General features: G+C 35.4%; 1 protein-coding gene across 1 annotated transcript; it reads left to right on the top strand.

The window, feature by feature from the left end:
• Positions 1-3,092: 3,092 nt before the first annotated feature.
• LOC150109732 (eukaryotic translation initiation factor 4B-like) lies at positions 3,093-224,923 on the top strand. The gene is made up of 14 exons (XM_090409900.1): positions 3,093-3,189; positions 33,438-33,575; positions 66,666-66,835; positions 75,858-75,974; positions 93,088-93,133; positions 96,598-96,705; positions 98,525-98,596; positions 99,272-99,442; positions 128,035-128,142; positions 152,613-152,784; positions 158,394-158,505; positions 189,887-190,001; positions 211,178-211,245; positions 222,338-224,923. The coding sequence occupies exons 1-14, from the start codon at positions 3,180-3,182 to the stop codon at positions 222,410-222,412; spliced, it is 1,482 nt and encodes a 493-aa protein (XP_090266026.1). The 5' UTR covers positions 3,093-3,179; the 3' UTR covers positions 222,413-224,923.
• Positions 224,924-288,358: the final 63,435 nt, after the last annotated feature.

A 288,358-nucleotide genomic window follows, 5' to 3' on the forward strand; every position in this document is an offset into this window, starting at 1 on the left:
GATTAAAGTAAGTGGATCTTCCTCAAAGTAGAAGAAGGAGAGGATAGATCCAGCTAGGGGTCCATGGGAGTGCCACTTCCCTTACAATCAAGATGATTGCCCATTATGGCTCTGTTGGTCCACGAGTCCTTATTCAGTATATTCGGACCACCCCACCATATACACATACACACACACGCACGCACGCGCATGCACACACACATATGGTGGGCTCCCCTATCCGCCACCTAGGGGACGCGCTCTCTAGGGGTTACAGGATCCCCCGAGAAAAAAAAACTCCCATGCCCGTTCCAAAGATCGACACTCGGGAACTGGTCGAAAAAAGGTTTAGAAAATATTCCTCTAGTCGGCGACTAGATTTGAACCCCCAAGCTGCTTATTTTGGACAGGAGGTACATCACTAGGGTTAACATATTCTAAAATGCCAAAATGCTGATATCCATACGGACAGATATTTTCATTATCAAAATGCGGACATGTTCGCATAAATGCTGACGTAAGGTAATCCAATACAGCACTCAAGGTTATTCCTCTGAGGTAAAAGAAGAAACATCAGCTAATGCCATTTTATTCCTGTATAGGGATTAGGCGAGGCAGTTTTAGCCTTGCCTACTTCTCTTTCGTTTCTTTCGTCTTTCTTCATGCGGTGAAGTCAGTGCAAACGCCACTTCTAATGAGCTACACAGGCTCTTCCCTGAGGTAATCGCTAATAAATGGTTACTTTAATATTTATTGGCACATGGTGTGTGTGTGTGTGTGTGTGTGTGTGTGTGTGTGTGTGTGTGTGTGTGTGTGTGTGTGTGTGTGTGTGTGTGTGTGTGTGCCAATAAATTCTGACCTCAGTAAAGATTGAAATCGGTCTGCATAAGATTATTCGGGCTCTAAAGGATGCGTGCTTTGCATTATGGAATACTAATTAGCCTCTATACACAAATAGCCTTGTTTAAAATACAATTTTATTAATACTGACCAATTTAAAACGAACTATATTAAAGCCTACCAGTTTCGCCAGCAGACTGTCTGGCTTTTTCAAGGAATGAAATGAAACCTAGTAAATGAAACTTAAAGAAATGAAACCTAGTAAATGCAAATTGAAAGGAACATAAAAAAAGTGTAAACCTACTAGTAGCTAAGGTTACACGTTCGCGTGACAGAGAGGATTGATTGTTCTTATTCATTATCATGCATGCGTATTTGTTGTAAACTTGTAATGTGGTTACTGGCTAGCTGTACTTCAAATTGATTAAGATAGAGGATCAGGCTTTTCCACGAACTGTTGAGAATTATTCCCTGATTTCTGTTGAGGTTTCCGCCGGGTATTGACACTATTGTGGCTTCTTTGAACAAACGATGTCTGTAGTCATCATCGAGATATGGCATAGAGTTGTTTTGCCAATCTATCGTGTCGTTAGACGTACAGAAATGATGTGCTAAGCTAGAAGAGATATTTCTATTGTGGTTTACATCACCAACATGTTCTTTTTGTCTAATTTGTAAACTTCGTGAAGTTTTTCCGATGCAGGCAAGACCATGGGAGCAGGGAATGTAATATACTCCTGGATATTTGTAGAGAGATACCTTATCTTTTGGGAATCCTAAAACGTGTTTGATGCTGGTGGTTGGTTTGAAGACCAACGTTTGTGGATAAAATAAACTCAATACATAACAAGATAAAATTCACTGTGGAAGTGGAAAACAACCAACTGCATTTTTTAGACATTTTGAGAAAGAAACTATCAAACAGTGTCAAATTATCTATTTACAGAAAGCCGACAGATACTGGAAGATATCTTCATTATACTTCAAACCATCACAAGACACACAAACTGAGCATTATTCTGTGTATCCTCCTCTTCTGATATAAACTTTGTTTATATCAGAAGGGGAGGATACACAGACCGAACTCTCACTAATAGCCAACATATTATCACAAAATGGATATCCTCAAAACTTCGTCAAAAAATATCTATACAATGACAACCCCAGACAAGAAGAATCACACTCTCAGCACATTTCTACTGTAGCGATCCCTTTCATCAAGTCAATTTCTTATCAAATAGCCAAAATACAAAGAGCCTACAACATCAGAGTGGTCTTCAAACCAACCACCAGCATCAGACAAGTTTTAGAATCCCCCAAAGATAAGGTACCTCTCTACAAATATCCAGGAGTACGTTACATTCCCTGCTACCGTGGTCTTGCCTGCATCGGACAAACTTCATGAAGTTTAGAAATTAGACAAAATGAACATGTTGGTGAAGTAAACCACAACAGAAGTATCTCTTCTGGCTTAGCACATCATTTCTGTACGTCTAACTACACGATAGATTGGCAAAACAGCTCCATGCCATATCTCGATGACGACTACAGACATCGTTTGTTCAAGGAAGCCACAATAGTGTCAATGACCTGCGTAAACCTCAGCAGAAATCAGAGTATAATTCTCAACAGTTCGTGGAAAAAGCTGATCCTCTCTTTAATCAATCTGAAATATAGCTAGCCAGTAACCACATTACACGTTTACAACAAACACGCATGCGTGATAATGAATAAGAACAATCAATCCTCTCTGTCAAGCGAACCTGTAACCTTAGCTACTAGTTGGTTTACAACGTTTTTTATGTTCTTTTCAATTTGCATTTACTAGGTTTCATGTCTTTAAGTAACGCCTTGAAAAAGTCAGACAATGTGCTGGCGAAACTGGTTGACTTTAATATAGTTCGTTTTAAATTGGTCAGTATTAATAAAATTGTATTTTAAATATAAACGACCAAATATGTTTAATTTGAATAGCCTTGTTATCCAGATACTGTATTTCAAGCGCAATTTGTTTGCTCTCACTTGGATACAGGATTCATTTAAAAATAGCTGTTTGGCTTTTTATCTAAGAATATAATTTATTGACAATATCAATAAACCTTTCTGTTTATTTATTTATTTGATTTCTTTATGTACGTGATCTATAAATAATGCGTGACATCACGTATTGTTATTACACGATCCGTATTTTGTCCAATCTCATTGCTTACACTAGTTATGACATGAAACTATTGTCCATCTTGCAGAATTTAGTTACTATGACAACTACCTCTAACGGATCTTAAGCGCATTGTAGGTCTTCGCATCCATCTCTTTTTAATTCGGGATTTAGCGGCTAACTGTATTTCCGTATTGTCAAGATGGCGTCTGGTAAGTGTAGCGTGGAATGGGTTATCCATACGGATAAAATTTGCCATTAATTTTAAGTTATCATGATCGGGTTGGTAAAAAACACAGATTAGACACTGTTGATATGATATATGTATTTCAATTTTGAATCCACAGTTTTTCATGTTATAGCATATTTTCAGTTGTTGCGTGTTTTACTGTTATTTTTGGATCGTGATTAGGCTTAGATGTTTAGTTGTTCTGTTTCCTTGTGACACATTTTTCGTGTGATTTATTTTTGCAACCATAATGAAGTATTTAAGAGTATGCTGCCATGCTGTAACTAGTTTTCATTAAAATGAGATGTTCGTTAATTAGAATCTGTTTAGAATGTGCGCGTGAACTGATGTTTTTTTTTTTTTTTTTTTTTTTTTTTTTTTTTTTTTTCTGATGAAAATTAATTTTCGTGCTGTATAGTTGTGATATTTTATCGTAGTATAGGAAGTTTGGGAAAATCGCCGATATTTGATTTATTCGCATATTATATCTCTGTTTCGCTTATATTTTAAGAAACATTGAAATTTCCTTTACTCTGTATATTATGAGTCATATACGAAAAATTTTGTTAATGGTTTTTTAAAATTTTATTTTTTTATTCGCCCGTCGTTATTTGAAATATAGCATTATTAACTGTTTTACATTTCTTGACAATTATAATTTTATAATTCTTAGTTTGTTGTCTTTTCATTATAGTGCATTACAAATATTATGGCAAAGAGACACTTTAAATGGTTATGTAAAAAAAAAAAAAATAGTGTGAATGGTTTTCCCTTTCTAAGGTCAAGTTGTTATGCTCGTTCTCTTCCCCCTTTCCCCATGTTCCTATGAAAATATCAATGCTACACTGTAACTATCAGAGATGTTTTGTGCAGTTTGTTTCTTTCAAAGATACCTTTATTTTATTTTAAATGGTCAAACCTAACCAAGTTCATTATAAAAATTACGGAAACAAACTACTGTGTTAAAGTAAAACTTCAGTTTAATATAAACCAAAATAACCACTCATTTGCGTTTTGAGCTTCACGTCATAATCTGGAGTATACACATGTATATATATATGTGTATACTCCAGATGATGACCTTAATGTGAAGCTCAAAATGCTGAGTGATAATTTTGGTTTATATTAAATTGAAGATTTAATGTAATTGTTAATTGAATGTATACAGCACTCGGAAAGTTGAGAGTTTATTTTTCACTTGGTTAGACTATAATAAGTTTAGTTTAATCCTTTATCCAAGTGTGAGCAAACAAAGTTTGCACCTGAAAGTATCTTAAGGACTGGGGTAAGGTAGTGCAACACCAAGCAACTCGTTGCAAAGGTGGGGAAAGATCTCATCACTCCGATCTCAGTATCTCCCATAATGCAAAGCACATCTCCTTGTGGATATGTGTAATGCTATGCATTAAGGCAAGGGCCACTACCCATACCGGTTTCGACCTTTATTGAGGTCTCGTCAGTGGGAGCCAGGCCCAGTAGTGGAGATACAAAGGCAGAAGCAATGAGAGGTCATCCTAACCATGACCTTCATATTAAATATGAAGGTTAAAATGTCGGGAAATTAAAATAATTATTTATAACAGTTCTAGAGTTTATAATTTGTGTAAAACGAATGCTGATCACCGTATAACACTAAAGGAAAGGAATGACACTGAATTGACCTATTTAATAATCTGAAAATAGTAAATGCTTTTTATTACTTGTAAGGATTACATCTTTATGAGTATAACAGATTTTTAAGGCTGCTTGCTTACCAGGATACTGGGAAGAAGCAAGAGGCCTTAAATCTGTTAGTTATATTTATTACATAATAAATAAACCCCAATGTCAGGATTTTAGACACAAATCATTGTAGATAAACTTATACATTGGTGATACATAACTGTCAATTTTTAGGGAAAGACGATGTATACTGTTATGTTAATTAAAAAACTAATTAATACTTCCTGTATTTCGGTAATGTTACATTACCATCTTCAGGGAACATAAAATTAACGATATGTGCATGCAGGCACTATCACTGAACAAATATGGCTGAAGACAACTGAAGTCGGTCCTAGAGTAAATTGGGTAGTAGTCTGGAGACTACTACCCAATTTAGCCACCTAATGGGCTAAATTGGGTAGTAGTCTTCACTGTTGGGCTGATGTTCTAAGAATGCAAGCTTTCCATATTTGGGGCAGTCTCATGCATCCATTTTTTGAGGTTTCTGGAGTCTGAGTCTGATATATAGCCGGAACACTGGCTATATATCAGACTAGATATAGCCAGTGTTCTTACCCAAGCTAAACCTCCAAAAAGCAACCTATCTAAAGAAGAATTCAAATCTCTAAGGAAATAAAAAAATAACAGTAAAATATTAATTACTAAAACAGATAAGAGAAATTCCACTGTACTTCTAAACAAAACTGACTACACAAGTAAGCTTTCCTCTTTACTATTAGATTGGTCTGCTTACCTCCCTATAGAATATGATCCCACCAGCTCCCAAATCAGAACACTCCATAGGCTCCTTAAGAAGGTTACTTCTCTTGGCCTGTGGAAGTGACTAACAAACTAAAACCTTTTAACTCTAGACACCCCAGAATATATGAACTTCCAAAAATCCATAAACAGAATATGCCATTATGTCCCATTGTGGATGGCATTAATTCCCCCACATACAAATTAGCCAAACATTTACACAGTATACTGGCAACACACCTTCACACACAAAAAATTCAGCCCACTTTAAAGCCAGTATAGAAAACCTCTCACTCCAACACACTGACATAATGGTCAGTTTTGATGTCTCCTCTTTATTCACCAATGTCCCATTCAAAGATACTTTGGACCTCATCCAAGCCAAATTTCCTCCCAATAAATATCTCAGTCCTATTTCAGTTTACCATGAACTCAGGCTATTTTGTTTGGCAGGGAAAATTCTATAAACAAATAGAGGGGACAGCCATGGGTTTTCCACTCTCTCCACCTCTGGCCAACTTCTTTACAGAGACCTTTGAAGAAAAAGCCTTAAACTCGGCTCCACTTAAACCTATTGTTTGGCTACACTGTGTAGATGATGTGTTCGCTATGCTTAGACTATGGTCACATGGCTTGGACATACTCCACAACTTCTTATCATACTTAGACAATCAACATCCCAGGGTTCAGACACTCTGATTACATGCCAGCCTGATGGATCCTTGGCTTTCTCTGTTTACTGAAAACCTACACATACAGGTAGATACATTCACCAGCAATCACTTCCCTTTCCAACAATATGGGATTATAAAAACCCTATATAACAGGACAAAATTAATCAGTTCAGATAACAATGCTTTTATCACTGAACTTAACCATGTTCTTAACACCTTTGTTGCCAATGGCTACAATCCCATTAAAATCCAAAAATATTAAAATCAATTAACCCCCCTCCTCCATAACAGGGACTACTGTAAATCTATCACTATTCCTTATATTTGGGGTACTTCTGAAAGCTAACAAAAATCCTAAAAAAATATGACTTGACAACTTGTTATAAACCATATAAAAAATTGGCATCTCCTATCTGCTCCCCCAAGGACCAGCCACTTCCACTAGACCTACCTGAAGTATATAAGTTCCCTTGTAGTTGCAAACTGTCTTACTACAGCCAAACAGGCAGGACAGCTAATATCAGGATATCTGAACATAAGGATTATATCTGTTTCCACCAATACAGCCACTTAGGACTTGCTCACCATGCTTTGGACACCCGCCACAAAATATGCTGGAAGAAAACTACCTTACTACACCACAGCAAGTATAAATATGAGAGATTATTCCTGGAATCAGCCTCAACTCTAAAAAAACTCCCCAATCAACAAATATGGATTCATGAGACCCCCAAATATGGGAAGCTTGCATTCGTAGAAAATCAGCTTAGAACATCAGCCAAGACCATTACCCAATTTAGCCCACTAGGTGGCACCTTTTAGGACTCTAGGACCAAATTCAATTGCTGTTTTCAGCCATATTTGTTCAGTATTAGTGCCTGTGTGTACATACCATTAATTTTATGTTCCCTGAAGATGGTAATGTAACATTACTGAAATATAGGAAGTATTAATTAAAGTTTTTTAAATAATGTAATAGTATACATTGTCTTTCCCTAAAAATTGACAGTTATGTTTGGTATCTCCAAAATGACTGAAAATAGACAAGCCATTAGAAAAAGTATTTAAAATCAAATTTCTAGTTAACTGAACAAAAAAATGTGAATGCAATTTATTAGAAATAGAATTGAAGAGTTTAGATAGCACAAGAAAGCAGCCAACAACTTGGTGGGGCAGGGGAATGGTAGAAAAATGGGGCATCAGAAATTGCAATGAATATATAGATAATAATAAAAAGTATAAATGAAGAAGCTTATAGCAAATAATTATCTTCTGAAAGAGTAAAAATAAATTATTCTAGAATACCAGCTAAAAGGGAAGTTATAACTATATGAGAAAGCTGGATTAATTGTGTAAATGAACTGGAAACAGACAGAACTCATATATCAGCATATAAAATTCTGAATATCTGAGTAAGAAATTAAACAACTATATGAGAAAATATCTAGAAGAAAAAAAATTTAGAAAGGATTGCCCATGTATTGATCTGTCTTTACTTTTAAGAAGTTAATTGAAACAAAGAATTGCTCTGAAATATTCATTATATTCTTAGATTATGAAAAAAAAGTGGGGTGCTTAAGGGTCAAAGCTGTATAACTGAGAGGAGAAATCCACATAGCCTTTGGAAAGGAATGCAGTGAACTTACCAGGGCTTCTGACCTATTGTTCAATCCTCACCCTCTCGTGGTGCACCCTGTTAGATATCTACCTGGATACTGAACAAATGAGGATGGGCTGGCAATTTGGGATTTAGCTGACCAAATTGTATTCTTATTGGCTTAAACCAAAATATAGAATGATGGTACAAGACAGAATTTAATGCGGGCTGGGGTTTTGCCTGGTTTAACAAGGGCCCCGTTGTTTCGCCAGGGAACCAGAGCAAACAGCAAAAAGTCAGCTACTGGAACAAATCCTGAAACACATCCCAACTCAACATCACCAGAGTTAAAGATCGGTGCTATCAACATAAGAAGCCCGAATGGCAAAGAAATGGAGCTAGCTGAGGAATTGGATAAGTACGAGATCAACATAATAGAGGTGACTGAAACAAAAAAGACAGAAACTAGTGAGATCTTTCTGAGCAATAAATATAAAATGTTATATTCAGGCAATGACAATCAAGGAAAAGGAGTAGTCATAGTATTCAACACTAAATATGAAGCTAATCTTGAATGACAGGCAGTCTGAAGTAGAGTGATGTGGGTAAATATCAGAATGGGGAACTGGACAAAGAGACTTATTTGTGCCTATGGTCCCACAGAAGGTTCTACTAGTGTAGAAGTGGAAGAATTTTTTGAGGCTTTAGAGAAAGCAACTGACACTATGTGAAAGGAAAAGTTGGTCCTTGTTGGGGATCTAAATAGCAGAGTAGGAAATGATTTCACCAAACTTTCCCAAAATATTTTTTGGGAAAGTTTGGAGAAAAGAGCAAAGCTAATAATAATGGCAAATACCTGTCAGATTTCTGTTCAGGACATGGACTGGTTATGACTAACACCATCTTCCAACATAAAAATGTGCACAAATTCACATGGAGAGAGGAGGCAAGGAATAAGAAAAGTCTCATTGACTAAGTTATTGTTGATAGTGGTGTTTTCTCCTTGGTGCAGGACACACGAGCGTGTACAGAGGATTTGAAATTGGAAGTGATCATTTAGTATTGAGCACAATTTCATATTGAAAAGAAGAACATGTAAGAAAGTTTTAAAGCAAATGAAAGTTGAGCAGCCTTCAGATGTGAACTGTAGACTAAAATACACAAATATTATTCATGAAAAAATGAGCTTAAAAACAGGAACCAAACTGTGGAAATTCAGTGCCAAACCTTGAAGAAAACATTGATTGATTCAGCCACAGAGGCTATGTGGAGGTTGTCTGCAAGGATAGAAAAGTCAGAACTCCATATTGCATTCAGGAAGTTTAAGATGCAGTGGAGGAAAAAAGAAAGCAAATGAAAGTTCTGGGCAAATGATTCAGTTTGTGGTCTTAGAGAATACAATGACAAGTGTAAGAAAGTGAAGCAATGTGTAAAACTTGCTAGACAAAAGTCATGGGAAGTCTTTTGTAAGAACAAAGAAAATAAATATCAGGAAGGTGGTAAAATATTTTGAAGGCTATTGAAATGGAGGAAAGAGTACTGTAAAAGGAATCAGAGATAGTAAAGGTGAAATGAAAACTGGAGATTAAAATATCCTTGATGTATGGAATAATAAAGTAATTATTTCAATAGATTGAACAAGCAGTGACCTCACAGTAGTAGAAAACTATTGAAATGGAGGAAAGAGTACTGAAAGTGTATTAAAGCATTTGAATTAAAAAATTCAGCTTACTGCATGTTCACATCAAGAACTCCAGCTTCATACTCTGCCTATAGCAAAGCACACAGCATATGAAATCAGTCATCAGCAGACTTTATAAAGGCCAACAACAGAAATCTAGCAACTTATTCAAATGGAATCATTGCCTTCTGTTTCCTTGCTAAGGCCATTGGATGTGACTTCTACTCACCTGTACTCCCACCTATATATCTCTCTCTCTTTCTTTCATCCTGATGGTATCACTATTTCTTCACCCAAAGATGTAGCTGACCTCCTGGGATCACTCTTTTCCTCTGCATAGATGGCAAAGGAAAATCACCTCATACCATACCAGAATCCAAACTCTGCATGCTTCCTGTAGTTTTTCAACAAAAATATATCAGAAAACTTCTAAATAACTTGAATGCCAAATAATCTTCTCTTACTGATGATAGATTTTCAATTGTTTTGAAACATTGTGCTCCAGAGCTAACATCTGTTCTGCATTGTCTCTACAATCTTTTATGCATAACTGGTCCATGGCAGTGGCCATGTGAAGCAGTGAATTGGCAATCATCATTACTCCAGCATTATTTCAAAGCTGAATGTAGAAACTATGAAAGTTTTCTAAGGTAAAGTTGACCAGAGAGCTTATAGGAATACACTCCACGGCATTCACGAGTTGCCTTAGTATTGACTGCTTAGATGACATACGCACTGCCCAAGCAATCTATATATTCGCCTTTAATTAGTCCATTTTGATAAGGACTTACTGATCTGACAACTGTTTTTAACTGGTTGGTTCTCTTCTGAGATCAGGTAGAAACTTTAAGAGAGCAAAAACTCTAATTCAGTACTAAGGAACTTGAAATGTCAGAGAAATGTACAAAAAATATGAATTATGAAAAATACATTTCTCTGACATTTCGAGTTCTTTAGTACTGAATGAGAGTTTTTGCTCTCTTAATGTTTCTACTTGATCTCTGAGGAGAACCAACCAGTTCGAAACAGCTGTCAGATCAGTAAGTCCTTATCAAAATGAAACTAATAAAAGACAAAAATATAGACGATTGGGCAGTGCTTATGTCTTCTAAGTAGTCCAACTCATGAATGCTGGCGAGTGTATTACTGTAAACTCTCTGGTCAACTTACTGTACAAAACTTTTATAGTTTCTACATTTGGCTTTGAAATAATGCTGAATCTAATATCCACTTCACTTATATAGTTTTGCATCGCCAAACATAAGCCTTTTGGCTTTTTATTTTAGTAATCATTCCCCCATATTCTGTTGCACTGTTAATACAAGAGCAGCATCTGCCCATCACCCCTTTGCTTTGTAACTACAAATACACCGAACCTGCTTTTCTCCTTTCTCATTTATTCCGTCCACCTCTCTCCTCCGAAACAGTCTTTCTCATGAAGTATTCCCCAAACAACTGCAACCTGCAGCTTAAAAAAAAAAAAAATCAGTAAAAGTCCGTCAGTCCCCATTTGTATTCCACACATGGCACACTGATGTGCCTATAGGTCTGTTGGCCTCTCGTATATGGGATCGTATAAAAAATATTATTAAGAGGGTGATGAAGAAATGTATAAACTTCGATTAGTGAACAAAGGAAGGATAATGATTATGGAAGATTGGAATGAAGAGTTAGCATTTGGGAATAAGGAAAGTGAATTTTTCAAGTTCTTGAGAGATAACTATCTCAGGTAGCACGTAAAGGAAGGCATGCGAGGATCAAGAGTTCTAGATCTGATCATTTCATCGGAGGATGTAATTGTTAGAGGGGTTTCACATTTTCCTCCAGTTGGTGAAAGTGATCATGAAGTAATCACTTGTGTTGTGGCTAGTCATATACAGGCTTTTGCAAGGAAAGGATATATGTGGAATTATAAGGCTGGTGATTATGACAAACATAGGAGACAACTTCGAGCTATAACATGGAACGAGGAGTTGAGCAGTAAAGAAGTAAATGCTGTATTGGAACTTACAAAGAAATACATAACAGCATCAATGTACGAATGTATCTCAAAGGCCAAAAGGCTGAATAAGATAGGTGTAAAATGGATGAATGTGGAGCTTAAGCATGAAATCTGGAAAAAGAAAGTACTTTGGAGGAAGTACAAGATGAATAATGGTAATCAGTCACATGAAGAATATAAAGAACAAGCCAGGAGAGCGACTCATTTAGTAATGAAAACAAAAATAGAGTATGAGCAGAAATTGGCAAATCAGGCTAAGAAAAAACCTTAGAGAGTTTTTTAGATATGTGGCAAGTAGGAGGAAGAATGATCATGGAAAGATGAAGTTAAGGGATGAAAGTAGTAGAATGGTAACTGCTGCAGAAGACATTGTTAAGGTATTCAGTGATCAATTTATAAGTGGGTTTCATCCTGATCAGGGTGGAATCATGAGGAACTTAAGTGTAGAGGACATAGGAGAGGATAGCTTAATTGTGAGTGAGCAGGAGGTATTTGAGGAAATAAATAACCTTGATGTTAATAAGGCGATAGGATTTGATGACATATCACAACGCCTCTTAAGGGATTGTTCCAGGAAACTAGGCAGTAGCATTGGCATGCCTGTTTAATAAGAGTTTTGCAACAACACAGGTTCCATGGGAGTGGAAGGAGGGTAAAATTGTTCCACTGCATAAAGGCAGTGATAAGGCTGTAGCTTCAAATTATAGGCCGGTCTGTATATCTGGGGTTGTGGTGAAGGGCCTGGAGAGATTGGTGAGAAGTAGGATACAGAAATGAGTTGATAACAGCAGTATTCTCTGTGGTTATCAGCATGGGTTTGTTAAGGGGAGATCATGTTTCACTAACTTACTTATGTACTATAACAAGGTGACAGATACCTTGGACAGAGGAGATGCATATACAGTGGTGTACTTGGATTTTGCAAAGGCTTTTGATAGACTGCCACATGACAAGCTCTTAAATAAATTGAAACAGATGGATTAGATAACAGACATCTGTGTTGGATCAGTGACTGGCTGTCAAATAGGTATCAGAAAGTTGTATATGGGGTTACAATATCTTGAAAGAGAAAGGTCACCAGTGGTGTGCTGCTGAGGTCAGTTTTGAGGCCATTGTTGTTCAATTTGTATGTTAATGATATTGGATTGGGTTTAACTAGTGATATCCAGCTGTTTGCAGATGATGCAAAACTGAGGAGAGCAATGCACAGTCAGGCTGATGTTAATGCCTTACAAGAGACTTGAATAGATTGCATGAATGGGCAGGTAAGTGGAACTTTCAGTTCAGTGTTGCCAAGCGTAAGGTTTTGAGATTTAGTAAGCAATGATAGTATGCAAAGTATACACTTGGTGGGGAAACTTTAACAGAAGTAGAGGAGATGAGAGGTCTAGGAGTGATGGTAGACAGGGACCTGAAATTCAGGGGCTACATTGTACAAGTTGTGAAGACATCACATCGAATAATGGCAATGATATGGAGGGCCTTGACATGCAGAAATAAAGAGGTTATGATGCTACTGTATAAGGCCTTGATTAGGCCTCATATGGATTATTGTGCACAGATTTGGTCACCAGGTTTTCATGGTGACAAGGATATGTTGGAAAGGGTACAGAGAAGATTCACAAAGATAGTCAGTGGTCTTTGGAATGTGGAGTATGAGGACAGATTGAGAGAATGTAAGTGCAGAGCCTCGTTAATAGGAGGAAGAGGGGAGATATGATTGAGACATATAAGCTGGTTAGAAGTTATCAGGTAGACATGGAAGATATTTTTCATAGAATGGAGAGGGGAGTAGAACAAGAGCAAGAACAATTGCTGGAAACTGTATAAGGAGGGTGTAAGCAAAGTAGTGAGAAGCAGGTTCTTTGCATGGAGGGTGGAATGCATTGCTTGAGTGTGTTGTGGATGTGGACACATTGAATCAGTTTAAGACGCGGTTGGATGAGCATTGTATGCAATAGTGAGTACCTCCCATGACGAGTCTCTAACTCCATGGAGGTCAAATGTTGATGATAATAATAATAATAAAGAGAGACCTCCAGGGGCTCTTGAATGAGGCCACACATTATACGCACAGCTATCATACTTATTCTCGAATTCATTCACACTGCTTGTACACAGAACATCCATTGGCAATCCAATATTCATCTGATAAGTGAACTTTGCAACAATAACCAAACTAGTAAGAATTGGCATCACATTATTGGATTGGTTCTGTTTACAAAAAGGAATAAGGAAAGGATGTATACTATCTCCTGGACTCTTCAGTCTCTATGGCGAGGAAATCTTCAAGAGATCTCTGGATGACTGGAATAGAGGCTTATCAATAGGCATCTAAAGAATCAGTAACTTAAGATTGCTAATGACATAGTACTGATAACAGAAAATGAAAAAGACATGAATGAACTCCTTGGAAGAATAGAATGGCATAGTTTGACATATGGATTCAAGATCAATGTCAGTAAAACATGACCCTAGATAGAATCATAATGGAAATACTTCAGGACTGCTTACAAGCATAGATAAAATTAATCAGCTTATCTATCTGGGCTCATTGCGCTCTGCAATGGGAGTCTTATGGACGGATTAAGAAGATGGATTACAGTGGGATGAACTGCAATGACTCAGCTTGCCAAAATGTGGAAGAATAGGCAAATATCTATCAACATAAAAATTAGACTGGTTCGATCCTTAGTCTTTGTGGTTCTTTATGTCTCAGAGTTTTGGACACTGAACAAAGCCGTTAAGAAAGATCAGTGGTTTTGAATTGTGGGCTTGGAAAAAGATGTTTCGAGTTCCTTGGACTGAGAAAAAACCAACCTAAGCATCAGAGATCAATTACGTCTTGAAATGAGTCTCTGCAGCATGGTGGAAAGAAGAATCCTCAGATAATTTCAACATATCTCAAGAAGAAAGTGAGAGAACATTAACAACTCATCATGCCGTTAGAATGCTAGGAACTGGAAGAAGAAGAAGAGGAGACCGGCTCAATGGGAGATGACTAGATCAAATTCCTGCTCTTACTAGATTAAGGTTGGAGGATGCACTTAGAATGACAGAAGATAGAGACAAATGGAGAAGACTAATACATTGGGTCATAAGTCCTCAGCCATTTGTAGATTGACTAAGCTATACTGTAGCAGCATTGAACTGTAACTGTTATGATGACACTTTTTACAATGTTTCTGTCATTTGTATCATTTCATTTACTGTTAATCAGAGTTTTTATGTCTTTATTATTATTAGCAGTGCGAGGTCATTGGCCATTCATGCCAATGGGAAATGTAAGGATGTGGTTTCCTATGTGGAAAGTATGAGGAAAAATGACACTAGTGATAAACAACTAAGTTATACCAACTAAGTCTGTTATGTACCCTGAAGATGCCAACAGACTTAGTTAATGACACTAGTGGTTGGTAACAGCAGTGTAGTAGCCACTGTGGACTTAGCGGAATTATTTAATGATCACTTTACATTTTATACCGTTGAGTGATATGCCAACCTGGGTGATACACAAACACTAAAGAGGACATAAAAGTGAATGAATCAAAATAATTGTTTGGATCAGATGATATATTGTAATATTTTATGTTTCGTTTTATCGTTTCCTTTCTGTTTATACTCTTTTTCTTACAATTCACTCGTGGTCCCTTTACATATACTACCTTCAGTGATTCAGTACTTCTTATACCTGAGAACCATGGATATTTATATTAATTTCTGACTGTGCCTCCATGTCCCAAGATTGGTACTAGAAATTATGAAAACTTCCGGCAGACTGATTTAACCAAATTTCAAAATCTCAAAAAGTCTTAACAGTCGTGGCATCTCTCTCTCTCTCTCTCTAGTATGATTCTAGTGATTACTCGCTTACAGGCTCGGTTTATTTCAGATCAATGCATTGTGATGAAATAAGATCAGTCAACAAATTATTGTAAAAATTCAAAGGACTTATTTAATGAATGCTAAGTAAGAAATATATAATACAAAAGGTGCAGGGGAACTATCCTCTGTTAAATCTCAAATCAATCAAATTCATGCAGTTTATCTAAATACCCCTTATAACAAACATCCTTTTGATTATTCCATTAATTGATAAAACTTTTCTAAGCTAATATCTCGCACGTCAAATCCTCTGGTATCACAACAATAACAAGATATTAATAGCAAATACCTGATTCATTAAAATACATGTCAATCCTTTCCAGTCACTCAGTTAACCTATGTTACTTAAATAATAAAGTAACACGTAAAAATCACAGTGAAATCTTTAATTTGTAAAAAGACAGATATTTCGTACTAAAAATAACAGTACGTCTTCAGTAGCAGTAATAGGAATGTAATACAGGCAAACGTTCGGTGGATCACCTATTAAAATACAATTGTTACCGCATGCTAGGAAATAATAGCAATAACAAATTTAATCTATTAAGATAAATGGTTTTTTACATAATTGTGGCTAAAATACGCACCTACTTTGGAAGAACTCTCGTCTTTATGGACTCCCAAAAATCCATAAAGAAGGCTGTCCTGTACGACCTATTGTAAATTGCATTGACTCTCCAACTTATCGGATTGCAAAAGTATTATCATGTTCCTTAAGTGCTCTCACTGGTCATTCCAGATCCTATATAAAAAACTCAACAGATTTTCTTGAAAAAAATCAAGGATATAAAAATTACAGATTCTGAAATATTAGTCCGTTTTGATATCATTTCTCTGTTCACCAATATCCCATTAACCGACACAGTCAATTCATTATATGAAGATTACCCTCCAGATATCGCAAGGATATTCGAATATGTCATCCACTGAGGTTATTTCAGTTGGAAAAACAAAATCTACAAATTGAAGGTACTGCCATGAGCCCTCTGTCTCCACCTTTGGCAAACTACTATTTGAAACAATTCGAAGATACTATGTTCTCATCCATTCATCCTCAACCATCTCAACCATCCTCAATTCATTATATGAAGATTACCCTCCAGATATCGCAAGGATATTCGAATATGTCATCCACTGAGGTTATTTCAGTTGGAAAAACAAAATCTACAAATTGAAGGTACTGCCATGAGCCCTCTGTCTCCACCTTTGGCAAACTACTATTTGAAACAATTCGAAGATACTATGTTCTCATCCATTCATCCTCAACCATCTCTTTGGTACCATTACGTCGATGATGTTTTTGCTGTTTGGCCACACACTGAAGATGAACTTTCCACTTTTCTACAATGGATAAATAGCCTTCACCACACAATGGATAAATAACCTTCACCCATGCATCCAATTCACTATGGAAAAAGAAAACTCTGGTACTTTACCATTTTTGGACATCCTCCTTACTAGAATGTCTTCTGGTACCTTATCTACAAGTGTCTTTCGAAAACCCGCTTTTACTGGCAGATACATTCACAAAACGTCTATGCACCACATCTCAAAAATTTGGCATTCTTAAATTTCTAATTCATAGAGCACATAAAGTTTGCTCTTCCCCAATAATCTTACAACAAGAACTTTTCCATCATTAAAAAGTTAATGGAATCAAATGATTACAACTCCAATCAAATCCAACAGACACTTGACTCTTATGTTCCAACACCTATAGTTTCTTCAACAGTCCACGGAGTTCCTATTCCGTACATTCCAGGAATCTCAGAACCTATAGGTAGAATCCTGAAAAAGTATCAACTGATTCCAACATATATTCCTATCAACAAAATTTCTTCTTTATTAGCCTTCTACAAAGGATAAACTGTTTTCTCTATCTTTGGCTGACGTTTACCAAATACTGTGCGAATGCGATGTCTCTTATTTTGGACAAACTGGCCGTTCTTTGGAAAAAAGAGTAAAAGAACATCGATATTATATTGATTATAACAAACCTCTGAAGTCTGGTCTGGCGCAGCACAGTATTGGCTCTACTCATAGTGTCCAGTGGGATAAAGCAGTTCTCCTCCATAGATGCAGATTCAAATATGAACGCTTATTCAAAGAAAGTTGTGAAACTATCTTACACCGACCGAATTTAAATAGAAGACTGTATGTCTCTCTCAAAGATCTGGGAGACTTTTATCTTATGTAAAATAACCATTTATCTTAATAGATTAAATTTATTTATATTATTTCCTAGCGCGCAGTAACAATTTTTACTGCGCGCCTTTTTCAGTGTCTGTTACAGACACTGAAGATGTACTATTATTTTTAGTATGAAATATCTGTCTTTTTACTAATTAAAGATTTCATTGTGGTTTTTGCATGTTATTTTATTATTTAATTACTATGCCACAGGTTCCACTAAAAATCAGAATTATGTTACTTAATTTATCACATGAACTTTAGTACCTTAGTTTAAACTGCATCTATATTATCAGAACATACATTTATTTATCAATTATATCAAAACACAGACTTAACTTTTTACAAGTTGCAGATCATTCTTAAAACCCATGTAACTCTTCAGGAATTAGCTATACTCTGCTCTACACATAACTATTAATTTCTGTGACAAAGAGTGCATTAGTTATTCTCTGGCTATCCTATTCTATAAATCTCAACAGTTAATTATTATATCTTTCTTACAGCACACGTAACTTATAACAAATGATATTACACTCACGTGAAATGTTCTTCTATTGATGCATCGGCTATTTCTATCAGTCACGGCATTTGATGTTCCTATTTTTTGCTCTGGGCTTTAGGATCCTTAACATCGAAGTTCACTGAGTACCAGCGGCTTCGTCGGGTCAGCAAGCGAGGTGAGAGGGACAACTTTCCGGTGTGGAAAAACTGGCGAGAGTACGATCCTCAGCTTTTCATAGACTCTGTAGGAGCAGAATAGCATCTGGACATTTCGTTCTCCCTTCTTGTTCGCCTCGGGACATCCATGCTTTTAGACTCAAACGGCTTTATGGCAGATCAACTTCTGGATTCCTTCCATCAGATTCTCTCCGCATCTGGGCAGCAACTCCTCCTGGTTCACTAACTAGGTGACTATCTCTCTGGGTGTCGATTCCTATCCGTCCCCAATTCCTCGCTTATATCTCCTTCATATTCCACGCCTTGGGTTCAGTTTTGGATCCCCCTTACAATATCACGTGATAGCTGGTTTCTTGAACTTTCGCCGCTATCCTCTCTTATGTTCTTAATCCCATTCTGTCGGCTTGCGGAATTCCTGTTTGATTTCACTCATTCCTTTCTGCTCTGACCTTGAAGGCCACCTGTGACTGACTATGCAAACAGGAATCAAACGCCTTCCCGACTGCTCCATGTTGCCATTGGCATTTTCAATTTTACATGCTTTGTTTTTGTAAGGATTAAACTAATCCCTGTTGGGTTGTACATATTCTATAAACAACACTAAGAAATAACACAATAAACAATTATTTACACGTTCTCTAGATTTGACCTTCAGTAAAAGGTCGATGTGCTAGGTGGACAAAAATTTCTGCTGCATCGAACTTTTACAATATTGCTACGTATATTTAAGAAACACACGAAAGACCGTGTCTTAACTGATTTATTTAACTTCACTGGCCATGATATGTTTAAACATCCACCAAAAGCTGGATATAAAGCATACAGATGTTGAAAGTTTATTTTTCACTTGGTCAGACTATAATAAATTTAGTTTAATCCTTTATCCAAGTGTGTGCAAACAAAGTTTGCACCTGAAAGTATCTTCAGGACTGGGGTAAAGTGGTACAACACCAGGTGACTCCTTGTAAAGGTGGAGCAAGCTACCAACACTTCTATCTCATTTGCATTATGGGAGATACTGAGATAGAAGTGTTGGTAGCGTGCTCCACCTTTACAAGGAGTCGCCTGGTGTTGTACCACTTTACCCTAGTCCTGAAGATACTTTCAGGTGCAAACTTTGTTTGCACACACTTGGATAAAGGATTAAACTAAATTTATTATAAAGCATACAGAGTTGAACATGGATAAGAAATGCTTGCTATCGATTATTTCTGTTAAGAGGTATGACAATTCTTCACACTCAGGAGAACGCTTAACTGGATTTGCTTGCATCTATAGCTGCACATTTCATGGGAAAAGAAGAATGGAATCAGTTCAGTTTGACCAAGTATAAGGTTATGCATTCTGGGCTGAATAGAACACCAGATTTGCACCATATTGATGGAACTGTACTCCAGGAAAATGAAGCCAGGGATTTGGGGGGTGTTAGCAGATAGGCAGTTGAAGTTCGGAGAGCATATTGCAAAAGTGGCTAAAACAGCTCATCAGGTTGCTTGGTTACTGAAGAATATCTTGACTTGCAGAGATAAGCAGATTATTATACCTATTTATTGGACTTTGATGAGACCCCATCTTGAACTGCGCACAGATTTGGTTACCTGGGTTTCTTTAGGATGAGGAGGCAAGTGACCAAGTCAGTAGTATGTCTATGGAATGCACCTTATGAGGATAGGTTGAAGATTTGTAACTTAGAGAAATTGTTTGACAACTGGAAAAGGGGCAATATGATTGAGATATACAGATTACTGAAGAGTTTTTATAAGATTAACACAGAGGAAATTTTTCCAAACATGAGTTACCCTTGGAAATTGATCAAGAGTGTAGTTAGTAAGAGTGTGAGGACTAGATTTTTTGTTTGAAGAGATGAATGATTAGAGGTTGCCAGAATCCATATTATGTGTGTGCGTGCCTTGACTGTAAACAAGTTCAAAGCGAAGTATGATAGATATTGTGCAAATGTTAGATAATGCTTGGGATAATGTTTTGGGTTTCCCTCGATAAGTCTAAGGATGAGATTCCATGGAATTATGTGTGTAATAAGAATAATAATTTGATGGGAATAGATGTGGAAAGGTATAATGTTTTTGCGAGGATAGAAAGGATATGTGGACAGTATTCCCCTGCTGCTCTCATCAGCTGCACTGCTGCTGATGAGGAGGAATTATGTCCTAAAGTAGAAGAGATTCCAGAGGGCATTAGTGGCAACAGTTTTGAGGCAGTATGGTGTGAGGTGGAGTTTGACTGGAAGAGATATTTAATTGGATTTTGCTATGGGCTAGGGAAATAAAGGGTGGTGATTAAGAAATGTATATGCAACAAGGTAAGAGTGATCATTATGGGTGATTTTAATTATAGTCGTGTTGCAATGAAGAGAGTATGAAAGAATAAGGAAAATGAATTTCTTGAAAGACATTATTTTAAGCAGTATCTAAAGGAAGGGTGCTGGAGGAATGAGAGTTTTATATCTGATCTTTTCATGAGATATAAAATTGAGTAGTAGGGTGTTGCATTTTCTTCTGATTGGTATGAGTGATCATGAAGTGATTACCTGGATGCTGGCTAGTCATATTAAGACTTATGTGAGGAAAGACTACATATGGTACTGCAGTGTCTGTGACTATGAAAAGCTTAGGAGACAACTTGGAGCTATGACATAATATGAATAGTTAAGTTGGAAGGAGATAAATGCCACTTGGGCACTGACAAAGAGATTTAACAATCTGTGAATGTATTCCAGAGGTCAAAAGGCTGAATATGGTAGGTGTCAAATGGATGAATGAAAGTATTAAGCATGAAATCTGGAAGAAGGTTGCACTGTGGAGGTAGCATAAGATGAATAAAGATAATAATCAGTTCACAAAGAGTATTTGAGCAGTCCACAAGGATGACTCAGTTGTTGTTGTTATGTGCCATCAAGTCGTTTTCAACTCTTGGTTGATCCTACGAACAAAGGCTCTTCATCCCGCTTGGCCTCTTGTCCTTTCTTTCATTTCAGTTGGTAAGTTCTTTTATGTTGTCCATCTAATTTTTTATGGTCTTCCTCTTCATCTCATTCCCTCAATCTTTCCCAACATAACTGCCTTTTCCAATGATTCGTCAGCTCACATAATACGACCAAAGTACATAAACTTCTGTTTAGCAATCACTGCCTCCTAGGAGCATTCTGTCTTTATATTCTCTAAAACTTTATTATTGGTCATTCTTGCAGTCCATGGGATTCTTAATAGTCTCCTCCACACCCATAATTCAAATGAATCAATTTGCTTTCTTATCTTTCTTCTTAATAATTCAGCTTTTACATCAATACATCACTACTAGAAATACTATTGCTTTGACAATTCTTACTTTGTGGCCTTACACCTCTTTCATAATTTTTTTCAGATTTAACATTGCTTTTTTTTTCCCATGACTACTTCTTTTAATTTCATCTTCACATTTACCATCATTTCTGATTCTGGACCTCAGTAAATCATAACTTTCAGCAATTTCTATTTTATCTCCCTCTGTTATAAATTCATTTAAATTGCCAGAAGCCATCACTTTTGTTTTGCTGATGTTTAAATTAAGCCTGGCTTTGTTACTTTCCATCTTAACTAATTGAATCAACTGCTCCAGATCTTCTTTAGTTTCTGCTTTGAGGGTTATATCATCTGCATATCTTTATTTTTCTGCCACAAATCTTAATTCCAGCTGGATCTTTGTCTAAATCAGCCCATTCTCATAATATATTTGCCATAAATATTAGAGAGGTAGGGTGACAGTATACAACTCTCTTCTACTTGGACACTGTCTGATTCTCCAGATACAGTTTTTACTGAAGCTTCATGGTTGTCATAATGCTCTCTTTGTTGAGAAAATTAGATGTTCAGGTATTCCCATTGATCTCATTACAATCTACAGTCTGTTGTGATCCATCAAAAGCTTTCCTATAAATTAAACAAATGAATAATAATATTTTCTGAAATTCTCTTGTTATTTCCATAATCCATCTCATGTTTGCTCTTTGGTCTCTAGTTCCACTACTTCTAAAGCTTGCAAGTTCTTGTGGCATTTTTTCTCTATTCACATATGGCTCCAACCTTTGTTAGATCACTTTTAGCATAACTTTACTTGCATGTAAAATTAAAGCAATAGTTATATAATTCACACAATCTCTGGGATTTGATTTTTTTTTTTTTTTGGAATTGGTATGAATACTGATGTTTTCCAATCTCTAGGCCAGTATATTTTTTTCTGATATACTTCACTTTTCATTATCATGGAGTTCTCCTTTCAAATTCTCCTTCAATATTATCTTTCTTATATAAATCCTCTATATACTCTTCCCATCTTTTTTTTTCACTGCTTCTTCTTTCATCAGACATTTACCCATATTACTTTTTACAACTCTTAATCTAGGGATAAACTTCTCTATGACGTCATTTATTTTTCTTAACAGATTTCTTGTTTTACCCATAATATTGTTTTTTTTTTTTCAATTTTCCTTGCAACTTTTGTTTAGATGTTTTTCCTTATCTTTCCTAGCCTGTCTTTAGAATCTCAGTTTAATCTTTTCTTTGTTTCTCAGAAATTTCATTTTTCTTCTTTCCTCTGCTATTTGAATAGCTCCTTCTGACAACCATTTACAATCTTTCTTGTTGCGTTATTTAGTCTTTTTTTGCTGCTTCTATTTTCCAATTATCTTCCTGTCTTCTCCAAACTTTTTAATTTCTTTCTGACTTCTACTTTGAATGCTTCATTTATAGGATCTAAATCAAATCTGATACTGTCCTTTTGTTTCTTCTTACCCCTTGATTTCAAATTAACTTCAGCTATCAATAATTCATGATCTTTCCCACAGTTTGCATCATGTAGTGTTTTGCTGCTTGGACAGTACTCCTCCACCTTCTGCTAGCAACAATATAATCTATCTGATTTCTGTATTCTCCATTAGGTGAAGTCCATGTGTACAATCTTTTATGTTGTTAGAAGCAAGTGTTTGCAATAAAGCAGCTATTCTCAACACAAATGCTTCAGTCCTAAACCAAATTTTCTAGTGATGCCTCATTCTTTTTCACCCATTTTTGCATTTCAGTCACCTAATATCAAGAGAAAATCTGTTTTTTTAAATACTATATACTACTGGTTGCAAGCTGCTGTAAAATTCTTCTACCTCATCTTCACCCGAATCTGTAGTGGGTGCATACACCTGCTTGAGTGTAACATTCACTGGTTATGCCTTTATTCTGATTAGAATTATTCTATCAGACACTGTGTTGTAACCCAAAATGTATTTTCTTTATTCTTTACTAACTATGAATGCAACTCCATTTCTTTGAAGGTTTTCATGTCCAGAATAATACATCATGAAATCATTGGTATAAAAGTAATCCATTCCTATCCATCTCAGTTTACTGATTCCTAACATCTTAACTCGAGTTCTTATTTCTTTCTTGCAACAGCACAAGTCCCAGAGGAGTGGAAGGAAGGTGTTCCATTTCACAAAAGTGGTGATAAAGCTAAGGCTGCAAATTATTGGCAAAGCTGTATATCTGGAGTTGTTGTTGAAGAGATTGGTGAGAGCTAGGATACACAAATGGATTGATAACCGCATTCTCTGTGATTGTCAGCATGGCTTAAAGAGTTGTGTTTTACCAACTTATGTGGTATAACAAGGTGATCATTTTTCATCACTTAGATTTTGCAAAGACTAATTGCCACACAACAGGTTGGTAATTCAATTGGAACAGGTGGGTTTGGATGCTAGATTAGTAAGTTGGATAGATGACATTGTCAGATAGATATCAGCAAGTTATATATGTAGGAGTGAAGTATCCTAATAGAGGAAATTCACTGGGAGTGTGTCACTGAAATCTGTCTTAGGACCATTGTTTAACTTTTTATATTAATGATATCGAGATATATAACTGTTTGCAGTACAAAATTGGAGAGAATGATGTGAAATCAAGCATATCTTCGCCTTACAGACTTGGTTGGATTGTATGAGTGGACAAGTGAGTGGAACTGTCAATTTCATGTTGCAAAATGTAAGTTTCTGAAAAGGAGGTTGAGAATATCAGGTTTGGGAGTAGTGGTGGCAAGAACCTGAAGTTCAGAGATCACATTCAGTGTTTCCTCTAAGCTGTGTGTGTGTGTGTGTGTGTGTGTACGTGCGTGTGCAATAGTCAGAAAGAGAGCATACACATCTAGTAACTGCATGCACAGAATTTTTCCTTTCGGAATTTCTAATTTGCAGTCAATTTTTGAATGTACTATAAAAATGAATTATATGATAAATCATACTTGTCACCAATGTGTCTGTGCCAATATTACCAGGGGTGGCTCGTGCATAGGTACTGCGGAACTGCAGCACCCCCAATTTTTCTCAATATATAAATATATTTATTAACATATTTCTATTTGCTTGTGATATTTAATTTTATCATCGACAATCCTATATAATTCTCTTATTTTGTATAAAAAATAATAAAAAATCCATCTTGTAGCACTTAGGAGGGCGAAGGATGCTAGCAGCATAGTGTTTCCCACCGTGTCATATTGCTGTGCATGCAAGCATATCCACATCATAGTGAGATGCGAGCTATTTGCGTAATATGGCACTGTCCGTCGTGCAGTTCCACTGTTGTTTATATGCAGTTTGCAGCAGTAGTAGAGTGTTCGTAGTGCTTATCATGTTTACTCCGTCTCTTTAAATATTTGGACATTACAATTAAAGACATAACATTTGTTATAGTTTTTATTTTAGAACATTATTGGGGTTATGATAATGGATTTTATTTTTAAGTAATTTTGAATTATACTGAACTGTATAATTTATTCAATAATAAACAATATTTTGTCATGAAACAAAAGAAGAAAATACGTTTACCCTCGTATAATGTGGTGCTTATATAATGGGGTTTCGATATAATGTGGTCTACAAATTGTAGTAACCCTTGTTGAACGCTGTACTTATACAACGCGGTTTCAATATAAGACGGTCTACAAACTGTAGTAACCCTTTATCTTTTCATATATTTTTCAACGCGCGACTTAAAAATCAAATTTTTTCTTCATTAAATTTGTGTCTGCCTGCATCATGCATGTAGTTATAAGTAGCGAATTTATATTAGGGTAAATACCCTTTAGCACACACACGTGTACATCAATTGTTTACCATATAAAGTATTTATTGTTGAAAATTGTCTTCGTTTTCTGCCAGGAAAGCACATTAAAAATCATAAGTGTATTAATCTCAAATAAGTGTATTAATCGAAAAAACAGAATCAGCAAAGCTGGTATGGTGGGAAGTCAATTGAATAAATTCATATGGAATAAGAGAGAAATTAGTCGGAACACTAAATTAGCAGTATACAAGACAGTGTTCAAACCAGTTTTAACTTATGGATCTGAGAGCTGGGTCAGAAGTAAAACACTTGACCAAAGACTAGAGACCGCAGATATGAGAGTCCTGAGAAAGATTAGACGCATGAACAGATGGCATCAATGGCAATATCATATTAAAAATGAGGATATTAGGAAAGAACTTGACATTGTCAGCATCCAGGAATGCGTTAGCAGAGCTAATCTCAGGTGGTATGGTCACTTAAATAGAATGGAAGAGGAAAGATTAGCAAAACAAGTGTTCTCTGCCAGGTTGGCAGGAAAACGACCCAGAGGAAGACCAAGATATAGGTGGATTGATACGGTACAAAGTGCCTTAGACCAGTGCTTCCCAAACTTCTGCATGTCAGGGCCCCCTTTGCAAAAATTAAAATATTTCATGCCCCCCCTCGAAACAAAATCGTAATAGAGATATATATTATTATAATATTTATTGTATTTATATTCAATACAAAACATACACAGCGAATATTGCAAAAATCAAATGCTTATATTACATTTTTTGCCTCTTACCGTTTGGTTCTGAAGATGATGCGGGCTGTTCTGGTAAAATATGAAATACTGTCCTTTTTTTGAGTCTGTTTCTGCTTCTTCTGATTGTTCGCGAGATTTTTTTTCATTTTTTATCAGCGGCTTATCCATCTCAGGGTTAAATTTTTTAAAGTAGAATAGATCAAATAATATCATCACTTACCGATACTGGCACACCACAGACTGATAACATGAAATTAGTGAATATTACCTGAATAAGGGAATCCCTGAACAAGGAACATTTTTCTCTTTTGTGACTTTCCTTCCTTTAAGGTAATTAAGCCTAACACGAAACAGACAGCAAAGGTAGGTTATTAAAACTTGTATATGATTGGTGCGGTATTAACAAAAGATCACGCAACCGAAAGATAAAAGCATAGCTGACAATTGAGTTGAAATGCTAACTCTCTCCAACCGAATTCCATATGTGAAACTGCCATAACATTCATTATATATATATATATATATATATATATATTACTTAGTTTTAACACTTTTACGAATTTTAACACCTTCGGTTGAATTTTATTGCTGCCTTGGGAAATCGAATTCACACACATCTAATTAATAACAATAGTTTTTAGTTAGATATTAGATACTGTGTTTGCCCATGCAACATATGGTTTTGTTTCAGTCTATACAGCATAGTTTCTGTATGAAGGGACATGTGATTCATTAATTAGTGCGTTTTTATCCCAGTTGTCTCTAATTGCACTGTTTGTTGAGAATATATTACACAGACTCCTCATACCTTATTCACTGGCATAATAAAAGTACTTGTTTTTATTGCCTCCGCAGTATAGTGGCTGTTAGGGAGGGCGTGTGGTTTACCACTGCAAGGGAGTTACTATCTCCCCACATGAACTTGTTTAAGCTTTTTTCATGTGTGAAGTATATGCGAAACTTTTATTGTAACAGAAAACTATCTCGGATGACAGTGATAATATAAAACGAGTTTTGATATGTATATAAAGTCAATATCAACAGTTCTTGATATTAAAATATGAAAAATAACAAAAAAGAAATAATAAATAATAAAAGTTAAATACGTTTCTTTTAAAATAAAAAATTTACTTAGTCTTAAAACATTTGAAATTTGTTTCCATTATTTCACGGCCCCCCCTCAACAAAACCTACGGCCCCCAAGGGGGCCGTGGCCCACAATTTGGGAAGCACTGCCTTAGACGATAGAAATATAAGATCTGATAATGTTGGAGTCTTGACAAGTAACAGACTTATTTGGAGGAAAATTGTAGATAGGAAGTTAGTAATGATGTAAATTTTTCATGTAGTACTGTCATATCCTGTACACCCCTTGAGGGTACATGGCAGGAATTTGATGATGATGAATTTCTTCAAATAGACAATTGTCATCGATTTTAATATCAGGCATTTCTTTCGATAAAAACTCAACACATTTTTCAATATCTGCCCAGTTTACTTGCGATGAAGTCAAAAAACACCATTGAAAACTGTTATTTCCTGTGATATTTGTTTCAGACCATTCTTCGACATATTGAAAACATGTTTGGTAAAAATTCTGCACTTATTTGGTAAACTTTTCCGTTATGCCCAGATTTGATTCCTCTGAGTTTGACAATTTTCTCTTTATTATTAAAGGAATAAATTTTTCTTCAAATCGTGATTTATATTGAAGGACAAAATCGTTCAAAATAAGACTAACTTCTGTAGCTGAAATATGTTCACCTTCAATCTCTTGAATCGTTTTGTCCTAACTGTATTATAAGCTGTTGCACTAACAGCTGATAATACAAACACAAATTTTGGTGGGCGAAGACGCGAAGGAGTGAATAATGTCTATGTAAAATTACAAGATTTACTCCAAAAGAAAATACTAGGAATAGGTTGTAATGCACATATTTTGTCAAATGCAATCAACACAGCGTCATGTGCCATGCCAATTTTTGGACATTTGTCTAAACTTAAAAAATATGAATGGAGAGGCTCAAATAATTGTAAAACGTGCTCTATAGCAGGTGTTAGAGCGAGCCATCTAACTTTTGAATATCCTAAAAGTTTTTTATATTCAACATTTGTGTCTTCACAAAATTGTTTTAAAGTAGCCACACGAACAGTAAAACGACTAAAATACAAATAAATTGTCGTTATTATTATTTCTACATCAATTGGCATGGCACATGATGCTGTGTTGATTGCATTTGACAAAATATGTGCATTACAACCTATTCCTAGTATTTTCTTTTGGAGTAAATCTTGTAATTTTACATAGACATTATTCACTCCTTCGCGTCTTCGCCCACCAAAATTTGTGTTTGTATTATCAGCTGTTAGTGCAACAGCTTTAGATTTCAAATTGTTTTCATTTATTACTCTGAATAGGTGGTTTGACAAAATTTCAGCAGTTTCACCCTCAATGGATTCTAAATTTAAAATTTTTACTTGAATGCCCTTGGTAACATTATAATACCTTACTAGTATTGGATACAATTTGGTTTCATTATGATTTGATGCATCAGATAAAACCGTTACAAATGCTGCATTTTTCAAGTCTTCTGCAAGTATTTTGTCACAGTAATTTTTAAATACTGATTTAATAATAGCCTCACATTTTGTCCTGGCACATGAAAATTTAGCATTGTGAAACTTTTTCAATAATTTAGTTGTACAATCCATACTACGAAAACTTTGATTGTGAATTATGGTATGAAATGCAAATGTTCCCTCCATTACAGCTAACTGTTTTTCATCTTCAGAATAATTAGAAGTTTTAAAAAAATAGGTTACTTTACTACTGGAAGCTGATGCATCTAATGATTGCTTATGTTTGTTGGTGTTCAAGTGTTTCGTTATAGCTGCTCTGCCTCCAACTGCAATACAAAATTCTCCTCTGCAAATATTGCAGAAAACAATGGTGTCTCTCTTTGATATGGGGAGTGGAAATTCCTTTTTCAATTGATCGTTGAAATGGCATTTCCTCTTTCTTGATTTTTCCATCCCTTAAATGAAATTAAAAATAAAATATAGAGCCACACGAACGATGCAAGCAAATTATGAATAAATAAAATTAATAATTAAAACTAAAACTTTAATAACAAAAGCGATAAAACTTTACTAAATCTATATTTAAATTATTTTACACTTGTGTTGAAAACAGGGTTGTATAAAATTGAATTAATGAATTAATGAAACGTGAATTGTGTACTTACCTGAGTATAATATTCACTGAGAAAGAAATAATTTCGTATTTCCGTTAGAAATAAACACGAAGTATAATATAGAGATAAAGTAAACAAAGTGAAGGACAAAATGGTATGTATCCCATAATGCAAAGCACATCCCTTTAACGTATAACAAACCCAAGGTAAAAAAAAAAAACTTTCAACATCTTAATACACTCTAATTAGGTACTTTTAGCTTGTGCCATGTGGGCAAACTGACATCAGCAAGTTGGAAAGGCACATTTGTTTAGACTGCAAACAGTGACGGATTTTTGTAGCTATGCAGATTTAAGTGAATTAATTTTATGCTCACAGTTTTCAGGCTATCTTCTTCTTCACCCAATGGTGCGAGACACGTGAAGTTCTCCTATGCCCTGTGCATGTGTTTCATAATCGCGTCTTTCTGAACTGTACCGTCATATGACGCGTAACAGTTCGGCGCGGCATCTCTGAATACAGAGATTAACAGATTAGTTTTAAAATATCGAAAAGGAGGACAGGTAGGAGGACACTTTTTGAGAAAGGACAGAACCTACAAAAGGACTGTCCTCCCTAAAGGAGGACGATTAGTCACCTTATTATTACTGACTTCTTGATAATAAACCAGCTGAAGTATGCAATGAGAATTATACAAATGATGTCCAAGAGATTTCACGTGATGACAACGTCTGGCCACTCGTAAATAAAGAACATCTTCTAACTGTTAGTTTTGAAGGCAGTGATGATGATCAAAATATGCATTTTATTTTATTTTGCCTAAAACATTTATGCATTATGTTCAATGAAGTTTACGTACAATTTATAATTTTTTATAATTTTATGCTATGTATTTGTTTCATAGTTTATATGTTTTCTTAACTTACATGAATTACCTGAATTAAATGCAAATATTTTTTTGTTGGGTATGTCATTGTTTATATAATCTTAAGAAGAAAAAAAAACAATTTCGAAACCTAACCCTATTTTTTCTATGCGATCTGAATCTCACATAATGTGATTTATATTTCGAACCCACTATTTCAAGCCGCCACACTGAATATTACTCTAATTGATTCCAACTTAATACACTCTAAAGATACCAAGAAATTTTATATTTGGTTTTTAATCCTTTTCCCAAGCAAGCAAAACCAAGTTTTGATTTTGAAATATATTCACATCTGAGCTACTTGTATACAGAGGCTAATGACTTCATATCACTTACCTTGGTATGTATCCCATAATGCAAAGCACATCCCTTTAACGTATAACAAACCCAAGGTAAAAAAAAAAACTTTCAACATCTTAATACACTCTAATTAGGTACTTTTAGCTTGTGCCATGTGGGCAAACTGACATCAGCAAGTTGGAAAGGCACATTTGTTTAGACTGCAAACAGTGACGGATTTTTGTAGCTATGCAGATTTAAGTGAATTAATTTTATGCTCACAGTTTTCAGGCTATCTTCTTCTTCACCCATTGTCTATGTAGACTGTTGGGGCACTATAAAGGTGGCAGTCCTAACATTCTCTCTCTCTCACCATGAAGGATCTCCTTAACAAGGTGGAGAACGAAGAATCCGTTTATTTTCTGATGTTATCTATGTGGGTGATTCTTGGTCGCACCCAGACAATGGTGCTGGAGCATCACTGGAATAAATGTATTAGTCTTAAGTTATATTATGTTGAAAAATAAAAATAATTTTGTAATTATAAATTTGTTTTTTTCATTGTTAGGCCGAGAACTTTTCAGACCATCCTCATATGTAGAATATTCAGGGCATGATCAGAAAAGCCAGATTTACAATAGTTATTAAATTTAATGTGCGGTTTATGTTCCTTTTTACAGATAGGAATTGTGCATCCTCTTTCACTTATATAGGGCAACTTACAGGTGCAGTGAATATGGTATACTCCATGGTGGGCCAGTGGAATAAGTGGATCCTTGAATGAGTTGAATAAGTTCTTTAATTTTGCCAGAGGTTAAAAGGTATCATTAAGGTTGTATTTCTGTAGTGTTCTGTTTATTTTATTTGATATCCCTTTAATGTATAGAATGGCTATAGTTTTATTGTAATCTAGTTTATTTTTATTTTTAAATGGAGTCCCATGAAGAATTTTGTTGATAGTGTTTTTGCTGTAGTCATATTTCAGGAAGATATTACTGATAACTATTAATTCATATTTAAGTGCTTGTTCACTGGAGAAAATCTTCAAAGCCCTGTTTTTTAGTGTATTAACGACACTTAGTTTTTGTGTTGGGTGGTGGTAAGAGTTTGCGTATTTATTGGCCAGTGGTAAACAGTGAAGGAAAGACTGCTGGAAGGAAGACATTTGGCAAGTGTATCTAGAAAAGGAAGTGTGTTTGGACTTTCAATTTCATTTGTGAATTGTATGCATTTGTGTTATTTGTTTAGGTGGCCGAGGAAAATGTCTGTCTGGCAGCCATGGGACCAGATAACGAAAACATCATCAACGTATCTAAGCCAAACTTTGGGTTTTAAAGTAAAGGAATCCAGAGCACATTGCTCAGAAGCTTTCATATAAAAGTTAGGAATTGTGGGTGATAACGGTAAACCCATGGCTGTGCTTTCTTTTTTGCAGGTAAAAAGTATTTTGCCACACAAAATAGCCGGAACATAGTACATAGGCAAAAAGTGCTGTGATATTCGTGTGGGAATTTGTCCTGTAAAAGAAGAGTTGTGTCATTGAATGGGATGACCTTAACACGAAGGTCGAAATGTTGGGAAATTAAAGTGATTATTCCTAACACGGTTGTGGTCTCCATAATTTTTCCTGAAATGAATGCTGATCATCCTGTAATGCTAAAGGAAAGGATGCAATTTCTATATTTTCTTCATTGAAAATTTAACTAATTCTTTGTGTTACACTGCTAATGTTCCATGTAGCATATTTCACCACATTTTTCTTTTTCCATTTTTCCATATCTTTCTTCCAGTTTAGATTTCTTTGAAACACGAAAGTAATATGTGTTTCCCTGTGTCAAGTTACTAGCATGACGTAGGTATCCTATTGGTCGGGCTGCCACCTTAGGGAAACTAGGCTTGCCTTTTTTTAGTAGATAGTGGAAACTGCAGTTTGAGAAGAAAGAGTCAACACCCTTGCCCTTGAATTGCTCTAAATAGCACCGGGATGAGAAGGAGTAAGAAGTAAGAGCGTAAAGCAAAGAAAAGTAGAAGACCCAGTCTACATATATAATATACCAAGTGTGTATTGTAGGAAGTAAGATTAGGTCTAGCTCGTGTATCTCGAGTTTGCCATTCTTGTTCTCACCAATGTGAGCCCCTGAGACATATTTATTTCTTTATTATTATTATTCTTTGTTATGGTGAATATGTGTGTAATAATTGATAGAAGTTATTTTTATTATTGCTTACTTATGATCCCAACAACAGTCGATTATTTTCCGCTATACATAGCTTTGGTTTCAACAGTAAGTACATGCTACAATTTGTGGTGTACCTGCATGACATACACACTGAAAGCATGGGATAATTTCTGATGTCCTATAACATCAGCAAGTATGACACAAACTGTTGTCTTAAGTAGCTTTGAATGTTAAATAATTATCTGATCAGGACTGTTATTCTAAATGATATATTATTATTACGTGACACCTCCATGGAGTCCAAAGACTCATCGAGGGAGGTCACCTACTCTACAACTCTCTGTCAACACCAACTACAATGAACTGCAACTATCATCATCATCTACACCAATGCCATCTACCATCCACCACCACCACTTGTATTTTCACAGACAATCACAAACATCCATGCCCATGGTGGGATTTAAACCTGCAGCTTTTTGGCTGGAGAGCTGATACTCTAACCACTCGGCCAGCCAGGCTGGCTAAGATTTGTTATGTTAAGATTTATATATGTTAAGGTTTTGAATATTTATGTAAATGTATCTGATATGTTACCACTGATCCTTTTTGATTTTCAGGTAAAGGAAAAGGTAAACGTACGAAGGGTAAAACAGTAGATTTAAGCACATTCCTTGCTGACCAGAATGCTCCATCTGGATATGCAGTTGTCAACACTAAACGAATCGAATGGGGAGATACACCAGATGATGAATATGGTAAAATACTTTAATTATTTTTAAAATTTTAATAATTATTTACATATGGCACATCTTTTCTCTGCCTTTTATGTTCTTTGAATTATTGATGTATGTGCCAGTTGAGAGTTCTATTATGTGAAAAATACATAATCTTCAAACATGAAGATTATGTATTAATTCTTCACTATGCATAGTGAAGAATTAATGGAGATACATCATACATGTTAGAATAATTACTTAACATTAAGCGAGTAACAATTGATGTTTTGAGCTCTTTATTGAGGTCATCAGGAAAACATGCATATGTACAATATACGAGCTGCATGCTGCTGCACTATATAAAACTAAAATGAATCTAAATGTTTGTTAATAATTTATCCTAGCCTGACCTCTTGTGAGCAAAAAAAGGGGGAAAAAAAATGCAACTACATTAAACAATTTCTACAGTTCTTTCATATTGATTTTCTTCTGTCTGGGGTTGTTCTGACTGCTATATGAGTTGAAGATGGGTCCTCCACATTCTTGGAATAATTAATCCTGTGAATGATGGATTAATTATTCCAAGAATGTGGAGGACCCATATAGCAACCAGCACAACCACACACAGAAGAAAATCTCAATACAAAAGAAATGTAGAAATTGTTTAATGTAGTTGCATTTTTTTCTTTTTTTTTCCCCTTACCAGAGGTTAGGCTAGGATAAATGATTAACAAACATTTAGATTTGCAGCAGCATGTAGCTAGTATATTGAGCATATGTATCTTTTCCTAATGATGATCTCAATACAGAGGTCGAAACATCGATTGTTATTGCTTAATGTTAAGTAAAGTAATTATTCTAATGTGTGTTGTGTCTATATGATGTCTCCACTATGAATGCTGACCACCGTGTAACCTTAAAAGAAAGAATGAGATATCATGCATCTGGAATGAATATTTAGGTGTTGATTACTCCTGTTTATTGTTTATAGGAAGAAAAAGATGACTAGGCATATCTTTTTCTTTTTTCAATTTTTTATAATTAGTTGGCCAACTTTATCATCATCATCATCAAATTCTTACCATGTTAAGTAAGGCACATCTTCTAAGGCACTTTTTACTGCATCAATCTACCTATATCTTGATTTTCCTCAGGATCTTTTTTCTACTAGCCTGACAGAGAACATTTGTTTTGCTAATCTTATCTCTCCCATTCTATTTTAGTGACCATACACCTGAGATTAGCTCTGCTAATGTATTTCTGGACTGACAATTTCAAGTTCTTTCCTAATATCCTTGTTTTTAATATGATTGCCATTGATGCCCCTAATCTTTCTCAGGACTCTTATATCTGCAGTCTCTAGTCTTTGGTCAAGTGTTTTACTTCTGACCCAGATTTCAGATCCATAAGTTAAAATTGGTTTGAACACTGTCTTGCATATAGCTAAGTGTTTTGACTAATTCCTCTCTTATTCCATATAAATTTATTCAGTTGACTTCTTACCATACCAGTTTTGTTGATTCTGTTGTCTATTTCCATATTTAATTTACCATCTTCACTAAAAATCATGCCTAAGTAGCTGAAATGTTTTACTTGTTCTATAGGTTCTCCATTCACAATGCAGTCGATATTTTCAATGCTTCTGAGTATTTTCATTCCCTACTGAGTGTTCTTGGTAAGGAATACTCAGTAGGGAAATGGCTCTGTAATTCTCACATTGATTTATTTCCCTTTTAATAGATATCCTCTGAGAATGAAGCTCTGCTCTAATCATCAGGAATTCAACCCTCTGACCAGGCCTTCTGAATTAAGCATTGCAGCCACTGTAAAACTTGTATACCTCTATTATTTGATCATTTTTGGTCAAATTTTATCTACTCCAGCTTTTCCACATTTCAGGTTTTTGATGAATTTTTGCTACCTCAGGTATGGATATTCTTTCCTATTGGGAGTTTTCTACTACTGTACTGACACAGCTTATTTCATTTTGCAGACTTTAAAAGTAATTTGCTCCAGACATCTAGAATATCTTTATCTTCAGTTTTCAAGATGTCTGATGCAATTACTTTCAAAGTCTGCTAAATGAAATAAGCATTGTCAGCAGTGTCTCTGATTCCTTTTATACTTTTTCCTCCATTTCTAAGCTCTTTCAATTGCCTTCAGAATATTTTACCAACTTCCTGATATTTATTTTCTATATTCTTACCAGAGTCTTCCCATGACTTTTATTTAGCTAGTTTTACACAGTGCTTCTCTTTATTGCATTTTTCTTTGTATTCTCTAAGAGAGCACAAGTTCACTTACTTCTCAGGAAAATGTTTGGTGTACTTTTCTTCATTTCTTTGACTGCCTCCTAACTTCCTGATTCCACCATGGAGTTCTGATTTTTCTGTCTTTACAGGTAACATCATCACCAAACTCGCCTCTCTGGCTGAATCAGTCGATGTTTTCTTCAGGATTTGCCATTTAATCTCCTAGGTTTGGTTCTTGGGGTGCTTAAGGGTCAAAGCTGTATAACTGAGAGGAGACCTCCACATAGCCTTTAAAGGAATGCGGAGAACCTACCAGAGCTTCTGACATAATGTCCAATCCTCACCTTCTCATGGTGCACCCTGTTAGGTACCTACCTGGATACTGAACGGATGAGGATGGGCTGGCAATTTGGGATTCAGCCGACCAAATTGTATTCTTATTGGCTTAAACCAAAATACAAATGATGGTACAACATGACAAAATTTCATGCTGGCTGGGACGTTGTCTGGTTAAACAAGACACTCGTTTTTTCACCAGGGAACCAGGGCGAACAGCGAAAAGACAGCTACTGGAACAAATCTGAAAACACACTCCAACTCAACATCACCAGAGTTAAAGAATGGTACTATCAACATAAGAAGCCTGAATGGCAAAGAAATGGAGCTAGCTGAGGAATTGGGTAAGTACGATCGACATAATAGCGGTGACTGAAACAAAAAAGACAAAAATTGATGAGATCTTTCTCAGCAATAAATACAAAATGTTATATTCAGGCAATGACAATCAAGGAAAAGAAAGAGTAGCCATAGTATTCAACACTCAATATGAGGCTAATCTTCTTGAATGGCAGGCAGTCTCAAGTAGGGTGATGTAGGCAAATATGAGAATGGGGAACTGGACAATGAGACTTATTTGTGCCTATAGTCCCACAGAAGGTTCTACTAAGGTAGAAGTGGAGAAATTTTTTCATGCTTTAGAGAAAGCAAATGATGAATATCATTTGCTTTCATTTGACAATGAAAGAGGAAAGTTGGTCCTTGTTGGGAATTTAAATAGCAGAGTAGGAAATGATTGTCAGAAATACAAAAATATTTTGGGAAAATTTGGAGAAAAGAGCAAAGATAATAATAATGGCAAATACCTTTTGGATTTCTGCTCAGGACATTGACTGGTTATTAATAACACCATGTTCCAACATAAAAATGTGCACAAATTCACATGGAGAGAAGAGGCAAGGAATAAGAAAAGTCTCATTGATTACGTTATTGTTGATAGTGATGCATTCTTCCTGGTGCAGGACGCCAGAGTGTACAGAGGATTTGTAATTGGAAGTGATCACTATTTAGTCTTGAGCAGGATAAAATTGAATTTCATATTGAAAAGAATAACATGTAAGAAAGTTTTAAAGCAAATAAAAGATGAGCAGCTCTCAGATGTGAACTGTAGACAAAAATACACAAAGATTATTGAAGAAAAAATGAAAGAGTTTGAGAACAGGAATCAAACTTGGAGATTCATTGACAAACTCTGAAGAAAACATTGACTGATTCTGCCAGAGAGGCATGTGGTGAGGTTGTCTGAAGGATAGAAAAATCAGAACTCCATGGTGGACATAGGAAGTTAAAGGGGCAATGAAGGAAAAGAAGAAAGCATATCAAAAGTTCCTGCCAAATAAGTTAGCTTGTGCTCTTAGAGAATACAGAGACAAATGTAATGAAGCTAAGCAATGTGTAAACCTGGCTAAGCAAAAGTCATGAGAGGACTTTGGCAAGAACATAGAAAATAAATATGAAGAATGTAGCAAGATATTCTGGAGGTTGTTGAAGAAGCTCAGAAATGGATGAAAGAGTGCTGTAAAAGGAATTAGAGATGATAAAGGTGACATGAAAACAGCAGAAAAAGATATCCTTGAGGTATAGGGTAATTACTTTGAAAAACTGCTAAATGAAACAAGCAGTGATAGCACAGTGGTAAAATACACTCAACAGACATGCAGTCAGGAATACATATCCATACCATACTAAGTAGAAAAAGCCATCAAAGGCTTAAAATGTGGAAAGGCAGCAGGAGTGGATGATATTCGACCAGAAATGCTGAAGTATGGTGGTATAAAAGTCTTAAGGTGGCTGCACTGCATAGTTCAGAAAGCCTGGACAGAGGGACGAATTCCTGTTGATTGGAGTAGAGCTCTAATAGTACCCATATATAAAAAGGAAAATAAAACTGAATGTGAGAATTATAGAAGTATTTTCCTACTGAGTGTTCCTGGTAAGATTTATGCAAATATACTTGAGAAACGGTTGAGAAGAATTGTGGAAGAAAAGCTTGGTGAAAAACAAGCTGGATTCAGGCCAAATAGAGGCTCTCAGGATCAGATTTTCACTTTACGACAAATGGTTGAGATGTCATGGGAATATAACATAGATCTGTATTTATATTTTGTTGATCTGGGAAAGGCATATGACAAGGTGCCAAGAGAAGCTATTCAATACGCTACAGTTATATGGTGTCAATGGGACATTATATCAAGCAATATTTAGTCTTTATTTGAGTTGTAAGTCAGCAGTTAGAATTGAAGGAAGTACAGGAAGATGGTTTAATTTTAAATCTGGTGTGAGACTAGGATATACATTATCCCCTCTGTTATTCATTATGTATATGGATCAAATTATGAAGGAAAGTGGTACTAAACGTAATATCAAAATTAGAGATGTTAATTTCATGTTTGATCCTTTCTCAATGTATGGAATTTAATCATATCTCAATGTATGGAATTCCTGGGTAGGGATGTATATCCCTACCCAGGAACCCTGAGTAGGGATATACATCTGTAATTCTCAAATTTCCTTCTTTCAGAGATAAGAAGGAAAGAAGAAACTCTCATGCAATTAAAAGATGGACATCTACTCTACCACTGTGAATGTGACAGAAACTCATCTGGTGGTGTAGGATTCCTAATAAATAAAACAATTAAGGACAATGTCCTGTTTGTTAATAAAATAACATCAGGAATAGCTGAACTAAGTCTCTTCATAAATAAAAGATACCAACTGAAAATTATACAAACATACACCCCAACGGCGGACCATCCAGATGAAGAGATAGAAGATTTTTATGACACATTAGAATCCATATTAAATAATTCTAAAGAATTCTACATAATTATAATGGGTGATTTTAATGCCAAGATTGGAAGCAGAGATGACCATCTGAACTCCATTAGTAAATTTGGATTTGGACAGAGGAATGAAAGAGGAGAAAGACTTATTGAATTCGCAGAAGAAAATAACCTCTTTATTATGAACAGATATTTCTTCTTGAAGAAAATCTTATTGATTTTCTTCAAGAAGAAAATCAACTGAAAATGAACTTGGAGAAGCCCAAATGGATAAAACTTACAATGAAATAGACTCATCCTCTCCAACAGAAGATATATTATAAATAATACGGAAGTGCTTAATAAATTTAATACAAGAAGTGACCACAGATTAGTAAGGGCAAAAGTATGGATCAACGAAAAATGGGAACGGAATAAGCTCATAAGAAAAAAAGTCCAATTTAGTGAGTCTACAAAACCTCTACCATAATAAAAGCTGTTATAGAGAATCACTCAAAAATGAACTAAAAAAGTTAAACACAGCTACTACCATCGATGATGCTAATGAAATCTTAACAAAATCTATCTTGAATTGTGCACTAGAAATAGGAGGTGTAAAAAGACACCTTAGATCTGATGAAGAAATGAAGAGATATAAAAACAGATTTGAATGATGCCGAAATTTGTAAAACTATTCATAAAAGGATGAAACATGAAATTAAATCGTATAATACTAGGAAAATTAAAGAAACAATATTAATATGAAGGTCCTAAGATGAACATTATCAGTTGGAAGAAAGGAAATAGCTGCTGTAAGAGGAAAAAATGGTGAATTTATAAAAAATAGATATGCAATAATCAAAAGAATTCAGGAATTTTATACTGAACTATATGAAGACAAAGACCGAGACATCCAAGAATCATCTATGGATAACTCGAGTGAAGAAGAACATGATGCCCTTGAGATCTTACAAGGTGAAGTGGAAATGGCACTGCGGGAAATGTAGAATGGAAAGGCCCCAGGAGAAGGTGGAATTATGGTAGACTTCTTAAAACTGGAAGGAAGCCCTGTCATCAAACAGCTGACTAAACTCTTTAATAAATGCCTAAAATGAGAAAAATTCCAAAAAATTGGAACGATTCACTTCTAATATTAATTTTTAAAAAGGGCAATAAGGAAGAAATTAAAAACTACAGACCCTATAAGCCTACTCCCCACCATATATAGACTTCACAAAAATTATAAATCATAGAATGAATTGTAAACTACAGGGAATGCAATCCTGTGAACAAGCTGGATTTAGAAAGAATTACAATACTTTAGACCATATTTACACGTTACAACAGCTCATTGAAAAATCAATTGAATACAATAAACCCTAGACTGCGAAAAAGCATTTGATTAAGTTAAAACATCTGCAACACTAAAAGCTCTTGAAACCTGGGGAACTGAGAAACCTCACTAAAACTTATTTAAGATAATGCAACTTCTTTTATTAAATTAGATAAAAACAGTGAAAAGTTCCTAATACAAAAAAGCATCCGGCAAGGCGACACCATATCTCCCAAATTATTTACAGTTGCACTAGAGGAAGTCTTTAGAAGCCTTGATGGAAAACAAAAGGAATAAACATAATTGGAGAAAGGCTGCATCATCTGAAATTTGCAGATAATATTGTCCTAATAGCAGATAATCTTGAAGATCTGGAAGAAAGGCTAAATCAGCTAAATGAAGCCTCCAAAGTAATTGGATTAAAAATAAATAGAGGAAAAAACATAATATTGATGAACAAATACATAAACCATAGAACTGTCAAAGTTGAAAACCATGAAATAGAATAAGTTACTTCATATGTATATTTAGGCCAATTGTTATCCTTTGAGGATTGCCAAAGAAAAGAGATTGAACGAAGAATTCACCTTGGATGGATGGCTTATGGGAAAATGAGAGACATATTCAGAAGTGACATTCCTATAAATCTAAAAAGGAAAGCTTTCGACCAGTGCATACTATCTGTATGGAGGATAAACATGGACTTTAACAGAAGCCCTGAACAAAAAGCTGAGAACAACACGACATCACATGGAGAGAAGTATGCTAAAAATAACATTAAGAGATAGGAAGACAATACTTTGATAAGATCTCAAACAGGTGTCATGGATATTGTAAAATACAATACACAAGCTAAGTGAAGATGGGCAGGCTGGCCATATTGCCAGATGCAGTGACAGGAGATGGACCAGAAAAACAACAGAGTGTAGACCAATGGATGGTGCAAGACAAAGAGAAAGACTGAGAAGAAGGTGGAGGGATGAACTGGAACAAATTCCAGGAGTGAGATGGTTGGGAGAGGTAGAAAACTGAGTTGTCTGGAAAATCATGGGGAAGATCTTCGTCCAGCAGTGGACAGAACCAAAAGGTTGAAGAAGAATGTCAGGTCTTTGCTTTATGTGAACGATGTTATACTTCTAAATAAATCTGCTACAAGTCTGCAAGATTCCCTGACTAAATTGAATAACTGTTGTAATAGATATGGTATGAAGGTCAGTAATAAAATGACAAAGACAATTAAAAATAGGCAGAATCATTGAAAATATCGACTGCGTTGTGAATGGAGAGCCTGTGGAACAAGTATTATGGTATTTTCATTTAAACAGAATGGACGAGGAAAGATCGGCAAAACAAGTGTTCTCTGCCAGGTTGGCAGGAAAACTTGTTTTGCCAATCCTTCCTCGTCCCAGAGGAAAACGACCCAGAGGAAGACCAAGATATAGGTGGATTGATACGGTACAAAGTGCCTTAGATGATAGAAATATAAGATCTAATAATGTTGGAGTCTTGACAAGTAACAGACTGATTTGGAGGAAAATTGTAGATAGGAAGTTAGTAATGATGTAAATTTTTCATGTAGTACTATCGTATCCTGTACTCCCCTTGAGGGTACATGTCAGGAATTTGAAGTTGATGATGATTATAAACATATATATTTTATATCAATTTTATATTACATCTTATGTATTTTCGTGACTTAAGGCTCTTGTAAAACCGAGCAAGTAACAAGTAATAAGTAACAAGCTTTTTCAAGATCGTGCAAGATTTTACAGACAGAAATATAAGATCAGATAATATTGGAGTCTACACAGGTAACAGATTGATTTGGAGGAAAATTGTAGATAGGAAGTTAGTAAGGTACATTTTTCATGTAGTATTGTACTATCATATCCTGTACACTCTTGAAGGTATATGTCAGAATTTGATGATGATACAGTAATGACATTAAGCAGGGTCTAACATCAGTTGTGCAATTGTTTGCATATGTCTTTTTTAACCTGAAGTACTGATATGTATTTCACTTTGCATTCCTCTCAAAAATTTTCTAATATGGTTCTGTCGCTGTTTCGTTCATTTAAGTCTTTCAAAGTAGGCAAGGCAATCAGGATGCTACTGATATTCAGCACTTACAAAATGATTTGAGTAGGCAAGAAATTGCTTCAAACGAAAATGTCTGCCAGTTTAATGTTAGTAAATATATAGTTATGCACTTTGGCATGATTAGATTATATTAGCAGGGTTATGCTACAAGAAACTGAGGAGGCAAGGGATCTTGGAGTTTCACGTTCAAAGATCACATAGCAAAAGTTGCAAATACAACTCAGAATATAATTGTGATGTTGAAGTGAACACTGACAGGTAAGGATAAAGAAGACATTTTGCCTTTTTACAAGGCTTTGAAAAGACAACATCTGGATTATTGTAAGCAGATTTGGTCTCCTGAGTCCAACGTGATAAAGAAGGTGTGAAACAGTTGGAAAGAAGAGTTACAAAGATTACATCTGAATTATGGGATTTAGATTATGAGGACATGCGAGTATGTGGATTACAAACTCCGGTTAACAGGAGAAAGAGGGATGATATGATATCATGTAATGAAATTTTTCGTTATATGGCAGGTGAAGAGAGAACACGGGGGCACCCATGCAAGTTAAGTTTCTTTACAGTCAAGAAAGGGGTAAGAGATAGGTTTTTCTCTCACAGAGCAATGAGTGAGTGGAATAGTTTTCATTCTTAAGTTAGTGTCCACTCTTAAGACCTCCTGGGTTTCAAGAACTCCCTCGAGGTCTCAAATAATAATAATATCATCTATTCCAGCTCTTTCCATATTTCAAGTTTTTCATGTCTTTTTCTCCCTGAAGTACTGATATGTATTCCTCTTGAAAATTTTCTAGTATGGTTCTGTCACGGTTTTGGTTCCTTTAAGTCTTTCAAAGTAAATATCCTTACCTTCAGTTTTCATGTCACCATTATCATCCTTGATTCCTTTTATAGTAATATTTTCCTCCATTTCTAAGCTTCTTCAATAGCCTCCAGAACATTTGCCACAAATTTTGAACAAACGTGACATTTGTTTAGCCACTTTTACACGCAGCTTAAGTCTCTTGCATTTTTTTTTCTGTATTCTTTTAGGGCATGTGCCGGCTTATTTGCTAGGAACTTTTGGTATGCTTTCTTCTTTTTCAGGACCACTTCTTTAATTTCTTGGGGCTACCATGGTATTACTATTTTTTTTTTATTCTTGCAGACAACTTGACCACATACCTCTCCAGCTGAATCAATTAATGTTTTCTTCAGATTTTGCCAATGAGATTCCAAGGTTTGGTTCTCGTTTTCAAACCATTTAATTTTTTTTATTCAAAAATGTTTATTTGGTTGAGTTTACAGTTTAATTACAAAAGTACTCAATTTTAATTCTTTCTAAAACTTTTTTACATGCTGTTCTTTTAAATGTGCTATTAAGTTTTATCTTACTAACAACTAAGTGATTGTCACTTCCAATTTCCCCTGTACACTTTTGTATCTGAAACAGTATGACAGTATCACTATCAATGAGGCTTTTTTTTTTTTTTATTTCTTGTATCTTCTCTCCACGTGAACTTGTACACATCCATATGTTAGAACACAGTATTAGTAATGACTAATCCATATGCTAAGCAGAAATCCAGCAGATACCATTATTATTAGTCTTGTCCTTTTATCCAAATTTTCACAAAACATTTCTATAATGCCTAGCATCACTTCCTAATCTCCAACAAGTACCACTTTTTTCATTTTCTTTATGTCAGCTCTCTGCTCTAGTGACAAAAATATTCCTCTACTTCTTGCTAAGGTGATCCTTCTGTGGGACCATAGACACAAATAAGTTCCATTTCTCCATTCTGAAGTTTGTCCACATAACTCTACTTGAAACTGCCTTCCAATAAATAATCTTCACGTTTGGTACTGAATGCTATCACTACTCTTTCCTTTCCTTGATCATTATTGCCTGAAAATAACATCCTATACTTATTATTTAGTAAGATCTGACCTGTTTTTGTCTTCTTTGTCTCAGTGATGCTAATTATGTCCATGTGGTACTTTCCAATTCTTCTGCAAATTCAATTTCCTTTCCATTAATATTCCTTATATTCATGATTCCTATCTTCAGTTCTTTTGATGTTTGGTTTATTCTTCTTCTTCTAGATGTTTAGTTGGAGCTTGTTCTAGTAGCTGACTTTTCACTGTTCACCCTGGTTCTTTGACAAAAACAGCAAAGGTCTTGTTTAACCAGGCAACACTCCAGCTGGTATGAAATTTTATGTTGTACAGTCATATGCATTTGTGGTTTAAGCCAATAGAGAGTATAATTTGGTTGGCTAGTTCCCAAATTTCCAGCCCATCCTCATTCGTTCAGTACCCAACAGATACTTGTAACAGGGCACAACAGTGACGATAAGGTTTGGACATTAGTTCAGAAGTCCCAGTTCAGTTCTTCGCATTCCTAAAAGACAATGTGAAGCTCTCCTCCCAGTTATTTGGCTTTGATCCTTAAAGGACCCATCCCCTCCAGAACACATCCCAATGTAAAATCGAAAGAATTCAAGATGGGTACTATCAGTGTATGAAGCATTAGTGGAAATGAAATGGAACTATCAGAAGAAATAGATAAGTACCATATCGATATAACAGATGTGACTAAAACAAAATAGACAAAAACGAGTGAGATCTTTCTAAGCATAAAATAGAAAATGTAATAACCAAGCAATAACAATCAGGGAAAAGAGGGAGTAGCTATAGTATTGAAAATTAAATATGAGGATAATTTTTTTTTGAATGGCAGGAAATATCAAGTAGAATGATGTGGGCAAATATCAGAATGGAGACTGGACAATGAAATTTATCTGTACTTATGGTCCACAGAAGGTTGTACTAAAGAAGAAATGGAGAAATTTTTTGAAGCATTAGAGAAGTCAGCTAGCACAAAGAAAATGGAAAAGTTGCTCATTGTTAGAGATCTAAACAGCAGAAAGCATGAAAAATGATTGCCAGACATAAAAATGTTTTGAGAAAATTTTATCTTGAATCACTACAGCCTTCCCTTTATCAGCTTTCGTAATAATTAAATTATTGTTATTCTTCAGTGATTTCAGTCATTTCGAAAGCTGATAAAGGGAAGGCTGTAGTGATTCAAGATAGGAAGGAATACGAGAGAAAAATGTCTCTTTTACTTCGCGACTATTCAACTTATAGGCCTCTTACATCGGATCCTACCCGGAGTCAATTGAAGAGACTTAATTCTCTTATAGATAATGTATCTACATGGAATGAAGATCAAAAGAAAAAACTTAAAACCTTCTTCGGTCGTCCACCTAGATTGTATGGTCTTCCAAAAGTTCATAAACCAGGCATTCCGTTAAGACCAGTTGTAGATTGTATAGGTTGCCCCACTTACAAAATCTCAAAATTTTTATCAAATTTACTCTCCTCTTCAACTAGAAGAACTGATATTTATATAAAAAATACTTTGGATTTGAAAAATAAAATTTCAGATCTTCATTTGGACGTTTCTGATATCATGATCAGTTTAGATGTTGTTTCTTTATTTACAAATGTGCCTCTTTCGGAAAGTATTGAATTACTACAACAGGAATTTCCTTCAGACATTGTAAACGTATTTGATTTTGTAATAAATTCTGGTTATTTTTCCTTTAAAAATAAGTTGTATCAACAAATTGAAGGAACAGCAATGGGTAATCCTCTTTCTCCTGCTATCTCCAATTTCTTTATGGAACATTTTGAACAACGTATCTTTGACAACATTTCTCCCAGACCTACTCATTGGTTCAGATATGTCGATGACATTTTTGCTGTATGGAATGGCTCCTTGGATGAACTTCAACAATTTCTCACTAAGTTAAACACATTTCATCCTAGGATCAAGTTTACCCTAGAAGTAGAATCAAATAAGCAGTTAGCCTTTTTAGATCTTCTAATTCTTCGCCAACCAGATGGTAACCTACATTTCTCAGTTTATAGAAAGAAGACTCATACAGGCCATTATATCCATGCGGAATCTCATCACCATCCCAGTCAAAAGGCAGGAACTATTAAAGCACTGGTTCATCGGGCCCACTCCTTTTGTTCTTCAGACGATCTTTTACAGAAAGAACTACAATATATAACTTCTTCCTTTCTATCTAATGGTTATAAGAATTGCTTCATTAAAAGAACTTTGAGTAGTTTTATTATGTCTTCCTCTTCAAACACAGAAGAAATAACGCGTATTACTATCCCTTATGTACAAGGTATCAGTGAACGTATAGCAAAAGTTTTAAAACCACTGAATATTTTTGTTGCCTTTTGACCGTTTAGAAAAATCTCCACCTTTCTCACTTCTCCTAAGGACAAGCTTCCACATCTTAATCATCCAGATGTCTACCAGATTCCGTGCTCTTGTGGATTATCTTATTTCGGACAAACGGGAAGATCTGCCTCTATTCGGCTAGAAGAACACCAATCTTATATTGAATACTTTAAACCTGAAAAGTCTGGACTTGCAGAACATGCCATCTTCACTAGACACAGAGTTCATTGGAGAAAGACAAGAGTTCTTCACAAAAGTCAGTTTCTCATGGAACGCCTTTATAAAGAAACATGTGAAACTCTACTTCATTCTCCGAACTTAAACAGATCCGACGGCTTACGTCTATCCCCTTTATCGGAGATAGTACTTTACAAATCAGCTAATCTTTCCTAACTTTTTATTGTAATTTTTTTTTTTTTTTTTTTTTTTTTTTTTTTTTTTTTTTTTTTGTTTTAGGAAAGTTATTGACCTTTTTAGTTATCTTACACCAGCTACTTAGGTGGCGCTTTTTGGAATTGTCATTTAGTGTTTAATTTGAGCTTAATGTGCTGAAGATGCCTGTGACACACAGGCGAAAATTATACTATTAAATAATCTTTGTACGTGATTTTTTTCCGTTATTAATTTTGGATAATGTCTACTCACAGTATACCTCTTTTAAAACTTATGAATTTCATATTGAAAAGAAGAGTGTTTAAGAAAGTTTTAAAATGAAAGTTGAGCAGCGCTCAGATGTGAACTGTACTCAAGTAGACAAACATCATTGAAGAAAGAACAAAGTTTGAAAAAAAAAAAAAAAACACCAAACCATCATGTACATGTAATGCCATGTACCCTCAAGGCATGTACAGGACATGATAGTACTACATGAAAAATTTACCTCATTACTAACTTCCTATCTACAATTTTCCTCCAAACTGTTACTTGTCAAGACTCCAACATTATCAGATCTTATATTTCTATCGTCTAATGCACTTTGTACCGTATCAATCCACCTATATCTTGGTCTTCCTCTGGGTCGTTTTCCTGCCAACCTGGCAGAGAACACTTGTTTTCTGCTAATCTTTCCTCGCCCATTCTGTTTAAGTGACCATACCACCTGAGATTAGCTCTGCTAACGCATTCCTGGATGCTGATAATATCAAATTCATTCCTAATATCCTCATTTTTAATATGATATTGCCATTGATGACATCTGTTCACAGCTCCAATCTTTCTCAGGACTCTCATATCTGCGGTTTCTAGTCTTTGGTCAAGTGTTTTACTTCTGACCCAGCACTCAGATCCATAAGTTAAAACTGGTTTGAACACTGTCTTATATACAGCTAATTTAGTGTTCCGACTAATTTCTCTCTTATTCCATATGAATTTATTCAATTGACATCCTACCATACCAGCTTTGATGATTCTGTTGTCTATTTCCATATTTAATTTACCATCTTCACTAAAAATCATGCCAAGTAGCTAAAATGTTTTACTTGTTCCACAGGCTCTCCATTCACAATGCAGTCGATATTTTCAACGATTCTGGTTATTTTTAATTGTCTTTGTCATTTTATTGCTGACCTTCATACCATATCTATTACAACAGTTATTCAATTTAGTCAGAGAATCTTGCAGACTTGTAGCAGATTTATTTAGAAGTATAACATTGTTCACATAAAGCAAAGACCTGACATTAGCATCTCCAATTTTGATATCAGGTTTAATATAACTTTCCTTCATAATGTGATCCATATAGATAATGAATAACAGAAGGGATAACGTACATCCTTGTCTCACACCAGATTTAACATTAAACCATCTTCCTGCACTTCTTTCAATTCTAACTGCTGACTTACAACTCAAGGAGTAAGTATTGTTATATAATGTCCCATTGACACCATATAACTGTAACGTATTGAACAGCTTCTCTCTTGGCACCTTGTCATATGCCTTTTCCAAATCGACTAAACTTAAATACAGATCTTTGTTATATTACCATTATTTCTCCACTATTTGTTGTAAAGTGAAGATCTGATCCTGACAGCCTCTATTTGACCCGAATCCAGCTTGTTCTTCACCAAGCTTTTCTTCCACAATTCTTCTCAACCGTTTCTCAAGTATACTTGCATATGTCTTACCAGGAACATTCAATAGGGATATACCTCCGAAATTCTCACATTCAGTTTTATTTCCCTTTTTACATATGGGTACTATGAGAGTCCTACTCCAATCATTGGGAATTCGTCCCTCTGTCCAGGCATTCTGAACTATACAGTGCAGTCACTGTAAGACTTATTCCACCATATCTCAGCATTTCCGAATATCATCTACTCCTGCTGCACATTTCAAGCCTTTGATGGCTTTTTGTACTTCAAGTATGGATATGTATTCCTGACTGCATGCCTGGTCAGTGTTTTTTATCACTGTGCTGTCATCACTGCTTGATTCATTTAGTAACTTTTCAAAGTAATTACTCCATACTTCAAGGATATCTTTTCCTCCCGTTTTCATGTCACCTTTATCATCTCTAACTCCTTTTACAGCGCTCTTTCCTCCATTCCTAAGCTTCTTCAACAACCTCCAGAATATTTTGCCACCTTCTTGATATTTATTTTCTATGTTCTTACCAAAGTCCTCCCATGACTTTTGTTTAGCTAGTTTTACACACTGTTTAGCTTTCTTACATTTGTCTCTGTATTCTCTAAGAGCACAAGCTGACTTATTTGCCAGGAACTTTTGATATGCTTTCTTCTTTTCCTTCACTGCCTCTTTAACTTCCTGTGTCCACCATGGAGTTCTAATTTTTCTCTCCTTGCAGACAACTTCACCACATGCCTATCTAGCTGAGTCAATCATGGCTTTCTTCATGGCTTGCCACTGAATGTCCAAGGTCTGATTCCTGTTCTCAAACTCTTTCATTTTTTCTTCAATAATCTTTGTGTATTTTAGTCTACAGTTCACATCTGAGAGCTGCTCAACTTTTATTCGCTTTAAAACTTTCTTACATGTCATTCTTTTCAATATGAAATTCAATTTTATCCTGCTCAAGACTAAATAGTGATCACTTCTAATTTCAAATCCTCTGTACACTCTGGTGTCCTGCACCAGGGAGAAAACATCACTATCAATAATAACATAGTCAATGAGACTTTTCTTATTCCTTGCCTCTTCTCTCCATGTGAATTTGTGCACATTTTTATGTTGGAACATGGTGTTAGTAATAACCATTCCATTTCCTGAGCAGAAATCCAACAGGTATTTGCCATTATTATTAGCTTTGCTTTTTTCTCCAAATTTTCCCAAAACATTTTTCTATGTATGACAATCACTTCCTACTCTGCTATTTAGATCCACAACAAGGACCAACTTTTCCTTTTTCATTGTGTCAGTAGCTTTCTCTAGAGCCTCAAAAAATTTCTCCACTTCTAACTTAGTAGAACATTCTGTGGGACCATAGGCACAAATAAGTCTCATTGTCCAGTTCCCCATTTTTATATTTGCCCAAATCACTCTACTTGACACGGCCTGCCATTGAAGAAGATGAGCCTCGTATTTTGTGCTGAATATAACATTTTGTATTTATTGCTCAGAAAGATCTTGCCAGTTTTTGTCTTTTTTGTTTCAGTCACCCCTATTATGTTGATTTGGTACTTATCTAATTCCTCAGCTAGCTCCATTTCTTTGCCATTCAGGCTTCTTACGTTGACAGTACCGATCTTTAAGTCTTGTGATGTTGAATTGGGGTGTGTTTTCAGATTTGTTCCAGTAGCTGACTTTTCGCTGTTCGCCCTGGTTCCTTTGCGAAAACAACGGGGAGCCTTGTTTAACCGGGCGACGCCCCAGCCGGCTTGAAATTTTGTCATATCGTACCATCATTTTGTATTTTGGTTTAACCAATAGGAATACAATTTGGTCAGCTATATACCAAATTGCCAGCCCATCCTGGTTCGTTCAGTATCCAGGTAGATACCCAGCAGGGTGCACACGAGAAGGTGAGGATTGGACATTAGGTCAGAAGCCCTGGTCAGTTCTCTGCATTCCTTTAAAGGCTATGTGGAGGTCTCCTCTCGGTTATACAGCTTTGACCCTTAAGTACCGCAGATAAAGAGTAAGCTTCGGTTAAGGTTATGAGTCCCTGCATTGTCGATAATCTACATTTCAGTCCCTTACTCTTGGAAGTGCAGTCTGGCTGGCACAGTCGAAAAAATTTTTTTTTCCAAAGTGTGAGAGACTGGATAGGTCATAAAAATTTAGCTCGCAGCAATCAGAATTAAAGCAAGATTAAGAGATTAAGGCAGAGCAGGAAGTAGAAAAGAGGAATGTTAATACAACATAAACAAGTAAAGATTTAAGGGTAAAACTTTAGTTCTATGTAACCTTACAATCACATAGTACATACACATATATATTACAAAAAAGGTAAAATTAAAAACTTTAAGTCTTCTGAGGGGTGCTTAAGGGTCAAAGCTGTATAACTGAGAGGAGATCTGAACATAGCCTTTAAAGGAATGCGGAGAACCGGCAAGCGCTTCTGACCTAATGTCCAATCCTCACCTTTTTGTGGTGCATCCTGTTGGGTATCTACTTGGATACTGAACGAACAAGGATATGCTAGCAATTTGGGATTTAGCCGACCAAATTGTATTCTTATTGCTTAAACCGAAATAAAAAATGATGGTACGATATGACAAAATTTCATGCCGCATGAGGCATCGCCCGGTTAAACAAGGCCTCCCGTTCTTTTCGCCAGGGAACCAGGGCGAACAGCGAAAAGTCAGCTACTGGAACAAATCTGAAACCAAACCCCAACTCAACATCACCAGAGTTAAAGATCGGTACTATCAACATAAGTAGCCTGAATGGCAAAGAAATGGAGCTAGCTGAGGAATTAGATAAGTACCAGGTCGAAATAATAGGGGTGACTGAAACAAAAAAGACAAAAACTGGTGAGATCTTTCTGAGCAATAAATACAAAATGTTATATTCAGGCAACGACAATCAAGGAAAAGGAGTAGCCATAGTATTCAACACAAAATATGTGGCTAATTTTCTTGAATGGCAGTCAGTCTCAAGAGTAATGTGGGCAAATATGAGAATGGAGAACTGGACAATGAGACTTATTTGTGCCTATGGTCCCACAGAAGGTTCTACTAAGGTAGAAGTGGAGGAATTTTTTGACTTTAGAAAAAGCAACTCACACAATGAAAAAGGAAAAGTTGGTCCTTGTTGGGGATCTAAATAGCAGAGTAGGAAATGATTGTGAGACATACAAAAATATGTTGGGAAAATTTGGAGAAAAAAGCAAAGCTAATAATAACGGCAAATACCTGTTGGATTTCTGTTGAGGACATGGACTGGTTATTACTAACACCATGTTCCAACATAAAAATGTGCATAAATTCACGTGGAGAGAAGAGGCAAGGAATAAGAAAAGTCTCATTGACTATGTTATTGTTGATAGTGATGTTTTCTCCCTGGTGCTGGATAGCAGATTGTACAGAGGAATTGAAATTGGAAGTGATCACTATTTAGTCTTGAGCAGGATAAAATTGAATTTCATATTGAAAATAATAACATGTAAGAAAGTTTTAAAGCGAATAAAAGTTGAGCAGCACTCAGATATGAACTGTAGACTAAAATACACGATTATTGAAGAAAAAATGAAAGAGTTTGAGAACAGGAATGAAACCTTGGAGATTCAGTGGCAAACTCTGAAGAGAACATTGATTGATTCTTCAGAGAGGCATGTGGTGAGGTTGTCTGCAAGGATAAAAAAATTAGAACTCCCTCGTGGACACAGGAAGTTAAAGAGGTAGTGAAGGAAAAGAAGAAAGCATATCAAAAGTTCTTATCAAATAAGTCAGCTTGTACTCTTAGAAAATACAGATACAAATGCAAGAATGCTAAACACTGTGTAAAACTAGCTAAACAAAAGTCATGGGAGGACTTTGGCAAGAATATAGAAAATAAATATCAAGAAGTTGGCAAAATATTCTGGAGGTTGTTGAAGAACATAGGAATAGAGGAAAGAGTGCTGTAAAAGGAGTTAGAGATGATAAAGGTGACATGAAAACTGCAGAAAAAGATATCCTTGAAGTATGGAGTAATTACTTTGAAATACTGCTAAATGAAACGAGCAGTGATGACAGCACAGTGGTAAAAAACACTGACCAGGCATGCATTCAGGAATACATATCCATACTTGAAGTACAAAAAGCTATCAAAGGCTTGAAATGTGGAAAGGCAGCAGGAGTAGATGATATTTGACCAGAAATGCTGAAGTATGGTGGTATAAAAGTCTTACAGTGGCTACACTACGCTATGCAGTGTAGCCACTGTAAAAGTCTTACAGTGGCTACACTGCATAGTTCAGAAAGCCTGGACAGAGGGACGAATTCCCGATGATTGGAGTAGAGCTCTCATAGTACCCATATATAAAAAGGGAAATAAAACCGAATCTGAGAATTACAGAGGCATTTTATTACTCAGCGTTCCTGGTAAGATATATACAAGTATATTTGAGAAACAGTTGAGAAGGATTGTAGAACAGAAGCTTGGTGAAGAACAAGCTGGATTCAGGTCAAATAGAGGCTGTCAGGATCAGATCTTCACTTTACGACAAATAGTCGAAAAAGCATGGGAATATAACAGAGATCTGTATTTAAGTTTTGTCGATTTGCGAAAGGCATATGACAAGGTGCCAAGAGAGATGCTATTCAATACGCTACAGTTATATGGTGTCAATGGGGCATTATATCAAGCAATACTTAGTCTTTATTTCAATTGTAAGTCAGCAGTTAGAATTGAAGGAAGTACAGGAAGATGTTTTAATGTTAAATCTGGTGTGAGACAAGGATGTACATTATCCCCCTATGTTATTCATTATCTATATGGATCACATTATGAAGGAAAGTGGTATTAAACATGATATCAAAATTGGAGATGTTAATGTCAGCTCTTTGCTTAATGCGGATGATGTTACTTCTAAATTAATCCGCTACAAGTCTGCAAGATTCTCTGACTAAATTGAATAGCTGTTGTAATAGATATGGTATGAAGGTCAGCAATAAAAAGACAAAGACAATGGAAATAGGCAGAATCATTGAAAATGTGAAATGTGTTGTGAATGGAGAACCTGTGGAACAAGCGAAACATTTCTGCTACTTAAGCATGATTTTTACTGAAGATGTAAATTAAATGTAGAAATAGACAACAGAATCAGCAAAGCTGGTATGGTAGGAAAGTCAATGGAATAAATTCATGTGGAATAAGAGAGAAATTAGTCAGCACACTAAATTAGCTGTATGCAAGACAGTGTTCAAACCAGTTTTAACATATTGATCTGAGAGCTGGGTCAGAAGTAAAACACTTGACCAAAGACTTGAGACCTCAGATATGAGAGTCCTGAGAAAGATTATAGGCCTGAACAGATGGCATCAATGGCAATATCATATTAAAAACAAGGATATTAGGAAAGAACTTGACATTGTCAGCATCCAGGAATGCGTTAGCAGAGCTAATGTCAGGTGGTATGGTCACTTAAACCGAATGGGCGAAGAAAGATTAGCAAAACAAGTGTTCTCTGCGAGGTTGGCAGCAAAACGACTTTGAGGAAGACCAAGATATAGGTGGATTGATACGGTACAAATTGCCTTAGACGATAGAAATATAAGATCTGATAATGTTGGAGTCTTGATAAGTAACAGACTGATTTGGAGGAAAATTGTAGATAGGAAATTAATAATGATGTAAATTTTTTAATGTAGTACAATCATCCTGTACACCCCTTGAGGGTACATGGCAGGAATTTGATTGTGATGAAGTCTTCTAAGGAGTTTTTACTGTATCATTCTACCTATATCTTGATCTTCCTCTAGGTCATTTTTCTACCCACCTGGCAGAGAACATCGTTTTATTTCTAACCAAGCTCTCAGATCAATAAGTTAAAATTGGTTTGAACACTGTCTTGTATACTGCTAATTTAGTTTTTTGACTAATTCTTCTCTTATTACATGTAAATTTATTCAGATTACTTCCTACCATACCAGCTTTGTTATTTCTGTTGTCTATTTCCATATTTAATTTATGATTTTCACTAAAAATCGTGCCTAAATATCTGAAATATAGTTGTATATTTCAGATATTTTGTTGTATAGTTGTTTAGATAATTGTTGTATAGGTTCCCAATTCACAATGCACTTGATATTTTTAATGCTTCTGCCTATTTTCATTGTCTTTGTCTTATTATTGTTGACCTTCGTATCATATCTATTATAACAGTTATTCAATTTAGTCACAGAATCTTGCAGACTTGTAGCAGATTTATTGAGAAGCATAACATCGACCTCATAAATCAAAGAGCTGACATTAACTTCTCTAATTTTGATATCATGTTTAATACCGCATTCCTTCATAATGTGATCCATATAGATAATGAATAACAGAGGGGATAATGTACATCCTTGTCTCACACCAGATTTAACATTAAACCATCTTCCTGTACTTCCTTCAATTCTAACTGCTGACTTACAACTCAAAGACTAAGTATTGTTTGATATAATGCCCCATTGACATCATATAACTGTAGCATTTTGAATACTTCTCTCTTGGCACCTTGTCATATGCTTTTTCCAGATCTACAAAACTTCAAGTACAGATCTTTTTTATATTCCCATGATTTCTCAAATAAAGTGAAGTTAAAATCTGATCCTGACAGCCTCTATTTGGAGTGAATCCAGCTTGTTCTTCACCAAGCTTTTCTTCCACAATCCTTCTCAACTGTTTCTCAAGTATATTTGCATCAATCTAATCAGGAAGAACACTCAGTAGAGAAATACTTCTGTAATTCTCACATTGTTTTTTTGTCCTTTTTATATATGGGTACTATGAGAGCTGTATTCTAATCATCCGGAATTCGTCCCTCTGTCATGGCCTTCTGAACTATGCATTGCAGCCACTGTAAGACTTTTATACCTCCGTACTTCTGTATTTCTGGTCAAATATCATCTACTCCTGCTGCCTTTCCACATTTCAGGCTTTTGATTGCTTTTTATACTTCAAGTATAGGTATGTATTTCTGACTGCATGCCCGTTGAGTGTTTTTTACCACTGTGCTATCACTGATTGTTTCATTTAGCAATTTTTTGAAGTAATTACTCCATACTTAAAGGATATCTTTTGCTCCAGTTTTCATGTCACCTTTATCATCTCCAATTCCTTTCGCAGCACTCCTTTCTCCATTTCTGAGCTTCTTCAACAATCATATCTTGACACCTTCTTGATATTGATTTTCTATGTTCTTATCAAAATCTTCCCATGGCTTTTGTTTAGCTTTCTTACATTTGTCTCTGTATTATCTAAGAGCACGAGCTGACTTATTTGCCAGGAACTTTTGATATGGTTTCTTCTTTTCCTTCACTGTCTCTTGTTCCTGTGTTGACCATGAAGTTCTAATTTTTCTGTCCTTGCAGACAACCTCAGCATGTGCCTCTGTGACTCAATCAGTCAGTGTTTTCTTCATGGCTTGCCATTGAATCTCCCAGGTTTGGTTCCTGTTCTGAACCTCTCATTTTTTCATAAATAATGTTTGTGCATTTTATTCACATCTGAGAGCTGCTCAACTTTTATTCGCTTTAAAACTTTCTTACATAACCTTCTTTACAATATGAAATTCAGTTTTATCCTTCTCAAGACTGAATGGTGATCACTTCCAATTTCAAATCCTCTGTACACAGGGAGAAAACATCAGTATCAACAATAACATAGCCAATGAGAGTTTTCCTATTCCTTTCCTCTTCTCTTCATGTGAATTTGTGCAAATTTTCATGTTGGAACATTGTGTTAGTTATAAAGAGTCCATTTCCTGAGCAGTTATCCAGCAGATAAATACTATTCCATTTTATTTCCCTTTTTATATATGGGCCCTATGAGAGCTCTACGCTAATCATCAGCATTTCTGCTCGAATATCATATACTCCAGCTGCCTTTCCATGTTTCAGGCTTTTGATGGCTTTTCTACTTCAAGTATGGATATGTATTCCTGATTGCATGTCTCATCAGTGTTTTTTACCACTGTGCTGTCACTGATTGTTTCATTTTAGCAATTTTCGAAGTAATTGCTCCACACATCAAGGATATCTTTTTCTCCAGTTTTCATGTCAGCTTTATGATCTCTCCACCACGATATGAAATGATGGTGCAACGTGACAGTTATTAATGTATAGATTGAACAATAATGGCCTAAGGGCTGAAATCTGAGGTACACCACTGGTCACCTTAAATCTGGGAGATTCACACCCACTGTATACCACTTTTTTGATATCTGTCTGTCAACCATCTCCTGAACCCAGTTTATATTACAATCCCATATTCTCCAGTTTATGCAACATCTTTTTGCTTGGCATCCTATCAAATGCCTTCGAAAAATCCAACATTATCATAGAGTATTCATTCCTTTAATTCACTTGTCTGTAACATTGTTCTAAAATATGATCAAATTGCTGAAACATGACCTTCCTTTAGTAAACCCATGCTGCTGCTACTTGCAGAGTATAGCTTGTTTGCCCATTTCTGCATGAGAGTTCTTACTAGCTTTTCTAAAATCTTCACTCCCACACCATAGATACTGATATATCAGTAGTTAGTTTATGCATCAGTTTATGCACCACCTTCCATTTCTAAGGTGAGACTGCAGCTAATAAAATATGTGAAAGGCCTAGCCATTTCGACTGAACATTCCTTTAGCAAATGGGCTGATATTCCACCTGTCCCTATAGACAAATTGTTATCCAGGTTATGCAATAGCTCTTCAACCTCATTTTCACGAACCTCCAACACTTCATTCAATGGGAGTAGTAGCACTGTGCACCATGTTACATACACCTGGTTAATATATCTTAGCAAAGTGAACACTCATTAGCTGAACAACCTCAATAATTTCCCCTCTTTCTCCTGTTAACAAGAGTCTGCAATACACATGTGCAATCTGCCGTCATAATCTAAATCCCATAATCCAGATATAATCTTTGTAACTCTTCTTTGCATCCTTTCCACAGCTTCTTCATCTTCTTGGAACAAGAGAGACCAAATCTGCACACAATAATCCAGGTGTGGTTTTGAGACAGTTCATTGTGACAAGACAAGAGTCCTTCACAAAAGGCGCTTCCTCATGGAATGTCTTTGTAAAGAATATGTGAAACTTAGTTCACTCTCCTAACTTAAACAGATCTGATGGTCTATATCTATCCTCTTTAAGGGAGATAGTACTTTTTAAATCAGCTAATCTGTCCTAACTTATTTATTTAATTGTGTGTGTGTGTGTATATATATATATATATTATTTAGTATTTAATGATTAGAACACCAAGAATTAAAAATTGAAAGCAGATTTTATTTGCACGGCTAGTTTCATCTTTCACAGACTTCTTCAGGTGCAAAGAACAGAAATAACCAGCAAGATAACCATACAGGAACTGGCTCTGAACAGTACAAAAAAGCGTCAGCAAATAACTGTTAAGGTTCAAGCCTTGATGAGTTTAAAAAAGAGCTCTCTCTAACTGTATTATTAGGCTTATGCGTGCGTTTAAGATCTCAAGCATGCCAATATTGGAAAGCAGAACAGTGACAATCTGACGAGTTGTAACTAAGGTTACTGTTAATATGTACAGCACAGGGTTAAGGATTATTTCTTTTGATTCTATTATTTTCCTTTCTATTTCATCGTATCAATGATGAATGTTAATTGACTTTTCTCAGAGAACTGGATGCGGGAGCCCTTCTTCGCTGGAATTTGCAGAAAACAAAGCATTGCTAGATAAAGCACTGGCTCGTGTTATCTTGTAATTATATCTCTTTGATGTTCCTCGATGCGAAGTACAATTGATTTTTCTGTCTGGCCAAAGTATGGTTTACCACATTTGCAGAAAATCTTGTAGACGCCGGGATATTTGAGATTGTTATATCTAGTCTTCGGCCAACTTAAAAGGGAAAGTAGCTTTGGTAGTGTCGTGAAGAAAGTCCGTATGTTATAGTTTCTTAGAATATTCGCCAAGTTTGGTGTGACAGAGCCGATGTAAGGAATAGAGATGTTCCCTTTAAAAATTGTATCTTCATTGCGGCAAGGGAGAGGATTGAACAGGAGAGTGTCGATAGTCTTCATTGAGTAGCCATTTAGTCGAAATGTAGTTAGAAGTAAATTGAGTTCATAGTTAAATTCTTCTTCTTCAGAAAGAAGCGAGCGAGCCCAGTCTCTGAGTGTAGAAATAATCCCATATTTTTGTGGAGGATAGTGGTGGGCGTGAGTATGAAGATACCTGTCTGTATGGGTAGGTTTCTATAAATAGAAATCTTGAATTTTCTTGCTGAACAGGTCAGTTTGACATCCAGAAAAGACAGAGAACTGTTGACCTTCAACTCAGCTGTAAACTTCGTTAGGATGTGTATTATTCAGATGGTCTTGGAAGTTGCTGAAGGATTCAAGGTTATATTCCCAAATTAAAAAGATGTCGTCAGCGTAATGTTTCGAAATCTTTGGTTTTAAAGGGAAGGATGAGATAGCCTTTTCTTTAAAATCATCCAGGTAGATACTAGCGAGTACTGGAGATAAAGGGTTTCCTATAGCTAGTCCCAAATTTTGTTTGTAGATTGTGTTCTCAAATTTGAAGTATCTGGAATTAAGGCTAAGATCTTCTTAGATACTTTGTCTTTTAATAGTGAAAGAACTTCCTCCGTAGGAACATTTGTAAATAAGGAAATTATGTTGAAACTGGCTTGATTTCTGTGTCTTTGATTGTGATATCCTTAATGCTGTAGACAAAATCCATTGAGTTTTTGATGAAGGATGAAGATTTGCTGGAGAAACATTTTAGAGAACTGGCGAGATATTTAGAAAGGGAGATATTTAGTGCTTCCTGCACTTATGCATAAATACAGCCATGAATATTAGTATTATCTATAAATTGCATCTGTTCTCTGGCCATTTTACCTGTATGCAAGATGTAAAACCATTTTCTGCTACCTGTATAACATTGGATAACCCCCTTAGTTGAAAAAGCCCATGTAAACATCCTTTTTTTCTGATGAGAATTGAATTCAGATATTTCCTAAGTGAATATACAATATCCTGTTGATCTTCCTGTTGCACTGCAGAGGCACTAAAGGAAGTGGAAGAGATTGAGATTTTCGACTCATTAGGAAAGGCATCTCACATAAAACTGGTCCTTGATGTAGGTTTGAACAGCAGAATTGGAGATTAATTAAGCATAAAAATGTGTTGGGAAAATCTGGGAAAAAAAGCAAGCTAACAGTAATGGTAACTACCATGTTTGTCATTACATTAGTATTGACATTAAGATGTGCACAAATTTTCATGAAGAGAAAACACAAGAAATAAGAATTGTCTTAATGACTGTTTTATTGTTTATAGTGATGTCTTTACATTGATTAAGGAGTAGATGATTTCAAACGTGAGATGATCATTTTGCTTTGAACAGAATAAAATGAATTGATGTTTTAAAGGAATAATATGCAAGAAATATTTACATAGAATCAAAATGGAGTAGCTTTCAGAAGTGAACATAGACATAAATCTATGAATTTTTTTCAAGGGGAAAAAAAAAAAAAAGCAAGAACCGAACCACGGAGAAGACTTATTGGCAAACTCTGAAGGGAATATTGATTTAACCAGAGAAGGTTCTGGTAAAGATTGATTTCAGGATAGAAAAATCTGAAATTTCATGGTAGACTGAAGAAGTTAGAGACAGTCCAGGAATAGAAGAAAGCATATTGAAATTACCTAGAAAGTAAGTTTGCAGGTGCCCTAAGAGAAATTGAGTAAAATGCTTTTAAAATATCTAAGTTACATGCAAATGCTAAACAAAAGCCATATGAAAATTTTGATCTTCTTCTGCAGCTTTTCCCACTTAAATAGGGTCACTGTTTGTAGTGAGTCTCCTTCACAACCTCCTGTCTTGGGCTGTAACCACATCCAAGTTCTTCATCCTCAAGTCCTCCACCATCTCCCTCCATCTCTTCTTTGACTACTCGTGCTTCCTCCTCCCCTGCACATCTATCTGCATAACCTCACATACTCTTCCTTCCTTCTCATCACATGACCAAACCATCTCAACCTTGCCTCCTGTATCTTTGTTCCTAAGTTTGTAACTTTCACCGTTCCCCTTACATAGTCATTTCTCAGGTGATCCTTTCTGGTCACAACGCCCATCCACCTAAGCATTCTCATTTTCGCTACCTCCATCCTGCTCATGTTATTTTTCCTCAGGGGTCACGGTTTCCATAGCATATGTCATAGATGGTGAACCTATGGCACGTGTGCCAGAGCAACGATTTACAGGTGATATCCTTTTATACGCTTATAAATTATGCAACTTTTTTTTTAAATTGTTACAATATGTACAAGTTAAGTTTTGTTTTACACCAGAGAGCAGCTATGAAAATGTGCTTATGATTGGTGTGATATTAACAAAAGATCGCACAACCCAAAGACAAAGGCAACCGACAATTGTTGAGTTGAAAAGCTAAATTTCTTCAACCAAATTCCATAACATCTGAAACTGTCATAACAACATTCACTATATATTTCTTAGTTTTAACACATTCATGATGGGGTGCCGTTTATCCTTCTGACGGACCTTCTCATTACCTGCGGGCTCAACTCACACAAAGTTTCAACCCTTGGTTGATTTTTATTGCTGCTTGTTTGCGTTTGAGCTGGCAGGGGAGCTCACACATGCATTATGTAGCATGTTTCAATTCGTGATAGAATTTTATTTGAGGTTAGCTTTTGTGATCTGTCATAATGACATCGAGAATTTCAAATGCAATCAAACACTTATTTCATATAATTGAAAATTTGGACAATAGTTTTTAGTTAGATACTGTGTTTCCAGTGCAATATATGGTTTTGCTTGGGTCTATACAGCACAGTTTCTGTGAGAGGGGATGGATGTGATTCATTAGTTAGCACCGTTTTTATTCCAGCTGTCTGTAATTGCACTGTTTGTTGAGAAATATGTTACACAGACTGCAAACGGCATCTTTTTGCATCCTTGAATAAGTACCTTATTCAAGGATGCAATAAAACTACTTGTTTTCTTGCATCTGCAGTATAATGGCTGTTGGGGAGGGTGTGTTGTTAACCGCAGGGAGCGAGTCATTATCGCCTCAACGTGAACATGTTTAAACATTTTTCGTGTGTGAGGTATATGCAAAACTTTAAAATTTTTTTTTTTTTTTTCGTAAAGTAAAATCAGGGGTGTGAGTTATACGTGAGGGCGAGTTATTTTCGAGTAAATATGGTAAGCAGTTCGCCAACAAGTTGACATCCTTCTGCTGCTTTCCCTGCTCAGCTGACTTCTATGGTGCATTACAATGCATAAATATTTTTCTCACTACTGTTTTTTTTTTTCAAACCATCATTAAAATTAATATAATAATACAATAATCAATTTTACTGAATAATATTATAAATTTATATATAAATAAAATATTATTTATAAAATTATAAATAATTATTTATAAAATATTATATAATAATATATATTATATTATATATCATATAATATTTTAAAAACTGCCCGGCACGTCAGCAACTCAATTTGTAAATTTTTGGCACATCCACATAAAAAGGTTCCCCACCATTGGCATATGTCATAGTTGGTCTCACTACTGTCCTGTAGATTTTGCCTTTTAGATTGATCAGCACCCTCTTATTGCATAGCACTCCAGCCATCTCTCTCTCTCCAGTTCCTCCATTCTGCTTTTATCCTGCATCCCACTTCCTTCTCAGCCTCACCATCCTCTTTCATTGTTGAACGTAAGTATCTAAAGTCACTGACCTTCCTGATGACATTTTCTTCCAGCTACAAATATGTCTCCTGGCTGCCATCCACTTTGCAACACATATATTCTGTCTTACTTCTGCTCAGTCTCATACCTCTCTCTTCTAGTACTTTCCTCCAACTTTTCTGTTTAGCTGCCACTTCTACTCTTGATTCTGCACACGGCACGATGTCATCCGCATACAACATAATCCAAGGCCTCTTCTCTCACTTTCTCCGTCACCACCTCCATCAGAATATTAAACAGGAATGGACTTAATGCTGACCCTTGATGCAAGCCAACTGTCACTGGAAAACTTTCTGTCTCTCCCAGGCAGGTTTGAACTCCTTTCTTCATTTCTGTGCATCTCCTCACCAGCCTGACATATTTCTCCAGTACCTTCTTCTCCCTCAGACACCTCCAGACTTCTTGCCTTGCCACTCTATCATACGCTTTCTCCAGATCAGTAAATACCAGATCTAGCTCCCGTTGATTCTCTCGAAATTTTTCCATCATCTGTCGTAATCCAAAGCTAGCATCTGTCGTGGATCGACCAGGCATGAAGCCAAATTGCTCCTTTGCAATCTCCACCTCCTTCCTCAGTCTTCCATCAAGAACCCTCTCAAGGATTTTCATTGTGTGGGACATCAACTTTATTCCTCTGTAATTCTTAGTCTTGTGCATCCCTTTACTCTTGTAGGTGGGGACAAGAGTACTCTCCCTCCATTCCTCGGGTATATTTTCCTGTTGGCAAACTTTCATGAACATGTCCCACAGCAGGTCAATTCCCTCTTCCCCCAGTGCCTTCACTGGGATCCTGTCAGGGCCCACTGATTTTCCATTCTTCATCCTCTTTATGGCCTCCTTCACTTCCCCTCTACTAATGTTCTGCACCATCCCCTCAGAAGGCTCCCCATCTTCTCTGTGAGTCGCTGTATGTTATGAGTTCTTGAGTTCTTTATGAGCATTCTGTGAGTCCTTGGATAATATAGAAGGTAAATATCACAGTGGTGACAAAACGTACTAAAGGCTATTGAAAGTGTAGAAATGCAGGAGATAGGATTACAAACAAAATCAAAGATGATAACGATAACATGAAAACTGAATATAGATATTCTAGAGGTCTGGAAAAAAACTGTTAAATGAGTGACAGAAGCAGTGCATTGTTAACAGTAGTAGAAAATATTAAAGTATTATAGGCAGAAAGAAATCCATTAAAAGCTTGAAATGTGGAAAAGCAGCTGGAAAAAATAATGCTGAAATACAGAGGGATAGTTTTACACTGGCTGTATTAGATAATTCAAAGGCCTGGCAAGAAGGTTCATTTCTGTATGATTGTAGTAGGGTTCTCATAGTCCCATCTATAAAAAGGGAAATAAATGTCAGAATTACAGAAGAATTTCTTCACTGTGTGTTTCCAGATAAGATTTACATCTGCATATACTTGAAAAGAGGGTAAGAAAAATTGTCGAAGAGAAACTTGGAGAACAAGTTGGGTTCAAGCCAAATAGGTGTTGTCAAGATCAGATATTCACTTCATGATACAGTTGAGAAATTATTAAGAGAGGCTGCCAGAGAGTCAAGGACTCATTGAGAGAGGCCATATACTACACAGACCACTTATCATACTTATTTTTGAATTCATTCACACTGCTTGCACATACCACATCCAATGGCAATCCATTCCAATCATGCATGACCCTATGAGAGAAAAATCTAGTCCTCATCCCCTTCATAGCAGAATTCACTTTCAGTTTTCAAGGGTTCCCTATTGTCCTTTCCCCAATGTCCATAAAATGAAAAATTTCATCAGTCGAAATTCCGTATGACCCTTTCAGAACTTTGTACGTCTCAATCATATCACTCCTGTTTTCTAGTGTCTGCAGTCTACAAATTCTCAGTCTGTCTTCATAATCAGCATTCCACAAACCTGATATAATTTTTAATATGATCTTTTCAACACTCTCTTTCTCCACTGAATAAGAATCACAACAAAAACCAGGAGACCAGACCTGAGCACAATAATCCAAGTGTGGTCTTATCAAGGCCTTGTAAAGAGGCAAAATGACATTCTTATCTTTGTACGTTAAAGTTTGTTTCAGCATTGCAAATATCTTTTGAGATCTTTGCTATATGGCCCCAGACGTCAGCTTGCTATCTACTAACATGCCAAGATCCCTCGTCCTATCGGTTTCTTCTAGCATAATCCTACCAGTATAATAACATTGGATCTCTAATCATGCCAAAGTGTATGACTTTACTTACATTGAACTGACATCCATTTTCCCATGCCCACAGTTCCAGCCTATTCAAATCATTCTGCAAGTACTGCATATCAGCAGCATTCCTGATTACCCTACCTATTTTTGCATCGTCATCAGCAAATGTCACCCTGTCAAATCCTTCCCAACATTCAGATTGAATAAGCAGACCAAGGATTGATACTTGTGATACACTGCTAGATATATTAAATCTTGCAGACTCACATCCCCCATATATCACTTTTTGATATCTATTAGTCAGCTATCCTCTTGCTAATATTTTATAATTTAATCTCATATTCTCCAGTTTATTCAACAGTATTCCATGCTGTATTCTGTCAAAAACCTTAGCAAAATCCAAAAATATCATGGCGTATTCATTTCCCATGTCTTGTTCAGTGGTAACATTATTATAGATTATATGCAAGTTGCTAAAACATACCCTTAGTAAACCTATGCTGTTCATGGCAAAGTAGAGATTTGCTGTCATCCCATTTCTGAATGCAATCCCTAACCAGTTTTTCCAAAATCTTCACCACCACTCCTGAATACTGACTGGTCGATCATTGGAGTCTTTGCACCACCCTTGTGCAATTGGATTATTATACATTGTTTCCATTCCTGGGGGAATCTTCCCTGTTCTGAGAAGACTCAAATTATATAGCCTGGTCAAATGAATAGCCATTTAAGCTGAACCACTGTTTTAGTACCTATGCTGTATCCCATTAGTCACTATTACTGAATTCTTATTCAGTTTGGGCAGCAGTTCTAATACCTCCTCTTCATACACCTGAGTTTCTTCATTTATTGAAGAGGTAGCAGTGAATGTTGCATACATCAGGTTGATAGCTTTTAGCAAAATGGGCACTCATTAGTTGAACAACCTTTTCTGCACCGGTCACCTTCACACCATCTGCATTCAAAAGTTATTCCTTCATATGCATTCTTTCTTTTACTTGCAGCATGTCGATAGAATTCTTGTGGGTTGTCTTTTCCTGCCTGCTGCTTATAATTTTCATAACAAACATCATCCTTATGCACATGGTATTCCTTTCACATCATCATCTTTCACATCACCCTGACAAGTAAAGATAGGGAGATTATTATCCCTCTTTGAGGCTGTCATTTGGTCTTATCTTGATTACTATGCACAGATTTGGTCATCTGAGTTTCTTGGGGATCAGGAGGTGTTGGAGAAGATTCAGAGATTAGTGACTAAGCTGGTGACAGGTCTGTGGAATGCTCCATATCAGGATAGGTTGAAAGTGTGAGGGTTGCAAAGTTTAGTTGATAGGTGGCAAAGAGGAGATGTGATAGAAACAGAAGTTATTAATGGGGTTCTATAAGATCAACACAAAGTAAATTTTGATAACCACAAAAGGTGGTTAGTCACTATATATATCACTTGCTGTTTATGCTTTTTTTTCAGCATTGAATTATTTGGTCTCACACTATGACTCTGAAGTTAGTTTTCTAAATGATTCAGTTTTCTCCTCACAAACATAAAACATCCCTCCATAGTTTGTGAGGTACATGCCATTGTCACTTTAGATGGACTTAGCATTCATTATGGAATGTTAACAATACCAAATTTTACTAAACTCCATCTAGCTAGAGTTGAGTACATAATTTCATATTTTTCTTCTTTATTCCCTTGCAAATGATGAAAATAAAAGGCAAATTTTTTTCAGTTTTTTTGACTTCCAAATACAAAATTAAACTACACTTCTTTATTTGAAATCTAGAAGAAACTTTTACATGGACTGACTGATAAAACGAATCAAATACTTTCTCATGCATTTTGTGAAATACATCTTAAAATGAATGAAGATCCAAATTAGCAATGTGTTTTACACATTTGACTGACTTCTGGTCTGGCAACAATTACCTGATCAGAATTTCAGATAAGCTGAATCTTAAATCTCAGGGTGGGGTTAGTGGAAGAATATTCTTTTTATATAAGACTGATAAAGCATTCATAACATGTAAACATGCAATTTTTGCTATTATTTTGTAGAGTCTAGAGAAGATAAGAAAATTGTGTTGCCAACAGCACCAAAATCATCAAGAGGATTGGATATTGATGTTGCTAAAGTTCCCACTAAACCACCATTCACAGCATTTGTAGGAAACTTGCCATTTGATGTTTGTGAGGAAGACATTCATAAATTTTTTAGACAATTTAAAGTAAGTGAATTTTTTATTATTGAAATAGTTTTTTTTTTAAAATGGTAATCTTTTATTTAATACTGTCTTTTAGTCACCTACTCACATCTTGAAGATGTTTTATGAGTATTATACACAGTAGCATTAGACTTTTTGTAATCCATTGCCTTCCCTGAAAGGTTAGCTGTATACTCATTTTACATATCATGGAGTAAGTATTAGATGATTAAAAAAAAAAAAAAAAAAACTTGCTCTAGAAATGCATTGAATTTTTTTATGCTACATCAAATCTCCAAGAATTAGGTTAACATATTCAAAATATATCCTTTTAATGTACTGCCAAGCTTTTTTATATTATAGTATAATATAATATAATTTGATATTATAGAACTTTTCTGAAATTATAAATATTTTGTTGTTGATGTTGCTAAAGATCCCCTAAACCACCATTCATATACTATGAATATATTATTTGAAGGTAATCAGTGTCTGTGAAGAACATCAAGCACTAAATCAAATCCTTCCCTACAAGGAGGGGTTTGATTTAGTGTTCTTTGTGATCATGGGGATCTCCCAGTGATGGTATGCCCTTTTCATTCTTATTCTTTATTCTACTTCTCCTGGCCTCAGTCGTTTTTACTCTCCTTTCTTCCAGACCATCATCACTGGGATCAAACCTTGCCACTGTATTTGTCATGTAGTGCTACCCATGGACATCTGTAAAGGGGAGGATTCTGGTAGTCTTGCTACTTTGGCCTCTGCTTCGACAAAATGGGAAGTCCTGGATGGCTCTGCCAGAGATCATTCAGTTAGTGGGCTTGCCTGCAAGGACAGTGTTGCAGTAAATTCCTATCCCCTGCCTTCAATACCCATGGTCTGGGTATTGAAGCTTGCTGTGGTGCTGGTATAGCATCTGAGGTATTCCTGGCATTGCATGCTGTCAGTGGGCATCCATGTGTGGCTCTGTGATGGGTTGGGAGCTCTGGTGCTGAAAAAAAATCTCTTCAGCATAAATTCTTCATCCTCAAATGTTTAAGGGACTCTAACAAAGTCCAAAGCAAAGACTGATACTGCAGATACATCATTTGATAACAAAAGCGAGAAACAAATGAAGTGATACTACCATGAATGCAACAGTTTTTCTCAACATCAATGCAACAGGCTAAAACCAAATAGGGAAAATGTCACACTTCTTCAGAAGGGTTTAGGACTGGCAGGTTCTTCCAAAACAGTTAAGAAACTACGTTCTGACAATATCTTTGTGGAAACATCATGCCAGCAACATTCTGAAAAACTGCTGAGAACATCATCAATGAATGAATACCAATCACAGTAATACCTCATAAAACACTCAATTTTTTGTAGAGGAGTAATATCAGAATGGGATCTCCTTGATGTTTTTGATGAGATATGTTCAGAGCTTAAAGATCAAGGATTGACAGCAATAAAATGGATTCTGATACATAGGAATGGTCACCTAGTTCCGAATATCATCAGGTTACCAGAATTATCATCCTCATAGATACACCTTAACCCCCAACATCTGTAAGAGCAGGATATCTCAACTTCCCTGTTAGGCTATATATCATTAATCCTCTAGATACTTGAAATGTCAGAAATGTGGACATGCCCAAACTGACTCTACTACCTGTGGCCAATGTGGAAGCAAAGGAACATAGTAAATAAATCTTGCTTTGCCAAGTGCTAAATCTGTCAACTCTCAGGGAATATATCCAGCCTACTCCCATGTACATGTTATTGCTGGAAGAATGAAAAAGAAATACAAAAGATTAAAACAGAAGAAAATATTTCATATCAGGATGAAAAAGGGGTGCTTAAGGGTCAAAGCTGTATAACTGAGAGGAGACCTCCACATAGCCTTTAAAGGAATGCGGAGAACCGACCAGGGCTTCTGACCTAATGTCCAATCCTCACCTTCTCATGGAGCACCCTGTTGGGTATTTACTTGGATACTGAACGAACGAGGATTGGCTGGCAATTTGGGATTTAGCCGACCAAATTGTATTCTTATTGGTTAAACCAAAATAAAAAATGATGGTACAACATGACAAAATTTCATGCTGGGTGGGGCGTCGCCCGGTTAAACAAGGCCCCCATTGTTTTCGCCAGGGAACCAGGGCGAACAGCGAAAAGTCAGCTACTGGAACAAATCTGAAAACAAATCCCAACTCAACATCACCAGAGTTAAAGATCGGTACTATCAACGTAAGAAACCTGAATGGCAAAGAAATGGAGCTACCTGAGGAATTAGATAAGTACCAGATCGACATAATAGGAGTGACTGAAACAAAAAAGACCAAAACTGGTGAGATCTTTCTGAGCAATAAATACAAAATATTATATTCAGGCAATGACAATCAAGGAAAAGGAGTAGCCATAGTATTCAACACAAAATACGAGGCTAATCTTCTTGAATGGCAGTCAGTCTCAAGAGTAATGTGGGCAAATATGAGAATGGGGAACTGGACAATGAGACTTATTTGTGCCTATGGTCCCACAGAAGGTTCTACTAAGGTAGAAGTGGAGGAATTTTTTGATGCTTTAGAAAAAGAAACTCACACAATGAAAAAGGAAAAGTTGGTCCTTGTTGGGGATCTAAATAGCAGAGTAGGAAATGATTGTGAGACATACAAAAATATTTTGGGAAAATTTGGAGAAAAGAGCAAAGCTAATAATAATGGCAAATATCTGTTGGATTTCTGCTCAGGACATGGACTGGTTATTACTAACACCATGTTCCAACATAAAAATGTGCACAAATTCACATGGAGAGAAGAGGCTAGGAATATGAAAAGTCTCATTGACTATGTTATTGTTGATAGTGATGTTTTCTCCCTGGTGCAGGACACCAGAGTGTACAGAGGATTTGAAATTGGAAGTGATCACTATCTAGTCTTGAGCAAGATAAAATTGAATTTCATATTGAAAAGAATAACATGTAAGAAAGTTTTAAAGCGAATAAAAGTTGAGCAGCTCTCAGATGTGAACTGTAGACTAAAATGCACAAAGATTATTGAAGAAAAAATGAAAGAGTTTGAGAACAGGAATCAAACCTTGGAGATTCAGTGGCAAACTCTGAAGAAAACATTGATTGATTCTGCCAGAGAGGCATGTGGTGAGATTGTCTGTAGGATAAAAAAATCAGAACTCCCTGGTGGACTCAGGAAGTTAAAGAGGCAGTGAAGGAAAAGAAGAAAGCATATCAAAATTTCCTGGCAAATAAGTCAGCTTGCGCTCTTAGAGAATATAGAGACAAATGCATGAATGCTAAACACTGTGTAAAACTAGCTAAACAAAAGTCATGGGAGGACTTTGGCAAGAATATAGAAAATAAATATCAAGAAGGTGGCAAAATATTCTGGAGGTTGTTGAAAAAGCTTAGAAATGGAGGAAAGAGTGCTGTAAAAGGAGTTAGAGATGATAAAGGTGACATGAAAATGGAAGAAAAAGATATCCTTGATGTATGGAGTAATTACTTTGAAAAACTGCTAAATGAAACAAGCAGTGATGACAGCACAGTGCTAAAAAACACTTACCAGACAGTCAGGAATACATATCCATACTTGAAGTAGAAAAAGCCATCAAAGGCTTGAAATGTGGAAAGGCAGCAGGAGTAGATGATATTCGACCAGAAATGCTGAAGTATGGTGGTATAAAAGTCTTACAGTGGCTGCACTGCATAGTTTAGAAGGCCTGGACAGAGGGACGAATTCCCAATGATTGGAGTAGAGCTCTCATAGTACCCATATATAAAAAGGGAAATAAAACTGCATGTGAGAATTACAGAGGTATTTCCCTACTGAGTGTTCCTGGCAAGATCTATGCAAGTATACTTGAGAAACGGTTGAGAAGAATTGTGGAAGAAAAGCTTGGTGAAGAACAAGCTGGATTCAGGCCAAATAGAGGCTCTCAGGATCAGATTTTCACTTTACGACAAATGGTTGAGATGTCATGGGAATATAACAAAGATCTGTATTTAAGTTTTGTCGATTTGGAAAAGGCATATGATAAGGTGCCAAGAGAGAAGCTATTCAATATGCTACAGTGTCAATGGGGCACTATAACAAGCAATACTTAGTCTTTATTTGAGTTGTAAGTCAGCAGTTAGAATTGAAGGAAGTACAGGAAGATGGTTTAATGTTAAATCTGGTGTGAGACAATGATGTACATTATCCCCTCTGTTATTCATTATCTATATGGATCACATTATGAAGGAAAGTGGTATTAAACATGATATCAAAATTGGAGATGTTATTGTCAGCTCTTTGCTTTATGCGGATGATGTTATACTTCTAAATAAATCCGCTACAAGTCTGCAAGATTCTCTGACTAAATTGAATAGCTGTTGTAATAGATATGGTATGAAGGTCAGCAATAAAAAGACAAAGACAATGAAAATAGGCAGAATCATTGAAAATGTCAAGTGTGTTGTGAATGGAGAACCTGTGGAACAAGTAAAACATTTCAGCTATTTAGGCATGATTTTTACTGAAGATGGTAAATTAAATATAGAAATAGACAACAGAATCAGCAAAGCTGGTATGGTGGGAAGTCAATTGAATAAATTCATATCGAATAAGAGAGAAATTAGTCAGAACACTAAATTAGCTGTATACAAGACAGTGTTCAAACCAGTTTTATCTTATGGATCTGAGAGCTGGGTCAGAAGTAAAACACTTGACCAAAGACTAGAGACCACAGATATGAGAGTCCTGAGAAAGATTAGAGGTGTGAACAGATGGCATCAATGGCAATATCATATTAAAAACAAGGATATTAGGAAAGAACTTGACATTGTCAGCATCCAGGAATGTGTTAGCATAGCTAATGTCAGGTGGTATGGTCACTTAAACAGAATGGGCGAGGAAAGATTAGCAAAACAAGTTTTCTCTGCCAGGTTGGCAGCAAAACGACCCAGAGGAAGACCAAGATATAGGTGGATTGATACGGTACAAAGTGCCTTAGACGATAGAAATATAAGATCTGATAATGTTGGAGTCTTGATAAGTAACAGACTGATTTGGAGGAAAATTGTAGATAGGAAATTAATAATGATGTAAATTTTTCATGTAGTACTATCATATGCTGTACACCCCTCGAGGGTACATAGCAGGAATTTGATGATGATGGTGATGATTTTGATATGTTGTAACATCGAGGGATTAATTAATCGCGTTAATCGAGGGATACCTGTATATACATTTTTACTTGTTTTTAACATAGTCTGGAAACTCTGCTCTAGAGATCAAACAGGAAACTTTTTCAAGCCACTTCAGGTGTTCAATAAGTGTGTGATGAAATTAATTTTCTACCTAAAGAAAATCACTCAGCAACAGACAGTCACAAACATTCATGCCAATAGCAGTATTCTAACCCACAGCCTATTGGTTGGAGAATGGATATGCTAATCATTCAGCCAACCAGGCTGGAAAACACCTAAAAACCTAGTGCCATTCAGCCCAAAAAAAAAAAAAAAGATCAAGATGGAGTTTGGGATATATTTTGTAGATATACCCATCACATTATATTCATTTAATATCTTTTAAATGTGTTCGGGCCAAAGAATGTTATGAATGACATCAGAGTTTTGAATTTACATTTACATTATATTCACAATCTAATGTAGCAGAGGTAAGTAACACAATTACCAATTTACATTATTTACAATTTACAATCAATCCAAAAATTGTATAGGATAAAATCCAGGAAATGAAAGGTAGATGCAGAACACACCATATTTGTCTACCATGGACCATAATTAATTTGTTGCTGCTGATTCCAAAGCTATTGTAGACACTTTGGGAGAAATGTTTGTTAGAATCTCAGCAACAGCTTCATCTCCTGATTTTTAATGTTGAAAGTGCAACAAGAGAAACAGTAGCTAAATTTTTCCATCAATGGGATTTGATTCACAATCAGCTGTTTATCAAGAAAGCACTAAAAAGAGCTGCTTTATTGTCTCACCCCAGCAAATCTTGATAACCCATTTTCCATCATCATTTGTGGATCTCCTTCTCTTAACATACAACAAAATATTTACAGAGGAAAAGTTTCCAGATTCTTTGCATTAGTCAGTTGTCATTACCATCCCAAAACCAGGAAAGGATACAACACAAGTGAACAATTGTTGACCTGTTGCTCTGAGCAGCCATTGTTATAAGATATTGGAGAAAATATACTTCTATGACAGATATTTTACTTTGATTAAAACCAATTGTTTATCTCTAACTCAATTTTGCTACTAAGTAAACAAAAAACTTGTATAAATGTGTATTTTAGCTTTTGTATTAGCTTATGTATTATGTATTAAAAGATGTATGATATTTTAATCTCTTTATATGCAAAGAGTAGTCTTTATGTGCACCTCGGTTTAATTGGACCAGTTGCTTAATTGGGAAAACTATGCTATTCGTAATGTAGCCCAATTAATGGAATCCAGTCTCTCTCTCTCTCTCTCTCTCTCTCTCTCTCTCTCTCTCTCTCTGTGTGTGTGTGTTTAATTTGCTGTTTGGATCAAGAAAATTTCTGTTCTAATGTTGATATTAATTCCTTGTATTGTTTTATCCTTGGTAGTAGTGTGTACAGGATTTTCCTTGGTTTATGTTTCAATGAACTTTTCTGCTATCTACCAGTATATCCTTAACTAATAACAGAAAATCAGTAGAGTGCTGAAATTTGCAAAATGAAAGTGATAAATTATTATTTTTGATATACTAGTCATTTGGCACAGAGCATACCCTTGAGGACCCCAAACTGCTTGGCTGTGGCAATTCTGCTCAAAGCCTTTCATTCCATTTTCATTAGAATTTTATCTTGGTAGGAGGAGGAGAAATGACTTTCACCTCTTCCTGTTATGAAATTCTCTATTTCCTAAAATGCAAATTGATATATATAGCAAAGTAATTAGATTACTATTTTTGATTACTCTGAACTTTATGTTGTTATTAAAAAATTTTAATCCATTTTTATTTATTTATTTATTATTATTATTATTATTATTATTTTTTTTTCTGGTTAGGCAAGATGATCAGCATGTTGACCATATATGATAGTGATGAGTTGAGATGCTGAGCGAAGATTATTAGTGGGATTGTGTGAAGAAAAAGAAATTCATTTTCCGAATGCGTGGGATGAATTTGAGGGACAGATGAAGCTATATAAAAGAGATGAACTACATTTAAATTGATTTTGTGTGAGTCAGTTGAGAAACTGTTGCTGTAGAGACAGCAATGACTGAAATGAATGGAAGACCTGAGTAAATGAGGTGGTAGAGGTGACATGGACGAGCAAAAAAGTAGGGTAGGAGAGCTTGTGAATGCAGAGGCGAGTTGGTATGAGTGAAGAGAATGAGCAGAAGACAAACAGGGAAATGGGGGAGGGTCAGTGACAGGGAAACACTGCATGACAGGAGTGGATGATGGATACAGGAGCAGGTGTGTGCATGCATGGATGCAAGAAAGGATTAATCTTATCATTACTGATCTTTCACTGAGGTATCAGTGATGATAGAGAAGAGTCACCTCCATGGGGGTATGGAAGAGTCATATGTGGGGGAGTGGGTTGGTGTTGCTTGTTATAGAACCAGAAATAAGTTAATATGTATTTGAAGTAAAGGAAATGAAATTGTAGCATTAATAGAGTATATTCACTCAAAAATTTTAGAATAAGCGAGACATGGTTAGATAGAGGTAGATGGATATGATGTTTTTTGTGAGGGTAGGCAAGGCAGAAGGGGAGGAATTCTGTTGCGATGGTAGCAGAGGAGTTTTCCTAATCTCAGGTGATTAGCAGTATGGTGTTAGGTGGAGGTGAATAGATTGAAAGATCTAGTTGGGAGATGCTATAGACCTGGTAATGTGGATGGCAGTGAGAAGGAAATATATATGCAAATCAATCTAGCTAATAAGAAAAGGATGATCATTATGGATGATTTTAATAATGATAATAAAGATTGGAATGAAGAGAGTGAATTTCTTGAGTTTTTGAGAGCCAGCTACCTTAGGCTGTATGTAACAGTGGGTACACAGGGATCAAGGGTCTTGGATTTAATTATTTCATCATAGGAATGGTATTATAAATGAGGTGTTGAATCTCGTTCCAGTTGGTGAGAATGACCATTAGATGATTACTTGGGTGGTGGCCAGCCATATGAGGACTTCTGTGAGAAAGAGATATATTATGGAACTATAAGGCTAGTGATTCTGATGAGCTCAGGAGACAGTTTGCAGGTATATATCATGTAATGAAGAATTGGGAGGAAAAGAGATCAATGTCGCTTGGGACTTGTTCAGGAGGCTGTCTGGCAGAGGCAATGCCCGAATACATTCCAAAGGTTAAGAGGTCAGATAAGGTGGGTGTGAAATGAGAATGAAAAGGTGAAGCATCTTTGAGATGAAGGATCTGGGGGTGTTGGTGGATAAGGACCTAAAATTTTGGGAACATTTTGCTAAAATTGTGAGGACAGCACAGTGCATTATGGGAATGATGCAGAGAGCACTGACATGTAGGAGTAAGGATGTTATGATTCTGTTGTATAAGGCTTTGATCAGACTTCACATGGATTATTGTGTGCAGATTTGGTCACTGGGTTTTTAAAAGGATGAAGAGATGTTGGAGAGGGTTCAGAGATGATTGACCAACATTGTTTCTGGTCTCTGGAATGTAGAGTATGAAGGCAGATTGAGGGAATGCAAATTGCATCGTGTAGTGGATAGAAAGATGTGGGGAGGGAAAGGACATGATTGAGACTTAAATATTGGTAAGGGATTATTAATGAATTAGTGTAGATCAAATTTTTCATAGAATGGCAGTGGGAGAAACAGGAAGCCATCCCTGTTTGGAATTCAGGAATGAGGAATTGGATGAGTATTTGGCATGTGTGGAGACAGTGAATGACTTCCCTCAATGAGTCATGAACTCCATGGAGGTCTGATGATGATTTCCATTCCTTAAGGAAGGAAATCATCATCATAATAATGATAATATGGTGATAAGATGATAATAATATGTTTGTTTTTTGTAGGTTATATCTGTACGTCTTCCACGAGAAGCAGGAGATAGAGGAAGAATGAGAGGATTTGGATATGCCGAATTTGAAGACAGAGAGACACTCATTGAAGCACTGTTTCAGAATAATGAGGTAAAGTGCAATTTGTAGAAATTTCCACAAATAGACTCCTTAGCCACCTTACTGGCCATTATGGATCAAATATGCATCCTCATATGCTTTCTATCCATCATATATTTCAATGTAATATCAATGGTATTACAATTTTAATATGCACTTCGCATCCATGGTAACTTGGATGTATATATACATCCTGGCCGGTTGCATGGTTAATGCTGCACAAAGGATTATTTAATTCATTTTGAAGATGAAAAAATAAAAATGTGTTAAATAAGTGAGAGACAGAATTTAATTATCCTTTGTCCAGTGGCTCCTAACAAAGCTTCTTAATTCATAACATTCATGATTCATTTAAATTTTTAATTATTTTTTCAAGTACTGAAACAGATAACTAAATGTAAGTCAGCGCATTTCATTATATTTCACTTTTTTATTTTATTTATATATTTTTGTGGTCTTCAGTCTTAAAGAAATATATTTTTGTAATCTTCAGTTTTAAAAAAATGAACAAAACACTTTTTCTCTTTAAGACCAGTTTTATGATGAAAATCATATCTTATATATTAAGTATAATTAAATATAATTCAGATGACCCTCACAATTTCATTGTTATACTTGTGCAAATAAAGTTTTAGATAGCCCAAGTCTGTCAGCTTGCATTCTTTTATTAGATCCTTCTAAACATTAAGCAGTTTTATCCCTTGCCTTGGGTTCAAGGTACCATTTGATAGGACTGCCTCTAAATTTTTTCTCAAGATTCTCGCAATAATACACTAGTGTCCAAAAGCTAAGGATGAACCACATTTTTACCTGTATATGAAAATAATTTCTTAACCATAAATGTGAACATAAATTTATTGTCAGCATATTAATAAATTGTATTACACACAAAATGTGTTATAAATTTTGTACAAATTAAATTACATTATGTTTTTGGCATCAGTTACAAATTTACTAAGGACGTAGTTAAGGAATTATGTGCAGTGCTTACAGAAAACTATGTGGAGAGGCATTTCAGTATGGAATATGTCTATCTTGAACTGCGATGCAGCTCTCACAGTATTATACCATGCTTAACACAGCGATTCAGGAGTTCTTGAAATCCAACTGACCTACTTTTCCTTTAGAGCAAGGATAAAGCCTTTTGTTTTCTGGAGGGGAATTTCGACCTGCAATGCATCTCCCTGTTTCCCAAACAGGTTCTTTGTGATTGAGATCCAAGCAGCATGCTTGCCACTTGATTCGATCAATATCCTTGTCTCCAGAAGTATCTCCACTGCTCTTGTATGATTTGGTGTGCCATTGTCATCCATAAAAATGAATTCTTCACCTACAGCACCACAGAACAATTGAACATGACATTGAAGAACTTCATTGCAATATCGTTGCCTGTTTTTCTAGCACTTGTAGCTTGGTGCATCCATTAAGCATAATGCCTCTCTACCCATTGATCCCAGTACTGCGTTATCTTTCCCTTTCAAGAACATTCTCACGACGATGGTAAGCAGTACCATTTTCATGCCAAATCAAGTGTTTTCTAGAATCGGAGGAAAGATTAAAACGACTCTCATCTGTAAAGAGTACATTAGCCCATTGGTATCTTGTTCATTTTTTATGGATTCAACGCTACTGAAAACATGCTGTAAGATGAGCTGTGGATAATGGGACGCAGACTACAGGCTTTCGGATGTATCACTCTGCTTATCGCAGACATCTTGCAACAGTTTGTCGAGATATCCATGTACCTGTGTTTGAATGGAGGTGACTTGCAAGCTGACCTACTATGGCGCATCAATTATGGTTTGCTGTTATAACCAAAAATCTGTCATATCATCCTTTGTGGTAGATCAGGGATGACCCCTTAGGGAACATCCAAAGCACATTCTATTGGTTTGAAACACTAACCAGAGCCTGGATTCAATGCTATGTGAGATTCCAAACTCTCTGGCAATATCAGTAATTCTGCAGCCTTCATCAAGCTTTTCAATAATTCTTCCTCATGTGAAATCATTTAGATAATGTGTTTAAGACATTGCAAGACATCCCAGTTTGCACCTCTATTCCTTTGCAAACAGAACTTCCTTCAAACACAGTTCGCCTAGTGCATGCGTTTGCCTTTTATCCTGTTGAGTGTTACCACATATGACCCCTTGCCATGCAATTCACAAATTTGAATGCATACTCACTTTCTACTCAAAATCGTTAGTTATACAAATTGCCACAAGCTGATTCGCTTGAATTTGCTTTTGTAATCTTCAGAAATAGTGTTCATCCTTAAGTTTTGGACACCAGTGTAGTTTTGTTTTTAACATCTTCTAAAAGGAATCTTTTTTTATCTTCTAAAAGGAATGCATTTTCTGTGACTGCATTCTTCACGAATTCTTGAGGACTCATCAGTGATATTTCACTTGTTAGGTATGGATTTCTTCTGCTTAAGAAAATAATACTAATACAGAAAAGTGTAAAGCTAAAGATCTTTATCACATCTCCTCTCAGCGAAAGGATCCAATACATCAAGTTGGTTTGAAATGAGTTCTGTAGAAAAAATGCCTTGCATTATGTGACTCTTTTGTATGCAGTTAAGTTAGATTGCACAGATTCCATGATGTGATTAGCCAATTATAAAAATCTCAAGTAAATTACATAGTTATAATTAGGTAATAAATTAACATAAGAGATGGAAATTTATCAAGACACAAAACAGGGAATGTAGTTTTTCTCCAACTCTCTTCAGTTATAAAAATATGGAAAATGTATATGTGGGTGGGTTGCAGACTAATTTTTTTACTTCCTTTTTTGTGCATGCAAACCTATCAATTGCAAATTACTTCAACTCTAAGTGGTTAACTCTTAATGAAATATATGGTGGGGTGTTGCTACAGACTTGGCCGCTCAGTTGCAAGGGATGAAGAAATGCATCACCAATTTAGCCTTATGGGTACCAAACGAATGATCATTATGGGTGACTTTCATTTTCCAAACATTGATTATGGAGAAGGGAAATCTCATGATAAGAAAGAAGAGGAATTTATTGAATTGTTGCAAAACAACTTTCTCAAACAGCATGTGAAAAAACCAACTCGAGGTCAAAGAGTGTTGGATTTGCTTATATATCATCAAAAGGGGTCTCTGTCAAGAATATAGCTATTTTACCACCAATTGGTGACAGTGATCATGCCGTTCTTTCTTGGGAAGTATCTAATTGTATTGATGTTCTGATTAAAGCAGATTGCATGCTGAACCAAAGCTGGAAATTATGATCAACTTAGCAGAATGCTATCTTTGGTCCCATGGTATCAGTTACTGAATGGGAAAAATGTTAGTAATGCATGGGAATCTTTGAAAAAATGCTTAAATGAGGCAGTATCTGAATGTATCCCTAGTGTTCGAAGAATAAATAGGTTGGGAGTGAAATAGATGTGCAACCTTATTAAGCAAGAGATCCACAAAAAGATGATGATGTGGAAAGAATATCGTGAAAATAAGAGTGAAAGAAGTTATGAAATACATAAAGCTCAGGCTAGAAAAGTAACAAGTATTGTGAGGAAAGCTAATCGGAATAAGACAAGAAATTGGCCATGCAAACAATTGAAACGGTACCTTATGAATTGCCTGGAAATTTCCTCTCTAGTAAAAGCTCATTAGTGTTCTGGTTTCTTCCACTATTGATTTCCATAGGGATTCTTTCTTATTCCATACTGCATACATTTGACAAATTCAGAAGGAAAGTTAAGTGATGCCCATGTGACTGCTCTTAAGATATCTAAGGCGTTTTATTTGGTTTTGCTAAAGGCATCAAGTTACAGATAGTTCTTTATCCTTAAACTTTGCAACTGATGGTGGGAAAAATACAGAGATTTGTTCCTTTCTCCTAATCTCCCCTCTTTTAGGACTGTTTGGCCTCTTGTCAATTAGATGGGTGTGGGGAAAAAATACCTTGCTAATGAAGATCTCTCTCTCTAACAAATTGGATTAGCTATGCTGATATTATTCATGTCCTGTACATATCAGGAAATATATGTAGACAGTTGCTTAGTCAAAGTTCAAGATTACTGTAACTAGTGCAGATATGTCTGCTATCCAAACCAGCACTGCCAGACTGATAGTTTGATTTACTGTAAGGAGATTTTGGTTGGTTGCAATTGTATCTAAAGCTATGATGCTAATATTATTATGTCTGTTAATTTCACTTGTTCTCAGACTCCTGTCTCCATGTGTTAAAAAAAAAAAAAAAAAATGCCAGTGAAAGAGGAATTTTATTATCTGCATGCAGGCAAACCAATTTACTTATCTCTGGCTGAAAAGTTATTATAAAGATTCCTTTTATTCTAGATGAGTTACCTTTTGAGAATGTGTTTTCTGAAGATTTTAATATAGCTTTTCATGCAAGAAAGAAGATATAGTACTTGCTTTTTTTTAGGCATGAATTCAGCATCAATTTTTTTTTTTCTTTTTCATGCTAATTTTTAGGCATGTTAGGAAATAAAGTAAAGTTCTCTGTCATTGTCATTGATTCCTAAGACTCTTAAATGCCTATGATTTCCCAAGTATCCTTGATTTTGTAACCATAATGGGGATAAGATGGTTAGTCATATTGGCATAAGTTGGTCAGGCCAATGTTAGATTATCTAACATTGGCCTGACCAACTTTCTGTCCAATTTGCTCAATTCCAGTATGAAGAAAACCTAATTTTCTGGCAGAAAAAACTACCACCATTGTATGAGTGAGTTAACTCACCTTCAGTTGAAAAGCTCTGATAAAGGTGTCAGACAAGATTCTATTCAAACCCAGTTCTTTCTAAGTAAAGGGGCATCCATTGAAACATGATAAGCTACAAAGGGTCTCTATTCTTAAGAAGGTACAAAAAAGTACCTTTCTAACAGACGCATATCGGATGTGTGAAACATTAATGAAGCATTTCAGCTGAAGGTGAATTGCAGAGGTGGTGGAGTGTATCCTCATAGACTGGAATAGTTAACAGACATAATATATTATCCACATGCTTTACTTTCATTTTCAGCCAATTCAAATCCTAAACATTAATCAAACTGTCAGTCTGACAGTGTAGGATTTGGATATCAGACTTTAAAATAAATTATTACACAGCAAGAATTTCAGAAATTATTATTATTGATCTTTTACTAGGAGACTATATAGTATCAGGCCTGTTTAATGGGCAGGAGCATGAAATCCATGAATGCCTGGACTGTGCACATATCTACTTCCAAATGTGTTGGAAGTGATTTTATGGAAAACCAGTGCACCTAGAGAACTACACCCCCTTCTCTCCAACAGGCTGAGACAAACAAATTCAGTGCTGGTAAGGGATAATAGCAGGTAATCTGTACCTGAGTAATGACCGCTGTGGTTGAACCGATTATGCATAACAGGATATTCAATTCACTTTATAGGTTGTATAAAAATCACAATTTACAGTTATGAATCTCTTTTTACAATTGTTTTCACATGTTGGAACTCATTACGTTTTAACTGCACACATACTGATGATTGATAATATGTATTCAGGTTAGCACCATATTTAAATAGTAGTAAATTAGATAATCATTATATTTAAAATTTTAACCACAATGTATCAAATTTTTTGTTATACAAGGCCATCACTGCTTTTGTAATTTGTTACTGGAAGCCATTTCACACATTTTCATCTATTCATTCAAATTAAGTCGATATTGAATCCAACATTATTTCAAAGCCCAATAGAGAAACTACAGGAGATTCTATATATTCATGCTGAATATATAAAAACTATATAAAAGTTTTGGCGGTTACAAGTGTACATTTATATGTATGCTTTTATATATTTTATATAGTTTCTATATATTCAGCATGAAACTCTTGTAGTTTCTCTATTCGGCTTTGAAATTATGTTGGATTCAGTATCCACTTAATTTGAATGATTTTGCATCGCCTAAGTGAAGCCTTTTGGCTCTCTTTTTAAGTAAGTTTTCATCTGTTGTTTAAAACAAACATTGTCTATTCAAACTTTTTTTTTTCACTATCTTTTTATTATGTCCTCTTGTTCAACCCACTGCATTGAACTTCTGCTGCTCTGAACACACTAATAAATTTCAATTAATTTTCCTCTTTATAACTATTAGATAAATTCGTCACCTTACAACAAATAACTGATTCTCATAACTATTGTGATAGTGCCCTTCGTGCATTTAGCCGGTCTTCTTGGAACCCCTTTAATTCTCTTGGCAGTATTAAATATTTGAATGAGTAGAGTTGATTCATAATCTAACATTGGCCTGACAAACAAAACTTGTATAATGGTATCAAAACTTCTTTTCTTCTACAAGGGAAGCCTTTAATTAAACCTACAGTCTCTATACTTTTGTGATATGCTGGCCAATATATGATTCCCAAACTTAAATTCCCTATTCACCAAAAATTGAAATCTTTCAATTTATTAACTCTTTCTAGTTTATCTATTCTTCTCCTATTTAATACCATGTTCTTAACAAATTACATAGTTGTTATTTATTCACATTACATTTTTAACTCCACTTTCCCTGTCTGCTCTTCAGATCTTTTAAGTGACTTATTTCATCCAAACAGTTTACTGTTCCACCCATTGTCATTAGAAAGAGAAACGTTGTTTAGTACTTGAACCTAAATAATTTATGAATTTATTAAATAAGAGCCGACACCAGACCCTGGGATACTTCTAACCACCAATTTCCTAAACTTATTTGGCATATTTGCAAACATCAGGTTTTGATGTGGAATGCCATCAGAGACCTTGAGGAAATATATGTGAGCATGTGGAAAATATTTATAATATGAAGTTAATGCGAAACATGTTGAAGTGCATGTTGAAATGAAGTTCAAAAGTTACTAGTTGTGCCGACATTATCTTTAAATTTCTGCTATGTTTACTGAAATAATGTACAGAATACCATGTAGCTAGTAATGATGTACTGAATGATTAAGTGTAGATCATTACTAGCTAGCTTCTTATCAGCTGTTTTCCTGTTTTTTGCTGTTTGTCAAGGTCTTACTTTCTGGTATTCTACGATGATGATATCAATCCACCCCAATCTTCTGTCTATTATCCTGATGACAAACACCTGATTTGTTAACCATACTATCTTACATTAGCTATATTCACATATTTCTGAATGCCAACATGTCAGTCTCTAAGACTTCTTGTTCTATCTCCATGTAAATTTATGCACTCTCCTTTGCACACACTCTCTCTCTCTCTCTCTCTCTCCACTGTATAAGAATCACAATGGAAGCCAGGTGACCAGATCTGTGCACATTAATTCAAGTGAGGTGTTATCAAGGCCTTGTACAAAAAAAAAAAAAAAAAAGACTTATCTTTGTCAAGGTTCATTTTAACATTGCCATTATTCTCTGAGTTGTATTTACGATTTTTCCTATATGACCCTTGAACTTCTGTTTACTAAACTCCAAGCTCCCTAGCCTCATCATCAGTTTTTTCCAAGCATAATCCCACCAATATAATATAACATTGGATATCTAATCACGCAAAAGTGCATGATGACTTTACATTTATTAACATTGAAATGACGACCTTCACATGCCCAAAATTCCAGCCTATTCAAATCATTTTGCAAGTACTGCATATTAACAGCACTCCAAGAATTACCCCACCTATCTTTGGATCATCAGCAAATAGCTGTATGTCACATGTCAAATTGTTCCCAATGTCATTAATATACAGATTGACTATATTAATATACATTAATATAAAGAATAAACTAAGGACTGATCCTTGAGATGCTGTAAAATCTTGTATAGAAGGATTTTAGAATAAAATTTCTTCTATACTGATTTTACTTGGGAAATAAAATTAATTTAATATACTGGTAATTTGATTAATGCTTAACTCAATTTTTCTATAATAAACCTGAAAAAATATTAGAATAAATTGTAATAAGAAATTGTACAGACAAAGAATAACTCAGACGGGATTAAAAATGTAAGACCTGAGGCTATTGCAACTCACGAAGGTCAACAAAGTACAGGGTTTCCTGACTTAACTCAGCGGCCGCCAGGTAGAAAATCCGGGTGATTCAATCTGTAAGAGTTCCAAGGTCGGCAGAGCAGAATAAAAGGGGGATGAATCGACGGAAAAAAGGGCTTTTCGGTGCCGGCTATCGATGCAAGGTTTTGTCGGCATGAGCCTTTCGGAGGCTAGGTTTCGGTTTTCCAGTTTCGGTTTTCCTTTCCTGCTCTAGCTACGAGGAGTTTCCAGTGGGCCCTGCTGTTCCAAGGAAAGGGATCTATGTCTCGCTGCCCGAAGATGATGGGAGGCTTGTAATAGCCGTGGCGATCTACTCCAGAGTCCCACCGCTATATCCCTTGACGATCACCGCGTGTGAACTATCATCGATGTCGTAAAAAGTGCCACATGTGAATTTTACCAGAAAGTAGAAGGTGTCAACGATCTCTAGGGTCTTGTGTAATGACCTGGATGATAAAGTAACAAGTAAGACTTTGGTGTAGGACTTTCCTAGATGTGAAATTAATGGCAAAGATTGCTGGATTTTTTTTTTTTGTTTGTTAGCATAAAGAACAGTAGACAGTAAGGACAGAAAGCTGATTTGCTTAAAATAATTGTGAAGATGCAGAGTTATAAGGAATTAGATGATGTATAATGAAGAGGGAATAGTATGTGAAAGTTATGTTAAGCCTAATATCATGTATAGTCTGAGTTAAATTAATGTAAACTATGTGCAAGTTTGCTTCCATGTCCGAATTATCTGTGAGCATAATTAATTGCATTAACGAGAAATGTTAAGTAATCTAGTGGAGAACCAGACACATGAATTTTATGTTTTTTCCATGTCAATTTTGATTAGTGAATTTGAGTTGAATTAATTTAGTATGTGTAGTGTAAACTTTTTTTAGTACTTTGATTTAGCATGAATAAAATATTTTGTTTGTCAAATAACTTGCTTGATTCTGCCTGACCAATGCACTTCTCATAAAAAGATAGAACCTGTATGACCTTAAGAGTAAAAGTAGCCATGACTGACGAATAGTAGATTTAAACGTTGCTTGACTTAGAGATAAATATTAGAGACATTTCCATGTTGTGCTGAGTGCTTTTTTTTTGCATGTATTGGAAGATATTCAATTCCTCTACGCGATCTCCGATGCCTCAGTCGTAAATACAAATTTTCAGAGTTCATTGTGAGAAAAAGCCAGCTATTTGGACAAAGGAATTGGCTCCAGCCAGATGCAATTCCTAATATTCTGAAATACGTACATGTGAAATAGCATAGTCACGACCTTGAGAGGGTTGGAATTAAATTGATAGACTGAAGGGATTAAAGGTAATAGATTATTTCAAGCAACGAGATTATACACTTGGTGTACGACTGATAATAAGAGAAACAAAAAAAAAATAATATTGCGATATATTAAAGTAAGTTTAAAGGATACAGACTTTAAATTAAAGATAAAGAAAATAAAATTTTTACTTATATAAAATATATAAATATAAAAATATAACATTATATAAAAATAAAATCCTTTATTTTTACAACACACCACTGATTATCTTGAATCTTGCAGATTCACATGCCCCATATACTACTTTTTTATATCTATCAGTTAGCCTTCTTCTCATCCATGCCAATAGTTTATAATTCAGTTCAACATATTCTCCAGTTTATGCAACAGTATTCCATGCTGTATTCTGTCAAAATCCTTACCAAAATCCAAAAGTATCATGATGTATCCATTCCCCTTGTCTAGTTTAATGGTAATATTATTATAGAATGTGAGCAAGTTGCTGAAACATGACATTGGATCAGAAGCCCTAGTCAGTTCTCTGCATTCCTTACTGGTTATATGAATGTCTTCTCCCAATTATCTTGCTTTGGACTTTAAGTAACCTTTGGGAATTATAATTACAGCTAATATATTCAAGGCTTGTGCAGCTCAGTGGAAGTAATGCTTACATCCTCTGTGATAGGCCTTCCAAAGGTAGACTTAAGTTCAAGTCTAGTTTCCCCCTGGAGGAACTTTTTCTAAGCCCATCTTTGAGTGGTTCCCGAGTTAGCTGTTCTCTGGAATGGGCAAGTGGGTATTTTCTCCCAGAAACTCAGGGTTTCTCTTTCCTGTAAAACCCACATTATTTCAGACAGTAACATATCTTGTTAGGGTTAGGTACCAAGAGATGGTAACACTTGTTTGCTAACTGCTCTTCATTGGCAATGCCTATAATTAGTGATAGACATGAGCCAGCTATCTCTGATTGGCTACTGGTGGAGTTTGACTTGCCCACTCAATCTCCAAAAGCTAGATAGGGTTTAAAGGCTTTGCTTACTCTCTATAAGGGAATAAAAGGCGTTAGCTGATTTTAAAAAAAAAAATTTTTTTTAAGCTAATATATTCTTGATTCCTTATGTAAATAATTTTCATTTCTTTCATCAGGGACTAATTGTGATTTTTTAAAATTTTGATATCACTAATTACTCATTATGCATCTGGGAGAATGATTTTATAAGGAGAAAAGCTACAGGCAGAAGCATCATGGGCAATGTGGTATTTAATTTGATGGATTTTTCTGGTGGATCTGCATGTTCTGTTTCATTTTCATGTCTTTCTAATTTGTCACTTCTATTTCTTTGGCTTTGTTATGAGGTTTTCTACTAAATTATAATTCATGTATTCTATAACAAATAAATGTGCTGAAGCCTTTTATTCTGCAAAGGGAATAAAATCATGATAGATAACCCAAGATTATCAATGATTTAATTGGCATCTAGGGAAGAGAGTACAGCAGACATCTGCTGCCATCTTGTGATCCATAATACTCTATTTATTAGTGAAATAGAGTGTATGATCTACGGTTGATATTCTTGAGTTACTTTACTAAGGGGCTCACATTGATAAGTACAGGCATGGCAAACCTGAGATACCCAAGCTAAATCCAATCTTACTTCCAACAGTATACTTTTGGTATGTTATATCTGTAGACTGGTCCTACTCTTTTCCCCTTTACTCTCTCTATTAGAGCAATTCAAAGGGCTAGGAGATGGCTCTTCCCTTTCAAATTGTAGTTTCCACTATCTGCTTAAAAAAAAAAAAGAAAAAAAAGGCAAGCCTAGTTGCTTTTAAGTGGCAGCCCTACCATTAGGATACCTATTGTCATCATGCTAGTAACGTGACATAGGGAAACACATATTACCTTCATTCTCAACGAAATCTAAACCAGATGGAAAATGTGGGAAAAGACCGCAAATTGGAAAAGGTTAAGAAACTTTGAAAAAAGAAAATTGTGGTGAATGAAATATGCTATATTAGAAGAATAACACATAAAGAAGAAGATTTAAATAAAATTTTAAATGAAGGAAATATAGAAATTATAGAAAATTAAACAAAATATAGAAACAAAACAAAAAAAAACTTTAAGGAATAAAAGAAACATCTAATCATCATAGCATATATGGCGGAGTAGACAAACAAATACATGCAAAAGCTGGTGTAGTGATTTGGACCCATAAATCAATAAAGCAAAAATAACTCATTATACATACTGGAATGAAAGAATATTAGAAGTACAATTAAAATTAAAGGAAGCAAACTTAACATTTCCCTGAAGAAGGAAGAGAAGAAGAAAATGATGACTTTTACAAACAGATACAAGGAATATATGAAAAAAATAAAATAGACAATATAATTATAGCTGAATATCCTAATGCCAGAATAGAAATGAAAAAAATTAATAATAATAATAGAAAAATTTGGAGAACCAACAGTAAACAAGAATAGAAATAACTCATTGATTATATAATATATAATTAAAAATAATGAACACATTCTACAAACATAAAAATATACATGGTGTGCAAGAGGATAAAAATTAATAATAGACTACTTTATAGCAAATGAAAAGCAGCAAACCTCTTCCTAGATGTTAAAGTCAGGAGAGGGCTAGAAGTAGATACAGATCGTTATTTAGTGCAGGAAAAATTAAGGTTTTCATCAAATTGGTTACAAAAAAAAAAAAAAAAAAACTAGAGAAGCAAAATCTAATTACGAAGTTGGACTAATAAATGATTTAAGTAATTTATACCAACAGAGGATTAACAACTATTTATAAAAAATACAAGAAAATGAAGACATCGAGAAAGAGTGGAATAATATAAGAGATTATTACATCAGCAGCATATAATAGGAACACACAAAAAATCTCATAAATAAAAAAATGACATATGTGGGACAATGAAATAAAAACAGTAATTGAAAATAAAAAGGTGGTTTTTAAAAGATGGTTAAGTAGCAAAACAAGAAGATGAAATTGAATATATAAAAAAAAAAGATGAGGAATAGTTAAAAGAGAAACCAGAAAGCTGGGAAGAATTTGTATCATATCTAGAAAATGATATGTACAAAGACCTAATGTGTATAAAATGACAAAGCACATGAAAATGCAGATATAAAAGAAGTATAAATTGTGAAATAGATTTAAAAGAATTCTTGTATTATTTTACAGGTCTTTGGAGAGATAACACCAACATAAAAAATATAAAAGAAATTATACCAGAAACTTACAAAATGCTTTAAATGATATAATAACAAAGAAAGAATTAATGGAAAACCTAAGTAAAATAAAAAATAGTAAATCAGCAGGAGAAGATGAGATAAACTCTGACCTGTAAATTTTCTGGAAAAAATTTCATCAAAGATTATTAACCCTTTCTGACCAGAATTTTTTTTTCCAAGCAAAAAAAAATTTTCTATTTATTTTGTCTTTAGGTCTAAAAAAGCAAGAGAATCAAGTATTTTGATGAAAAATATATTTCAGGATAGGAATTCTGACTGACTGATTCCATATGGAATCATTATATTCTGGTAGCAAATGTTCAACTTCTGAGCTTATACTCTAATCCAATATATGCATATTATTCTACTAAGTCATAAAAACTGATATTGGTAAGATTTATACGTATAATATATACCTGTTATTATATTAAAGAAATGGAACTATGAAATACAATACCAATTGGAATCATTCGCCACTTAATATGGGCTACGAAAGCCAAGACAGTTAGTGATTCCAATTGGAATCACTAGGGCAGAAAGGGTTAAAATTTTTAAATAAAATATATACAAATGGAGAAATACCAATAGAATGGAATTCAATATAGTAATACCTATATTTAAAAAGGTGAATAAAACAAAACCTGCTAATTAACAGAGATATTAGTCTATTGAATACATGCTGCAAAATATATAGTAGAATACTTAATGAAAAATTGAAAATATACAGTGCAAAAATATTATTAGAATGTCAAAATGGGTTTAGAAAAGGATGCTCTACAATGGGTACAGCTTTTGTTTAAAATTCTTATAGAGAAAAGAGAATTTAATTTCGAAACTCATTTAGAAATTTAGAACTCATCTTTTGTTTGTTTATATATTATGTAAAAGCATTGACAAAATAAAAAGAAATATACTGTTTGATATATTACAAAGAATAAATATTCCTATATTTTACTAATGCAAAATTTAATATATACAAAGATAGTGAAATAAAAATAAACGAAAAAAATATCTGAAAAACAATGTATAAACCAAGGAGTAAGATAGGGTTGCTTTCTGTCTCCAACACTTTTTACTATATAAACTGTCTATCAATAATTGTGCGGACACGTCAGCAAATTACAATTGATACCAGCAGGCGAAATCCTAATATCGAATATGTCCACCTTTGGCTTTGATCACCTCCTGCACTTTTTGAGAGAGGCTTTCCATCAGTTTGTGGCAGACATCAGCTGCCAATCCAATTCATCCCACAGGTGTTCAGTGGGGGTTGAGATCAGGACTCTGTGCAGGCCTTGGTAGTCATTTAACACCCATCTCTTCATGCCATTCCATAACAGCTGCAGGTTTGTGGCATGGGGCATTGTCATCTTGATAGTAACATGGGTCTGTTCCATAGAAACTCCACAGTGTAGGCAGCACCTGCTTATCCAGAATATCAAGGTATTGAGCTGCCTTCATGGACCCACAGACAGTGACCAGTGGTCCCACTCCAAACCAGCTGAATGCATCTCACACCATTACTTTTTCACCACCTGGTACAATATACCAAGCTTCCTCCACACCCAGTGTTCAGATAGTAGGAAGCAGTATTTCACCATGCCATCAGACTGGAAACAGGTGAACCTTTATTCATTGCTCCAGAGTACCATTTTCTACTGGTCAGTTGTCTAGTTCACATGCTCTGTGCACCATGCCAGATAAGCTACCTTGTTTGTTTTTGTGAGATTGGCTTGTGTGCTGCTGCTCTTCCATGGAAATTCAGTAGATGGAATTCTTTTCATACAGTATTAGTGCTCATTGTGGTGTTACTGGCACTCTGAGCTCATCACAGTTGATCTGTACCGTTTGTAGTTTGTTTTTGCATGGTGTTTAAACACCATGCAAAAACAAACCGTTTTAACACCCATGTCAGTCATTTTTGGTGGCCGTCCTGGGTGTTTTCTTGCACTACTGATGCCAGAACAACTCCATTTGTTGATCACATTGCCAGCTGTTGATTTATGGATGCTTCAGTTGAGGTGGCAGTGGCAAGTATGGACATGCCACCAATGTGACAGCCCCATGATGACACCTATCGAAGTCACCGAGTTCAAGTCGTATTGCCATACCACCTGTATTCAACTGCTATGATGAAATAATGCTTCCTACTATCTGTACACTGGTTTTTATGTTATTAACAAACCTGGAATGAATATGAATGTTTCATAACTTCAAATAACAGGGGTGTCCAGTCAGTTATTGGTAGATAGTGTATATTGATGTGTTCCACTGTATTAATAGAATATTAATACAGTGGAACACTTTAAATAATCCAGGTATAGAAATTTCCCAGAATAGCAAAATAAATATGCTATTATTTGCAGATGATCAGGTTATAATATCAGATAAGGAGGACGGTTTACAAAGAGCAATATATAATTTAAACATTATGGTAGAACAGTTTGGAATGCAAATATCCACAGATAAAACTGAAACAATGGCTTTTTGTGGACAAACTCCAGTTAGAAGTAAAATAGTTATTAATAATAAAATAAAACATATATCTTGGATGTGAAATATCATATGAAGGAGAAAAAAGCAAAATTCAAAACTTCAAAATGTGTACCAATTATAGACTAATAAATGGAACACTCAATTGAAATACTGTATACCAAAAGAAACCCAGTTGAAAATATGCAATATTTCAACAGTGCCTACATTACTGTATGTCAGCCAAAATCTGGGCAATAAACAAAGAAAGGCTTAGGAAAAATTCCTCTAGTCAGCATCTAGAATGAAGCTTAGAACAGTCTTTATTTGGATGTCCTAGTGCTATGGATGAAGATGCCATTTCAACAGGAGAATCCTAGCATTCTGCTCTTTGTTCAGTATGTTTATAATAGAAACTGATTTGCAAGGTCACTGAAATATTTTTCTTAAAGATTACATTTAGTTATTAATAAATCTGATTACTTTATAAGAGATTAATTTAATGATCTTGCATTATGGTGTATGTGAATTTATAGAATGATGTACTGTAGTCTTTTTATTTAGCATAGTTAATTTTTGTTAACATGGTTTGTATATACACTATACTCTCCAAGTATCTAGTAATTGTGAATAGAATGTGTGTTTACTTAGAAAACTAACGTGTTAACCTTAATGTTATCCCACTCATAGATATAATGACTACACTTGTTATAAAAAATTCCATTTAAAAAAAATTGCCTAAACTGATGTGTGGAGAAATAGACCTTGTTAATAATTAAAGGTAATCACACTCAACTACAGCTTAACATTATATTTAATTATCCAGCTGATATTTACTCTCAGTTTCGTAAAATATTGTCAGCTGTAGAAACAACATTTTAAGAAAAAATTTTAACATTTAATATTAATGAAGCATAAGGTACCAAACGCTTTAATATATTATTTCTGGACTTCTGATACACTGAAGTGTTCATGAATGCAAATTAGTAATATGGTTTGCTAATTTTGAATGTTATGCTTGCTTTTGATTTTACCAGCCAGTAGGCCATGATTTTAAATCTCATGGCAGACATGGATGTTTGTGAATCTCTTTAGGTGGTAGATGCATTTCATTTTGTATTATGAAATCATCACTCTGTTCACTATATGCTTAAAGATGCTAAAACAGAATTAGTGGTGAGCTTCATAGTTGGAAATTATTTTGTTGGTGGTTCTCTTTAGTGATATTCATTAAGCTCTACTTTTTTTTTTCTTTGTATGGAGAGTTATCTTGTTTTATTAGTGACCAATCTCATAGAATTACCACAGTGTGGGTAACAAAGTATTCACTCTATCAGTCCAGATCTTGTTTTGGTAGAGTACGACACAGTGTAAACATTGATCCTTGTTCATAGCAGTTTTGTACCTGTCAAGGTAATACAGTTAATGTTTCTGGGTATTTAAAACTTTCCAGAAGTTTTCATAATTCATGCTTTGAAGTTCTTTATATCATTCCACAAAGAAATTACAACCAGCATCTCCGCAACTGTCATTTCATATTTGCAGCTTTTTTATTTTTCATATTTTTAGTTTTGATGGCAGGCTTATGTGCTGTAGCTGTATCATTAAATCTATGTTATGTAACTTGTATTGTGTAAGCTTCTCACCTATGTATGATTGAATCTGTGATATGTGTTTGTTGAAATATTCTTAAAATGTATGATTACTTGCTAGAGTTTGTTAATTCCTAAGTTTCTTTAAGTTAGATAATTGAGTAACTGTTGTGTTACTATATTGATTGACTTAACAAGGCTTAATCACTTTAAATACACACACATACTGAAATTGTAGCCAACATCTGTATGAAAGTCTGTCCTGTGACCTGCCTAAGTTTCTGATATTTCTAATCATGGGGATTAGAGATATCAGATATTAAATCATGGGGATCTAATTAAATCCCCATGATTTAATTTAACTTACTTATAGCCAGTCTATTGGTGTCAGATATCAATTACTTTCGAGAGTATAAGATAAGTTTCATTGTTATAGCTTTTTTACAGGTTTTTTAAAAATAGCAGTGTTGACTTTCAGTGACCAGTAATAATTATATTGTTATTATAGACACTCAAGAATAGACCTATTAAAGTGAGTCTGGCTGGAGAACACGGTAAGAATAACTACTTCCTGCTTTGACAATTTACTTCAATAAAAGGTTATATAGAGGGACATTGTGCTGTCCTTGCTGCTTTTTCTGAAATAGTAAATTTTTTTTTTATTTGAATAATCTCAAAATAATTCCCAGCAGTTCCTTGCCTTAAGTAGTAAATTTTGTTGTTATCTAGATGCAGTTCACGTACTAAAATTTAATATTGGTTTTGACTAGTTAAATGAATGTAAGAGACTGATTATATAGGAATGGGATCAGTCGGTTAAACAAGGCTCCTGTTGTTTTTGCCAGGGAACCAGGGCAAATAGTGAAAAGCCAACTACTGGTACAAATCCTGAAATACATTCCAACTCAACATCACCAGAGTTCAAAGTTGGTACTATCATCATAAGAAATCTGAATGGCAAAGAAATGTAACTAAAGAAGAATTGGATAAGTACCAGATCGACATACTAGGGGTGACTGAAACAAAGACAAAAACTGATGAAATCTTTCTAAGCAGTAAATACAAAATGTTATATTCAGGCAATAACAATCAGGGAAAAGGAGTAGCTATAATATTCAACACTAAATACAGCAATTTTTTCTTGAATGGCAGGCAATATCAAGTAGAGTGATGTGAGCAAATATGACAATGGGGAACTGGACAATGAGACTTATTTGGGCCTATGGTCCCACAGAAGGTTTTACTAAGGTAGAGTGGAGTAATTTCTTGAGGCTTTAGAAAGCAACTGACACAATGAAAAGGAAAAGTTGGTCCTTGTTGGAGATCTAAATAGCACAGTACGAAATGATTGTCAGACATACAGAAATATTTTAGGAAAATTTGGAGAAAAGAACAAAGCTAATAATAATGACAAATATCCTTGGAGAGAAGAGGCAAGGAATAAGAAAAGTCTCATTGACTATGTTATTGTTGATAGTGGTTTTTTTTCTCACTGGTGTAGGACACTAGTGTACATAGGATTTGAAATTGGAAGTGAGCACCATTTTATCTTGAGCAGGATAAAATTGAATTTCATACTGAAAAGAAGAACATGTAAGAAAGTTTTAAAGCAAATAAAAGTTGAGCAGCTCTCAGGTGTGAACTATAGACCGAAATATACAAACATTATTCAAGAAAAAATGAAAGCGTTTGAGAACAGAAATTAAACCTTGGAGATTCAGTGGCAAGCTCTGAAGAAAATTGATTGCTTCAGCCAGAGAGGCATGTGGTGAGATTGTCTGCAAGATAGAAAAATCAGAATTCCATGGGGAACACAGGAAGTTAAAAAGGCAGTGAAGGAAAAAGAAGAAAGTATATTGAAAGTTCCTGGGGAATAAGTCAGCCTGTGCTCTTAGAGAATACAGAGACAAATGTAAGAAAGCTAAATTCTGTGTAAAACTAGTTAAACAAAAGTCATGGGAAGACTTTGGAAAGAACATAGAAAATAAATATCAGGAAGGTGGCAAAATATTCTGGAGGCTGTTGAAAAAGCTCAGAAATGGAGGAAAGAGTCCTGGAAAAAGGAATTAGTGATGATAAAAGTGATATGGAAACTGGAGAAAAACATATCCTCAAATGTATAGAGTAATTACTTGGGAAAAGTGTTAAATGAAACAAAGAATGACAGTACAGTGGTAAAAAAAACACTCAACAGGCATGCAATCAGGAATACATATCCATACTTAAAGTTGAAAAAGCCATTAAAAGCTTAAAATGTGGAGAGGCAGCATGGGGGATGATATTCGATCAGAAATGCTTAAGTATGGAGGTAAAAAAAAGTCTTACAGTGGCTGCACTGTATATTTCAGAAGGCCTGGACAGAGGGACGAATCACAGATGATTGGAGTAGAGCTCTCATAGTACCCATATGTAAAAAGGAAAGTAAAATGGAATGTGAGAATTACAGAGGTATTTCCCTACTGAGTGTTCCTGGTAAGATTTATGCAAGTATACTTGAGAAACAGTTGAGAAGGATAGTGGAAGGGAAGCTTGGTGAAGAACAAGCTGGATTCAGGGTCAAATAGAGGCTGTCGGTATTAGATTTTCACATTATTACAAATATTAGAGAAATCTTGGAAATATAACAAAGACCTGCATTTTTGTAGTCCTGAAAAAGGCATATGACAAGGTGCCAAGAGAGAAGCTATTCCAAACACTAGAATTATATGGTGTCAATTGGGCATTATATCAAGCAGTACTTAGTCTTTATTTGAGTTGTGAGCAGTTTGAATTCAGCTCCTAGGCATGATTTTTAGTAAAGATGGTGAATTAAGTATGGAAATAAACAACAGAATCAACAAAATCAACAAATCCAATATAGTAGGAAGTCAACCGAATAAATTTATATGAAATAAGAGAGAAATTATTAAAACACTAAATTAGCTGTATATAAGACAGTATTTAAACCAATTTTAACTTATCGATCTGAGAGGTGGATTAGAAATAAAACACTTGACCAAAGACTAGAGACCACAGGTAAGAGAATCCCGAGAAAGATTAGAGGCATAAACATATTGCATCAATTGCAATATCACTTTAAAAATGTGGAGATTAGGAAAGAACTTGACATTGTTAGCATCCAGGAATGTGTTAAAGATGTTATGAACATTTATGGTGGAGAGATGCACCAGATCAGCCAAAATGAAAGAAGCATGGAGAGGCATTCATCTAACAGTGGACTGATAATGAAGATAAAATGAAAAGTTAAAGATTTGTTCCATCTCTCTGATGAATAGGAAATTAAAAAAAAGCTTGCCTTGAAAAATATTGGTTCAGCATATAGAATTATACTGAATGTAGATGATAGGTGTGTCACAGATGCAGAAGAGATTGCCAACTAATTGCTGGCATGGTGTATCAACATTGAACCCACTGCAATCCCTGCACTGGTAGCAGAGCTAATCTCAGGTGATATGGTCACTTAAACAGAATTGGAGAGGAAAGATTAGCAAAAGAAGTGTTCTTTACCAAGTTGGCAGGAAAAAGATCCTGAGGAAGACCAAGGTATAGGTTGATTGATACAGTAAAAAGTGTCTTACAAATATAAGATCGGATGATGTTGGAGTCTTGACCGGTAACAGATTGATTTGGAGAAAAATTTTAGATAGGAAGTTAGTAATAATGTGAGTTTTTCATGTAGTACTATCATATCCTGTACATCCCTTGAGGGTACATGTCATTAATTTGATGATGTTGATGTTTCATTGTTTAAAGACTGCTAATTTTGCTTTCAATAGAAAAGTAGAATGCCAGTTTTAGTTCTTTGTGGAAGGAATTCCTAGAATTGTGTATCAGAATAAATTAGTGCCCTATTTAAGAAGTATCAGAACAAATTAGTATTTACTATTTAAGAATCTATCCTCATAATGAAGTGTTCTATTCCCCCCCCCCCAACATCACTTAACAGTTAAGATATTTTTTACATTTCATCTTAATCCAAGAGCTTCCATCTTTTTTTCATCTTGGTTTACTTTTCTAGATGGAGATCGTGATAGAAAAGATGATAGGGTTGACAGAACTGCTGGAGATTGGCGAGCTGCCCCACGTGAAGATACCTCTAGGGATGATGGACAGAGGAATGGCTCATGTATGTATTTCCTTTTTTTTTTTTCCTCTTTTTTCTTTCTTTTTTTTCCCTTAGCCTGTTACATTTCCTCACTGCTAGTGTAAAGGCCTCTTCAATTGTAGGATGGTTTGGCCTACTTCACCCATGGTGACCCACTCCATCTTGAGAGAGCCTGCAGTTTGCCTATTTTGGATAAACGTTGGATGGATCAGTTAACATTCTCCTGGAAGAATATGAAAATTACACCCGTGATCACCTTTATGGTAAGTCCAGACTAGAAGATCATGTTCGGCATACTCCTTCACATAGGATTAAATGCAGGAAGACATTGGTATTACACAGAAGTTGGTATAGGTCTGTAAGACTATTTTTAGAATCAGCATCTGCTATGAAGCATTCCCCCAACCTCAACAAGCATGGTTACATTAATTTGCCAAAGATCTGGGAGATAAACATTTTGAAACCAGATAACCTGACTTCTCCAAATGAACTTTATGATTATCCAATCCATAGATTATCCAATCCATTGGGCCAGATGTTCTGTTGTAGTTACAACAGAACATCTGGCCCAATTTTATTGTTTGTAATGATTTAGTGCTTGCCAGTTATTTATAATTTATACTCTGAAAATGCTGGGTAGCAAACTAGTAAAATATTAGTAAGTTCAATAAATGAATTTATTTTCCCTCTCTTGATGGTGTTTATATTGTGAAGCATTATAATGAAGAAAAGGTATAAATTGCTAACTCAGCCTCATTGTTCATCATCTTGCTCAGTTTCCACATTCTTATAGTTGACCATGGAGGTCTTCTACAGTTATGTAGCTGTAACCTTTTAACAGCCCACTACAAATATATAGACACTAAATTTTGTTGCATTCAACTTGCTGTTTATTCTAGTTTAGTGTTGTTAACATCACATGTAATTATGATCACGTTGTGCATAGCTTTATATATTACTTCTACAACTTAACTAGCTTATTTATTGTAAATGCAGTAGTTTGACTAATGTTTTTAAGTTCTGATATTAGTAATTCTAGTAGCAAGGCTTATACGTTGTCAGACATAACTGGTAATTAGTTTACGGAATTAACAACACATATAAAGTATATTAATTAAAGGTAACTTTAATGAATAACTTCTATATTTCGGCAACGTCACATTGCCATCTTCAGGAACATAAAGATATGGTATGTGCATGCAGGCGCTAACACAAAGCAAATGAGGAGGAAAGCAAGAAACTAATATTGTTCCTAAAGTCCTAATGGTGCCCTCTGGCGGGCTAATTTGGTAGTCTTGGCAGTTGGGCTGAAGTTCTCATAATGTAAGTCTCCCAAATTTGGGGTAGTTTTATGCACCCAAATTTGTTGAGGTTAGGAACATTTTTTAGAGCTGCTGAAGATTCTTTGAATAATCTTTCGTATTTAAACTTGCTGCGATGAATTGTTTTTTGTTTTTTTTATGAGAACTTCAGCCCAACTGCCAAGACTACTAAATTAGCCCGCCAGAGGGCACCATTAGGACTTTAGGAACAATATTAGTTTCTTGCTTTCTTCCTCATTTGCTTTGTGTTAGTGCCTGCATGCACATACCATATCTTTATGTTCCTGAAGATGGCAATGTGACGTTGCCGAAATATAGAAGTTATTCATTAAAGTTACCTTTAATTAATACACTTTATATGCATTGTTAATTCCGTAAACTAATTACCAGTTATGATATTAGTAATGTTTTTTTTTTTTTTTTTAAGGAACTTTAATTTCTCCATGTGCTTTGTCTGTTGTAATATCAAGTAGTATTGCATGGTTTTATTTTTCATAGTACTCATTTTACTCTTGCAGATGGAGATCGTTATGACAGAGATGATGATCGTGAGCCATACAGAGGGAGGAGAAGTTATGAAATGGAAAAAGGTAACATATGCTGCTTTTCATTAAACCATAATCTTCAACATCAGATTTTTTCACATGCTTTAATAAACACTATTATATATGTGATCATGAATAACATAACATGCAAAACAGCACAGAATATTTTGATTTTTAATTTTATGAATAATATTGCACTGATTTGATATCAGTTTAGAAAATACAGTGGATTTTCCCTTATCTTTTTTTTTTTTTTTTTTTTGGTGTGTGTGTGTGTGGGGGGGGGTAAATCGATTGTAAATCCTCTTGACTGTGATTGTTCTTGTAATTGCTTCAGCCATGCTCAAAACAGTAATATCATCATTGTTTAAGCATGCAAGCTTTTTGAAGGAATGGTTAAAACATTTATGACATTTTAGTCATTGCAATTCTGTTTTTTGCTAGAATTTGGCCTTTCATCCTGCATAACTTGCATGTGAATTAATAATTCAGTTTTGGCATCAGCCTAAATGTTGTCTGCACTAGTACACAATATTGTTTTATGTGTCCTTTTCCATTTAGTGAGTGAATTGCTTTTGTGCTTGTGTAAACATTCGAGCAATGACTATGAGTTCGAAGCCACAGAATAAATCTGTTTTCCTTAATAGGAATACAGATTTTATAAGCTAAGTATAATTTTATAATTTACTCTGTCACGCATAAACCTCATTTTTCTTGCAGAAGGCGGAAAGTATAGCAGTGATAGAGAGCCATATAGAGGGAGGAGGAGTTATGACAATAATAGAGGGTATGGTTTTGGCAAGGATAGAGATCCTGATCAAGGTTATGGAGACAGAGACAGAGCTTACAATAGGAGATATGGCAATAGAGGATTTGAATCTCGTGACAGAGGTATGTAATTTACATAATTTTAGATTTGACAGAATATGTCATTAAGCCAAGTAATAAGTATTACTTAGCCTTTGCATTATCCTATTTTTATTTGGAATCTGCTTTGAGTCCTCTCTCTCTTCCTCCCTCCCACATCCTGACCCACTTTTGTCAGTGAAAAGAGTTTCTGTGTATCACTTTGTATCCTCTTATTACAGCCACCAATCTCCTGTTTTAAGACTTTCCTTTCTTCTTTTTTACTTCTGTCACCATATTGACAATTTTATTCTCACCTAGTTACCCAATGGCCTTTTTAGGTGTAAATAATTATATATGAACAGAATAAAATGGTGCAATAAATACCATTTCATTCTGTGGTGCCTCATTTTCTTTGGGTGCAATTTCCAGTTTTCCTTTAACATGCTTATTCTAGATCCCACCATTGACATATCAATCACATATATCAATCACAAAATGACATATAAAAATACACGGTTAAGAACAATCACAGTTTTATATACAGTAGTTTCTAGTAAAGTTTCCTACCATTCCTGCTTCCTTGTTAGGCAGGAAGAGCACATGGAAATGTTGTTACCTTATATGTATCTTCAAGTGGTGTACAGGATACTTTGACAATACTACATGGTTAGGTTTATATTATTATTCCTATCAACAGCTTTCCTTCTAATTAGTCTATTGCTTGTCACACAGATTTTATTTGTTTTCTAGAATACTTTGCATCAGTCCATCCATGTAGATCTTGGTCTTCCTCTTGCCCTTTTTCCTGCCACATTGGCCTCCTTTTTCTCCCATTCTGTTTGACTAGTACCACTTTATTGTCTTGTTTTTGAATGCTAACAATGTTAAGTTACTTTCTGATATTATTTTTAATATGATTCTGCCATCGAGGCTATCTGTTTGCTACCCTTGCTACTCTGAACTTAAATGTTTGGAGTTATGGAGATAATTTTTAAAAAATATAATATGACTATACACTAATAAAACTAAACTTCTGGTCACTAGTGGAAATTCACCAGTCTCTGTTAAGATCTCACAAGAGTGATAACTGAGGGTGGTAGGAGTGAAAGAGACAGAGTTTCATGCAGAATTTCAATGGTAAAGGACCTTTAACAAAGATATTTATTCTCCTCCAGCATAAACTTGGAATTATGAAAAATATGTTTGGAGTATTGCTCTTTATACAAGCGAAATGTGGCCCTTAAGACAGAAGAATCGAAACACTAGAATTATGGTATTGGTGAAGAGTACTGAAAATTAAATGGAAGAAAAAAGTGACCACTGAGGACCAATTATAACAGAAATTTTAAACAGTGTGAAGAAAGCTGCTTTTATGTGGAACTTGTTTCTCCCACCCTTCCCTGTAGAATTTTTGGTTAGAAGTGGTAACATGTTCTACAAGTCCATATTATTCTGGATCATGTTATTTAAATGCAAATTTGATTTCAATGCAATCCTTGAAACTACAGATCTACAAATACAGGACTACTGAATTGGTTAAAGTAAGATAGGTCACAAGTGCTATGGAAACACTAAGGGAAGGCTTGGGGAAGTCTGTTCTTTGTACAACCCAGAAACAAGAATCTTATAGACAGTGGAAACCACTTGAAGACCATTTAGCCTTAATATCTTAGCAATGCATATTAACATGCCTTTAAGTAATAGCAACATGGTTGACCTCATTTTGAGAAAACTGAAGAAGAAGCATTAGTTGGTCATGGTTTTTTGATGGAAGACTCCCTGAATCCATTAGACAAAGTGGATTTGATATATTCTTTCAACAATGCACTATGAGACAACAAGGTGTGCTATGAGAGTTATTCCAGTGTCACGTTTTGAACAAAAATTGTGAGTCTGAGTCCATTAAAATAACGACCAGCATGTGTTTGCTTTCTAAAAACCAAGAATTGAAGTATCTGATGAAGAATGAGTATATATAATAAAGGCAGTATATTTCCTTTTTAGATTGCTTTTGCATCCTTTTTTTTTGTCCAAGTGCATAACTTTATGCTTTGCTACATTGAACTGACAGACTGTTTATTCAAATCATTCTGCATAACCTGTCACTTTTCTTTACTCTTGCCTTCTCTAAGTAGGCATATTTGGGGAGGCCATTAAATCAGCATCAGTAAATAAATGAATATTACTCTTCAAATTATCCCCAAATAATTAACATACATGTTAAACAACAGTGGAAAAAAGTACAAATCCCTGCAGTACACCATCAGTCATCTGCATTCTTTATTCTGCTCCACCGTACACTATATTTTGCCACCCTTTTATCCATCATCATCCTCATACCCATTCTAATTAGCTACAGTTTATGTAATAGATTTTTGAGGCTTATTCTATGAAATGCACTTTAGGCCAGCAGTATTGTAGTATAGAAATTTCTTTTCTACCACTTGATTGTCACTTTAGTATAGAAAGTAAGTAAATTACTAATGATGAGACATCCTCTACATAAATCTGTGTACCCCCCCCCCCCCCCATGGTGTATTCTTCCTATCTGTCCAATTCTGAATTGTTTTTTACCATCTTCTCCTGAGATATAGTCTTTAATTTGCTACTTTGGTCTTTGGACCTGGGGTGCTTAAGGGTCACGGCTATATAACTGAGAAGAGATCTCCACATAGCCTTCAAAGGAATGCGAAGAACCGACCAGGGCTTCTGACCTAATGTCCAATCCTCACCTTCTCATGGTGCACCCTGTTAGGTATCTATCTGGATACTGAATGGATGAGGATGGGCTGAAATTTGGGATTTAGCCGACCAAATTGTATTCTTATTGGCTTAAATCAAAATTTCAAATGATGGTACAACATGACAGAATTTCATGCCGGCTGGGGCGTCGCCTAGTTAAACAAGGCCCCCGTTGTTTTCGGCAGGGAAACAGCGAAAAGTCAGCTACTGGAACAAATCCTAAAACTTACCACAACTCAGCATCACCAGAGTTCAAGAGCGGTACTATCAACATAAGAAGCCTGAATGGCAAAGAAATGGAGCTAGCTGAGGAAGTGGATAAGTACGAGATTGACATAATAGTGTAAAAACTCGATGTTACGAAAATTAATGAAATCCCTAGTACATCGATTTTTACTGTAGGAACACACCTTAAAAATCTTGTATATAATGTATCTATGTTTGGTATGTTTAAACTTTGTATAAAGATCAAAATAAGCCCAAAAGAAATTTACTCGCTCATTGTATAAGAGCAGAAGTAGGATGTTTGAAACCAAGGGTAGTGTCTGTAAGTCGGCAGTTCCTTTTGAAACGTACTTACGAGTCCTGTAGCAGGTGTCCTTCAAGGTCAGTATTGAAAAGGGATGGCCTCCATCAGTCAGAATGTCCCTTAGGTCACTTGGCCGTATTAAGGACATCAAAGAGGAAGAATAGGATTTGTTGGCAAAAGTTCGAGAACCGCCAGTCACGTGCTGTTGTAAAGGGTTCTCGTAACTACACGCAAGACATATATGGGGACATTTGGGGTCCAATAAACTTAAACCAAAGTGCAAGGGTATTGAGAATATAAGGCTTGGAATTTTGTTGAGACAGGCTTCCTGTTTTCATCTTGCGCGATCTGTCCAAAAGAGGTCGAGAAGGAGAGGTGTCGATTAGTTCTGGAGGGGAGAGATGGGAGTCCGTCCATGAAGGGAGTTTCCAGTCCGAAGCCAAGGATAAACCGGAGGTTACAGTCTAAGGGGAAATCTTGCCGTATTGGTTCAAGCCTTGCCACTCTGTTTGAGTACGTGCATGCCCACCAACCTACACAGATCCTCGCCGATCAGTTCAAGATGCCGGAGGAAACCTATCCAGTATCCTGATGGCTGATGCAATCCCTCAATAGTGCCTTGTGACTCCCATCAAGGAAAAAAAGAATATACGGAACGGAGAAGAAACCCCTGAAGCCCTGGAAAAGAAAAGGAAAAGAAACAAGGAGGAAAGGCGTATGCAAGACAGTCAGAGACCCACGTGAGTCTGAATGTTAATTATATTATGTTTGTGATTTAAGAGAATTCCCCTCAAGGAACTGCTGAACTATTTAATATAGAAAAATAGTGGTTGAAATGCTCTTAGATTTGTGAAAAAATTATTATTGGGTTTAACGTGAGTGTAGTTAATTTCCCTAAGAAAGATTGTGCTAAATAAGATTTCCTTTGATTAATGTGTGTTAATTAATTGCTTATTATCACATCATAGAGCTGTTCTAATCAAAGGGAATGAGATATGCCAATGTGATTATCTGTCAATTAACTAAGTCTGTAAGATGAGAATCTAAGAGTCATATAATGTGTGTGTGGTACATGGTTGATGACTAATTATGATTCTTAATGCGCACCTAGAAATTTCTGGTTCTGAATAATATTTAGTATTTGTGATATAGAATGCATTATCTGAGATTTTAATTAGAGAAAAAATAAGAGAGTTCACTAAATATTACATTTGAGTGATTATTTAAGATTAATGAATTTCTTGTATGAATGAAGTTTTGAATTCATGTATTGTATGGTAACTATTAGATATCAGTAATTAAATTTTGTTTATATATTAGTACATAATGGTTTGGTCTCATTTTCTTGTCTTTTGCAATGCACTCATTCAAAAATAAAAATCAAACCTAAGCGGGAAACATTGATATAAATAGTAAGTGAGAAAAGGGCCAGGACTGCAAAGCAAATTAATAACTTGGGGATGATAAAGAGATTTTGTTGTGAAAGATTTAATAACTTACTGGAAGTACTATATTTCTTGCACCATATTGAGGCATGGATGGCGCAGTCATAAATCTAAATAAATATTTCCATTGCTCTCAGGTAGAAGGAGTATAGAATACACAAGGTAGGAACCATAGAGTATAAAAGGGGGACGTATAAAATTAAGTGACGATATATTACACTGTCGCAGCATCACATGCATATATATATAAGTAAAGCATCCCAGGATAATAATAGAAAACAAGAAACGAGTAACTAACAAGAAATAACCTCCCTATATTTACAATAGGGATGATTGAAACAAAAAAGGCAAAAACTGGTGAAATCTTTCTGAGCAATAATCGAGGCTAATCTTCTTGAATGACAGGCAGTCTCAAGTAGAGTGATGTGGGCAAATATGAGAATGGGGAACTGGGCAATGAGACTTATTTGTGCCTATAGGCCCACAGAAGGTTCTATTAAGATAGAAGTGCAGGAATTTTTTGATGCCTTAGAAAAAGCAACTGACAATGAAAACAGAAAAGTTGGTCCTTGTTGGGGATCTAAATAGCAGAATAGGAAATGATTGTCAGACATACAAAAATATTTTTGGAAAATTTGGAGAAAAGAGCAGCTCAGGAAATGGACTGTTTATTACTAACACAATGTACCAACATAAAAAATGTGCACAAATTCACATGGAGAGAAGAGGAAGGAATAAGAAAAGTCTCATTGACTATGTTATTGTTGATATTGATGTTTTCCCACTGGTGCAGGACACCAGAATATACAGAGGATTTGAAATTGGAAGTGATCACCATTTAGTCTTGAGCAGGATAAAATTGAATTTCATATTGAAAAGAAGAACATGAAAGAAAGTTTTAAAGAGAATAAAAGTTGAGCAGCTCTCAGATGTGAACTGTAGACTAAAATACACAAAGATTATTGAAGGGAAAATGAAAGAGTTTGAGAACAGGAACCAAACCTTGGAGATTCAATGGCAAGCCTTGAAGAAAACCCTGATTGATTCAGCTAGAGAGGCATGTGGTGAAGTTGTCTGCTAGGATAGAAAAATTAGAACTCCATGGTGTACACAGGAAGATAAATTGGCAGTGAAGGAAAAGAAGAAAGCATATCAAAAGTTCCTGGCAAATAAGTCAGCTTGTGCTCTTAGAGAATACAGAGACAAATGTAAGAAAGCTAAACAGTGTGTAAAACTAGCTAAACAAAAGTCATGGGAGGACTTTGGTAAGAACATAGAAAATAAATATCAAGAAGGTGGCAAGATATTCTGGAGGATGTTGAAGCTCAGAAATGGAGGAAAGAGTGCTGTAAAAGGAATTAGAGATGATAAAAGTGACATAAAAACAACAGAAAAAGATATCCTTGAATTATATCTACTAAATGAAACAAGCAGTGATGTCAGCACAGTGGTAAAAAACACTGACCAGGCATGCAGTCAGGAATACATATCCATACTTGAAGTAGAAAAAGCCATTAAAAGCCTGAAATGTGGAAAGGCTCAGGAGTAGATGATATTCGACTAGAAATGTTCAATTATGGAGGTATAAAAGTTGTTCAGTGGCTGCACTGCATAGTTCAGAAAGCCTGGACAGAGGGATGAATTACAGATGATTTGAGTAGAGCTCTCATAGTACCGATATATAAAAAGTAAATAAAACTGAATGTGAGAATTACAGAGGCATTTCCTTACTGAGTGTTCCTGGTAAGATATATGCAGGTATACTTGAGAAACAGTTGAGAGAGATTGTGGAAGAGAAGCTTGATGAAAAACAAGCTGGATTCAGGCCAAATGGAGTCTGTCAGGATCAGATCTTCACGTTACGACAAATAGTTAAGAAATCATGGGAATATAACAAAGTTCTCTATTTAAGTGTTGTAGATCTGGAAAAGGCATATGACAAGTTGCCAAGAGAGAGAATCTATTTGAAACGCTACAGTTATATGGTGCTAATGGGGCATTATATCAAGCAATACTTAGTCTTTATTTGAGTTGAAGTCAGCAGTTAGAATTGAAGGAAGTACAGGAAGATGTTTAATGTTAAATCTGGTGTCAGACAAGGATGTACATTATCCCCTTTTATTCATTATCTATATGGATCACATTATGAAAGAAAGTGTTATTAAACCTGATATCAAAATTGGAGATGTTAATGTCAGTTCTTTGCTTTATGCAGATGATGTTATACTTCAAAATAAATCTGGTACAAGTCTTCAAGATTCCCTGACTAAATTGAATAACTGTCCTAATAGATATGGTATGAAGGTCAGCATTAAATAAAAACAAAGACTATGAAAATAGGTAGACACATTGAAAATATTAACTGCATTGTGAATGGAGAACAAGTAAAACATTTCAGCTACTTATGCACATTATTTAGTGAAGATGGTAAGTTAAATATGAAAATAGGCAACAGAAGCATCAAAGCTGGTATAGTAGTAAGTCAACTGAATAAATTTATATGGAATAAGAGAGAAATTAGCCAAAACACTAAATTAGCTCTATATATACAAGACATTGTTCAAACACCAATTTTAACTTATGAATCTGAGAGTTGGATCAGAAGTAAAACACTTGACCAAAGACTAGAGACCACAGATATGAGAGTCGTGAGAAAGATCAGTGGCATGAACAGATGGCAATATCATATTAAAAACAAGGATATCGGAAAGAACTTTATTGTCAGCAGAGCTAATCTCAGCACTTAAGCAAAATGGCTGAGGAAAGATTAGCAAAACAGGTGTTCTGTCTGGTTTGCAGGAAAAAGACCTAGAGGAAGTCCAAGATATAGGTTGATTGATACAGTAAAAAGTGTCTTATAAGACAGAAATATAAGACCTGATAAAAGTTGGTGTAAAATAAAGCACAAATGTGTTGATAAGATCAATGCATCTGCTCTAATGAAAGCTCATGCAGTAGCAGAAAAAAACAAAGAAGCAAAAAAACGAATTAACCGATATGTATGTGCGTGTGCTAATATAGTACATAATCCAAACCGAGACATGGGATGGAAAGTCCAAATAATTACTGATCATTTGAAAAGTATAAATTTTATATATCACTTGAGAATAATTTTTTGTAAATATATGAAGAGGAGATCTTAGCAAAATGTGCAAAAAGAACTAACAAAAGTCATCTTACTTTGTATGGATATAATAGATCCTGGTAAAAAGTTTTTATTTTCAAATTTTATTTATTTATTTTTAATGTGACTTCCACCCACAAAAAGTTGTAAAGCTTGGGTGAGCTATTTAGATGAAGTGTTACTCACTTTATGCAGTTTTCAGGGTTTAAATAGCATTCATGAAATTACTAAAGGGGGGGTTGCAAAAACTGTATCATGAAGTAAATGTCACATTGATTACCTGTCTGCATTTGTTATCCTTTCTGGAATGTACCCTTGGTGGGTAGATTTTTATGCTTTGGGTGGACTAAGGATTTTAATTATTCTTTATGTATATTTTTTTTTTGTATTTATTTTTTACATGGCCTAGAAACTCTGTTCTAGAGATCAAACAGAATTTTTGAGCCATTTCAGGTCTCCAATAAGCAGGAAAACTGTGTCATATTAGGAAATGAAATCTCCCGACTGAAAGCCATCGCAGAACACCCGTGGCTAGATTTGAATCTTTAGCCTGTTGGTTGGAGAGCAGATATATTAACCACACTACCGGCCAAGACTTCTATAGACGTTCAAGTTGTTAGATCCTGAATACTGAGCTTTACAAGTAAATTCTTTATTCAGGATTTAACATGACAAACTACTGCTTATTAAGGAGATATCTGCACATCAGCTAATAATTATGAAGTGTTGTTTTATGTTCTGTAATAATTGTAGTCCATGTGTGCCATATAGTGAGAGTTATTGTTGGGTTATTTGTAATTCCCAAGTAAGCTGTCTAGTAATCTTTATAATAGTAATCCAGAATAATTGCGTATAATCAGTACGAGTCAAGCGTAGCGATGGAGGCTATACCTACGCGGAAATATGACGTCAGAGCGCCTACCTAGAATAATATAACCGGGCAGGTTAGCGAGAGTGTAGGATCACCCAAGGGGCATGAACGATGGGGTTTGTGGGTGAAAACTGCATTGAATAGAGGGCGCCCGAATATGGCGAATAAAGGACGATGCACGCCATTTTACGGGACTTTTTGACCTTTTGATCTTCGAGTGCCAGATCCGAGTTTTAGGGGGAGTTTGTCGGAGGATTCGTGAGAGAGCGGCGAGTTGACTATGGGAATGACGGACGGCAGGTTCTTTTCTTGAGAATGCTTGAAGATTTTCAAGCGGAGCTGATCGCGACATGATGGCCTATGTGGAATTGAGCCTCAGCAGAATGTCTCATCGGAGAAAGTTTCCTGTGGAGCGGTAGACAGCATGCAGCAGTCGGAAACGATTAGAGGAAAAAGCGTAGTACATCGCCAGCCTCAAAGACAGCCGAAGAATAAGCAGCATGATAATCCAGACCTACATGAGATGGCGGCATGAAATCTGAAAGGATCCGGTAATGTAAGAGTTTTCGTTCTATGTTAAAATTTGTTTAGAAGAAAAGGAAATTTGTGTGTGTTGTAACTAAAGGACACTAGTAGAGAACTTTTAGTGAGAATTTGACTGAATTGATTAAGCCCTTGTTGTTAAATAGGCTAAATATTTAAATATTTAATTTAAATATTTAAATGTTAAATATTTAAAGAGTTGTTAAATAGGCAGTGATTTGTGAATGGCTAGACTTGCTTAGATAAAATTTAGAATTAAGGTAATCATTGATAGAGTATTGATGAATAAGTATTCTGTGAGTAACTTGTGAAGGGAATTATATAGTAGTAGCACTTTGCTTAAAGCTAATCTTATCCCTTCATAATTGAAGGATTTAATTTGCTCTGATTCATTATGATTTAGTATAACCCTTAACTTAGAGTGAATTTTGATCCATTGTGTATTTAAACTTAAATAACTGTAAAATGTTTTTTGTTTTTCCAATAAATATGCTTTGTACCTTATACCTGAGTTATGCCTGATTACGAATTCAAACCACCACTTATGAAATTGAACCTTTTTGGCAGGAAGGAATTTAGATATAATTGCTTAAGTGAGATTCGGTCTACAACTGCTAACTGAATCTGCACAGCGCTAGCGTGAGATAAATTGTGTGTATCCTTTTAAGTTTTGAATTATTTCCCTGAACAAGAGTCTCTTCTGTTATAGGATATTGGCTGGCGCAGCGAAATATAAATTTTGCCAATATCCGAAGAGGAAATAAATCTGAATTAGTATTTTAGGAGCACGACAATAGATTAGAAGGAGACTTATTATAGAGGTAGAATAAGATATAGAGAAATAGCAACATAACAATAGAGTAGCCAGTAGGACTTTGATTGTACACAGTTTTGAGTAAGCAAAAGGATAGATTCTAGAGACAGTAAATTAATGTATAATAAGATTGAACTTACGACTTACGAAATAACATTATATGAAAGTAAGGATATAACAATAACACAGCCGACGAATTTCAGATATAACAATGGCGCAGCCGGTAGGATTACAGATATAACAAAGTTATCATGGATGCGAAGTGCATATTAAAATTGTAATACTATTGATATTACATTGAAATATATGATGGATACGAAGCATATGCGGATGCGTTTTTGATCCATAATGGCCGGTAAGGTGGTTAATCACTGGACCAACCAGGCCAGCTAATTATCAAGTTGATTTGATTGTTCCTCATATAAGCATACAGAACTTTTCTGAAAAATCTTGATTCACTTGTTATGATTTTTCATGTTCTATTGTTGCATTGGTGTAGATGGTGATGGTAGTTGCAGTTCATTATTGTTGGTGGATTTGAGTGGTGGAGACAGAGAGTTGTGGAGTAGGTGCCCTCTCTTGATGAGTCTTTGGACTCCCTGGAGGTGTCGTAATAATAATATTGTTCCATAACCATGACAGTGCTTGTGATGCTGTTTTGCTTTTTCATGTGAATTAATGAATATGAACTACCTAACTTTTGAAAACTGCGATGTAAGGTAATTGTGAACCTGACAAAATTTTAAACTAAAATAAAGTACTAACTTTTTACCATGAAACAAAATCACAATGTCTACAAAGAATGAAATGGCTTATGTAATTCTTATTGGCCACTATTTTGTAGATAATCCTTGTATATAGATTAGAATATTTAATATTGAACTTTCCCTCAATATCCTATGTCTCTGCAGTTATGATTAATTCAGGAACGGTGTACAGTGGTTCATTTCACTGTCTTTGTATATATGTGCAGGTCTTTGTAAGAAAATGAGTATGATATTGCAATGATATACATTGACCTGCCAGTTTATTAGACCTCTGCTGTATGTGAAATCATCATTAAAATATTGGAAATTATCAATAGAGTGCAAAAACAACACTCAGATTATCCTATTCAAGATTTATTTTCCAAATTAATTGATGAGAATGTACATTGAGGTCCCTGGTGGTGTTTCCATCAGTTGGTGTATTTCATCATAGCTGTTTTTTCCTCACCATTCAGTACTTCTAAGGATGGCATTGTTTTTAGTTCCCTTATGGCTTCCCTCATTGAATATCCAGTGTGCTATTGCAGTGGCCGCTATAAGTGAAATTTATGGATACATGGTCCTTTTCTTATGCTTCATGTATATGTATCTTGTGAATTACAAATTCATTTTCTTGGTAATATCTGCTTTAAGTGCAGTGGAATTTGAAAAACTATTTTACACATAGCCATAGACTCAAATTGAAATGGGATTACAATGACTTAGGTCAACTGGTAGAATTATCCTACATCTATTCTATTCTCTAGTCTTTGGCTTGAATTTATCTTGGTTCAACTTGAAATTACAAAGAAAATTTTATTGTATATGTCTTCTGCACTTGGTCGGCTTGAAATAATTAAGTTTTATTTGCTATTGCTTTGATAGTCATATAGCTCTGTATGTGTTTCTAGTACCCACTACTGTGGATCTGAATAAACTGGCAAGCCAATGCAATGTATGTTTTAGTTCTGAAAAATTAAGTGCAGAATAAGACCAAGATTTATTATTGTAATGAATATTTTGACAATAAGGAACAGTATGTTATAATCTATCAAGTAAAATATGAAGATCGGTAATGAATAAAACAAGATATTAACCAAGTAATTTGGTAAAGATGCTCTGTTAAATGTATTTGAAAAACACTGCAAGAGAGTGAATATTATATAAACACGTGCATTTATTTTTTTCTTTTCTTACAAATATTTAAAGTATTTTTGATGCAATTTTAAAAATAATTAGTGATTATTGTGTAAGTTTCACTAGTTATCAAAATAGCTTCCAGTCCTACTTAATTAAGCAAGCATCCAAGACACAACTTTGCATTGTCTCCCCCCCCCCATTTCAATTTGCATATTAGAAATATAAGTATGGCTCCTGTTGTAAATTCATTATGTATTGACAGGGCTCTTAGTTTTCATAAGCAATTATTTTCCTTTTTTCTATTATAAATTTGCAAAACTGAGATATGTAAATTAGAAATCACTTGGCACATTTTACAGATCTGTAAAATGTGCTAGATAATATATATTAGTGTCCATGTATTTTATATTTTTTTCTTGTGTTTGTATGTATTTATACATAGTATAGTCAAAAGAAAAAAAAACAATCCAAGTGTACTTTTAATACCATTTTTTTAATTAAAAAGACAATGGTATTTGCATAATATGGAATATAACGGGCTTTACTAAAATCATTGTATTTTATTTTAAATTATAGAGTGCCAGTAGCATTTTACAAAAAAAGGATATGTTTAGCACACATTGTACTCTTTTTTTTTTACAGACAAGTTTTCTTTTAATTTTTAAGGAATACTGCAATAAGTTAATCAGGATTTAGCAAAATTTTAAAGTTGATATCTGCTTATTAAGCCGACTTTCTAAATGTTTAGTTTGAAACAATCAGTGTACATTAATGGAATAAATTTATAATTGATAAGTTAGCATAAATAAATCAATTAAGTGAATGTTGATCATTCACTACATCTAAACGATAAAATAGCCTTTTCAGAATTTTGACTCAAATTCAGATTATCTTGATTTGGAAGGTGGATGTTATTCATTCATTTAACTCTTACCTGATTTATCCTTATGATCCTGGATATATACATTATTTTACTGTTGCTTTCAAACACTTTGATGTCTGTTGTAAATAAGCCTTGAACTAAATCATAACCTTGACTTAAATCTCCTTTTAGATAAATTCATAATATTATAACTAATCAACCAATTTTTGCAGCTATCATTATACAGTCATTTTAATTCACTTGGTTTTCTCTGGACACATTTTTCTTGGCAGATGAAAAGCCTTTGTTAGTAAATAATCCTATAGGAGTCATTGGATTATTTACTAATCCAATGACTCCTATCGGATTACTAATGGCTAATACTGGAATAGGGATCCAGTATTAGCCTGACAGGAAACTCATAACTGGTATCATAACTTTTTCTCTTACAAGTCGAAGCTTCTTTTAATTAAGATTTAGTATCTCCCCTGGTCTAGCTTCTACTGATGAGACCTCAGTAATGATCCTTCTTTCCATTATGCATTGCAGTATACGCATGCAAAAAGAAGTATGTTGTGCATTATAATGGTGCCTCTCAACCGGTTCCTGTAAACTTCATGAATTCAGTAATTATTTTGGCATGTACTACCACATGTAGTGGCTCCAGCATGCCCCCCCCCCCAACATCCCAGTTAGTTTGATTTTTACTTTACTCACAATTTATTTTCTTTGTTTTGCATGTGTGTATGTAAAATATTTATTTTTTTTTTCTTCAGTTTAATATGCTCTTATTTTTCACAAGATTTTGTCGGGACTAGAATTATTAGAAGAAAAATTATTAAGACTAGTAGAGTAGCATCTGTTTATACTTGAGGAAAAGTTTCATCATTTTGAAATACCTGATATAGTTTTAATTGTACTTGAAATCCATTTGCAATATCACAAAAAATTTCAACATTACATTTGTCAATAAATGAAGAGCTTTTAGATTTAAAGAATGATCACACCCTTTGAAGTAGAATTTAAAGAGATTGAATTATCCGAATTCTGGTATTTATTGGTGACAAAGGAGTTTTTTTCAATAAGAGAAAAATAATAAATGTTCTTCCACATTTTTTCCACCTGCTTATGTTTTTTGTTGATAGTTGACCATCGAGAATTTGAATAATTTAAAAAGTCGTAATCAGGGATTGTGCATAGCCATTTCAAGCATAAAACCTGATATAAAAATGTTATGCTAATGGAAGCAAGCTCAAGTTTTTCATTAAAAAATCAAAAGATTTTATTTAGAAGTTTATACAATTTTCATATTTAATAACTTCCCTAATATTTTTATTATCATAATTATATAATATAAAGAAACTGTTGAATTTTTTTCAACAAGCCCTGTAGACACCTTCAAATCCACCAGTTTTTCCATGACATGAAAAAGTTGGGAAGCACTGTATTATGAAATAATGCAGCAGTTTGATGTGGAGACAACTGCATCCAAAAAAGTAATTTTGTTGTGAGGATACTTGCAAATGTTTCTTTGCTCAAACTGGGTAAAGGATGAAATACAAGAATATAATTCCTTGTCATGTATAATTTACATTTCTTCTGCTTATTTCCCCAAAGCAAAATAAGATTTTCTCTCCTTGCGATTACCTTTACATCGAGACTCTCCTGGCATAAACACATTACAACCATTACATCCTCAGGACCTAAAAAATTAGGAATCTTTTGCTCAAGGAATTACTTTACTTCTGAACAGCAATTAAATCCTTTAGCAAACCGCCAATCTATTGAATATTGCTTACACAACTGGGATGGGACCCCAGCAGTGAACTCTTGTTTGCTAATCTTTCCTTTTCCATTCTGTTTAGGTGACCATACCACTTGAGATTAGCACTGCTAACAATGTTAAGTTCTTTCCTAATATCCTCGTTTTTAATATGATATTGCCACTGATGCCATCTCTTCATGACTAATCTTTCTCAGGACTCTCGCATCTGTGGTCTATAGTCTTTGGTCAAATGTTTTATTTCTAAACCAGCTCTCAGATCCATAAGTTAAAATTGGTTTGAACACTGTCTTGTATACAGCTAATTCATGTTTTGACTAATTTCTCTCTTATTCCATATAAATTTATTTGGTTGACTTCCTACCATACCAGTTTTATCGATTCTTTTGTCTATTTCCACATTTAATTTACCATTTTCACTAAAAATCATGCCTAAGTAGCTGAAATGTTTGACTTATTTTTTAGGTTCTCCATTCACAATGCAGTTGATATTTTCAATGCTTCTGCCTATTTTCTTTGTCTTGTTATTGCTGACCTTCATACCAAATCTATTACAACAGTTATTCAATTTAGTCAGGCAATCTTGCAAACTTGTAGTGGATTTATTTAGAAGTATAACATCATCCGCATAAAGCTAAGATTAACAACTAAAAGAGCTAAGACTAAAAACTAAAGAGCTAAGATTAACAACTCTAATTTTGATATCAGGTTTAATACCACTTTTCTTCATGTGATCCATATAGATAATGATTAACAGAGGGGATAATGTACATCCTTGTGTGACATGAGATTTAACATCAAAGCATCTTCCTGTACTTCCTTCAATTCTAACTGCTAACTTACAACTCAAATAAAGACTAAATATTGCTTAATATAATGCTCCATTGATACCATACAACTGTAGCGTTTTGAATAGCTTTTCTCTTGGCACCTTGTCATATGCCTTTTCCAGATCTACAAAACTTAAATACAGATCTTTGTTATATTCTCATGGTTTCTCAACTATTTGTCATAAAGTGAAAATCTGACCCCGATAGCCTCTATTTGGCCTGAATTTCTTCACCAAGCTTTCCTTCCACAATCATTCTCAACTATTTCCCAAGTATACTTGTATAAATCTTACCAGGAACATTCAGTAGGGAAATACCTCTGTAATTCTCACATTCAGTTTTATTTCCCTTTTTATATATGGGTACTAATGACAGGTCTACTCCAATCATCTGGAATTCGTCCCTCTGTCCAAGCCTACTGAACTATCAAGTGCAGCCACTGTAAGACTTTCATACCTCCATGCTTGACATTTCTGGTCGAATATCTGCTTTTACAGATTTCAGGCTTTTGATGGCTTTTTTCTACATCATGTGTGGATATGTATTTCTGGTTGCATGCCTGTTGAGTATTTTTTACTACTGTTTTGTCACTGATTGCTTTGTTTAGCAATTTTTCGAAATAATTACTCCATATATCAAGAATATCTTTTTCACCAGCTTTCATGTCACCTTAATCATCTATAATTCCTTTCACAGCACTCTTTCCTACATTTCTGAGCTTTTTCAACAATCTTGATATTTATTTTCTATATTCTTACCAAAGTCTTCCTGTGACTTTTGTTTCTGTATTCTCTAAGAGCAGAAACTGACTTATTTGCCAGGAAATTTTGTTATGCTTTCTTCTTTTCCTTCACAGCCTCTTTAACTTCCAATCTATCCTTGCAGACCTCACCAAATACCTCTGGCTGAATCAATCAATGTTTTCTTCAGGATTTGCCACTGAATCTCCAAAGTTTGATTCTTGTTATCAAACTTTTTCATTTTTCTTGAATGATATTTGCATATTTTAGTCTACAGTTCACATCTGAGAGCTGCTCTACTTTTATTCACTTTAAAACTTTCTTACATGTTCTCCTTTTCGATATGAAATTCAGTTTTATCAAGAATAAATGTTGATCACTTCCAATTTCAAATTCTCTGTACACTCTAGTGGCGTGCAGTGAGAAAATATCCCTATCAACAATAACATAGTCAATGAGACTTCTTATTTCTTGCCTCTTCTCTCCATGTGAATTTGTGCACATTTTTATGTTGGAATATGGTTTTAGTAATAACCAGTCCATGACCTGAGCAGAAATCCAACAGATATTTACCATTTTTATTAGCTTTGCTCTTTTCTCCAAATTTTCCCAAAATATTTTTGTATGTCTGACATTCATTTCCTACATTGTTATTTAGATCCCCAACAAGGACCAACTTTTCATTTTTTTATCGTGTCAATTGCTTTCTCTAAAGCTTCAAAGAAAAATTCCTCAACTTCTACCTTACTATAGGGTGTCCCAAAATTCACGCAAGATTTAAATTTAGCACCATTTGTGCGATAAAGTGTTGCCAACGAGAAAAAAAGACAGCGTGACAGCTGACAGTTTAGGGTTATTAAAAATGGAGCGCTACACAAAAGAACAACGCATTTTCATTGTTGAGCAATATTTTAAAAATAATGAAGGTTTTTGAACAAAATCAACTTCAGCGATGAGGCTCATTTCCATCTTGATGGCTTCGTTAATCGACAAAATTGTCGCATTTGAGGTTCAGAAAATTCACGAGTGATTGTTGAGAAACAAATGCATCCACAGTGTGTCACTGTTTGGTGCGGATTTTGGGCTGGAGGCATCATCGGTCCATTCTTTTTCGAAAATGCAGCTGGTAAGGCAATAACAGTTAATGGTGCTCGCTATCGCGACATGATAATCCAGTTTTTTGTGCCTAAATTGTAAGATATGGATATGGATGATATGTAGTTTCAACAAGACGGTGCCACATGCCATACAGCCTGAGAAACAATTCAATTACTGCATGAGTCATTTCCTGATCGTGTAATTTCCCGTTTTGATCAGAATTGCCCGCCCAGATCATGTGACTTAACGGCGTTGGACTTTTTCTTTGGGGTTTTTTGAAGTCTAAGGTTTATGCCAACAAGCCCACAACCACTCACACCTTCAAGGAGGAAATTGAGTGCTGTATCAATGAAATTCAGCCACGTTTATGCAAAACGGTCATGGAAAATTTCGACAAAAGAGTGCGTATGTGAAAGCAAAGCCGTGGAGGCCATTTACCCGATATGCTATTCCATGCATAACCCTATACTGTATACTTTATGAATCAATAAGAAATTACAATTTTTAATTAAAAACCTGTGTTTTCTATCAAAATTACTTCTTGCGTGAATTTTGGGACACCCTGTAGAACCTTCTGTGGGACCATACGTCTCATTGTCTAGTTCTCCATTCTGATATTTGCCCACATCACTCTACTTGATATTGCATGCCATTCAAGATTAGCCTCGTATTTTGCATTCAGTACTATAGCTGCACTTTCTTTTTCCCGATTGTCATTGCCTGAATATAACATTTTGTATTTCTTGCTGTTTTCTCCCTGGTGCAGGACACCAGAGTGTACAGAGGATTTGAAACTGGAAGTGATCACTATTTAGTCTTGAGCAGGATAAAATTGAATTTCATATTGAAAAGAATGACATGTAAGAAAGTTTTAAAGCGAATAAAAGTTGAGCAGCTCTCAGATGTGAACTGTAGACTAAAATACAGAAAGGTTATTGAAAAGAAAATGAAAGAGTTTCGAACAGGAATCAAACCTTGGAGATTCAGTGGCAAACTCTGAAGAAAACATTGATTGATTCTGCCAGAGAGGCATGTGGTGAGGTTGTATGCAAGGATAAAAAAATCAGAACTCCCTGGTGGACACAGGAAGTTAGAGGCAGTGAAGGAAAAGAAGAAAGCATATCAAAAGTTCCTGGCAAATAGGTCAGCTTTTACTCTTACAGAATACAGAGACAAATGTAAGAAAGCTAAACAGTGTGTAAAACTAGCTAAACAAAAGTCATGGGAGGACTTTGGTAAGAACATAGAAAATAAATATCAAGAAGGTGGCAAAATATTCTGGAGGTTGTTGAAGAAGCTTAGGAATGGAGAAAAGAGTGCTGAAAAAGGAGTTAGAGATGATAAAGGTGACATGAAAACGGGAGGAAAAGATATCCTTGAAGTATGGAGTAATTACTTTGAAAAGTTACTAAATGAATCAAGCAGTGATGACAGCACAGTGATAAAAAACACTGACCAGGCATGCAGTCAGGAATACATATCCATACTTGAAGTACAAAAAGCCATCAAAGGCTTGAAATGTGCAGCAGGAGTAGATGATATTCGGAAATGCTGAGATATGGTGGAATAAGTCTTACAGTGACTGCACTGTATAGTTCAGAATGACTGGACAGAGGGACGAATTCCCAATGATTGGAGTAGGACTCTCATAGTACCCATATATAAAAAGGGAAATAAAACTGAATGTGAGAATTACAGAGGTATTTCCCTACTGAGTGTTCCTGGCAAGATCTATGCAAGTATACTTGAGAAATGGTTGAGAAGAATTGTGGAAGAAATGCTTGGTGAAGAACAAGCTGGATTCAGGCCAAATAGAGGCTGTCAGGATCAGATCTTCACTTTATGACAAATAGTCGAGAAAGCATGGGAATACAACAAAGATCTGTATTTAAGTTTCGTCGATTTGGAAAAGGCATATGACAAGGTGCCAAGAGAGAAGCTATTCAATATGCTGCAGTCATACGGTGTCAATGGGGCATTATATCAAGCAATACTTAGTCTTTATTTGAGTTGTAAGTCAGCAGTTAGAATTGAAGGAAGTACAGGAAGATGGTTTAATGTTAAATCTGGTGTGAGACAAGGATTTACGTTATCCCCTCTGTTATTCATTATCTATATGGATCACATTATGAAGGAATGTGGTATTAAACCTGATATCAAAATTGGAGATGTTAATGTCAGCACTTTGCTTTCTGCTACAAGTCTGCAAGATTCTCTGACTAAATTGAATAGCTGTTGTAATAGATATGGTATGACGGTCAGCAATAAAAAGACAAAGACAATGAAAATAGGCAGAATCATTGAAAATGTCAACTGTGTTGTGAATGGAGAACCTGTGGAACAAGTAAAACATTTCAGCTACTTAGGCACGATTTTTACTGAAGATGGTAAATTAAATATAGAAATAGACAACAGAATCAGCAAAGCTGGTATGGTGGGAAGTCAATTGAATAAATTCATATGGAATAAGAAAGAAATTAGTCGGAACACTAAATTAGCTGTATACAAGACTGTGTTCAGACCAGTTTTAACTTATGGATCTGAGAGCTGGGTCAGAAGTAAAATACTTGACCAAAGACTAATGACCGCAGATATGAGAGTCCTGAGAAAGATTAGAGGCGTGAACAGATGGCATCAATGGCAATATCATATTAAAAATGAGGATATTAGGAAAGAACTTGACGTTGTGAGCATCCAGGAATGCGTTAGCATAGCTAATCTCAGGTGGTATGGTAAATATCATAATAGCTAATCTCAGGTGGTAAATAGAATGGGAGAGGAAAGATTAGCAAAACAAGTGTTCTCTGCCAGGTTGGCAGGAAAACGACCCAGAGGAAGACCAAGATATAGGTGGATTGATACGGTACAAAGTGCCTTAGACGATAGAAATATCATCATCATCATCAAATTCCTGCCATGTAACCTCAAGGGGTGTACAGGATATGATAGTACTACATGAAAAAAATTACATCATTATTAATTTCCTATCTACAATTTTCCTCCAAATCAGTCTGTTACTTGTCAAGACTCCAACATTATCAGATCTTATATTTCTATCGTCTAAAGCATTTTGTACCGTATCCACCTATATCTTGATCTTCCTCTGGGTCGTTTTGCTGCCAACCTGGCAGAGAAAACTTGTTTTGCTAATCTTTCCTCGCCCATTCTGTTTAAGTGACCATACCACCTGACATTAGCTCTCCTAACGCATTCCTGGATGCTGACAATGTCAAGTTCTTTCCTAATATCCTTGTTTTGAATATGATATTGCCATTGATGCCATCTGTTCACGCCTATAATCTTTCTCAGGACTCTCATATCTGTGGTCTCTAGTCTTTGGTCAAGTGTTTTACTTCTGACCCAGCTCTCAGATCCATAAGTTAAAACTGGTTTGAACACTGTCTTGTATACAGCTAATTTAATGTTCCGACTAATTTCTCTCTTATTCGATATGAATTTATTCAATTGACTTCCCACCATACCAGCTTTGCTGATTCTGTTGTCTATTTCTATATTTAATTTACCATCTTCAGTAAAAATCTTGCCTAAATAGCTGAAATGTTTTACTTGTTCCACAGGTTCTCCATTCACAACACAGTTGATATTTTCAATGATTCTGCCTATTTTCATTGTCTTTGTCTTTTTATTGCTGACCTTCATACCATATCTATTACAACAGCTATTCAATTTAGTCAGAGAATCTTGCAGACTTGTAGCAGATTTATTTAGAAGTATAACATCATCTGCATAAAGCAAAGAGCTGACATTAACATCTCCAATTTTGATATCATGTTTAATACCACTTTCTTTCATAATGTGATCCATATAGATAATGAATAACAGAGGGGATAATGTACATCGTTGTCTCACACCAGATTTAACATTAAACCATCTTCCTGTACTTCCTTCAATTCTAACTGCTGACTTACAACTCAAATAAAGACTATGTATTGCTTGATATAATGCCCCATTGACACCATATAACTGAAGCGTATTGAATAGCTTCTCTCTTGGCACCTTGTCATATGCCTTTTCCAGATCAACAAAACTTAATACAGATCTTTGTTATATTCCCATGCTTTCTCGACTATTTGTCGTAAAGTGAAGATCTGATCCTGACAGCCTCTATTTGGCCTGAATCCAGCTTGTTCTTCACCAAGCTTTTCTTCCACAATTCTTCTCAACCGTTTCTCAAGTATACTTGCATAGATCTTGCCAGGAACACTCAGTAGGGAAATACCTCTGTAATTCTCACATGCAGTTTTATTTCCCTTTTTATATATGGGTACTATGAGAGCTCTACTCCAATCATCGGGAATTCGTCCCTCTGTCCAGGCTTTGTGAACTATGAAGTGCAGCCACTGTAAGACTCTTATACCACCATACTTCAGCATTTCTGGTCGAATATCATCTACTCCTGCTGCTTTCCACATTTCAAGCCTTTGGTGGCTTTTTCTACTTCAAGTATGGATATGTATTCCCGACTGCACGCCTGGTCAGTGTTTTTTACCACTGTGCTGTCATCACTGCTTGTTTCATTTAGCAGTTTTTCAAAGTAATTACTCCATACTTCAAGGATATCTTTTTCTACCGTTTTCATGTCACCTTTATCATCTCTAATTCCTTTTACAGCACTCTTTCCTCCATTCTTAAGCTTCTTCAACAACCTCCAGAATATTTTGCCACCTTCTTGATATTTATTTTCTATATTCTTGCCAAAGTCCTCCCATGACTTTTGTTTAGCTAGTTTTACACAGTGTTTAGCATTCTTGCATTTGTCTCTATATTCTCTAAGAGCACAAGCTGACTTATTTGGCAGGAACTTTTGGTATGCTTTCTTCTTTTCCTTCACTGCCTCTTTAACTTCCTGTGTCCACCAGGGAGTTCTGATTTTTTTATCCTTACAGATAACCTCACCACATGCCTCTCTGGCAGAATCAATCAATGTTTTCTTCAGGGTTTGCCACTGAATCTCCAAGGTTTGATTCCTGTTCTCAAACTCTTTCATTTTTTCTTCAATAATCTTTGTGTATTTTAGCCTACAGTTCACATCTGAGAGCTGCTCAACTTTTATTCGCTTTAAAACTTTCTTACATGTTATTCTTTTCAATATGAAATTCAATTTTATCCTGCTCAAGACTAAATAGTGATCACTTCCAATTTCAAATTCTCTGTACACTCTGGTGTCCTGCACCAGGGAGAAAACATCACTATCAACAATAACATAGTCAATGAGACTTTTCTTATTCCTAGCCTCTTCTCTCCATGTAAATTTGTGCACATTTTTATGTTTGAACATGGTGTTAGTAATAACCAGTCCATGTCCTGAGCAGAAATCCAACAGATATTTGTCATTATTATTAGCTTTGCTCTTTTCTCCAAATTTTCCCAAAATATTTTTGTATGTCTCACAATCATTTCCTACTCTGCTATTTAGATCCCCAACAAGGACAAACTTTTCATTTTTCATTGTGTCAGTTGCTTTTTCTAAAGCCTCAAAAAATTCCTCCACTTCTACCTTAGTAGAACCTTCTGTGGGACCATAGGCACAAATAAGTCTCATTGTCCAGTTCCCCATTCTCATATTTGCCCACATTACTCTACTTGAGACTGACTGCCATTCAAGAAGATTAGCCTCGTATTTTGTGTTGAATACTATGGCTACTCCTTCTTTTCCTTGATTGTCATTGCCTGAATATAACATTTTGTATTTATTGCTCACAAAGATCTCACCAGTTTTGGTCTTTTTTGTTTCAGTCACCCCAATTATGTCGATCTGGTACTTATCTAATTCCTCAGCTAGCTCCATTTCTTTGCCATTCAGGCTTCTTACATTGATAGTACTGATCTTTAACTGTGGTGATGTTGAGTTGGGGTTTATTTTCAGATTTGTAGAAATATCGATAGAAATATAAGATCTGATAATGTTGGAGTATTGACAAATAACAGACTAATTTGGAGGAAAATTGTAGATAGGAAGTTAGTAAAGATGTAATTTTTTCATGTAGTTCTGTCATATCCTGTACACCCCTTGATGGTACATCGCAGGAATTTGATGATGATGATGCTCAGAAAAATCTCGCCAGATTTTGTCATTTTTGTTTCAGTCACCCCTGTTATGTCGATCTGGTATTTATCCAGTTCCTCGGCTAGCTTCATTTCCTTGCCATTCAGGCTTCTTATGTTGATAGTACAGATCTTGAACTCTGGTGATGTTGAGTTGTGGTGTTTTTCAGGACTTGTTCCAGTAGCTGACTTTTTGCTGTTTGCCTTGGTTCCCTGGCAAAAACAATGGGGAGGGGGGCTTGTTTAACCCTGCGGCGTCTCAACTGGCATGAATTCTGTCATGTAGTACCATCATTTTATAAATGAAAGATACCAAGAAGTTACATACTTGGTTTAATCCTTTATCCAAGTGTATAGCGGACAAGTTTGCGCCTGAACTGTTTTCGGGACTGGGGCGACTCATATGGAGGCTTTTGACTTCACATCGCTTGCCTTAGTGTCCCGTAAGGTGGGTCACATGTCCTTTTGGGTGTGTGTAGTGCTATGCATTATTGGAAGGGCCACTATCCAGACCAGTTTTGACCTTTATTAAGATCTCCTCAGTGGGAGCCAGACCCAGAGCTGATACCAAGGTTCCTTCTCATAATGCATATCATTGTGCATGCCTATAGGGATGTGTATTTTGCGTTGTGGGATGCTGAGGCAAGTGATGCGGGGTTGTGGGCCTCTATATACGATTTGCCCCAGTCCTGGGGGTGGTTCAGGCACAAACTTGTTTGCTTACAAAGGATTGAACCACGAATAGAATTTCTTGGTATCTTTAATTTATAGTATAACCAAGTGGAAAAACTTCCAACTACCATCATTTTATATTTTGATTAAGCCAATAAGAATACAGTTTGGTCGCCTAAATCTCAAATTGCCAGCCCATCCTTGTTTGTTCAGTATCGAGGTAGGTAGATAACGGTGCACCATGAGAAGGTGAGGATTGGACATTAGGTCAGAAGCCCTGGTTGGTTCTCTGCATTCCTTTAAAGGCTACGTGAAGGTCTCCTCTCAGTTATACAGCTTTGACCCTTAAGCACCTCGTCTTCTTTATACCCTCTTTTACAACAAGGTAAAAGAGGGTATAAAGAAGATGAGATATATCATTCATGAGCTTAATTTCCTAACAAAAATATCCCAAATCCCTGTAATAATTAACTTTTTTTCTAAAGCCTCTTTCCATTTATATTCATGTAAATGTATCTTCTTACTGAATTGCAACTTTTCTTTATATTAATTTAGTCCGCTCGGTTAGCTTGGTGGCTGTGCGCTTCCTAACTATATGCCTGGGGAAGGAGTGTCCTAGGTTTGATTCCTGTCGGTGATGTAAGGAGCTGAAGGATCTTCCTCAGCCATAGCCAAGTTAGCCGGTCTTGGGCGTGGACAGTAAGGTTTTCCCCTCCGGTTTATCCTGAGGTTTTTCATCCCGCAAAGCAGGCAAACCAGCCTTGAGACCTCAACATTACAGGGCATAGGGCTGACCACCTTATCCTGTGAACGGTTTGAGGTCCGATGATTTATAAGCCTTCAACACTGCAAGGTAAAAGAGGGTATAACGAAGATGAGAGATAATATTGGAGTCGACATATAACAGACTTATTTTGAGGAAAATTGTACATAGGAAGTACGTAATGATGTAAATTTTTACTGTAGTACTATCATATCTCGTACACCTCTTGAGGATATATATCAGGAATTTGATGATGATGGTCTTTGAACCAGTCTAATGTAACAAAATTATTGCCCACTTTTCACTTCACTGGGATCCTGCTACTGTTGCAACTTAAATTGCTTGTTGTGTATCATCTACTTTAGTTGCTTTCCATGTTTCTGATTTCGGATAGTTATTTTAACCTTAAATATTGATGTCCGAGATAGAAATAACTATCAGAAGAGTGAAATAAATATTCAAAGGAAATGCAGTCCTGATTTCATTTATGTTGAATATTTTTATCATTCTTCTGTCACTGTTTATCTCATTTAAATTTTTCAAAGTAATTCTTCTGGGCATTCAGAATATCCTTATCTTCATAATATAGAATAAAAGCCAAAAGGCTATTTTTCTGGCAACCTTAATAATAATGAAGGGGATACAAATCCTTTGATGTTTATCTGCCAGTAAGCAGAACTCTAAGAACTAGGACTAAGATCTATGAGTTTCATACCGAAAAACTATTGGAAATCCAAGTAAGAAACACTTGGTAGTACAACACCAAGGCAACTCATATCAAAGGTGGAGCAAGCTCCCTCACTATCCTTGATATTTTCTCATAAATGTAAAAACACAGCCCCTAGGGGATGTAATACTGTAATTACATTATGAGGAGAGGTTACTACCCAGACTGGTTTCAACCTTTTTTGAGGTCTCATCAGTAAGTAGGTAGACCTGGAAGATAACAAGGTTTAAGTGAAAAGAACTTATATACCTTCACTATACGAATGTCATAAAGGTATGCCTGTATATTATAAAATAGAATAAAAGCCAAAAGGCTATTTTTCTGGCAACCTTATTAATAATATAAGTTCTTTTCACTTAAACCTTGTTATCTTCCAGGTCTACCTACTTGCTGATGAGACCTCAAAAAAGGTTGAAACCAGTCTGGATAGTGACCTCTCCTCATAATGTAATTACAGTATTACATCCCCTAAGTGCTGTGTTTTTACATTATGAGAAAATATCAAGGATAGTGAGGGAGCTTGCTCCACCTTTGATACGAGTTGCCTTGGTGTTGTACTACCAAGTGGTTACTTACACTTGGATTTGCCGACGGTATGAAACTCGTAGATCTTAGTCCTAGTTCTTAGAGTTTCGCTTACTGGGAGATAAACATCAAAAGATTTGTATCCCCTTCATTATCCTTATCTTCAATTTGTATGGCACTTTATTATCTGTGTCATCACTATCATCTTTATTATTACTTTTATGATACTGTTTTCCCCTCAACCTTATGTAAGTATTTTTCAGTATATTTGTAATCAGAAGTAATCTTCAGAATATTTTGCCATCTTCATAATATTGTCTATATTCTTTTTAAAATCTTCCCATGTTTTTGTTTACCTTTACACACAACTTTCTTATATTTTATAAAAAAAAAAAAAAAGTATTCTCTATATTCTTAAAGATGCATGCTGACATTCTTGAGAGGAACTTCTGATATGATTCCTTCTTTCTAGGACTGCCTCTTTTTTCAAGTACAACAGTTTATCTTTCAAGCTACTTGATTTTTATTCTATTTAAAAGTGTTATATTATTTATTTCTCAATGTAATAGTAATTTTTTCTGTATATGATTCTTTATTTGGTGAAGTTAGATATGTTTCATGGGTCCAAAGGAGAAAGAACTAGTCTTCAGCAATCGGGATATACAAAACAAGCAGTTGTTGTATTGCCTGTACTGTGAACCATTTTCTTATTGAATAATACTTCATAGGCACGATTTTTAGTGAAGATAGTAAATTAAATATGGAAATAGACAACAGAATCAATAAAGTTGGTATGGTAAGAAGTCAATTGAATAAATTTATATGGAATAAGAGAGAAATTAGTCAAAACACTAAATTAGCTGTATACAAGACAGTGTTCAAACCTATTTTAACTTATGGATCCGAGAGCTGGATCAGAAGTAAAACACTAGAGACCACAGATATGAGAGTCCTTAGAAAGATTAGGGGCATGAACCGATGGCATCATTGGCAATATCATATAAAAATTAGGATATTAGGAAAGAACTTGACATGTCAGCATCCAGGAATGTGTTAGCAGAGCTAATCTCAAGTAGTATGGTCACTTAAACAGAATGGGAGAGGAAAGATTAAAAAAACAAGTGTTCTTTGCCAGGTTGGCAGGAAAAAGACCCAGAGGAAGACCAAGATATAGGTGGATTGATACAGTAAGAAGTGCCCTAGAAGATAGAAATATAAGATCTGATAATGTTGGAGTCTTGACAGGTAGCAGACTGATTTGGAGGAAAATGGTAGATAGGAAGTTAGTAATGATGTACAGGATATGATAGTACTACATGAAAAACATCTACCATTAATTTCCTATCTACAGTTTTCCTCCAAATCAATCTGTCACCTGTCAAGGCTCCAACATTATCAGATCTTTTATTTCTTTCTTCTAAGGCGCTTTTTACTGTATGAATCCACCTACATTTTGGTCTTCCTCTGGGTCTCTTTCCTGCCAACCTGGCAGAGAACACTTGTTTTCATAATTTTCCTCTCCCATTCTGTTTTAAGTTACCATACCACCTGAGATTAGCTCTACTAACACATTCCTGGATGATGTCAATTTCTTTCCTAATACCATAAAAATGATGGTACTTCATGTGGTAAATATTATAATCTCTTCATTATCTGATTACATTGGGAAATCATTTTGCTGGTCAGATAATTGATGGTTTAGTTAACTTGATGCAATACCAGAAGTCACTTGATATATTAGTCAAAGGCTGGATGCTTAAGATATCACATATCATCAGCTTTAGACTGATGATATGTGATATCTGGCAAAATGCTTACTACAAAGCATTTTGCCAGACATCTCTAATTTTTGCTATACTCTGTGCACACTGCTTCTGTTGTTTTTAATGCTACATAGTCTGCTATATTGCTTATTACTAATTATGTAATGAATTGATAATATTCAGAATTAAAATGACATAAATTAAGAAGTGGTGTAATATTCCTCATTTGTTTTGAACAGAAATCATTAAAAGAAATACACAAACAAATGACTGTTCTGGAGAGCACGAGAATGTGGTCATTATTTGATAAAATTAAAGATCCTTCACAGGCCTGAAGGAGAAGGAACAAATTTTCAGCAGTCATGATGTATAGAGCAAGCAATTGTATTGACCCTACTTCTGCCAGAAAAGGCAATTATTTCCTCTTCTGGGAGATAAATGCTTTCCATAAACGGAACCTCAAAGAAAATTTGCTAGTATAACAAATTGTCTTTGTACCCTATAAGTCTGTTTTAAATAAAGTGAAATCTTATTAACATCTTGTTGTACATTACTTAGTTGTTTGGGTTTATTATATCTTTCATCATAATTGATGGTGACCATTACATAGCAATATGTAATTTTTTTGAAAGTAAATTGCATTATATTTTAGAAAGTTATATATCAGTGCTCTATTTTAGCACTGATATATAATATTGCATTATAACTGGTTTCCAAAGATTTTTCAAATATTAAATATCTGTTGATATTCCATAAAATATTTCATATGCACTCCCTTTTTGAAATTTTTAAGTTTGAACATTATCTCTATTTGTGCAATATTTTAGATCTGTATTTGTATTTCCTCACAGATTATGACCAGAGTAGTAAGAGTAGATGGAGGGATGATGATTATTCAAGAGATAGAGACAGAGATCGAGGATCCTACCAGAGGAGAGAAGAAGAGGATAGAGAACGAGGTAGATTGCTTTATACAGAATGTATTAAGATTTTGAGTTTGAATTTAAAGTTTTGAATTTAAGTTTGATCTAAAAATATTCTTTTCTGTAGTATCTTAAAGGATATAGAAAATAATAGAGTGGTCCGCCACAATTAAGATTTCATTATTAGTATCCTTTCAAGAATGTTCTTCAAAACTGGATTATTTTGCTATCCCTCTCTATATTTTGGTTTTCTTGCATTTTCTTCTCAATACCATCTTAGATTAGCTTTTCTTGTATACAATCAACTCTATTTGTATTGTAGTTGCAGGAAAAGTCTATGTGAATAATTTGCTACTCTAGCATTATCCCCATAATGCATCTTTTTGGTCCCTGTTAAAGCAAGATCATATTCTTGATTATTAAACATACAAACTTATTGTTTTAATACTGACCCATATTGTAATGCATACAAATATCTTACACATTTTTTGCCTACTAGTTTCGCTAGCGAACTGTCTAGCTTTTTCAAGGCATTGATGGAAAAGCATAAAAAACTAGTAAATGCAAATTGAAAGGAACACAAAAATGTTGAAAATAATCTAGTAGCTAAGGTTACATGTTCGCGTAACAGAGACTGAGAGAACTTATTGTTCTTAGTCATTATCACGCATGCGCGTTTGTTGTAAACGCGCAATGTGATCATTACTGGCTAGCTGTAGTTCAGATGGATTTAGAGAGAGGATCAGGTTTTTCAACGAACTGTTCAGAATAGTACCCTGATTTCTGTTGAGGTTTCTGCTGGTTATTAACACTATTGTGGCTTCCTTGAATAAACGATGTCTGTAGTCGGCATCCGTGAAGGATGACGACTACAGACATCCTTCACAAACTTCACGGAGTTTAGAGATCAGACAAAAAGAACATATTGGTGATGTAAACCACAACAGAAGTTTCTTCCGGTTTAGCACATCATTTCTGTACGTCTAACTGCACAATAGAGTGGCCAAACAGCTCCATGCCATATTTGGATGACGACTACAGACATCGTTTATTCAAGGAAGCCACAGTAGTGTTAATAACCGACGGAAACCTCAACAGAAATCAGGGTACTATTCTGAACAGTGCGTGGAAAAACCTGATTCTCTAAATCCATCTGAACTACAGCTAGGCAGTAATCACGTTACGCGTTTACAACAAACATGCATGCATGATAATGAATAAGAACAATAAGTCCTCTCAGTCTCTGTCATGCGAACGTGTAACCTTAGCTAGATTATTTACAACGTTTTTATATTCCTTTCAATTTGCATTTACTAGTTTTTTTTATGCTTTTCTGTCAACACCTTGAAAAAGCTAGACAGTTTGCTAGTGAAACTGGTAGGCAAAGAATATAAGTACGTATGTAAGTAAGTACAAAGAATGTTTGTACACATATGGTCAGTATTAAAACAATAAGTTTGTAGGTTTAATTTTCAAACGACCAAATATGTTTAATAAACAGTTTAAGTCTTGATTATTATTAATGTCCAGTTGTTTTTAATATCTTTATTTTTAATTTGACAACAATTAATATTTTAATTAAAAGTTGATTTAAATACTTTGATAGCAGAAATGCTTGCAAAAGCCAGATCCCCTTTGGTGAAAATGGACTGCTACAAACTTAGGAAAGGTGCATATTGCTAGCCATCAGTTGTCTTGTCACCATAAAAGAAGATTTGATTAATACTAGAAATTTGCTGTTATCATAATCAAGAATATTGCTATGAAAAACACAGTGTGGAATGAAATTACAAAACAAAGCTGGTTCCCTAAGGTTTGTTTTGGCGTTCTTTAGAAGTTCTTGCTAAGACACACTTGACATGTGCCGGTAGTCCTTTCCTTAATTTTGGGCAGTTTAATATGATAACCATACTTGTTAACATGTGATATTAAGCTGGTGCAGATTCTGAAAAGTTCATTTTATTTCTTATTTCACTACAAGTCCTTTATTGGAGATCTATATAGCAAAGTAGGAAAGGAATATCATATAGAAATGTTTTGAGAAAGTACAAATATAATTCAAGAAAAAAATGAAAAGATTTGAAAACAGTAATCAAAAAGGGTAAAAAATAAAAACATTCATTCAGCAAGAGAAGCATGGGGTGAAGTTGTGTGCAAGAATAGAAAAATGAAAACTCCATTGTGACTTGACAAGAAGTTGGAGGCAGTCGTGGAAAAGAAAAGAACAAAAAAACATATCAGAAGTTCCTATCAAGTAAAGCAGTGGTTCTCAAACTTTTTACCTCGTACCTCCCACCTGACAAGATAAAACACTGTCAGTGCCCCCCCCCCCCCCCCCCCACCACCACCCAAGCCAGTTTTATTTATCAAAATAGAAGTCATACTAAGTTTGACGTTTTATTCAGTTTATTTTGTGTTTTCTACATACTATTTAAGTTTTTGACACAAAATAATAAAATAATTAAAGGATCACAATATTAGGCCTACAATAAAAATTAGTTTTAACACTTGCAATTAACCAAAATATGTATTGAAATGAAACAATATTTAACTAATAAGTATTTAATTTTTCTCTGTAAAAATAATCAAACATTTAAATGTCAAAGTCTAATGTGATGGATGGGCCTGCTTTTGAGAACAAAGTTTATCAAAACGTGGTGTAATATTAGAAATGGCCACTCTAAGTTCTTTAGCAATATTTAGTCTTGAACGATACTTTGACTTCATAGATGCCAAAGCAGAAAAGCCTTTCTCTCTTTCTGGCACACGTGTTTTATAAGTGCGAGTGAAGAAAATAATTATTAGTTATTTTGAAGTTCATGGTAATTAAAACCTGTATCATCAAAAGTTTTTCTTTCTGTATTTTTATTTGTTGTTATTTTTAAAACTGATTTAGGGCAGTTTTAATTTTTACCTGTAGGAAAGTATGCTGTGCTCCTTTCAAGCTATTCGCACCCCCCCCTGGGGGTTGTGCCCCCACAGTTTGGCAACCACTGAAGTAAAGCATGTGTTCTGAAAAAAAATACAAAGAATGTAAGAAAGTCATGCAATGTATAAAAGTATCTTAAGCTAAGGTCATGGGGAAGACTTTAGTAAGGATATAGAAGATTACCAGGAAAACAATATAATTTCTTGTCAAGTAATGCATTTTAATGTGTATGGTTATTCTGTTTTGCTTCGTAATTATACCACACTGAGGATTCAATTTCAGTTAAGAACTCAACTGGAAGTAGTAAACATTGTATTTGATTTTTTTATCATGATACGTTACACGATGAGCTAAAGAATAAGGAGGATCCTTGAGAAGGTGAATAAGGATTTCATGTAATGTTTAAATTGTTTTCTTGTATTTTTGGTATTTTTTATGAGGTGCTCAGGATATATTGGATAGCAATGGTTTGTTGTAGTCAGTGTTTAAGGGTGTATAAAGGGACTAAATTGTATTGTTAATATGGGGATAGCAGCCATTAACTAAAAGTGTGTCTTAAGTAGTTTAATTCATACTTTCCAAACCAATGACCATTGAAACATAACTTATGACTATTCACTATCATAACCTAAATTCATTTAGGTCTGCATTTGGCTGTTTAATTGCTTGGTATATAACAAATATACCAATTAACAAATATTGCTTGGTATATTTGCTCCTGCTTTATCTAGGTTTGAATGTACATCTGGTACTGTTGCTGATGCAGCACTGGACTCCATGGGTGAGTTTGGGGTTTGTCCATAAATTAACTGCATAGTATATTATTATTATCTGAGACATCCAGGGAATCAAGGGAGGCTATAAATCACCCAAACCAGCTGTCATACCGTTCTTTAAAATGCATTCACATTAGATGTACTCACTGCCCCCTAAAGGCAAACTATTCCACTCACTACTGCTCTACTTCTCCCCAGTCTTTTTTGTTTTTTTACTCTCTCACCTTTCAGATCACCATCACTGGGATCCAATGCCTTGCCTCTTTGATTGCCATGTGGTGCAACCCATGGACATCCTGAGAGGCAGATCCTGACAGTCTCTCACTATTTGACCTCTGGTTTGGCAAGACAGATGGTCCTGGCTAGCCTGGCCAGGGATATTTGACTAGTGGGTTTGTCTGCAAGTTTAGGAGTGTTGCAACAAGCCTTGGCCCTGTCCTCAGACAATGGCAAAGGTGCTCATATATATAGTGTCCAGGTTAGCCCTGGCATCCTACACATGAGCACAGGCATTGCTTGCAAGAGATTTGGTTTCTGGCTCTGGGTGGGAAGCCCTGAATCCATCTCCTACTCAGAATGAACACTTCTTCATCCTCTTATCAGGGACACTCAACAAGCCCCAACCATGTCATAAAACTGTTGAAACACCAACAGAAAATCTGAATAAGCAGAAAACATCAGAATCTTTAATCAGTACACCACTTTTCTTGATAATACATTCAACAAGGGACTGTCCTTTTGGAAAAATGTTATTGTTCTTTATCCAGATGGGTTGGCAGAATTTCCCAACTCTGTAAAGAAGCTCCATTCAGGGGATATATTTACTGAAACATCAAACTAAGATGTGTCAAGAAACTTGATGTCATCTGAAAAATTACTTTGTGTAGCATCTGTTGGGGAAATACAAATTATGGTTATCTCCTCACAAAACCGTAATATTTTCCAGAGGCGTAATATCGAAGTGGGATCACCTCAGTGTACTAGACGAAGAGATTATTCTGAAATGAAAGATCAGGGAATGACAGCCATGAGGAGAATACTCATATATCGGAATGGTTACTTGGTTCGCACCAGGAACATCATCTTTGCGTTCAACATACGAAAACCAGCATCTGTTAGTCTCATTATCTCACCTACCTAGTAATCTACATCCCAAACTGCCTGTCATGGCTCTGCTGTCTCTGTCTGATGTGGTAGTAAAGACTATGAAAACAGAGATTGTAAGAGCAAACCTCTAGAATGCCCTAATTGTGAGGAAGGCCATGTAGCAGTACTCCTAAGCATGCCAAAGGCAAAAGGATAAGAAAGAGATTCAAAAAAATAAAAACTGCATAATCACTTATCAGGAAGTGAAGAGGCAGCAACATCTGGTAAGCCTGCTTATGTTGAGAAGGCAGCTGTAAAAAAAAAAAGTGAATAGGGATTGAAACTCATGCATCTATCCTGCCTTCTCACAATTACACTATCCCCCAAACGATTTGCCATCTCCTTTGAGCTAATGAAGGAGATGATTCAGTGTGGACTCACTTCTGAGGACATGTCAGAGATGGTCCCACTACATAAAAATTCGCTAATAAAGAGGTTAATGGAATGTGTACTGTAGATTGTCAAAGACATGCCTTGAAATGCTTTAATTTTAGATGGTATGATGGATACCTCCACTACCTGTGAAGAAGATAAAATAATTCATGCACTTGTGCCCTAGAGGGAGTACAGTATGGTGATGTCATAGATATTTTTCCTGATGAAAAAGAAATGATAGATACTGGCTGTCCTCAATTCTCTAAAAAGAAAAAAAAAAAAAATCCAAGGCTAATGAAAACAGAACTACTAACACAGGAAGCCAGATGATACCATCAAATGAAATAATGAAACCATTCCTACAGTGGAATTTTGTGGATTCCATCAAAACATCAGACATCAAGGCCATCTTGCAGAAGTATAAACCAATATGATTCTTCTTGCAGTAAACATGCCTAAAGCTGAGTGACTATCCGACATTATAAAATACTACCATCATTTGTAAGGACAGGATAGGGGATGGACCTGCTCATGGAGGCATCTCCATCCTTGTGGACAGCCATATCCCCCCCCCCCCTTCCATCAAGTCTCACTCAATGCAAATATAGAAGCAGTTTCTGTCCACCTCTCAGTTGGGACTCTTAACAGTATGCTGCATTTATGTTTCTCGTCTTGTAGATATCTCTCAAGGTGACCTTAATGTCATCTTGCAGTTACTCCCCCCCCACACACTTTTAATGGAGGATTTAAATGGGAACAACACTGGGGTGTTGTTCAAACAGACATCAGAGGAAGAGTTGTTGAGCATATGTGCTTTACAACAATCTCTCCCTCCATATTCAGAAAGCAACACTTCCATATGACTACTTGAAAAGTGGGAAAAGGGAGGGTGATCAGATAGTTAAATCTATGGCAGGGAATGTTCAGGCAAGCTGATATGAATTTGTTTGGGGGTGATTACTTCCCTGTGATATCCACCTTCTTCATGGGCAACCTTGCACTCCATCATGGATATAATGATGGAAGATTGAGTAAGTTGACTGGCTCATCTTCTAATCACTAGCAAAATTTGATTCTGCAATAGTCAACTCTTCTTCTGTCAGAAATGCTGGTGCATCATGATAGCATATTACACAAGCTGCAACAACTGCATTTCCTAAAACATCTAGTCAGTTTTCATGTTTCCCTGAGCCATGGTGGGATGATGATTGCTCGGCAACCAGAGCAACTTGGAAGAAACAACAACAAACCTCATTACATGCCTGAGCTCAAGCAAGACACATCTGTTGTGTTTGAAAGTTTATTTGTGGAGTAAAAAGGAAGTCCATATCCAATAAACCTTCATAAGAAGAACAACCAACACTAAAGAAGTCTGGGACAAAATCTGGAAAATGAAGGACAGATATACCACCACTGGCTCTCTATTCTTGAATACAGTGGTTGCACAGTTGCTGATCAAACAGTGATTGTTGATTCACTTGGGAAGATTTTTGCTAAAACATCAACAATCTCCGAATTCCTTGCCCAAAAAGCAAAGCAGAAAACCAAATCCAGCTTTCTTCAAATGGCATTGAAGAACACAACAGCAGTTTACTAAAAAAGTGATGAAAGCTGCTTTAATTAACATTACAACGTCTGGTCCACTGCTGTTGGACCAGACGTTGTACCTGACAAAAAGGCAATTATAATTGCCTTTCCTAACACCTGGGGAAGGATCTAGCATTCCCAAATAGCTACTATCCAATTGCTTTGACTGGCTGCTTGTGCAAGATTCTGGAAAAAATGGTTACCTCTAATCTTTTTAACGTTTCCAGAGAAAAGAACCTTTTTTTTCCCAGAGAGAAACAACAGTTGGCTTCTGAAAATAACATTGTACTGCTGATCATCTAGTCCACCTGGAGGCATTCATTTGAGATATCCTCCCGAAATGCAAGCATCTGGCATAATTTTTCTTTGGTATGGAAAAAGCATATGACACTGCTTAGAGATTTGGAATACTGAAAGACCTACCTTGGTCTTAGAGGAATCTCTCTCTTTTTTTATCAAGAACTTACCTAACCAAATCTTTTAAATCTGAGTGGGAACCAGTGTCTCCTGACCATATAACCATTACGTGGGAGTCCAACAAGGTTCAGTTTTAAGTATCCATGCTTTTTACAGTCAAAGTAAACTCGATAACAGAACAGCTTACTCCAACAGTAAGTAATGCTCTCTTTATAAAGATGATGTCACTGCCATCTGTCATTCATGTCATAACAAGGTTATAGAAAGATAGCTACAGCAAGTCATTGACAATCTCTTAAAATGGGCACTTGCAAATGGGTTCAGATTTTCACAGCAGAAGACAGTTTGTGTGATCATTTGCCACAGACATGTTCTTCATCCTGACCAAAAACTCTGATTAGGACAATCATTAATCCCATTTGCACCAGAAGCCAAGTTGGGACTTGTGTTTGACAGCAAACTCAGTTTCCTCCCTCGCATATATCTGTTACGAGACAAGTGTCATAAAGTAATGAATATTCTATGCACTCTATTTTCTAGCCATTGGGATGCTTCATATTTGTGGAGTATTTATGGGATCAGAACTTGATTATAGGTCCCTAGTCTATGCTTCTGCCAGGGTGAATATGTGCATTGGCTAGACTATTCACCATCAATCCATCGAATTTCAACCTGGAGCATTTTGCAGGTCACCTGTTCTTAGTCTATACATTGAGGTAAATGAATCACCTTTGTTACTTCAATGCCAACAGCTGTCTCTGTTATATGCAATGAAAATAAAATCTCTTTGAAACCACTCCATGTGGGTAACTATTTTTTCTCAATAACGGGAGAATCTTTACAACACTTGACATACTACTGTAAAACCCTTCAGTTTGCAGATAAACTCTCCTACAAGCTCTAAAGATTATAGACGTTGGCCGAGTGGTTAGCTTATCCACTTTCCAACCAACAGGCTGCGGGTTCGAATCCCGTTGTGGGCATGGATGTTTGTGAATGTCTTTAGCTTGGAGATGAATTTCATTGCCTGGTGTAAGACCACTGCTCCACTGATTGGAGGCCTGAAGCAGCTTGAAAAGTTCCATGTTTGGTCATTGGAGTTGGGTTTCCAGACCTGATGTTACATAAAAATAAAAAAGACAACATAGCTCAGATGCCATCAAACACACTTCCATCATGGCAATCATACATGTGTGACTTTTCTTTCAGCAGCTCTTCAAAGTTTGTAGAACTGAATACTCTGATTTTGTGCTTTTCTACAGAAATGGCTCAAAATCGGAGGACCTAGTGGGAACTTTCTCTTTCCAAACAACATCATTGTATCTTCACAAATCCTACTAAAATTGTATGTAATAGAGCTTGCACTTTAATACATCAAATCGCAAAGGTGCATAATATATTCAGACTCACAAAGTTCTCTTCAGGCAATAAAAAGTCTAGAGCTACAGAAACATCCAGGGCTATCTAAAATCCAACACCTCTTTCTTCAATTGTTTATTTATTCTTATGGAAAAAGCAGCTACAGGTCAATGTCCAGACCAGAAAGCCAATCCAGGGCCTCATCTGTCACCTCGTGGATGTCCTGGAGGCCACCATCATGGAATTGGTGCCTTGGGCAGTCATTCACAATATGACTGTTCCCCTGGGCCATAGGGGAACAGTCACAATAAGGATTGTCTGATAGTCTCCCTTCATGCAGTAGGTAGACACATCTGCCCTGGTTAGTTCTGTGTGGATAGATGACCAAATCTTCTTAGGAAGATTTGGTCATCTATCCACACATCCATACTACTGGGATGACCAAATCTTCTTAGGAAGATTTGGTCATCCCAGTGGTAGTCATCTTGGAATAGAGAGACTAATTAAGCCTGAAATTAAATTTTGGCACAAACATGGGAAGTTGTTTTTTTTTCTTCTTGGATATGCATAGATTGCAGTCATCTTACATGCTCCTTCCTGTTGAGGAGTGATGACATGCCTATGTGTGAGTTTTGTGACACCAGGCTATCCATCAGTAATATTTTAATCGACTGTCTTCATTTTTCCAATGAACAGTCATTATTTTAGACACTTTGATAATCTGGTTGAACCCTACATACTCAGGCAGATTTTATCACACTCATCAAGTGTCACCCTGATTTTTAAATTTTTACAGAGCATTAGCATTTACCATCTTTTATTTACTCCAAGGTATTTTAGGTTAGGCTCATTTTCTACCATTTTGTCACAGAAAGAGAGGTTAAGGTGTCAATCTTCAGTTATTGAAGTTTCTTTGATGTACACTTCTGTTGGATTCCAAGCCATGCTGGGACCGGCAACCTCATTTAAGGGAAATGAGGTTGCAGATCTTACAGCTAGATCATCTCATGAAATATGCACATAAAAACCAGGTTGGAAACCTGGTTTTTATGTGCATATTTTATGAATTTTGATACTTTTTTAATACTTATTTTTATATCTATTTTATACCCATCTTTTTAATTTGTTTTTCTATACTGATTTTTATTTGTTGTCTGCCTACCATATTTCTAAGACATGTTTCATTTTTTATATATATATATATATATATGTATATACACCCAGCTTTGAGATTCTTAAGGTAAAATTGGTTTTGAACACTGTCTTGTATAGTGACTATGGGAGTGGTGAACCCAAGGTACCTGATGCTGGACCATGCCTTACTTCATGTAATATAAATCTGTTACATTACCTGTAGATATTACCTGTAGAAATTATCATTTACTTGGCACATTTTCATCTCAAAATGTGCCAAGCTGCTAGAATCAAGGTCAACAGAGCACAGTGGCATTAGAAAGGTGCCTGACATATAGAGGATAGCAGTAGAAGAACCCACAAGTCACCAGTGGCATTTGTAGGCCCCAATGAATAAAGGTTATTGCCTTGGTGTCAGGTGGTAACCAGCTGTAAGACTAAAGCCATTAACTAAAACTCCTAATCATGAAAAAAGCACAGTGAATTTAGAAATAAAAATGTTAGGTTGCCCGTAAGTGAAATACTATCCCAAAAGTAGCAGAGCATTCATTTGGGTCCACCAACAGAAAATAAAAATGTGGATAGCAAACTGATATGTGGGCACGATGATCAGACACAATGCTGAATTAATTGAAGTTTTAAATCAAAGGCACATCAACATGCATTACATCGAAGAGATGAAATGGGATCTAAATCAAGGAATATTGGAAATGGTTACAAACTCATCTACCACGGAAAGGTAGCAAACCGTAACAGAGTTGTTATGGTGATCGACAGTAAATTTCAGGAGCATATTATGGAAGTTAATTGAATAAATGATGCATAATAAATGATGCATAAATGCATAATCTTTATTAAATTAACACTCAAAGAGCAACCATGTGATCCTTGTGGGGCATTATCTCTGCTTATGCCCTGCAGTAACCTTAAAAAGCAATTGTTCTGGAATAATCTTGATGACTGCTTGCAGTGTATACCAGCGAATGAGATAAAATATTAGGTGGGGATTTCAATAGACACTTATGAAGGACAAGTGAAAACTACTAAACAATACATGGTAATCCATAGGATGAAGACATACTACTATTTGTGTCAATTTATGATTCACCAGTTATTAATACCTTCTTCACAAAACTACAAAACACCTTATTACATATCAAAGTAGTAAAGTAAGTATTCATATCAATTATATTATGGCAGACCACCTTCAAGACAGACCACCCTCAAGACCTTCAAAGACTGCTTGGTAATACCGGGAGAACTGCTTACCATGCAACAACACAGTGCTGGTAGCAGAACGTCTGATGCCAAACTCTGTGACAGCTTGTAGAGAAAAGATCCTTAAAATCTGACGGCATAAACTTAACAAGCTGGAGGGGCAAAATCTGTGTGAAGATATTGTGGATTACCTGCATTGAGAGGGACTTAGAGGCTCACTGAATATAATATGGGATGACTTCCAATGATACTGCACTAAACTACTACACACCATTTCGGCATGTTGAAGGGGATGATAAACAGCATGGTGGAAGGAAGAAGTAAAGGACAGGTTTCATAATAAGAAACTCCTTTTCAAACAGTGGCAGACAACTAAAACTAAAGAACACTGTATTGTGTACCAGGCAACAAAGAAGGATGTGAAAAGAACTTTAGCACAGGCAAAAATCTAGTAGTGCAGATGATTTTTATACACAATTCAAAATGGCCAAATATGATAAGAAAATCTTCAAGATCTCAAAACAAGGACATTATACTTCAAATGACACCAAGGTAGTCAAATACATAAAGAATGAACAGGAGTTGTTACTAAAAAAGAATGAGGATATATGACAGAGATGGAAAGAGTATTACCATCACCTGTGAATGAAAGTAACCCTAGCAAAGTTTTCCCAATCTACCAGCAACAGCAACTGATTAGGCCTCAATTATACATTTGAGGCCTAATCAGTGCGGCCATTTAAAAATGCTTATACCTCCATATTTTAGCATTTCTTGTCATAGATCATCTATTCCAGCTGCCTTTTCATATTCCAGGTTTTTGATGACTTTTTCTCATTTAAGTATGTATTCCTGATTGCATTCCTTGTATTTTCTACCACCATGCTGTCACTTGTTGGATCCTACTTCTTGTCAGTCTATACTTTGGATCCGACATGATTACTATTATGATGTTCTTAACCTAAAAAATAGTTGCTAGTTGATTTCTAATACAAATATAGAGAAAATTTATATTTATAGACTGTGCCACTCTATATCTGGATTAGTTCAAGAATTGAAGATAAATCAACCCTCAACTATTACTCCTTAAAATATATACTGGCCGAGAATATTTAACTTACTTAATTTACCCGCTTTGGTTCGAATATTTTATGAATGCTGCAGTAAAAGAGATTCAGGCAAAGTACAACTTTTGATTAACAAAAACAAACATTTAATTTAGAATCACAAATTATACACATAAGTTCAAAATCACTAATTAAGATATTACAAACACTTTAGCTCTTCTGATAATACAGTCTTCACACAGTTCACTTAACACTTAATAAAGCCTAATGTCATAAAATTCCTTAGTGATCATTCAATTAACATCTCATAGTTTTTTTAAGTTTCAAATACAATTTATTGGTGGCAATACTTTTTCACAAGCTTACACTTTTAAATCTATGCTTCAACTAACCTCCGCAACAGTTACTGTTAGTATAGGGATGTTCTAGGAAGAAACACACTCATATCTCTGCATAGGAATATTAATGGTTGGAATATTCTTACCGACAATTTTCCTTCTTCATATACTTATATGCGAACACTTTTTATAATTGTATACACTTTAATCAATTAATGGCACTCATTTAAAAAAAAAATCTTCTTAGAAATAACTGGATTAATTAACGGTCACAATACACACAATCAAACGTTCTTGCACAGATCAAACCGCTTGTACTACATTTGACATCACTTAACTAATTCAGTGTTCTACTAACAGTAGAACACTGAATTAGGTAACACACAATAATTCCTTAACTTGAAGTTTAATATGCACAGTTGCCTACTCCTTTGACATTCAATTTAATCCTTTAGGTACCATAGTTCTTAACACCGCTATCATTAAACTCAACTTTGTTGCCTCTAATTATTCTCTAGTTACTTCGTGCTGTGCTTCAAGTTTCCGTGTGTCCTTGAAAGGTCGGCCCTGAAATTAAATCTCAACTCAAGTATCGCTAGTCTATCAGTAATCACTTAGCTATTTTCCGTAGCTTTATTTGTTATTCCGAAACTTATAATCTAACCGCTTCTCGACTAGTAGACTTTAATTAGCTGCTTGAGTGTCTTGCCGACTCGCTATTATCGCACTATGATTCCCCGAATGCTGAATCAGAATATCCTCCGATTCCAACCCAATGCCAATCCCTTTTAATAAATCTTTCTAATGCTCCCTATTTTCCAGCGTTCCTCGCTTTTTATATCCGTTCTTCCCGCCTAAATTGTTCACGTGATCTCTTTCTAAAACTCTTTTCAATAAACTTTCTCCTCACGTGGTGTTCCAAAACGTGCTCGCTCACTTACATACGTCTCCATGACAACAAAACAAAATATAATAAAATTGAGCTATTGCATAACGTTAAATTTCTACAAATAGGAATAAATAAAGAATATTTCCATTTCCATTAATGCGCAGCTAAATTATCAAATACAAACTCTTATAATAGTAACATAGTAATAAATAAAATAAACTTAATAATATTTAATACAGTCTTTTCATTATTAATACATATATCTTTGATTAATTAATTAAATATTAGACAAAATTAAGGTAGTTATATGAATATTAAATTGTAAAATAAGTTGTTTACATTAAATAATATTTGCAAGTCTAGCCTTTGTGATGGAAGATCATGTTGGATTCTGAAGCAAATAATAATAATAATCTACATAATCAGAATCCAACACACTGCTTGTTTCATTCAGCAACTTTCAAAATAATTACTCCAGACATCTAGAATATATTTATCCCCAGTTTTGATGTCACCTTTATCATCTCTGATTCCTTTTACAGTACTCTTTCCTGTATTTCTGAGCTATTTCAATAGCCTCCAAGATATTTGACCACTTTTCTGATATTTACTTTCAAAGTTCTTGCCCATCATTATTGTTTAGCAAGCTTTACACAGTTCTTTGCTTTCTTACATGTTTTTCTGTATTCTGTAAGCTGAAAGATTAGAATATCATCTAAAAAATTATATGAAAGCTGTTCAACTTTCATTCATTTTAAAGCTTTTTTGCACACTCATCTTTTGAATTACACAGTGAACCACACTGTGTAATTCACATCCTCTGTATACTCTTCTTTTCTGAACCAGTGTGAAAACATCACTATCAACAATAATATATCCAGTAAAACTTTTATTTCTTGCATCATCTCTCCATGTGAATTTGTGCACATTTTTATGTTTGGAACTTGGTGTTACTAATAACTAGTTTGTTCTGAACAGAAATCCAACAAGTGCTTACCATTGTCATTATTTTCAATTTTTTTCTTCAAATTTTCCTAAAACATTTCTGTGTGTCTGGCAATCATTTCCTACTCTGCTTTATAGATCTCCAACAGGGATCAACTTTTCCTTTTTGTTGTGTCAGCTGCTTTCTTTATTGCCTCAAAAAATTCCTCAATTTCTTCCTTAGTTGAACATTCTGGGATCATAGGCAGAAGAGTCTCATTATCCAGTTCTCCATTGTAATATTTGCTCACTTCATTGTACTTGATTGCCTGCATTCAGTAAGATTGTCTTTGTATTTACTGTTGAATACTATAGCTATTTACTGTTGAATACTAACCACCGGTTCTGTGATGTAAATAACAGAGGTCTTGTTTAACTGGATGACACCTTAGCCTGCATGAAATTCTGTCATGTTTCACCATAATTTTGTATTATGGTTTAAGCCAATAGGAATCCAATATTTAGGCTAAATCCCCAATTGCCAACTCATCTTTGTTTGTTCAGTATCCAGGTAGATATGTAACATGGAACACCATGAGAAGGTGAGGATTGATCATTAGAACAGAAACTGTGATCAGTTCTCTGCATTCCTTAAAAGGCTATGTATAAGTCTCCTCCCAGTTATGCAGAAAATCCTTTCATTCCCCTTTCTGAGAATGAAAGGGGAATGAAAATCTTTTCATTCCCCTTTCATTCTCATTCCCAGAGGAATGTCTTTTACTACACACTGTCATCAGAGACCTCTGCCTGGAGAAGCAGAATGCCTAGTTCTGTCCCTGATGAAATTTAATTAATACCATACTTTTTACTAGTTAAAGAGGTGCTTAGTAAAAGACATTCCTCTGGAAATGAAAATCCTCTAGGAAGAATATTGCCTTTTAAAAATGGTATAAAACAGTTGTTATCCTTATGTTATATTAACTGTTGTATTTAGTTAATATAACTCAGATGTCTGTCAGTTTTTGATTTAAATTTAATTTAAATCAAAATCTTAATTTAAACAGTAAAATGAATTCAGCCCATAATTCTTAAAACGCATCATTTAACACTGTATGTATACTGCTATTTTGGGGATTATGCATAAGTAGGATGATCTCCACACTTCTATGCATCATTCCCTTAGTTGAGATATTGCTTTCAACCCTCCAACCGAAACATATGCACTGAATGTGTCACTGAAATAATCCTTGTTAGTAGTGAAGCGCACTTCCCTGTTTCACTCTGTGTTCCTGGCTACTGTCCAAGTCTTGGTTCCTCACAAAGTGTGCCAGGGTATTACAAATGAAGAATTGAGCACACCATAACTAGCCTTCGTCTAAAACTCTATTTTCCCTTACTGTTTATACCAGAATGCAGAATAGCTGCAAGAAAGCTGTCAATTCTCATCCAAAAGGGATTTTGAAACGACTAAAGCTGAAAACTTGTATTTTCCATCTGAACAGTAGAAATGGCTTCTGGTATTTTGCCAAAGCGATCAGCAATAATTTATGTTCAACAAAGCTTTCACTGCTGTTATACTTGGATGATTCTTTAGCATCATCATCATCCATAGAGAAGGCTGATCTTCTGGCCTCTCTTACTTTTCCTTTAACTCCTGGTTGCCCTTGGCAGTGTCCTCCAACCACTCACCACACAATGTCTGATTTGACATTTTGTCAAAAGGAAATAAGAATTTTATCCAAATTAGATAAAAAATATCTACTGGTCAAGATGGCATTTCTCCAATCACCTTAACTTGGTTTAATCCTTTATCCAAGTGTGAGCAAACAAGTTTGCACCTGAACTAATTTCAGGACTGGGGCAACTCGTGTAAAAGTGTATGACTTCACATCACTTGCCTTAGTATCTCATACACCCTATACAAATCATAAATCTGCCCAGCTGTTGAATACTGTTCACACATCTGGGGTGATGCTCCTAAGACCTCCTTAAAATTATTGATTTAACATAGAAGAGAGCATTTAAGCTGTTTAATGACTCATCTCTCACATAGTTTGCTCCACTCACTCTCCAGGTACACAGTTCCTACTGCTTGCATTTTCTACAAATACTTTAATGGCCGGTGTTCATCTGAACTGACATCAGTAATCTCTCCATTGTTTAATCCATTGAAACACTTGCAGCAACTACTCAACATTCCTTTATGACAGGAGTGTATATACTGGGCATAATAATGTGTGATGCATATCCTGAAAATTCATGCAGAAATAACTTTTGATTGGTTATTTATTTGAAATTAATTAATTTATTATTTATATCAGTTATTTATGTGAAATAAATAGTCATGAACTGTTACACATATCAAGACATAGTGTGACTGTAAATCAGATAAGGTGAGTCTTGCCATCTAAGCATGCCATGACCAGTCATATATGAGGAAATGTGATTTTCTAAGCAAAGTCTGCAACGAGTCATCTGCCTGCATTTTCAGTAGCTGAAGGTGAGCAGGGATAATGTGGTGCACATGCTGGCTCATTTGTGCTGACTGAAATTTGTGCAGAAATTAAAAACGTGCAGGCTTTCAATAGCACATTTAGCTTAGTTTTGCTCAATAGATTACATACAGCCAAGAAGGGAAGTGTTAGTAACTTCTTGAGGTTTCCTGTTAGATAACTGTGTATTTTATTCCTTCTTCTTGGCTTCCTATATTAGGCAGTTGTTTGCCTGTAACGTTTTCAAGGGTTTAAAAAGTCTTCTGCACATCTCCTCCTGGGTCTTCCTCTTGATCAGTGTCCCTTTGGTTTATATTTCCAGGCAATATTAATTCTTTCATTGTGGTTTTTCCAGTTCTTTTTATAGTTTGTGATGTTGTCTGTTATGTTAATTATGGATAACTTTCTTTTTTCTTCATTTCTTATCTTGTTTATTTTATAGCCTGCAAGTGATCTTAGAAACTTCATTTCTGCAGCTTCCACTTGTCTTTTATCTCGTTCTCCCCAAGTCCATGTTTCACTGCCATATTTCAGAATTGGTTTGGCTATTATTTTATATAATTTTATTTGGGTTGAAATAGAAACATAGAAAATAAATATCAAGACGGTGGCAAAATATTCTGGAGGTTGTTGACGAAGCTTAGAAATCGAGGAAAGAGTGCTGTAAAAGAAGTTAGAGATGATAGAGGTGACATGAAAACAGGAGAAAAAAGATATCCTTGAAGTATGGAGTAATTACTTTGAAAAATTGCTAAATGAAACAAGCAGTGATAGCACAGTGGTAAAAAAACACTCAACAGGCATACAGTTAGGAATACTTATCCATACTTGAATTAGAAAAAGCCATCAAAGGCCTGAAATGTGGAAAGGCAGCAGGAGTAGATGATATTCAACCTGAAATGCCAAAGTATGGCAGTATAAAAGTCTTACAGTGGCTACACTACATAGTTCAGAAGGCATGGATAGGGGGACGAATTCCCGATGATTGAAGTACATCTCTCATAGTACCCATATATAAAAAGGGAAATAAAACTGAATGTGAAAATTACAGAGATATTTCCCTACTGAGTGTTCTTGGTAAGATTTATGCAAGTATACTTGAGAAACAGTTGAGAAAAATTGTGGAAGAAACGCTTGGTGAATTAAAAGCTGGATTCAAGCCAAATAGAGGCTGTCAGGATCTGATCTTCACTTTAAGACAAATAGTTGAGATATCATGGGAATATAACAAACATCTGTATTTAAGTTTTGTCGATCTGGAAAAGGCATATACAAGGTGCCAAGAGAGAGAGAGAGAGAAGCGCTATTCAATACGCTACAGTTATATGGTGTCGATGGGGCATTATATCAAGCAATACTTAGTCTTTATATGAGTCAGCTAGAATTGAAGAAAGTACAGGAAGATGGTTTAATGTTAAATCTGGTGTAAGACAAGGATGTACATTATCCCCTCTGTTATTCATTATCTATATGGATCTCATTATGAAGGAAAGTGGTATTAAACATGATATCAAAATTGGAGAAATTAATGTCAGCTCGGACGATGTTATACTTCTCAATAAATCCGCTACAAGTCTGCAAGAATCCCTGACTATATTGAATAAGTGTTGTAATAGATATGGTATGAAGGTCAGCAATGAAAAGACAAAGACAATGAAAATAGGTAGAATCATTGAAAATGTCAATTGTGTTTTGAATGGGGAACCTGTGGAACAAGTAAAACATTTCAGCTACTTAGGCACGATTTTTAGTGAAGATGGTAAATTAAATATGGAAATAGACAACAGAATCAACAAAGTTGGTATGGTAGGTGGTCAATTGAATAAATTCATATGGAATAAGAGAGAAATTAGCTGGAACACTAAATTAGCTATATACAGTGTTCAAACCAGTTTAAACTTATGGATCTGAGAGTGGGTCAGAAGTAAAGCACTTAACCAAAGACTAGTGACCACAGATATGAGAGTCCTGAGAAAGATTGGAGGCATGAACAGATGGCAATATCATATTAAAAATGAGGATATTAGGAAAGAATTTGACATTGTCAGCATCCAGGAATGCATTAGCAGAGCTAATCTTAGGTGGTATCACATAAACAGAATTGGCAAGGAAAGATTAGCAAAACAAGTGTTCTCAGCCAGGTTGGCAGGAAAACGACCCAGAGGATGACCAAGATGTAGATGGATTGACACGGTACAAAGTGCCTTAGACGATAAAAATATAAGATCTGATAATGTTGGAGTCTTGACAAGTAACAGACTTATTTGGAGGAAAATTGTAGATAGGAAGTTAGTAATGATGTAAATTTTTCATGTAGTACTGTCATATCCTGTATACCTCTTGAGGGTACATGGCAGGAATTTGATGATGATTATTTGGGTTGTTCTAGACATCTGTTTACTGAAGTGTCTGTTCAAAGTTCCAATGACTGCTAACAATTTTTGCTTTTTATATCCAATGTCGATTTCTCCATTGGGGCTTATATAATTTCCTAGATATTTAAATTTGTTCACTTGTTCTATTACTTTGTTGTGGATGACTAGTTTGCATCTTTTAGTTTCTTTACCTTGAAATGCTGTTGATTTTGTTTTATTCATGTCTTCTTCATGATATCTTCATGTCATACTGTTCTATTGTTTTGTTCAATATGTGTAGATTTTTCTGTAATTGGTCTTCATTTTCAGCAAAATTAACTTGATTGTCAGGATACAAAAGGGCTGGCTAATTCTTTATTTTCTATTTTAATTCCTATGATGTGTATTTAACAAAAAAAAAAAATTAAATGACATTTATTTTTGTCCTTCATGACAATTGGAAATAGCTGAAGATATTTTGTGCACACTTTTTTTTCATCAGAATGCAAGGTTATGTTAAAAATTTTTAAAGGCAGTAAAAAAAAACATCTGCCTCTTCCAAATTTACGTAGTGCTTAAACAAAGTGATCTGTGAATAAAATATTTTTTTCTTAATAGAGTTTTTTATATAATAACGTACATCTAGTATAATATAATTTTTATACTATTTTATACTATCTTACGATTTTTAATGTCTCATCACAGCACACCCACTGGATACCCACTATACACACTCAAACGAGTGGATATGTGTTGGCAGTACATGTTAGTTTATTTTAATGATATTGATTGTCATCAGTATCATTAAAACTGACTAACACTATACATGCTCTGTTCTTTAAGAGATACTCGTGCTATGAGTTTAATTAACATGAAAAACACAAGGAATAAGTAATACTATTTATTTAACACCATATATGAATATTACAGGTCATCATTAGTGGTGACAATAATTGATTATAAGTAGAATGTGAACAATGGATTGATTTCAAGAAGAAAGAACCATGTGATGTTATATGTCAATGCAATGGCATGACTGAGGAGGGAATATTGCAATATTAATTATTCATTAACTATTTAATTTTTTTTTTTTTTAGTGATGTGTGATTAGATTAAGATTCATATCTTAGATAGAGAGGCAGTCATTCTGATGGCGAAGGAAGTCCTCAGTGCATGCTTTCTTTAAACAAATATTCAATTTATATGGATATCAATGAAGTAAGCATGCTTCAGACCACAGGATGTTGTGGTCTGTATCTATTCCGTGCTGTGCTAAGCCAGATTTTTCAGATTTACTGTTGCTAACATAAGATTTGTGTTCTTGTATTCTCTTTTTTAGCAAGCGTCCAGTTTGTTTGAAGTAAGAATGATGAACAATCACAAGGAACTTGGTAGACACCAGGGAGAGCTAGAGGAGACCATTTACCTTTGGAAGATGGAATTAATGTTGATAATTTGTTGAGAAGAAGTAGCTACCAAATTGTGTTTCTAAAGAATTCTGGAAATGGGTTCTGAGATGCCAGAAATGTAAGGAATTGGAACTTGATGTGCTGTTTCCTTGTTTTTTGAACTAGAATTAGAGGAATTAAAAAGTTCTTGTGTTATCCTTTCCTAGAAGCCATTGAGTTTCATATATTGTTTGGTGTTTAAGAGCTCCTGTTGTAATAGTTGAGGTGTCAAACAAATAGTATGAGCACATTGTAATATAGTTTTTATAATCCAGTCTTCTATGATGGATGGTGAGCCGACTGCTGTTGAATGCAGTGACCAGTGAGTGTTTTCATTTGATGAATAGAAGTAATTAATTCACCTGATTGTGAGGTAGAGGAGTAGAATATCTATAAATGATAATTTGTTGTCTTTTTCAATTTAAATAAATTTAATTTGTGGATGTAGATTGTTTATATTAGATAAAAAAAAAAATAGGCAATGTTTTTTCATTATGGTACCAGATTGCAAAAATGTTATCTATATAACATACCCAAAATGAAGGCTGAGGGTGTATGGATGCGAAAAGGATATCTTCTAAATGTTCTAAATAAAAATTAGTGAGTGTGGGGCAGAGTGGACTTCCTATTGCAGTTACTTCAGCTTGACTGTAAAACTTATTTTGACAGATATCCAGAGTGCATAACAAAGTCAAATAATTTCATTATATCATGTGGGCTTCTGAAAGTAGATGTGGTGTTTCCTCGAGAAGAAGAATATTAGTGCAGAGATTCTATATCATAGCTAACCAGTATATCAGTGGACTGTAGGAAAACATTTTTCACTTTATCTAGAAAATTGGTAGAATTTATTATTATTATTATTATTTTTATGAATGGGTGGGAGTTACTAATCTGAGCTCTCGATAAATGTGCTAAAAATTTAGCTGTTCTGTAATTAGGTGAATCTATGCAGTTGACATTTGGTTGAAGAGGAATTCTTTCTTATGTATCTTAGGTAAATCATAAAACCTAGGGGTTCTAGCAAAATAAGTTTTAATTTTTATTTAGTTTATTTTATAATTTTAAATACGTTTTAGTGGTTTCTCCATCAATGTTTACAATTGTCATCTAGTTATGAGTTAAGTTTTCTGAGTTGTCTTTAGTGGGATTGTAATCCAATTTTTATAATTGGCAGAATCCATAACAACTATAGCTATCTCCTTAGCATACTTAGTAATAATGAGATGACTGTTATGTGCTTTCATTTCAGCTAATGAAATGTTTTTAGGTGGAAGCTTGGATTTCAGTAGGATGGATGAAATTTCCAAACAAAATTTATTAGCATCCTCACTAGATAGAGTGAATTAAGTTCCATTCAATCTTGAAAAGGAAAGAAAAGGAAATCTGATAAGATATCCTTTTAGAAACAATGGAAAAATCATATCCTTTTCAAAGAATAAGGATTTTATTTTCATTTGAAGGGCATCCAGAGATGTTTACTACCCAATTTTCTGTAACAGTACGAGGTGCACTATGCTTAGTGGCAAGTGCATTGAATTTACAATCTAAATCAGCAGTTGTGTTTATTAAATGAATGGTACAGAGAATGTTTAGCCACAGTAAGAACTATGTTGGAAAGTTGAGTCTACAGTTGAGGTAATATAATTCTGGAGATCAGAAATAAGACATATATTAATAGCTAGTTTACATTTAGCAGCTCAAAGTTGATTGTGGACAAGTGATAGGCTTGCTTTGAAATGACTATTATGAACACCAGGAGACTTGATAGTATCCTTCAGTTTTGCGAAGCTTGGAATAATCTTGAAATTATGGTATTATTTAAGAAAGGAAATCCTTGCTCACAGCTTACTCTTGTAACACTGATAATTTTCTAAGTTTACTGGTCTTCTTGGTTACCCCCCCCCCCCCAAGGATTATTAATTGTTTTCTAAGAGATACTTGTGCCATTAAAGGTTTCTTTTAATTAGCACAAAAAACACGAAGAAAAAGTAATGCTATTTATAGTATTACTTATTCCTTGTCTTTCCATTTCCATAATAAATAAATTTAATTTACTATGGAAATGAAGCAGACAACAAATTATCCTTTTTAATTATTCTACTTCTCTGTCTACCATCAGGTAAATTGATTACTTCCATTTGTCAAAAACCAACTTTCACTGGATACTAAATTCAACAGCAATATGCTCACTATCCGTCACAGAAAACAAGAATTATAAAAACTTTATTATTATGACATGCTCATACTATTTGTTCTGCACCTCAGCTATTACAGCAGGAGCTCTTAAACATCAATAATATATGAAACCAATTGCTTCAGGGGTCAGGTCACTGCTGATTACACTATAGGCTGATCTTATCTGTCCCTGAGTAAAATATTGAGTTTACAATTATTCTCCATGGTCTTAGTGAACAGCAACATTACCTTCATTATCTGTAGCAATGACAATATTAGTGTTGCAGCAAAGAGCTTGCACATCTAAGAAACTTCAAACCTTTATTTTGTTTGCTTCATCTGTATGTAATTCTTGTTACATTTTCCCCACTTATCATAATTTCTAAGTTATGTATATCCCAAGGAGATAAAGCATAGTCCGGACTCTTTAATAAGACATTTAATTCATCATAAATGTTCCCGTTTGTTAATTTTATAACACATTTGGTATGAATAGAGGTAGGTAATGGCTGAACATTGTGGCAGCTTCTTCACTGTAACAATTCATACTTTTGTTAACCTTAGTGAGGTCAGCTCACTTAAACTAAACTTTTCAAGTCAGCTGACCTCACTAAGCTTAACAAAATTCTAAAGATTAAATCAGTGCTCCTGGCTAAGATAGTTTTTTAAAGTGTTTTCAAGCTTTATAATTTGAGCATTATTTGAAAATAACTGCTTCTTGGTTTAGTGTAACTGATCTGTTAAAGAAAGCCTTGCTCACTTTGCTAAATTCTGTGCTCATTGAAGAATTTGATCTTGATTTTTGCAGTTAGGAATATCAGAATAAGTGATTACATGCTGCATGTCTTTTGACTTGTGTTTTGAATGTTGTTGACCTTTTCTCTCTTTTCTTGATAATCTTGTGACAAGGAAGAAATATATAGGAGTTAATAAATTCTATTTATGATTGACTACATGTGCTAACCGTTATTAACAATGTGTCTACTATACATGTTCCTTTAAAATGCCTAGTAACCAAAGGATTTCCTTCATCATAGTACAGTTGACTCTTGCTATAACAGTCAGAGATTAAAGGAATACTTGGTCATATAATGGAAAGCTTGCTACAATGAATTTTTTATTTTATTTTTATTTTTATTTTTTTTAGCATTGATCCTATAGACTTTAGCCGAACCTTTGTTATAGTGAGTGAATTGAGTATTGAATAGTGATTATTTGACTGTACTTAATTGGTTTACTTCTAGTTTGTCTTCTGTGTTGTCTAGTATAAATATTTTATGTACATAGCTTTATATTTCAAGTTGCTCAAATCTTACCTGTGCCTTATGTCAATTTGTTTAATGGTATATTGATTCACAACACAAGAATAATAAGAAAGTAATATTTATTTAACTTATTTGCTAATATTTTGCTGGTATTATATCCAGCAACTTCAGAGAACAAAAATTATTTGCCAAAGTACATTAACAGCAACAATTCAGTTAACTGTGGAACCAGTTTAAAAAATTATAACAGACAACAGAAGGAACTAGATCTAATTAGCACCATCTATTGTTGGATAAAGAGAGAGAGAGAAAAAGTATAAATTTGATCTTAAAATGTCTCCCAGGTTTGTTTTTGGTAAGTTGATGCAGCCATACTTGTTTAGGAATGTTTTAAAGCTGCTGCTCATTTCAAAAACAATCTCTCTGACTTTTAACGACTTCTGTGTAGCACTTTTGTGTTCTTGGCCATAACAGGCTATTGAGCTTAATGTCAACAGAAGAAGAGATAATTTACAGTATCTAACTTTTTTTACAGTATCTTTATGTATAATTCCTAAAAGTGTAGGTATGCAATGTTCAAGCCTCAGTTGAATATTTTCTTTCCATAAAGAAATGCCACGTGAACGTCCCAGACTTCAGTTGAAACCTCGTACTTTACCTATAGAAGAAGCAGGTGCACAAGCCTCATCATCCATATTTGGAGGAGCAAAACCAGTAGATACTGCTGCTAGAGAGAGAGAGATTGAAGAACGTCTAAGTAAACAGAAAGATTACCAGGATAGGTAAATAATTTCATTGTTTAAAACAATATATTCAGAGTTATCGTTTCCACAGGTATTTTTGTTTAATATTTTTTCTGACTCAGAATCACTTTACTATCATTGTTGAAATGAGAAAGAAACACTTATTTCTTGTACAGTACCATTTTTATATTGAAACAAATATAATATATTATGAAATGCTTTGACTTTGTTGTACAAGTAGCCCTTTTTGTCTTATAAAAATATATGATTAACATATCATTCTACTGTCCATGATATATTTTTCTATAATGGATACAAATTATACTAAAATTTAAATATCATTGAAATAACATGGATATAAAGTTTATGATGGTTGATGTGTTTCATCCATGGTGCTTTGGAGATTAATTATGCCAGCACTAATAAAGCAGAAAAAGAATTAAACCCTAAAGTAGGGTCACTCAGAATTTCATGCTGGCTGGGACATCGCCCAATTAAACAAGGCCCTTGTTGTTTTCGCCAGAGAACCAGGCAAACAGCGAAAAGTCAGCTACTGGAACAAATCCTAAAACTTACCCCAACTCAAAATCACCAGAGTTCACGATTGGTACTATCAACATAAGAAGCCTGGATGGCAAAGAAATGGAGCTAGCTGAGGAATTAGATAAGTACCAGATCAACATAATAGGGGTGACTGAAACAAAAAAGATAAAAACTGGTGAGATCTTTCTGAGCAATAAATACAAAATGTTATATTCAGGCAATGACAATCAAGGAAAAGAAGGAGCAGCCTTAATATTCAACACTAAATACGAGGCTAATCTTTTTGAATGGCAGGCAGTCTCAAGTAGAGTGATGTGGGCAAATATGAGAATGGGAAACTGGACAATGAGATTTATTTGTGCCTATTGTCCCACATAATGTTCTACTGAGGTAGAAGTGGAGGCAATTTTTGAGGCTTTACAGAAAGCAACTGACACAATGAAAAAGAAAAAGTTGGTCCTTGTTGGGGATCTAAATAGCAGAGTAGAATATGATTGTCAGACATACAAAAATATTTTGGGAAAATTTGGAGAAAAGAACAAAGCTAATAATAATGGCAAATACCTGTTGGATTTCTGCTCAGGACATGGACTGGTTATTACTAATGCAATGTTCCAACATAAAAATGTCCAAATTCACGTGGAGAGAAGAGACAAGGAATAAGAAAAGTCTCATTGACTATGTTATTGTCGATAGTGATGTTTTCTCCCTTGTGCAGGACAGCAGAGTGTACAGAGGATTTGAAATTAGAAGTGATCACCATTTAATCTTGAGGAGGATAAAATTCAATATCATATTGAAAAGAAGAAAAGTAAGTAAGTTTTAAGGAAAATAAAAGTTGAGCAGCTCTGAAATGTGAAATGTAGACTAAAATACATGAATATTATTCAAGAAAAAATGAAAGAGTTTGAGAGCAGGAAGCAAACTTTGGAGATTCAGTGGCAAGCCCTGAAGAAAACACTGATTGATTCAGCCAAAGAGGCATGTGGTGAGGTTGTGTGCAAGGATAGAAAAATCAGAACTATGTGGCGGGACACAGGAAGTTAAAGAGGCAGTGAAGGAAAAGAAGAAAGCATATCAAAAGTTCCTGGCAAATAAGTCAGCTTGAGCTCTTAGAGAATACAGACACAAATGTAAGAACGCTAAGCAATGTGTAAAACTGGCTAAACAAAAGTTGTGAGAGGAGTTTGGCAAGAACATAGAAAATAAATATCAAGAAGGCAGCAAGATATTCTGGAGGCTGTTGAAGAAGCTCAGAAATGGAGGAAAGAGTGCTCTAAAAGGAATTAGAGATGATAAAGATGACATGAAAATGGGAGAAAAAGATATCCTTGAAGTATGGAGTAATTACTTTGAAAAACTGCTAAATGAAACAAGCAGTGATAGCACAGTGGTAAAATAACACTCAACAGGCATACAGTTAGGAATACATATCCATACTTGAAGTAGAAAAAGCCATCAAAAGCCTGAAATGTGGAAAGGCAGCAGGAGTAGATGATATTCGACCAGAAATGCTCAAGTATGGAGGTATAAAAGTTGTACAGTGGGTGCACTGCATAGTTCAGAAGGCCTTGACAGAGTGACGAATTACAGATGATTGGAGTATAGCTCTCATAGTACCCATATATAAAAAGGGAAATAAAACTGAATGTGAGAATTACAGAGGTATTTCCCTACTGAGTGTTCCTGGCAAGATCTATGCAAGTATACTTGAGAAATGGTTGAGAAGAATTGTGGAAGAAATGCTTGGTGAAGAACAAGCTGGATTCAGGCCAAATAGAGGCTGTCAGGATCAGATCTTCACTTTATGACAAATAGTCGAGAAAGCATGGGAATACAACAAAGATCTGTATTTAAGTTTCGTCGATTTGGAAAAGGCATATGACAAGGTGCCAAGAGAGAAGCTATTCCAAACGCTACAGTTGTATTGTGTCAGTGGGGCATTATATCAAGCAATACTTAATCTTTATTTGAGTTGTAAGTCAGCAGTTAGAATTGAAAGAAGTACAGGATGATGGTTTAATGTTAAATCTGGTGTGAGACAAGGGTGTACCTTATCCCCTCTGTTATTCATTATCTATATGGATCACATTATGACGGAATGTGGTATTAAACCAGATTTCAAAATTGGAGATGTTAATGTCAGCTCTTTGCTTTATGCGGATGATGTTATACTTCTAAATAAATCTGCTACAAGTCTGCAAGATTCCCTGACTAAATTGAATAACTGTTGTAATAGATTATGGTATGAAGGTCAGCAGTAAAAAGACAAAGACAGTGAAAATAGGCAGAAGCATTGAAAATATCAACTGCATTGTGAATGGAAAACCTATAGAACAAGTAAAACATTTCAGCTACTTAGGCACGATTTTTACTGAAGATGGTAAATTAAATATGGAAATAGACAACAGAATCAACAAAGCTGGCATGGTAGGAAGTTAACTGAATAAATTTATGTGGAGTAAGAGAGAAATTAGTCAGAACACTAAATTAGCTGTATACAAGACAGTGTTCAAACCAGTTTTAACTTATGGATCTGAGAGCTGGGTCAGAAGTGAAACACTTGACTAAAGACTAGACACCGCAGATATTAGAATTCTGAGAAAGATTAGAGGCATGAACAGATGGCATCAATGGCAATATCATATTAAAAACGAGGATATTAGAAAGAACTTGACATTGTCAGCATCCAGATATGCATTAGCAGTGCTAATCTCAGGTGGTATTGTCACTTAAACAGAATGGGACGAGGAAAGATTAGCAAAACAAGTGTTCTTTGCCAGTTTGGCAGGGATACAACCTAGAGGAAGACCAAGATATAGGTGGATTGATGTGGTACAAAGTGCCTTAAATGAAAAAATATAAGATCTGATAATGTTGGAGTCTTGACAAGTAACAGACTGATTTGGAGGAAAATTGTAGATAGGAAGTTAGTAATGATGTAAATTTTTCATGTAGTACTATCATATCATGTATATCCCTTGAGGATACATTTCAGGAATTTAATGATGATGAGAAGTTTACATCGTATGTTCACAAGATGAATCGCATGTCTGTCAGTATACCTGCATCCATATTGTCTTAATAGATACAAGACACTGTAGATGTTATCCAAATTACTAATACTAGACATCAAAAATGAAAAGATAATGTGAAAAAGAAATTCATATCTATTTACAGGTATAACAATTCATGCATTGATAATGAAGCAGCATTATGATTGCTTTATGGTAACTTAGTGGAATTGATATGATTGCCGAAGCAGTAGTCTAGTGTATACAGTAATGTATGAATAGTTATAAAATTTTTATTTTATGCTGATTAATTAACTAATAACGGTTAATTTTATGCAGTTATGATTTAATACTGTATCTTTGTTTGTTTACATTTCTCTCGACTGCAAATGGCCAGGAACAGTCTGTTAGTGTTTGTATGTGTGAGTTTTGATAAATTTTAATTTTTTTATAATGGATTTGTGTATATTTTATAGTAGTAAATTATAAAATAGACTAGTATCTACATATATTTTATGCATTCGTGACAAACCTAACTTTTTCTTAATTTTTTCGATATTTCTAGGCTATGTAGTTCGTCAAAAACTGCGTATAAGTAGAACTGCGCAGTTCAAACCCGTGTTCTTCAAGGGTCAGCTGCATATTTAATTAATAAAAATAGAAAAAATCCTTGGCCCACCCAGCATATCATTATACTATGTTTAATAATGTTTGTCGGTGTGAATCACATTAGTGGTAGCAGATTTTTCAGAAATATAATTAGTAAGATACATTGGTACTACATCTTCTCATGTTTGTTGTCTTTCTTTAGTTTGAAAATAGCTGTTATTGAGGTGCCTTAGGATTAGTCAAAGATGTGAAAGGAAGGCTGTTGGTTCTAATTCAAGAGTGAATTTGATTCTTTGTTAGACTGAGTTAATTCTTTGGAAAATTTATCAAGCACGAGTTCCAGATTACAAAAATTTCATTAATTTAACAGAACCATATGGAAATGGTTGGTAAAAGTAGTGTTTCAAATGTGCTGTACCAAGTGTTTCATGCTATCCAGGTTGGAAAGATTGGAAATTTCATTTACTATTACTGTTTCGTGACACCTCCAAAGACTCATCGAGGAAGAGCATCTACTCTAAAACTCTGTCTCCACCACCAGTATTTTTTGTCTGTAAATTGTGTGTGTTCTGAAGGCTGTGATTTGTCTGTATGCAGGATGAAAAATCCGAGTTTTCGGGTATTTCCATTCTTTTTTTTTTTCTTTCCTTAACATGAATAATAACTGCCATTAATAATAAAATCAGATATTTGCACAGCATTAGGAGGAAAATTTTTCTGCAATGATTATGATTTATGTCAGTGAATAAAATAAAACAGTATAATAAAACTAGTAAAGTGTCCAGTCTCCCTATCTGGGCAAATGGATGGGAAGGAATATATACACATAATTAAGAATACATTGATAATCTGAAATTATTGATATTGTATTGTGTTTTGTACGTGTAACTTACTTCATCTCTAAGGGGATCCAATATTTGCACATATTAATTAATTAGATAATCTGTACATTTTGCTGTTTAAGAGAATCTGACCTTTCCTACAGTCAAATTTCCCCACAGCTATATCATTATATTTATCTAAATTCAGATATTTACTTATATCATTATAAACTGAAGCTTTTGTTTTATGGTGAAGGCAACTTTATTCTGATTTTCAAGCATTTTTGCAGGAATACTGAAATTTTCCACATAAAGAAATTAGGTTGCTAAATTACTATGCTAAGAAATATGCTGATAGCTCTGTTAACTAGATAGACTAAAAAAGGTGCACTCCTCAGACTTCCCAGTGTATATTATTTGCATGCGATGCTCAGATATTTTTAGCAACCAGGTATTGTTTTCTGTGAATTTTATGAATCAAGCACTTGGTGAATTATGAATCATGCCTAAATAATCTCTTAGATAATTTGGAGTATGTTATGTGTGTGTATACATATAATTGGGCTATTTTTAAGTTTATGGAGTATGATGTGTGCATGTATGCACGTGCGCACTTTTTTTTTTGACTAAAAGTTTATTGGGTTATGCTTTGACTTTCTAGGCGTGATGATTCAGATAAACGGACTTCAAGAGGTGCTTCTGGAAGATATTCCGATGCCCGTCCACCTCCGAGTGGTTCACGTGATTCAACTTACAGCAGGAGTTCTGGAAGGGTATGTGTTACAATAGGGTTTAATAAAAATATTTATGACACACAAAACAAATGCAGGTATAATTCATTTCATACTGATATTTTTTTCTCATATGTATATTTTTGAAAATAGATATAAATGAGGAGATTCTTGACAATCATTTGTATCAGCTTGTCAATTGTTGTTGAGTATTATTGACCTCAATAACTATCATTTATTAGATTATCATTATAAGCACCTTTTAGTCAGCTAAATTCATTGGCCACATAGTAGTAGTGCTTAATAAAAGTGGAAAGTGAGAAATTGGGCTTTCTGAAATAGCAGCTCTGTGTAAGAAATGTGTATTAGATATACAGTACCTGAGAGTGAAGAAAATTGGAGTCCAGTATATTTCAATCAAGTGATTACCTGCACAGCCGAACGAACCAAGGTACATTCTAATCAAAACTGTTTTGATTTGCTTGTTTTTTTTTATGTTTTTTCTCTTTTCAAAGAACATTTCTTTCAATATTTCTGCTTAATAGTATACACACACATGACTGAAGAAACAAAATAAATCATATTATTTATCAAGTGGAGTAAGATAAGGCCAGAGCAAAAAGATAACTGGAAATACATTGTGTCCAAAACCTAGAGACAAACACTATTTTTGAATAATTCAGCTGCGAATTTCGACAAATCAGCTTGTGGCAATTTGGTTAACTGATGATTTTGAGTAGAAAGCAGGTACACATTCAGATTATCGAATTGTGTGCAAAGGGATCACATGATAGCACTCAACAGAACAAGAGGCAAAGACTGTGCTAAGCAAGCTGTGTTTGAAGGAAGCTCTTTCCCTTCAAACACAGCTCGAAGGAAGCTCTTTTCATGAAGTCATAAAGTTGGAAACTTTGTCTTGTAATGTCTCCAAGACATCATCCAGGTGATTTCATGCATGGAAGAATTATTGGAAAACTTGAAGAAGGATGCAGAATTGCTGATATTGCCAGAGAGTTTGAAATCTCACATAGCATTGTATCCAGGCTCTGAGCAGGATTTCAAGCCAATGCAATGTGTTCCACACATTTGCTAAGAGGTTGCCCTAACTCTACCATGGAACATGAAGACAGATTTTTGGTTATAATAGCAAAATGTAATTGATGTACCACAGCAGGTCAGCTTGCAGGTCGGCTCCATTCAAGCACAGATATCTTGATAAACTATGTAGGACGTCTGCAACAAGTAGGCTTATACACTTGAAGGAACGTTGTCTCCATCCCTTTATCCACAGCTCATCATAGAGCACATTTTCAGTAGTGTTGCATCTATAAAAATTTAACAAGATACTAGTGAGCTAATAGGAAAGATTAAAATGATTCATTCCTCTGATTCTAGATGATACTTGATCTGTCTTGAAAGCGGAACTACTTATTATCATTGTAGTGTATTAATCGAGTATGGATAGTATTTAAGAACTTGAAGTGATTATTTAGCAGTGGCTAATGTCCATAAGACAAATTGTTTGAAATGATTATAGATGATTGTGACTAGTTTAATATGCAAGACAAACATAGTAGGTAGAATATTGATTAGAAGTGTATAATGTGTATATTATGTGTGTTAAATCTCTAACTTAAAAGAAGGATTTATTGTTCCTGCGTTAGAGTATTAATCAGTTTGATAAAGTTTGATTTAGCATGTCATTGAACTAATTGAAAGTGTATAGTATGTCTTTAGATTCCAATAAATATGTTTTTTCTTTTATACCTGAGCTTTGCCTGTGATATGAACCAAACTACCACTCATTAATCTGAACCATAGTGTGTGTGTGTGTGGGGGGGGATTGAAAGAAAGGTATATCATGTTGTTATAGAGGTTACGACTGCAAACCAGAATTTACTTAGCCACAGTAAAGTATTTAGTTTATGAGTTTAAGCACTAAATTTATTCACCTATGTGCACCAAGAGTCTGGAAAAGTCTCCCTGAATAAGAGTCCCCTCTATTCTAAGATATTGGCTGGCGCAGCTTTAAAAAATAAATTTGTCAATATCTGAAGAGGAGATGGCCCCAGAAAGAAATTAGAGGATTCGTTTCTTTTAGCAAGGAATAACTTTACCAGTCAGGGTAAGCACGTGAGTAAAATTAGGAATCGGCTAGAGATATAGAATTTACTTTCCTTATAGAATGAACACGTAAGAAGTGATACAGATATTAGAGTCAGGGAAATTTTGTAAGTCTTGTAGTTAAAGTAGAGAGGTAAATTCATAAAGGAAATAAAAGTAACAATATATAATAATAGTGCAGACCACACTAGAACATAACACTACCATACTGGCTTTATTGATTATGTTGTCTATTTCCATATTTAATTTACGATCTTCACTGAAAATTGTGTATAGGTAGCTGAAATGTTTTACTTGATCTATAGTTTCTCCATTCACAGTTGATATGCAGTTGATATTTTCAATGTTTCTGCCTATTTTCATTGTCTGTGTCTTGTATTGCAGATTTTCATACCAAATTCATCATCATCAAATTCCTGGCATGTACTCTCAAGGGATGTACAGGTTATGATAGTACTAAATGAAACTTTCATCATTACTCTTATCTACAATTTTCCTTCAAATCAATTTGTTAACTGTCAAGATTTCAACATTATCAGATCTTATATTTCTCTCTTCTAAGGCACTTTTTACTGTATCAATCCACCTATATCTTTGTTTTTTTCCTGCAAACCTCACAGAAAACACTTATTTTGCTAATCTTCCATCTCTCATTCTGTTTAATTGACCAAACCACATGAAATTAGTTCTGCTAACACATTCCTGAATGCTAACAATGTTAAGTTCTTTTGAAATATCCTCATTTTTAACCCATTTTCTGCCAGTTTTTTTTTAAATTATTTTCTTGAATGAAGTAATGTGTTTTGCATGTAAACAAACATGGGATATCTAATTTCATAATATTGAAAGTAAAAATATGATTTTTATTGATTTAAAAAAAATCCCCATTTGGGGATCACTGTACATGACATGTAAATAATTATATCATTATTTTATAAATGCCATTGAACAACACAGTCTATGTGTAACCTGACATCACACTTTACACATTGTTCCTAACATTTTTCTTACAGACTGCACCTTTTCTTTGTTTTCCATCTAATGTTCTCTCTAAATAATGCCCTGCAGGATTTTTTTTTCACTTCTTCTGTTACACGCTTCTGTGAATTCACACTGTAGGATGGCTTTCCACTATTTTTGGGATCAGATTAAGAGTGTATATTCAAGTAGGACCTTGTAACCATTCTTCTGAAATCCAATAGTGGCATTTTCCCATTAGCACTGCAGTATATGACATAAGCATTGACTATAGCCATAGCCACCGCATTAGTGAAAATTGGAAAATACCATTTCTGCCTCTAATTTTTATGTTTCTTCTCAGCTCTAGACCATCTTGACACTCGTCCCAACGGTAGAACTTCCAAACGATTTGATAAAATTTTAACAGTGTTATCTTTCCAAACAAGACCGACCAAATTGTATTCTTATTGGTTAAACCAAAATAAAAAATGATGGTACAACATGACAAAATTTCATGCCGGCTGGGGCATCGCCCGGTTAAACAAGGCCCCCGTTGTTTTCGCCAGGGAACCAGGGCGAACAGCGAAAAGTCAGCTACTGGAACAAATCTGAAAACAAACCCCAACTCAACATCACCAGAGTTAAAGATCGGTACTATCAATGTAAGAAGCCTGAATGGCAAAGAAATGGAGCTAGCTGAGGAATTAGATAAGTACCAGATCGACATAATAGGGGTGACTGAAACAAAAAAGACCAAAACTGGTGAGATCTTTCTGAGCAATAAATACAAAATGTTATATTCAGGCAATAACAATCAAGGAAAAGAAGGAGTAGCCATAGTATTCAACACAAAATACGAGGCTAATCTTCTTGAATGGCAGTCAGTCTCAAGTAGAGTAATGTGGGCAAATATGAGAATGGGGAACTGGACAATGAGACTTATTTGTGCCTATGGTCCCACAGAAGGTTCTACTAAGGTAGAAGTGGAGGAATTTTTTGAGGCTTTAGAAAAGCAACTGACACAATGAAAAAGGAAAAGTTGGTCCTTGTTGGGGATCTAAATAGTAGAGTAGGAAATGATTGTGAGACATACAAAAATATTTTGGGAAAATTTGGAGAAAAGAGCAAAGCTAATAATAATGGCAAATATCTGTTGGATTTCTGCTCAGGACATGGACTGGTTATTACTAACACCATGTTCCAACATAAAAATGTGCACAAATTCACATGGAGAGAAGAGGCTAGGAATAAGAAAAGTCTCATTGACTATGTTATTGTTGATAGTGATGTTTTCTCCCTGGTGCAGGACACCAGAGTGTACAGAGGATTTGAAATTGGAAGTGATCACTATTTAGTCTTGAGTAGGATAAAATTGAATTTCATATTGAAAAGAATAACATGCAAGATAGTTTTAAAGCGAATAAAAGTTGAGCAGCTCTCAGATGTAAACTGTAGACTAAAATACAGAAAGATTATTGAAAAGAAAATGAAAGAGTTTGAGAACAGGAATCAAACCTTGGAGATTCAGTGGCAAACTCTGAAGGAAACATTGATTGATTCTGCCAGAGAGGCATGTGGTGAGGTTGTGTGCAAAGATAAAAAAATCAGAACTCCCTGATGGACACAGGAAGTTAAAGAGGCAGTGAAGGAAAAGAAGAAAGCATATCAAAAGTTCCTGGCAAATAAGTCAGCTTTTACTCTTACAGAATACAGAGACAAATGTAAGAAAGCTAAACAGTGTGTAAAACTAGCTAAACAAAAGTCATGGGAGGACTTTGGCAAGAATATAGAAAATAAATATCAAGAAGGTGGCAAAATATTCTGGAGGTTGTTGAAGAAGCTTAGGAATGGAGGAAAGAGTGCTGTAAAAGGAATTAGAGATGATAAAGGTGAAATGAAAACAGGAGAAAAAGATATCCTTGAAGTATGGAGTAATTACTTTGAAAAACTGCTAAATGAAACAAGCAGTGATGATAGCACAGTGATAAAAAACACTGACCAGGCATGCAGTCAGGAATACATATCCATACTTGAAGTAGAAAAAGCCATCAAAGGCTTGAAATGTGGAAAGGCAGCAGGAGTAGATGATATTCGACCAGAAATGCTGAAGTATGGTGGTATAAGAGTCTTACAGTGGCTGCACTGCATAGTTCAGAAAGCCTGGACAGAGGGACGAATTCCCGATGATTGGAGTAGAGCTCTCATAGTACCCATATATAAAAAGGGAAATAAAACTGAATGTGAGAATTACAGAGGTATTTCCCTACTGAGTGTTCCTGGCAAGATCTATGCAAGTATACTTGAGAAACGGTTGAGAAGAATTGTGGAAGAAAAGCTTGGTGAAGAACAAGCTGGATTCAGGCCAAATAGAGGCTGTCAGGATCAGATCTTCACTTTACGACAAGTAGTCGAGAAAGCATGGGAATATAACAAAGATCTGTATTTAAGTTTTGTCGATTTGGAAAAGGCATATGACAAGGTGCCAAGAGAGAAGCTATTCAATACGCTGCAGTTATATGGTGTCAATGGGGCATTATATCAAGCAATACTTAGTCTTTATTTGAGTTGTGAGTCAGCAGTTAGAATTGAAGGAAGTACAGGAAGATGGTTTAATGTTAAATCTGGTGTGAGACAAGGATGTACATTATCCCCTCTGTTATTCATTATCTATATGGATCACATTATGAAGGAATGTGGTATTAAACCTGATATCAAAATTGGAGATGTTAATGTCAGCTCTTTGCTTTATGCGGATGATGTTATACTTCTAAATAAATCCGCTACAAGTCTGCAAGATTCTCTGACTAAATTGAATAGCTGTTGTAATAGATATGGTATGAAGGTCAGCAATAAAAAGACGAAGACAATGAAAATAGGCAGAATCATTGAAAATGTCAACTGTGTTGTGAATGGAGAACCCGTGGAACAAGTAAAACATTTCAGCTACTTAGGCACATTTTTTACTGAAGATGGTAAACTAAATATAGAAATATACAACAGAATCAGCAAAGCTGGTATCGTGGGAAGTCAATTGAATAAATTCATATGGAATAAGAAAGAAATTAGTCGGAACACTAAATTAGCTGTATACAAGACTGTGTTCAAACCAATTTTAACTTATGGATCTGAGAGCTGGGTCAGAAGTAAAACACTTGACCAAAGACTAGTGACCGCAGATATGAGAGTCCTGAGAAAGATTAGAGGCGTGAACAGATGGCATCAATGGCAATATCATATTAAAAATGAGGATATTAGGAAAGAACTTGACATTGTCAGCATCCAGGAATGCGTTAACAGAGCTAATCTCAGATGGTATGGTCACTTAAATAGAATGGGAGAGGAAAGATTAGCAAAACAAGTGTTCTCTGCCAGGTTGGCAGGAAAACGACCCAGAGGAAGACCAAGATATAGGTGGATTGATACGGTACAAAGTGCCTTAGACGATAGAAATATAAGATCTGATAATGTTGGAGTCTTGACAAGTAACAGACTGATTTGGAAGAAAATTGTAGATAGGAAGTTAGTAATGATGTAATTTTTTCATGTAGTACTGTCATATCCTGTACACCCCTTGAGGGTACATGGCAGGAATTTGATGATGATGATGATGATGAACAAGACCAAATATTTCATTTCTTTCGTCAAACCTATAATCAAAAGACCCACGGAATTCTTTTTTCATTTCCCCGTCTGTTTTTATTGGGCATTTATTCATCCTATTATATCTCACTGTTCCTGTTGCAGGTATATTTTTCTCTTTTAAATTTTTTATCAAATCAAAACTTGTGAAAATGTTATCAAAGTAAAAGCAGTGCTCTTCTGGTTTGTCTATAGTTGCCACCTTATTCAATATTACCGCCATACCTAACCCATTCATATCTGTTTCAGAATTACTTAGTTTACCTTCATAGATTTCCGCGTTATAGCAATACCTGATCTCTGCGCAACACATAACCCATTGCTTGAAACCGAAATGAATGGGCTTGCCCCTAATAAATTGCTTTAGATAATGGTGACCATAATAACACACCATTTGTTCATCAATACTAATATTATGGGAAAATACTCCAAATTGCATGAAATTCTTATTCAGCTCATCAACAATCGGTCGAATTTTGAATAATTTGTCCCTCTTTCCATTTATTATTGGTATATCTGTATTGTCACTAAAATGCAGGTTTCTCTTTATTTCAATGTACCAATTTTTTGACATACATTTCCGTACACTTCCTATATTTATGCCTTCTTCTGACCAATACATCTGCTTTTGGGGCAGAGAGTGATATCCAGTTAAAAGTAATATTCCCAAGAATTTCTTGAAGCAGTCTGCCGAGAATGTAAATTGGTGACGATTATTTTGAGCTGCATAAGATATACTATGTTGTATGATACGATCTACTAGATTATCTGTAAAGAACATTTTTAAAATTTCTACTGGGGTTTTATCTTTTACTCTTCCTATCATGTTTATTTTATGTTTGCATTCTTCTTCACCATCAGTAGAAATATTGAATGATGCTCTTTCTCGATTCCATTCCGATATGGGTTTTTCCTTTTTAGGTTTCTTATTTTTTGGAACTACACTCTTCATTACATCTTGCGCCATGAATTTCTATTGAACCTGGAACGTCATCTTCAAGAATATTGTCATCTATATCTTCCAAATCTGAAACATCATCCATTCTATACCATCAAGGTCTTCATCTGTCAAATCAAGTTCGTTGTCCCAATATTCTTCATGTTTTCTTAGCGTTAAAAACTTTTTTTCCACTCATGATTATGCTGAAAAATAAATTGAATAACTATAAAAATATTCTTAAGAATAATAATTGTCATAGAAGTAATAAAAAATCGCAATCTTGGTATTCATAAGATAATATTTGATATAAGTCGAAATGGTAAATCATTTTACATTACACGGGCCCCAAATGGGGATCATCATATTTTTCAGCTTATCAAGTAATGAAATTTGAAACTTGCTCAATTTTCGTACTATGTTATTCAGAACACAACCTCTATCAAGAGAACTATAGGTTCTCCATTCATAATGCAGTTGATATTTTCAATGCTTCTCCCTATTTTCACTCTTTGTCTTTTTACTGCTGGCCTTCATACCATAATCTATTACAACAGTTATTCATGGAAAATCCTCTATAATGGAAAATTATTTATTTCGACATAATATATGAGATTTTCAATTATTGAATAGGCATATATGAAAATAGCGTCACTTACTGGCAAACTTTGAATCAATATCATTTATTACACGTATTTTTTAATCAAACTAAAAACTTTCACTACATACGTTGAGAGCAGACTTTGATGTAACACATAACCTTAAAAATACTCAAATAGTTTAATATTAGTGATGCCAACATAAAAAAATATTGCAGTTAATGGGTTAATATGATATTGCAATTGATGCCATCTGTTCATGCCCCTAATCTTTCTCAGGACTCTCATGTCATAGTAATCTCAAGTCTTTGGTTAAATGTTTTACTTCTGACCCAGGTCTTTCTCCTAACCACCTGGCAGAGAATACTGTTTTATTTCTAACCAACCGCTCAGATCCATAAGTTAAAATTGGTTTGAACACTATCTTGTATACAGCTAATTTAATGTTTTGACTAATTTCTCTCTTACTCCATATAAATTTATTCAGTTGACTTCCTACCATACCAGCTTTGTTGATTCTGTTATCTATTTCCATATTGAATTTACCATCTTCTCTAAAAATCGTGCCTAAGTAGCTGAAATGTTTTACTTGTTCCACAGGTTCCCTGTTCACAACGCAGTTGATATTTTCAATGCTTCTGCCTATTTTCACTGTCTTTGTCTTTTTACTGCTGGCTTTCATACCATAATCTATTACAACAGTTATTCAATTTAGTCAGGGAATCTTGCAGACTTGTAGCGGATTTATTTAGAATTATAACATCATCTGCATAAAGTAAAGAGCTGAGATTAATCTCTCCAAGTTTGATATCAGGCTTAATACCACTTTCCTCCATAATGTGATCCATATAGATAACGAATAACAGAGGGGATAATGTACATCCTTGTCTCACACCAGATTTAACATTAAACCATCTTCCTGTTTAATCATAGAGGGAAATACCTCTATACTTCTCACATTCTATTCTATTTCCCTTTTAATATATGAGTACTATGAGAACTTGGCTTCAATCATCTGGAATTTGTCCCTCTGTCCAGGCTTTCTGAACTTACAACTCTGAACTTTCTACCTTCATACTTGAGCATTTCTGGTCAAAATGCTGTTGATGGCTTTTTCTACTTCAGTATGGATATGTATTCCTAATCGCATGCCTGTTTTTTACCACTGTGCTGTCATTCCTTGTTTCACATAGCAATTTTCCCAAGTAAGTACTCCATACATTAAGGATATGTGTTTCTCCAGTTTCCATATCACCTTGATCATCTCTAATTCCTTTCACAGCACTCTTTCCTTCCATTTCTGAGCTTTTTCAACAGCCTCCAGAATATTTTGCCACCTTCCTGATATTTATTTTCTATATTCTTACCAAAGTCCTCCCATGACTTTTTTTTTTTAGCCAGTTTTACACAGTGTTACATTTGTCTGTATTCTCTAAGAGCACAAGCTGACTTATTTGCCTGGAACTTTTGATATGCTTTCTTCTTTTCCTTCACTGACTCTTTAACTTCCTGTGTTCACCATGGAGTTCTGATTTTCCTATCCTTGCAGACAACCTCACCACATGCATCTCTGGCTGAATCAGTTAGTGTTTTCCAAGGTTTGGTTCCTGTTCTGAAACTCTTTCATTTTTTCATGAACAATGTTCATATATTTTAGTCTACAGTTTACATCTAAGAGCTGCTGAACTTTTATTTGCTATGTTTTTCTTTTCAATATGAAATTCAGTTTTATCCTGCTGAAGACTAAATGGTGATCACTTCCAATTTCAAATCCTTTGTACACTCTAGTGTCCTGCACAAATAAAATTATGGTACATCATGACAGAATAGAGAATTAATATATTGACATAATTAATATTACTCAGGCAGGAAACTTGTGAATAATATATTGCTAGATAATTATAACATTATAAATGTATTCAATGGAGATCTGAGGTGCAGTATAAAAATTGTAAATAACATGCAGTTAGTGAAAGATGTTAGATGTTAGACTAGAATCCTCAAATTGTAATAGGGGTGCTCTATGGATAGTGGTAGCAGGCTTTGGCTGTTTGGTAGGAGATCGAGGAATTTGCTGTTTCACAAATTGTGGAAAGTTATTAAGGTTTGGTTAGTTTTTTTTTGTTTTTTTTTTAAATCTGCTTAAACAAAGTATCTATGTAATGTCTTTTTGTAGTCATTATGAGAGGATTTCTCTGAAGAGTAATTATTTAGCATTTTTTTTTTTTTTTAATTTTTTTAAAAGTAACTATTAATATGTATTATTTTCTTTTTCATGGGAACATGATCTCTTGAGACAGTGTTTTCCCCAGGCCTGTATATAGTGTGCAAGATTTTCTCATTCTTTTTTTTTTTCCCTAACTAATTATCAGAATGATGGTTAATATTGCCACAGCTATATGCTATGCAGAAAACTTAGCTGATATATATACTGTTATCTAAAACCTAAGGACAAACACTATTTTTGAAGATTACATCTGCAAATTCAAATGAACCAGTTTGTGGGAATTTCTGTAACTGACGATCTTGAGTAGAATGCAGGTACACATTTAGATTTTTGAATCACATGCAAAGGGGTCATGTGGTAGCATTCAGCAGAATAAGAGGCAAAGTATGTGCTGAGTGAGTTGTTTGAAAGAAGCTCTTTTCATGAAGGAATAAAGTTGCAAACTTGGATGTCTTATAATATCTCAAAGACCTCATCTAGATGGTTTCATGAAGGGAAGAATTATTGGAAAGCTTGAGGAAGGCTGTAGAATTGCTGATATTGCCACAGAATTTGGAATCTCTAGGCAGCATTTCAGACCAATGGAATGTGTTCCAGATGTTTGTTATGAGATTATCCCCACTCTACCATGGAACATGAAGACAGATATTTGATTATAAAAGCAAAATGTAATCAGCACACCATGGCAGGTCTGCTCCATTCAAGCATACGTACGTGGATATTTCAACAAACTGTGGCGAGGCATCTGCGACAAGTAGATCTATACACCTGAATACCAGTAGTCTGCTTCTCTTTATCCACAGCTCATCATAGAACATGTTTTCATTGGTGTTGTGTCCATAAAATTTGGATAAGATATCAGTAGGCTAATGTACTCTTCACAGATGAGAGTCGTTTTAGTCTTTCCTCTGATTCTAGATGACACTTAAATCTTGGTGCAGGGAGGCATTATGCTTAATGGATGCACAAAGCTACAAGTGCTGGAAAAAGGGACTGACTAGTGATGATATTGCAACGAAGTTCTTCAACATCATCTTTAATTGTTCTATAGGGGAAGTCATGTTTGTTGGTGCTGTAGGTGGTGAATTCATTTTTATGGATGATAATGCCACATCATACATGTGCAGTGGAGATACTTCTGGAGACTGAGAATGTTAATCAAATCACGTGGCTAGCACACTCTTCAGTTATCAAACCAATAGAACATGTTTGGGATGCAATTGGGAGACACATTGCTGCTGTTCCCCTCCAGAAAACACAAACAAGGCCTTATTCTTGCTCTAAAGGAGGAGTGGACCAGTTTGCGCCAAGAACTCTTGAATCACTTGTTTCAAAATTGTTTGGGATGCAAAATTTATAACACATTTTTTATGTAATATAATTTATTAGTATACTGGCAATAAACTTACATCCACACTTGGCTGTTGTCATGAAATGTTTTTCATATACAGGTAAAAATATAGTTCGTCCTTAGCTTTTATACACCAACATAATTTATTGCATAACTGTTCCCCCCCCCCCCCCCCCACCATAGTTTGTAATGAGTGATTCTTGGAAATGAGAGATGGGAAATGCAGATCAAAGTATTGCAAATAGCATTATCCATTATTAGAAATGTGTGTATTTAAAAAGTTTTATGGCTGATTTTTTCACATACAAGTGTAGAAACTATATTATTCTGTGGAGTAAGTTTAACCAGAATTGTGAAGAATAGGCTAGACTTAATTACAATAAACAAAGAACTTTTTTAAAATTCATACTTATGTGATTGGTTTGTAAAATAATTGTTCCACAGAAGTACTTTTCATATCGGTTTCCTGATATGTATCCTGAAGAGGATGTATAGGCTGTACTGTGACATTACCATGTGTTTATGTTATTATTTATCTCCTGTTAACAGTATTCCTCCAAATTAGTCTGTTGTCAGCACTCCAACATTTTTCTATCTAACATTCCAGCCTAAGGAAGAATTCTAAGGGATTTCTGACTGAATTAATCCACCCAGATCTTGGTCTTCCTGTGGGTCTTTTTCTTTCCTTTTCTAGCATCCAACACCTGTTTTGCTAACCTTTCCATTCTCATTCTTTTTAAGTGATCATACCACCTTAGATTAATCCTGCTCACAAATTCTTATATGCTAGCAATGTTATGTTTCTTTGTAATATCTTCATTTTTAACATGATTTTACCAATATCACCATCTGTTTGCTCTCTTAATTTTTCTCAGTACTCTCATATCTGTGGTCCTTGCTTTTAAATCAGGTGCTTTATTTCTAACTCAACTCTCAGATCCTTAACTTAAAATTGGTATGAATACTGTCTTAACTGATATTTTTCTTATTCCGTATAAATTTATTCATTAGCTCCTCATATATCAGCTTTGCTTATTTTGTTGTATGTTTACATATATAATTTATATGTGTAAATATTATGTAATGTCATATTCACTAAAAACTGTACCTAAATAGTTGAAATATTTTACTTGTTCTATAGCTTTTCTATTGAGGATGCAACTGAAGTTTTCTGTGTTCTTGCATATTTTCATAGTTTTTTTTTTTTATAGCTGATTTTCATACCAAATTTGTTACAGCTGTTATGCAATTTAGTTACAGACTTGCTAGATGCATTTAGGAGTACAATACCAGCTGCATAAAACAGAGAACTAAGTTTGATAGTGCTCATTCTATTATGAGGTTTATTACCACTTTCTTTCATAATGCAATCCATATAAGTTCTTATTATTAAGAGAGACCTTCAGGGAGTCAGGGACTTATCAAGGGAGCCAACATATTACCCAATCCAGCTGTCATATTTGTTCTTAAATTCGTTCAGACTGCTTGCACATGCAACATCCAATGGCAATTCCCCGTCCAGTCACATCTGGGAGAAAAATCTGGCTCTCATCCCCTTCTGGACTGCATTCATTCTCAACTTCTAAGGATGCTCTTTTGTCCTTTCCCTACCTTCCATAAAATGTAAAATTTCATCTACCGAAACCCTGTATGACCCTTTCAGAAATTTGCTGGTATCAATCATACTAGCCATATTCCTCCAGTTTGCTAGTTTTTGCATCTACAAATTCTCAATTTGTCTTCATAATCAGTATTCTACAATCCTGGTATGATTTTTAACTCTGCTTTGCACTCTTTCCACTGTATCAGATTCACAATGGAAACTAGGAGATCAGACTGCACACAATAGTACAAGTGAAGCCCTATCAAGGCCTTGTCAAGGAGTAAAATGATTTCCTTATCTTTACATGTAAAGTTCATTTCCAAATTGCAATTATACTCTGAGTTGTATTTGCATTCTTTACTATATGATCCTTGAACTTCAACTTCCTGTCTGCTTCTATATCTAATCACACCGAAGTGCATGACTTTACATTTACTAACATTGAAATGATGGACATTCTCACATGCCCACAATTCCAGCCTATTCAAATCATTCTACAAATACTGCATATCAGCCTCATTTCTAGTTACTTTGTCTATCTTTGTATAATCAGCAAATATCTGTATGTTTCTTTTAATAATGTACAGGTTGAATAACAGTGGACCAAGGACTGATACTTGTGGTGCACCACAAGGTGTGACACCTTTTGAATACTTGTATATAGAAATATGACTTCTGCATTACTTCAACCTTGGTATCACTTCTGGGTCTGGTTCCCACTAATGAGACCTCAATAAAGGTCGAGACCAGTCTGGGTAGTGGCCCTTCCCATAATGCAAAGCATTATTCATGTCCATAAGGATATGCACATTGCTTTATGCGATACTTGCAATTGATATGAAGGCATTAGCTTCTATACACAAGTAGCCCAGTCACGAAGTGACTTCACATGCAAACTGTCTTTGCTTACATTTGGGTAAAGGATTAAAACAAGACTATAACTTCTTGGCATCTTTAATTTATAGTATAATCAAATGGAAAAACTTTCAACAACTGACATCATCCTTACACACATGGTATTCCTTCCACATCATACTTTTACAAATCTCTAGCTTAACAAGATTACACATCCATATCACTCCTACCTTATTTATTCTTCAAAGTGTAGGGACACATATTCCAATATTGCATCATATAAGTATTTTTAAATGCTTCCCATGTACTGTTAGTATTCTTCCCATCCAACAACTGTACCATGGTGCAGAATTCAGCATACTCTTCAGGTGGTCATAATTCATTCTTTGTAGATGATCAGTAAGAGTGGAGATAGCCTTGTCTTGAACCTGATTTTACATCAAATCATCTTCCTATATTTCCTTCGGTTCTAACTCCTGACATACAGCTTAAATATAGATTATGCATTGCCCTGTATAATGTTCTGTTCACCCACATATAATTGTAACATTTTGAAAAACTTTATCTGGGACCCTTTGTCTTATGTGTTTTCCAGATTTACAATACTTAAATACAGATTCCTGTTAGATTCTCACAATTTCTGAAGTATTTGTCGAAAAGTAAAAATCTGATCTTGCCAATCTCTATTTTGTGGGAAGCCAGATTTTTCTTCTCCGATTATGTTTGCTTCGATCAAACCTAGCACATTTAGCAGAGAAATTATTCTATAATTCTCACATTCAGTTTTATTCCCCCCCTTTTTTTTTGTAGATGGGAGCTATGAGAGCTCTACTCCACTCATCTGGAAATCAACCTTCTGACCAGGCCCTGTGAATTATTCAATGTAACCACTTCAAAACTTTTATACCTCCATACTTGAACATTTCTGACTAAATATCATTTATTTCAGCTGCCCTTTCCATATTTTAGGCTTTTGATAGATGTTCTACTTCATTTGCTATTTACTATTGCTATTTACTCATGTTAGCTTACCTCTCGAATATTTTCTGCTACTGCTCTGTCAGTGCTTGTTTCATTAAGTCTTTCAAAGACTGTTAATGAAACAGTCTTTGAAAGACATATTTTTGTGTCACCTTTATCATATTAATTGCCTTTTATATGGAACTCCTTTGTCTAAGCTTTTATAATAGTCTCTAGAACATTTTGACATCTTTCTGATATTTATCTTTTATATTCATGCCAAAGTAATCATGGAGGTAATTATCATCAGTAAAGTATTCAAGAAAAAAAAAAGCATAATTAGACAAAATTAATTCTCCTCCCCAATGTCATTGCTCTTTTCCAGGCTGATTCCAAATGTATTTGCTGTAAATGTATATAGCCACATTACTTACTCATCAATCACCCCCTGTTTTTCTTTTAAAGAATTTTTTATTTTTAAATAAAAAAGCCATATATTATTGTATGGGAAGTAATGTTATGAATTAATTTTGAGTTCTAATTAATCCTGTGGCTTCCTCTTTTTTAGAAGATTGCAGCTGATGAACAGTCCACTTCCATGTCTCTCAATCTCCAATTTTTGATGTAGTCTTTCCATTGCAGTTGGGTCTTCCTCTAGGAGAGGAAGACCCAGCTGCAATCCAATCCTCTGCAATACTATTCTGGGGAGCTCTCCAGAAGAACCCCTCATCAAATGTCCTGCAAACGCTATTTTTCTTCTATGGATACTAGCCATATATAGTCTCTTTTCATCTTGAATCTTTTAAGAACCACTTCATTTCTCACTCTTTCAGTCCACCTGATACGATTCATTTTTCTCAAGCACCACATTCCAAATGCATGCGATTGGTCATTCATCTCTTTATCGATCATCCAGGACTCGCATCCATACGTCCCCATGCTCCAGATCATTGTCTTGAGGATTCTTATTTTAACTGTTTGTTCAGATTTTGAGTTCATCCAAAATTAATTCATAGCTTCTTAAAGCTCCAGCTAATAAATCAGCATAAGTCCCAAACGAATATAGTGAAAAATGTAAGAGAGCTCAGCTGTGTAGCTAAACAAAATTTTTATTTTTGATAAGAATATCGAAAATAAATACCAGGAAGGTATTATTATGGCAAAATATTATGGAGGCTGTTGGAAATGAGTACCGTAAAAGGAATCAAAGATGATAAAAGGGACATGGAAACTGAAGCTAAGGATATTCCCAGTGTCTGCAGTAATCACTTTGAAAGACCATTAAACAAAACAAGCAGTGACAGAACTATACTAGAACATTTTCAAAAGGAATGCAAAGAGAAGTACGAGGGTTGTTCTCAGCCTCGACCATAGATGGCAACACTATTGACACATTTTTTTTTTTTTCTAAATTGGTAATCTGTCATAAGCATCCATGTGAAATTGCAAGTCATTCTATCAAGTAGTTTGTTTTATACAGCTGTCTGAAGCAAAAGTGTTGTCTGTATCCCTTGAAATCGATAAAATTGAGTATCGTGCGGTTATAAAATTCTTTATAAAAGAATGTTTAATTTCAAAAAAAAGAAATTCATTTGAAGTTCATAATCGTTTATGGGCTCTCTTCTCCTTTGTTTTCGACAATTAAGAAATGGGCTGCCGAATTTAAATGTGGCCGTACCAGCCTTCAAGATGATCCAAGTGAAGGACATCCAAAAAAAGTCTAACGACACCAGAAATCATTTCCAGTGCACAATATGGTATTAGATGACTGGCAAGTCAAAGTGCATGAAATTGCTGCGACTATAGGCATTTCAAAAAAACATGTAGGATATATTTTGCATGAAGAATAATTGCAAATGAAAAAGCTTTGCGCAAGATGGGTGCTGCGCTTGCTTACAGCAGATCAAAAACACACTCGCAGGAAAATCTCTGAACAGTGCTTGGACTGTTTTAACAAGAATAAAACTGATTTTTTGCATCAATGCTTTACTATGGATGTGACGTGGATTCACCATTACACACCAGAATCCAAACAGCAGCCAAAACAGTGGACAGAAGCTGGTTGTTCAGTGCCAAAGAAGACAAAGTCGATTCCATCATCAGGAAAGGTCATGGCATGTGTTTTGTCTTAAGGGTAAAACAATAACCTTGGAATATTATTCCAATCTTTTAACCAGACTAGATGAAAAAATTAGTGAGAAAAGACCCGGTTTACAAAAAAAAAAAATCATCTTTCATCAGGACAGTGGACCTGCCCATAAAGGTGTTTTGGCAATGGGAAAATTAAGGGATCTGCACCATGAATTGTTAGAACATCCACCCGAAGCCAAATCGACTTCTATCTCTTCCCAATACTAAAAGTCTTCCTCGCTGGTCAGCGTGTTTCTTCGAATCAAGAGGTGATTGCAGGGGTATTTTGCAGATCTTACTGAGAACCACTACAGGGACGGAATAACAGCACTGGAGCATTGCTGGAATAAATGTATTAGTCTTAAGGGAGATTATGTTGAAATTATAAATTCACTTTTTCATTGTTAGGTCAAAACCTTTCAGACCACCCTTGTACATATCAATATGTTGTTTAGAAAAAGCCACCAAAAACTTCAAATCAGAAAGGCAACTTGAGAAATGATATTTGACCAGAAATATTTAAGTATGGAGGTATAAAAGTTTTGCAGTGGCTACACTGCATAATTCAGAGGGCATGGTCAAGAAGTTCAAATTCCAGAATATTGGAGTAGAGTTCTAATAGTTCCTATCTATAAAACAGGAGAATAAAGTTAAATGTGAGAATTACATAGGAATTTTTCTACCTATTGTTCCATGTAAGATTTTGCAAGCATGCTTATTTATGCAAGAAAAGAGGTTAAGAAAGATTGTGTAAGAGAAACTTTGAGAAGAACAAGCTGGGTTTCAGGTCAAATAGACATTTCAAGATCAAATTTTCACTTTGTAACAATTAGTTGAGAAATCATGGGCATATGACAAGGATATGTGCTTAAATTTGTGGATCTAGAAAAGGCATATGACCAGGCACCCAGAGATAAGCTTTTAAAAACACTAATTATGTGGTGTAAATGAACATTATTCATGACATTATATATGGCCGGAATTTGATTTGTAAGTTCATCATCAAATTCCTGCTATGTACCCTCAGGGGGTGTACAGGATATGATAGTACTACATGAAAAATTTACATCATTACTAACTTCCTATCTACAATTTTCCTCCAAATCAGTCTGTTACTTGTCAAGACTCCGACATCATTACCAGATCTTATATTTTCTATCATCTAAGGTACTTTGTACCGTATCAATCCATCTATATCTTTGTCTTCCTCTGGGTCGTTTTCCTGCCAACCTGGCTGAAAACACTTGTTTTGCTAATCTTTCCTTGCCAATTCTGTTTATGTGATACCACCTGAGATTAGCTCTGCTAATGCATTCCTGGATGCTGACAATGTCAAATTCTTTCCTAATATCCTCATTTTTAATACGATATTGCCATTGATGCCATCTGTTCATGCCTCCAATCTTTCTCAGGACTCTCATATCTGTGGTCTCTAGTCTTTGGTTAAGTGCTTTACTTCTGAATCACTCTCAGATTCATAAGTTTAAACTGGTTTGAACACTGTCTTGTATATACAGCTAATTTAGTATTCCAACTAATTTCTCTCTTATTCCATATGAATTTATTCAATTGACTTCCTACTATACCAGCTTTGTTGATTCTGTTGTCTATTTCCATATTTAATTTACCATCTTCATTAAAAATCGTGCCTAAGTAGCTGAAATGTTTTACTTGTTCCACAGGTTCTCCATTCACAACGCAGTTGATATTTTCAACGATTCTGCCTATTTTCATTATCTTTGTCTTTTTATTGCTGACCTTCATATCATATCTATTACAACAGTTATTCAATTTAGTCAGGGAATCTTGCAGACTTGTAGCAGATTTATTTAGAAGTATAACTGTCTGCATAAAGCAAAGAGCTGACATTAACATCTACAATTTTGATATCAGGTTTAATACCACTTTCCTTCATAATATGATCCATATAGATAATGAATAACAGAGGGAATAATGTACATCCTTGTCTCACACCAGATTTAACATTAAACGATCTTCCTGTACTTCCTTCAATTCTAACAGAACACAAGTCGTACATCGTTAAACACAACTATGGCCATTCAGGCTTGGCTGACCATGTTTTGGACACCATCCACAGAGTATCATGGAAGAAAACCACCTTGCTCCACCACAGCAAATTCAAGAAAGAGAGACTTTTCTTAGAAGCAGCAGCAGCTCTCAAAAACCAACCAAATCTTAATAAATACGGTTGCATTAAGCTTCCGAAGATTTGAGAAACACTCCTCACCAGAGGTCCCACCTTACATTCCAGGCCACCTACTACCGCCCTTAGAGGGCGCTCCACCTAGATAGGACTTTAGTGTCACCCATGTGGTTGGGCTTAGTATTGTAAGTTTTTGTGTGCATGTTACATTAATTGTTTTTGTAATCCCCGTAGATGTCCTAGTGACTAGGACGAAATATAGGAAGTATTAAATTCTATTTTAATTCTTTTTGAGTGTTGTAAAAAATCCATTAAACCTCCAACAAACTTGGATCATTTGCATACCACCCTGCACTCTAGTTTGCTTAGTTTTGCTGTTGTACCATGTTTTGTTCCAGGTGTGCTAATTTCTGTGTCCATGTGTGTATATTACAGAACAGACGCATTTTAAAACTTTGATTCATATAAACTAGATAAATGGAAATTCCTTATTTACTTTGCTATGCAGGAAATTACTATTATATCCATAATGATGTGGGTAACTGATTTGGGTTTCCTAACCTGTGATTAATCTTTACCTTCCCATAGTGCACCTGTTACTAGGTATCTGTTTGGATACTGAATGAAGCAGAAGGGACATGCAGTTTGGCACAGCTGACCAGGATTCTGTATTAGTTGAACCCACATATATATATATTACTGTGCTATAGCATAATACAATATCATGCAAGCTGCTATATAAAGGGCAGGACTCCTAATGTTTTCATCAAGGAACAACTTAAACAAAACTGAAGATAATCACTATCATTGTACTAAGTAGCAATGGAAAAGAGGTGGAACTTTCAGAAGAATTACAGAAATATAATGTTGACATTGGGGTTACCAAGACAAAAAACAAAAGATTAAAATAGATGAGATCCTTTATAAATAAGTATAGCTGATTTATTCAAGCTTTCTGGATCAAGTGTAAGTAGCAGTAGCATTTAACACAGAACATGATGATAAACTTATTGAATGGGAGCCAGTTTTAAATAGAACAATGTAGATAGATTTCAAAATGGAAAATTGGACATTGATAACTATTTGTGATTAACCTCTACTTCTTAGTAGAAAATGTTCTACAGAATAGAAAGTAAAAAGAGTTTTGAGTCATTAAAGAAGGCAGTGACATAAGCATAATCTGCTTCTAGTTATAAAGTCCTAAAGAGCAGGATAGGAACTCATTTTCAAACGTATGAAAATTTGGAGAACAGAGCAATACTACTAATAATATTAGCAAGTACATATTAGATGTCTGTTCAGTATACTTTGACTAGTTGTTACTAACACCATGTTTGAACACAGAAAATGTGCATTAGTATAAAATAGGGTTTATACAAAAACCGACTTTTGAAAAAAACAGTTTTCAAATTCCAGTACTTCCAAAAAAATTGGTTAAACCAGTTTTCAAATTTTTACAAAAAAAAAAAAAAATATATATATATATATATATTTTTTTCTTATTCTTATTGTGTTGAACTTCATATAGAGGAGCATAAGAGAGACATCTCCTATAAAAGATCACATGCATCTGCCCTATCCAGTCATGTTCTTTTCTCAATCAATCCTCATTATGATCTACAGAATCATTCAGTTTGCTGGGATAAATCCGAAAATATTTTTCGCTGCAGTGATGAGTTTGAAAGGAAAATCGTGGAGTCCAGGGAAATCCTCCTTAATCCTGAACATTTGAACAACAATTTGAGTTACAACATCCCTGATAGCCATGCTGCAGTTGTTCAATACTGGCATTCACGAGAACTTGCAAGCTCGCATGCAACAAACAATAGTGCGCTAGATAGAACAACTTGAAAAATACAACGTTTTTGTGTCAATTATGTATCGCATTTTTGCCTGTAATTCTCAGTTTTTTGTAACTTCAATTTTTATTACTGTGTTATACCTTTAGTGGATACCTGAAGAAGGCTGTAAAAGGCTGAAACTAGTTATATCATTTCCATTAAAACTTCATAATTTATCTGGTTTAAGTCATTAAATATTTATTATTTAAAAAAAATATATATATATGTATATAATTAAAACCAAAAAAAAATTTACTTATTTTAAAATTTTTAATTTAATATTTAGAACTACAAAAATATAACAAAACAAAATATACTCCATACAAAACTCCATATATAAATAAAAAACTAAAATAACTAAAGGGGGTGCTTAAGGGTCAAAGCTGTATAACTGAGAGGAGACCTCCACATAGCCTTTAAAGAAATGCGGAGAACAGACCAGGGCTTCTGACCTAATGTCCAATCCTCACCTTCTCGTGGTGCACCCTGTTGGGTATCTACTTTGATACTGAACGAACGAGGATGGGCTGGCAATTTGGGATTTAGCCGACCAAATTGTATTCTTATTGGTTAAACCAAAATAAAAAATGATAGTACAACATGACAAAATTTCATGCCGGCTGGGGCGTCGCCCGGTTAAACAAGGCCCCCGTTGTTTTCGCCAGGGAACCAGGGTGAACAGCAAAAAGTCAGCTACTGGAACAAATCTGAAAACAAACCCCAACTCAACATCACCAGAATTAAAGACCGGTACTATCAACGTAAGAAGCCTGAATGGCAAAGAAACGGAGCTAGCTGAGGAATTAGATAAGTACCAGATCGACATAATAGGGGTGACCGAAACAAAAGAGACCAAAACTGGTGAGATCTTTCTGAGCAATAAATACAAAATGTTATATTCAGGCAATGACAATCAAGGAAAAGAAGGAGTAGCCATAGTATTCAACACAAAATATGAGGCTAATCTTCTTGAATGGCAGGCAGTCTCAAGTAGAGTAATGTGGGCAAATATGAGAATGGGGAACTGGACAATGAGACTTATTTGTGCCTATGGTCCCACAGAAGGTTCTACTAAGGTAGAAGTGGAGGAATTTTTTGACGCTTTAGAAAAAGCAACTGACACAATGAAAAAGGAAAAGTTGGTCCTTGTTGGGGATCTAAATAGCAGAGTAGGAAGTGATTGTCAGACATACAAAACTGGTTTGGGAAAATTTAGAGAAAAGAGCAAAGCTAATAATAATGGCAAATACCTGTTGGATTTCTGCTCAGGACATGGACTGGTTATTACTAACACCATGTTCCAACATAAAAATGTGCACATATTCACATGGAGAGAAGAGGCTAGGAATAAAAAAAGTCTCATTGACTATGTTATTGTTGATAGTGATGTTTTCTCCCTGGTGCAAGACACCAGAGTGTACAGAGGATATGAAATTGGAAGTGATCACTATTTAGTCTTGAGCAGGATAAAAGTGAATTTCATATTGAAAAGAATAATATGTAAGAAAGTTTTAAAGCGAATAAAAGTTGAGCAGCTCTCAGATGTGAACTGTAGAGTAAAATACAGAAAGATTATTGAAAAGAAAATGAAAGAGTTTGAGAACAGGAATCAAACCTTGGAGATTCAGTAGCAAAATCTGAAGAAAACATTGATTGATTCTGCCAGAGAGGCATGTGGTGAGGTTGTGTGCAAGGATAAAAAAATCAGAACTCCCTGGTGGACACAGGAAGTTAAAGAGGCAGTGAAGGAAAAGAAGAAAGCATATCAAAAGTTCCTGGCAAATAAGTCAGATTCTGCTCTTAGAGAATACAGAGACAAATGTAAGAAAGCGAAACACTGTGTAAAACTAGCTAAACAAAAGTCATGGGAGGACTTTGGCAAGAATATAGAAAATAAATATCAAGTAGGTGGCAAAATATTCTGGAGGTTGTTGGAAGAAAGAGTGCTGTAAAAGGAGTTAGAGATGATAAAGGTGACATGAAAACAGGAGAAAAAGATATTCTTGAAGTATGGAGTAATTACTTTGAAAAACTGCTAAATGAAACAAGCAGTGATGACAGCACAGTGATAAAAAAACACTGACCAGGCATGCAGTCAGGAATACATATCCATACTTGAAGTAGAAAAAGCCATCAAAGGCTTTAAATGTGGAAAGGCAGCAGGAGTAGATGATATTCGACCAGAAATGCTGAAGTATGGTGGTATAAAAGTCTTACAGTGGCTGCACTGCATAGTTCAAAAAGCCTGGACTGAGGGACGAATTCCTGATGATTGGAGTAGAGCTCTCATGGTACCCATATATAAAAAGGGAAATAAAACTGAATGTGAGAATTACAGAAGTATTTCCCTACTGAGTGTTCCTGGCAAGATCTATGCAAGTATACTTGAGAAACGGTTGAGAAGAATTGTGGAAGAAAAGCTTGGTGAAGAACAAGCCTAATTCAGGCCAAATAGAGGCTGTCAGGATCAGATCTTCACTTTACGACAAATAGTCGAGAAAGCATGGGAATATAACAAAGATCTGTATTTAAGTTTTGTCAATTTGGAAAAGGCATATGACAAGGTGCCAAGAGAGAAGCTATTCAATACACTGCAGTTATATGGTGTTAATGGGGCATTATATCAAGCAATGCTTAGTCTTTATTTGAGTTGTAAGTCAGCAGTTAGAATTGAAGGAAGTACAGGAAGATGGTTTAATGTTAAATCTGGTGTGAGACAAGAATGTACATTATCCCCTCTGTTATTCATTATCTATATGGATTACATTATAAAGGAAAGTGGTATCAAACCTGATATCAAAATTGGAGATGTTAATGTCAGCTCTTTGCTTTATGCGGATGATGTTATACTTCTAAATAAATCCGCTACCAGTCTGCAAGATTCTCTGACTAAATTGAATAGCTGTTGTAATAGATGTGGTATGAAGGTCAGCAATAAAAAGACAAAGACAATGAAAATAGGCAGAATCATTGAAAATGTCAACTGTGTTGTTAATGGAGAACCTGTGGAACAAGTAAAACATTTCAGTTACTTAGGCACGATTTTTACTGAAGATGGTAAATTAAATATAGAAATAGACAACAAAATCAGCAAAGCTGGTATGGTGGGAAGTCAATTGAATAAATTCATATGGAATAAGAGAGAAATTAGTTGGAACACTAAATTAGCTGTATACAAGATAGTGTTCAAACCAGTTTTAACTTATGGATCTGAGAGCTGGGTCAGAAGTAAAACACTTGACCAAAGACTAGAGACCGCAGATATGAGAGTCCTGAGAAAGATTAGAGGCGTGAACAGATGGCATCAATGGCAATATCATATTAAAAATGAGGATATTAGGAAAGAACTTGACATTGTCAGCATCCAGGAATGTGTTAGCAGAGCTAATCTCAGGTGGTATGGTCACTTAAATAGAATGGGAGAGGAAAGATTAGCAAAACAAGTGTTCTCTGCCAGGTTGGCAGGAAAACGACCCAGAGGAAGACCAAGATATAGGTAGATTGATATGGTACAAAGTGCCTTAGACGATAGAAATATAAGATCTGATAATGTTGGAGTCTTGACAAGTAACAGACTGATTTGGTGGAAAATTGTAGATAGGAAATTAGTAATGATGTAAATTTTTCACGCAGTACTGTCATATCCTGTACACCCCTTGAGGGTACATGGCAGGAATTTGATGATGATGATGATGATGATTTACAACTCAAATAAAGACTAAGTATTGCTTGATATAATGCCCCATTGACACCATATAACTGTAGCATATTGAATTGCTTCTCTTTTGGAACCTTGTCATATGCCTTTTCCAAATCGACAAAACTTAAATACAGATCTTTGTTATATTCCCATGATTTTTCGACTATTTCTCGTAAAGTGAAAATCTAATCCTGACAGCCTCTATTTAGCCTGAATCGAGCTTGTTCTTCACCAAGCTTTTCTTCTACAATTCTTCTCAACAGTTTCTCAAGTATACTGGCATAAATCTTTCCTGGAACACTCAGTAGGGAAATACCTCTGTAATTCTTACATTCAGTTTTATTTCCCTTTTTATATATGGGTACTATGAGAGCTCTACTCCAATAATCGGGAATTCGTCCCTCTGTCCACGCCTTCTGAACTATGCAGTGCAGCCACTGTAAGACTTTTATACCACCACCTTCAGCATTTCTGGTCGAATATCATCTACTCCTGCTGCCTTTGCACATTTCAAGCCTTTGATAGTTTTTCCTACTTCAAGTATGGATATGTATTCCTGACTTTTTGAGTGTTTTTTACCATTGTGCTATCACTGCTTGTTTCATTTAGCAATTTTTTGAAATAATTACTCCATACTTCAAGGATATCTTTTTCTCCTGTTTTCATGTCACTTTTATCATCTCTAATTCCTTTTACAGCACTCTTTCCTCCATTTCTGAGTTTCTTCAACAACCTCCAGAATATTTTGCCACCTTCTTGATATTTATTTTCTATTTTCCTGTGAAAGTCCTCCCATGACTTGTTTAGCTTGTTTTACCCAGTGTTTAGCTTTCTTACATTTGATTTGTAAGTTAGTACTTAGAATTGAAGGAAACACAGGAAGATGGTTTGATGTAAAATCAGGGTAAGACAAGGATGCAGATATCTCCACTCTTATTCATCATCTATGCGCATCACATTATGAAAGAAAGTGCATTTAGTCTGATATTAGAATTGGAGATGTCAAACGTAGTTCTTTGCTTTATGCAGATGATGATGTACTCCTGAATACATCTAATGCAAATCCACAGGATTCTCTATCTAAATTGAATAACAGCTGTAACAAATTGTGACATAAAAATCAGCAATAAAAAGACCAAAACTATGAAAATAGGTAGAACCACTGAACACATCAACTTCATTCTTAATTGAGAGCTTATAGAATTAATAAAACATTTAAACTATTTAGCGCAGTTTTTCGTGAAGATGGCAAGTGGCAAGTTAAATCTGGGAATACAGAATAAGATAACAGAATAAGCAATGTAGGGAGCCAGCTGAATAAATTTATATGGAATAAGAGAGATAAATATGGGGAGAACGAGATAAAAGACAAGTGGAAGTTGCAGAAATGAAGTTCCTAAGAACTTCATTTCTGCAGGTCATAAAAGATTAGACAAGATAAGAAATAAGAAAACAGTTACCCGTAATTAACATAACAGAAGACACCACAAACTGTAGAAAGAACTGGAAAAACCATGTAGAAAGAATGAATGAGGACAGATGGCCAAATATTGCCTGGAAATATAAACCAAAAGGGACACCTATCAGAGGAAAGACCCAAGAGGAGATCGGCAAAAGACTTTTGAAACCCTTGAAAACATTACAGGCAAACAATTGCCTAATATGCGAAGCCAAGAAGAAGAAGATAAGAGAGAAATTTGCCAAAACATCAAACTAGCAGTATATAAGACAGTGTTTAAATCAGTTTTAAGTTATTGACATGAGAGTTGAGTTAGAAATAAAGCACTTGATCAAAGACTAGAAACCATAGGTATGAGGGTTCTGAGAAAAATTAAAGTATTGAAAGATGGCATCAGCAGGGCCAAATCAACACCTTCTTGGGCCCCAGCAGGAAGAGAAATGTGAGGTCCCCTATCACATTTCCTAATGTTCAGTAATAATAATAAGATACTCATTGATTTTGAAGTCCCAAGTAATTCCATTGGTGGATATGAAGGCGATATTCAAAACAAAAATAAAACAACAATTCACTCTTTCCCACCCAAAATGTAGAAAAGTGACTTTTCTACATTTTGATGTGGCAAAATCATGTATTAGGTCATCAAAGTTAATATTTTGTAAAATCTCATGTTCAATGCTCATTAAATTTAGGTGGTTTAATCGGGACTGTGCCAAGCTGTTTCTTAATTCATTCTTTACTAATTTCATTTTAGTTCACAATAAGAGAATGGGGGGGGGGGGCCTAAAGAGCGATGCTCCGACGGCACCGTTACCTTAAAATGGCACTGGGCATCAATGGCAGAATCATTAAAAATGAAGATATACGAGGAAGGAACTTGAAATTGTTAGCGATCAAGAATGAGCTAATCCAAGGCAATATGGCCACTTAATAGAATGAGGAAAGGTTAGCAAACAAGGTGTTTGATGTCAGGAAGGCAGGAAAGAAACCCATAGTAACACCAAAGTCTATGTGGATTGATTTGGTCAGAATTACCTTAGAAGCACAATATTTTAGATATGACAATATTGGAGTGCTGACATGTAATAGACTAATTTGGAGAAGATTAATAATAATGCAGACTTAATCATGCAGTGCTGTCATAGTAGCCTGAACAACCTTCAAGGGTACATATCAGGAAATTGATGATGATAACAAATAGTTGAGAAATCTTGGGAATATAACAAGGATCAGATTTAAGTTTTATAGATCTGGAAAGGCATATGACAAGCTGCCAAGAGGAAAGCTCTTCAAAATGCTACAGTCATATGGTGTGTCACATTTTGTCTCTATTTGAGCTTTCAGTTTGCAGTTGGAATTTAAGGAGGTACAGAAAGATGGTTTGATATTAAATCAAGTGTGTGACAAGGGTGCACCTTATCTTTACTCTTATTCATCAAGTTGTATTAAACCCTGATGTCAAAATTGGTGATATTAATCTCAGCTCTTTATTTATACATGTCATGTCATACTTCTAAATAAATCCAGCACTAGTTTGCAAGATTCCCTGACTAAACTGAATAACAGTTTAACAAATTTGGTATGGAAATCAGCAATAAAAAGACAAAGAAAACATCAGCTGCATCCTGAATGGAGTCTATCATCATCATCATTTATTTATAATTTTACGATTATAAATAGGGAAACCAATCAAAACAAATAAGTAGTCTGTGTACAAGATAGGACTTGGAGATTCTTATGATGTGAAGGAAAACCAGGCTTCTCTGTCATATGTTAATTGACGGATCTTTGATTCCGAAATTTGGGGGGAAATGGGAAGAATATTGCTGATGTATTTCCAATATTGAGTTTGAGATCTGAATCTTTTCTTTTTCCATCTGTAGGGACATAGAGGACCAGAGCATCAAAAGGTGCAGAGGGTAGATGTCTGAATGGAGAATCTATAGACGTAAAACATTTTAACTATGTAGGCACAATTTTTATTGAAAATGGGGAAATTAAATATGGAAGTAGACCACATTATTAGTAAAGCTAATATAGTAGGAAGTTATCTGAATAAATTTGTATGGAGTAAGAGAGAAATTAGCCAGAACACTAAATTAGCAGTATACAAGACAGTGTTCAAACTAGTTTTAACTTATAGATCTGGGAGCTGAGTTAGAATATAAAGCATTTTATCAATGACTGGAGACCACAGATATGTGAGAAAGATTAGGGTAGTAAACAGATTGTATCAATTGCAATATCATATTAAAAATTGGGATATTGTAAAAGAGCTTGTCATCGCTAACATACAGGAATGTGTTAGCAGAGCTGATCTTGTGGTATGGTCACTTAATCAGAATGAGAGAGAGAGGAAATGTTTATTATTATTTTATTTTATTATAATAAACAATTTACAAAACAAAAGAAAAAAAATTCTTCTTTTGTAAATTGTTTGGAAATAAATCTAATTTGGAAACGTATCCTTAGAGACCAAATATGGAATGTTTTTCAAGCTACTTCAGGCCTCCAATATTTGTATTTCACTTGTATTACGATAGTAAATTCTCTCATTTAATTCTTTCATTAATGGTTTTAATAGGTCAGTTCTCTAAGCATTTCTTCATATGCAAGAATGTCAAGAATGACAATGTCAAGTTCTTTCCTCATATCCTCGTTTTTAATATGATATTGCCATTGATGCCATCTGTTCAGGCCTATAATCTTTCTCAGGACTCTCATATCTGAGGTCTCTAGTCTTTGGTCAAGTGTTTTATTTCTGACCCAGCTCTCAGATCAATAAGTTAAAACTGGTTTGAACACTGTCTTGTATACAGCTGATTTAGTTGCAAAGGAATTGTTTGTTTTTCCTATACACGTAAGAGAAATGCTCAGCAGAACATGGAATTATCTCTAATATTCAATCCTAATTCAAGCAACTTTTGATACTTAAAATTAGTCAGTCATGGTTAACTTTAAGGGACACGCAGGTTCTATATTTTTTATGAGAAGTGCATTGGTAAGTCGAAATCAGGCAAGTTTTTACAAACAAACAAAACAATTTATTCATACTAATTCATGGTTATTACAAAATAAAATAAATTGGATTCCACACATGACAAATTTATCTTGTTCCTTTCTATTCAGCTAAGTAACAATGCAATGCACATGTCTGGTTCTCAAATTAATTAAATGAGCACTTCTAGCCTATAGCTTAAAGACAAAGATAAATATTTACTCTCACATATACGTCAGACACGTGGCTAGTTTCACACACACTTCAACTTAATTTAACTCAGATTATTAACAGAATTATGCCTAACTAAGTTCACATTCAATCTCCCTTCCAACATTAATTCTTAACATTAACAAATGCTCATCACTCTGCAGATAACAATCTCACAGTAATTTAGAAGTATCGGCAAACAGACATATTCCACGGCAACGACGATACAGCATTCTTGGAGATCGCTTAAAGAACTTCGCGATGGGACTTCTCGAACAGGCCGACACCGCCGTTAAAATTCTCCTATTATTGTTGGACTGCTGCTGGCGGGAGTCATGATGGGAAAATCCCATTACTCGCTGACCTTTATGCCTGGCGATAGCCTCAGGTCTACATTTCTAATCCTGTCTGGGCTATCTGTTTGTTTGTGCAATATTGGGGTCAAACAATGTAGCAATTCATTCTAATATTTTACCATATTACATAAAACACTTATGAAAAAGTGTTCACCCTAGTTCAAAAACAAACCAGACTAAAAGTATACAATACATTAGCCCTCCCAGTCTTATTGTTTGTAAGTGAAATCTGGACAATAAAACAAAAAGACAAACAAAGATTAATAACAGCAGAAATGAAGTTTATGAGAAAAACTGTAAAGTGTACTCTATTTGATCACAAAAGAAACGAAGAAATTAAGAAAGAACTAAACCAAGAATCAGTAATAGAAAAAATTAAAAAATATAAACATAAATTGATGGAACGCGTTCAAAGAATGAAAATAGAAAGATTACGAAAACAAGCCTTAAAGTACAAGCCACTAAGAAAAAGAAAACCAGGACGTCCTCTTAAATGATGACTTCTAAGGCCAGAACAGGCCACACTAGGCCTAAATCTTTGATATGCATGATGATGATGATGACTTATGAAAAAGTGTTAATTAAACTACAAGTATATTGTATTGACTTTCTTTCTCAAGTAAAATTGATATTTAAGAATTTTGTACATAATTCTTTCTATACAAGATTTTACAATATCTAATCATGCTGAAGTGAATGACTTTACATTTACTGACATTCATTTTCCCATGCCCACAATTCCAGCCTATTCAAATCATTTTGCAAAGACTGCATATCAGCAACATTTCTGATTACCCTACCTATCTTTGCATCATCAGCAAATAGCTTTGTCGCTTTTCAAATCTTTCCAATATCATTAATGTACAGATTGAATAACAGTGGACCAAGCACTGATCCTTGTGGTAAACCACTTGTTACCTTAAACCATGCAGACTCAGATCCCCCGTATACCACTTTTTGATATCTGTCAGTCAGCCATCCTCTTATATTGCAACTTAAGTTCTGAGAAATCATTACTGCTAAGAAGTACGTTTAACAAATGCTGCTTTCAAATATGCTATTAAGAAAAAGCAGCAAACACACAAGAATGAAGTTCTGATGATTTACATGTATCTTTACCATATTTCTTAACATGAATAAAGCATTGGTATATAAATAACTAGTTGAGTGTAATATTTTTATTGGAGAATTTAATTGTGTGTCATTAATATGTTTACTATTGTATATTTTGGTTTGAATAAGGTATTTCAAATTTTGCACCATTAACAATAAATTAGTTAAAATATTTTTAATCATATGTTTGTATATAGGATGTAGATGACAGAAGATCATATGGAGGATCTAGAGGAAGAGATTCCTATAGTACTTCTCATGAGGAGGAAAGAGAGAGTTCCTATGATCGCAATGAAGAGAGGTATACAAGAGGTAAAAATAAACTTTTTTTTATGTTAATAATGCAACTAAATTAACAAGATTTAATGTTCAGTATCTACCTATCACTATTCTGATTAGAAAGATAAAGAATAACTTTATCTGTGTTTTATTATTATTAATATTTATTTTTGCATAATCTCAAATTGATTGTTGTATTCTTTTAAAAATTGAGGTGTAAGAGGAAGAATTCATAAAATGTTACCAGAATCACTTATGTTTAATTTAAATATCTTTATTTGTAAAATTTTCAGCTAAGCTTCAATTCTATTAATACAATTATAGAAAAACACAAAAAAAAAAAAAAAAAAAAAAGCAGCACAATTCAGTTGAAAGCAGGTGATATTATGTGCACTCTTGGCTGCAGGAGAATAGCTCCATCTGCACTAATAGATATTCAAAAATAAATTACAATAAAAGAATTTAGTTAATAACTTATTCTTAAATGTAAACAACAAAATTAATTACATATTAAAGAACACATGAATGGTGAGTAATCCTGTGGTGACCTGAGTTAACGAATAGTCTCAATGTAGCCCATGCATGTTGTAAGAGGCAACTAAAATGGGCAACTTATAATATGTTGTAAGAGGCAACTTATACTCATTTGCCCCAGGGGTGTAGCTGGGCCACTCTGCCTCCAGGGACAAAAATTTGGAAGCTTGGTCCTCCAGGTTGGGGAATTGGCAATGGACTAACAACCCATTCCTGTAAAAAATATATCTTATTAAGAAAGCTAAACAATTGAAAGCTGGACTGACTTCAAGGAAATGACACATGGAAAGGAAAAGGTTAATGAATTTTGGAACATGGAATGTTAGAACAGTGTTACAGGTAGGGAAAATGCAAAGTATAGCAGAAGAGTTAAAGAAATATGAATTGAATGTTACAGGAGATAAGATGGAGAGGGAAATAAGAATAAATAAAAATGATTATATTATGTATTATAGTGGTGCTGAAGAACAAGGAAATTATGGAATAGGATTTATAATTAGAAAGAAGATAATAAATTCAATTTTAGGATTCATGCCAATAAATGAAAGAATTTGCAAGTTACAGGGAAAATTAAAGGGAAATTCCATAATATCACTTTTATTAACATATGTCCCAACTGAAAATGCTGATGAGAACGTGATAGATCGATTTTATGAAGATTTACAGGAAACACGTGAAAACATAAAAATGATGCCATGATGATATTAGGGGATTTTAATGCAAAAAAAAGGAAAAGAAGACATATTTAATGAAGTAATTGGAAAGTACAGTTTACATGAAGAAACCAGTGAAAACGAAAATAGACTTATACAGAGACTTATACAATTCAATAAGAAGATACATTTGGGGAGCTGGTTTATTCCAACGACCTAAGAATGTAATCAAATAGATCATCTCCTAATTTCGAAAAGATAGACAAGTTTAGTTTTACAAGCATATAGAGGAGCAAATTGTGAATCTGATCATATGTTAGTTAAAATTAAATTTATATATAGAATATCAAATGTAGACTAAAAGAAATCTGAAAAGATAGAGAAATGGAACACTGAATCATTAAATAGAGAAATAATTGATAAATATCAGAAGAAAATAAAAGATAATATTAAAACAATAGAAAAAGGAAAGAATATAGAAGAAAAATGGGATTTAATCTAACAAACAATCATAAATGCAGCTGAAGAAGAAATAGGATGGTATAAGAAAAATAGAAATGAATGGTTTGATGAAGAATGTAAGGAAATAATTATATTGAAAAACAAAGCAAAGAAAAAGTATTTACAAAGGAACACAAGAAATAATAGAGAAGAATATGAAGAGAAAAGAAAGCAGGCAAATAAAATTTGTAATAAAAAGAAAAAAAATGATGGAGAAAAAAGTAGAACAAATTGTGCAATATAATGAAAAAAGAGATAAACTAGATAGGATGTAAGGATAAAGAAGGAAAATTGGTAACTGAGAAAGAATTAGTTAAAGAGAGGTAGAAGGAATATTTTAAAGAATTATTTATGATGACAGGAAATGAGGGATATGAAGATATAGAAGAAAGAATTCAAGAACCAACTTATAAAGAAATAGTGGAAATAAAACAAATTAAAAGTTTTGAAGCACTGGGAGTAGTTGGGATAACAGGAGAACTTATAAAGAATGCATGTGAAATCCTATGGAAAGAAATTTATTATTTGATGTTAGATATATGCAAAGAAGACAAAATGCCAAATAATTGGAAAATTGGAATAATCCAACCAGTATATAAAAAAGGAGATAAGATGAAATATAGAGGAATTACATTATTGAATGTGATTTCTCTATAGTTCTGACATTTCATCTTATCAAGTATGGTATACAAACGATTAGAACCATATATAGAAACAATAATAAGAGAGTACCAGTGTGGTTTCAGAAATAAAAGATCCACAGTTGATAATATATTTATGCTGCGAAATATATATGAAAAATGCTTAGAATATGATATAGAACTTCATAATTTATATATATCGATTTCCAACAAGCATTTCATAAATTAAATAGACAAGAAATGATACATAGCCTGAAAAACTGGGAATACCAAGAAAACTAATTAGATTAATCAAAATTACATTAGAAGGATCCAAAGCAGTAGGTAAAATACAAGGGGAGCTAATGGATCCCTCTGAAATAAATTGTGGAGTAAGACAAGAGCAAGTTTATTTAATTTGTACTTGAAGCAATAATAAGAAAGTTAAATATGAGAGGATTTATTAATAATAAATTAATACAAATATGTGCATATGTAGACGATATAGCAATAATAAGTTGTAGGAGTAAAGATTTAGAAGAAAAATTTCAAGAACTTAATAGAAATGCTAAAGAAGTTGCATTACAAATTATTGAACAGAAAACTAAATATATTCCAAGTGGAAAGACAATAAATGAGAACATTACAAGATATAATATAGGTGAATGCAGTTTTGAAGTTGTAGATAGTTTTGAATATTTAGGTTCATTAATTAACAACAAACAGTAATATATCCGAAGAAATTAATAGTAGAATCATGGTTGGAAATAAGTGTTATTATACTTATAAAAAGTTAATGAATAATAAGATTCTTAATCGTAATTCTAAAATAAAACTTTGAAAAACAATTATAATACCTGCAACAACATATGGATGTGAAACGTGGCCATTAACACAAAAAGATATAGATAGATTGAGAATCTTTGAAAGGAAAATATTAAAGAAGATATATGGACCAATAAAAGAAGAAAATGGGATATGGAGAATTAGAACAAATAATGAACTTTAACAACTAACCAACAGTGAAGATATAGTAAAATAAGTCAAAGAATAGCATTGTTGGAGCATATAGAAAGAATGGAAAAAGATATAGGAGTTAAAAAATTTGAATGGAAACCATTAGGACAAAGGAAGAAAGCTAGACTAAGAAAAAGATGGATTGATGATGTACAGAAATATCTTACAACTCTAAAAGTTAAGAATTGGAAGATTATTGTACAGAAAAGAAAAGAATGGCTAAAAATTGTTTTGCAAGCTAAAACTCATAAAGATTTGTAAAGCTAGAAGAAGAAAGAATGGTGAGTAATAGTCAGTATAACTTCCCAAAATTGAGAAAGTTTTAGACAGTCGTTTATGTTCAGGTTTGTATTGTGAATGTGTACTTCGCAGCTTTCCTTGTGTTGTCTTTCCAAAGCAAATAAATTTTGTGTAACACTTTAGTTTTGTTCCACTGAATCCTGGGTTACGTTGGCAATGTGGCTTGCTAAACCAGATTTGTTGGGTTCTTTAAGTGAAATGTATTTCTGATGTTCTTCAAGATGAATTTATGCAGAACAACCAGTCTGTCCATAATAACATAAGCTGCAAGAACAGGAGATTCTGTAAATTCCAGGATAAAAAAAAGAGTAGGATATTTTTCTTTAGGTGAGATAATGAGGGTATTAAGTTTGCAAAATGAGTGGAAAGAGACTTGTAAGTTAATCTTGAAGTAGTCTACAGATTAACATATGTCACCTTTTCCAGCAACCATTTCATGTCCCCTCTCATACTGAACTTATCACTAGTTAAGTCATTAGTATCTGCTACAGTTACAATCCCATTTACTTTTCTTTTCTGTTTTTGAATTGTTTCATTATATTTTTAATTTTTTTCCTGGAAAACTCTTAGTTATAACCTGCTCATCAACAGCATGTTTTATGATAGACTCACCATACCAAATAACCTCCTTTTTGCAGATAACATTATTTATCCGATTTTCGTTACTTATTGACTTACATGATTCTGTGCTTTTGTTGTTTCTTATTTTGCTGTTTAATTTTCTTTTCCCCTCTGTGTTCAATTAAATGCCTCTTGACTATTGTAATTCCTGCATCATCTCTCTCTCTGATAATCTGCTTCACTTTTGCTATTCCTCCTCAATATCTTCAATAACTTCCTCAGCAGGGCATGCCTTCTTGTTCAAAACTTGATGCTCTAAAATTTAAAATCTTCTTTCTAGCATTTAATGGAAATTCTGCTTCCTTTATAAAAAAAAAATTGATTAGATTTTATGAATAAAATTTCATAATTATCCTTACAATCCACAGATCTTCTAGTAAGTTTTTATGTAGTGCCATCTTTACAAATATCCCTCTAATAGATATGATTGAATTACTTTATAATGGCATTCCTCCTGATAGTCAAATTTGACTTTGTCATTAGTTCAGGATACTTGAGCTGCTGGAACAAACTGTACAAACAGATTGAGGGAACAGTTATGGGGTCTACCCCTTTCCCCAACTCTAGCTAATTACTTTATAGAGCATTTTGAACAACATATTCTGGACATTTTTTCACCTAAAACAGTGTTTCTCAAACTTCAGACATCTGTGTACCCCTTCTCAAATTTTCATTATTACCAAGTACCCCCTTATCAAAATAATAATAATAAATAAATAAAATATATTTTGTTGTAAATGTCTATTTTATTTGAACTTAGATGTACATGTAAACAAAAAAATATGATTTTGAACCATACTTGGTGCTTTATATTGGTGATTCACCCACATGCAGCGAAATAGAACAAACTTTATAAAGATACTATAAATTTTTACTTACTTGAAATAATTTATCATCAACGAGAGGAGTGAAATTGCTTATGGTGAGATAAAATTTCAGCAAAATTTGGCTCTATAGTTGTTAATTTCAATCTCAGATGTGGTTCGACATCTATAATGCGATTCCTCTTCTTCGTCTTAATATTTACAAGGGCCGAAAATCCAACTTCGCACAGATATGAACTTGGAAATAGAAAAATGAACCTTAGAGCTTTATCTATTAATTCAGGAAATTCATTCTGTATTTGTAGCCAATATGATGATAACGTATTCTCGTTGTATTTATTTTTTAGGAAACTATCAGAAGCTAGTTCTAAAAGTTGTTGTTCTTCTATTGACGTTAGACCCTTTGGCATAGATTTGTTGATATTGAAAGGGTATCTTATCCACTCAGTATTAATGTACAATTCAGGGAAATACTTTTCTAGATTCATTTGTAAGCTTTGTAAATGCTGCATGATAGTACTTTTCATCATCGATTTGTTCATTTGAACTTGCAAGCGATTCATGAAGAGATGGAAACGTTTCAAATTCTCCATTACCAACCTCTTTTTGCCATAACTTCATTTTTGCCAACATGGCGTTCACTTTATCTTGGACATGAAATATATAAATTTCCTTGCCTTGTAAAGATAAATTAAGTCTATTTAATACAGTAAATATATCTGCCAGGTATGCTAATTGACTGAGCCATATCCAATTATGTAAATGCTTTTTCAATTCAAACTTTTCATCAAGAAAAACTTCTGAAGTTCAAATAAACGAATAAGGACTTTTCCACAAGAAAGCCAACGAACATCGGTATGGAAAAGGAGTTGTGTATAGTTGCTTCCCATTTCTTCGCAAAGTTTAGAGAAAAGTCTGGCATTTAGAGGACAGCCTTTATGTGATTTTTACCACTTCATCAAGAACTTTTCTTAGGTCTGTAGATATCATATGTGTAGCCAAAGTCTCCCTGTGTATGCATTAATGTGTCGACTTTGCATCTGGTGCAACAGCTTGAATCCTTGAAACAAGCCCTTTTTTAGATCCGACCATGGATTTCGCTCTGCCCATGTTTATTCCAACACAACTTTTCCAATCAAGCTTGTTTTCAAAGTTATTTATACTGTTGAATATTTCTTCTACTGTTGTATGTTCTGGCAAGGGTTGGCAATATAAAAGGTTGTCATGAATTTTTTGATTTTTTTCGTACCTAACAAACACTAGAAGAATTGCAAAATTTGTAATGTCGGTGAATTCATCTACCTGCAACACATAATAATGACTCTTGCATATATCGGATAACAATGTTTGTTTGTTTTATATTTTCAGCCATTTCAGTGATTCTTTGATGAACAGTACTATTTGAAAGGCAAATTCGATCAAAAGATCTTTTTGCATTATCTCCGATCATAATTTATGCTATTATTTTTGCTGCAGGCTTGACCAAAGTTTCACCAATTGTTTCTGCTGCACCACTTTTTGCTATTAATAGCAACACGATATGAAGCTTCCAAAGGCCTTCATATTTTCACCTCCTGACATGAACAACATCACTTATTGAGATTCTTTTAAATTTTTTAGTTTATTTTGAAAAAATTCGACAGGTTTGTCCTTGTATTCATTATGTTTAGATTCAAAATGGCGATTTAAATTAGATGTTTTCATGCTTTCATTTTTTAAAGTTTCACCGCAAATTACACATAACGGAATAGGTTCCTCTTTATTTCCCATCCATGAAAATCTACATTTCAAGTAATTTATATCGTACTTACGAAGTTTTCTCATCTTCTTCCTAGTTGGTTCTTTAGAGATGTCAGACGTTACAGATGTCACCCTTATTAATTACATTTGATCCAGATACAATATCAACGTTTTCTTGTTGCTGACAGCTGCTTATCTGTTATGTTCCTCTCTTTTGTGCATTTTAAAAATCCAGTCTTTAACCAGTGATCCATACTTAAGAATTTGAAAGCTAAAAAAATTACCTTATTTAATGAACTGTCCTTCAAGAAATGGGCAGTGAAAGAAGAGCTCGAAACAGACAGCAACGGTAGGCCAGTAGAGATAAAGCAGCTATGAAGACGTTCATATGATTGGTGCAGTATTAACAAAAGATCACGCTACTAAATGACAAAGACAAGCCGACAGTTGAGTTGAAATGCTAATTCTCTTCAACCGGGCTTATATAATATCTGAAACACATTCACTATATATATATATATATATATAGATTTATAGATTTCTCAGTTTTAACACGTTCACTCCAACAAAACCATATGTTGCTGATGCAACATATGGTTTTGCTTGAATCTATACAGCATTTTATGTGGGAGGGGACATGCGATTCATTAGTTAGTGCTGTTTTTATCCCAGTTGTCTCTAATTACACTGTTTGTTGAGAAACATATTACACAGCCTGCAGATGTCTCTGTACCTTATTCAGTGATGCAATAGGAATGTTTTACGATCTCGAACTTCACGGATACATTAAATTTTATTCCATACGTTAATGATGCATTGCCGAAAATTGCCACGGATCCCCTGAAGATCTTTCACGTATCCCCGGGGATACGCATACCATACTTTGAGAAACACTGACCTAAAACATCGGTTTGGCACAGGTGTGTTGATGATGTGTTTGCTTTGTGGAACTCCTCCTTATCTGATCTTCATGAATTTCTTGAAAAAATTAATTCAATAAACTCAAGGATTAAATTTACCCTGGAAGTAGAAGATAACAATTGTCTTTTTTTGTCAACCAGATGATAATCTACAGTTCTCAGTATATAGGAAACCAACCAATACTGGTAAATATGTTGGTTCTAACTTACATCGTCGCCCTTGTCAGAATATGGTGTAATCAAATCTTTAGTTGACAGAGCTCATAAACTATGTTCTACAGATTCTGTTCTAAATGAAGAGCTGTTTATTATCAGAACTACTCTTATTTCTAATTGTTATAATGCAAAAACTATTGAAAAAATAATCAGTAATTATGGCCGTTGTCCTAACTCGCTTGAAGAAGAAAATTTCAGAATTTGTATTTCATACGTTCAAGGACCTTCAGAAAAATACCACTACTTTGACAGCTTAACTTCTTACAGTCTCTTTCCATCTAGTTTGCCAACTTTAAAACTTTCATTATCTCACCAAAAAACAAATATTCTCCTCTTTTTTATCTTGGAATTTACAGAATCCCCTGCTCTTGCAGCTTATGTTATTATGGACAAACTGATTGTGTTATATTCAGGCAATGACAATCAAGGAAAAGAAGGAGTAGCCATAGTATTCAACACAAAATACGAGGCTAATCTTCTTGAATGGCAGTCAGTCTCAAGTAGAGTAATGTGGGCAAATATGAGAATGGGGAACTGGACAATGAGACTTATTTGTGCCTATGGTCCCACAGAAGGTTCTACTAAGGTAGAAGTGGAGGAATTTTTTGAGGCTTTAGAAAAAGCAACTGACACAATGAAAAATGAAAAGTTGGTCCTTGTTGGGGATCTAAATAGCAGAGTAGGAAATGATTTTGAGACATACAAAAATATTTTGGGAAAATTTGGAGAAAAGAGCAAAGCTAATAATAATGGCAAATATCTGTTGGATTTCTGCTCAGGACATGGACTGGTTATTACTAACACCATGTTCCAACATAAAAATGTGCACAAATTCACATGGAGAGAAGAGGCTAGGAATAAGAAAAGTCTCATTGACTATGTTATTGTTGATAGTGATGTTTTCTCCCTGGTGCAGGACACCAGAGTGTACAGAGGATTTGAAATTGGAAGTGATCACTATTTAGTCTTGAGCAGGATAAAATTGAATTTCATATTGAAAAGAATAACATGTAAGAAAGTTTTAAAGCGAATAAAAGTTGAGCAGCTCTCAGATGTGAGCTGTAGACTAAAATACACAAAGATTATTGAAGAAAAAATGAAAGAGTTTGAGAACAGGAATCAAACCTTGGAGATTCAGTGGCAAACTCTGAAGAAAACATTGATTGATTCTGCCAGAGAGGCATGTGGTGAGGTTGTTTGTAAGGATAAAAAAATCAGAACTCCCTGGTGGACACAGGAGGTTAAAGAGGCAGTGAAGGAAAAGAAGAAAGCATACCAAAAGTTCCTGTCAAATAAGTCAGCTTGTGCTCTTAGAGAATATAGAGACAAATGCAAGAATGCTAAACAGTGTGTAAAACTAGCTAAACAAAAGTCATGGGAGGACTTTGGCAAGAATATAGAAAATAAATATCAAGAAGGTGGCAAAATATTCTGGAGGTTGTTGAAGAAGCTTAAGAATGGAGGAAAGAGTGCTATAAAAGGAATTAGAGATGATAAAGGTGACATGAAAACGGGAGAAAAAGATATCCTTCAAGTATGGAGTAATTACTTTGAAAAACTGCTAAATGAAACAAGCAGTGATGACAGCACAGTGGTAAAAAACACTGACCAGGCATGCAGTCAGGAATATATATCCTTACTTGAAGTAGAAAAAGCCATCAAAGGCTTGAAATGTGGAAAGGCAGCAGGAGTAGATGATATTCGACCAGAAATGCTGAAGTATGGTGGTATAAGAGTCTTACAGTGGCTGCACTGCATAGTTCAGAAAGCCTGGACAGAGGGACGAATTCCCGATGATTGGAGTAGAGCTCTCATAGTACCCATATATAAAAAGGGAAATAAAACTGAATGTGAGAATTACAGAGGTATTTCCCTACTGAGTGTTCCTGGCAAGATCTATGCAAGTATACTTAAAAAACGGTTGAGAAGAATTGTGGAAGAAAAGCTTGGTGAAGAACAAGCTGGATTCAGGCCAAATAGAGGCTGTCAGGATCAGATCTTCACTTTACGACAAATAGTCGAGAAAGCATGGGAATATAACAAAGATCTGTATTTTTAAGTTTTGTCGATCTGGAAAATGCATATGACAAGGTGCCAAGAGAGAAGCTATTCAATACGCTGCAGTTATATGGTGTCAATGGGACATTATATCAAGCAATACTTAGTCTTTATTTGAGTTGTAAGTCAGCAGTTAGAATTGAAGGAAGTACAGGAAGATGGTTTAATGTTAAATCTGGTGTGAGACAACGATGTACATTATCCCCTCTGTTATTCATTATCTATATGGATCACATTATGAAGGAAAGTGGTATTAAACATGATATCAATATTGGAGATGTTAATGTCAGCTCTTTGCTTTATGCGGATGATGTTATACTTCTAAATAAATCCACTACAAGTCTGCAAGATTCTCTGACTAAATTGAATAGCTCTTGTAATAGATATGGTATGAAGGTCAGCAATAAAAAGACAAAGACAATGAAAATAGGCAGAATCATTGAAAATGTCAACTGTGTTGTGAATGGAGAACCTGTGGAACAAGTAAAACATTTCAGCTATTTAGGCACGATTTTTACTGAAGATGGTAAATTAAATATAGAAATAGACAACAGAATCAGCAAAGCTGGTATGGTGGGAAGTCAATTGAATAAATTTATATGGAATAAGAGAGAAATTAGTCGGAACACTAAATTAGCTGTATACAAAACAGTGTTCAAACCAGTTTTAACTTATGGATCTGAGAGCTGGGTCAGAAGTAAAACACTTGACCAAAAGACTAGAGACTTCAGATATGAGAGTCCTGAGAAAGATTATAGGCGTGAACAGATGGCATCAATGGCAGTATCATATTAAAAACGAGGATATTAGGAAAGAACTTGACATTGTCAGCATCCAGGAATGCGTTAGCAGAGCTAATGTCAGGTGGTATGGTCACTTAAACAGAATGGGCGAGGAAAGATTAGCAAAACAAGTGTTCTCTGCCAGGTTGGCAGGAAAACGACCGAGAGGAAGACCAAGATATAGGTGGATTGATACGGTACAAAGTGCTTTAGACGATAGAAATATAAGATCTGATAATATTGGAGTGTTGACAAGTAACAGACTGATTTGGAGGAAAATTGTGGATAGGAAATTAATAATGATGTATTTTTTTCATGTAATACTATCATATCCTGTACACTCCTTGAGGGTACATGGCAGGAATTTGATGATGATGATGATTGTTCTGCATAAATTCGTCTTGAAAAACACCAGTAGATAATGCTTTAACAAGCCAAGCATTATGTACTAAATACAGGATTCAGTGGAACAAAACCCAAGATTTACATATCATTGTATCATATAACTTTATATCACTGTAAATGTATTTTCTCTTCTTTATGATTTTCTTCATAATATTCTTTTCTCTAACTTCTTTATTGTAAGAATACAGTATATATAATATATATAGCATACAAAATATGTGTTAATTGACTGTTTGTTATCAGTAAAGTTTTTGGTTAACACTAGGCTGTTAGTGGTTAAGTTTATGGGAAGTCAAAAGTTATGCAGGTTTGCAGTTGGTATCCCTAACCCCCCCCCCCCCACATTGTTCAATGGTCAACTGCATCCAGCAGGATATCAAAGGTATTTAAAAAAAAACATAAAAAAATTTATATTCAAAAAAAGATAAGAATTAAACTTAACGTAAAGTTTTCAAAATTAAATAAATGCTATCATGCATTTGGCTTTAGGGAACAAATAAATATGTTTCTAATCTCTGCTAGAGACAAATTTTCTTCGAGCTCAGAGAGGTAAAAATCTAATACTGTATTAGTTAGAAAATTGGAATGAAAACATAATTATATTGTTGTCATATATCATAATTACCTTCCTTGTTAACTATATAAATTAATTCATTAATCAACAATACCAGTGTTCATTCATTCTGTCATTCAATTTATTAAATTTTGAGAGAGTACCCATCTTTGGGACAATGGGTACTCTCTTGCTGCCAGTCTAACCATCTGGTGGATCAAGAGAAAATACATGTGTCCCTCAACAGTTTTTTTGCATATGTATAGGTGAATGCATCACACATCATAATGGTTTTTCCATCATAAACAAATCTGTGTAGTTGGGGAAGGAAACAAATGTGTTTGTTTTAGGATATATTTGAAAACAGAAATTAAGGAGAATGGTATATTTGAATCACTAAAAGTTGTTAATGTATGAACCATCATTAATAAGCCATGTGAGAATGGGAATTAGGAGGAGAAAGAGGAGATGTGAATAGAAATACTTTCATTACTGGTAATTATTAATAATTAACATTAATGTATGAATCGTCATTAATGAGCCATGTGAGAATGGGAATTCGGAGAAGAAAGATGAGATGTGAATAGAAATACTTTCATTACTGGCAATTATTAATATTTAACATTAGTGATATTATCATGTGTGTCCTGTAAGTTACTGGGTGGAGCGATTAACATGTGTTCCTGAACTCTAGACATGATGGCATAATTAAAAAAAAAAGTGGCATTTAGTATACACTTTTTATATAGTAATATATGCATCGATTCTGATCATCATCGGAATTATCCATCCTTTCTTGAATTCTAGGTTCATTATCTTTTTTTTTCAGTGGCTCTTCTGCCTTATCAATATTAGACATCATGCATATGCTAGTGTTTTGTTGGAAATCATTGGATGCAGTCCATTTCTTTTATATAGAAGGATTCATTTTTATTCACAAATAGATGAATTTTTACTTTCTGCATCTGTTCTTTCCAAAGACTGGAATAAACCTATTCAGTCTTTGGAATGAAATACATATTATGAAATGCATTCTATTCTCAACAGACAATATATTACAGAAGCATGAAAAACATGTATTTTTTTGTATCATTAAATACAGAGACATTTCTAGTCCATGTACTATATTTAGCAACAATTAGTGTTGAATCACACTTTATGACACCCATCATCATCAAATTCCTGACGTGTACAGGATATGATAGTACTTCATGAAAAATTTACCTCATTATTAACTTCCTATCTACAATTTTCCTCCAAATCAGCCTGTTACTTGTCAATCAAGACTACAACATCATTACCAGATCTTATATTTCTATCGTCTAAGGCACTTTGTAACGTATCAATCCACCTATATCTTGGTCTTCCTCTGGGTTGTTTACCCGCCATCCTGGCAGAGAACACTTGTTTTGCCAACCTTTCCTCGCCCATTCTGTTTAAGTGACCATACCACCTGAGATTAGCTCTATTAACTCATTCCTGGATGCTGATGCTGACAATGTGAAGTTCTTTCCTAATATCCTCGTTTTTAATATGATATTGCCATTGATGCCATCTGTTCATGCCTCTAATCTTTCTCAGGATTCTCATATCTGCGGTCTCTAGTATTTGGTCAAGTGTTTTACTTCTGACCCAGCTCTCAGATCCGTAAGTTAAAACTGGTTGGAACACTGTCTTGTATACAGCTAATTTAGTGTTCCGACTAATTTCTCTCTTATTCCATATGAATTTATTCAATTAACTTCTTACCATACCAGCTTTGTTGATTCTGTTTACTATTTCCATATTTGATTTAATCTTAACTAAAAATCGTGCCTAGGTAGCTGAAATGTTTTATTTGTTGCACAGGTTCTCCGTTCAAAACACAGTTGACATTTTCAATGATTCTGCCTATTTTCATTGTCTTTGTCTTTTTATTGCTGACCTTCATATCATATCTATTACAACAGTTATTCAATTTAGTCATGGAATCTTGATAACTTGTAGCAGATTTATTTAGAAGTATGACATCATCCGCATAAAGCAAAGAGCTGGCATTAACATCTCCAATTCTGATATCATGTTTAATACCACTTTCCTTCATAATGTGATCCATATAGATAATGAATAACAGAGGGGATAATGTACATCCTTGTCTCACACCACATTTATCATTAATCCATCTTCCTCTACTTCCTTCAATCCTAACTGCTGACTTACAACTCAAATAAAGTATTGCTTGATATAATGCCCCACTGACACCATATAACTGTAGTGTATTGAATAGCTTCTCTCTTGGCACCTTGTCATATGCCTTTTACAGATCAACAAAACTTAAATACAGATGTTTGTTATATTCCCATGCTTTCTCAACTAACTGTCGTGAAGTGAAGATCAGATCCTGACAGCCTCCATTTGGTCTGAATCCAGCTTGTTATTCACCAAGCATTTCTTCAATTCTTCGCAACCGTTTTTCAAGTATACTGGCATAAATCTTGCCTGGAACACTCAGTAGGGAAATACTTTTGTAATTCTTACATTCAGTTTTATTTCCCTTTTTATATATGGGTACTATTAGAGCCCTACTCCAATCATCAGGAATTCATACCTCTGTCCAGGCCTTCTGAACTATGCAGTGCAGCCACTGTAAGACTTTTATACCACCATACTTCAGCATTTCTGGTTGAATATCATCTACTCCTGCTGCCTTTCCACATTTCAAGCCTTTGATGGCTTTTTCTACTTCAAGTAGAAAAAGCCATCATTTCCTCTGTATCGAGCCTTGATAAGATCCCATCTTGACTTCTGTGCCCAGTTATGGGCACAGAAGTCAAGATGAGCACAGAAGCTGGGCAAGAGCGTGGTTGACAAGGGTGTTAGAGCTAGGTTTTTTACTAGGAGAGTGGTGAATGAGTGGAATAAGCTTCCAGAGTCTGTTGTGGGTGCTATGACCGTGAATGCGTTCAAGGCAAGGTATGATAGATACTGTGTGAATGTTGAATAATTGTTCTTGACATGATGTTAGGGCCTCCTTCGATGAGTGTCGACTCCTTGTAGTTTCCCGGAACAATAATAATAAAAAGTATGGATATGTATTCCTGACTCTATGCTTGTTGAGTGTCTTTTACCACTGTGCTATCACTGCTTGTTTCATTTAACAATTTTTCGAATTAATTACTCCATACTTCAAGGATATCCTTTTCTCCCATTTTCGTCACCTTTATCATCTCCAACTGCTTTTACAGCACTCTTTCCTCCATTTCTAAGCTTCTTCAACAACCTCCAGAATAAACAAAAGTCATGGGAGGACTTTTGTTTAGCTAGTTTTGCACAGTATTTAGCTTTCTTACATTTGTGTCTGTATTCTCTAAGATCACAAGCTGACTTATTTGCCAGGAACTTTTGATATGCTTCCTTCTTTTCCTTCACTGCCTCTAACTTCCTGTGTCCACCATGGAGTTCTGATTTTTCTATCCTTGCAGACAACCTCACCACATCCCTCTCTGGCTATATCAATCAGGGTTTTCTTCAAGGCTTGCCACTGAATCTCGAAGGTTGGTTCCTGTTCTAAAACTCTTTCATTTTTTCTTCAATAATCTTTGTGTATTTTAGTCTACAGTTCACATCTGATAGCTGCTCAACTTTAATTCGCTTTAGAACTTTCCTAAATGTTCTGCTTTTCAAAATGAAATTCAATTTTATCCTGCTGAAGACTAAATAGTGATCACTTCCAATTTCAAATTCTCTGTACACTGGTGTCTTGCACCAGAGAAAAAACATCACTATCAACAATAACAGTCAATGAGACTTTTCTTATTCCTTGTCTCTTCTCTCCATGTGAATTTGTGGACATTTTTATGTTGGATAATTGCATTAGTAATAACCAGTCCATATCCCGAGGAGAAATCCAATAGGTATTTGTCATTATTATTAGCTTTGCTCTTTTCTCCAAATTTTCCCAAAATATTTTATAAGTCTGACAATCATTTCCTACTCTGCTATTTAGATCCCCAACAAGGACCAACTTTTCCTTTTTTCATTGTGTCAGTTGCTTTCTCTAAAGCAGTGCTTCCCAAACTTCTAGATGTCAGGGCCCCCTTTGCAAAAATTAAAATATTTCACCGCCCCCCTCGAAAAAAAATCGTAATAGAGACATATATTATTATAAAATTTATTGTATTTATATTCAATACAAAACATACACAGCGAATATTGCAAAAATCAAATGCATATATTACATTTTTTGTCTCTTACCGTTTGGTTTTTTTAAGACGATGCGGGCTGTTCTGGTAAAATATGAAATACTGTCCTTTTGAATCTGTTTCTGCTTCTTCTGATTGTTCGCGGGATTTTTTTTAATTTTTTTATCAGCCACTTATCCATCTCAGCAGGGTTAAATTTTTTTAACGTAGAATAGAACAAATAATATCACCACTTACCGATACTGGCACACCGCAGACTGATAACATGAAATTAGTGAATATTACCTGAATAAGGGAATCCCCAGACCAAGAACATTTTTCTCTTTTGTGACTTTTCTCCCTTTACGGTAATTAAGCCTAACGCGAAACAGATGCCAAAGGCAGGTTATTAAGATGTGCATGTGATTTGTGCGGTATTAACAAAAGATCACGCAACCGAAAGATAAAAGCATAGCTGACAATTGAGTTGAAATGCTAACTGTCTTCAACCGAATTCCATAAGTGAAACTGCCATAACATTCATTATATATATATATATATATATATATATATATATATATATATATATATATATATATATATATATATATATATTACTTAGTTTTAACACTTTTACGAATTTTAACACGTTCGGTTGAATTTTATTGCTGCCTTGGGAAATCGAACTCACACACATCTAATTAATAACAATAGTTTTTAGTTATATACCGTGTTTGCCCATGCAACATATGGTTTTGTTTCAGTCTATACAGCATAGTTTCTGTATGATGGGACATGTGATTTCATTAATTAGTGTGTTTTTATCCCAGTTGTCTCTAATTGCACTATTTGTTGAGAAATATATTACACAGACTCCTCATACCTTATTCACTGGCATAATAAAAGTACTTGTTTTTATTGCCTCTGCAGTATAGTGGTTGTTAGGGGGGGGTGTTGTTTACCACTGCAATGGAGTTACTATCTCCCCACATGAACTTGTTTAAGCTTTTTTTCATGTGTGAAGTATATGCGAAACTTTTATTGGTAACAGAAAACTAGCTCGGATGACAATGATAATATAAAACGAGTTTTGATATGTATATAAAGTCAATATCAACAGTCTCTGATTACGAACGCGTGATGAAAGGGACAGGAAGATTTGGAGCTGGAGAGCATTCGAAGTAAATACAATTAACCACTGCTTTGAAATGAAACATATGAATAAACAATATTTACTAATATTCATTAAGCACCGAAATACGCAGGAAGCAAAGTTTGTGAACCAACACCAATGTGTCAATTTTTGCATTAAAATATAAAAAATAACAAAAAAGAAATAATAAATAATAAAAGTTAAATACGTTTCTTTTAAAATAAAAAAAAATCTACTTAGTCTTAAAACATTTTAAATTTGTTTTCATTATTTCACGGCCCCCCCCTCAACAAAACCTGCGGCCCACAGTTTGGGAAGCGCTTCTCTAAAGCATCAAAAAATTCCTTCACTTCTACCTTAGTAGAACCTTCTGTGGGACCATAGGCACAAATAAGTCTCATTATCCAGTTCCCCATTCTCATATTTGCCCACATCACTCTACTTGAGACTGCCTGTCATTCAAGATGATTAGCCTACTATGTAGTGTTGAATACTATGGCTACTCCTTCTTTTCCTTGATTGTTATTGCCTGAATATAACATTTTGTATTTATTGCTCAGTAAGAGCTCACCAGTTTTGGTCATTTTTGTTTCAGTCACCCCTATTATGTTGAACTGGTACTTATCTAATTCCTCAGCTAGCTCCATTTCTTTGCCATTCAGGCTTCTTATGTTGATAGTACCGATCTTCAATTCTGGGGATATTGAGTTGGGGTGTGTTTTAGGATTTGTTCCAGTAGCTGACTTTGCACTGTTCACCCTGGTTCCCTGGCAAAACAACAGGGGCCTTGTTTAACTGGGCAACACCTCAGCTGGCATGAAATTTTGTCATGTTGTACCATTATTTTGTATATTGGTTTAAGCCAATAAGAAGAAAATTTGGTCTGCTAAATCCCAAATTGCCATCCCATCCTCGTTCGTTAAGTATCCAGGGTACACCACGAGATGGTGAGGATTGAACATTAGGTCAGAAGCCCTGGTTGGTTCTCTGCATTCCTTTAAAGATTATATGGTCTCCTCTCAGTTATACAGCTTTGACCCTTATTGGGACAGTTAATTCTGAAACAATAGAATGCTAATTTCTATTTAGAAGTTAGCATTCTGTTGCATTTAATAATTGTCACATGCTGCTAATCATATGAAATGTGAAGAAAGTAACAAATGTGACATTAGGTATATTTATAATGGAGGATATCTGTATTAATATTCAGATATCCCAGAAGTTAAAAATATATTTAAGTTAGAAGTTAGTAATAAGGTATTATTTTGTAAAGTTCTTGTAAACAACTTTACAAAAGCCGTTTACTAAGAACTTTCTGTCCAGTCTTCAATACATGAAGACTGGACAGAAATTAGAAGACTGAAAGCGGATATCTTTTGTATAGAGATGTGTGAAGTTTTTATGAGTCATTAATCCACATAGGATTTATTTCAGTAAAGACTGAAAGAAAATTTATTGTGTTTCAGTTCATATAGAATGGACCCAGTAAAGTTTTACTGAGAATTCTCAGTCTGATAGGTGATTTCTAACTGTTGGCATGTTTTAGTTATTTCTTCAGAATCTTTCATATATAAGGCAAGGTTGTTCTGAAGCGATAAAACTGTTGATAATATTTTAAGAAGAGTTGTGACTTTCACATAGAAAGTTAATTCATTCTAAAGTGTCGATATGGTTTTTAGTCATTTATTCAGTGGAGTCATTTATTCTGCTGTTACTTTCATGTAGAAAGTGTAGTTACTGAAGTGTCTTAGATAAAAAACAAGATATGTTTTATTCAGTGATCTGATTTAAAATATAAGAAGAGTTCGCTTGTGTTGCTGTCATAGTGAGAGCATTTTTGTTTTTAGGAAGCAAGAGACTAACTTTCCAGGAGTTTTATCCATATAAGATATAGCTGTTAGTTTATGTGATTGAAAGGAAGTTGTGCACATTAAGTGTCTTTCTTGTTGTGAACCAAAGAATACACTAGCACTTGGGTAATTAAGTAGTCGATTTGATGATGTACAGATTTGTGTTTTTTGTAAATTAAAGATTTTTTATTTTGGCTACAAGAGTATAAAGACTCAATCTCTCAATGGGTTTAAGTCAGTTAAATATAAATTTAAGAGTTGCAAATGAGATCATGGGATACAAACCCATGTGCAATGTACTTGGAGTTCAGTTTCATGTTGTCTTTTATTTTGAATTTAAGTGTTTTAACCACTCAGAGTGTGGAGAGAGTAAAATAAAAATATACACCCCTCACACTACATACAGTAAGCACTGCTTAGAAATAGTAAGTCTGGAATAACACTTAAATATGAAAATTATTTAATGGAAAAAAATTACTTAACTTAGGGGTAAGTGACACAGTGCTTGAATTGACTAGTGAATTCATAAATTCATTAGAAGATTATTTAGTAGAGCATAAATGTTAAAGTATTGAAAGTTATAAATTGTGGATAAATAATACTACTGACATATTGGCAGGTAATAACTGGATATTAGTGGATGAATTCAATTTAATTGGACAGGATACCTTGCTTCACTGTGTTTTGAAACAGATTCCAATTTAAGTGCTATCTTTAAAATCTCTAATTCTGTGGATATGGAGTAATTTAAAGGATCGTCTGCATACTATGTGTACAGTGGATTTGAAATAGGAAAATATGTAACAGGTTTTAAAAAAAAAAATTAGCTGAGGAGCTTTCAGAAATGAATTGTAGGCTAAATATAAAAATATTGCTGGAGTAAAAATTAAAGCTTAAACTGAAGCAATTTAAGTTTTGAAGGAGTAAGGCTTCATCATTTTCTTTAAATAAACGTTTGAACTCATGGCAACACAGATGGACCATAGGACATTGTGGTTGGTATCTATTTGATGTTGTGCATGGATAGCTTTCTCATGTTTCCTATTGATGATGTAAGACTGTTCTTGCATTCTTTTCTTTACTGAATGTCCAATTTGTCTGAAGTAAGAGAGGTGACAGTCATATGGAACTTAGTAGGTGCTAGGAAGAGCAAGAGTGGAACATTTATCTTTTGAGGATGGGAACCATGATGATAGTTTGTTGAATGGCATAAATGTAGCCACTGTATTATACTTATTAAGAATTCTAGAGATTCAGTGTGAGATGCCAGAAATATACATTTTAGAGATTCTATGTACTTTCCTTGTTATTTGAGCTAGGGTTATAGGAATCAAATATGGTGTGGTCCCCTCTGAAAAGCCATTGTGATTCATATATCATTTAATGTTTAAAAGTTCTTGCTGAAGCGTTGCTCCATTATCTAAATTTGAATCAGAAGAACTGCCTCTCACTATTGAAAATATGGAAAAGTCTTATTTTAATCACACATCATTTAAATTTTTAATATTAATTAATAATATAATTAGTTAATATTTAATAATACGTTAATTAATAATAGTTAATTAATAATACGTTAAGCAGCACAAAGCAACAACTGAGGTTGTTGCTTTGTGCTGCTTTATACACAGTCTTGCCATAAATACTCTTAAAACTTCTGTAAACCATTGCATTGTGAAACCTAGTTCTGTTAGTTGCACTGTGTGTAGCCAACATCCATGTTTATCAGTAAAGAGAGAGAGAGAGAGAGCGTTGCCTGGATGTGTGGGATAACATGCAATGGAGAAATTATGAAAACTGTAGCTGTAACAGCACTTCATAAGGTTGGAATGTAGCTACCTGTTATTTTCAACATGCTGAAAACACTGAGGATCAATATGATGTTTGTATATCAGATTTGACTGTTACAGAAGACGTATCTGACTGGCAAAGAACAGGTCGACCATGCTGCGTTAGGATGCAACAACTTGTATTGCGAGTTGCATTTCTGTGAAAAAGGGGTCAATCACTATACTGTGCTGGAACCTGTGGTACAGTCCCCTGAACAACATTTTGTTTCATGGTAGGCAGTGGACCTTTTAACAGGATTCAGTTGAAAGTGAAAGTGTTGTGAAGGTCCATGATCTCAGTTTCAAGGTCTGTGTCATTTGAATGAATAGCTCTGACTCAGTTAGTTTGGATTATTTTAATTCACACTCTTTTGAAATGATGTTGTTGAAGTTTGATTATCTTTAGGTATATTTATTAGATTGAATTCTTAATTTATTGATTTTAGGTATGCATAAATTTTTAAATTGCATTTTAGGTGATAGTCAAAGGAGTCGAGAAGATAGTGCTGATCGATATCAGAAGGAATCATATTCCGAAGATCAGGTACATTTTATTTATTTATACCTAATTTGACATTCATATACAGTAAGTCCTCGGCGTACATGGATTTGAGTTATGCAGATTCGTAGATACGCAGTTGCAGTACTTCAACCTGCAACTAGCAAGACCATCTTTCAAGTATCACTTTGTTAACATCATTGATGGTAAGTTATAGAACTGAAAGGCTACACTTTGGCATAAATAAGATAATAAAATTAAGGTTATGAAGGTTTAATCTCAAAGTAGTTTTCTTTTCATAAGCAGAACCTATTGTAGTGTTAATTATCCTTTGAAACGAAACATATTTGGCAAAAATGCATAATATTTAAGTGCTGTTCAACTTGCGCAGAAACCTTTTGTATGAATTAACCGCGTAAGTGAGGACTTACTATATATGTAATTCATTTTTTTTAAATTAGATGCACTGTAGATACATAATATGCTGTGCTTTATTATTAATGTTTGAGTTTTTCATTTCCCAATAAGTAATAAAACCTATTCTAACAGGAATTGCTTTTCACCAGTAATATGTACCTTCAAGAAGTATAAAGGATAGCACAATGGTACTAGATAGAAAAGTGTGCATTATTGTTAATTTCTTATCAACAATTTTCCTTCACATTAATCTGTTCTTTTACAGGACCCCAGTGGTCAGATTTTTGTATTCCTCTGGATCCGTTTCCTTGACATCTTAGCAACAAATGCCTATTTTACTAACCTTTCCTCTCCCATTTTATTTATGTAACCACAGCCATCATATGAGATTAACTCTCTTCACGCATCCCTAAATTTTCATGTCAAGTTCCTTCCTTCCTAATATCTCCATTTTTAATATGCATCTGACTGACATTGATACAGCATATTAATTTCTTCTAATTTTTTTTCAGAGCCCTCATTGTGGTCCAATTTGTATATACAAATAATTTATTGTTTAACAAATTTCTCTATTATTTTGTATAAATTTCTTCAGTTGACTCCCTGTCACATCAACTTTGCTTATCCTGTGGTCCTTTCCGTATTTAATTTGCTGTCTGTTAATGCTTGTGCTAAAATAGTTTAAATGTTTTATTTGTTCTATAGGTTACCCATTCAAGATACAGCTGATGTTTTAAGTGCTGTGCCTATTTTCATATTCTTTGTCTTTTTATTGATGATTTTCATACCATATTTATTATGACAGTTATTTAATTTATGTAGGGAATACTGCTGACTTGTGTTGAATTTATGCATAGAGTAAAGAGCTGAAATTCACATCTCCAATTTTGATGTCAGGTTATTAATGCCACATTCCTTTAATGAGATACATGTAGATGATTAACAGTGGAGTCAGTGTGTACCTTTCTTATACACTCAATTTTACATTAAACCATCTTGATGTACCTCTTAAAATTGTTACTCCTGACTCACAATTATAAATATAAACTGTGTATTGCTCTGTATAATGTCCCATTTGATTGTAGTATAAATTTGAATTGCTTTTCTCTTAGTACCTTATATAACTCCTTTCCAAATCTACAAAACTTAAATATTGACCCCTGTTATGTTTTTTATTATTATTATTATCTGAGACCTCCAGGGAGTCAAGGACTCATCGAGGGAGGTTGTAAATTACCCAACCCAGCTATCATACCTTCCCTTAAATTCATTTACACTAGATGCATTCACTACCCATAAGGGCAAATTATTCCACTCACTCACTGCTCTCTGGGAGAAAAACCTAGCTCTTAACTCTTTCTTGACTGAGAACAACCTTAACTTCCATGGATGCCCCTGTGTTCTCTCCCTGCCTTCCATATAACGAAAAATTTCATCATTTGAAATGCTATAACACCCATTCAAAAGTTTATAGACCTCTATCATATCACCCCTCTTTCTCCTGTTAATCTAAATCCCATAATCCAGATATAATCTTTGTAACTCTTCTTTCCACCCTTTCCACAGCTTCTTTATATCCCCTTGGAACCTGGGAGACCAAATCTGTGCACAGTAATCCAAGTGTGGTCTTATCAAAGACTTATAAAGAGGCAAAATTACTTCCTTATCCTTACATGTCAAGGTTCACTTCAACATAGCAATTATCCTCTGAGTTGTATTTGCAACTTTTGCTATGTGACCTTTGAACTTTAAATTCTTATTCACCAATACACCAAGATCCATTGTCTCTTCATTTTCTTGTAGCATAACCCTGCTAATATAATATGCTGCTGGAACTCTAATCATGCAATATATCAATTTATTAATGAGATTTTTGCTGTTGTACTTAGATGCTAAATGCTTTATATCAGGTTCATATTTTGTCACTTTTAGTAATACACATGAAACTAGATGCATCAGTCATTCTATTTCTTAAACTGTCTTTTATAAAATTCATTTAAAAAATAATGACTCACAAGCATATGTACAGGAGAAAATTGATAATATAGCCATTGCTAGATTTTTTTAAACAACAAAAGGTTTCAGGAATGGCATTCCAAGTTCTCAATATTTCCTCTTTTGCATTCTTTTTAATTGCCCCCAATAATCGATCATTTTCCATTATTTCCAAGTCATTTCTCAAATCGACAGACTTTTGTTTCCATATAGAACTAGATTGAAAATCGATCAGTTGCATTTCTATATCTTCCAAATTCAGCTACTCGAAAATCTCCAAATTGAGTTTATCTGTTGATGTTGTGTCCGGATGCAAAATAAATTTTGATGTCTCTGCAAATTGTCTGAACTGCGTAAATCTTGAAGAAAATTCATTGATTATCGACTGAATAAGTGTAGAAAACTTTTGTCAATTTAACTTGATCTGTTTTTTCATGGGATTCTAGATCTGCAAAGATTTTTTTGTATTTGGAAAATATTGGAAGGTATTGGAAATGACGTCACTATTAAAAATTGGTAATTTAGCTTCGAATGCTTTGATTAAATCAAACATGACAATAATTGTCTTGTTAACACCTTGCAGTTTAACATTTAATTCATTTAAATGTAAACACAAATCAGCAAAAAACACTAATTTCGAAAGCCATTCGACATTCATTAATTGATTGTATTTTTCAATGATTTTCTTATTATGTAAAAAAAGTCTGACTTCATCTAAACACTCAACAAATCTTTGAAGAAATTTCCCACAACTTAACCATCGGACATTGTCGTACATAAGTAAACCACTGTACACTGAATTTACCTCACTTAATAATTCTATAAATTTTCATTTATTTAAAGCACGTGCCAATATAAAATTGACCAATTTTGTTACAATGCTCATAATATTTTCCAGTGTCTTAAAACTAGCCTTTGCGCATAAAACCTGCTGATGTATAATACAATGAAAACCCAGAACTGAATATCCAATGTATTTGGTAAATAAATTGACGAACCCATTTTCCTCTCCTGTCATACTGCGAGCACCATCAGTAGTTACTGATACAATTTTGAAGGGATCTATATCTCTTTCAGCAAGTGCATTTACAACTGCGTCGCAAATATCTATTCTTTTTGTTGTTGTTGCTAATGATGTTAAACTTATCAATTCTTCTTTGATGTTATTCCCAACACAATAACGAATAAAAATTGCTAAACAAGCTGATTCAGTTATGTTAGTACTCTCATCACGACAAAGAGAAATTAAACCAGATTTTATATCTGTTTTTTGCTGATGAGTTATATTTTTAGCCATTTCTATGATTCTATCTTTCACCGTGTTTCTAGCCAAAGGCATGTTCTTTTATTCTTTGAATAATTTTTTCATTGTTTTCAAAATCTTCAAAGAGAACTGGTGCACATTTTAACCATGCTTCTTTTATATATTCCCCATCACTAAAGGGTTTCCTGTGTTTAGCAATTACATTTGAGGCAAAAAAAAACTAGCAGCAATTATATTTGAACGACTGCCGATAAATTTCATTAGGGTTGTTGACTGGATATTCCTATTTTTAATTGCCCGAGCAATAAATTCTTTCTGTTCGTCCTTGCTTTTCTCAAGGAGCGATTTATGGTTTGTCTCATAATGCCGTTTTACTGACGACTTTCTGCACATAACTGTCCTGGAACATAAAACGCTTATTGCTTTATTGTCTTTATTAATCATGCCATACTCTTCATCCACCAGCTTTGAAACTCTCTGCTGCTTGACTGTGATAATTTTCGTTTTTTATTTTCGCCAGCCATGTTCGGTAGAACTGTAACAAAATAATTCACAACTTAAATCAAATGCATTTTTTATAGTTTCAAAAAAATCAACATTTTATTATATGCCTAAATTAAATTATCTTTACCATTCACAGTAGCAAAAACAAAACAGTGCACATACGCAACAATAATGCACTTGCCGCTGCTTATTTCTACCTACTGACGGATGCGTGGTGCGAAATGCATAATGAATGCATGTGCGATTAGAAAAGGGAATAGTCAGGAAATCGCAAGGATCAGTCGTTCTCAATTCTTTTTCTATAGACTGTATTTTTATTTATTCTTACTGTATTAGAGGGCTCAGTCCCAACAAACTTACTCGTAAATACTGTTCCCATTTTTTGAAAGTTCATACATTAAACTAACATAAGTATTAATATTATATAAATTAAGTGGATATTAAATCCAACATTATTTCAAAGCCGACTACAGTAACTATAGAATTTTCATGCGAAATTTGACCAATGAACTTACGGGAATACACTCGCTGCCATACTACCAGTTGCTCTTGCGCAGAGGTCGGGAACCGGTGGCCACAGAGCCACATGCGACTCTTGGCTGAACAAAGTGTGGCTCTTTTATATTGAATTTGGCTCTTTTATGTTTAATTGCGAAATGCATAATGAACGCATGTGCGATTAGAAAAGGGAATAGTCAGGAAATCGCAAGGATCAGTCGTTCTCAATTCTTTTTCTATAGACTGTATTTTTATTTATTCTTACTGTATTAGAGGGCTCAGTCCCAACAAACTTACTCGTAAATACTGTTCCCATTTTTTGAAAGTTCATACATTAAACTAACATAAGTATTAATATTATATAAATTAAGTGGATATTAAATCCAACATTATTTCAAAGCCGACTACAGTAACTATAGAATTTTCATGCGAAATTTGACCAATGAACTTACGGGAATACACTCGTTGCCATACTACCAGTTGCTCTTGCGCAGGGGTCGGGAACCGGTGGCCACAGAGCCACATGCGACTCTTGGCTGAACAAAGTGTGGCTCTTTTATATTGAATTAAAGGATACATAATTAATACAAACAACTAAATATAGTTTTTTGATATGGCCTGTTCATGGCGCTAGATACTATGCATGTGATGTGTTACGCATGAAATTTTATGACACAAACAACTGACAACTATGTTACATTTGAAATACCGCTAAATGTTAACCCTGCCTAAGGTAACTAGTGCCATGGCGAAAATTTGAACTAATTGATCAGCTGTCCTGTCAAACACCACGGTTTTTAGATACATACGGATTTTAACTGTCAAAATAAATATTCTGTTAGTTAACTTATTTATTGTGGTACTAAACTGGTGTTTAATTTAGTGTCAGGTAATGTTGTGCACAAATTAATTTTTTTATTATGTTATTATGTTGAATTTGTGTTTTTACTTGCAGGTAAATTTGTGATAATAACCCTCCTAATATGAGTTTAAGAAAAAGAAATCAGATATTCAATAAAATGTGGATAGAGAAATTTGCATTTATAGAAGGAAATGAAAATCAGCAATGTTTAATTTGCCATCTACGACTTCAAAATAACAAATCAAGTAATGTCGAACGAGTCCGCGCAGTTAGCCTAGTGGCTATGCGCTTCGCAACCATATGCCTGGGGAAGGAGTGTCCTAGGTTCGATTCCTGTCGGTAAAGTGAGGAGCTGAAGGATCTTCCTCAGCCATAGCCAAGTTAGCCAGACTTGGGCGTGGACAGCAGGGTTTTTTCCCCAGTTTATTCTGGGGTTTTTCATCCCGCAAAGCAGGCAAACTGGCCTTGAGAACTTAACACTACAGGCCATAGGATATACCGGGGCATAGGGCTGACCACCTTATGCTGTAAACGGATTGAGGTCAGATGATCAATGGACCCTCGACACCGCAAGGTAAAAGAAGGTATAAAGAAGATGAGATGAGTAATGTCGAACGATATTTTCGAGGAAAACATTTAGATTTCAATAAAAAAATATCCTGAGGGTGATAATTAAAAAAAAAAAGCTATTGAAGAATTACAAAGAAAACATTGCTTCAGCAAAGAAATTTGTCAACTTGGACGAAATCTTCGTCGAATACTACTGAAGCAAGTTTTTTGTTATCCTTTGAAATAGCAAAAGCAGGAAAACCTTTTACCGATGGTGAATTTCTAAAAAATTGCATGTATAATGTCTCTGAAATTCTATTTATGGATATGAAAAATAAGGACGAGATACGTAAAAAAAATAAAGATTTACCTCTTTCGGCTAGAACTGTCAAGGAACAGATTGTAACAATTTCTGCAGAAGTTTCAAATATGCAAATTATGGATATTAATTCTGCCGATTTTATATCTATTGCGGTTGATGAATCAAATGATATTTCCGATATGGCACAATGCTGCGTGGTGGTTAAATATATCAGATCTTCCGGTATTCGAGAAGAACTTCTTGATCTGCTAACACTTAAAGGACACACTACAGGTCAAGATATTTCAGAAAACCTTCTAACAAGTTTACAGAATAAAAATATAAATATTAATAATATAGTATGTATTGCAACCGATGGCGTACCTTCTATGATTGCGAAAAATAAGGGGTTTGTTAAATTATTCTACACTCATATTCCACGTGGAGTTATTTCATTTCATTGCATTTTGCATCAAGAAGCTTTAGTTGCAAATTCTTTGGGATTATTACCACAACTAAAAAGAATGATGGATGTCGTTGTGCCAGTGATCAATTTCATCTGATTTCAGGTGTTCAGTCACAGACTTTTTGACATATTTTTAGAGGAGCTAGGTAGTCAACATAAATATTTAGTGACATTTACATCTGTACGATGGTTATCAAGAGGAAAAGCATTAAAACGTTTTTTTCAGCACTTAAAAGAAGTAATAGTTTTCTTAACCACTAAAAATTATAACGTAAATGACGTGGATCTTCTCAGTAATCCCGAATGGATACAAAATTTTTGTTTTTTACTTGATATGACAGAACATTTTAATGAGCTAAATTTAAAGTTGCAAGGGAAGGGAAACACTTACAATTACTAGAGGAAGTCCTTACCTTTGAACAGAAACTAAGAGTGTTTTTCGAAGATGTTACTGAAGAAAAATTTATATATTTTGAAAATCTAAAAAAATTATAGATTGAATTTAAATCAAGAAAAAGTTGATTGCAAAATATTCGCTGAAATGATTACTGTAATTTTAGATTCATTTACAAGCAGATTTCAGGATTTTAAAAAAACATCAGGATAGGATGAAATTTATATTACATCCGTTAAATTGCAATTTAAAATTAATAGACATTGAAGCTTTTCCCAGAATATCAATTGCAGAACTACAAATGGAGCTTCTGGAAATTCAGAATAAAAGCATCTGGGTACAAAAACTTCAGGAAATGGTAGCACAAATTGAAGAAAATGAGGAAACTATGGAAGAAACACCACAGGAAATTATATTTAAATGTTGGAATTCTTTCCCAACTAATTATTCAAATGCCAGGCGACTTACTTTTGGGATTTTGACTCTTCTCGGTTCAACGTACAATTGCAAACAATTTTTCTCTTCAATGAATTACATTAAAAATAAGTATAGGAACAAATTGACTGATGAAAGTTTGAAAGCCGAATTACTATTAAAGTGCACGACATACAATCCAGATTTAAGTAAAATGGCTGAGAAGATGCAAAATCAAAAGTCTCATCGGTGAATTTTAAATTAAAACAATCAAATGTCTATTAAAATATATAATATTGTACTTTTGTTCGGACTAATTCTTTTTGCAATATTATACTTACTTAAACATGTTTTGTGATTAAAAACTTAATCAAACTTAATGTTGTTTATTTATTGAACACATAAAAAATTTATATGCAAACATAAAAGTGGTATTTGATATCTGGAAGTACTGAATCCGTGCAGTTAGCCTAGTGGCTATGCGCTTCACAACCATATGCCTGGGGAAGGAGTGTCCTAGGTTTGATTCCCGTCGGTGACGTGAGGAGCTGAAGGATCTTCCTCAGCCATAGTCAAGTTAGCCAGTCTTGGGCATGGACAGCAGGGTTTTTTCTCCAGTTTATTCTGGGGTTTTTCATCCCGCAAAGCAGGCAAACTGGCCTTGAGAACTCAACACTACAGGCCATAGGATACACCGGGGCATAAGGCTGAGCACCTTATCCTGTAAACGGAGTGAGGTCCGATGATCAATGGACCCTCGACACCGCAAGGTAAACGAGGATATAAGGAAGATGAGATGAGAAGTACTGAATTAAAAACAAATTTACCTAAGTTTGAACTAACTGCAACTTTGAGTCACCAGGAAAAATCAAATTGAAGTTTTGGCTCCCAAAATTTTGTTTTAATTAATTTTTTGGTGGAATGGCTCTTTGGTTCAAAAAAGGTTCCCGGCCCTTGCTCTAGAGGCTAAGGCAACTCGTAGTATGGTGGCGAGTGTATTCCCATAAGATCTCTGGTCAAATTTCGCAAGAAACGTCTATAGTTTCTGTAGTCAGCTTTGAAATAATGTTGGATTTAATATCCACTTAATTTATATAATTTTGTATCGCCGATGTGAAGCCTTTTGGCTATTTATTTTAGTAAATAAGTATTAATAATTAATTATGATACGACAAATATAAAAGTATGCATTTAAATTAGTTATCAATCACAGAACTAATGATACAATATTGTAGTTTCCTCAGGCCAACATTATTAAATTAACTTCTGGTAAGTTTCATTGATACATCCCATTCTGATCACCAAAAATTTCTAATAATATTCAGTATTAAAATTGATTTTAATGATGTTGGTTTGAAAAAAAAAAAAAAAAAAAAAAAAAAAACAGTAGTGAGAAAAATATTTATGCATTGTAACTCACCATAGAAGTCAGCGGAGCAGGGGAAGCAGCAGAAGGACGTCAACTTGTCAGTGAAGGCTTACCGTCGAATATAACTTGCGCTCGCATATAACTGGAAAATGACTCAGAGGATGACCAAGATATATGTGGATTGATACGGTAAAAAGTGCCTTAGATAATAGAAATATAAGATCTGATAATGTTGGATTATTGACAAATAAGAGACATTTGGAGGAAAATTGATGATAGGAAGTTAGTAATTATGTAAATTTTTCATCTAGTACTATCATATACTGTACCCCTTGAGGGTACATGGAAGGAATTTGATGATGATGAGAAAACAAAGTGCATGGTTATATCAAAAGAACCAAGAAATATGAAACTAAACATAACTGGTAGCAAAAAGAAAATTGAACAGGTTCGGTCTTTTATATATTTGGGACAGATGTTTACAGAGAGATGAAATTCCCTTAAAGAAATAAAAAGAAGAATAGAGATAGCAAGAAAAGTCTTTATTGATATGAAAACTGTTCTAACATCCAGAGACATTAATATAGACACAAGAAAAAGATTAATAAAATAATGTATCTGGTCAAGCTTTCTCTTCAACAGTGAAACTTGGACTCTAAATAAAGAAGCAGAGAAAAAATTACACGCTTTCGAAATGTGGACCATCAGAAGAATGTTGAAAATACCACGGACAGAGAAAATGAAAAATGAAGATGCTTCAAAGAAAGCAAAAATGAAAGAACATTAATGAAAATAATTAATGAACGAAAACTTAATATTTTGGATATCTAGCTAGACGAAGGCGTTCAGAAATTAAGATTTCAAGGGAAACTGGATGGAAAAATAGGGAGAGGTAGACAGAGGAGAATGTGATTTGAAGACATTAAGGACTGGACTGACTTGAATTACCATAAATGTTCCAGAGCAGCAAAAGAAAGAAAAAAGTTCCGTGACATATTTGCCAACCTCCTCCTGGGGGGGGGGGGGGGATACCTGAAGACGTGGTCTAACATAGATGTTTGTTGCAGCAGCAGCACTCTCCCACCTGATATCCTTACATGCTGCACACTGTTCTTCCTTATAGGAGAAAATCAGGAACTAATACTTCTATTCCCCCCCCCCCCTTTTTTTTTTTTTTTTTTTTTGTCTGTCTGCTGATATTTCTTTTCATTATTTTAATAATCGTTTCTTGGTAGATCTTCATCCTTAATGAGTAGTTGAATCAGCGAATCTCTTGCTTTTCCAGCATCATTTGAATTCTTCTGCAGCTGAAAATTGCTTATGATCATATTTGGTTTATTAATTATCCATCTACCCTTTTGCATGTGTCTTCTACCCATTGCCTCTCTGTTTTTCCTTTTTGTGAAGTGAAAATTAACCTGTATAATTTTATTTAGTATTCAAATTTAGTGAGGCTGATGTAATAGGCATAAAAGTGATTTTTTTTTTTTTCGAGTTTAAATTCATAACAAAATGCATAAATTTGGCTTTATTAAAAAAAAAAAGTCATTTACACAATAAAATAATCTAACCTAAATCATAGAATGGTTAAAAGGGGAAAAATTGGTAGTGCTCACCTGAAAATATTTCAGCAGCATACCTTAAATAAGGTCTCAGTTGTAATCCAAACCAAAACTATATATATATAAAGTTAACATTGATTGCTTAAGGGAGTATGCACATAGTAATAATATTATTAGTGATTATTAATATTGAAGAAAGCTATAAGATAATTATAAAATAGTCACACATATACACACAGAGAAAGAGAGAGAGACCAGACATCGGGTTTTGAAATGCCTAGAATAATTCTTTCTGATGGTATTTATCATTTTAGGCCAAATGTAAAAACAGGCATATCATTCTTGCCTGATTTTTGCTATTTAGGGGTGATATTGGTAGATCAAAATGACAAAATAATTTGTATTTTATTCTAACCTCTTTTGGAGGAAGGGGAGGGGGTTACAAGGAATAGCCAATTGCTATACCCCTTGTTATATAAAGGATTAAATTGTTGCATTTCATAAATAATTATATGATGCATTCATTTTTCTCATTTATTTAGGTCTATCCATTGACAAATAAATTTTCCAATTTGATGGATGAGGAAGATGACAGATTAGGAAATACATCAGAGTAATAGTTGATAATTGCTCATGGTTGAAATCTTTCCTGGTTATATTCATAGCCTGGATGAGATTGTTACCACTTTATATGAAATACTTTGGATGCTACCAATTACCTTATGGATTGCTCAATGATTTAAACATCTACTTGTAGTATGATGTTTCTGACCAGTGATGTATTTTGGGAATTCTTTTTACTTCTTTATTCATGGAGTTTGCATTTGTAATTTTTTTAATAACGAAACAGTCCTAAGGTAGTTCAAAAAACCTGTTGCAGCTGGCCTTCCACAAATTTTTTTTTTTTACAGTGTACAAAAGCTGTATATGCTATTTTTTTTTAGTATTTTTTTTCCTTTCCTCTTTATAATTGAATAAATTTTGATGGCTTATTAATTTACTGTGAGTCACTCTGGTTTCAGCATTGTAGATTTAATCAGGTATCAAAAATTTGTAAATATGTTTTATTATTGAGTGCTAAAAACAGAGTGGCTCACATTCTGTAAAGTTATATATAACATACAGTGTTAATGGCCTTGTTAAGATTTCAGGGGCTAGAAAAAAGTAAAAAATATCCCATGACCAGTTCAATTACATCATGTACTTATAAATAAAACATGTGCCATTAGGTATATGGCAATTAGCATAATGAAAGAAGGCAGAATATAAAGTTTATTAAAAGGGATTAATTGGATGTTGTAAACATTACCACTGAATCAAGATTTCTATGCCTATGTGTATAATTAATAGATGTAACTTTGTATTACACTTTATTATGGCAGATTTCTTGGTAAAATAAAATAGAATACTTTTTTAAAAATATTTTGCATGGTGTATTTTTTAAATGTTTATTTATTGGAGTCCCATAATTTAATTTACAGCCTTAATATTATAAATATTACTGGTACCCCCCTCCCCCCTTCCCCCAACTTGCATGCTTATATTTAAGGATAACTGCTTAAGTGAAGTTTCTTTAATCATATTACAACATCTACACCATACATGGTTAATAATAAAATTAAAAAAAAAAAAATCAGAAACATTAAATCAGTGCCTAATTCACTTGATTCTATTGACTAAAGTGGTATGATTGTATAAATCTTCTTTCCTGTATGCCCTAGTTTAATGATTGTATAAATTTCTCCTCCCCTATTTGTCCATGTTTATGTTTTCTTTTCTTTTATTTTATTTTATTATATTATTTTTAACAGAAACTGAAAATACAGATATGAAGAATTGTGATGTAGTTATTTTAATGCAAGTTAATATATGTGATTCTTAACTTGATGTGTATAATGTTGATATTAAATGAGTAATTCATATTGATAATAAATTATACAAATTGTTGAAATTATTTAAATATTTGACTGGAATTTTCCTGAGAGTTTTCCTAATAAGTACTATAAAGGAAAGAACATTTATTGTAAGATTTTATTTTATTTTATTTTTTTGTGCCTTGCTATAAACATCCCAAAACTTGAATATAGAATATTTAAATGGTCTTGGGGAAACTAATATGATTCCAGAAAAGGACATAAAAATTTGTCAAAGAATTTTATTCTAAAATTCCAAGGTGGGCTTGAAAAGCAAAGTTTAGGCTTAACTTAGTTATAGTTCCTTTTAGAGTAGTTAGTCACTTTAGAAATCTATGCACATTCCAGCATTTCTCCCACTGCTGCAAGGTTTTCTTGCTTTGAGATTTTGTATAGTGACCCTACACATGAAAGGTAACAAGACCTATAACACATTAATGCCATATATATATCCAGATCTGTGTGTGCTTTGTTCCATTTCTCCAAAACATTTTGGAGAGGTTTTGTGAAAGAAAAGAGGTCACTGGAAGCCAGCTGGATGGGATATGGAGGCTGCAAGACCAAAGCTGTGTTTCTTGGCCAAACTATACTGAAGTTGTGCTTGCTATACATGCCCAGAAATTGTTATTGAAGAAGCAGACAGTTAATGAAAAAAAAAAAAAAAGTTCATTTTAATTCTCTATTTTAAAAATAGTTTTGCATGCCACTGCATTTACCCATGTTGTCATATGCAATCATGCATTGCCTCACTAGTATTGCCATATGTTTTACACAAAATCTTTTTTTATAATAATGCAATTCAATAAATCTTGAAAATTCTATAGCACAGCAAGATGGTGATATCATATCCTAGTGAAAAGCATTATATCCTGAGAATCCATTCTGTAGTTAGTTCGAACTCCCAGGCCAGTTGCAAAGTAGACATATCCACTATATTATAGTAAACTATAATTACAATAAAACATAATATAATGTAACACTGGTAATCAGAACCACAAGTTGTAGTAAGCCAAACTGAATCATTTAATATAGTTCATGCATCCACCTGGCATAACATGCATGGCTCCTGTGATACGCTATTTTGAGTTTGAAGCCAGGTGAAGTAACATAGTAGGATATGTATAAGCTATGTCTTTTTATGCAAAAGAAAAATAATGTTGCTTGGTTGTGAAATATTATAAATTTGTTGAATAAATTTGGAATTGGTAAATTACAGTGAGCTACTTAAAGTGCAGAAAAATACTTATTTGAGTGGTAGCAGAAATGGAGTATGCATCTAGCCATTAGATTTTTTTTTTTTTTTTACTTTGTTTATAGTGGATGATTACCTTAAGAAAATGTATGCCATTACACAATTTTGTTTGTTTGGATAGCAGTATACCTCCAATACATAATTTCACTGTGGACTTGACATTTAGAACTCAGTAATCAGAGCACCTTGATACTTTTGAATACAGCATTTAATTAGATTATTGAAGTTACACTATGTGGTAAAATGACTGCTTTTGATATTGTATTAAAAATTAAGGAGGATGAGATTAAAGAGATGGTTGGAATTCAGTGGCATAGAAAAGCTCAAGGTAGATATGAATAGAGAACTTTGAGGGAAGCTTTCATCCAGCAGTGGATGCAGGCAGATTAAATTTATTTGTTTCAAAGAAGAAAAAAAAGGGGTGTGTGTAGGGGGGTATTTTTGTACAGGTATCTCCATGGAGTCCAAAGAATCTCAGAAAACTCAATCCAGACAGTTATCTATCATATCTCTCCTTAAACTCATTGACTGATGAAATACTCACAACAGACTGGTGTAAAATATATAATACTTATATTCTTTAATTTTGATATGCATTCAATATTTATCCTTTGTCTTATATACTTATTTAACTCAACTTAATAGTCATAACTCCGAGTGTATAATCTCGTTTTCGTTGCTTGAAATTGTCTATTATCATTAATCCCTTCAGTCTATCAATTTAATCTCCCACCCCCTCCTCTCAAGGTTGTGACTATGCTACTTCACGTGTACGTAATTTTAGAACTTAGGAAATGCTTCTGGCTGGAATTCCTATGTCTAAACAGCTTGCTTTTTTTGAACTACACTGATTTCTGAAAATTTATTTTTTTATTTACGACTGCGCTATCAGAAATCACAGGGAGGACTTGTATATCCTTCCTAAGGAAAAAAAAACTCGGCAAAAATACGGAAATATCTCTAATATTTATCTCTAAGTCAAGCAACGTTTAAATCTACTATTCATCAGTCGTGGTTACTTAAACTCTTTAAGGTCACACAGGTTCTGTCTTTTTATGAACAATGCATTGGTCAGGCAAGTTATTTGACAAACAAAACAATTTATTCATGCTAAATTAAAGTACATATAAAGTTAATACTACTCATTCAAGACAATTCTCAGGCTCCAAGTTTCTCAGCAATTTTAACATAGAAATACTAAAAATCCACGTGTCTCGCTCTCCACTTGATTAATTAAACAATTCTACCTTAAGCCAAATGACTTACAATAACCCAAGCCGACGATCTAATCAGTGCGACGACAATCGTCGTCGCTTGGTGTCGCACTGATTAGATCGTCGGCTTGTCAAGAGCTGAAAAGATTAGTAGTATTTTGTGTTAACATTAGAACTTTTACTAGAATTTTAAGTAGTATTTGCTTTTTGTTTCTTGGTGTGTCTGTGCAATTTTTGCGTGTTTTCTGTTATTTTAATTATTAATTTTAAGATAAGATAGCGTACATATGGCACCGATAAAGAAAAAAATGGCGGCCAGGTCGCCATGTTTGTTTAAGAGTTTTGATGTAAACGAATTTATGCAATGTGCTGTCTGTGAGATGTGCATGCGAAGAGCGATGGGAGTCTGGTTAGAAAGTGATAGTGGAGTTAATATGTGCAGAAAGTGTCAAGAGAATGAGGATTTCAAGCGTGTTTCGTGTGGCGAGAGGGATATCGTTAATGATAGTCAGAATGTAGAAAATGGCGGTGTGCTAGAGAATTGCGTGGTAATGCCAGATAGGTGTGAGAGCGTCGTTGAAAGTGTAAATAAAGGTAGAAATACAGAACGAATGGATGATTTGATTGATAATAAAATGGTGAGATAAATGCGAGTAGTGAAATTGCTCGTTTGAACGGTGCGATACACAGAGCTAAAAGGCAACTGGAGCGTATGGAAAAATGTGTGCTGAACGTACCGACAACCGGCGAAAGTCTGACGGCAAATAATAAAATGTTCGTAAACGTCAATAAAATGAAGGAGCGAGTGCTGTATGGGGATTCGCTATTAAGAAGTGTAATAGTTGAGAGTTTAACGAAGTCGTACCAGCCGGGTGCGAACATAAAGGACATCAACGAATCTATTCGACTGCAAAAACAGGGTGAAAGAGATAATCGTGGCAAGAACAAATGATTCGAAAGAGAACAATATGGAAATGATAGAGGATGTGAGGGAATTATTTGAGGTAGCAAAAGAGAAGAGTGAGAGAGTTAGGATGGTGAGTATCTTACCGCGGTATGACAGCGAAGTGTTTAGGAGGGCCATAATTGCCAATGACTTTATGTGTGGTTTATGCATGGAGTTTGGAATTTGTGGATGTGTGGAATGAGTTCGATGGGCGAAAGGACTTATATAAGATGGATGGGTTACATTTGAATGGAGTTGGTGTACGGACACTTGAAAAAGTGTTGATGAATGATGTGGAAGTGTATGTACACACTCAGGAAAACTAGATTTATTAAGAGGGGGGGTGGAAGTAGATATGCAGACTTTAGGGAGGCAGTTGAGTGTATGAATGAGTATTATGCCCGAGCGAGTACGAAGGACAACAAATCAGAATGGGATAGTTAGTATAAGGCATCAAAGTAGCGATGGGACAAGTGGGCTTCTGCAATTCATGTACACTAATGCCAGGAGTATTAGGAACAAGAAGGAAGAGTTTTTGGCCATGGTTGGCACTTCCAGGCCACAGGTTGTTGGTATTAGTGAAACATGGCTGACAGAAGATGATAAAGCTAGTGGGATTGAATGCGACGGGTATAGCGTATTCAGGAGTGACAGGGTGAATAAAAAGGGGGGAGGAGTGTTATTGATGATAGCTGATGAACTGCAGGATAGAGAAAAGAGCACATTTGAGGCTGTTTGGTGTGAGATAGAATCTAGCAGAACAAAATATACAATTGGGTGCTACTATAGACAAGGTGATGGAATAGATGGTGGGGATAGTATGCATAGGCAAATAGAAGAAATGAGTGGAAGCAGGGTAATTATTATGGGTGATTTCAATTATGGTGACATTGACTGGAAAGAGGAGAGGGCGTTTGGGAGGAAGGAATTGGATTTTATGCGGTTATTAAGGGACAACTATCTATGGCAACATGTAGTGGAAAATACCAGGGGGCAGAGAGTGCTGGACCTTGTAATTGCAACTGAGAATGTGGCTGTAATGAACATGACCATGTTGCCACCAATTGGTGAGAGTGACCATAATGTCATGACTTGGGAGGTGGCTAAAGGAGTGGAATTTACAATTAAGACAGGGTATATGTGGAATTACCGGGCTGGTAAATATGACAAGCTTAGGTGTGTGCTTGGCTCAGTGCCACTGCATGTAAAACTGCAAGGGCTGGATGCTGATAGTGCATGGGAGGTGGTTAAGAACTGTTTGCAGGAGGCACTGGTTGACTGTATACCAAGAGTCCGAATAATTAATCAAGTAGGGGTTAAATGGATGAATAACACTATTAAGCTTGAGCTGCAAAAAAAGAAACAATTGTGGAGGGAATTTAAGGAGAAAGGTGACAATCAGGCGCAGGAACAGTATAAAGCTCAGGCCAGGGTGGTAAGAAAAGCAAAAGCAGATTACGAAAGAAAATTGGCCATGCAGGCTAAAGAGAATCGCAAACAGTTTTTTCAATATGTTGCAAGTAAAAGGAAAAATGATCTTAAAAAATGCTGAGGGTAGGGAGGTAACCGAATCAGTCGATTTTGTGGAATTACTGACCGAGATTAAGAACCAACAGCTTATACTGGAATTGTGATGAAGTAGAGGTAACTAGTCTATTACACAACCTCAAGGTCAATACATCTGTGGGATTGGATGGTATACCAGCTCGTGTCATACGTGAAGCGGCTGAAGAATTGTCAGTGCCCTTAACCATTTTGTTTAATTTGAGCATCGGGTCTGGGTCAGTCCCAAGGGGATGGAAAGAGGGGAAAATAGTTCCGCTGCACTATGATAGGGTGAATAAAAGGGGAGGAGTGTTATTGATGATAGCTGATGAACTGCAGGATAGAGAAGAGCACATTTGAGGCTGTTTGGTGTGAGATAGAATCTAGCAGAACAAAATATACAATTGGGTGCTGCTATAGACAAGGTGATGGAATAGATGGTGGGGATAGTATGCATAGGCAAATAGAAGAAATGAGTGGAAGCAGGGTAATTATTATGGGTGATTTTAATTATGGTGACATTGACTGGAAAGAGGAGAGGGCGTTTGGGAGGAAGGAATTGGATTTTATGCAGTTATTAAGGGACAACTATCTATGGCAACATGTAGTGGAAAATACCAGGGGGCAGAGAGTGCTGGACCTTGTAATTGCAACTGAGAATGTGGCTGTAATGAACATGACCATGTTGCCACCAATTGGTGAGAGTGACCATAATGTCATGACTTGGGAGGTGGCTAAAGGAGTGGAATTTACAATTAAGACAGGGTATATGTGGAATTACCGGGCTGGTAAATATGACAAGCTTAGGTGTGTGCTTGGCTCAGTGCCACTGCATGTAAAACTGCAAGGGCTGGATGCTGATAGTGCATGGGAGGTGGTTAAGAACTGTTTGCAGGAGGCACTGGTTGACTGTATACCAAGAGTCCGAATAATTAATCAAGTAGGGGTTAAATGGATGAATAACACTATTAAGCTTGAGCTGCAAAAAAAGAAACAATTGTGGAGGGAATTTAAGGATAAAGGTGGCCATCAGGTTAAGGGCACTGACAATTCTTCAGCAGAAGCGGCTGAAGAATTGTCAGTGCCCTTAACCATTTTGTTTAATTTGAGCATCGGGTCTGGGTCAGTCCCAAGGGGGTGGAAAGAGGGGAAAATAGTTCCGCTGCACAAAGGTGGTTCCAAGGCTGCTGTTGAAAATTACCGGCCAATCAACATAACAGGAATCATCAAGGTCTTAGAGAAAATAGTCAAGAGGAAAATACAAGATTGGATAGAAGAAAATGGGATACTGTATCGGGGACAGCATGGTTTTGTGAAGGGTAGGTCATGCCTCAGTAACTTGCTCACGTATTATAACAGAGTGACGGCTGAACGGGATAAGGGTAATAGGTTTACAGTGATTCTACTGGACCTTGCTAAGGCCTTTGACAGGATACCACATGGAATTCTAATTAGTAAATTGCAGCATATGGGGATGGACATAGGGTTGGTGAGATGGATAGGAGGGTGGTTAACAGAGAGATAGAGAGTGGTTTACTCAGGAGTAGAGTCCACAAGACGGCCTGTGACTAGTGGTGTGCCAAAAGGATCTGTTCTTGGACCACTGCTATTTAATTTGTTAATTAATGATATAGGAAAGGATCTGAGAGGAACAGTTCATTTGTTTGCAGATGATCCGAAGTTGGGTAGGGCAATAGTGAATGCAGATGATGTCAAAATTTTGTAGGATGATTTGGATAGATTGGAGATCTGGGCTAAGGAGAATGGATGTTAATTTAATGTGGTAAAATGTAAGGTTATGCATTTTGGGGTGAATAGATTGGCGGCAGTTTACTGCATTGGTTGAACTGTGCTCTGGGAAATTGATGAGACACGAGATTTAGGAGTGTTGGTGGATAAGGAATTGAAATTTAGGGGACACATTTCAAAAGTGGCCAAATCAGCTGATCAAATCACTTGGTTGCTGAAGAACACGGTGACAAGCAGGTTATTGTTCCTCTGTATCGAGCCTTGATAAGACCCCATCTCGACTACTGTGCCCAGATTTAGTCACCTAAGTTTCTTCTTGATGGGGAGGAGGTGGAGAGTGACCAAGATGATAGCAGGTTTGTGGAATGAAAACAGGTTGAGGATTTGTGGGTTGCAAAATTGGTTGATAAGTGGAGGAGGGGAGATATGATTGAGACATTCAAATTACTGAAGGGTTTCTATAAAATTAATTCAGAAGATATTTTTGAGAACAGGTCTGATTGTGGGAGGACTAGGGGACATCCATGAAAACTGGGCAAAAGTGTGCTTAGTAAAGGTGTTAGAGCTGGGTTCTTTACTTTTAGAGTAGTGAATGAGTGGAATGCGCTTCCCGAGTCTGTGGTGGATGCTGTGACAGCGAATGAGTTTAAGGCGAGGTATGATAGATAGTCTTAAACTCGATGAGTCTAATGACTCCCTGGAGTTGCCTGTAATAATAATAATAATAATTATTATTCTCACATATCAGACACGGGAACAGACTTGTACACACTTTGTATTAATTTAATTCAGACTATAAAGATTATTAAGCATGCTAAACCTCTCGTAAATCACATATATCAACATTAACTAATTCTTCTTTACTCTGCAAATTATTTCACAATTGCTATAACAAGCGGCTTCCTGTCTTTACTATAGCTCTTAAAATTAACAAAGAAAAAAAATCAACCATCTTTGCCATGAATTTCACACCTAGGAAAGTCCTATCAAAAGTCTTACTTGCTAATTAATTATCCAGTTCCGTATACTAGATCCTTGACACTTTCTTCCACTTTCCGGTAATATTCACTCACGGGCACTTTTTGCGACATTGATGATACTTCCAAACGGAGTTCGTCAGGAACTTTAGCGGCGAAAATTCTGGAACAGTCCATCTTTACTGCTAAAACGAATATCCTATCATCGTCGGATTTCTGTTGGCGGGACGTGGATCTCTGTTCATAGAACTGCAAGACAGACTGGAACTTCTCGTAGTGAGAGCCGGAACAGAAAAAGAGCCACGTTTTTTCCGTTGATCCTTCCTCCTCCTCCTATTCTGCCCTGCCGACTTTAGAACTATCGTTTCAATCGCCCGGATTTTCTTAGAGGGAGGGAGGGTACCAGCCACCATGAGTTTGCTGAGTTAAGGCGGGTAACCCGTACTTCGTTGACCTTCGCGCGTAGTGATAGCCTCAGGTCTTAATCCTGTCTGAGTCATTTCTTTGTTTTACAATTTTGGCTGTTACATAATTGAACAGCTCATTCTAATATATTACCATATTACATAAACATAAAAGAAAAAATTGTTAATTAAACTATTAATTTACCATATGACATAATACACTATTCAAAAATGCTAATTAAGTATTTTGTATCGATTTTCATTTTCCAGTAAAATCGGTATATAAGGATTTTTTGTACCAAAAAATCCTTGTATGTATATATATATATATATATAGAAGATTTTACACTGGCAACCCATTCCACTTATTCACCACACTCCAAGCAAAAAAAAAAAAAAAAAAAAAAAAAAAAAAAAAAAATATTAGTCCTTACAATCTTGCTAACGACACTCTTACTCAATTTCTGAGGATGGCCTCTTTTTCTATCCCCTCTAGCAAAGTAATAAGATATTTCTCTGCATTAATCCTACCATTTTTGCAACCCCCCCCCCCACACACACTTGTCATAGGGAGCATTCCACAGAACACTCACAAGTGGATCCTCTCTCCCACTTCCTCATTCCCAAGAAACCCAGATGACTAGAACTGTGCACAGTAATATAGATGAGGCTGTATCAAGGCCTTATATAAAGAGAAACGATGACTCCCCTATCTCTGATTGTTGTGTGTTCTTCAGTAACCAAATATAATCTTATGAGCTACCTTAGCAATATGCTCTCTGAATGCATCTCTTTTTTTACCACCGCTATCCCTGCAATCATCCATTTCCTGGAGTACTATTTTCTGTGTGGTACACAGCTTGCAATGCTTTTTCCAAAATGTATAACTTGAACTCCATGTTCTCAGCCTATTTAAATCCTCCTTCAAGCTCTACATTGATTAACTGTTATGCTACTCAATTTTGCATCATCAGCAAACAACTTAATGTTTTCTTTCGAATCATTTTTTTTTTGTTTAAATTTTCATTTTCTTGAAATTATGCCATGTGGCACGCTGCTAGTCATCTGCTTTCTTCTTGGTTTTGCTTCTGCATATTACTGCTTTTTTGTCATCTATCTATCCATCAGCCATCCTTGTATCAATATCACTAGCTTCATATCCATTCCTATTTGCTCTGGTTTATCTAATATAGTTTCATGTGGTATTCTTTCAGATGCCTTTTCGAAGTCCAGCAGAATTGTAGAGCTATTTCTTTTATCCCCCCCCCCCATATACACATACACCTCATAGTGTGGTCTGTAATTTGCTACTGCAATCTTGAAGCCTTCTTTATGTAACTCAACTATTTTGCCTTCCACTTCCTTGAGACTTTTTCCAGACCTGTGATTTAAGCTATACATCCTAGTCCGAGACAATGCCATTTCCCTTGCACTTTTTTCTAATATGTAAAACTGATATCCCATGTAATCTCATGGCAATATTTGCATTGAGATTCTGCAATATCCTAAGTACCTCATATTCATCTACCGCTCACGTCAGTTCTTGTCACAGCAATATCTATCCATGTTTGGATAATAGGCCCTCAAAGTGAACATTTAGTAACTCAACTCTTAGCTGCTCCAGTCATCTTTCTGCTATCAGTCGTTAAAGTTATACTTCCATAGTTATTCTTCCTTTTACTTGCTACATTGTGGAAGAACTCTCAATGTCCCTTGGCTTTCTTGGCCAATTTCTTCTTGTAATCTGATTTTATCTTGCCATGCTGGTCTTTCTTGCTTGTGCTAAAATCATGAGCTTGCTAATCATTCTCCTTATATATACCCTCCACAATATTTGCTTCTTTTGGAGATCCAGCTTAATGATGCTACTCATCCATCTAACTCTTACCTGATTTAACCAAGACCTCGAGTGTATAGTGGGCTGTGAAATGCACTGAGTTTCTAAATGTGAAATTGTACGTTGTCTGTTTGCTTGTTCAGTGCTAGCTAACTATTATGTTCACCTCTGTGGGATCTTAGGACTCATTGCAGGAAGGTACATCCATTCAACTCCATACTATCGATTAAATGTATTTCTGCCTTGTTAATGTTAATTTTGTGTTATCTTGCTGTTTGCCTGTTTTACAGGAGTCAAAAAGCAGTTTCAGAAAGGAGAAAACTGCTACCTGAGTTTATAAAAGGGGGAGAAAATACACTTATACAAGGTTCCTTGCATTATTAAGTCAGCAAATTTGTAGCATCGATAACTAAGAGGAGTAGAAACTTCTATATTTATTCTGGAATTGAAGGATAAAATATTCAGTTACTTGCAATTTTCTTAGCTGATAATATTTCAAATTGTTTATTGATCATTGAATTATATTTATCTCAAAAAAATCAGCTTGTGCCTTTTATTCCCTTATAGGAATATATAAGGGAATATTCCTATATCCCTATCTAACTTTTGGAGACAGTGGCCAGTTCAATCTCCACTGGTAGCCAATCACAGATAGCTAGCCCAAGGCTACCTGCAGTCCATGCGGCAGTGAAGAGACGGCTAACAAGTGTCGCCACCTCGTGATCCTTAACCCGAACTATTTTTAATGTCTGAAACAGTGTGCGTTCCACAGTCGACTTTATGCATTTTATGGGACGAAAAATCCCGAGTTTCTGGCCGGGGGGGGGGGGGGGAACCTGCTGGCCTGTGTCAGAGATCGACTAACTTGGGAACGTGTCAAAAAAAGCTTTGAAAAAGTTCCTCTGGAATCAAACGGCGACTAGAATCGCCGTTCGATTTAGAGGTTTAGTGCTGAGGAGTGCAAAGACCACTTTCACTGTAATTTTACAGTATCTGATGTTCTGGAATAAAGTAATTCCAAAATTAACCACCAGGGGCATTGTATGATGTACTAATGTCGATGTAATTTTTCTGTGTGTATGTGTAAGGAGAAAAGCAACATAAGCATGAGTAACATTTTTAATTCTATTATGCATTCATGGGCTGTACTGTTCAATGTGCTGCTCTTTCCGGTATGCCACAAACTGCTTCCTTTTCATAGTGTGTTCAACTGTAGAACATAGCTATCGAGACAGGTTGCGTTTTGCTGTCTTTCAGCGCTGGCAAGTTATAAGGATGATCGTGATAAACCCTGTGCAAAATTTCCAGCCACAAGCCGTGGGTCAGTGCAGGTGAATGAGGCGGACACGTGGGAAATGCATTGCTGATCACTGGCTTCCATCAAATGTTCTCGGACCTCCTGTACGGATCGACCGATGTGTGGTCGATCCGTACAGGTGGTTTGATCCTACATGAAAATGACTATGGCTGCTCTGTGCATGGAGCAGCTGGGTGAAAATCCTGTGTCATGGTTAACCTGAATAGTTAGAAATGCAGAATCTAAAATTTTCCAACAGTTGTGAAAGGCACATCTATGTGTGTTGACAACATGCACTGCAGGAACCAGTTGTTATTCATGGCCTGATCCGCAGTAGCAACTTCATTCACTTGGAACTGATTCGTTTGCGACCTCTTCTAGCTCTTCCAACGATCTTATTTCTTCAAAACGACTAATTCGCTGCATAGCACATGGATATAGTGGACCTCGTCGATATTTGTTCAGGACGAAATTCGTGGAGTTCAGCAACAGCATTGCAATTGTTTAGGTAGACAGCTTCGTGAGCAAGGTACGTTGGAGCAACGTTAGTACACCACTGTGAATAGCACTAACAACAGAATGAAGGGAAGAACCCCGTGTACATCGTTTTAAGCCCTCTTGGTACCTGCGGAGTTGCGTGATTTGAAAATTCCATTCATTTGGTGTTTACAACATCCCTGGTGGTTAATTTTGGAACTTCTGTTTTTTTCTCTCCTCAGATATCTCCGTATGAGACACAGAGTATTCCTACAAAGTTTCTCAGGATTTGGAACACTGGATGGTGCTCGACAAGACCCTAACAGGGATACTTTAATTTTGATCGCTGTTTCAAAAATATATGAAAACACATGAAATGTTGACAATTATTCTGTAGAAAGATAGTGGCAGCTCCATTTACAGCTAGCTTAGCTAATCAAATATTCTTGGATATTTTAATGTTTTTTCTGTTTGAAAATAGTCATGCAATCGATTTTCTTGAGTGTACGCGACGAAAAACCATAGCTTCCAGGAGAAACGTTTGTCCCGCAAACGCAAGAAAATTGACCATAGAACCTATTTTCAGATAATAAAAATCGCGTTAGGATATTTCCTTGTGGATTCACTTTACATGTTCGGTACAGTTTTGTTGGTAATGTTATAGTTTTACTGTTTGCTGGAATTTAGTTCTAGTTCTTTTAATATTTTCTTTTGGTCCCATAAAGTATAGTGTTCTGTTTTGTACACGTACATATTTCGTTGGAGAACACGGAGAACATAATTCTACTTGTAAGCTGACAGAAAAAGATAATCGGATTGAATCTATGGAAAACGACCCTGGAATGGAAAAGGTAAAACAAAAATGGAAACGACAAAATATAATACACATAGCAAACTGGAATGTAAGAGGAATAGCATATAAAGAAATAGAATTAGACCAACTATTAAATGAAAGAAATTTTAAAATAGCAGTAATCACTGAAACAAAAAAGAATTTTTTATAATCAGCTACAAAACATATATATATATATATGTATATAATAAAATAAATAAAAATGATCACGTAATTTTAACAGGAGACTTAAATGCAAGAATTGGAAACACGAAAATTAATAATAATATAGGAATACATGGAGAACATACTCTAAACAGGAATGGTAAAAAAATTGATTGACTTTGTAGTTTATAATAACCTAAAAATAACGAATTCCTTCTATAAACATAAATACATAAATATACTTAGGCAGCAAGAGGATGGAAATCAATATTAGATTATTTTATATTAAATGAAAAGACATCAAAATTTTCACTACATGTTAGAGTTCACAGAGGATATGAAATAAGCAGTGACCACTTCCTTGTTAAAATAAAATTAAGATTACCACCTAAATGGCTACAAATAACAAGAACAGAAAGAAAATTTGAAACATTTGTTTATAAAACTAGACCATTGAATGACACAAATGTGCAATGGCTATATGAACAAAGAATTAGCCAATATCGAGATAAAATAAAACAAAATGAAGAAACAGAAATAGAATGGGTTAATATAAAAACGATACTAAATGCAGCAGCAAATGAAAGCTTAGGAAAGACCAAAAAATTCAATAAAAAGAAAAACTGAAGAACTGAAGATGATACAATCAAAGAAATAATCAAAAAGAAAAAAGAAGCCTTAACTAAAAGAGAAGTCAGAAAAAGACAGAATCATGGAACAAATTTATCTCTAATTTAGAAAAAAGAAATTGTGATTCCTATCTTTAAAAAAAAAGGTAGTAGAGATGACCCTAAAAACTATAGAGGTATCAGTATACTAAATTCCTGTTACAAAATATATAGCAGAATCTTAAATAGGAAACTAATGAAATATTCCCAAAACTTTATTTTAGAAGTGCAGAATGGATTCAGAAAAGGACGATCATGTATAGACCCGGCCTTTTACCTAAAATTAATAATAGACAAAAGAAGAGAATACAATTTAGAAACACATATTGCATTTATTGACTTTGAAAAAGCATTTTACAAAGTTAAAAGAAACATTATTTAACATGTCAAAAAAAAAGACAAATAACTAACAATATCCTAAAAGCTATCACAAGTATATATGAAAATAATCAAATACAAATAAGATTAAATCACAAGCTATCATATACGAGAGAGATAAACCAAGGGGTCCGACGGGGATGGCCCCTCTCAGCATCACTTTTTAATATTTACTTAAATGAAATAATAAAATAGAATAAAAATTTACATCAAGGAATTAAACTTTCTCCTACAGTGAACTTAAACACTCTCCTTTTTGCCGACGACCAAATAATAATTACAAATCTGAAGATAACTTACAGAAAGCTATTTTAGATCTAAATGAGATAGCCAAAGATTATGGTATGATAATATCAACGAAAATCAAAAACTATGGCCTTTAAAGGATAAGATTCAGCAAGAACTAAAATAGTATTAGATAACAAGATCTTAGAACAGGTGAATTCATTTAACTACCTAGGATGTATGATCACATGAAAATGAAAAAGATATGAACATAAAAATTGCAAAATATTTAAAACTAACAGTGTAATTAACTCTATATTTAAACCAAACCTAGTTCAAAAACAAACCAGACTAAAAGTGTATAATACATTAGCCCTACCAGTCTTAATAATGTATGGAAGCGAAATCTGGACAATAAAACAAAAAGACAGAGATTAATAACAGCAGAAATGAAGTTTATGAGAAAAACTGCAAAGTATACCCTATTTGATCACAAAAGAAACGAAGAAATTATGAAAGAATTAAAGCAAAAACCACTAATAGAAAAAAATTAAAAAATATAAACATAAATGGATGGAACACGTTCAAAGAATGAAAACAGAAAGATTACCAAAACAAGCCTTAAAGTACGTGGGCTGTTCAATGAGTAATAAGACTGATTTTATTGTGGCGAAACCACTCATCAGAATATTAATTTCTGTGGAATAAAGAAACGTTGCTGTATGTATTAACAAAAGAGGTTGATAGATGGCGTATACGGGCTGATGTGCCAGAGTGTCACGTGACTAAACGCAACTACTCATCGGCGCGCCTACGAGGTGCGACCAGTCTTCGAAATGGAAGCGTCCTTGGAACAGCGTTATGCGATTAAATTTTGTGTGCGTTTGCAAAAATCGGCATCGGACACTTTTAATATGATACGCGAAGCTTTCCACGATGAAGCAATGTCGAGGGCAAGTGTTTTTCGCTGGCATAAAACTTTTAAGGAAGGAAGGCAAAATGTGGAAAATCTTGAACTTGAGGGAAGACCTTCAACGTCCATCACAGAGACAATGATCAACACAGCAGCGATTATCATCAAGCACGTCAAAAGGAAGCGTCCATTGCTGAAGAATGGCTTCTTATTGCACCACGATAATGCAAGGCCACATATTGCTGGTTGTGTAGTCGACGTTTTGCAGAAGAACAACACAGATATCCTACCACACCCTCCATACAGTCCTGATCTCGCACCGTTCGATTTCTGGCTGTTTCCTCAGCTCAAGAAACCACTAAGAGGCCGCCATTTCGAAAGCAACAAAGCATGTGTAAAAGCTGCGGAGGCGGTTTTAAACGTACTCTAAAAAAATGGACTCTCACATGTGTTTAAGAAGTGGATGCAACGTTGGGACAAATGCATCGCGTCTCACAGTAGTTACTTCGAAAAAGACCATGTAAATAATGACGATTAAAGGTAATCTGTTTTCTGTATAAATATAGTGTTGTTACTTATTGAACAGCCTACGTACAAGCCATTAGGAAAAAGAAAACCAGGACGTCCTCTTAAACAATTCAATGATGACTTCTAAGGCCGGAACAGGCCACGCAAGGCCTAAATCCTTAATACGCATGATGATGATGATGATGATGATGACATATTTTGTTTCTGTCAGTGTAATTTTTTAATGGTTTCATCCTCCCCAGGTAAATGTTATATGCTATTAATATTTATGGTGCTAATTCTTGTAAATTATTTTCTTGTTCTCTTGTGATGGTTTTCAAAGTTTTTTATTTTATTTTATTTTATTGGTATCTTTTTCACTCATAGGAAATATAGCAACTTGCATAATTAATATTACTTCGATCTATTTTTTCCCCTCCAAAGAAATTTGTATTTTAAAAACCCACAACTTGGTACAAGGGGGGGGGGGTTGATTCGAGAATATGTTATATTAACATTATTATTACTTGACTCATCGAAGGAGACACTACTCTACAACTCTGTCTCTATTTAATCCACCAACTACACAGAACCGCCCACCAATATTTTTTATTTTATTTTTATATTTTTATTTTTGATTTGAATATTTTTTATTTGAAAATTGCTTTCTCAAGGCCTGTATGCATGATTTAAAATTCCAGTTTCTGGGAGGAAAAAACCCTACTTCTCACCATTTGGAAAATCTCTCATAAAGATTCCTCTCGTCAAGACGAGAAACGAACTGAAACCTGTTCCAACCGAAGGTCCCAACGTACCGTCGTTCTTTTCAATGAAAGCGGTCCATTTATTTATATACAGGAGGAAGGGGCTTGGGAGAAAATACAGCCTCCTAGGGTACTCCCGCATTTGTTGGGGGGAAATATAAGAAGAGGAAATCATGGGCCAAACTAGATGAAATGCTTTGGAAATGTTGAGTGACCCACATGGGTTTGTCTGAATTTTTCCATGGTCTAACTTTGTAGGTTGGGAAGGCTAAAAGATTATCTGTAGATTTAGAGTGGCAGAATTTATACTTGCTAATTAGATGGCGAGTCTGTTGGTGGTGCAAAATTGGGCTGGCGATGATCTATAGTTTTGGAGAAGAGAAGGGAAAGCAATCAGATGGTAGTTGGTTTAGCTGACTTTGTCGCATTATTTTAGAATAGGTTAGATGTAGGCCTATTTCCATGCCGTAAGTACATGTCAGTTGAATAGGACATATTAAAGAGGCGAATTAGGATAGGTCTTGAGCACACGTTTTCATCTCAATATGTGGGATACCACCAAGACCAGACGTTTGTGTCCAGGTTATTAGGATTCTAATTTCTTTCTGGAAGAAGACCAGTGATGCCATAGAATGAGGAGTTCTTGGTAGTGGGGGAACTCTGCTCTAGTCATCAATGCAGCAATCGGAAGAGAACAGTGATACTATAGCCAGCCTCGTCTTTGGTGATATTACTAACAATGTAACATTAGTAACATTGTTGCTAGTTGCTAATGATTTTACTACTTTCAGCAGTGGGCTAAAAATTGGGTTATTTCCATGCTTTGAGGCAGAAGCCAGCAGGGTCCAAAAGAGTGTATTGATGATAAAGGACACATTAGTTCCAAAGCACAACTTTAAGTAGAACTTGGGGGGGGGGATCCATGAGGATCAGAAATAATAACATATGTTATTATTTATAAATAATGATGCTGACAACATTATATAAATGCAATACAACATGTTACAGTTTATGTTTCGACATTGATTGGATGGTTAATAATTGGAATTGTTCGAGTAACGCTTTAGATTACGAAACAAATGAACTAAGATCTAACGCAGTGTCGGAATTATCACGTTCGGCCAATTGCAGCTAGACTCGCCGATATTCGTTTCGCTTGTCACTGCACATAAGTGAATCCGGCACTGCTCCTGGAGCAGTGTCGCTAGAGATAAATTGTATGCTTGCACGCATTATTTCTGTATACGAAACTTATTATTGGTGTGTGTTCGTGGTGAAGGTGAAATATTTTTGGTAAATCTTATTTTATTTTATTCTGTTAAAATCACATGTTTATTATAGATACAAGGCTGAATTATGACGAGTGTCACTTGAAAATATGAAAAGAATTATATTTTCATTATATTTTCTCAATTATCGTTTCACGAAACAAATGCACTGCAATCTAACGCAGTGTGGAAATACCACGTTCGGATAATTGCAGCTAGACTCACCGATATTCGTTTGCACTTGTCACTGCATGTAACAAGTGAATCCGACACTGCTCCACGAGCAGTGTCGCTACGGATAAATCATATGCTTGCGCGCGTCATTTCTGTGTACGAAACTTTTATTATTTGTGTGTGTTCGTGGTGAGGGTGAAATATTTTTAATAAAGCAATTTTTTAATATGTAAATTTATTTATTAATAAATTGGTTACTGATTAGGAAAAATGGATTATTTTTCTTATTTTGTATATGCAGCAACCCCCACTTAAAATTTTCGCTAATTTTGTACAAAACCTAAATGCTAACCTAAGACTACTGGCGCACCATAAACCTATAATCATAAATTATAAAATAAAACAAAATATCAACCTCTAAGTGCTTTCCTTGGGCGATTTGGGCTAACTGATTATCCAGCTCTCACTGACTTACTTCAAACGCTATCTCAGAAATGTTCTGTTTCTGCTTTGAATTTTCTGTAGCTATAGGGTGCCGTTCCACAGGAACGACATCCATCATTCCTTTACGTTCCAGTGAGCGTGTTGAAATACAAAGCATTCAACATCCTTTTGCAGGCCTTGAAAATCCCGGATTTGCTTTTCTTCCTCTCCCATCTGATTATTTTCTAGAACAGCCTTCTCTCGTGAAGTGTTCCCCAAATGACTACATCTGTTTGAGAATACAATCTTTGAGATTCTTCCTTAACCCTCTGCATACACATGACACTAATGTGCAATAGCCTCTATTCGCTTGTCTTTTTCATATGCTAAAAAATATGCATGGCACCAAGTGCTGTATCTGTAATCTGCTAATGTTTTTCCCACCAACTACAGGTTATGGTCTTAAGGAATTATAAAATAACTTTGCGGCTTACACATGTAGCAAAAATTATAGAATTTTATTTAAAAAGTCCATTTGGAGAGCGACGAAACATACCTAAGAATTATTCAAATTCTTATTTTGAACATCTAAACTACGCGAAATATCTATCAAACATAATCGCCTAAGGATTTAAAAAAAAACAAAAAAACTGAACCATAACAGGTACTTGAAAAACCCACCATTGGCTACCCTGATATGCGTACAATAAGATCACCGCCTAACATATAAATTAGCTCCTCTTTGTATATTCACTTTGAGCCTCCATAGCTGTCAGTATAGACAAAACCCTTTGGTCGGAAAGACCTAGGTTCAATTCCCGTCAGTGACATATTGGATTCAAGGCAAAAATACCCACTATCTCCCCACTTTTAACTGCAATAATTTTAGTCATTAGGGTACTACAGACAACTGCTCTATTTCGTGATCTATTTAACAGGTGTCCTTGAGCTTTCTTAGCTCAGTCGGTATAGATGAAGCCCTTTGGTCGGAAAGACCTGGGTTCGATTCAGTTAGTGATGTGAGGAACCTTTATCTGGTCTCTTTCGACTAAAGGTGAGTTAGTCGGTCTCATACGGAGGTAGGGTTTTTTTAACCCAGAAACTCGGGTGATTCTTTTCCCAGAACAGGCAAACCAGACCAATAAGCACACATGGATTACAGTCATGAAAACGTCCCAGCAATATGCCAGTTCCGAGTCCGGATAAAATTGGGGGGGGGGGGGAGATCGTGGAAAGTAGTAGTTAAACTAGCCTGTAAAAATCCTCACCAGGAACACTTTGTGGGCAAATTTTCCCTTCAGTCGTTTCGAACCGTAGGTTCGAAATGACTGAAGGGGGAAAACCATCACCATATTCCAGTGATTTTCAACCTTTTTCATAACACGGCACACCTAGACTGATTATTAAAATTCTGCGGTACACTAAAAATACATTCTTTTAACTTTTTTGATGATCTGGCAAAAAATAGGCAAGTTCCATTTCGGATAAATGTCGTTTCCAGTTATGCCACGTGGTTGGTAAGGCGAAAACCTGAAGAGAGGAGTCACTCCAATATCCTAGACCAGAGAAGGTGACCGTGTGGTTTGGGGGATGTTTTTCCTGGGAATCTTTTGGAACATGGTACCCGTAGACTGCGCTTTGGATGCTGCAAATTACTCATGCATTATGGTGTATCTATTCATGGTGACTGTCACGCTGTTCCAACATGATAATATGCTGTGTTATTTTCGCTGTGCTGAGAGTTTAGCTGACTTCCTGGTGTTAGCATGGCCTCAGAGCTTGAATCTCATAGAACCTCTCTCAGATCTGATTATGCAAACCGATAGATTCAGCGGTTGAATTCTCCACCCCGAATGCTCGCAGAATTGCGAGAAGCAATCCTGAAGATGGTACAGCATACCTTTTGCAATATTGAGAGATCTTTGCTACATCACGAAGTAGCAGTTATGGCTGCAAGAGGGTGGCCTGCAAACTTAGGCTGGTGGTCATAATATTTTGACTGTGAATATATTTTCATACTGTATTTACATACAAAAAACTATCAAGTTCAAAAAAGGCTCAATTTAACAATCACATATAAATGATTATTAATGCATACTCTGTTCATTTATGAATATGCCACCAGCTGGTGACATCGAACACGCTGCATAATTTTGGGAAATAGCTAACTATATTGGTTTCCATAAATGAAGGAAGAAATAGAAAAATCACAATAATTCAAAAACCGTATGATGAATATTCATGAAATTCGGTGAAAAGCATTATGATATGAAATGTGAAAGAAACACCTGCCCGCCCGCCCACAAAAAACCAATGTAAATCAATAATTTAATTCAGTAGGAAATAAATACGTGAAGACAATTGTCAAAAACAAGAGGTCAAAGTGAGATTGTCAAAGTACCTCAACGGATGTCACCACCCCATTTAAGCAATACAACGCTCACGATGTCTTATACTTCATTTAATTTCTTCATTTACTTTAGACCACATAATTCTAAATACAAAACAGGTTTATTGAAATGAACAATATAACTCGATAAGTTTCTTAAGTCGTCGGACTTACATCATCACGCTATTAAAAAAAAAGTAGAAAAGAAACTAATTCCACACAACAGATGTTACTAGGACTTTAAGCTGCCTATAAACAATGCGATCCGAAAAAAAAAAAAAAAAAAAACGAGGTGGTAACTAATATGCAAGCGTTGGAACAAAGCAAGTTGTTGTCATATTCTGTGGATGACGAGTTTCATATCTTGCTTCGCGGTTGTCAGATTTTTGTACACCCAGCAGACGAATGCAGATGAATTTTTCAAATGAATGCAGAGCAATCTTGATGTATGAATTTAGAAGGGAAAGAAGATTGAAAGTAGTGATGAAAGAAGAGAAAAAGATGTAATGAGGGAACAGGAACGAAGAGAAATTAAGAAGTAGGAAATGGAGAGAGAGAGTGGAGTTTGCGATGAAAGTTTTAAATCAGGGGACTTCTTCCATCGACCGAGAACATTTTTTCTTAGATAATTCATTTTCAAAATGGCTAAATAAATAAGGATTGGGAAGAAGCGGGCGTGGCCATGGAACGCGGATGCGTTTGGCTGGTCGACAGCATCGCAAGACTGTACACAATATATATGAGAGGGTGAGTACGAAGTACGGTCGAAAACATTCCGCCAAAACTAACATTTCTTCCGGGATTTGTCAGTCGGCGATTTTATTTAGCAGACTGTAAAGTCCCAATGAATTCTCATGAGAATAAGTTTGCATGAACGTGGGGTAGCACAAAGAAACAACGCTAGAAGTCAGCCTGTTTGGCCGCGTGGATAGCATACCTACTCTCCAACCAACGGGGCGTGGGTTCGAATCCCCGCTTAGTCGTAGATGTTGGTAATACCCTGCTCTAGATGAGCATTTGGATTTACAAAGTTTGTCTTTGTTAAAAAAAAAGCAAACAATCGACAGTAAAAAAGCCTTTACGTTCATGTACGGCCGAAAGAGTTAACCTTGCTCGCATATATTCCCTCCCTAGTTCCCCCCCCCCCCCCCCCGATATGGAAGCAGTCCTACACAGTGAACTCGTGCCAAAGAGTGGGTTAAATCGTGAGATCCATACTTGCTCGATCTTACACCTTGCGGTGCATTTTTTTAAACGAACCAAAGATCCACTTTCAAAGATCGTTTCAAACCAGCTTAAAACTGTTCAGCTTTGACAGTGGATCTCAATCAGGGTTTTGGCGCTGCTTATCGCAGAACCGCTAACTCTAATACAGAGGGCATTCCCCCCCCCCCTCCCCTGGATGGGGATTACAGGGAATATTTTCTGTTGTAAAAGTGATACCGCTTTTAATTCCTGAAACGTTTAAAATTCTTATAAACATTATGCACGAGAACACAAGAAACAGAATGTCTAATAATTTTGGAATATCAATTAGTTCATTGCGATAGGGGCGGGGGGAGTTAAATTTTCGAGCATGCCGGATCCTTTAGATTTTTTTTTTTAATTAATGTAAACAGTTCGCATGTGCCCATCTCAGACTGTATAAAAAGGCACAGTTGTTGTAGTTTTGGAATTACAACCTGTGGAATTGATGTGATGATCATAGCCAGAGTATTATATCCGATAACTGCCGGATGATTTCTGGCGGTTTGCCTTTCAGAAGGATGATAAAAAAACCCTGCTTCATGAAGGAGAATATCTTGCCATTATAAGACAGACCAAATCTCCTTTAGTTATAAAAAAAAAACATATAAAGGTTTTTTGAGTCCTAGACGGGATTTAAACTCAGGTCTTTATCGGGCAAAGAACATCCTGGACATTGATTCGGCTACTGAGGCTTCACAAGGATTGCACCACCGACGAATAATATGCGGGGTGGTTCAATGCAATGCTGGGCCCACGGCACGATCAAAAGTGATATTGTTTTCAGCGTGGTATGATAGTCGGTTCCAGATCTCTCTCTCTCTCTCACACACACACACGCTCACACACATACACACACACAATCTTTTTTATCGTTTTCCTCCCAATAGTAAACCTACGAGAAAGTAGTCTACTGTCACTGTAAATTGTTGCTGTCTTTGGATGAGCGGTGTTGACTTCTAATTCCTGGAGAGAGAGATATGTGAGTTACTGAACAATAGCAAGTTGTTCTGCTTGGTTGTTGGAACAGAGAGGATGCAGTCTAGAACAGCGTTCTTGTATAATGAACTGTCGCTTATGTGCAATGAAAGAACAACCGACGTTCCCTTCGGTTTTGCTTCTGTCAGTGTATATATGGAATTCGTCACTTTCATAGCTTTCCTTCTCCTTAATATTTGTTTTCTTTGCTGGGTGAGGCCACCTAATGTAGTGAGGGGACATTCGCAGCAATTTAGATCAATGTTGTAATTTTCGTTATATCTTCATACATAAGAGAGAATTCTTGTGCTTTCAGGCAGATCGGTGTTACAACTACAATAACGCAAGATGCTTCGAAAGATACTGTCTTGTATCCTGTAATTATACGTATGGCTATAAGGCGTTGAACTCTATTTAGCTTTTTTCAGTTTTTCTTTGATTTTAGTGTGTTAACATATATATATATATATATATATATATATATATAATCCGCACTTATTCTTTGCCACTTTGCTAGAACGGCTTTACAATTTGTAAGCTTTTCTTTTCGGCAACATATGAGACGTGCTTGTTGAAGGTGAATTTTTCATCTATTATTTCCCCTAGGTATTTTAGCACAGTGGCTACCTCGAGAACTTCTCCGTTTAGGAAGACCGTTACAGTTGTTTTGATTTTTTTCGTGAGATGTGGAGCACTTTAGACTTGGTGGTATTGAAGGTCACTTTCTTCTCGCGTGCCCACGCTGCGATTTTAAAGAGTTCTTCGTTGGCCGTTACTTCTAACTGTAAGCCGTCGCGTTCTCGAATCATTATCATCGCGTCATCGGCGAAAGCAATGACTTTTGTTTCAGTAGTGAAAGGAAGTCTTAATAGCGAGTCGTACTGGATGTTCCAGAAGCCTGGTCCACAACAGGAGCCTTGAGGCCAGCCTCGTTTGGCTTCGTTATAGCTATGGTTTTTAATGTTATGGTTGTCCTTCTGTCTGTAAAATAATTTTTTGTAGATCAAGTAAATTTTTTGGACATTTTAAATCTCTTAATTGATTGACTATGGATAGCCACCACGTAGCATCGAAGGCTCCTTGTTCATCGAGGTGAAATCAGTGGTACGTCTTTTTTTTTTTTTTTTTTTTTGCTGTGGACTGTCTTCTGCGAACTGTTTGACCTCTATGATTGTGTACTGTATCCGACCGAGGTGTAAATGCGTATTAATTGAGGCTTTTTAGGTCTCTTGAATAGATAAAGTGCATTATTCGGTTTATCCGAAGTTTTTCTAATTTATGAGACTAATTGGTCTGAATTTGCTAATTTTGTCGGCATGATTTGATTATGGGTATAATCTTAGAGCGTTTCTATAATAAAGGAAATCGTCCTTTCTCGAGGCATTATTTTTAAAATTTTATGACTTCGGGAAATTCGACGAACACTCTTAGGAGTATGTCTCTAGTTAATTCGTCCTCTCTCGGAGTTTTTCTTGGATTCATTGATTGATTAATTTCGATTTCATTAGATGCAATTTCATCGTCGTCAGGAGTGTCTATATCTGTTTCCGTTCTTTGTCTGTACGTTTTGTGGATTTCTTCGTCTGTTGATTCATCGTCATCGGGAATAAATTTCTCTATCATGATAGCTGCAGTTTCTGCTAAGTTTTTAGTGCAGGTGCCGTCTGTTTTCTTGATGGTTGATAATATAGGTGTTGTCTTATTCTTGCTTGCTGCCAATTTATATATTGGGAGCAAGTTCGTATAATGGGAAAAATTATCGCTAATCATTTAAATTCATCCATGGTAAAATTAGACTTTCAAGATTTTATCCAATTCGATAAAGATTCTTTATTTTGGGACATTTACGAACATTTTACAAAAACTGTTTGTGTATATTTGCTGACAAAAGAATACACAGAAGGTTTAGGGAGGCATGGTGTCATTTCCAGACTGACACAATATCAAACGTATGGAAATGTGGTTACCATGGTATCTGATTTAAAAATTCTTTTGCGTGACCAGCTATTTTGATGTAATGTAACCAAGAAACAGTGCGTAACAAAAATTTTATTCATTGAACTCTTTGGAAAATGTTAAGAGTCTAAACTAAATATTGTGAAATATTTTTAGGTAATTACATGTTTCGAATTCTTCTCAGTGAATATAGTTGTAAATAGTATTTCAGCAAAATAAAATATGCATTTGTAAACTTAAACGAACAAAGATGTGTGTTTTTGTTGTTGTGTTTTTCCACAGTGAATTTTTATTCAGTTATTCTGATTAGATCTTGATATTTAAATCCACAACTTTATATCTTAATGCAATTCTGTTTAATTATTTAAAAAAAATCACAACTGGGAAATTAATGCCAGGACAGGAAAAAAAAAGTGTTGAAAACGAATATCCATGTATTGATTATTTTAGAAATTGTCTAATGCTACCTATTGAAATTATTTCAGTTATCTGAAAACAAATCGTTCACATAATCGAAAATCCGAACTGTTAGAATTTGGTTATTTTTCAGAGAGAGAGAGAGAGAGAGAGAGAGAGAGAGAGAAAGAGAGAGAGAGAGAGAGAGAGAGAAGCACCTAATTAAACCAACAAACTCTTCTTTAAAGTTTGACATAGAGAAAATGTTTGTACTCTACAGATAACACATATACAAATTTTACCTTTCCCTACACAGAGTAAGATAAAAACACACCAACAGTATATCCAACAGCAGCATGTGAAAACATGTCATTGAGTCATCTGCGCAAAAGGTCCATTTTTGAAGGAACGGTCAGGGTAGGGGATGGTAAGTGTAAACAGTACTATAAGAAAATACCATAGAGTCGAGTGACTTTGGACTTAAGGTAATCGTTCATCCACTGCAGCTGCTGTTTTGTGATTTGTGTTTGGTAATGTAAAAATAATGGGTGAGCCACAAATTCTTTGAAAGTTTCTTTGTGAAAAGTTCTAATTGTTTAGAATTTTGTAAATGAAAGTTACCATAAAGTATACGATCAGAGCTAATAATCAGTGAAATAATAATAAATAACTATTTATTTGTGGTGCCATATGAAGTAATCGAAGAAGAAGAATGTAGGAAAACGATTATGAAAAATCGACAGTGGATGAATAATACGAATTTTCAGTTATCATTGGGATAATTGATGTAAACTTTTTTTTGAATAAGAGTTCAAATTTATTTCCTAAAGAAATTTGTATTTCTGATGGAATTAGTGTAAGATATGCAGTGAACAAAATCACCTTGTAGTTGGAAAGAATTACCTGAAAGAGTTAAAAAACAGAATTCTTGGTTAATAAAATATAACGATCAGCTGAAGTGGGAAATTGGTTCACTAGCTTTGGACAAACTAAGAGATTGGATGATAGAATCAACATGCAAATATCATATATTACTTGCCAAAGGAAGAGAAAAATCAAAAACATTAGCGAAGTTAATAGGGAGGCCTGTTCTTGATTTAAATGAAATTGGATGCCCAAAACGCGAAAACATAACATGTACTTTTAAATGCTTTTGCAAACATAACGAAAGATTCTGTGCTTTTAATAATTCTCTGAAGTATACGTATTGGATTCGAAAATATAAATATGCAACCCTTAATTTTACTACAGTCATAAATTCCCAACAAACACCAAATGAAAATTAAATTTCAGATGAGAGTCACATTGTCAAAACCATACAATGGCATTCCACAAGCATGGAAGAACCTTTGATGTATTTTTCAATTTATTTATTTTCTGTATTGTTAGATTCAGTAAATACAATTTGTAAATAATATTTCGTTCAAATAAAATGTGTAAATTTAAATGAACAAATTGGGTGTCATAGATGTGTTATACAAATTTAAGAAGGAAGATAACATTTTTTTTTCCTTGTGAAATTTCATGCCACAAAGTAACCAGAGAATTTTTTTTTTTGATTCATTGAATTAAAAGTCTTATTTGTTCATGCAAGCCCTCAAATATTTCAAGAAACTCCTGTCAAATCTTGGAAGCAAAAGAAATAATCGGGTATTAAATTAATAGCTAGAATTTTAGTGGTGAAGATTTCACCTGAAAAGTCACAATACTGTTAGAGTTTGGTTATTTTAGATATTAAAAACCAACGACACGTTACAAAAACTCTTAAAAAGATTGCTGTAGAAAAACTGTGGAGAGTTCAAAACCTTGTTTGTCTCATATCAGTTACTTAAAATTTACTAATGCTAAAGTAAAAATAAATAAAATAAATAAATTCCACTTACAGAAATAGGTTAAGAGCACAAGGAATCGAAGGTAAAATTAATAGTTATATTGGTAATTTCCCAACGGAAACCAAGAGTTCGAACCAAAACACACGATTTCTCACCTACATACAACAAACAGCGAGCGGATAAGTGAGATATATTTAAGATAAGACTTAATGAGAAATATACAGTGTTGGAAAATAAATTCACATATACTTTATATATTTATTAATTCTGCTCAGTTATTCTGTTAGAATATGACCTGTAAAAGTAAAATACAGAATATAACGAATCAATTTGAAAAAAAAAAAAAATAATAATTTCACTTTTCAGAATTCCATACTCTCACAGCAATCGGAATTCGAAACCGGAAATAACACTTACCCTAAACAAAACGGCACATAGACTTTCCCACCAAGCTTGGGCAAGTTTAAGATAAGACTTAATGAGGAATATTCAGTGTTGGAAAATAAATTCATATACACTCTATGTATTTATTAATTCTGCTCAGTTATTCTGTTAGAATATGACCTTTAAAAGAAAAATACAGAAAATAACCATTCAATTTTAAAAAAATAATAATAATAATAATTTTACTTGTCAGAATTCCATACTCTAACAGCAATCGGAATTCGAAACCAGAAATAACACTTAACCTAAACAAAACGGCGCATAGACTTTCCCACCGAGCTTGGGCAACAGTGGGAAAGAATTAATACAGAGAATAAATCAGATAGTAATCTAAATTAAAATTAAATGTAAGCATTAATTTACTACACCAATGAATTCCGACGGTAACGAAGAATGAATAATTTTAGGATATGTGTCATTCAAACATGTGGATACTAATCCCTTAGTCATATGTAAGTATTTGAGAAATATCCAAACTTGAGGAAATGCTACCTTTTGAACAATATCCCCAATTTACGGATGTGACTCATGTCATCCCTTTTGAAGAAAACCGCTCGCTGGGGGATATTGCAAATGATGGAACCACAGCATCTATGGTCTGTAATCTAAAGGAGGAAGTAACTAGTTCAGGTTACAGTATTTACAGAAATTTCATTCTTTGTGGTTTTTGTGTTTGTGTTGTGTTGTGGATATAAAATTCAACTATTATGGAATATTCGTATTTAGAAGAGTCATCTGGAAAGCTGTAGGTACTTTTTTAACTTAAACATAACAACTGCTCGTATGTTTTTGGTAAGCGTAATTCTAATACTGAATAGTTTTTTTTCCATAAAAATAATCATAGGGTATATATTATAGTATCAACATGGATACATTGGCGATTTCTTATGTCTAATGTGTATGTGTGTGTTTAAGGACAGGTTTTTTTAAGTATATAATTAATTATTCAGAAAAACTCGAAACACGAGAGCCATCACGACTTTCTCTAAGAATTCCCACACTTTAACAGGAAAGAAATACCCCAAAATGTATTGGAAAATTAGTATAACCATCTATAGAAGAAAAAAAACTGTATGTTTGAGTGACATGGCATATGATTAAATTAAGAAAACCTCGAAAGACTGTCGGCATCATGATTTAAAAAAAAAAACTGTATGTTTGAGTGAAATAGCATATAGTTAAATTAAATTATCATTCCAAACTCAATAACAACAAACATTCACGTCACGAATCCTAATCTTATCTTGATCTTGTCAGAAGTGTCCCACCAATCACGACACGATTACTTATACACTAATATATCTCCCTTTCCATTCAAAACAATAACGTCACTTATTAGCAACTAACAAATGATGTCACTTATCTACATCTCATAACAAATATTCACGTCACGATTCCTTATCTTATCTTGATCTTGATCTGGTTTAAAATGTCCACCAATCATGACACGATTCCTTATCTCTAATATATCTCCCTTTTCCATTCAAAACAACAACGTCACTTATTTACAAATAACGAATAACGTCACTTATCTACATCTCATAACAACAAACATTCACGTCACGATTCCTTATCTTATCTTGATCTTCATCTTGTCACTAGTGCACCACCAATCACAACACGAATCCTTATCTCTACCATCCCCCATAATCCCATACGCGAACCAAAACACAACAACGGAAGCCAAGTGACACATATGCCCACAGGGAAATTCCAAACATTCCAAACTCATGACGTCACACACAATGATGTCAGCAACCAATCACGTCACGATTCTTTATCTTATCTTGATCTTGATCTTGTCACTAGAGCCACCCATACTACTAATGTGTCGAAATTATGTATTACAATAACTCTCTGACACACAACATAGTTCGCAAAAGTCGTCACTACAAGAAGCATAAAGACGTTTCGAAATGATATTAGTAATTCCGGTCTGGCTGGATGAAATTTTACAGTTAAGATATACGTGAAAGTTTTAATTTCAGTCTAACTGGTGTTATTATTACAAAATTTGGAAGAATGAAATTTGTTCCCTACAAATAAACCGCTATCTGCACAATGAAGCAGTGCGTACACTTACATAAAATGTTATGAAAATGTTATGCAAAAATATAATTAGTACGATTCAATGACTTTACTCAAGATACAGACAACATACTTCCATATGTTGTCTGTATCTTGAGTAACGTTAGGTATTGTTACCGAACGCTTTTAAACAGTAGTGTGCAAGAAAAATGACTTTGCGATGAATTCTTTCATAATTCATCGGAAAAAAAAAATTTCGATGATTTCTCATTCGATGAATTGCCTTTTCGACGAATTATCATTCGTTAAATTGTCGTTCGATGAATTGTTTAGTCGACGAATTTCTTCTTCGTGGAATTTTCATGGAACCGGAACTAACAGCAAATATCACAATATTTGAACTGAAAAATACAATAAAAAATATGAGAAATAGGTAAACACCAGATAAGCCAATATAAATATAGAACTGTACCAAAATGCAGCTGACAAATTTAATAAAAGAATTCTGGATTTTTAATATGGTTCGGATGTCTGTAAAAGTCCAACTCTTTGAATAAAGTACTGGTTATTATTACTATTACTATTATTACGGGCAACTCCAGGGAGTCATTAGACTCATCGAGAGAGCCCCCAAATCATATTCATCACAACTATTCGACATTCATACAGTATCTATCATACCTCGCCTTAAACTCATTCACCGTCACAGCACCCACCACAGACTCAGGGAGCGCATTCCACTCATTCACTACTCTAAAAGTAAAGAACCCAGCTCTAACACCTTTACTAACCACACTTTTGCCCAGTTTCCATGGATGTCCCCTAGTCCTCCCACAACCAGCCCTATTCTCAAAAATATCTTCTGAATTAATTTTATAGAAACCCTTCAGTAATTTGAATGTCTCAATCATATCTCACCTCCTCCGCCTATCAACCAATTTTTGCAACCCACAAATCCTCAACCTGTTCTTATAAGGTTCATTCCACAGACCTGCTATCATCTTGGTCACTCGCCTCTGGATCCTCTCCACCTCCTCCCCATCAAGAAGAAATCTAGGTGACCAAATCTGAGCACAGTAGTCGAGATGGGGTCTTATCAAGGCTCGATACTGAGGAACAATAACCTGCTTGTCTCTGCTTGTCAACGTATTCTTCAGCAACCAAGTGATTTGATGAGCTGATTTGGCCACTTTTGCAATGTGTCCCCTAAATTTCAATTCCTTATCCACCAACACTCCTAAATCTCGTGCCTCATCAATTTCCTGGAGCACAGTTCCACCAATGCAGTAAACTGCCGCCAATCTTTTCACCCCAAAATGCATAACCTTACATTTTGCCACATTAAATTGACATCCATTCTCCTTAGCCCAGATCTCCAATCTATCCAAATCATCCTGCAAAATTGTGACGTCATCTGCATTCACTATTGCCCTAACCAACTTCGCATCATCTGCAAACAAATGAACTGTTCCTCTCAGATCCTTTCCTATATCATTTATGAACAAATTAAACAGCAGTGATCCAAGAACAGATCCTTGTGGCACACCACTAGTCACAGGCCGTCGTGTGGACTCTACTCCTGAGTAAACCGCTCTCTGATATCTCTCAATCAACCACCCTCCTATCCATCTCACCAACCCTATGTCCATCCCCATATGCTGCAATTTACTGATTAGAATTCCATGTGGTATCCTGTCAAAGGCCTTAGCAAGGTCCAGTAAAATCACTGTAAACCCATTACCCTTATCCAGTTCAGCCGTCACTGTGTTATAATACGTGAGCAAGTTACTGAGGCATGACCTCCCCTTTACAAAACCATGCTGTCTCCGATACAGTATCCCATTTTCTTCTATCCAATCTTGTATTTTCCTGTTGACTATTTTCTCTAAGACCTTGATAATGATTCCTGTTATGCTGATTGGCCGGTAATTTTCAACAGCAGCCTTGGAACCACCTTTGTGCAGCAGAACTATTTTCCCCTCTTTCCACCCCCTTGGGACTGACCCAGACCCGAGGCTCAAATTAAACAAAATGGTTAAGGGCACTGACAATTCTTTAGCCGCTTCACGTACGACACGAGCTGGTATACCATTCAATCCCACAGATGTATTGACATTGAGGTTCTGTAGTAGACTAGTTACCTCTACTTCATTCATCACAATTCCAGTATAAGCTGTTGGTTCTTCCATTCCTGCAAAGTCACTACTTGGATGATATACACTTGCAAAGTGCTCGCTCAGTAATTCCACATTATCGACTGATTTGGTTACCTCCCTACCCTCAGCATTTTTTAAGATCATTCTACCATGAGCATTTTTCCTTTTACTTGCAACATATTGAAAAAACTGTTTGGGATTCTCTTTAGCCTGCGTGGCCAATTTCCTTTCGTAATCTGGTTTTGCTTTTCTTACCACCCTTGTTACCATCCTGGCATGAGCTTTATACTGTTCCTGCGCCTGATGGTCACCTTTCTCCTTAAATTCCCTCTACAATTGTTTCTTTTTTGCAGCTCAATATTAATGGTGTTATTCATCCATTTAACCCCTACTTGATTTATTATTCGGACTCTTGGTATACAGTCAACCATTGCCTCCTGCAAACAGTTCTTAACCAGCTCCCATGCACTATCAACATTCACCCTTTGCAGTTTTACATGCCATGGTATTGAGTCAAGCACACACTTAAGCTTGTCATACTTACCAGACCGGTAATTCCACATGTACCCTGTCTTAATTGTAAATTCGATTCCTTTAGCCACCTCCCCACCTTATGGTCACTCTCACCAATTGGTGGCAACATGGTCTTGTTCGTTACAGCCACATTCTCAGTTGCAATTACTAGGTCCAGCACTCTCTTCCCCCTGGTATTTTCCACTACATGTTGCCGTAGATAGTTGTCCCTTAATAACCGCATAAAATCCAATTCCTTCCTCCCATGTGCCTTCTCCTCTTTCCAGTCAATGTTACCATAATTGAAATCACCCATAATAATTACCCTCCTTCCACTCATTTCTTCTATTTGCTTATGCATACTTTCTCCACCATCTATTCCATCACCTGGTCTATAGCAGCACCCAATTGTATATTTTGTTCTGCTAGATTCTATCTCACACCAAACAGCCTCAAATGTGCTTTTTTCCCCATCCTGCAGTTCAACTTCTATACTCCTTGGCTGAAGCTCATCAGCTATCATCAATAACACTCCTCTCCCCTTTTTATTCACCCTGTCACTCCTGAATACGCTATACCCGTCGCATTCAATCCCACTAGCTTTATCATCTTCTGTCAGCCATGTTTCACTAATACCAACAACCTGTGGCCTGGAAGTGCCAACCATCGCCAAAAACTCTTCCTTCTTGTTCCTAATACTCCTGGCATTAGTGTACATGAATTGCAGAAGCCCATTTTTCCCATCCCTACTTTGATGCCTTATACTAACTATCCCATTCTGATTTGTTGTCCTTCGTACTCGCTCGGGCATAATATACTCATTCATACACTTAACTGCCCCCCTAAAGTCTGCATATCTACCCCCCCTTAATAAATCTAGTTTCCCTGAGTCCGTACATCCACTTCCACATCATTCATCAACACTCTTTCAAGTCTCCGTACACCAACCCCATTCAAATGTAACCCATCCATCTTATATAAGTCCTTTCGCCCATCGAACTCATTCCACACATCCACAAATTCCACACCACTCTCCATGCATAACCCAAGCATAAAGTCATTGGCAATTATGGCCCTCCTTCTAAACACTTCGCTGTCATACCGCGGTAAAGTACTCACTATCCTAACTCTCTCGCTCTTCTCTTTTGCTACCTCAAATAATTCCCTCACATCCTCTATCATTTCCATTTTGTCCTCTTTCAAATCATTCGTTCCTGCCACGATTATCATCTCTTTCACCCTCTGTTTTTGCAGTCGAATAGATTCGCTGACGTCCTTTATGTTCGCACCCGGCTGGTACGACTTCGTTAAACTCTCAATTATTACACCTCTCAATAGCGAATCCCCATACAGCACTCGCTCCTTCATTTTATTGACATTTTCAAACATTCTATTATTTGCCGTCACAGACTTCCGCCGGTTATTTGTCGGTACGCTCAACACACATTTTTCCATACGCTCCAGTTGTCTTTTAGCGCTGTGTATCGCACCGTTCGAACGGGCAATTTCGCTACTCGCATTTATCTCACATTCTCGCATTATCCCACATCATAAAAAGGGAAACAAAGACGATTGTAAATAATTTCTATAGGGTTATTCTTCTACTAAATACGGGATATATACTATATGTAGGAATATTAGAAGAGAAGCGAAACAATGTTCTAGAAGAAAAACTAATAGAAGAAAAAAACTGTGTCCATAAAGGGGTAATCCTGCATAGATCCAATTTTTACTCTAAAATTATTAATAGAAAAGAGAAAAGAATTTCAAAAAGAAATACAGTTTTAAGGATACTTGTGACATAAGATTGAATGATATATTCACGTAAACACAAGAAAGATATTTAACCAAATATTTCGGTCTGAAAATAGCTGACCATCTTCAGTGGTATTTCAAGAACAGTTTTAAAAAAATACAAGCTAGAATACTAACAATAGATCGTTAAAAATAGAACACGCCGCGTGATGTTATATCACTAAGTATGAAACGGAATATTTTCAAGAAGAGACATGATTGAAAAAAAAAATTAATGAGTAATCTTGATTAGACTTTCCCAGATTTTTGATATAGATATACACTCATTACGATTCAGGTTGGGACGATGGAGCAAAGTCTCCACGCTTTCCTTGAACAAACGTTCGAACCTATAACAGGATCTATGTAAGAGGCGAGTCCTGGACCAAAAGATGCTCTAGTCAGTTTCAATCCCGTGTTGAGCCAATCCAGACTTTTCAGGTTTGTTGTGAAGAATGGAGGATTGATGTTCTTGGATTCTTTTTTCAAGAGAACGTCCAGTCTGTCCAAAATAAGAGAGATCGCAGTTGCACGGAATTTGATAAACTCCAGGAAGAGATAAAGCTGAGCGTTTGTCTTTAGGAGAAGGAAAATGAGAAGACAATTTGTTAATGGGTGAATACGTAGTTGTTAAATCATATTTCTTTAAAATTCTTGCGATAGGTTCTGAAATACCGAAGATATAAGGAATAGGCACTCGACGTATTGAAACTTTGTTGTTTTGTGGAGGATTATAAGAATTGAGAAGATGTTGAGTACTTTTTTCAGAAAAGCCATTGAGTTTCATGTGTTGTTGGATAGCAGAAAGTTCTTTCTGTAGATAATCAAAAGTAGAACAATTAGTTTTGGCTCTTCTGATGAGGCATTTTATAATTCCTGTTTTTTGACGTGGATGATGGGCTGATTCTTTAAGAATATAACGACCTGTGAACGTTGGTTTCCTGTATACTGTAGTTGTAAGAATATTTGAAGGTGACCGGATGAGGAGAACGTCTAAAAAAGATCACTGGTTGTTTTCTTCTATTTCCATAGTAAACGTTATACGATGATGCAAGGAATTAATACTGTTTAAAAAAGAAGGTAAAGCGTTTTTGCTGTGAGGCCAAATAGTAAAGATATCATTTATATATCTTACCCAAAAAGATGGTTGAGGGAAAATAGATGAGAAGGGGACTTTTTCTAAATGTTCTAAATAAAAGTTGGCTAAAGCTGGAGAAAGAGGACTTCCCATGGCCGTTCCTTCTACTTGGCTGTAAAATTTATTTTGACATACGAAATATCCAGAATGTATTACGAAATCGAATAGTTTTATAATGTCTTGAGGAAATATGTCAGCAAGTAATTTTAAAGTTTCCTTGAGAGGTACATTGGTATATAAAGATTCTATATCAAAGCTAACCATAAGATCTTTAGGTTGTAATGAGATATTTTTTAATTTTTCTAAGAAATCTGAGGAGTTTTTTTAAAAAAGAATTAGAGTTGCCAATGTAAGATTTCAATAATTTAGCTAGATATTTGGCTATACAGCAAGTAGGAGAATCAATACAATCTACTATTGGACGAAGAGGATAGTCAATCTTATGGATTTTTAGAACAGACTGGACGTTCTCTTGAAAAAAGAATCCAAGAACATCACTCCTCCATTCTTCACAACAAACCTGAAACGTCTGGATTGGTTCAACACGGGATTGAAACTGACCAGAGCATCTTTTGGTCCAGGACTCGCCTCTTACATAGATCCCGTTATAGGTTCGAACGTTTGTTCAAGGAAAGCGTGGAGACCTTGCTCCATCGTCCCAACCTGAATCGTAATGACTGTATATCTATATCAAAATCTGGGAAAGTCTAATCAAGATTACTCATTATCTTTTTTTTTTTTTCAATCATGTCTCTACTTCAAAATGTCCTGTTTCATTCTTAGTGATATAACATCACGCGGCGTGTTCTATTTTTAACGATCTATTGTTAGTATTCTCTAGATTGTATTTTTTTAAACTGTTCTTGTAACACCACTGAAGATGGTCTGCTCTTTCCAGACGGAAATATTTGGTTAAATAAATATCTTTCTTGTGTTTACGTGAATATATCATTCAAAAAGAAATACATGTGGCCTTTATTGATTATGAAAAAGCCTTTGATAAAATTAATAGACAAAAATTGCTTAAAATACTAACCGATTTAAATATACCAAACTAACTTTTACAATCCATTCAAGGAATATATACAGGAAATAAAATTACGGTGAAATTAGAACACGATTCAGAATGGAAAGATATAACAAGAGGATTACGGCAAAAGAGCCTACGCTATCACCTTTACTTTCCAGTATATATATATATATATATATATATATATATATATATAAAATTAGAACAATCTGGAAATAGGATAACCCATTCGGTATACAGTTTAACTCCACAAATGAAGATTGATACACTACTATTTGCAGATGAGCAAACAGTATTAGCTATATCAGTAGATGCTTTAAAGATGATCATTAAAATCATTAAATGATATCTCAAATCAATATATAATGTCCATATCTAAAGAAAAAAGAAAAATAATGGCACCCAAAAGAGAAAACTCAATAAGAAGAAAACTAGTGATAGGTAATAAAATATTACAAGTAAATACTTTAAATACTTAGGATGTGATTTATCATACGAAGAAGAAAAAGACAGAAACTAAAATTCCAAACTTTGTCAAAGTAAATGGCATAATAAATAATATATTTATGTCATCCCGGTACAAAATCGCATAGAATCAGACTGAATAATGTCCTGTCAAAACCAACTTTATTATACGGAAGTGAAACATGGACCATAAAAAGGAAAGAAGAAAAATCACTTTAAACAGCTTCTCAGAAAAACAGCTGAATATAAAAAGTGGGACCATAAAACAAATGAAGAAATTTTACAATCCCTAAATATAAAACCAATTAATTACTACATCAGACAGTATGAACTAAAACGGATAGAACATTTAAATCGAATGGAAAACAGCAGGCTACCGAAAATATTATACAAATATAAAATGAGTGGGAAAAGAAGATTCGAAAAACAACAACAAAAAAAAGATATGGCATGAGACGGGAACAGGCCACCTGACCTAAAATCCTTGTTAGGAAGAAGATATTGGAAAATTATTTGAACATCGAATTGGAGGCCTCATATATACAACAGTCAATAACTGATCCCCTTATGGCGATGAACAAAATCCTGAACATCAAAAATCAGAAACACTACATAATGTTACTAAGAAATTACTTCAACAGCACCTATCGTAACAGGCACGTATCGTAACATGACCCACCACAACTCCTTACACTCTTAAATCATTCAAGTGACATAGGGTTCGGCAGAGAAATCACACCTCATACACAAGCTACTCAACAACATACTACAAACTATAAAGCTCATGAGCAATTGCAGAACATTAAAACAGTAACTCTGTAAGCTATATCAACACAGAATAATATATCATTAACACCTACATACAATACTCAAATGAACAGCATCCGCTTTCCATCTGTTGAAAATGCCAGACATAAATAGAGTATGCTAATCATCCTATCTACATAAAAGCTAAGCTTTTATGTAGATAGGATGATTTTATGTAGATAGGATGAAGCCTAGTTTCGAGTTTGGTGGGATTAGCACGGCTTAATCAATGAATCATAATAATCCAATCACTACAATCAACATCCAGTTCACCATACCTTATCCATAATTTTGATCTTGACCCTTAAAAGATATTATTCACTCCTACGTCATTCGGTTTCATTCCTTGTAACTTACACGTAACTCTCTTTGTGCATATCAAATCTCACTTAGACCTCATCAACCAGTATTCTTTATAACTTTAGCAACTATTTATCCAAACATGAAGGTTGCAATGTACCATGTACATTGTACATGGTACATTGCAACTGTACATGGTACATTGCAAGAGGTACATTACAATGTACCTCTGTTTATCCTGTAACATATTGTACTAAACAAAAAATATAACATAAGCATAGTATTAAAAAAGTGTTTTCGTACAATATATGGACTTCTTTCAGAATTGATTATTTTGAAATGAAATTAAATTGTCTGCAGCATTGCGGAAAACATAAATGAATTCATTCGGCAATCCTATTTTAGGATTGTAAAATTAAATAATTCTTGAATTAAAATGAACTGCAGATTACAATATAAATGTAAGTGATAAAATGCAGAAAAAGAAAGTCAATTTATATAAAATCATTCCTCAACTAATATCGTTAATATGAAAAATATCTCTCTCTAAACACATGAAATGAATCACTGTAAATATGTGAGATGCATATGAATGTATGGACGTAAGTATATGTGTAAAATACATTGGCAGTATTATTATTTTGCATATTTAAATACGATATTTATTATCTTTTTGTTCTTAGTATTTGTAGTGAACAAAAATGTAATAGCAATACTCCAATTGTACAATATTCTGTTTATATGAAGAAGATAATAAAATATTTCAAAAAATGTTTATTATTCTTAAGTGAGACCTCTAAGAAGTTCAGGGACTCATCGAGGGAGGCCACATTGAACACTCATCAGCTGTCACACTTATTATTGAATTCATTCACACTGCTTGCACGCACAACATCCAATGCAATCCATTCCAATCAAGCATCAACGTATGAGAGAAAAATCTCTCCCTCACCCCTTTTTTAACGGCATTCATTCTCGGCTTCCACGGATGCCCTCTGTCCTTTCCCTACTTTCCATAAAATGAAAAACTGCATCAACTGAAATCCTGTATGACCCTTTCAGGAGTGTGTAAGTCTCAATCCTATCACCCCTCTTTCTCCTGTTTGCTAGTGTCTGCAGTATACAAATTCTCAATATGTCTTCATACTCACTATTCCACAATCCTGATATCATTTTTAACACTCTCCTTTGTACTCTCTCTCTCTCTCTCTCTCTCTCTCCAATATATCAGAATCACAACGGAAACCAGTAGACACCAGACCTGCGCACAATAGTCCAAGTGAGGTCTTATCGAGGCCTTGTAAAGAGGAAAAATAACATCCATATTTTTACATGCGGAAGGTTTCTTCAGCATTGCAATCATCTTTTCAGTTGTATTTACAATCTTTGTGGCGTGGTCTTTGAAGTTCAACTTACTATCTACTAACACTCCAAGATAGCTAGCCTCATCAGTTTCTTCTAGCATAATCCCACCAATATAATACGACACGTGATATCTAATCACGCTGAAGTATGACTTTGATTTACTGACGCTGAACTGACATCATTTTCCCATGCACACAATTCCAGATTATTCAAATTATTCTGCAAGTACTGCATATCAGCAGCATTCCTGATTAACCTACCTAGCTTTCGGTTATCAGTAAATAGCTGGATGTCGCTTGTCAAATCCTTCCCAATATCAATTATCATTATGCAGACAGTATTCTTTTCTCATCATCGTTTTCTTACGAATCTCTTACTTAATAAAATTGCACCTCTATTTGATTCCTTCCTTATTTATTCTTCTGTGGTCACATTCTGATGTTGCATCATTTAAGTATTATTTAATTGCTTCCCATGGACTGTCGATATTCTTCCCATCGAGCAACTGAATCCATTTCATTGAACTCAGTATAATGCTGAGATCGTCAGAATTTCCTGCTTTGTAGTTCAGCCTTTCCCGAATGGAACATTCACAAACTTAGCTATTTTCGAAGTGAGTACTTTTTGATCACTCGTTACCAACCGGAGGCAGAATAGTTAACTGAAACGCTCTCTGACACTATAATCTAATCTAAATACTCTCTGGCCTCGATTTCTTTCCGTCACATGCTGTTCGAGGAAGTGGTCTTGCAAAGAATGAAACTGAATAAATTCAGTTTCATTCTTTTCATGCGATTTCACAGCTACCAAGTTATGTTCGGATAATTAAAGTCTCCCATTATGATTACTGTTTTTTCGTTCATCTTTTCTATTTGGTGATGCATTTCTTCATCACTAGCAACCGATCCACCAAGTTTGTAACAATACCCAACTATGCAATTGATCTTGTTAGATTCCACTTCACACCAGATTGCTTCAAACTCACTGCCACAGGAAATACTGTTACTACTGTTACAATCTTAGGTCTCAACACTGTTACTGTTAATGGATTCAAGTCATCCATTAACAGTAACAGCCCACGCTCCCTTCCATTCTCTCTATCCTTCCTAAAAATAGTGTACCTTTTACACTTAATACCAGTTGGTATGTCTGATTCTGATAGACGGTCTCATTAATACCTACAATCTCATATCCCAACATAATGACCAATAAAAAAATATACTTCTTTATTTCTGATACTCGTAGCAATTGTACGCAGACATAATAATAAGCAGTATGGATTGTATAACAATAAGCATACCAGACAAAAAAACAATTATAATAATTGCAGGCGTAGACTTCTGTGGTTAATTGGTTCAAAAGATATATTTCGGTGATTACACCACATTTTTTTTATTATTCAGTTATACAATATACTGAAATAATAGTTCCCGAAAAGTTTCGTAAATCGTAGGATTTACATCTTCAGGGGGTAAATAGTATAACTTAAAGTTTAAACAAGAGAAATTAATAAATACAAATCATAACCTCATAAAACTCAAATAACAGAATGCAGATATAAAACGTTATTGACGTTGAACAATACTGGACGATGTCACGTGTTCTTGTTCTCGTTCATACAGTCCGAGCTCAGATTGAGGTAGATTTTTTTATTAGAGCTGACCACACTTCATGGAGAATTAAACCTTGATTTTTATTGCATTGGGTTGAGTTTTTTAGCATATTAGCAGCTTCTCTAAATTTTCTTATATAACTGTTGTTTTCCCGACTTGGCATACACACAAAAAAACAAATGATCTAATAAAAAAGTGCCTCTCTGGACGGAAGAACTTAAAAAAATATTTACAATCAAACATCCTTTGATACCAAGAATATATGGTGTTCCAAAGATCCATAAGACAGATATACCTTTAAGACCAATAGTAGATGAAAGAGATTCACCGACTTCCAACTTGGCGAAATACCTCACCAACATGATCTCACAACATATAGGAAAAACATCTTCCTTCATTAAAAATAGTAAACATTTCATAGAAAAAGTGACAGATATACATATTGGTCCAACAGACATCTTAGCAAGTCTAGACATTATCAGCTTGTTTACAAACATCCCGAGACAAGAAATTTTGAATCTCCTAGAAGACCTCTTCCCTCCGGACATCTTGAATCTTTTTAAACATTGTATAAACAATACTTTTTCACCTATAAATATAGAATCTGGGAACAAAAAGAAGGATTGGCCATGGGTTCATCATTATCACCGGTATTAGCAAACCTATTTATGAAAAATTTTGAATACAATGCTCTTAAGAATTACCATAAAAAACCAAAAATATGACTACGCTGTATGGACGATATTTTCATCATATTCAGTGAAACAACAAATAAACATATCAATTTCAAAGATTATCTCAACAATTAGCACAACACCATAAAATTCACTTTAGAACAAGAAGAAAATAGAAACCTTCCTTTTCTGGATATTCTATTAGAAGTTAATGAAGAAAGTACACTCTCCTTCTCAGTATATAGGAAGCCGACAAACACTGGAAGATTTCTAAATGCAACCTCACACCACCATCCTTCACAAAAAATAAGCTTAATTAAAACTCTTCGAGACAGAGCATACAATATCTCCAGCACACAAGAAAGATGTAATGAAGAACTAAAATACTTAACACAAATCCTCCAACAGAATGGGTATGAAACAAAAACCATCAAGAGAATCCTTAAAATGCCTCCAGCTAACAACACAATAAAACAGGATTACAAAAACGCAATCTCGCTTCCTTATATCAAAAATGTTACAGATAAGCTAGCCAAATTAATGAACAAACACAACATAAAAGTAGCCTTCCTTCCTATGGAAAAAATCTCAAGATTCCTACATCCACCAAAACCAGCTCATCATCCTCTTAAAAAACCAGGAATCTACAAAATCCTGATACAAGAGGGGGATTTCCTACGTAGGACAGAGAGGAAGATCTGGAGAAATACGCATGGCTGAACACCAAAAAGTCGTCCAATACAAAAGAGAACAAAAAACGGGTCTTGCTTTCCATACCACTTCAACTGGACGCGATGTACTCTGACAAAAAAAAAACGACGATGTCATACATAGAAAACAACAGTTATATAAGAAAATTTAAAGAAGCTGCTAATATGCTGAAAAACCCAACCCAATGCAATAAAAATCAAGGTCTAATTCTCCATCAAGTGTGGTCAGCTCTAATAAAAAATCTACCCCAATCTGAGCTCGGATTGTATGAACGAGAACAAGAACACGTGACATCGTCCAGCATTGCTCAACGTCAGTAACGTTTTATATCTGCATTCTGTTGTTTGAGTTTATGAATAGCCAGACGGTTATGATTTGTATTTATTAATTCTCTTGTTTAAACTTTAAGTTATACTATTTACCCGTGAAGATCTAAATCCTACGATTTACGAAACTTGTCGGAACTATTTTTTCAGTGTTTTATATAACAACCAAATAATAAAAAAATGTGGTGTAATCACCGAAATATATCTTTTGAATTATAATAATATTTAATTACTCAAATTTGGCCATTGCTGCTACAGGTTTCTCTCTAATGACGTTTGAATCTATCAGCCGGAAAGTAAAATTGTAGATTAAATGCAAATGCATAGACTTCAGAACCTCAAGAAGATTCCTTTTGTCCTCCTTTCTTTGAGCACACAGATATGTTCAATGCGATATCGAGAGAAACGTGGGTTGGTTGCCCATTCAATTGCATCCTAGCTGACCCCCTTTTAAATCAGCCCCTTCATGAGTTTGTCTGAAATAAATAATAACCAAATAATGTCCTGGATTTGTTTCATTAACATTTTAGAATATCGCTGGAACGCTATTGAAGGTGGAATTGAAACGTGAAGAATGGCAAACAGTTTAACAAGCGAATTAAAGTTTTCGCCTTTCCACGTCTACGCACTTCAGCGAGCAAGAACGATTATAACTCACCTTCCATTTAAACACCGTTTGGTGAGTTGTGAATGGGATTGATCTGTACGAAAGCAGATTACATGGGATGTCTTATTTTATCTAGGTTCACTGTACTTTTTAATCTTCACAGTAAATAATATGACAATTCTTCAATCACCAAAAATAATATGGACGGTAATGTTCAATAATCATTAAAAAATCTCAATTTAAAATTATGGCTGAACTCAATTTTCTTTCAACGTGCACCATTAATCCACTAAACACCTTTAAACATACAGTTCTTTTACCAGGGCACATATTTACCCTTATCTTCACAACGGCATAGTTAAAACGATAATACAAGGGATCGAAGAACCATGCGTCCATTTCTCACCGGTCAAAGAATGGTTGAATCTTCTGATTAGGGTATTAGGCAATTTAATTCAGTTGACTTATCATTAATTTACTGAATCCCTCTAGGGATAAGTGTTTTATGTCTGCAGAAGTTCGGAGCTCATTCGTCTGTTGTGGAGAACGAAAAACACGAGTTTCAGGAGAAAAAACCGCCCACCTCCGAATGAGACCAGGGACTTCACCATTTGTTTGAAAAGACCGGTCACGTTGTAGAAGGTTTACGAACCCGGGACTTTCCAACCAAGGGATTCTTCTATACAAGGGATTGTTATATACTGAGATACGGAGCTGGATAATCTTAATAAATGCAAATAATCACATGTAACTGATATTACATAAGATTCTAAATAAACGCATGTAAAATATACTATATAAAGGTGATATTCATAATAAATTCACTAATTCCTATTGGATTCCGTCATGGCTGCTATTCTCAATTGAGATAGAATGAATTCTTATTCCAAAGCATTTCTTTCGTCTTTTAGCTTCACCGTGTAATCTGTCGATAGTATTAACTATTCTTGACAATTAATACGCCCCTATTGTTGCTCGCAACGCATTAAAAGCAATAAGAACTCCAACTCCACATTCCTCAATTAGCATAATTTGCTTTGCTCCACTATTGCTGGGTTAGTCTCGTCCACGACGCAAATAACTTTGGCAAGCGAAGATGATTTAGGCAGTTTCATACACATGCGAAGAATGTTTCTCCCGCTTTCAGAAAATCTGATTTTTGTTTGTTTGTTTATTTGTTTGATCTGTTGTGATAAACAAGCAAATTAGAAGAAAAGTACTCCCTCATAAGTTTAGATGAAATTCAAAATAACCCCACCGAGCAAAGTTGTTTCAGCGTTGATGTTTAATGATGGGAATAAGTTTTGCTTAGAAGAATATTCATCAAATGATTTCAAAGAACGCAGTGAGTGGGGTCTACGCGAAGGGTTAGGTTTCTTTCTTCATAAATTTCAAATACAATAATTAACCTGCCTTGTCTTCTTAGAGTGTAAAGAATATCGCTGATAATTATTATGTAATGAATGGGTTTCATTGCTAACCAAGCTTATCGACATTTTTCTCACGAGTGTTGACCAACCCACACTTAGATGCTTTGAAAGGGATGCAGAAATATATTGAAATAGTAAACATTTTCATTTCAACATCCTTCTCTTCGAGTAACAATTTAAATTAAACATCAAGTTCGCAGAATTATTATGAAGAGCCAAATCTCAGATTTAGTGAAACTGTGGAGATGAAATTGCGAAATTAACAGTCAGAGGAGAGTAGTTGTAGAGACACAGTTTTATCTATTCGCACTTCGCTTGAAACATCATGAGTATTTTCAATTTAGCTTGAAAGTAAAGGAGGATTAACTGACAGCTACACATATCAGAAGACTGATACGTGCAGATTCGGAAGGACTTTACAACAAATGACACTTCTGGTTTATGCAGCTGCATGGAGTGGAATGGAATGCTGATTATTCTTTTCTTATACCGATAATGAAAAAAAACGATCCTTATAAGAATTATTCTTTAATTGAAATTTTCGAAATTCCCGTTCAAAATATCATTCCTTTGTGATGTTTTTTTTAAATTCTCTTTATTAATATTTCGTCTGTTGAAAAAGCAAACTGTCTGAATATTACACCCTTTAGTCCGACGAATCAAGCATTTTATGTTATAAGTTATACGAATAATTAAAAGATGTTTGAAATTTTGAAATTAAAGTAATCCATGGAAATACCCTCAGAATCAGGTAAAACAAAGTCACGAGTAACGCAAAGTTGTATCCTCTCCTGTAATGTTTTTAATTATCATAGACTCGGTGATGAGAAATGTATTCCATTTAAATACAGAATTACAATGGTTACTTCAAAATCAAATCCACGATCTAGATTTTGCAGATGATATCTGCTTACTTTCACAGAAACACCAACATATAGCACAAAAAATAACACCACTTGTAGAAACAACCAAAAGTTTGTTTTTAGGATAAATAAAAATGAAACAATGTTGATGAAAATAAATGCAAAGCAAAATAAACAAATAACAATAGAATGAACACCGTTTAAAGAAGTAAAACAGTTGATATAACTTGGTGTCATTAAAAGGAGGAACTGCTGAAGATATAAATAGAAGAAAACAGCTGGCTTACCTTGATGGACCTGTGGTTTCAGTCCGGATTTCTCCATGACTGCAAGTCGTAAAGAGTCCAGCTGTTACTGTTTTGGGCCTTTCTTCTCCATTATCTTCCGACTTTCATTGGGTCTTCCCAGCTTAAAGCCGATCTTCCAGGTCTCCCTTTGGTATCCCTCGGATACCAGTTTTTAACACTGACTGTCCATCTGTTGTCTCTCATTCTGGCAAGATGTCCTGCCCATCTTCTTTTGCTGTTGTAGATTGCTTTTATTAAATCTGTGAGTCCAGACTTCTTCCTGATTTCTGTGTGTCTTACGTGGTCTATTTTGTTTATATTGCACATTCTTTCTATTGCATTTTGAGTTGTTATTAAGCTTTAATCTTCTTTTAAAGTTGTGTTCCATGTTTCACTGCCATACATTAATGCTGGTAAGATGCGACTATTGAAAAGATGAGCTCTTATGTCTAAATCTATGTTTTGGTTTGTAATTGTTGATTTTATTTTGTTGAAGGCTATCCAAGCAGCTCTTTTTCTCCTTGCTATTTCATTTGATATATCATTATTCATTTTTATGGACTGGCCGAGGTCGATGAATTCTTCAACTTTCTCGATGGTGTGAGATTCTAGACCAGGGGTCGACAAAGTTATTTGCCCGTCGATCCCTTCAAGAGTTTCTTGACTTTTTATCGACCCCCTCTATTTTACTGTTAGGTAATTATAATACGACAAGCAAAAAAGACGCTTATGTGAGTTTTTAGATTGTTTATTTTATAGTTACAGTGTTTATTGTATGTATAATATACTATATATTATTATATTACTATTACTACTACTATTACTATAATTAGTAATATCACTGGTATTACTAGTGATATTAATAAACTACTGGTATTAATATCACTGGTATTGCTACCAGCGCTGCTCCACTCTTCAACATAGAGAAGTTTAGTTCGTGAATGAATAACGATTGAATTATAATACGTATGTTGATGAACTTTAGAACATTAACGCTCACTTGTACGTCGATGCGCAAAAATGAGACTGGGATCGAATACTTGTAAGTATCAGTAAATAAGAACCACGCACGTGTTGCAATCTCGCTCCCACTGCGCCGGCCGGCAGGAACCACCAACATCCGTTTATTGGTAAATACGTCATTTTGTCCTACTTGATTGGCCCCAGTAACTATTTTCATGACCTTACTCCATCTTACAGGTCCTATTCATGGACCTGTAAGATGGAGTAAGTAATTTGATCACGTAATTTGATCACGTAATTTGATACTGGAAAGCTAAATACGATTCGGTGCTGTCTCCGACGAGTCATCACAAAATTCGCATTATGCTGTGCAGTGCAAACCCCACCGATTATCATTTAATAGGCATTCCCTCCATTTCCTGAGTGACGATGTAAGTGACTTAAATTGGAATTAAATTAGTAACTCAAGAAACATGTACTATGCCGCAATTATTATTATTATTATTATTATTATTATTATTATTATTATTATTATTATTATTATATGTATAAGGCGCCTCCATGGAGTGAAAAGACTCATCTCGGGAGACCCAACATTGACATACTAACCATTATGTTTACGGAAAGCGGAAGTTTAAGGGGAAGCTTGTGTGAATAATGGTTAGGGGAAGCGAAAAGTTGGGGAAGCATTCATTTTGTGAATGCTTCCCCTTAAACTTCCTCATTCACAGATGAAGCATCACGACCACAACTGGCAACGCATTCCACCCATTTACAACTCTCCAAGCAAAAAATCTAGTCTTAACACCCTTGTTATCCGCACTCGTACACAATCTCCAGGAATGACCCCTCGTTCTCTCCCTTCCTGCACTGAATAATATTTTGAAGTGAGCAAATACACTCTTGCAGATGATTAGTTACTAAGCTCAGAGCAAAATTCTCCGAAAACGAGACTATTATTTTATATATATATATATATATATATATATATATATATATATATAAGACGGGAGAGCAAACTTGTATTTCCTGAAGCAAATATGCTGTAAGAAGAGGGAAGAAGAAGACTTATTAACCCAGATTTAGAAAATGGCTTAGCTCATATAGTTTGAAAACATCACAAGGAACATCTTATTAAAATAAAACATGCTATAAATTATTGACTACAAATTGTTATCGATATTAACTGACTAATATCATTTGAATTCTAAATATTTACCTTTAATGAATAAAATGTATTCACTACGGTAAGCATCGTTTTTTCTTTTAAAACCTAATGAAGACTTAAAGGCGTAAACGCGTTGATTACGAGACAGATAATATGCAGTAATCCGCGTGGTTTCTGTTACCATTCGTACATTACAAATAAGGTATAGTTGAAGAAAAATCATGGCCATGACATTGAGTTCAAGTGTTCTGTGCCAATGTTAGACCAACTTTTAAAGCAATTCAGTAAGCGATTTTCTAACTTCAGTTACATGCGACCACAACTGACATTATTTAACAACTAAATGAAATGCGACGTTTCAGAGCAGCATGACGCTATTCAGTTGGAGTTGTGTGACCTTCAACGTGACTCCTTTTTCCAGTCAAGGGTGGAGATAGGCATTGACTTTTGGAAACTGGTACCAAGGGATATGATATCCTGCATTGAGCGATTTCAGCTTGAGAATTGCATCTGGAAGCTCATAGATATGTGAATGCACTTTCTCAACTATGAGGGCGATTAAATCGTCACAAAGAATAAACATGATGATCACCTTCAGGATTTGTTACCAATATCGTCATCCCCCCCCACCCCCCCCCCCCCCCACCCCCCCCCCCCCCCACCCCCCCCCCCCCCCACCCCCCCCCCCCCCCACCCCCCCCCCCCCCCACCCCCCCCCCCCCCCACCCCCCCCCCCCCCCACCCCCCCCCCCCCCCACCCCCCCCCCCCCCCACCCCCCCCCCCCCCCACCCCCCCCCCCCCCCACCCCCCCCCCCCCCCACCCCCCCCCCCCCCCACCCCCCCCCCCCCCCACCCCCCCCCCCCCCCACCCCCCCCCCCCCCCACCCCCCCCCCCCCCCACCCCCCCCCCCCCCCACCCCCCCCCCCCCCCACCCCCCCCCCCCCCCACCCCCCCCCCCCCCCACCCCCCCCCCCCCCCACCCCCCCCCCCCCCCACCCCCCCCCCCCCCCACCCCCCCCCCCCCCCACCCCCCCCCCCCCCCACCCCCCCCCCCCCCCACCCCCCCCCCCCCCCACCCCCCCCCCCCCCCACCCCCCCCCCCCCCCACCCCCCCCCCCCAACAAGCCGTCACGACCTGAGCAGTGCGATTGATACCAAAGAAGGAAGATCACACAAACATCCGAAACTGGCGTCCAGTCTCACTAATCCATACAGATTGCAAAATCATTTCCAAAGTTATTGCAATCCGACCAAAGCCAACACTGCCTGAGGTTATTGATCTTCCTGGAACTTATTCTGTTCCAGGAAGATCAATACATGATAACCTCCATTTAATAAGAGATCTCATCCACATCGCAAACAGCCAAAATTAAATCCTAGCATGAGTACCTTTATGAATTCCTAAAAGCATTCGGTTATGGTCCTCTCATCGTTGAAACAGTCCAATTGCTATATAGGAATACACTCTTCTGTTTCAAAATCAACAACAGGCTCACTCACAATTTGCCATACTCTCGAGGGATCAGGGAAGGATGTCCTCTCTCTCTCTGGACTGTTATACACACTGGCCATAGAACCCTTCTCAAAAAGAGTAGACGACACCATCATCTCTAACCGAACGAGCATAATAGAATCACATCTAAAAATAACCCTATCAGCATATGCCGATGACGTCACTGTAATAGTCCGAAATGAAGAAGAAATGACAGTGACCGAAGAAGCACACACACTATATGCACAAGCCTCAGGGACCATATTAAACTCTGCAAAAACCATTGGCTTGTGATCAGGTAGATGGAAGGCTAGAAATGATTCTCCGATCGAATGTACCTGGTTAAGCGAAGGACAAAAATACATACGTGTGCACCTTGGCAACATCAAAATTTATAACACACCGAACTGGACACAGCTGCACAACCGATTTAAACAGGAATTAGGAAAATGGAACAGCATTCGTTCAATGGATTCTTGAACTTCACTTCTACTTCACGTCTTCTTCTTCACTTAGAGGAAGAGTACTAATAGTTAACCAGATGAGTGCGAGTGTGCTATGGCATAACTACAAAGAACTCCCACCCCCTGAAGACTTTCTCCATCACATTCAAAAAGAAATCACACGTGTTCTCTAGAACAATACTAACGGGACAACATACTCTGAACTCTGCAAGCCACTCAGTAAGGGAGGTCAAGGCCTCATTTCCCTTGAAAACAAGATTATATCCTTCAGGATAATCCTCCTCCTAAAGACTCTTCATTCCTATCATAATTATGTAACCACCTTCGATTACATCATGAAATCATCTACCAGAGGACTCACAATTCCACAATCCTCCGAATGGCCAGTTCTGAACCATCACCTCCTAAACTGCCTCATTTTTACAGAGATGCTTGACAGCGGTGGAAAAATACAGAACTTCATCACACACTGAAAGTATCAACAGAGCCAGCTATACTTACAGAACCACTTTTTTCGAACAGACACATAATAAGTCTTGCAACTGACCACCCCTTACATGTCCCTACATGGAACTGGACAGGAATAATAATTAGGATCTCCTGACCTAGAGCCTAAAGTGGAAAACATTCACATGCTTACTAACTTGAAAACACCCCAAAACTGAAAAGCAATATCAACAGATTCAAGCTGATATTATAAAAGCCTATTCAGATATCGCTACACTTCAAAGAATCCGTATTTCTTCTAGAAACTTCTGGGAGCCTACTTTTCATCTTGCATCATCTGAAGCCTCACTTCCAATTCTTCCCTCCAACTACAAGAAAATATACCACTTTCTCATATCAGTGCCTCCAACTTCGCCTTTCTTATATTCATCATTAACCTTTTCATTTACTAAGCTGAACATGCCACCCAGTTTTCAGTGGGATCTGCCATATAAATCGAAGTGTGCCAAACCAGATTCCGACATACAGTGGAGACTATGGCATAACATCTTGCCAGCTCCTTCTAAGCTCTACAAATGTCAACTTAGAGAAATGGATCTGTGTCTATTCTGCGAAATTTCAGGTAGCTTGGAACACACACACACACACACACACACACACACACACACACACACACACACACACACACACACACACACACACATATCTAATCTGTCCTGCAAACAAAGCGATGATCACCTATGCTCCGAATGCTGCCTCTAGCACCTGTAACTACGCACACAGCCAAGAAGACCACTGGAATTTAGTCCATACAGAAGAGAACAAACACAAAATATGCAATTTCCTCTTCAACTGTGCCAAGGCCGTCATTTACAGTTTCTAGCTAAAACACACAAGAAATAACCAGCACCCATCCGTCATGGAATCGGCATAAACCCTCATGTATAGCCTAGGACGGAAACTGCAAAGCAGGCTTTCAGAGTGGAACTTGATTACTACAAAGAAACAAGAACTGTCGCTAAATTCCTTGAGGAGTGGAATCCAACTGGTAATATATATATATGTGTGTGTGTGTGTGTGTGTGTGTGTGTGTGTGTGTGTGTGTGTGTGTGTGTGTGTGTGTGTGTGTGTGTGTGTGTGTGTTAACGATACCAAGCCATTTTATAAGCTAGGTTTTTAATCCTTTTTCCCAAGTACGCAAACAGACAAGTAAGTCAAGTTTGCGGCTGCACGTAGTGCAACACTAGGCAACTCGTTGTAAAGGTGGAGTAAGCTCTGATCACTTTCCTTAGAATTTTCCCCTAATGCAAAGCACATTTCCTTGCGGAGATATATACTGCTATGCATAAAAGACAAGGGGCCACTACCCAGACCGGTTTCGACCTTTATTGAGGTCTCGTCAGTGGGAGCCTGACTTATAAAATTGCTTGGTATCTTTAATATAATATACACGCAAGGTAAAAAACTTTCTATATATATGTGTGTGTATTTACCGTTCCTTTCACTTACTATTTTACTCCCTTTGCATTTCATCGTAAATGCCCAAGGATTTAGCTTCAGAAATTTCTAGGGTTTAGCTTCAAAACGGTTAACTGCATTCCGTCTGTTAAATAACTACAATGGAAGAAAGAAAGAAAATAAGAGAGAAATAGCGTACATGATATTTCGTGAGGAAAAGACAAATCCATCTTCCCTTTCTACTTCACAAATCAGCCTTTTGTCAATTTCGATGGTGAAATTTGACATTCCAATCTGTCCAACCCCATTTACTTTTCCTAACAGAAGCCCGCGTTTGAGGTTCAGCCAGTGCAACTCGTCTCACTTTGCACGAATACCTACTTCGACATCACAAAACTAATATTTGATCTTTGACTATCAGAGCGAGCATATAAACGAATGTTAATTTTGCTATGAAAGATCAAAACTGTGAGATCTTTCAACTTGGAATCTCCTTTTTTACTTTCTTTTATTTAAAACATTTCTCTGTCCCATTCGCTCACTTCGTTTAGTGTTGTTATCGCTCTCCTAAATGCCATCAAACATTCCACTCTCTTTGATTTATTTTCCTTAAATGGAGGTTTATTTAGAAAGGTCACTGATGAGGAGGGAAATCTAGAGGGTTTGGATTAACGGACCGTGGTAAGGATGAGAACAGTAAACGCCGAGGCCGAATCCAAATTTATTAATTCCAAAATTACATTCATTGCATTCATTGGAGATTTTAACGTTCCCCACATCGAACTGTCCTTCTTTTTACAACTGCATAAAAAGGAGAAGGGCCTCGGCATTTACTGTTCTCATCCTTACCACGATGTCCGTTAATCCAAACCGCTCTCCAAACCCTCTAGATCTACTCGTCATCAGTGATCTTTCTAAATGAACAGTGGATGTTGTTTATCTTTTGGGCAGTAATCTAATGAATGTTTCTTCAAGCATTACTTACACAGCCATTCGCATTTAATTTCTTGGCTGGCTTTAAAAGAATTCCACTGAAATGATCAAGTGATTGTTTTCAATCTTCCGATCCAAAAGTTTTCATCAAAAGCATCAGCGAAACAACTTCTGTAGAAACGATTCATCTCCATTCCAACATTTATTCCTCACTTTAAAAAAAAAAAATTAAAAAAACTTATATTGGAAACGGTTCTACGGCAGATGATCATAGGTTGCCAAGAGCTATCACAAATACCCAGGAATCAAACTAATGATTGACACGGTAAGATTATTGGTGGAGAGAAAACCAAAACAAGAACCAAAGATTTGGTTGTGTGTTTGAAAGATCAACGACTGATGTAATGTTGACTTCTGGAAGTAAAAAGAAAGATTTGCGTGTAGTTTTCATTGGATTATAGGAAAAATACTATAATGCGGTTTCTAAGGAAGAAATTTACGTGTATTGGTTAAGAAAGGAATCCGTTGATACGCTAAATTCCGTTAACGTTATGTACGAGGCAGCTATGAGGAGTGGAAGAGTGTCTGTGGAAAAATTAGAGGGAAAGCGTCCACCAGGAGTCGGTATTGAGCCCCCGGTTATTGCAAATCAGTGAGTTGATTTGTGATAAATAAGAAGGAGCGCCACCTTTTTTTTTTGTGTTTGCGAATGGCATACTACTGATTAACCAGTAAAGAACACACCTAAATGATTAGTTAGAATTGTTGAAAGCCGGAATGTTAACGATCGATACAGACTGTGTGATGTACACCGTTGCTGGTGGGCTAAATGTGGATGTTGCTTCAGTTAGACTTGCCCAGCAAACTCTTCGTTTGAAGATACTTGAATTCGGTCTTCAAACAGAATTCAAATATCTGGATGGATTCAATTTTGCAAGACAAAGAGGAAATTGGTGGTGTGGTCACAAATAAGATGGAATGGAATGATTTCCTTTCATCCATACGGATGGTAGTGGCAGCTACGCTACCATACTAGGGAAGTCACTATGAGCAAGGTGGTTTCCCGTTGCCTTCTTTGCCGTACTATGCCCTATGGCTGTAGCCTGGGTGTTCACGGGTCCGGTCTGCCTGTTTGCCGGATGAAAAACCCCGAATAAACCGGGGGGAAAACCCTGCTGTCCACGCCCAAGACCGGCTAACTTGCTATGGCTGAGGAAGATCCTCAAATTCCTCACGTCGGCGACGGGAATCGAACCCAGGACATTCCTTTTCCAGGCATAGGGTTGCGAAGCGCACAGCCACTGGGCTAACCGCTGGCCACAAATAAATACTAATGGAACACCTCAGTCGAGTATTATCTGATCGTGGAATGTTAATAAGATTTCTAGGAATTTTTTTAAAAATTAGTTTTGATAAATGAACGGAATGTTTCGCGAAAAATAAAACTCCAGAAAAGGCTTGGGCGGAACGCGGATGCCGAGGCGGAAGGGTAGCGGCGCAAAGCAAGAGCGAAATATAAATGTTTTTAAAGGGGAAATGTAATTGGCGGCTGAAATTGAAGTAGAGATGGGGGAAAAGCAGACCAGGATAGTTGTTGGTCGCGTGAGAAAAAGATTAGCGACCACCGGATTACAAGCAAAAAATGGATTCGAAGAGGGGAAACTACGAAACGGATGTTGGGGATGATGTGGAAAGTTTTGGACCAAAGTAGCTTAAATACGAAAAAAAAAGGAAAAAAATTGAGAAATGGATTCCAAAAGTCGACAATAAATAGCTGGATAAATGTTTTCAGGTGGGAAACAAGAAGACGATAAAGTACGAACTTGTCATGTCCAAACGGCATTTCAGTCCAAATCCAGTAGACTGCTGTATTTTAGTCCGAACTGAAATCCAGCAGTCTGCCGGATTTCATTTTGGACATGAAATACCAGTCTGGTTTATTTACAAAGTTTTTGACACACACACACACACGCACCTCTAATCTTGCTTTTACCTTTTTTCACGTTAACGATGATTCCTCACTTCGTTTACCCCGAGAAAAACGACAATCTCGTGGTTTTTACTTTTCCTTCATTTACTGCGTGATGATCTCAGCAAATGTCCTCCTGCCATTCCAAACTCACAATTTTTGTGACATTTCGTTTTCGCAACAATAAAATTAGACAGAAAAATGCTGTTGAAAGTTGTGTTTCAGAGATGACTCTAATTTTCTTTCGCCTGTTTTCCATAAATTGAAAAATTCCATCAATAGAAATCCTGAATGACTCTTTCAGAAGTATGTAAGTCTCAATCATATCTCCTAACTTTCTCCTGTTCGCTAGTGTCTGCATTCTACAAATTCTCAATCTGTCTTCATAATCAGTATTCCACATTCCTGATGTCATTTTTAACACTTTCCTTTGTACTCTCGCCAATACATCAGAATCACAACGGAAACCAGGAGACCAGACCTGCACACAATAGTACAAAATGAGGTCTTATCAAGGACTTGTAAAGAGGCAAAATAACATCCTTATCTTTACATGTGAACGTTCGTTTCAGCATTGCAATTATCTTTTGAGTTGTGTTTGCAATATTTGCCATATGTCCCCTAAACTTCAACTTTTTATCTATTAACACTCCAAGATTCCTAGTCACATCAGTTTCTTCTAGCCTAATTCCACACCAATATAATAGGACATTGGATATCTAATCACACCGAAGTGAATAACTTTACATTGACTGACATTGAACTGACACTCATTTTCCCATGCCCACAATTCCAGCCTATTCAAATCATTCTGCAAGTACTGCGTATCAGCAGCATGTTTGATTACCCTTCCTATCTTTGCATCATCAGCAAATAACTGTATGTCGTTTGTCAAATCCTTCCCAATATCATTAATGTACAGATTGAATAACAGTGAACCAAGCACTGATCCTTGTGTACACCACTTGTTTTCTTTTTTTTTTTATTAATCTTTGTATTAGTTATGGTCAGCAGTACTACCTTACATCACGTCCAGACGAGATGTAAGGTAGTACTGCCCATGTAAGTGTAGGATGTAAGGATTAAACCATGCAGACTCAGATCCCTCGTATACCACTTTTTGATATCTGTCAGTCAGCCATCCTCTTGTCCATGATAATATTGTATAATCCAAATCCATATTTTCCAATTTATGCAGCAGTCTGCGATGCTGTTATTCTGTTCTGTCAAAAGCCTTAGAAAAACACAAAACTACTATGATGTATTCATTCCCCTTGTTTAGTTCAATGGTAACATTATTATAGAATGTGAGCAAGTTGCTAAAACATCACCTTCCATCAGTAAACCCATGTTGCTCATTGCAAAGTAAAGATTCATTGATTATATTAGGTGTGTATATATATATATATATTACATACATATCTGTATATATGTATATATAATAACTACTGTATACGTATATAATCAATAAAAAGTAGGAAAATCCTTATTTACCCACGGTACGAATGTACTCTAACGTTACAACTAATCTTTGTCATTTATTCCTGTATGAATGGGGAATTGTGTACAGAAATATTCATATAACAAAACCTCGTGGAGTTAAAGTCTGTTAGATGAAAGTGAGTCAGGTTACTCTGTTTTCTGCCAAATAGTAAATCTCAGATAGTTCATTAGGTCATCGTCAAAACGAAGTTTGCTTATGTATTGCTATAACTGTTCCATGGTCTTCGTTTTCCTTTTTATCCATTAGTTGACCTGCAGAGAACACGCACGCTGAACGTAGGCGGAGGTGGATTTCTAAATTGGTGTCCCAACCATCTTGGTTGCCTTTTTTTTTAATTGTTTTGTTTCTGTTATGGGTCTATGCTGGCTTTCTTCAACAATGTGAGGAATATAATCTTAACATGTGTATATTAGTACTGTTTGAAGGCATTATTGATGCCTTCGAACTGCTGCGATGTTAATTGCTCGTTGAATATTGATGTTCCGTGTCTGGGCACCAGATGTAAATATTCCTGGATTGACGGTTTTGTACAGACGAATTTTGGTGTTTCTGGTGATAGTATTGAATTTCCAGATATTAGTTAGACTTTTATGGAATTGAAGAGCTTACATTTCATTCTGTCAGTGAGAGTATCGATGTCAGAACCAAGGTAATGAAATTGATTTACTTCTTCAAGAATGTGGTCATTTAGCCTAATATTTCCCTTTATTCTGTTCTTTAGGACTTCAGTTTTACTGCTATTCGCTGCCGACCCGATGAGTGCTACATTTTTATATAAATTATTCAAGTGGATTGGGGGCAATCTGAATGTCAGTCGATCAGCACATCGTCTGCAAAACCGAAACTGCTTATGTGGGTTCATCCTACCTGTTCCTCGAGAGTTCTTACGTATTAATTTCTGATAAGTCTGAATACGTAATCAGGGGCAATGATAAAACAACGTGGTGTCAAAGAGTCTCGCTGAAGAATTCCAGCGGAAATAGGAAAGCTCTCAGTATCTCTCCATCAACCATAACTCTTGCGTAATAGTTCTGGTACGTCTCTGCTGTTACTTTGATTATTTTCCTGAGTAATCCATAATAACTGAGAATTTTGAACATCATTTGTTTATTGATTGAGTCGAAGGCGTTTGAAAAATCTACGAAGTTCAAGATTAAAGGGAGGTTTTAATCTCGTTCTCCTTCTAAGACAGCGGATGTGTTCAGCAGTGCTTCTGCTTTTCAAGAAACCTGCTTGATTTTTGAGCAGAAGAGATGTTGCATATGATCCAGTGCGGTTTAGATGCATCCTATTACAGATTTTCAGTGTGGTACGAAGTAGTGTGATTCCTCTGAAACATTCTGCGTTGTTTAGATTGCCTTTTCTTCAGTATTGCTCTTATTAATCCTCCTCTCCATTGGGATGGAATGTTAGATGTAGCTAGTACTGTATTACGCATACTTAACAGTTGTTTCCAAAGCTCGTTTTCGTCATGTTTAATAGCGTCTTCTGTTATACCATCTAATCCACGGGCTTTCTCATTCTTTTGGATTTTACTGGTTTCGAATTCTTGCATCCTAAAAGTGTTATTTATAATGGGAAGTTATTTTTGGATTACTCTTTCTGCCAAAGCACCTGAACTGAACTTCACCGACGCGATTTATTCGATATGTTTCAAAGTGATTCTTTCTTAGTAAGAGTTCTTCACTTTTATCTTCAGGTATCTTGTCGTTTGTAGCTTTTTATTCTTAGTATTTTTGGGCTTCCTCTCTTTGATACACATGGAGTTAGCTACCTGCTACATTTCTCCGGTTTTATGGGTATTTTGAGAGAATTCTAGTTGTTGACAGATAGTCTGGATATGGATTTCCTTTTGTCATTTCGAAAGGCATATTTAGTGTTTTAGCTGAATATGTGGATGTGCATCCTCTGATTCCTGTATTGCTCCTTAATATCATTACGTGTCTTCATCATTCTTCAGTGGTTTGGTTACTCATTTCCTTTGATAAGATAAAGAAGTCTTGGTGACCAAAATTCTGCTTCTATTTCATGGATGAATTGTACAACATGAGCAAAGCTCAGGGGTGGTTCTTCAGATGTTGAGATTCCGTTAGTTTGGTTTATAATGCTTCTTTATACTGAGCTTGTATGGTAGGAAGATACTCCACTGGTGTTTATTTGTTTTTTAAGTTTAAAAGCACTGAGAAGGAAGAAGTTTTATTTGCATTTACTATTCTATGAAAGAAACAACTAAACAAACTGTGCAAAATAGACTTTCACGGATAATCGTTTGTACCAGCTAATCTATGAAACAGGCTTATATCTCAGGAAGACAAAAAAAAAAAAATAGAATTCTTTACTTCTAGTCTCTAGTAGTGTTGAATTCTCATCTCGGACAGATGAGATTCTTCTTCTTATATTAATTCTAATCTTGTCATAATTGCATTAGAAGTATTATCTAAACACTATCAAAGAAATTAGGGTTTGTTTTCTCTCTCTCTCTCTCTCTCTCTCTCTGTCTCTCTCTCACTTAATTTGTCACTTTACATGAGAACAGATGTTAACTCTATAGAAAACATAAATTCAGTCAACCACTGAATATTGCTATCGCATTTGGGGTGGTTCCCCTAAAAGCTGCAAATACTTACCGCTGTCTTGATATAAAAACTAAAACCAATCAGTCTCGATTAAAAACAAAACCCTTGACGTAGCAGAACGCGAATATTTTTTAAAAGCTGAAATTATTTGGATGCACACATTTCATTATTCAAATAATCCATATTCCTATGGAGAAGCATTTTTATTTTTAAAAAATAACAGCTCGCTGACCAGCATGTTTCCCGAGAAAATATCAGTGACATCATTTCTCTCTCTCTCTCAATGGATGTGGATAAATAGACGCAACAGCGAACTTTCCTCTGTGGAATTGTCACTGATTGAATATCTGAGGGATGGTCGGGATCCTATTCCCGAGCATCGCATGAAAATTTCTCAAATGCGTTGACTGTCTTGGAATCTGAGAAGAGGACGAGTAGACAAACATTATTGTCTGCTTTTCAGAAAGCCCTGTCTGAGATTGCTCATCATCAGAAGTCAGAAGTCACTGCCATTATTCTCGTAAGCAACCATCACTTACTGACTCAAAGCAGAACTTGATGTGGAGCATACGAAGAAAGTAAAGCTGAATATTCCGCTCACAGTGTGTGTGTGTGTGTGTGTGTGTGTGTGTGTGTGTGTGTGTGTGTGTGTGTGTGTGTGTGTGTGTTTTCTCATTTATTCCTACACTTCATTTTGTTCTTTCATGTATATTATTGTTCCTCTCTCTCTCTCTCTCTCTTTCTCTCTCTCTCTCTCTCTCTCTCTCTCTCTCTCTCTCTCTCTCTCTGAAATCATTCTCTGAAGGGGTAGTGCACACAGAATTAGTGACAGTCGCTATCTGTGTCGTCACCTCCGGAGAATAATTTGTGAGTCAACTCTTCGCCTGTAACTCATAAAATGAGAAACCCAAGATTTCGGTAACACCAAATCGTAAACGCGGAGCCAAGAAATGAAATCAATTCAGTGGATGCCTTTGGATCTGAAGGAATCTCTTCTTGAGGAACAACAGCTGAATGACTACATGAATTGGTATTTTAATCTGCCACTAGATGGCTGTATCGGGCAGAGAAATTATCTGGAGATAGCAGCGGGGGGGGGGGACATCACGATCGAATTCACTGAGCTGAAACAATCGGCGGTTTAAAGAATTTCGCGAACCGAAACGTGGGATGACAGAGGAATTCCTCCCACCTCAGACATCAAATAAATATCCCCATCGGCGCTTGTGGACCGGATCCTCATTTCTCGCAATTCCGTCGTTTGTTTTCTTTCTTTGTGCTTCGGATGACGGCGGAAGATTGTGTGTGTGTGTGTGTGTGTGTGTGTGTGTGTGTGTGTGTGTGTGTGTGTGTGTGTGTGTGTGTGTGTGTGTGTGTGTGTGTGTGTGTCGCAATCAAACGCATTTCTGGCAGCAACTCAGAAATCTGCAGACGTTCCCCGTTTGGACGGCACAGAAATGTCGGAGTTTTCACGGATGGCTAATCGGGTTATTTCCTCGTTTCGATAACCTTCGTCGACGATCGCATCACGCCTGCCCACACTACAATTACGAACACTGTTCGTCTGGGAACAGGAGATTGTTGGATCGCGCTCAGCAGAACAACGCAAAAATGACTTCGAAACGAGCAGCGGGTCAAAAACACCGAAAGAACTTGGCGACAGGTCAAACACACGCATTCATTCAAACGAACACGCGCTGCTTGGCGAGTGCATTTCACACGTTTGCGAGCTTCAAACTCGGAATCATTTCGGTGTTGCAGTCCGTCAGCTTAACTGAAAACGAACGTAAACGTCACTCGACGTGTCCGCTTAATGCGAGGGCCCCGAAGAACTGCCTGCTGATGTTCTGTTCAGTCAGTCTCTGAAGTATTCTTGTCACGCAGATCATCCTGCGTTTTCGCCTAAAAATGCCTCGTGGACCAACTCCCCTTCGAGAGCATTAATACGGTAAGGCAACAATCGTTAAATCGTACACACAAACACCGCGTGCACACACGCGAATTTTCTTTCCATTTCATGACCGTTTGGGATCTCAGTTTACGAAATCCCAGCCTGGCATGAAACGGGACAAAACGGGATAAAATCGCGCTGATTATAAGACGGAGTTTGTTGCAAGGAGCTGCTTAGTGACACAGCAATGGCTTTGGACAGCTGCTGTCCTGTTGCCATGGGAACAGCAGAATGAACGCTCAGTTGGAACCACACTGAATTGTCTCTTCCGGTAATACGTACACGAGATTCGTTCAGAGAAGGCAAACTACGGCGCCATCTCTTTAATACAAACAACCATAATTTTCTTCGTACGTACACGAAGACAGAAATGGTATAAACGTTGGTTCAGATCCTGTCTTTAGGGCCTTTGTTCTTCGGTAATGGGACAGCAACGTCTCTTTTTTGCTTTGTTTATTGGGACCTCGATATCCGGTGGTTAAGGTGGGGACGTAATCATTTATTTCAATTTTTATTACAAGTTTGCTACGAAGCGCATCTTTTAACATTTCACAGTGCACAACAGGAAGAACTTTTCCTGTTAAATTTGTAGAATCGAAAACAGAATCGAGATGGCAGCGTGTGAGATTAATCCCCTCCCCTCCCCTCCCCTCCCACTTCCCAATTATCGTAAGATTTTTTGAGTAGGAAATCCCAGACAGATTTAACCTTCTCGAGCATGCGCAACACGCTGATTGCTGGTTCAAGTCACTCTGCCGTGAGTCTGTACGAACAGAAGAAATCGCCTGCACACGCACTCATATTTTGGGAATCCGCATTCTTATCGGATGTCCTTCAAACTGGGGACACGAAACGAAACCGCACCTCACGCTCTACTTCTCTGGGCACATGTGGCGAAGGTGATCGGACCTTCTCCGATCTGATCGACGGAGTCACGAACGGCAAAGCGCTTAAGGAGAACTGCGCGAGATAAGTCACACAACAGTCAGTGCGTAGCGACACCCTCTACTCGTGCTCTGATTATTCGAATGTCGAAAGTGCATTCCCAAGGTTGTTTATAACGAATGCACAGTCAGTGAGATGCTTCTCAGTGGCGGCATTTGCCTCTGAATAAACACTTTGAAACCGTGTTGCTGTTGTTATGACAGCAGATGCAGTTTGTATGCTTCACGGAAGAACAATCGCTCCACTCGCCCTATTCAGATCTATCTAACACGTCCAATATAAACACCAAGTTACTGCAATAAAAATTCCAAATAAGGTGCATTGATTTAAATGGAAATCCCCCGTACCCCCAGTGTGGAAGGGCACGCCAATGACCTTCATCTAAAATGCATTCATGATTAATCGTATTAATCGTATTCATGAAATGTGTCCATCTCCCTCGAGACAACTTATCAAATAACTGTCGACAATGAGTTTTTGAGCATTTACCACAAGACTTATCTTTATCCCACAAGTAAGACTGAAAATCCTCTGATAGGAAATTAAAATCTAATAAAAAAATTGTGATTATTATTACGTGGAAGGAATTAATTCAGGCGATCGGAGAAATTGCCTAGGATTAAACCTTAACGAGGGAATTAAGCAGTGTGCAATCTGATCTGGTGAGTTCACGAATGGACACCACAGTGAAAAGTTTCAAAAAGCATTTCTACACACCCCACTTATATATTTCGTTCGTGTGTTTAAAACCCTCGTGAGGAGGATTTTCCATATCAATCTTCGCAGAAAATTCTATGAAGATGCAGAATATTGCCCCTTAGTAAAAAGAATGCATCTTCCAGCGTATAATCTTGCTTGATTATTTCCAACTGGAATCGTGAATGCATCATTCGCTGAAGTGATTTCGAAGTTAAATTTTCGGAAAGGATGACCTCGCAATAAATGCTTACCCTTCAAAATAACTACTAGCAATGAGGAGGAAAAGGATGGGCAAACATCAGATGATAGTTCTGTCAATTTCTTACGTTTAATCTATCCTCTGACCCTAATAATAATAATAATAATAATAAAACTTGTCGTGTCAATTAGCGAAGTATAATTTGGACTTTCATCGGACCATGGAAAAGATGACACCATCTTCGCTCCAAGTTTTGATTTCCGATTTGAGTTTTTTTGGGGCAATGACATCAAAGTTCATACTGCGCCAGGACGCACGTTACAGCAGTACGTATGGTAATTGGATAGTAGGACAGTTACAAACATCCATTCCCTTGGCGGGGTTCGAACCCGGAACTTCTTGGCTGGAGAGCTGATATGCTAACCACTCGGCCAACTAGGTCGGTTCGCTCCAAAGAAGCTGATAAAAAGGTATCGGGAGAGCACATCTGTGGTCTTCTTTGATGTGGAAAAAGGCATTTAGTAGCGTCTCTATAAAAGAGATATGGAGAAGCATGAAGAAGATATGGATCCCAGGAAAGTATGCAGAGCTTGTACAAGACATTTATGAGGGTAGCAAAAGGGTGAGGTGTAGTCCACGAGCCACTGAAAATGTGGGGATTCATCGAGAGTCAGATTTGGGTGCCTTTAGAAGGTAAGAACTGAGTCACCCTGGACGGCGATATTTGCTGATCATGATGTGATTGTTCGTAAAATCTGAGGAGGAAGGGGAAGAAAGCCCTGAACAATGGAAAACTTTGGAAGACAGCGGCTTTAGGATCAGTAGAAATTAGACAATCATGTCTTGCACTGGAGCAGCAAGGGGTATAACAGGACAGAGCACGGACATGCCACAAATGTTTTGATTCACATACCTAGTACCATATGTCCAAAGCGATAGATATCTGGGTTCAGAACTCAATAGGAAAATCCACTGGGGATTGGTGAGCTGGAAAAAGGTTTCAGATATCTTGTGATACAAAAGTGCATAGCAAGTTAAAAGGAAAGATCTACAAAATGCTAGTAAGGTCCCCAGTGATGTATATCAGCAAGACTTGGCAGATGGTAGAAGACAATGGACGCTGCTCAAATAAAAATGCTGAGAATTGCAAGTCGTATAACGCGGTTGTTCGATCAAAACCTAGCTGATCAGGGGAGGGAAAAGAATTAAGGTATCCCAAGCATCTAGGAAATCAAGGCTGAGGTGGTTTGGCCACGTTAAGTTACCCACAAGACAAAGTGAGAAGAAGAAATTGAATGATTCATTCACAGCGTTAGGCAGCTGAATGAAAGACAGTCCGACTACAATAATATTCTTCTAAACTTTTCATTGACTTATTTCTAATTAGTGGCCCCTGACGAGGCAAGGGAGTCTGTCTTTTATCCCGAAAGTGAACGTAAGTGAACAAAATTGACCACAGAACTCACAACATTTTAGACACATACATCTAGGGTTAGGGATCACGAGATGGCGGCAGCTGTCTGCAGTACTCTCCTTCTCGAATAACAATTAAAATCATGATAGTCTTGAGCCAGTGGTAGGCAAAGGGTGAGTTGACAGTCCACTGGTGTTCAAAGTTATCTAAGGCTAAATGGCCTCTCCTAGTTTCGTTGGGTTAGCCTTAGTGTATAATAATAAATCAGCTGACCTATACAGGCTAAGGAAAGAAACGCCAATTTTTAAAAAATCAAGAACATCCCTCACCTTTTACAAAATGGAGAGCGACAATAGCTAAAACATACTCATTTCGGAATTGCAGGAAAGTAGAACTTGAAGAGCATTTCGCATAATTAGGAATTTCATTTGCAAACCTAAACAGGACTATCCCTGGCCATTGCTGCTGTTCTGTATGTAAGGACGCGAGGAAAATCCTGATTGAATTAAAGGTTAAAGTTTACCAGCCTGTAGGGAAATGAACTTTGACCTTATTTTTTCGACTTCAGCGAGATCCATCATTGCTCCTGGGCGAGCTTTCACCGCGCTCGCCAAACCCTTAAAGAGTCGCGTGGAGAGCGCGCACACATGCATTGTTCGCGAAGACTAGCTCGTTTGCAAGGTGCAATTCATCACCTGCTGACAGTCGAAGATGCTTCGTCACCTTCTCCTCCCACTTTCTTCCTCCCAAGCTCGGTTTCTTGCACGTGTCAAAAACTTAGTTTTTTCTAGCGGGATGGTCAATAATGAGATTCATAGAATTTGTGGATCCTGAATGGAAGGAAGGAAGGAAGATTATTATTATTATTAATGAGCTCTTGTCCATCCTCGTTACTTGGGTAAGCGTCAAAGTTTTGTTGCTTAATTCAAGAGATGAGTTCATAAGAGAATCTCACTTCAGTTCCTTTCAACTCAACGTTTACTTGTAAAAAACGTCTCGCGGTTATCATTAATGCTTTCAGTCTCTCACTTATTAACCCTAACAAGCCTTTCGATTCATTTTCACGTGCTTGATTAATTCGATTTTTCTGAATTAATCTCCTTC

This window comes from Typopeltis vanoorti, chromosome 2 (assembly GCF_054136105.1).
Source record: "Typopeltis vanoorti isolate ZY-2024b chromosome 2, IOZ_Tvanoo_1.0, whole genome shotgun sequence".
Lineage (NCBI taxonomy): Eukaryota > Metazoa > Arthropoda > Arachnida > Uropygi > Thelyphonidae > Typopeltis > Typopeltis vanoorti.

What these genes read in the sequence shown, in the direction of transcription:
- LOC150109732 (XM_090409900.1), top strand. An exon ending in TACACCAGATGATGAATATG is followed by an intron (nt 33,576 to 66,665) that starts GTAAAATACTTT and finishes ATTATTTTGTAG; the next exon opens with AGTCTAGAGAAGATAAGAAA. An exon ending in TGGACAGAGGAATGGCTCAT is followed by an intron (nt 96,706 to 98,524) that starts GTATGTATTTCC and finishes TTACTCTTGCAG; the next exon opens with ATGGAGATCGTTATGACAGA.